The 288,358-nt window shown below is 39.5% G+C and overlaps 1 protein-coding gene across 2 annotated transcripts; it reads right to left on the reverse strand.

The window, feature by feature from the left end:
* Window positions 1-42,197: 42,197 nt before the first annotated feature.
* On the reverse strand, window positions 42,198-167,741 carry ADRA1A (adrenoceptor alpha 1A). Of its 2 annotated transcripts, XM_043986812.1 has the most exons (4): window positions 167,333-167,741; window positions 163,358-165,127; window positions 54,820-55,055; window positions 42,198-48,163 (listed from the first exon to the last, which is right to left on the reverse strand). In XM_043986812.1, the coding sequence occupies exons 2-4, from the start codon at window positions 164,238-164,240 to the stop codon at window positions 48,155-48,157; spliced, it is 1,128 nt and encodes a 375-aa protein (XP_043842747.1). In that variant the 5' UTR covers window positions 164,241-165,127; window positions 167,333-167,741; the 3' UTR covers window positions 42,198-48,154. The 2 variants fall into 2 exon arrangements, with proteins under 2 accessions (XP_043842747.1, XP_043842746.1); XM_043986811.1 differs by lacking the exon at window positions 42,198-48,163 and having other exon boundaries at window positions 51,417-55,055.
* Between the last annotated feature and the right edge of the window lie 120,617 nt (window positions 167,742-288,358).

The following is a 288,358-nucleotide window of genomic DNA, read 5'->3' on the forward strand; positions in this document are numbered from 1 at the left end:
CTGTTGTTTACATAGGACAATCCATTTCCTACCTCCAAGCCTTTGTACAGGCTGTCTCCCTTGAATGGAATGTACTCTCTTCTGATGTCTCACCTCTAAGAATCCCTCATTAACTTGAAAGTTCATCTCTGGTGTCATCCAGTACACAAAGAATTTTTTGATTCCTCCCTGTTTCACCCCTGACTACTAGTGCCTTCCCTACAAAAATTACTGGACATTAATTTTTCATAATAATAATAATGGCTAGTATGTAGTGTATATAAATATGTATTTTTACATATTTAGTCCTATATATGATTACAATTTCCCTAGCACAGTAGCTGACACATAGTTCTTAATAAATGCTTGTTGATTGGATTAGTGGCCTCTAAGGTATCTTCCAAATCTGAGATGCAAAGCTGAGATTCAAAGAAACACCATGAATCCAGAGTTATCAATTGTGGAGCCAAGGCTGCCTTTCCAAGATGGATTTTAATAAATAGGTTAAGTAAAAGAATGTCCTATCTGGAAAAGACCTTAGGGAGCATCTAGTTTAATTCCCTTCTAATATGAGAGAACAGAAGTTCAGAGAGACAAACTGATTGACAAAGACACAGAACTGGTGAGTCTTGGAGTTGGTGGTTGAACCCATGTCTTTGGAGCCCCAATCTGAGGCTTTTCCCACCACCTCATTCTCAGAAGCCACCTGGGGACGACTGCTAAGCAGGAACCCCTTGCATGAGACCCAACCCTGGGAAATAGATCCACTTCTTGTAGAGTGGGCTCGCTTAACTGGGAACTCTTGGGAACTGGGATGGGTTTGGAGGAATGGGACAGTGAGCAGAGCTGTCTTGTCCCCATAGTGCTAACGCCATGCTGCTCATGTATGCCTTGTCTTCAGGGTTGGGTAATTAGGACAGAATGGTCATCTGCTTCTTCCTTAGAACTCTTGAAAAGCCCTAAAGAAAGCTCAATAGGGCACTAAGACAATTAGCTTCCTAATAGTTACAGCTGTCCAAAACCAGAATAGGGTCCTTAGAAATGTTGAGGGTTCTTCCTCACTGAAGCTCTTCAAGGAAAGGTTTTATGGACGGAGATTCTGTTCAGATACGAGTTGGGATGGTTTTGGAACTGGGAGACCCGGAACAGTTCTTGTCATTGCTCCTTACCACCTGTGTGACCTTGGGCAGTTCAGCACATTTCCCTGGGCTTCAGTTTCCTCCCATGCAAGATGAAGGGATTGGAATAGATGGCCTCTCAGATAATAATAATAATATTGATGACAATAATAAAATAATGATAGCATTTATATAGCATTTTAAGATATACAAAGTGTTTTACAAATATGACCTCATTTGATCCTCACATCAACCCTGGAATGTAAGTTTTATTATTATGCCCATTAATAGATGGGGGATGTAGATATAGATGGGGTTGTTGTTGTTAGTGGTGGCTCATTCTCTAAAAGGACCAGTGACAGGAGGAAGGTCATGTCTTGACTTGCAAATGAATTGTATTTAAAGGCCGTTCAAAGTCACCAGCCTCATTCTAGCCTCCAGAGTCATCTGGGTCCAGTGGCAAGGATGGCCCAGGATGCAGTGGGAGACCTTGGCCTTTTTAAGCTAAGGTCTTTCCCAAGTCTCAGTTTGTCTGAGGAAACACCCATTCAGTGATTAAGGCTAGGTAAGAAATGAAAGAAATGGCCTCTTTTACCTAGTTTAAAAAAAATTGTCTGGGAGGGGAAGATCCTCTGGGTTTCTGGCTAAAACAGAAACAACTATTTACTATCTAGATCTTAATGGGGGATCTGGATCTGGTTGGGGGTTCTAGGCCGGGAATCTGGATCTGGATGGGGGAATCTGGAAATGGATGGAAGATCTGGATATGGATGGGGAAATATAGAGATGGATGAAGGATCTGAATCTAGATAGGGGTTCTAAATAGAGATTATCTCTATCTATAAATAATCCCTTCTGGCTCTAAATCTGTAATCCCATAAATCTCTCTGGGCTCCAGTTTCCTCATCTGCAAAGTGAAAGGTTTATACTATTAGGGCTTCTTAATCTGTTGTCTGTGAATTTAAAATCATTTTAGTATATAATATTTTAGTTTAATTGATTTCCTTCATGATCCTATGGATTTTGTTTATTCTTTGAAAAACTTCTGAGAAAGGGGTCCCTAGGCTTTACTGGCCTACCAAAGGGTTCTAGGAAACAAAAACAGCTAAGAAACCCCAATCTAGCCAGTCTCTAAGAATCCTTTAGCTCTAAACCTATGACCCTTTGGGGTCAAAGTTCTGGATAGCTGGGGAAGTCTCTTGTAGTTCTAAGAATGTGACTCTGTGATGGAAGAGATGGTGAATGAATTTTTACTTTTATTTATTTATTTATTCATTCATCAATCAATCAATTAATTCATTTATTCATCTATTCATTCATTCATTTATCTATTCATTCATTCATTCATTCATTTATTTATTTATTTGCAGGGCAATGAGGGTTAAGTGACCTGCCCAGGGTCACACAGCTAGTAAGTGTCAAGTATCTGAGGCCAGATTTGAACTCACGTCCTCCTGAATCCAGGGCCAGTGCTTTATCCACTGTGCCACCTAGCTGCCCTGGTGAATGAACTTTTAAAGGACAACAGAGAAGACTCTGTGTGTGTGTGTGTGTGTGTTGGGAGGGGGTTGGGGCAGGGTAGGGGAGCATGACTGTTAGTTCAAATATTTGAAAGACTCTCATGGAGAAGGGATTAGACTTGTACTGTGTGTTGCTGGAGGGAAGAACTCACAGATACGTTTGGGAGTTAGAAAGAAGAAAATTCAAGAGGAAAAGCTTCCCCCAACTCTGAGTTGTACCTGAGTAGAATGGGCTGCCACTGGAGCCATTGGATTCCAGTCTTCTGCCTGACCACTTCTTATGGATTCCTGTGTCAGCAGAGGACTAGGGTTAGATGACCTTGGAGGTCCCTTCTATCTCATGGAGGTGAGGCAGTCAACTGAGACATGCATGAGGATATTATTCTATCCTAAAATGGGCTTGGTATCTTTATTTAAATATGGTTATACTTGTGATATCATATCTTTACAACAAGGAAGTCTCTTTCTTGGCTAAGAGCCTTATCCAGTGGAACATGAGATCTTGGCTTCCTCCAACTGCCACATTTTTAAGATTTACCTTGTAACAGGCTGAACTCATTGCTGAAAGGACAGAATAACATCTAGTCCAAGGAAACTGGGTTATTGTCTCTGCCAGGTGTCCCCAGGCAAGAACTGGATATCAGGCAAACAATAATGTTGGTCACTTCTGTCCTTGCTCATTATTGGATCATCCTTGACTCAGAGAGGCCCTGACAGCATGATTCTCACTAGTGTTCTTTACTTGACCTAGAGGTTGTTCGATGATAGGTGGCACAGTAGATAGATTGCTCAGCCCGGAGTCAGGAAGACTCATTTTGCTGAGTTAAAATTCAATCCATTTACTAGCTGTGTGACCATGGGCAAGTCAATTTACTCTGTCTTACTTTCCTAATCTACAAAATGAGCTGGAGAAGAAAATGGCAAACCACTCCAGTGTCTTTGCCAGGAAAACCCCAAATGGGGTCATGAAGAGTCAGACACGACTGAAAAATGACTGAACAACAAGAAAAAGACATTGTTAACATCTAAAGATTTCAAAATGCCCTAAAAACAAACCCATGCACAGTCCTTCCCTGGGCTCATACCCTGCCTAGCAATAAGACTTTAATTCTACTAGAGAGAAATAAGAAGAAGTGGAGAAGTGATGATCTTCCTTCAGCTGGAGGAGGATAAGTTTAAGGATTTCTCTTGCATTAACTCTCAACACACATTTGGGGTCCCTTTGGTTTCCAAGTCCCTATAGGCAAGAACTTGGAGAAATGGATGGAAGTTGAAAAGGAGTAAATTTTGGCTTTGTGTAAGGAAAAACTTCATAACAGTTGGAGTAATCCCAAAGTGGAGTGGACTGCCTTGGGACATTGTGACTAACCCACCAAAGGAGAGGCTGGATGACTAAGGGTCAAAAGTCACAGAATATATTTAAAAGGAATAGTGAGTTGTACATAATAGATTTGCAATTTCATGTGCAATCATCTTTTTCTAATTATACCATGTCATGGAAATGCTTGTTTCATTCTATAAATTAAAAAGAAAATAAATAAAAAAAAAAGAAGGTCAAAGAATTATACTCGAGATCTAAAAGGAGTTTGGGAAGTCAATTAGTCCAACTCCTTCATTTTACAGATAAAAAACTGAGGCTGAGGGAGAAGAAGTGAATTGACTAAGGTCTCACAGGCAGGAAGAGATAGCACCATGATATCTTTTTGAGGATTCTTGTTCAAAGTGTGGGCAGATCTAGCTGCTCTTTGAATTCTTGGCCATTTCCGAATTTCCATGATTCTGTGAATTTGTAAGTGCTTTGTCATTGGTGGGAGATCTCTGGCTGGTTAGGGCTCCCACCATGGTATAGACTGAATATGGTTGGATCTATGTTGCAGGGTTCCCTACTGGAAGTCTGATATCTGCCACAAGAAAAGCACAAGAAATCAAAGTTACGTAGTATTTTGGCAGGTTGTGTAGTAGGGATTAGGATACACCTAAGGTTTCAGGCTTACTTTAAAACATCCTGATTGTGTCTGATGAAGCTACATTTGTGTAGAACTTTAAGGTTCACAAAGCACTTGACATAAATCATCTCAATCAGAAACCAAAGGATTCTAGAGCTGGAAGGGACCCTAGAGGCTCTTTAGTTTACAACTCCCATTTTACTATAACGATTGGAATGATGCCACCTGCTGGAGACTTACTGTAGGAAAGCTCCAACATGAGGAGAGGGCCTCTGAGGGCAGGACCATGTAGCTTTCTTTGGCATCAGGAAGTGACGTTGGCTTGTGGGAAGAGGAAGGGGGAGGAGCGGATGTCATGTGGGCAGATAGGAGGTCCTTGATAAGGTCTCCATTAGCAATAGCTTTGCCAGAGGATGTTAGAAAGCCCCTCTGTAGCCAAAGCATGCCTACAGCATGGCATACACTGAAGGCATTTAGCTTGGATAGGAGGGTGACCAAAAAGCATCTCATAAGGAGATATGTGGAGTTCACCTCTTGGTCTACTGCTCAGAGAGAATAATGCCAAGGGTAGAAAATCAGGCCATTTCAAATGGGTTTCAGTACATAATTTGCCAATCATGCTCTTAAGCTCTTTATTCGTATGTTCAACTTGGCCTGAGCTTTGAGGGTGGTAAGGAGTATGAAATCTAGGAGTTACTCCCAAGAAAGAATAAATCTGGGAGAGAATTGAATCTGTAACATATGTACTTCTATCAGAGTCAATGTGTACTGGTGGCCCAAAGTGAGGAACAATCTCTTTAAGGAGAGCTTTGGCCACAAAGCCGGTAGTTGCTTGTGGGGCAGGAAAAGCCTCCACCCATCGAGTGAGCTGGTCATCAATAACAAGGCAAAATTTATATTGTCCTGCTTTGGGCATAGAAATAAAGTCAATATGTAGATGTTCAAAAGGTGTATATGCCAAAGGGCATCCTCCATATGCTTTAGCATGGAAGGCATGTTGATTGTAAGATTGACATGTGGAGCAGCCCAAACAGATTCTAGATGCTATGTTAGTTATACCTGGTGCTAACCAGGTCCTTCTAACTGAGTCCACAATGCCCTGTGGGAGTCTAGTCCAGGTCCACTGTGTATTTTTCCATGTAAAGGCAAATAAATATTGGAAGTCCTCATGCACTGGTATAGAGAAAAAGGCAGAGCAGAGGTCTACCACTCTGACAGTCACATGACTGCCCTCACTAGGCTTCCAATCATTATAATCTTGCCAGGCCCATGTAGGCGTTGGTGAGTGGTGATGACGTGAGGTGCCAGAGCCATGACAATGGCTACAACCAGTGGGTGGAGCACCGTGCCATTTGCGGAGCCCCAGGCCAGTGCGTGCCAAGGCTTAAAACCTCAAATAACAATTAATTTTTTATAATACAGATGGAGAAACCGAGGCTTGGGAGGTCAAGTGATTCAAATGAGGTACTATTATTTTATTATTATTCTTATTTTTTTTAATGAGGCAATTGGGGTTAAGTGACTTGCCCAGGGTCACACAATTAGTAAGCGTTAAGTGTCTGAGGTCGGATTTGAACTCAGGTCCTCCTGAATCCAGGGCCGGTGTTCTATCCACTGTGCCACCTAGCTGCCTCAGGTACTATTATTAACTACCATGATTAGTCTTATTTCATAGAAAAGGAAATGGAGGCTGGTTATGTGAAATGACTTACCTTGAGTCACAGGGTAACCTGGTAAGAGTCTTGTCCCTAATCAGCTTTTGCTTGCAAAGTGCTGTCCTAGGTCCTGGGGAACTGAAGCAGTCTCCCTGTCCTCACAGAGCTTGCAGCCAAACAACATTGGTGAAGCTTTGACCATGAAACCCAACCAAGATGGAGAAAAAGTTGGGCATCTTTTTAAATTATCTTTTCAAAGATCACATAAAACTGATGCAGGAGATCCAAGAGCCCAAGGACCACCATGAGCTCAATGGTGACCCCTTCCACTGTCCCTGAAGCCACCACTACAGAATGGCTGTTTTATCATCCATGCATCAATCAATCAACATTTGTTAAATGCCTACTATGTTCCATACATGACACTGTGCAAGTCATTTAACCTCTGTCTACTTCAATTTTATCATCCATCCATCAATCAACATTTGTTAAATGCCTACCATGTTCCATATATTGTACTAAGCACTGGAACATTTATAGAATATAAACATCTATAGAAGGGGGAAAATAAGAGCATTATTTTGAGGTTAAATGAGATTTGTAAAATTCTTTGCAAACCTTAAAGTCTTATAGGAAGGCTATAATCCTTATCAAAACTCTGGAAGCTAGGTGCTGTTATTACCACTTCATTTTGCAGATGAAGAAACTAAGGCTGAGAGGAGTTAAGTGACTTGCCAAGGGTCATACAGCTATTAAGTATGTGAGTGAACCTCTGAATTCAGGTCTTCCTGACTCCAAGTTCAATATTCTATTCATTCTGTCATAAAGATGAGGAAAAGGAGAGGTTAAAGTGAGTGGCCCAAGGTCCCATACAGAGATAAAAATGCTGAGTCAGGAGTGGTAGAGCCAGGGCCAAGGTTTTCTGGCTCTAAAGCCAGAACTACCCCCATAACCTTCCTGGAGGCACCTCAGAATATTTCAGTTTATTAACTTAGAATAGAGATATAAGAAGTATTCAGAACTGTTGTTTTTTTCAATCCTGTCCAATTCTTTGTGGCCCCATTTGGGGTTTTCTTGATAAAGATACTGAAGTGGTTTGTCACTTCCTTCTCCAGTTCATTTTACAGATGAGGAAAGTGACTTGCCCAGGATCACACAGCTTGGCAGTTCCTGAGGCAGGATTTGAACTCAGGTCTTTCTGACTCCAGGCCTGGTACCCTATCCACTGCACCACCTGGTTCCTCCAAGTATTCAGAATGAGGTTTTGGATACCCTTAGGAAGTTGACCCATAAAGAGACAAATGCCTGTAGAGTCAGCTGAACTCTGAGTATCCAAATATTTTGCCTGGCATCATCCCTTCCCTGGAAAGGTACACGTATAGCAGAGGCCTTGGCTGCTTTCAACTGAATGTGTTTTTGAGCCAGAGGTTATAGATTCCAAATTGTGGCTCATCACACAGTTGGCTGCTGGAAAGGGGAAAATCTGATCAGCATCCTTGACTCTTATTTAGTGTCTTTTAAAGAAGTTTAGGCGGCCCATCTGACTTCTTGCACTAGGGTTCTATATTTGAGCTTAAATTGCTATTGATAAGAAAGTGATTTCCATAATCTTTCCTTCAAAGGTATCTTCTTCCAGGAAGGCTTCCCAGATTGCTTCATTTTATTCTGAACTGCTAATGCAAATCCAGTTGATTTCCCATGATTTATACCTGAGGACCACAGAATTTCAGCTAGCAGGTACTTTAGAAGCCAACTAGTCCAAGCCCTCATTTTGAAGTTAGGGAAACTGAGGCGCACAGAGAGGGGAAGTGACTTGACAAAAGCTAATACAACTAGGAAATCTTGGTATTGTTCCAAATCCAGGGCTGTCTATCATAATCTGCCCTTTGACAAATAGAGATGTGTATATGTATGGGGGAGGTAGGTTTACCTTGTTTTCCCAATTAGAATATAAACTCCTTGAGCTTAGGGATCATAGCATTGACTTCTTTTGTATTTTCCACAGAGTCTAGCGCAGTGGTAGGCCCATGGAAGTCATTTAAGTAATTCCTTTTGAACTGAATTGAAAGTGAGAGTTATCACAGAAATATCCAGAAGCACAGGGGAAAGTGAGGAATTCAGAGCTAATTGGGTAGTCAGAGGCACTTAGGGATAAGTCAAATAGAAAAAAAAAAAGAGTCCCAAACCTTTTTGATGCCAAATATTTATGGCAAAATTTCGGTGTTGTAGGAGGGAGAGGAGCGATCATAGTTTAATGAAGGCTGTAGTGGGAGAAAGATTATGTAGAAATGGCCTTTTGATTTCAGCACGGCAGCCCTCCCTTTTAGCATGACTTGATTTCAAACCCTTCCTTTGATACTCACTGACTGTGTGATTGTGGAGAAGTCAACTTTTTGACCCTGAGTCTCATTATCTATAAAATGGGGATGATAAAAATTTCTGTAATAGCCACCTCACAGGGTTTTTGTGAGGCACAAATGCATTAATGTATAGAAGGCATTTCACAAACTTTAAAACACAATGTAAATTTCAGCTCTTCCTCCTCCTTTCTTCTTCTTTCTCCTCCTCCTTTTCCTCTTCCTCCTCACAGTTTCTAATCCTTGAATTGCCCGGGGTCACAAAGAGTGTAAGTAACTTTCCTGGTGCTATCTAGCCTATATGTGTCAAAGGGGAGACTTGATCCCTGTTCTTCCTGACTTCTAGCTCTTCATCCACAGCATCATGCTGCTGTTGCTGCGTTCTTGTCAGGATTCCACCTCCAGGTGGAATTCTCCTGCTTATAGCTCACTTATTGCTGACAGAAAATTATCAGCCCTGTAGGAATTGGAAATTTTAGAAAAGTGTGAGCATACTACCACATGCTGTGCTTTCTTTCGATGTGAATAACTGGAATCTTCAGAAACTCCCAATATGGTACATTGGCATAAGTTTCTTGGTTCTCTAGGGAACCTTGCAGCATTCTGCCAAATGGAGATGCATTCTGGAGCCCATGAGCCAGAGTCCAGCCTTCTCTGTTTCCATCAGAGATATAAATCATGAGAGCTGATGGCATCTGGGATATGAGAGGGCAAGATGCCAAGACTCATGGAGATGGTTACTAGGTTGGTTAATAACTAGGTAAGTTTATTCTTCCATCTTTGTAGCAAGCGCTGCAGGCTAACTGTTCAATATGTTGTGGGAGAATTGGTCTGATTAGAAGGTTTGGTGGCTATAGGTCTCTGTTTCTAATCTGTAGGAATATGAGGCTCTGTTCTCTGTTAGAATGGGGGTGGGAGATTTCAAGTTACCAGCTTCCAAACAAAATCAACAAATATTTCCTGAGCTTCTCTCCACAAGAGGCAGTGGATGGAGCACCGGACTTTGAGATGAATGATCTGACCTCCCTCGTAACTCTGCTAACTTACTAGACCCATGACCTCCATTAAGTCCATTGATGAAATCAGCGTTTATTAGTCACATGCACCATTCTTAGGGAGCAGCTAGGTGGCACCGTGGATGCCGGGCATGGAGTCAGCGAGACTCATCTTCCTGAGTTCAAATCTGCCCTCAAACACCGACCAGCTGTGTGACCCTGGGTAAGTCACTTCACCTTGTTTGCCTCAGTTTCCTTATCTGTCAAATGAGCTGGAAAAGGAAATGGCAAATCCCTCCAGTATCTTTGCCAATAAAAACCCAAATGGGATGACAAAGAGTCAGCAGGACTGAAATGACCGAACAATTGAACCATTTGTAGGAACAGGGAATACAAAAACCAAAATGAAAAAGCTCTTGGCCTCAAGGAACTTACACATTCTGTTGTTGCAAGACAATGTAAACATACGTATAAGCCAATGCAGCATGTAGACAAAGTAAGGACAATTTTACTGGAGTAAGATCACTAATAACTAGGAATCAGGGAAGGCTTCATGTAGGAGGTGGTACCTGCACTGAACCTTTAAGGACCTTAGGAATTCTAAGAGGCAGAGGTGAAGAGGAACTACACCAGGGGTAGGTACAGCCTGTACAAAAGCATGCAGAGAGGAGATGGGATATTATGGAGGGGGAACAGCAAGTAGAGCATTTTGGTTGGCGGTTAATGTGAAATGCAGTAGCACACCAGAAGCTTGGAAACATTCATCTCTCCTTAGTTTTCTCCTCTAGTTTCCTTACCTAGGTTTTACCAAGAGAGCCATAATTTTCAGGAACAAGCAGGTGAGAGTTCCACGACATTCTGCCAGGTGCAGATCACCCAGTGTGGGTTATTGGTTCACATGTGGACACCATAGATTAGGAAGGATGTAGGTAAGCTGGAGGGTTTCCAAAAGAGGCCAACAGGATTGTATGTGTGTGTGTGTGGGGTCTGGAGTCTGTTTCACCTAAGATTTTGTCAAAGGAAATGGGAATATTTTGCCTGGAAAAGAGAGGACTCGGGGAGGGCATGAGACTTGGGTTCCAGGATTTGAAGGATTGTCACATAGAAGAGTAATTTGACATATTTTTATATTTTCATCCCCCAGTTGGGGCACTGAGTGGAAATTGCTGCAAAGACACACATTTAGGCCCAGTGTCAAGGGGAGGACATTTAAGGGCTGCCTTTGAAGAGGATGGGCTCCCCTTATTGAATGTCTTCAATCAGAGGCTGGAGGACATTATGCTGAGGAGTCACTTTGGCATCCGGGTGGGACTTCTGAAGTCCTTTTCTACACTTAACTGCTGAGATTCTGTGGCAAAGATGGCTTGGAGGATTGGGGTTTGGGAAGGGTCAGAAGGAGGGGCAGAGCAGGCAGGGATTGGAGCAATAATTGCAGAGAATCCAGTAGAATGATGAGAATGATGGAAGCCAGAATTTAAATCAGCTAGGATGGCTGAAGGTTTTTTTCATTTACTTTTTTTTTTTTTTAGTGAGGCAATTGGGGTTAAGTGACTTGCCCAGGGTCACACAGCTAGTAAGTATTATGTGTCTGAGGCCGGATTTGAACTCAGGTCCTCCTGAATCCAACGCCAGTGCTCTATCCACTGCGCCACCTAGCTGCCCCATCCTCATTTACTTTTTTTTTTTTTTTTAGTGTAGCAATTGGGGTTAAGTGACTTGCCCAGGGTCACACAGCTAGTAAGTGTTAAGTGTCTGAGGCCGGATTTGAACTCAGGTACTCCTGACTCCAGGGCCGGTGCTCTATCCACTGTGCCACCTAGCTGCCCCCCTCATTTACTTTTTAATGAGTTGTTTGGAAAAAATTGAAAAAAGAATTTACCACGTTCTGAGCCCTGTGCTGAACACTGAGGATACAGATAGGAAAAGTTAAGGATTCTAATAGCAGGAAATGACACAATGGCAAAAACCCTAAACAGAACAAAAAATGACTGATCATTTTTGTAGGATTTAAAGTTCTAGGCTTTCTTATCAGGGAACTTATATGGTACAGTATTCATTGGATACTGTTTGCCTCAGTTTCCTCATCTGTAAAATGAACGAGAGAAGGAAATATTAGTTTGCTCCAGTATCTTTGCCAAGACACCCCCACCCCAATGGGGTCATGGAAAACTGGACAGAACTCAAAAATGACTAAACAACAAGAACAAATACTTTCTTACCAAAACACACAAACACATAAATACTTTGGGGGAAGGGATACTTTTTACATGGAACATAGAAATCATAACTTGAAAATCTACTGAAAAGAGATGGATTTTGTAGAATTTACATTATGGAGCAATTTGCAGAATAGCTAGTGTATCCTCATGGACCAGAGCTAATTTTGAGAATTTATGGAAACAGGGAAAGATGTAGTTGAGATGGTGCAGTGGATAGAGTGCTGGCCCAGGAGTCAGCAAGACTCATCTTCCTGAGTTCAAATCTACCCTCAGGCACTTACTAGTTGTGTGCCCCTGGGCAAGTCACTTAACTCTGTTTGCCTTAGTTTCCTCATCCATAAAATGAGCTGGAGAAGGAAATGGCAAACCACTCCAGTGTCTTTGCCAAGAAAACCCCAAATGGGGTCACAAAGAGCCAGACAAGATTGAATAACAACAAAGCTGAAACCCAGCTTTGTTGGCACTAATGTGACCAAATGAGACCTTTAAACTGTGAGATATCTAGAGATATGCTGGAACCAGTGGGCTCTGGGCCAATTGTTAAATTTTCAGTGTGAGCATTTACACTCCGAATAACTGTCTATGTTATAATTCAGGGCTTTCTTTACTGTTTTGTTGTTTGTCTAATAATAATTATAATAGCTAACATTTATACAGCATCTACTATGTGTCAGGCACTAGGCTAAGAACTTTACAAATATTATCTCATTTGATCCTTATAACAATCTTGAGAGGTAGGTGCTACTATTATCCCCATTTTACAGTTGAGAAAACTGAGGCCAACAGAGGTGAAATGACTTGCCCAGGCTCATATAGCTAATAGGTACCTGAAGCTGCATTTGAATTCAGGTCTTTTTGACTCTAGACTTAGAGCTCTATGCACTATAGTGGTCCCAGCTACTTCATTATCTAGATTTAATAAAGTAAAAGAGAAAATTTTAGTAATGCAAATTAAAGTTAAAACTTTTTTTTTTTTAATTTGGGAAGAATAGCTGGTTGTTAAACATTTACTAGCAGACTACTGGGAGATATTTATGCCTAACTATATCAGGTACCTTCCTAGAGCTTTTCCACACTCCTCACTATACTCATTGTCTATTGCAGTCAAACTCTCCAATTTGATGTTTTCCGAATGAATACTTTCCTTCCCTGCTTTCCTCCCACTCTGAGAATCCCTGTCTCTTTAAGGCTATATCAGAGGCCACTTTCTCCCAGAAGTTTTCTCTGATCCTCCTAGCGTCTTTCCTATTTTCAAATTCCAATTCACTTCTACTTGCCTCTCTGGGCATGTATTGCATCCTACCACTAGAATGTAAGCTATGTTTTCATTTTTGTCCTCTTGCTTATAGTGCTTGGCATATGCTGGTGGTACAGTGGATAGAGCGCTGGGCTTGCGCTTAGGATGAGTTCAAATCTGGCCTCAGACATTTGCTAGCTAGGTGCCCCTGGGCAAGTCACCTAATCTTTGTTTGCCTCAGTTTCTTCAGTTGTAGAATAGAAATAATAATAATACCTACCTTTCAGGGATATATACACAATTTTTTTTTGCAGGACAATGAGGATTAAGTGACTTGCCCAGGGGCACAAAGCTAGGGAGTGTCAAGTGTCTGAGGTTGGATTTGAATTCAGGTTCTGCTGAATCCAGGACTGGTGCTTCATCTACTACTCCACTTAGCTGTCCCCTCGACCTCTCAGGGTTATTGTGACGATTGAATGAAAGAATCTTTGTAAAAAGTGCTTGGCACAGTTCCTGGCATGTAGTATAGACATTTTATGCCCTTCCTCCATCCATCCATCCATTCATTTGTTTGTTAGTAGTCTGTCCTTCTGTCTGTCCATCCATTCATCCATCTATCCATCCATCCATCCATTCATCCATCTATCCATTCCACTTATCCTTCTAGGCCCTGTGTAGACAAGGAAGACAAGCACACAATTGGTGTTTAATAAGTGTCTGTTGAGTTTAGTTTTGTCTGAAGGTAATTTCTCTGTCTTGTGCCTGCCTGACCTAAGCCTCCCTGGTGCAGCTGGTCCCCTTCCCAGATCCATCATCATTATTTCCAGGATATTTTTTCAATGACTCTGCCTATCTCTGTCAGGCACTACCATGGCCATTACTAGCTGTTTAATCTTCCCCATGTCTGTTCAACTGTGATAGTGACTTGAGTGCCTGGTTTAGAGGAAACCAACCAACCAGGGCCAACCCTTCCATTACTAAAGGAAATGTGAGCTGCTAGATTCTAAAAATAAATCAGTGAAATAAAATTGTGGGGTGAAAGGCATGCCTGGGCCCAGGGCCCAAGCAGGCACAGTGTTTTCCACTGAGATTTATTCCTTCTTCTTTTGCAAAGGGTGAACACAGCTGTGCTGGGAAAAAGGTAGCAGCAAAATACTGTACGGTGGTGGAAAATGACAATTGGGTTATTTCCCAGGGATGCTGAGAAAGCAACCTGACTTTCCCAGGGACAAGGGAAGAGAAAATGTAGGTGATCTTCCCCTCATCTTCACCTCCTATATGAAGTATATGGGATCTTCCATTCAGAGCTTAGAGGAATCTCAGAGGCCATCTTGTCTAAATTCTTCATTTTATTGATGAGGAACTAAGATTAGGAGGTGAAATGACTTACCCAGAGTCATACAGCTGGGAAATAGCTGAGCCAGGATTCTAACCCAGGTCTTCTGGGTTAATAAGTGGTAGTATTATATCTAGAAGAACTGGTGAAGTGTAAGTTGTAAAGCTGATCCAATTTCAAAGGATGAGCAGTTTCTTGATAATGAGGTTTCTTGTGAGCATGGTCATGGTGGAGGCTAGTCCAAAGTGTTCCCTAGTGGGAAAATCCTAAGCTTTTTAAGTGTTTCTGAGATAATAGGTGTGTGATGAGACCTGGCCAATGAGTCCAGTTCTTAGGAGTGTGCTCCAGATGCTCAGCTGTGATGAAATCATCATGTGGACTTGGAAATGTTGTTTATTGTAATTGGATCTAGTCTGCTAGCCACATGATGAAGAGGAGCTTTTGTGACTGGTGGGTAGTTAGAACTAGGGACATTTGAAAGGTGCTGGTCTCTCCAGAATGAGTGCATTGTGGATGGAGCACTTGGCATGGAGTCAGGAAGACCTGAATTCAAATCTGGTCATATACATTTACCAGTTGTGTGACCCTGGGTAAATCACTTAACCTTCTGTCTGCCTCAGCTTCCTTATCTATAAAATGGGGCTAATAACAGCATCCACCTTGTAGGGTTATTGGAAGGATTATTATATTGTGCAGATCAATGACATAATTATATTGTTATAATTATTTTATAGGATCAATGAACTAATATTTGTGAAGCGCTAAGCCAGCGCCTGGCATATAGTAAGTGCTTTATAAATGCTTATTTCCTCCTTTCCCCTCTTTAGGGGACCTTCTGGTGATGCTTCAGAGAGAAGCAGCAGCACTGTATTGGCAGAGAACTCAGGCCTTCTCCATTCATGGTTGCCATGTGGCCTGTGACTACAGACCTCTGTTCCTGGCCTGAGATTTGTTCTTTGGCTTTTAGTGAAGGTGATTGGAAGCTACAACAGAGACTGACCCACAGGTAGGTCTGGGGATGGAGTCCATGCTAGGGTATGTAACCAGCCAGGTCAGCTTGAGGCCCAAGAGCAAAGTCTGGGACTCTATCTGAGTCAAGGGCTCATCCAGCAGGGATGCTGCATGGGGGTGTGAGCTCTGAGAGACAGTGTGAGCCCAATCTTCCCAAAGAGTGAGGGGGTAGAGGGGAGAACATGCTTCTCAAATGTTGAGGGGAAATGTTTGTGCTTTGGTTCTTACTATATCCTTGAAGTAAATATCCTTTGGTAAAAAGTCATGGATGTTACTTGCTTAAGTGAAACCATGGTGTTCATCACTTATAATTTGCAGTGAGGGAAATATACCAGAACGATAGCTTGAGTCAATATGTGTTAATATTATATTAATATATCAATGTATATTATTTATATCCACATATAAAATATAACCATACATGGACACATACATGTACATGCATGTACATATATACAAATAGACACATGCATATATGCATATGCACATATACACATGTATATATGCACACACATATATATACATAAACATATTTTAATAATAACTTTCACATTATACCCTAGAATTCCGAGGGAAGATGTAGCTAGCCTTGCTCTTGGAAAGGGTGGATAGTTGCTACAATGTAAAAAACTTTCCAAATCTTAAAGTGCTTCTTATAAATTAGCTATGATTATTTCTTCTTCTCCTTCTCCTTCTCCTTCTCCTTCTCCTTCTCCTTCTCCTTCTCCTTCTCCTTCTCCTTCTCCTTCTCCTTCTCCTTCTCCTTCTCCTTCTCCTTCTCCTTCTCCTTCTCCTTCTCCTTCTCCTTCTCCTTCTCCTTCTCCTTCTCCTTCTCCTTCTCCTTCTCCTCCTTTTCCTTCTCTTCCTCCTTCTTCTCCTCCTTCTCCTCCTCCTCTTTTTCTTTCTCCTTCTCTTCCTCCTTCTCCTCCTCCTCTTCCTCCTCCTCCTGCTGCTTCTTTCCATGTTATCTCCTTTCCCCTTTCTCTTTCTCCCCTAGAATAGAATGTAAGCCCCTTGAAGACAAGACATTTTCATCTTTGTCTCTGTAGCCCCTTTACCTAGCATAGCACTTGGCCATATTAGGGTTTACTATGAATTAGTTGAATTGAATCTAGTCAAACCCCCATCATTTTACATATAAGGAAACAAAGACTCTGAGGGGTTAATCAGCTTGCCCAAGGACACATAGAGTGTAAGTGCTGGAACCAGGACTTCAATGTTGCTCCGCTGATTGTAAATCTTTCAGCTGTAGCACACCATCTTCCTGTAAAAGCAAACTTTCATTTAGTGCCTGGTGGTGGCATCCAGTGCAATTCAAACATTTATTTAACTTTCAATTTTTCTTTTTATTGTGATCATAACAATCCACAAAATCAGATAAACAAAATACATTCACCCATGAAACCATAAACTCAGCAGCTTGTTTCTGTATTGTTTTGTAAAATGTGTAAATGAAGATTAATGAAACACTAACAATGACATCTTGGTGTCTTTGTCAGGGGGCCTGCTGGAGCTGATTGTTAAATTTGAACATTTCAGCTTTTGAAATTGACATTTGAAATGGACAACCTCTACAAATCAGGATGTGATTTATTGGTTTGGTGATTGTCCAGAACTAAGAAAGTGACACATTAGCTGTATGGCTTTGGGATATCACTTAACTTCTTAGCCTCAGTTTCTCTATCTGTAAACTAGGGATAATAATAGCTCCTATACTAGGAGATTATTGTGAGTATTGACACAATAAGAGTTTTAAAGAGCTTGGCAAACCTTAAAGCTCAAAGTAAATGCTATCCATCACCGTTATCATCTGAAAGTGTATGGTCGGTTTCGCACTGCATTATTGATGTGACTTTAAAGAACCTTCACTTCTCTGGGCCTCAGTTTCTTTAACTGTAAAATGACGGAATCGGGCTACTTGATCTCTGAGGTTTTGTTTTTCAGGGCAATGAGGGTTAAGTGACTTGCCTAGTGTCACACAGCTAGTAAGTGTCAGCTGTCTGAGGCCAGACTCAGGTCTTCTTGAATCCAGAGCTGTGCTTTATCCACTGTGCCACCTAACTGCTCCCTCTCTGAGGTATGTTTATTCCACCTGAATGAATGCCCCTAAGAATGTTTCGTCATTTGTCCTCTGGGACAGATGAGTTATTGGATTTAATCTGAGTTCATACAAAGAAGAACAGTAGAAAGAGAACACTGGATTCAGAGTCAAAGGATCTGGGTTCAGATCCCAGCCCTGACACTGTCTGTGCAAGTTACTTTATTTTCTTAGTTTTCCACAGGTTTCTTATCTGGAAAAAAAGGGGTTGCACCGGATGACTTTTAGCTCTAAATCTATAGTACTGAGACTCAGGGGCCACTGCTGTGTCCATTGCTAAAGGGCATGCCCTTTGGCCTGCCCCACTTTGCAGCCAGTCAAGTCCTGCTTGCCCATCTTTCATGGAGGAATGGAACTTGAAATTATGATTCCTCCACACCCCCTCCTTTAATGCCCTGATGCTGCCCACAGCATGCCTAGCTGGGGCAAAGCAATGACTGCATTAATGCTTGTGGAATTGAATTGACTTAAGGTTTTGTCTGATTACTCCAGCCCACAAAGGGGTCCCTGCAGCCCTTCCTGTCTATCACATGTTTTGGCATTTGGATAATATGTTTTCCTGTAAGAGCATGAGATCCAAGGGACAGGCACATGGTCTCCTGAAATGGAGAGAGAGGGAAAAAGGAGCAGGAAAATGACAGGAAGTCTTCACTGTGGCTTGTCTGCAGCCCCTGTTGATGGCAGTGGAGTTCAGTGACAGCTTCCATCCCGACTTACCTCCTTCTCAAGTCCCCTGTCCAGTTCCATTTCTGGAACCCAGAGCCTCTGGAGCCAGTGTTGCCTCCTTCAAAGCTTCTTCTCTTCCCTTCCCCATGGAAGTTCTTGGTGGTGGCTGCATCCCCTCTGCATGTTTCCCTGTTGTCAGCATGCTCACTACTCTTGTCCATGGTGTTGGGTGTCCCATCACCTCTTAGGATGGGAGGAGCTAGCTGGTCAGTCTAGCCCTTGTTAGCCAAGGGTTCAGGGCAGCTCCTTGGGGCTTGAGGAAGGGTGTGAAGGTGAGGATATAATTGCTGGGTGGTTTTCATCCTGACCAGCAGATTTCTATCTCCAGCCTCTACAGTTCTTGTTTACGTACCTTGGTATATAACACCAACTACCTTCAAGACTTAAATCAGTTTTTACCCAGGTGACTACATGGAGCCTATTTCAATCCCTAGTTGTTAGTGCCCCACAAAACATTGGTTTTTATATAATTTATGTTTACTTACTAGGTACATGTTTTTCCTCCAGTAGAATTTAAGCTCTTTAAGGGAAGGGACTTTCCCTCTCTAACCATTCTGCCAAGGGCTGGCTCTGCAGTGGTTGACCTCTCAGGCTGAGGTCCAGCTTCCACTCAGCCATGCTCCATATATCTATTCATTTCAGTCACCCAATACCCCATCTTCTTGCCATACTACATCATATAGGCTCCTCCTTTTACCTCCTGCTTTGGAAACATTAATTAAACACCACCATTCAGGAAAGGGCTTAGCATTTAATTATTCCATAACTTCATTCCTCATTGTTGTGAAAATTTCCAAGTCCAATGAAGGAAAGAAACATCAAAATCTCCAAGCTGTAGAAAATAAGTTTGTTGAGAGAGGGCTGGTCTCACAATAAAGCTGGTTTCAAGCAAGGGTAGGTTCTGAGAGACCCCGAGCAGTACCAGGAGATAGTATTTATACCACATAGACTTCTCCCAGACTCCTCCCATTGCATCCTCAGAGAATGGCAAATGGTACAGAAAAGTATACATAGAAACTTGAACATTATCTTTAGTGACAAAGGCCATCTAGCCAACTAATCACAAGGGGGAAACAGTCCTAAAGTATATTTCTTTTTTCTCTTTTTTTTTTTGTGGGGCAATGGAGGTTAAGTGACTTGCCCAGGGTCACACAGCTAGTAAGTGTCAAGTGTCTGAGGCTGGATCTGAACTCAGGTACTCCTGAATCCAGGGTTGATGATTTATCCACTGCGCCACCTAGCTGCCCCCCTAAAGTATATTTCTAAAGAAATATGGTTAGGTCTTTCATCCTGAAGCACACTTCCAAAGCAACAGGCCATATATCTTGATGATGATTGGTTCCTTCAACTTGGTAGATACTATTTTCAGTGTTGTGGTTAACCACAATGCACCTTTTGAAAAGGGACATCACTGCAAAGCTGATGCATGACCCTTAGTTGAACATGTGGTCAAGAGTCAAGTTTACAAGTACCACATTGGATTAAAACATGAAAAGAATATTCAGAGGACATAAAAAGAACAAGTTACATAATACCTATGCTCTGTGCTAGATTATTAAATTCCAAGGAACTAGAGAACACTTAAGATTAAGTAAATCACCTTTAAAATTAAGTCTCATTTTGTAGTGAATAATACTGACTACTATCATAGTATCTAAGGGGTGGGGAAAATCTCACTCACACCATCCCTGTGTCTTTACCCTTCCCTGACCACAACTTCCCAATATCTGTTGTCTCCTCATATTAAATTCCTTGAGGACAGGGCTTAGCACGTTTTTTGGTGGCAGATAGTAAACATTTAACAACTTTACTCATCCATCCATTTATCCATCTATTCATTCATATTTTGCATCCCTAGCACTTAGCACTGTTTGGGGACCATAGTAAATATTTAATGAATTCTTGATGATGAAATGGAACAGGCAAAATGTAGATTATAGGCTTTTGTGGTGTTAGTTAATTGAAGTATTCAATTTAACAAGCATTTATTTGGCACCTATGAGCCAGACATAGGCCTTGACACTGGGAACACAAAACCCAAACCAAACTACTCCCTCTACCCTATTCTTTGAGTTCAACCTCCCATCTTGTTTTTGTCTTTGTATTCCCAATACAATACTTAGCAAGTGTTTGATTCCTTGTAGGCATAGTAGCTAAAATTTCTGTTGCATTTTATGGTTTATGACACTCTTTTCATATATTAGCTCATTTGCTTTGATTTGATCCTCACAACAACCCTTTGATGTAAGTGCTATAATGATCCTCATTTGACATATGGAAAAACTGAGGCAGAGAGAGGTTACGTGACTTGCTCAGGGTGACACAGCTATTAAGTGACTGAGGTCAGGTAGGTTTTTATGATTCTGAATCCAACATATCATGAGAGTAGGATATATTCAGGTCTATTTCAGTTCTTATGCACATTTATATCATTGGATGTTCTAGAAGCTCCAATACCAGTAATGTCAAAGAAAGCCTTACCCAGAGCCAGGGGGACCCAAAAATTCTAAGGCATCAGTTTCTTACATGAGGGAAGGTTTCAATGAGAAGACATGCCCTTTCCTCCTCAACTCATAGCACTAAACACTTCAAAGGTTAGAGAGAATAGGAGGCCATGGGATATGAAACATGCAGAAAGCAGATCATAGGATCCTACATTTGGAGCTGTAAGTGACCTTGGATGTCATCTAGTCCCATTCTCCTTACTTTACACACGAAGGATCTGAAGCCCAGAGAGGCTATGTGACTTTTGTTGAGGGAAATTTTGATTGCTTTCTGTTTGGCTTTCAAAGGATGGCCTGCTTTGTTTTTCAAATACACACCTTATCCTAGCTTATAGGGCTCTGGGAGCCAGTGTGAGTCCTGAATGAGGGTAGGGAGAACAAGTGGATTCAGATGAACCAAGCTCTAAGTGCTGTTGCTATGCCAACTGTCTTCATTAGCCAGATACTTTTAGCTGAGGATGTGAGATCACCATCAATGCCTGATTTAGAGACTAGGATCGGGAGTAGGGCACAGAATGGAACAAGAAAAAAAAAAAAAAAACCTTTCCTCCACTTTAATGGGTAAATCCCAAATCAAGAAATCCTAGAGGATCAAGGGACTGTGGGAACATGGTAGAATGAGGCAAGAAATTACCTAGATTTCCTATATTTCCCTCTACATAACTTAAAACAATGCCTCAAATTGAGTGTTAGAGTGGTAGAAATAATACAGAATTGGGATAAAACAATCATTAAGACTAAATATCTGGGGGGCAGCTAGATAGCACAGTGGATAAAGCACTGGCCTTAGATTCAGGAGGACCTGAGTTCAAATACAGACTCAGACACTTGACACTAGCTGTGTGACCCTGGGCAAGTCACTTAACCCTCACTGCCCTGTAAAAAAACCAACCAAAAAAAAAAAGGCTAAATATCTGACCATATCAGGGTTGTGATCTGACTGGGAGGTGTAGATCCAGGCCTTGGAGGCAGCTGTGTCAGGAAAATATGGCCTAGGGAACCCCATGGACTATGGGGGAGTTGGGAGGCTGATCAGGGGAAGACTGAAGGGTATGGAAATTGATATTTAAAAGAGCCAAAGGAGCTGGATTTGCAACCAAGAATAATCCACCTGAGCTTAATCCTGCAAGGGAAAAGAATGAAATAGAAAATTTGGCATTCAAATATAACAATCAGTATAAACATAAGGAGGTAAACATGAAAGACTAATCATAAGAATTTAATAAATTCAAACTTTACTGTCTCATAAAGGAAAATTATATTTGTAACTCTTGAGAATGTTATCATTATTAGGGTAGTAGAAAGAAAGAGCAAAAGAATATACATAAATAGAGGGCTTGGGTTTGAGTTGATCATGATGGGATTATCCTAAAAAAGAAACCTGGATAGGGAGAGGTACAATGGAGCAAATTATTCTACTTAAGAATCATGAATGGAAGAACTTTTACAAAGAAGAGGAGGATGTGATACAGGGTAGGTAGTGCAGGAAATCCATTCTCATCAGAAATGGGTTAAAAAGGGAATTTTATATACATATAGTTGGGTATAAAAGTCTTCTTAAACTACCAAGAAATAAAAGGGCATGGCAGAAGGACAAGGGAGAGACCCTTAAAAGGATATGTAGATTAGGGTGGTAGTGCTCAGAATTAAAATAGAATTCTAAAAGGAGGGATGGGGGGAGAGAGAGAGAGAAAGAGAGAGAGAGAGAGAGAGAGAGAGAGAGAGAGAGAGAGAGAGAGAGAGAGAGAGAGTGAGTTGGAGAAAATAGTATGGAAGGAAATATATAACTAGTAATTATGACTTTGAATGTTAATGGATTGAATTCACTCATAAAATGGAAATAGCAGAATGGATAAAAACCACAAACCCAACAATATGTTGTTTAAAAGAAACAAAAAAATGAGGCACATATAGAGTAAAAATAAAGGTATGGAGCAGAATTTATTATTCTTCAGTTGGTATAAAAAAATCAGGGGTAGCAATTGTGATCTCAGTCAAAGTTAATTCTAAAACAGATTTAATTAAAAGAGAAAAGCAGGAAAACTACATTGTGTTAAAAGGTAGTATAGATAATGAAATGATATAAATACTAAACAAACTTGCAGCAAATGCTATAGCATCCAAATTTAGAGCCAGACCTGTAGTCAGGAAGACTCTTCTTCCTGAGTTCAGTTTTTTCCCTGAGTTCAAATTTGGCCTCAGATACTTACTTCCTGCATGACCCCTAGGTAAGTCCCTTAACCCTGTTTTCCTCAGTTTCCTCAATTGTAAAATGAACTGCAGAAGGAAATGACAAACCACAGTAGTATCTTTGCCAAGAAAACCCCAAAAGAAGTCATGAAAAGTTGGACTGAACAAATAAATGAACAGCAATGAATGAAATACAGGTGGAAATATATCGCAAAACCACAATAGTGGGGATACTTCAATCTTCCCCTCTCAGAACTAGATAAAGAGGTATAAACAAACAAACAAACAAGAAACAAGTCAAAGAGAGGAATAGAATCTTAAATAAGGTAGACATTATGGAATATAGAGAGAATTGAATGGGAATAGAAAGGAATATACATTTTTCTCAACAGTAACTGGTACCTTTGCAAAAACTGACCATATATCAGGACATAAAAACCTTATAGTCAAATGCAGAAAAGCAAAAATATTAAATGAATCCTTTTCAGATTACAATCCAATAAAATCACATTTAATAAGGCATTATAGAAACACATTAAAATTAACTGGAGGGGCAGCTAGGTGGCACAGTGGATAGAGCACTGGCCCTCGAATCAGGAGGACCTGAGTTCAAATCCGGCCTCAGACACTTAACACTTGCTAGCTGTGTGACCCTAGGCAAGTCACTTAACCCCAGTTGCCTCCCCCCCAAAAAAAAATTAACTGGAAACTAAATAAAAGAATCCTAAAAAATGAGTTCATTCAAAGAACAAGTCATAGAAATAATGTTATTTTATTAAAGAGAATGAGACAACACATCAAAACTTATGGGATGAAGGAATGTTGGTAATCAGAGGGAAACATCTTTGAATGCTTACATTTATTATGGAGAAGATCAGATCAATAAATTGGGCATGTATTTACAAAAACTAGAAAAAAACCAAATAAAAATCCCCAATTAAATATCAAATTGGAAATCCTAAAAATTTAAGGTAAGACTAATAAATTGAATGTAAGAAAAAACATTGAATTGATAAATTAAAAAGATGGTTTTATTAAGAAAATCCAATAAAATAGATAAACCTTTGATTAATTTGATTTAAGAAACAGAGAACAACAAATCATTCGTATAAAAATGAATGATCATGAATGATAATAATGATAAATTAATTATAAGGAGTTATTTTGCCCAATTATATGCCAATAAATTTAACAATATAAGTGAAATGAAAGAATACTTAAAAATGTAAACTGCCCAGATTATCAGAAAAGTAAATAAAGTATCTAAATAAACCTATTTTAGAAAAAGAAATTGAATGGATCATAAATGAATTTCCCAAGGAAAGAGCATCAGAACCAGATGGATTTACAAGTGAATTCTACTAAATCTTTAAAGATCAACTAATTCAATATTAAATTATTTAGAATAGTAGGCAAAGAAGGTGTCATGCCAAACTCCTTTTATGAAGCAAACATGATGCTAATACTTAAACCAGGAGGAGCAAAAGCAGAGAAAGAAAATTATAGACCAATTTGACATAAATATTGATGGAAAAAAGGATACTATGGCAATATATCACTAACATTGTACATTGACCCAGCTGGGATTTATGCCTAGAATGCCAGGTTGGTTCAGTATAAAGAAAACTATGAACAAAATTGATTATATCAATAATAAAATCAAGATAAATCACATGATTATGTCAGTAGATGCAGAAAAAGCTTTTGACAAAATACAACACTCATTCCTATTAAAACATTTGAAAGGATAGGTATGAATGGACTTTTCCTTAAAATGTTAAGATGAATCAATCCAATCCATCAGCAACCATTATTTATAATGAAGTAAGCTAGAAGCCTTCCCAATAAGATCAGGAGTGAAGAAAGTATGCCCATTATCACCACTATTATTAAATATTATACTAGAATTGTTACCTATAGCAATAAGACAAAAAAAAATTGAAGGAATCAGAATGGGTAATGAGGAAATAAAACTAGATTTTTTTTTTGTTTTTTAGTGAGGCAATTGGGGTTAAGTGACTTGCTCAGGGTCACACAGCCAGTAAATATTAAGTGTCTGAGGCCGGATTTGAACCCAGGTACTCCAGACTCCAGGGCCGGTGCTCTATCCACTGCGCCACCTAGCTGCCCCCAAAACTAGATTTTTTTATAGGTGATATGATCATATACTTGGGAAATCCTAGAGATTCAAATAAAAATGATTTGAAATGAATAAATTTAGCAAAGTAATGAGATATGAAATAAAACCACATAAATCATCAACATTTCTATATATTGCCAAAACCCTGCAGGAAGAAATAGGAAGAGATATTTCATTTAAAATAATTGTAGACAATATAAAATACCTGGGAATATACCTGCTAAGATAAACCCAGGAACTACATGAACATAAGTATAAAATACTTTTTTTTATACAAATTAAGTCAGATACAAATAATTAGAGAAATATCACTTGTTTATGGTTTCACAGATTGAATCAATATAATAAAATGACAATTCTATCTAATCTACTTATTCATTGCCATCCCAATTAGGTATAGACCAATATCTTACATCATTTACCAAGATAAGATCAAAATGGATACCTGACCTATACATAAAGGGAGATATCATAAGCAAATTAGAGGAGCACTGGTATATGGTGTGACATATTGGTCTATATCAAATTTCGGCCAATTTTTTAAAAAATTCATTTTTTCGACAAGGAAACTGTGGGTCAAAGAGGTTGAATGACTTGTCTGGGGTCACACATCTAATGTGTGTCAGAGATAAGACTTGGACCCTAGTCTCTGCTGACTTTAGGGGCTAGCATGAATTCCATTATACTCCAAGTAGTAGTCAGCAGAAGTGTCACTTTTATAAAATAATAAATTCTTATGCCTCCCATTGAATGTGTGTAGCTCCTACCACTGTGTCTCTCAATCAGTTACAGGCACTAACAATTGAGATTCTGAGCCAGAGGGGCAGAAAGTATTTAGACCTATTTCAGGTTTGTTCAGTTCAGTTCAACAATCATTGGTCAAGGACCCGCTGTGTTCCAGGAACTGTAGGAGATGCGAGGGACAGACAAAAATGAAATGGCCTACATCCTCAAAGATTTTGTATTCTATTGTTTTCCACAGTGATTCTCTCCAGCTGTATTTCTTTAACTTGCTATTAGCTAATGACCTTAATTGGGCAGCTAGGTTGTGCAGTGGATACAGTGCAGGGTCTGGAGTCAAGAAGACAACTTCATGAGTTCAAATATAGTCTCTGACACTTACTAACTGTGTGACCCTGGGCTAGTCATTTACCCCATGTCTGCCTCAGTTTCTTCGTCTGTAAAATGAGCTGGAGAAGGAAATGGCAAAACACTATCTTTGCAGAAAATCCCAAATGGGATCACAAAGAATCAGACATAACTGAAAAGAACGGAACAACAGCAAATGACCATAATTGTCCTCCCTGTTCAACCATCTTGGAGTTCTCTTCTGTGTTCTCTCTCCCTTGAGACCTGTCTATTTTTGTGACAAAGCAAATCACATGGTAATTTGGTTTAAAACTGCATTTTCATGAAGGATAGACTCTTAGAGGTAGAAGGGACCTCAGAAGGCATCTAGTCAAAGCCATCAACAAGTTGTTATTTAGCATTTCCTTAAAACCTTTTAGGGATGGGGAGCTCACTACCTTCCAAGGTAACTCACTCATTTTTTACCTGTCTATCAACTCCACAATAAGCAGTAAACAATCAGGGAATTCATAAGAACTTTAGGAAAAGATTCAAAGCAAACATGACGGATACTTAGCATGATCATTAAGACAAGGACTGTGATGGCAAAGTGTCTTTCTGTCTTGGCCTCTGCACCTTTAATTTCCCATCACCCTGTTACCAGTCTGGAGGAAACCTGTTCTGGAGACTTGAAATTGATAATAAATATTTCTTAAAGTAAACATTTTATTGAGATCTTTTGTCTTTACATTGCTTATTTCCCCCCTATATCCTTTCCCCTTTCCCTCCTTAAGAGCCATTTAATATACCAATAATTTTTTTTGAAAAAAAGAAAGAGGGAAAAAATCAGAAAACTATCAATAAATCAAAATAAAATTTAACAATATACAAAATAATCAATACCCATAGAACTTTCCATTCTTTGCTCTCTCCACTTCCCCCATTTCAGTTGATTATAAAGGAAAACTGTTGGATGGGTAGTTAGGTAGGTGAGGTGGAGTAAATATTTCCAAAAATTCTCTTGCCTACCTAGGCTTTTACATGAATCCTGGTCTCATATAAAAATATTATTTTGTACATATTTTGTATACAGACTTCTCAAAGGTTGTGGGTGTCTAAGCTTGTCAGTTAATGCAGAACCTCTGACCAGCTTTGTGTCAAAAGTACTTGCAGGCAGTAGCTCTCTGGCCTTTGATCTCTCTAGTTAGACAGTAATTGATCTCCCTTAGCCCAGTCATTCAGCTCACAAGTATGTTGTGTTCTTTTCCCCACAAGACCTATCTGTCCTTGTGACAATAGAGAAACAGAAAAGAAAGTTACATGGTAACTTGCATTAAAATCCATTTCCATTAAATCATGAATTTCCATGAATCTCTGAATTGGAAGGGATGGACCTCAGAGGACAGTTCAACACATGCCCCTCAGAACTTCCTCAACCAGTGGACATTGATTTCTAAGTCATGGACATTCCAATAAGAATTGGAATGATTTTTTTTTTTGATTTCCACCTAACTTGATTTTAACTCTTGTATTCTTATCAATATACTGAAATTCTATTACCTGGTCTCCTAGCAACCATCACTAAGACAGGATTAGATATAGTAGCTCTTGTCTGACAAAGGACTCAGAATAGAGTGATAATAATCTGAGTTTAGAGTAGAACATGTCTTAAAAACACACTTAAATAGAACAAAACAAGATATCAAGTGGTCTCTCCAGAGAGGCACATTTATTATAGCATTTCCCAGGACCCAAAGCAGCTATCTCCCCTCATCACTCTTCTGTGCACTGCCTATTAAGTAACCACTAAATTAATTATGGGACTAAATGAGTTAGCTGATAAAATTTAGGGGCTGTGGAGGAATTGATAGTCACAGAATTAGAACTGGAAGAGACCTTAGGCATTACTTGGTACAACTGACTCATTTTATGGAGGAGGGAATGGAGGCTCAGACATGAAGTGATTGGCTTATAGTCACACGTGTGCCAGAGCTAACATTTGAACCCAGGCCCTTTCACTTAAAAACTAGCACTCTTTCTATTGTGCCACAGTTTCTCTGGTATTAGATGTATGCATGTGAGATAAAGTATATGAGATAGACAGAGAGATAGAGACATATATGTAGATATTTGTCTTAACTTGGGCTTTTACAGGTGTGGGGAAGTTCCCTCCACTGATGTAGTTTCGTAATTCTGTGTTTCTTCAAGTCCTAATGGCTGTCTAGGGGTTTCTGAGGTTCTAAGGTTAATTCTTGGTCATACATAGTATGTCTCAAAGACAGGATCTGAACCTTCCCATCTCCCTACTACACCAAATCTTATTATGTATATAAGTTTGCACATTATTTACTCCATATTGTTAAATTCTTAGGAATAAAAATATATAATTATAATAAAATACTATAAAATCCTAGGGTCACAGACAAACAGAATGAAAGCTGAAAGGGACTAGAAGGGACTGACTCATTTAGGCCAAATTCCTCATTTTAAAAAGGAAGAAACTGAGGACTTAGAGGTCAAGAGAGCTGCCCAAGGTAAAGTTAATATATCATCAATTGACCTGAGATCTCATCTAGACATTCTTTGCAATCACGAAGATGGCTATCCATTCAAGTCTGCCCCTAAGGTGAGACTCCAGTTGCTGTCTTTGTAAGAGTCCACCCATTGTACTGGGGCAGGGTGGGGGGCACTCCTTGTAGATCAGCTGGCATTATATGCATGATAATGGGCTCAAAGCAGTAATATAACACAACTAAGATTCTAGTCCAGGCCTTTTAAGTTTAGATGGAAGGTTTTTTCCTTTTGGAAAAAAGCCACCCTTCAGCATATAACTTTTTTCTTTCAGTATTTGTTAGGGCTGCAGAGAGCTTTTGGGCACCCTCCTTAGTAATGTGCTTTTGTAAGGACCTACAAGGAGACACAGAATTAACAGTCTTTTCCTTCTAAGTTGGTGCATGGGTAATTTTGGTCCATATACATATATTGTTGTTATTTAGGCATTTTTCAGTCGTGTCTTGACTTCATGGCTTCTAGTGGGCTTTTCTTTTTTCTTTATAAAAGTATTTTATTATTTTCCAGTTACAGGTAAGGATAATTTTCAACATTTGTTTTCACTAGATTTTTAGTTCCAAATTTTTCTCCCACCCTTCCTTCCCTCCCTCCTCCCCAAGATGGAAAGTAATCTGATATAGGTTATATATGTACAATCACATTAAACATATTTCTGCATTAGTCATATTGTGAAAGAAGTATCAGAACACAAGGGAAAAACCTCAAAAAAAAAAGAAGGAAAAAACAGCCCCAAAGTAGAAACAGTATGGGTCAATCTGCATTCATAAACCATAGTTCTTTTTTCTGGATGTTGAGAACATTTTCTATCATGAGTTCTTTGAAATTGTTTTGGATCATTACACTGCCAAGAAGAGCCAAGTCTATCACAATTGTTCATTACACGATGTTGCGGTTACTGTGTACAATGTTCTCCTGGTTCTGCTTATTTCACTCAGTATCAGTTCATGTAAGTCCTTCTAAGTTTCTCTGAAATCCTCCTGCTCATTGTTTCTTACAACACAATAGTATTCCATTACAAGCATATACCACAACTTGTTTAGCCATTCCCTCAATTTCCAATTCTTTGCCACCACAAAGAGAACTGCTATAAATATTTTTGTACATGTGGGTCCATGGAGTTTTCTTGTCAGAGATACTGGAGTGGTTTGTCATTTCCTTCTCCAGTTTATTTTTCAGATAATGAAACTGAGGCAAACAGGGTGAAGTGACTTGCCCAAGGTCATATATTTAGTAAGTGTCTGGGGCCAGATTTGAACTCAGGTCCTCTTGAATCCAGGGCCGGTGCTCTATCCACTGTGCCACCTAGCTGACCCTGCATAAATTCTTAATGAATTATTCAAATGTGGACTGGGCTGACTTGAGAATTCATTATTTCATAGGAACATAGCTCCAGATTTGGAAGGAACTTCATCTAATCTAATTTGATTTTATCAATGAGGAAACTGAGGCCTCATAGAGTTAGATGATTATTGAGGGTTATATAGGTGGTAGGAAGCAGCCAGTAAAGGGTTCCTTTTCAGTATAGAATATAAAATCCAGGCTCAGCAACCACTTGTCAAGGATGTTGTATTGAGACACAGTTTAGAGTCGATGTTCTAGCCCACCTCTGATATCCTGGTAAACTGTGGAAATGGGCCAACAGGAATAAGCTAAGGTGGGCCTATTGGAAAAATGGGAAGTATCCCCTGGAAAACAGGAAAAGCCTGTCTGGATCATCCAGTAATGGTTATTTGAGAAGCCCTAGATAGAAGGAGAAAAAGCAACAACTCAAAATCAGCCAGCATTAATGCATTCCCCTGACTGCCTGTGTTGGGATGAAAGCCGTCTAGACAGCAAATGTGTTTTGCTTCAGATGTTTTCTAGTTGGACTTTGGCCAGAGAGGAAGTAAGTTACCTACTCAGACTCACTAAAGCTGTTTGGTAAGATGGACTTTTTATTCAGGAGAACAAACAGTAGACCAGGCAAGCCACAGAATATTTCATACATAGAAGAGGGTAAGGCCGGGGTCACCAGGGTCCAATCAGTGGTTGTTCCAAACCTTCTCATCTCTTTTTACACACGGGTGCATCTCACCTATGTCACCCCACCTCCTTTCCTTTTGCCTAGGCCAAACTCTCTGGGTATACCTTTGGTAACAAGTCTTCCCTTCTCCATCAGCTTGCTCCCACATTATCTCTCTAATTTTCAATTCCTCTCTCTCTCTACTGGCTATTTCCCTGTTAAACACAAAAACACCTATGTCTTCCCTTACATAAAACCCCAACACTTGTTCATCTGACCATCTCTGCTAGCTATGTTACATCCCTTGAGAAAGCCATTTACACTGAGCTCCTCTACTTCCTCTCTCTCCACTCTTTTCTAAACCCTCTGTAGTCTGGCTTCTGACCTCATAATGCAATGGATTCAACATCCTCCCCTAAGTTACTAATGCCCTCTTTTTTTTTTTTTTAAGTGAGGCAGTTGGGGTTAAGTGACTTGCCCAGGGTCACACAGCTAGTAAGTATTAAGTGTCTGAGGCTGGATTTGAACTCAGGTCCTCCTGACTCCAGGGCCGGTGCTCTAGCCACTGCACCACCTAGCTGCTCCACTAATGCCCTCTTGATCACCACACCTAGTAGTCTTCTCTCAATCCACAGCCTTCTTGACCTTGCTGAAGATTTTGACACTGCTTGCCACCTTTTCCTCCTGGTAACTCTTTCATGTCTGGGTTTTTGCAACACTTTCTGATTTCTACCCTTTCTTGTCTAGCCACTCTTTCTCAGTCTCCTTTGCTGGATCTTCATCCAGGTCAGCCAGGCCCACTAAAGCTCTATATCCCCCAGGCTCTGTGTCGGGGCTACTTATGATCTCACAGGGCCATTGAAAGTCATCATGACTTTTTTCTTACCTCTAGACTCTGATGACTCTGGAGATAGTGAGGCTGATGACTTTGTGCAGCTCTGCCTCACTTAAATCCTATTCATACACCAGTCAAGACATTACCCTCATGATGTCATTGATCCTCTTCAAGGATGAAGGATGAGCAGTAAGAACAACACAAACAATCTGTGATTTCATCAGCACCTCTGTGTTGGGTTATTATCTCTATGCAGATAATTCTGAGACACATACATCCCCCCCATATGTTTGTATGTATATGTATACACACATATGTATATATACATATACGTATATATGTACATATATACATATATGTGTGTGTGTTCTTGATTTCAGGCCCTGTATTCTATCCATTGTGCCACCTAACTACCCATACACTCACACATCCGAACATACACACACACACACACACACACACACACACACACACACATATATATATATATATATAAATACATCTACATACCCCCCACATATATATACACATCTACACACACACACACACACACACACACACACACACACACACACACACACACACACACACATATATATATATATATAAAAGAGTTGCATGGACTGGATAGCCATGAATAGATTGCGATAAAACCAAGAATTCTGCTTGAATGTTTGAGACAAAGGGAGTTAGAGAGTGGATTCAGATCTGAATGTCCTAGATTCAAAGCTCAGCTCTGATACTTTAGGGCAAATCATCACTTAAAACAATAACAAAGAAAGGTTGCTGGAAGCTCTGGCATATTGGTCTCCACCCCCACAGTGTCCAATCAGACTTAACAGAATCTTTTAGAATCAATCAGGGCCTGTAGTCACAGATACCCACTTGTTATTCCCACTGGCTCTGTGGGCTTGTGTCCTCCTCTCCCTACTCTATACTGAAAAAGGGGCTCCATTTAACCTTCCTATATCACCTCAAGGTAGTTATCACATCAGAATCACTGAGCCGGAGACCTGGAAGGACTCCTAGCAGTCCTCTCCACTATAACATCCTCGACATGTGGTTATCCCACCACTGCTTGAAGACCTTTCAGGAGAGATAGGCCATTGCATCCCAAGTGGCCCATTCCACTTGGGGACATCTCAAATTTTTGGATAATTTTTCTTTACCTCAAGTCTGCCTCTTTTGTATCTTCCAAGCATGCCCCCTAGTTCCAACCTCCAGGGCCAAAGAAAAGAAGGCAGATCCTTTCCCCATATGGCAGTCCATTGAATCCTTGAAGACAGACATCATATCCCTCCTTAGGTATTTCCTTCTCCAGGCTAAACACATCTAGCGCTCTCAATGGCTCCTCATGTGACATAGACCTTTCCCTACCCTGGTTGCCTTCTGGGCACTCTCAAGTTTAAATTTTATAAAATTCAGGGCTTAGAACTGATGGCTAAATGGAAGGGGGTCCAGTAGCACACAAATGTTGTTAGTCCCGAGAATGAAGATGTGGAGATGGTTGGAAGCTGCACTTTCTGCCCAGGTCAAGAGTTCCCATCCTGCCTTTTGGGACTTTTATACAAACAGAAGATTTCCACAGAATCAATTTTTTCTTTCTTTTTTGAACTAGTAGATGGTTGAGAGTATGTAATAAATACTAGATGACTGATTGACCAGATGATTGTCCAAGCTACACTTTCCTCTTCTGTAAAATGGGGTCCTCAATAAAACTAGGGACATTTAGAAGAGGGACAGATTTTGAGGGGAAAGATAATGAATTATTTTGGACATGTTGCATTTGAGATAACTATGGGACATCCAGTAATATCCAGCAGGTTAGAGATGTGCTGACCAGTGAAAACTGGTTTGATTGGTATGTCCCAGCCGCCACCACCCAACCAGGAGGCAAGTATGCCATGGCTAATAAACCCAGAGACTAGGCATTAATTGTCTTCAGTCTCTTACTGGATTGACATAATTAGAATTAAGTTCCCTATGTGAGAATCAGGGTGCCACCCCTTTATTGAGGACCCTTTAGGTTTGTAACTTTGGTGTTCCATGAGCCCTCACTCTTCCTTATCCCATATATCTAATCCGTTGCCAAGTCTTTTTGTTTCCGTATCTACAATCTCTCATGCTTTCCCATTCCCTCCACTCCAAGACTTACCACCCTAGTTCAGGACCTCATCACTTCCTGCTTGGATTTCTACAAAAGTTTCCTAATTGGTCTCCCTGTCTGAAGTCCCACTTCAATCCATCCTTCTTGCATCTGCCAATGTGATTTTTAATTAACTAGTCAATAAACTCCAATGGCTTTCTGTTGCCTCTAGGATTAAATGTAAAAGACTCTCTTTAGTTTTTAAGGTCCTTCACCATCTGATCTCAGCCTAGATTTCCAACCTCACTGGACATTACTCTCTTTTTATTCTATCGTTCTTCTCACCTTTCTGTACCTAGAGTGCCTCCCCATTTCCCTCTATAAAGGCTATGTTTCTGTCAAAAGTATGCTCAGGCTGCACCTTCTATATGAAACCTTTCCAGAGCCTCCAGCTGCCAATGCCTCTTCTCCATTCACCTTATGTTTACTTTGTATATGTTTTGTATATACTTAATGTACATACATTTTTTCTTTCTTAAAATGTAAGCACTCTATTGACTGTTCCACCAGCTGTCTCTGAAGAGTGAAGGTCCAAGCAGAGGCAGTGTGGAGAAAGCCAAGGAGCAGGAAGATGGCATGGAGAATGGCAGGGAGATCAGTTTGGCTGGAACATAGACTTTGAGAGGAGAAGTAATAGAAATAGAGCAGCTAGGTGGTGCAGTGGATGGAGCACTGACCCTGAACTCAGGGAGAACCTGAGTTCAAATCTCATCTCAGGCACTTACTAGCTGTGTGACCCTGGGGAAGTAACTTAACCCCAAATGCCTTAAACATCTGGGGTTATCTCCAGTTATCCTGATATATATCTCACCACTGGACCTAGATGCCTCTGGAGGAGAGAGTGAGGTTGGTGACATTGCCCTTCTTCATTTAAATCCAATTCAGTGCAAGTTATGACACCACCCTAATGTCATGGTCTTTTTTGGGAATGAAGGACAAACAATAATATAGAATAACTGTGGAAGGAGAGATGGGCATTCTCCTGTGAAGGGCTTTTCTTACCAAAGAGAAGAGTTTGTATAGCGTCTCATTTTCAGTGAGAGGCAGTATGGTGTAGTGGACAGAGACCAAGTCATGAAGCCATACAGACCTTGGTTCAACTCCATACTCACTGATCTGCTGATAAAATCACAGATCCAGAATTAGAAAAATAGCATGTCCCTTCTGGGGTGGTTGAAAGACTCAAATGAGAGGTGGTGCAGTGGATAGAGTGCAGGGGCTGAAGTCAGGAAGACTTATCTTCATGAGTTCAAATCCAGTCTCAGACACTGTGTGACTCTGGGAAAGTTACTTCACCTTATTTGCCTCAGTTTCCTCATCTGTAAAATGAGCTGGAGGAGGAAATGGCAAACCATTCCAGTATCTTTGCCAAGAAAACACCAAATGAGTTCACAAAGAGTCAGACACAATTAAAACAATTGAACATTTACAGAGCTTTGCAAACCTCAAAGGCTATATAAATGTAAAACATTATTATCAATAAAATGGGGAAAATATTATCTGTGTTACTATAGCACTGATTTCCTAAGGTTGTTGTGAAGATCAAAAGAGACAATGTAGGTGACACACTTTGCTAAACTTAAAGGGTTTGGCAAATACCAGCGATGGCTATTGTTTCCCACAGTACCAACCTTATAGGAACATGGAGTGAAACCAAGGTTCATGCTGACAGAGGCAGAAAGAATAAAAATACCTGAAACACTTTGATCCTCCTTGATAATGCTCACTTTCCTCATCCATTCTTAAAATGAGCAATGAAGAGGGGAAGAGACTTGGCTTCTCCTTTCTCTTCTCCAAGACTATTTTTTAAAAAACAAGTAGCAATAAATAATAACGATTCACCTTTATTTCTTACCTTGAGAGATAGCATGATGGCATAATGAATGGAGGACTTGTCTTAGCATCTGAAAGACCTGGGTTCAATTCTGGCCTTTGAGTCTGAGTGAGTACCTTAACTTCCCAGTGATTCCAGGCAATTGTCTGAGCCTTTATATTGTCAAACCATTGATGATCTTTATCGGTGGAGGGTTTCCATACTGAAATTTCCCCATTTTGATAACATCATAGCTCTTCACCCTACCACATCCCTGCCTTGTGTGATAGATGATTAATTGGACCCCCATTTTATTCCAATAAATATTAATTAGTCTGATATGATTCCACAGGGGTGATGATTATAAGTTCTGATATTAGGCTCCAGAGCTGTGAAATGCAGATTGTAAGTTCACTTGCTTAATCCTAGGAAGCTAACTAGAGGTCCTGCAGTCTTGTTTTTCCTTGTTATGGTGACCAAGTCCAGCATGGCAGTAGTGAACCCCCCTTCCCCCCAGCTATTTTTGCTGCCTTTCTGTCCTTTGTCATATCTTTATTGCCCAATAGGGGGAGATGACTATGAGCACTTGACCAACAAGTGGCCCTGGTTGTTGGCCTATGGACTGCCCATAGATGTGCTCATCAAAACTTCCTGAAAGGTCAAGATAGGTCCACTAAAGTCTGCTCATTATCTGATTTGCCAACTAATGAGATTATGTATTTTGCAACCAGTGAGATTCTATATTTTTATTTAGCTTCATCTGTATTGTCTGGGTATCAAGCAGTATAAAACTAAGGCCCTGGAGGAAGGAAACATCTTAGATCCTGAGGAATATCTGAGGTCCATTTCATTAGAGGGGGGCATGGACCCTTTAATAAATTGGCTCAGAGCTCTCCACTGATTTTTCTTTCTGATTTGACAATTTTGGAATTCCCACCTTTGTAGCACCTGAAAGTTTGCAATATTTGCATAGTTTACAATAACTGTCAGTTAGGTAGTCAAGTATTTTTGTCCCTATTGTAAATATGAAGAAACTGAGGCTTAGAGTTGTCTAGTCTTGTAGTTAGTGAGTTAGTAAGAACTAGTATTTGAATCCAGATCTTCTGACTACCTTGTGGTTTTCTCATTATGCCACACATGTGATATAGGATGGGGAGAAGTCAAAGATATTGTATTACTTTTCTTTTTTTCTTTTTTTGCAGGCAATGGGGGTTAAGTGACTTGCCCAGGGTCACACAGCTAGTAAGTGTCAAGTGTCTGAGGCTAGATTTGAACTCAGGTACTCATGAATTCAGGGCCGGTGCTTTAACCACTGCGCCATCTAGCTGCCCCTTATTGTATTACTTTTCAAACTGTATAAGCTACCTCAAGTTCATACATTCAAGGATTTTTGGGAAATGTATTTATTAAACCACTGTGATATTTAGGGCTCCAGCTCCAGCTCCTGCCCTGACTCCCTCCTTTTCCTTGGTAGAAGCACTGTCAGGTAGTATATTGAGTGGTTGACTTGAAGCAGTGAAGGTTTGTGCTGAAATCCTGCCTAAGATACTTGCCATCAGTATGACCATGATGGGATCTTTTAGCCTTTCTGGACCTCGGTTTCTTCATTTGTAACAAGGAAGTAATAATAGCTCTTTCTTACCAGATTGGCTGTGAGGACCAGAGGAGATAATGTAGTTAAAGTGCCTTGCAATTTTTAATTTACTATGGAAATGTGTGAGTTGTTATTGGGTCAAGTTAGAGACTGAAGATGACAGTGAAATCCCTGGATTGGTCTGTCACAGATTTCCTGAAGACTAATTCTCTGAGGATATAAAATTCATTGACAAACTCCAATCTCAAGTCAAAGTCAAAAGTATTTATTAATCACTTACTATCTGCCAGGCCCTGTACTAAGCATAATTAATGAAACCATGGTTTCAGAACTTGTAGGAACCTTAGAGATCATTTGGTAACACCCCTTCATTTTCCGGAGACCTTAAGTGTTGGAGCAACTGACCTAAGGTTATATAAATACTAAGATGGAAATTGAACCCATAGCCTTTGACTTCAAATTGAGAAGTCTTTATTCTCAAATTTAAAGTACAAAGTATGACTCTACCAATGATACAGGTACTGATGACTCCTGCCTGGATAACTAGGACAGTGAGGGGGCTTGAGTTCATCCTATATGAAGATCAGTTGAATGGATTGGCAGTTATAGGATCATAAATTCAGAGCTGGAAGGGACTTTGGAGTTTGTCTAGTCTAACCTTGCTGATTTTATAGCTAAGTAAACACACTCAGAGAGATTTATATCTTGTCGGGAGGTGAGTAGAGAATGATAGCTGAGGAGAGGTTATCATTTGGAATAAGGCATACACTTATTCTTTTTGTCAGTAGACCCAAGGGGAACGTGTAGAAGATACAAAGAGGATAATTTAGGTAGAACTGTTTTTCTTTTTGGCAGGGCAATGAGGGTTAAGTGACTTGCCCAAGGTCACACAGCTAGTAAGTGTCAAGTGTCTGAGGCTAAATTTGAACTCAGGACTTCCTGAATCCAGGGCTGATGCTTTATCCACTGTGTCACCTAGCTGCCTCCTAGGTAGAGCTGTTTTAAAGAGTCCTAAGGTTGCCTTGGGAATTAGTGGGTCCTCTTCATTACAAGTTTTCAAACAAAGGCTGGATGACTAATTAATGGATATAATCTCATGGAGAGCTATTTTTTGGCATGAATTAGACTAAGTGACCATTAAATTCCCTTCCATCTCTGAAATTATGTGATTCTTCAGATGAGAATACTGTTTTCACTCCTGAAAGACAAAACCAACTTTAATTGGACAAGTTTCCTTTAATACTCAGAGAGTTCCATGGCCAACCATGTCAGTTTCTTACATCAAAGGAACTTCCCTCTTTGGTGCTATCCATGGTCCTGGTATTACCTCAGCCTATGACTACCCTCACCACGAGATCCTCTGAAGTAGACAGACCATGGGCCCTTAAACTGGGGTGCACAAGCCATTCATGGCCAGATTTCAGGGAATCTATGTACTTTGATGGGAAAAATACATCTATATGTCAAGTAGCCTGCACCTAGAATTTAGTATTTCTTTCAATTATGAATTAAAAACAAACCATAGAGGAGACCATAGGTTTCTCCTGACTTCCAGAAGTATCAATAACACAAAAAAGGTGAAGGGCCCTTATCTTTGACCACACACTCTCCCTCAATGACTTTGACCCAACTGATCTTTTGATTGCCTAACATTACTTATTCGTTGGTTCTTTGACTTTCTCCTGAGACTTCTCTACCTATGTAGCCATAATCTGGCACATAGTAGGTGCTTAATAAATGCCTACTGACTGACTGACTTCTTCCCTTGCCACCCTGGTAAAGCATTATGTTTCTGAACAGAACTGGTAAAATGAAAGCCCCTTGAGAGTAGGGACTGTTTCATTTTTGTCTTTCTATTGTCAGCATCTAGCACAGTGGCTAGCACATAGTAGGTGTTTAATAAGTTTTTATGGATAGATCAAAGTTTTATAGCAATGTGATTAACTCAAGCATTATAGAGTTTAAAGAAAGACATTTAAAATATTTTATTAGAGAACACATTTCAATATTGAACAAGACATAAATACATTGCCTATATTTATAGGAGTGTAAATATAATTTGAACTACATTGTTGAAACAAATAGAACAACTCCCTTAAAACGTGAATGAACTGCATGGTCCACAAAATACATTTCCCCTCAATAATTTATTTGTTTGCTTATTACTTAATATATACATTCATTTAATTCAAGAAAAAATGACCAGCATGATTTTTTCAATGTATTAAAGAAACAGATTTATAAAAATGGTGTGTGGAAAATTCAGAAATATTTAAACAGCATAGTTCAAAGATATTCAGTCCATTCCATAAAAGTAAAATATCTTAGAAGCCATTTTCAGCTTGGGTGTCAATGCACAATACTGCAGCTGATTCAAGTATATAGACATTTTTGCAAGGCAGAATGCAAGTCAAACTCATAAATAGACCTATTGGGCACATGAGCACTCGATCTGTGACAGCATATACAACACAACCCACATCTTCACAATATTTAGGAAAGATATAAATATATTTCACAAAATGAAAAGATCAAAAGGTACCATCCACTCAAGGTATCCTGTATAGAAGTGATCAAATACCCAAAGGTAGATGAGGGTCAGGCTATGGCTGGTATGTTGGTGGAAATTTTACAGGGGATGGGGTGGTGGTGGGGCTTATTTAGCTCATTCATGTTAAGGGTTATGTTGGAAACCCCTCTATCTGATGGGCAGCCATACCCAGTATCTAGTTGTTCTGGTTACTATATAGGGCTTGTATACTGGATAACTTTTATTAGAAAACAAGCAGAAGAGGGACAGCCAACTGGGAAATGTACTCAGACTCATGCTTCAAGGAGGACTGTGGCATGCTATTGAACCAGAGTTTTAATTTCACAGGTATAGAATGAACCTTTTACCTGTGGTGGACCATATACCATGCTACAGGAATAAACAAAATCCTATCAGTTGCTAGCTGACAGCAGTAAAACCTTTCCTTTAGGATTTTTTTTTGAAGTGTCACTTAAGGCTTGTGACTGCTTTTATACCTCATGAGCCATCCTTTTCAGCTTGGTAAACCCCTTTGGGGCAGCTAGGTGGCATAGTGGATAGAGCACTGGCCCTGAAGTTGGAAGGAGCTGAGTTCAAATCTCACTTCAGACACTTACTAGACATGTGACCCTGGGCAAGTTACTTAACCCCAATTGCCTCAAACATCCGGGGCCATCCCCAGTCATCCAAAAATGTATCTTGCCACTGGACCCAGATGGCTCTGGAGGGGAGAGTGAGGCTAGTGACTTTGCACAGCCCACCCTCACATAAATCCAATTCATTTCAAGTTATGAGCAGCCTGATATCACGATCCTCTTTGAGAATGAAGGACAAACAACAACAACCCCCTTTGATATAACATAGGTTGAATGTAGTTCAACTTTCAGTGCCAAAGTTTAAGCAATTCTTGAGAAATACAGAGATTCAATTATTATCTATAGCCAGCATTTAAAAATGGATTAAAAATTCACCACCCATTTTTTCTCTTTTGGAAATCCCTTCAGAGTTACTGTTGTTTTGAAAATAACACTGCATTGTAGAGTTCAACACTGGCTTATTAATTCCTCACAAAGCATTTGCTTACAGCTATAGATTAGCTGCCCTCACACACAGTGAAAGTTTTGTTTATTTACATGATGTGTTATCAGAAAAAATGGAATTCTTTTTTTTCCTGTATAAAGACCACTGAAGAAGAAAGGTGTCCAAGGCCCAAGATGTCCCATGGCATAAATTAAAGGGACCCAGGTTTATCATTCCCTGGCTTTTTAGAAGTTCAACCTTGGGTAAAAGGTAAGGGGGAAAAGAAGGGAGAGATGTGAGTGCTTAAGGGAAGAACTGGAGATAGAGCTAGTTTACTGTGCCAAGTCTGGGGCTGAGGCAGCCATTTGTTGTGACAGTTTCCTTTGGCAAGTTTTGGTGTTTCTGTATCTGTGAATTTTGTTTTTTTCTTTCTTTGGAGATGTTTGCAGTGGAGGAGTATTGAGGAGGATGATAGAAACTTAGAATCTGGGTGGTGGGAAGGAAAGTTGTGTAACCATGAGAACACAACAGAGAGAGACTGTTACACTGAGTTGGTTCTCCAAGAATGTGAACAATTAGATCCTGAAACCTGTTCTTGGCTTTTGCATGTTTGTTTTTGCAAGTGTTCATTAACTCATTCATTTAGACATGGGCCAAAAGTCAGATCAGGACAATGGACATGGGATGGGACCCAAAGCAAAGTTTCCTTTTAAAAAGAGAGCTTTCACTTGAAAGTCAGATGTCACAAAGATTCAGCACTAAAAGGGACCCCCGAGGACATCTGGCTGAACCCCCTCCTTTTGGAGTTGAGGAAAACAAGACTTCTTGTGGTTCATTGACTTGCCTCAGGTCACAGGGCTAGTGATCAGCCAAGCCAAGAAACCCTTGTTTTTAGTTTACCATACTGCAGCTCTTGATGTGCCAATTTGTTTCAATTGAATGGTGCTTAACAAGCATTTATTAAGCACCTACTGGGTGCAGAACACTGTTCTAGGGTTAGGGAAGATACAGAGTTTAGATTTACTTCAATTCAGTAAGTAATTCAATTAAGCATCTACCATGTATCAGGTTTTGTATTAGACTCTGGAGGTAACAAAGGCAAAAATGAAATAGTTCCTTCCCTGAAAGAGCTTATATCAGACTGGGGGAAGACAAGAAGTATGCAGATAAATCTATTTAATATAACAAGTCTAGCACAACTGAGGAGGTTGGAAAAGGTCTAGTGGAAGAGGTGCTATTCAATACAATCCTTGTTGTGAGCTATCGGCTCCATGAAGCATAGGTGAAGAGGAAGGGCATTCTAAACATGGGGGACTGGCTTATTCTTTTTTTTTCTTTTTTTTTTTGTTGTTTTACTCTCTATATCTGCTTTTTTTTTAATTAAAAAAAAAACTTTGTGTTCCAACTTCTCTTCCCCCCTCCATTCCTACCTGCCACCCACAAGAACTCAAGCAATTCAAAATAAGCTATACATGAGTAGTCATGGAAAAATTCCCATATTAGCTAGTTGTGAGAGAATGCAAAAACACAGAAGAGGGGCAGCTAGGTGGTGCAGTGGTTAAAGCACCAGCTGTGGATTCAGGAGGACCTGAGTTCAAATGCAGCCTCAGACACTTGACACTTATTAGCTGTGTGACTCTGGGCAAGTCACTTAACCCTCACTGCCCCTTCCCCCCAAAAGAAGACCCACACATACACACACAGAAGAAGGAACTGAAATGTTGTATATTGGGAACAGCACATGAACTAGTTTTTCTGGAATAATAGTATCACAGGATTCCTTTTGAGAAATGAAAAAAACAAACATAAAACAAACTAACAAACAAAAGAGAATTCAGAATTCAAAATTGAGAAATGAATGAACCCAATTTCGTGGAGATAGGTTCTTGCCATGGGCTTGAGAAATCAATTAACACCAAATGAGGTTTCTGTCTTTTTTCCTCCATAACAGTGGATTGGGTTGCCTTCTTTCTGAGGTGTTAGCAGTGTGACCTTGGGAAAGTTATTTGACCTTTCTGAGCTTCACTGCCTCAGATGTAAAATGAACCTCTAAGGTATAATTGACTTTATTTATTAGGCATTTTCTTGAATAACTCTGCCTTTTCTTGACCTCACAGTGCCCCAGAAAACTGAACTATAGTTGCAGCAGGGGTGCCATTCAGCTTTTATAGAGTGAGCCTCCTTGTAGAATATCAATGAAATTACAGGTCCAGTAAATAAAATAGCTCTGTAAAAGGAGCATTCTTCATTGTTTTTTGCTGAGGTTGGGGAAATGAGATTACTCTTAAAATTTATACTTCATGCTTCCATTCACCATGAGGTATCAAATTATATTTTTGTTTACCATGAGGTAAACTAGAGGGAAACTGAGTGGAGTAAATATTTGTCCTTTTGTAGAAAATGAAGAATCCTTTCATGAAGTAGACAATTCATATTAATATGACATAGATCAGCCCATTCATTCACAGTGGAAAAATAAAGTGGATGAAAAGTACATATTGGCCAGATTACAACATCCAGTTGGATGGACAACCCATTGAGCCAGTATATTAGTGATTATATATTGGCTGGTCATTTCAGGTGGATAATGATGTGGGTCAATAACAGAAGTACAGAGGAGATCTTGGGAAACTGTGCAGGGCTTTCGATGATAAGCAAAAGTCTATGTTTTAATGCCAAGATCTTCCTGTAGAGATTCTATGGCTACAAGTGATAGAAGAACATGATCTCAAAAGAATTATATAAAATATGATATAATTATATATAATTTATATAATTATATGAAATCTCCCACTTTCTCATTTATCTGTGTTTGTAAGTTCAGGTCTGGGTAAACTGACTTTTTTTTTTAAGGTAAGACAAATCTGTATTAATTCAGGTCCAAAATCAATCGATTGATATTCATTTATCAAGCACCTCTCATATCTCAGGCACTGGAGTGCTAAAGATACAATACAGAGAATGAATCAATTCCTACTTATGAGGAGTTTACATTCATGATGGAGCACACTCATATTTTACTATCTATGATTCTACAGCATTAACTTTGATCACTGATTCTACATCATATTTTTAGAGCTGGGAGACTTTATAGATCATGCAGTCCAATCTCCTCATTTTATAGATAAAGAAACTAAGTCCCAGGGAGGGAGAAAGTACTTTCTCAAAGTCTCTGAACTCCCAATCCTTTTCTCTTATTTCTATGTTCACCTAAAGAGTTGAATATTCTAATTTTCTACTTGCACCAAACATGGCCAATAAAATCCTGTAACAAGCCAGTATACATCTTTTCTAGAAACCCCAAAGATGATTCATATGGATAAAGTATGTCCAAACAAGGCTGAATCGGACCTTGAACTCCATATCCAAAATTTACTCAGGGCATATACCAAGTTTAAGACCCAAAGTTAGGAGTAGACTGTGGGATAAGAAGGTAAATATAGTCTAGGAATATGACTGAACATCAATGTTCAGATTGGGTCATGATGGGCTAAATCTTGGGAGGTAGCCATCCCCATTTCATATTTAAATTCTGGAGCTAAGTGGTGTAGTGAACAGAGTGCTGAACCTGGAGTCAAGAAGACCTGAATTCAAATCTTGCCTCAGACACTAACTGGTTGTGTGGTCCTGGACAAGTCATTCTCTCTGTGTTTTAGACTCCTCATATATAAAAAGAGGGGCTTGGACCTGTCTGGCCTTCAACTTCTAAATGACTTTCTAGTTCTAGAGCCATGGTCCAATAAATCCTGTCTCAGCTAGGTATTATCTGTATGACCTTGGGCAAGTCACCTCACCGCTCTGTGCCTCAGTTTTCTCATCTGTAAAATGAAAGAATAATACTTGAGAGCTCCTATCATTCCCTTTATCTCTAAATCAATGGTCCCATGATTTCATGATCTAGAAACCAAATGGAGAAACCAGAGGTTAGGATTGAGATCTTGACACATGTAGCCTATCGAAATATTTTTGGTCAGTTTGTATTGATTTGCCTCTGACTAGTTACAGAACCTTCAGAGGATGGAAGCCTGGATGCTGAAGGGTACACAGACCCAACCACATGAGCATCACTTGAAGGAACTGGGAAAGGCGTGTTTATACTGAGAAGAGAAAACTTGAGAACTGTCTTCAAGTATTTCAGGAACTGTCAGGTTTCAGAAGGATTCGATTTGCTCTGCTTGGCCGCAGAGGGGAGAAATACAAGCAGTAAGGAGAAGCTGCAGAGAGGAAGAATTTAGCTTGATATGAGGAAAATCAGAGATTTCTAAAAGCAACCTCCATGCCTGTGTATATATGTGTATACATGTGTATGCATGTATATGTGTATGTGCTGGGTGTATGTGTGTGTGTGTGTATATATATATATATATATATGTATCTATATGTATGTATGTGTGTGTATGTGTGTGGTATATATGTGCAGAGTATGCTTTCCCTCCCTGGAAGTTTTAGAGCAAGGGCTGGGTCACTATTTGTCAGGTTCATTCCCAAGGGCATTGTTTTTCAGGTATGGATTGGACTTGATGACCTAACTTAGAGATTCATTGATTCTGGAACTTAGATGAATACATTAGAGTTGGAATGAATATTTTAGTTCTATCTGATCCCTCACCACTACTGCTCCCCTGCCTCTGTCTGATAAGTAACAAAGTTCTCTTTATGCAGTATCTCCAATTTCTCCTCTCCACTTCTGAAGCCAGCATCCTAGCATAGCCTTCATTATCCTTTTCCTGGACTAGTAACTTACCCCTCTTTCTACCTTTTTTTGTGGGGCAATGGGGGTTAAGTGACTTGCCCAGGGTCACACAGCTGGTAAGTGTCAAGTGTCTGAGGCCGGATTTGAACTCAGGTACTTTTGAATCCAGGGCCAGTGCTTTATCCACTGCATGACCTAGCCATCCCCTTACCCTTTTTCTATAGTGTCTCCACCCTCTTATCCCTTTGCTTATGGAATAAAATATGAATTCCTGAGCTTGGCATTCCAAACCTATTATAATCAGGCTTCATCCTATACTCTCAGGCTCATTTCCCACTTCTCCCCTTCATATTCTAGTAAAATGGGACTGCTGTCTGTTCTTTAAACTGGATATTCTCCTTCTTGCCTCTGTGGATTGCCCATGGCTAGAATATATTCTACTCTTCATCTCTGCCTCAGAATCAATAATTCTCTTCTAAGTTCATCTTGGGCACCTCTGAAGCCTTCCTGGAACAATCTTTCCTGACATTCTTATTTTCCTCAAATGCCTTATATTTCCTTATCTATCTATCTATCTATCTATCTATCTATCTATCTATCTATCTATCTATCTATCTATCTATCTTGCATCACCACTTCCATGCCCAGGAGAATTTGGGCATCTTGAGTGCAGGGAGAGTTCCAATCAACCAAGAAGTACTTATTAAGCACTTACTGTGGGCTAGGCATGGGTAACAAAAGGCAAAAACAGGAAGGTCTCATATCCTAATGGGGAGACAACATTCAAATGATTGTGTTTCAGGTTGGGTTTTTTGCCTTGCCATCCTCAGGGCTTATCACATATAGTAGGCCCTTAAAGCTTGTTTGATAAAAGAATGGTTATGAAGGTGATTGTGCTAATATGTCAGGGAAATTAGCTCTCTTGACGAAAGTAAAGAGGAGGAAATTGGGCAAAAGAGAGTGCACAGCAGAACAGGAGAAGATTTCATGAGGCCACAGAGAAGTGTACCTAAAGAGCACACAGCCAGGGAATGGTAGACATTGCTTGACATACTAGTCTGGAATGCAGTAATACTAAAGATGGAGGAGAGAAATGGGAATTTCAAGGGAGCAAATGGGTTGTCTTGCAATCGAGAGAGTAAGGAGATTGGCCTTCAAATAACAAGTGACCCTTGAAACCTCTGGCCCAGCAACTAACCTGAGGGCAAGGGTCTTCCTCTCTCTTGGTCTGAATTCTGTTCTCCCTAAAATGAAGAGGTTATATTGTACCAATTCTGAGGTCCTTCTTAGCTCTGACTTTCTGTGTTTTTGTGAATCTCTGCTTCCCTTGCCCTCCAACTATCGGTACCTTCCTCAAATCACTTAATGCCTCACTCTTTTCATTTGTAAAAGGAGAAAAAATAAACTAGATGACCTGCTTCTGAAGTCCCATAGAACTCTAGATCTGTATTCCTATTAACTTGGGAAACACATGAAAGTAAGGGCTAAAGACTTAAAATAATGAGCTCAGGCCATGAAGGCTTTCTGCCTTTTCTTCTACTTTCACAGACTCAAATTTACCTAATCTCTTCACTGTATTGCATTGAATTGGGTTGTACCATACTGTTATGTTGGAATTAACTTGTTCAATTTAATGACTCATTAATATCCCAGTGCCACAGGGTAATAGGGTCATAGATTTAGAGCTAGAAGATGTCTTGGGGGTTCTGCAATGCAATGTCAATATAGTACAGTTGAAGAACCTAAATTCCAAAAAGATGAAAGTATTTTCCCAAAGACACACAGATAGTAAGTGGCAGAGCTGAGGGTGGAATATATGTTGGCTCCTAGGCCAACATTCTTTTTTAAAAAAATTACTTATTGTAATTATTTATTTAATATTCTTGGTGTCCTCTACTTTTTGGGGGGCTTTTCCCCCCCTGATAAACCAATGTTCTTTCCTCTGTACCATGGTGTCTGGATTTAAATGCTGGTTCTGTCTTTTAGTACATGTGTGGCCTTGGGTCCTTCATCTTTGAATGTAAATGATGAGTTTAGCCTAGATGGCTACCAGGCCTAAATTTATGAACCTATCATCCTTTCATTTCCTAGATATGTGCTCATTTTAGTCCTGGACTCTTTTTTTTTGGATTACTATTAGATTTGCTTCACTTTTTGTCTATCCTAGTGACAATTTCAATTGCTTGTCAACACACAACACTATATAAGATGAGTAGCAGAATGACTGACTATGTTACAATGAGAGGATTGTTTGTTTTTCTCACTCATCTCACCACATGTCTTGGATGTAGGAGGCAGAGAAAATATAACTAAGCCATTCTACTTTGAACAAATGCCTTTAGATGAAGGTGGTTGTGGGGAAAACAAAAAGCCATCTTTGCTGGCCACTTTACCTAATACCAATTTGGAATGGAGTACCAGTTATCCATGCTTCAGTAGTAGAGAATATTGTAGGACAGCTTCCCTGTGTTGTGTAGACAAGGCTTTTTGTATGGTGGCCATCCCTTACCAAGTGGGCTCTTGGGAACATGAAGAGGAGAGAGGTGAGCTGAGCATTTGCAGAGAGCTTGAGTGTCCTCTGTAGGAAGCTTAACTCAGTTACCAGGTCCCTCTGTGGCCACTGGCTCTTGCCACCCCCACCAGCAAAAATGCAAACTGTGATCTCCACTCACCCATCTTGCAGAGGCTCTGGAGGGACATAGGGCTCATGGCCAGCATTGTTTATGAAGATGGTGGGAGTCAAAGCAGGCTGAGATCAGCCTTGCTCCATGACCAAGTTTGTGGGCAAGGAACAGATGCATAGAGTGTCGTCAGTGGCTCTGGCTGGAGCTGTTTGAAGGTGTTTTCAGGGTTAAAAGTCCTAGTGGTATGAAAAGAGATTACAGTAAGTGAGCACCAAGATCTCCTCCAGCACCTTCTTCTTAGTTGCCCTAGTGGGACTTCCAAAGGTGCATTTTGCTTATTATCCTCTTTGCAGTGGGACTCCCTTCAATGACACCTAATTAAATATAGTCTTCATGTGGGCAAGAAAGCATCACTTTCACAAAGAGTCAGGGATTGGAGCAGAATGAATCCCAGAGGCAATGGAAGAGTGTCTGGAGAGTTTTCATTATGAGTGAATGTGATTAGACACTGAGGAATAAATCGATTGCTGACTCAAATAAAGAGCAGTGAAATAGTCCCATGCTCAGATGGAGAACTCTTGCTCCTAAGACCAGTGGGTATATACATACATACATACATACATATATATATATACACACACACATACATATATATATATATATATATATATGTGTGTGTGTGTGTGTGTGAGATGTTAATCTGGATAGAGAGGGGGAAAAGTACTTGGTATTCACAACTGAAATGATCCCAACTAATTCACCATCATCTAGAAAAGGAAGTCCAAGAGAAGCATGTATAAATAGAAAAAACAGAATCCCAGAATTGGAAAGGACCCTAGAGGTCATCTGATGCAAACCAAACCTGAGCAAGAACTTCTTGAAAAGATTTCTGCCTAATGTTATCCAATTAGGAACAACACTGCGACACTGCCCCTTTCATTTTTGGAGAGCTTGAATAGTTATGAGGTTCTCAAGTCTATACCCACCTCCTGCAATCTCTATCCATGCTCTACTTTTTGCCATCTTGGGACAAATGGATAAAGCCAAGTCCCTTTTCTAACTAAGGGAAATGAGTGGACACCATTTCCAACTATTTCATTTACAGTCTATAATCTCTAGTGACTCCCATGTTCTCTTCCAATAGAATCTAAGCTCCTTGAGGGTAGGGACTGTTTTGATTTATCTTTGCATCCTCTGAGACCAGAAGAGTTCCTAGTGTATGGTAGTTACTCAGTAACTATTTGTTGAACTGAGTTGAATTGAACTGCATTTGTCCTCCTAGACAGGGCCAAATCTCATCCCAGTCTCATGGAATGAGATCGAGGAGAGGAACTCTTGAATTCCTTTCCTCATTTGACCAACTTTCTTCCCAATTCCAATGTCACAGAATAGAATCCTGGTGTGGTGAGTGACAAAGATGTTTAGAAGTCATTTCTAAGCACACAAAGAAAAAGATATTTGGGTATAATTTTATGAAAAATCATAATAAGGGGATTATTTTTCATGTCTTCTGGGACTTAGCTCATCCAAAGGCATGGTCTTGCTGATTTAATGTTTTAAGTGGGTATTCACATACAACCAGTGTGTACTTTAGGTAGGAGTAATCCTAGATATAAGAAAATGAGGAAAAGATCCTGATGGAAGCTCAAGTATTGACAGCCAGCCAAATGTGCACTTCTTGAGGCTCTTCCTGCCTCCGTAGGCCAGTGAAATAATCAGAGCAAGCTAGGTCTTTGTCCAATTTCCGACAGGCCAAATGCCCAAATGATCCCTAGTCCTGTGAGTTTGGCCCCTTTTCATTAGTTTGGATGGCTTCTAGGGACAAATATCCACTTCAAAGTTCCTACTTGAATATGTTCAAGAAGCCTTTTCAATACCAATCATTCTGGGCAAATTCTCCAAACTAAAAATAGAGGCAGTAAACATGAGACAGGAATAGGGTCTAACCGTGACTGTCATTTGCTTAAAATAGCAAACACCAAGACTTGGTGCCAATATATAATGACTTTAGACAGTGTGGCATACTCTGAATTGCAGACATTGATTTGGTTGATTGGCCAAAAAGCCAACTGAAGTTGCCAATCTTTTTTCCTTCCCAACCCAATATTCCAAACGTCAGATGATATTGTCAAAATTTTAAACTGACAATCGTATATAATTTTATGACCAATTTCACACTATAGGGAAATGGGAAAGTGTCAGAGTCTAATTCTTAGGTTAAAGAGAATGGGAATGGGGGAGAGGGTCAAAGTGTTTATGGATATTTGACATTGTAATAATGATTGTGGTTGGTGTCATATGACTGAATAATTTCCTGGTTAGTTAATTTTACCAGAAGCAACATTAAGGGTAAGACTCCACCATGCTCTATTTATGCATTTATTTTGGTGGCTAGGTGGTATAGGAGGATTTGGCAATAGAATGAGTTGCATTCGAATACTGCTCCAGTCACTATCTGTGTGATCCTGGGCAAGCTATTTAGCCTTTGCCAGCTTCAATTTCCTAATCTGTAAATGTACACAATAAAAGTACTTACATCACAGGGTTTTGGGGAGGATTGAATGAGATAACATGCAAAGTGCTTTGCAAACCTTAAAGCATGATCTAAATGCTAGCTATTATTATCGAGGTTTTCTTATTCATAAATTAGGTTAAGACATACATGACTTCAAGGTACTTAGAGATCTTTGCTCAAAATACATTATCTTTTTCAGGGGGACAGTTACTACCATTCTTTCCAAGAGGCTGATCTTGTAGATGATGGTGAGAATGGGGTGAGTGGGGAGTATTGTCTAAACATTTAAACTTAGATGAAAACAGTCCCATCCAGTTCAGATAAATTCATGAAGACTTTCCTTGTTAAGTGAAAGGTGACAGAAAAATTCAGAGGATCATCAAGTTAGATCCAGAGGGGATTTTAGAGGCAGAGTTGTCTCATCATTTTACATATAAGGAAAGTGAGTCAAGGAGAGGTTAAATTATTTGTTTAAAGTCACACAGATCATAAGTGGAATAGTTGGAATTTAAAGCCAAATCTTCTGCTTCAAATCCAGTTTGTTTTCCCCTGCAGAATCATTCTGAATCCTCTACAATTTGACCCCTAAATTATTCCTCTTCAGGAAGACTTGCCAGACATGACGTTCTTCTGGGATCCCCATCATCTTGTGTAACCTCTATAGAATTAGTGACAGTTATAGAGCCATAGTATTGTTGGGTCATATATCTGGAGCTCAAAGCAACCTCAGAGGCCCTTAAATGAGACTTTCTTCTTTGACAGAGCAGCCTGACATTTAGAGAGGAATGAATTTGCCCATAAGGGAAACTGTGTTTCATCATATCCAGCCACCATGCAAACCTGGCACAAGGTAGAATGCTCATCACACCAACAGGAGTGAGGACACATAAAGGAAAAGTTCTTTCACTGGAGAAAGTGGGGGACACTGTCAGTAAAAGCAGGAGGACAGTATCCTCCAACCCTTCCCAACTGTATAGAAAATGCCCACAAAAACTCTTGATTCATCCCCATTACACATTTTTCATTACAATGGGGGAGAATATACTACAGTATCATTGACGGGGTTACATGAAAGGAAATGCAAGTGTAGCTTGCCCTTGTTCTGAGGGTTAGGTAAATTTTGTGCCTTAGCTAGGGTAAGGTGATCAAGGCTATGTCCCCAGGAACCAAAATTTTGAGCAGTGGCCTAAAACATAAAAAAAATGGAGCTACTAAACCATTCATAAGGATACCTTTAGGCTGAGTATTGACTTAGAAAACCACATATTAACATTATCTTTGTTCTATTGCATTTTTATTACTTTTGTTTAATGTATCCCAAATACATTTTAATTAATCTGGTTGGTGCTGTACTTGGGAGTATTATAGGGCCAAGTGTTTGACACCTTCAATTTAGAGAATGCTCACAGTACTTGCAATCCTTCAAGACCCCTGAAACCATTGAATTGAACACTTAGCAAAGTAATTAGTTAAGATGGGAAGTTACGAGATGGCAACCCAGATGAGTACTTCCCCTGCCTCATGTCTGCTACAATCATTTCATAACATTTGCCCTGGGCACAAAATTGCTGCTTGCCACACACTTTGACAATATTAAAAAAAAGGTGTTAGACAAAGGGAAGAAAAGTAGCATGGAAATGATCCAGAGGCCATCTGCTAAGCATTGACATCACTAATCTGGCAAGAAAGGACACATCTGAGTTGGAACTGGCTCCTGCCCACATACGCAGGTGTATTGGATAGTCTGAGCCTGGTGCATCATGCAACAGCAGGAAATGGATATTGAAATCCCGATGGGCCCAGAAGGATGAGCAGCCCTTCATTTTCTCATAAATGAGTTCCTGAAATAGCAGGTGATTTGTCAAGAAGGGTCTTCCTGCCCCTGGCCAAACTGAGGAGGCTGGGGAGTTATTTGGCAGCCTCAGCCTTCAGGTGCAATAATCTCCTGAGTTTCTCATGCTCTCTCTTCTCTTCTTTTATTTATTTATTATTTGTGGGGCAATGAGGGTTAAATGACTTGTCCAGGGTCACACACCTAGTAAGTGTCAAGTGTCTGAGGCCAAATTTGAACTCAGATCCTCCTGAATCCAGGGCTGGTGCTTTATCCACTGTGCCACCTAGCTTCCCCTTCTCTCTTTTCTTCCAGCCAGTGTGCTGCAAATGACTTTTTTGCTCATCAGCTCCTCAAAATGACTTAATTGGTTTTATACTTAAGATGATATTCAATTTAGCAAATCCAACAGATATTAATGAAGAGATACAGAGCCATGCTCAAGACAAGGGAATTCCAGGTGGAAGGCCTGTTTCTGCCACATATTGGTTGCATGACTCTGTAATGGGGATGCAGAGTCAGGAAGACTCAGGCTTCAAGTATTGTACATCTACTGTTTGTGTGACCCTGGGAATGGAGCCTTGCACAGATCTAGGCAACTCTAAAATGAAGTAGAGACAAAGTGCTAACCTGCATTGATAGAAGGAGTTTTGTCACCTGGGAGTTCCTTATACCAATGAAATCAGGCCTAGTCTCTCTTATCGCTGGGGGCATGTGCTGAAGAGACAAAGCCCCATATGAAACCTTTCCTCCTCTTAAAGGGCTTCTGTTCTTACTGAGAGTTCAAGCATGTAAATCAATAAAGAAATGCAATCATTATTGACTTTGATATGGTGCTTTTTACTTTACACTGTGCATTATATTCTTTGGGCCTCACTACAACCTTGTGAAGTTAAGTGCTATTATTTTGCTCATTTTACAGATGAAGAAACTGAGGCTCAGGGTCACCCAGATCATCAACATCTGAAGCAGGATCCTAGACACTACACCATGCTGTTTCAAGGTGGTAACAGGAAGAAGAGTAGTAACAAAATTTTCATTCTGATTGCCCAGGAGACTGTAAGCTTCCTGATGACAAGAACTATCTTATTTTCATCTTTGTATCCCCCAGAGTCTAGCACTCTCCCTTGAAGATAGTAGGTACTTAATACATTTTTTTGGATTGAATTAAATTGAAGTCTGATCTCTAATAGAAGGTAAACTTCCTGAGGGCAGGGACTGTTTCACTTTTGTCTTTGTGTTGACTAGGATCTAGCAGAGTGTCTGGGTGCTTAATATATGCTTATGGAATGGAATAAAATCTTTTGGCCAAATATGACTTCTCCTTCCTCCACTATTTCTTATAGCACTTTGTCTACACCTCTCCTTTGATCCCATAACCATTTATCTTGTATCTTAATTATCTGTGCATGGTATACCCCATTTATTAGACTATTAGCTCCTTCAGAGTAGCGACTGTGCTCTTTTCTTTCTTGTACATCCAATATCCAACACATAGAGGGCAATTAATACATATATAATGAATTATTGAACTTTATCGGTAAAGGATTTGATTACCTTATTGGGACTTTCAACACCTCCCCCCCCCCCAAAAAAAAGAGAATTTCCCTCTCTTTGATTCAATAACTCAATGAATGTCATCTCAGCTAGACTCTGGGAATTGAGGGTTGGCATCAAAGCAAGAATCCAGAGAAAAGTAAACCTTACTCTCATATTTCCCACAACAGAGATTCAGGAAGGATCCATAGTGGTCAGGTTGAAGAACTTTCCCTCAGAGGAGAGGAAAATATGCTTAGGAATATTAAGCTCCATTTTGAATCCTCTCCCTTACCCTCTCCTATTCACTAAAATAGTGACTGAGGACATCAGTAAATTCAGCCTGGAAAAAAAAATCTCCTCACGCCATCAAGAAATAACTCCAAACTTAGAGTGTGCGCTGAAAATATTCCCGATGAAATCATAATCATATATTTATAGTCTTTTGGATTGTGTAGGAAATTGTTTCCCATGATATTTTTCGTTGGAATGACCAAAGACAAAAAGGAAGGCTCAGAGAGAAAGTGTTCCCAGCCAGGGAATAATGATTACCATCATTCTAAGTCACTGGACTCCAAGATGATCACTCATATCTCTCTCTTTCTTCCCCACCCCAGATGGAAGGCCATTGCCTTTACTCCAGGAAGAGTAACTATCCAGAGTGATGAATGGGAGATGGGATGACAAATGACCTACTGACGTTCCCTCTCCCTTGGGACTGCCTCAGCCCCTTAGACCTCCTCCCCATTCTCACTGAGGGAGATGGTGTGAACCTTAATGGTGGGCAGTTGGCGGTTCTCTTGGACAGTTGGACTGGAGGCCCCCACACAGCAGCAGACCCTCAGAAAGCTTTTGCTTCTCACCCGGGCTGAAGTGCAGGTGGACTGGTCGTGGGACACAGCATTCTTAGTGGACCCACTGGAGGTGGAAGAGAAAAATTTCCACTCGCAGACCTCCTCTGACTTGGAGATCTTATAGAAGGTCTCCCCTGATCCCACTGGAATACGCACCAAGTCCTTGTGCTCTTCTATGGCATGGCTGGGTGGGTTGAGGGTATAGCCAATGGCGTGTTTTGTGGACTGTTTTCTTCGGAGACACTGGACTCTCAGGACATTTTGGAATGCCTTTTTAAACTCTTGACTGGAACAAGGATAGATGATGGGGTTGATGCAGCTGTTTAAGTATCCGAGCCAAAAGGCTATTTTAAAAACAGTATCCGAGGGCTTAGATTCAGGGAAGAAAGACCCTAGAATAAAAGACAAATATATTCATATAAAATATTTGGCCGGGTTGAAGCAGAGCATAAGGTGATATGCACAAGGCTACAAATGTGGCACAACAGCAGAAACATAGATCTTGGGAGAAAAAAAAGAACTAGAAAACTGACTGTAAATTCTATCACTGTCCCTAGTGGGCTGTGTGACCCTGGGCATGTTAGTCAACCTCTCTGCATCTCAATTGCTTCATTTGTAAGATGGAGATAATACTTGTTTTACCTTTTTTTCACTAGGCTATTGCGAGCCCTTAAAGCACTATAGAAATTTGAGTTATTTTTAAAAAATCATAATCTATGTAATTTTGGGAAAGTCATTCAATTTCTTTAAACCTCAGTTTCCTTATTTGTAAAATGGGAATAATATTTGCCACACCTCCCTCACATCTCATTACCTAATGGACTTAAACGCATATCAAAGGATGGGCAATGAGGGTCCATGGATTTAGTACTCAACAGGACCTTATTGCTTTGGTGAATCAGTCAGTCAAGAAACATTTATTAAGAAAAATGTAGGGCAGCTAGGTGACACAGTGGATAGAGCACTAGCCCTGGAGTCAAGAGGACCTGAGTTCAAATCTTACCTCAGACACTTACTAGCTATATGACCCTGGGCAAGTCCCACAACTCCACTTGTCTAAAATATTTGGGGCCAACTCCAGCCATCCTGATATATATCTTGCCACTGAACTCGGATGACTCTGGAGGAGGGAATGAGGTTGGTGACCTTGCACAGCCCTCCCTCACTTAAACCCAATTCAATACAAGTCTTGATATCAGCCCAATGTCACAGTCCTCTTTGAGAAAGGACAAACAACAATTAAGCAAAATGATATTATTTTGGTCCTCTTTGAGAGTGAAAAGCAACAACCAGTCATTAAGCAACTATGATGTTCTCAGAACTGTTCTAAGACAAGGAGCTGGAAATTTAATGGAGGGGACAACAAGCAAACAGATATGTTCATATAAGCTATATGCAGGATAGATAGGAAATAATTAAATGAGCAAACACAACTAGAATTAAGGCTCCCTCTAGAAGAAAGGATTTTGGGAGGGACTGCCTCCCTTCTCCTCTCTTTCCCTCAAGTGGTTTTAAGATTTTTCTGCATTAGTGCTCTCAAGTGAACACAAAAGCATCTCTCTAGTGTTCCTTCCCCAGAGAATCAATCAAAGGATGAGATGGATAAGTGGAGGAGGAATGAGGTGGGGTGGGCAGTGAGTTACTCTGTAATGATGGCTTTAACCAAATGGAGAAGGGGGGGCAAAGGCCACCATGTCTGGCTAGCTGCGGAGGAAACTTTAATATAGAACAGAAATAGCTGTATAGTCCAACGTTCCCTCCTCCCACTCAGCCTGTTACACTAACAAGAAGCATCACTAACAAGATTGTCTGTACTTGGTAAAGGCCTGAGAGTTGGCTTAATGATTGCCGGGGAGAACTGGGCATGTCAATACTACCTTGCCTGGGAGACTCTCTTCTCAAGGAATTAGATTGGGGATAAATTTTCCTTATTTGGAAATTTTTAGTAAAGAAAAAAATGTGAAAATTTCTGAACTCTAAGACCAAATGCTAATGAGTACTTATGAAGTCTGAAATTTGTCACAATCTTGTCAAGCGGCGACATTCTTGAATTGGTCATTATTTGAGGTTAAGTGTCAGAAAGCCAGGAGTGGGATGATAATAGCATGGAAATATTTCAGATCATATGCTTGAGGTACAACATTTTAGCATCTCCTTTTCTTTATTCCCTTATTATTTCTCTTCCCATCACTTTTACTTGACCCCATCCTTCTTCCTGATGCCCTCTCTGCCCAAGACTTCATGCTAGCTTCTGGTCAAAAGCCTTTGATTTGGCTCTCCATTCCTTCTACCCCCAGACTTCAAAATTCTCTCTACCCTTCTAACCTCTCTCGACTGTAGCAAAATTCTCATTTTTATCATCATTTCTCAGATTTGTGTTAGGAAAGGCTCAAATCATAGATTTAGAGCCATAAGGGGCCATAGAGGGCATCTGGCACATTTTATAGATGAGGAAACAGGTCTCAAGAAGTGAAATGATTTTCCCATGATTATATGAGCAATACACTGCAGTCAAGATTCAACAGTGCCCCTGGGACTATGAATGGATCAAATTTCTCTGACTCAAAAGCCAGAACTTTCCCCAAATTAATTCATACAAAGATATGACTGACTAAAGCCCCTAGCATTCTCGGAAAGTCTTTTTAGCAATCCAAATAGGATATCCGATTGACTGAATTTCAAACAAAGTTCAAGAGCTCTCTCCCTCTTTCTTTCTTTCTTTCTTTCTTTCTTTCTTTCTTTCTTTCTCTTCTTTTCTTTCTTTCTTTCTTTCTTTCTTTCTCTTTCTTTCTTCTTTCTTTCTTTCTTTCTTTCTTTCTCTCTGTTGCTCTCTCCCTCTTCCTCCCTCCCTCTCTCTCTCCCTCCTTTCGTCCTTCCTTCTCTCTCTCCCTCTCCCTCTCCCTCTCCCTCTCTCTCTCCCTCCCTCCCTCCCTCTCTCCCTCTCTCTCCCTTTCTCTCTCTCTCCCTCCCTCCCCCTCCGGGGGACAACAGGGGGTGAGGATCAAGTTCTTAAATCACACCATTCAATGTATTTTCAGGTTTGAGGAGCTGTCAAAGTGGAAGAAAGATTAGTATTGATCTGTTTAGCCACAGAGAGTAGAACCAGAAGCAACGGGTGCTATCTGTAGAGGAAGACTTTGGTATCTAACAAGGAAAGTCATCCCATAGTGCAATCGACACTGCTATTACAACCAGAAGATTGCAGAAAAAACTCATGTCACCATTAATGACAGTGGTTCCACCACACTTGGGCTCTGACATCGCAGTCTCAGATGTGGTTATAGAGGAGAGAGAAATGACACTGATGATAATAAAGATGGAAAAGTCACTGTCCTTTATAAGTGATCAACCAGTCTTCACTTGAAGATTTCCAATGAGGGTAAACCCATCACCTTGGCAACCTAGGAAGTTGAGGTGATCTTATGCTGCATTAAGAGAAACAGTGTTTCTAGAAATAATAATTTAATATAATAATAATTAGAATTTATATAACACCTAAAGGTTTTCAAAGTGCTTTACAAATATTATCTCACTTGATCCTCACAGAAACCCTGAGAGGAAGATGGTATTATTCTATTTTATAGAGAAGAAACTAAAGCAAACAGAGGTTGAATTAGTTGCCTTGCATCACACAGGTAGGAAATATCAGAGGCTGGATTTGAACTCATGTCTACCTGACTCGGATCCAGCTTACTATCCATTGTGATACCTAACTGCCTCGTTCATGAAGGTGAAGCCCCCTGTGCTGGTCAGACTTCATCTAGGGTATTATATTCAGTTCTGATTGTTAAGTATGCTGAATGACATCAATAGAAATGTAAACTTTAATTATGGCCCAGTCTCTTTGTGACATGCATGCTAGGTACTAAAAATCCTGGTCTTCACTTTTCTAATTAATATATTGACTCAAAAGGAGAAGCAGCTAATATAATGGGGCTCTGGGAGAAGAATCAATCCTCCTGCATCTTCACTGACAGACTCATGCTTTTCACACTTGGTGGATTTGGTGTGAAAACAGTGCTCTTTGGAGACAAATGCATCCCAAGAGGTGGCAAGTGTCCTGGGGTGGGGAGATACTAGAGGGGGATTGGTCTTCAATTGCTGAATGTATCTTATCTTTCTCAGTCAATAGATAGCAGTTATTAAGCACCTAGTACATGCTAAGCATTGTGATAGGAACTGACAATATAAGTACAAAGAAAAATATCCCTACCTTCAAGGAGCTTCTAGTCAAATGGAAAAGATAAATATATATGCACACATTACATAGGTATATATGTATATATATGAACATACATATATGTATATGCTAAATGCATTTAAAGAAAATAAATGCAAAAACCATACACAATATACTATATATCTATATCTTATATTCTTTTTTAATCTTTGAAATAATCCTATAAGCTAGGTGCTATTATTATTCCCACTTTTATAGATGGGGAAACTGAGGCAGGTAGAACTTAAGTGACTTGTCCAGAGTCATACAGCTCTTATATGCCTGAAATAGGAGTTGAAATCTGAACTTAGTAATTGTAGTGTTCTATCCATTTAACCACTTAAAGCAGGAACTCATAGCTTTACATAAAGAGGGAGAGGGATTCCCTTTGGAACTTGGCTTCCTAGAATCTCAGAGGTGGAAGCTGGTCTCTGAGACCAGCAAGTCCTATATGTATGTGAACAAGAAATCCCTCTATAGTAGTGGGGTCAAACTCAAATAGAAATGGGTACCATTAAACTCTACATAAGGATTCTTATGGGCAACATATTGACTTAGAAAACCATGTATTTATATAGTTCTTTAAAAAAACATCAGTATATCAGCACATTAAAATTGATTAGGAATGACATTTTAAATATGGGTCAGCTAGATGGCTTAATATATAGATTGTTTGACTTGAAGTCAGGAAGACTCATCTTCCTGAATTCAAATGTGTCCTCAGAGATTTACTAGCTGTGTAACCCTGGGCAAGTCACTGAAGCATGCTTGCCTTAGTTTCCCCATCTGTAAAGTGAGCTGGAGAATAAAGTGACAAACCACTCCAGGATATTTACTAAGAAAACCCCAAATGGGGTCACAAAGAGTCAGGCAACAACTGAAAAATAACTGAACAACAATAAGGCTTCTTCAAAGTACTGTGGGTTACATGAAGTCATGATAGGCCAGGTCATGTGTTTGTCACGTCTGCTGTATGGTATCCCTGACAAGGGGTCATCTGGCCTGTAACTGAGGACCTCCAGCGAGGGGGAAGCTGACCATTCCAAGGTAACCTCTTCCATCTAGGGACAGATGTAAATCTTATGGCAAGCTGAAATTTGCTTCTTTGGAAAAAAGGTTCTTAGAGCTGGTGGAGACCTAAGAGATTTTTTCATCTAGCACCCTTATAATTCATAAGAGATAATGTGTCATCATGGATAGAGAGCTAATTTCTGAACCAGTGAGATCTGAGTTCGAGTCCCACCTTTGACATAGACTGGCTCTTGACCAGTTACTTAACTTAGCTCTTGCAATAGCCTTCTAATTGCTCTTTCTGCCTGCATCTCCTCAATCCATCTTCCACTTAGCTACCAATGTGATTTTCCCAAAGTGTTGATTTGACCATGTCAGCCTCTATTCAACAACCCCCAATACCTTCCTATCTGATCCTTCCCCCAGGATCAAATATAAATGCCTCTATTTTGCATTTGAAGCCTGGCCCCTTCTTACCTTGCACGATGATACTTCAGTACACTCCATCTACATTCCAGCTATAATGGGCTACTTGTCAGTCCTTATACATATCAATTTCTCTCCCACATCCAAGACTAGAATGTTCTCCTTCTGCCTCTTCATTTCTCTGTCCACTTTCAAGAAGCTCAATTCCCATTTTCTGCAAGAGCTCTTTGCCAGTCCCTAAGCTGCCGGGGCTTCTCTTATGAGATTGCCTTCTGTTTACTTTCTATGTGACATACATGTACCTGGCAATTTTTTTTTTGCTGTTTTTCCCATAAGAATGTGAACTCCTCGTGGTAAGGGGTCGCTTTTGCTGCTCTGTGGCCCCAGAACTTAGCACAGTGCCAGATGCAAAGGAAGTCCTTAATAACAGACTTTCTGTGGTCCTAAGTCACATTGGAAGGAGGAGTTTATTCACTTGGGATTTCTTTATATATGCATATTCAGGCCTTATACTCTATCCATTTATTGATTCAATGAGCCCTTAGTAATGCAATTTCCCACCTCTGCATTTACACAGGCTTGTTCTTTATGCCTTTATCCTTCTGTCTTCTCTCTTCTGACTTGGAATTCTTTTTTTTTTTGCAGGGCAATGAGGGTTAAGTGACTTGCCCAGGGTCACACAGTTAGTAAGTGTCAAGTGTCTGAGACCAGATTTTTGAATTCAGGTCCTCCTGAATCCAGGGCTGATGCTCTATCCATTGCACCACCCAGCTGCCCCCAACTCAGAATTCTTTTAAGGCCGATTTAATAACCATCTCCTGCTGGAAGTCATTTTTTCCCCTCCACTTGTTACTGTCCTGTTGTAACCCCAGATGACTTTGTATTTCATGCATCTCACTGATGCATTTACTCATTAGTATAGGTGTTGTCACTACCCTAAGGAACACAAATGTTTCTTGAAGGTATGGGCTGCCCAGCTTTTGACTTTTTGTCTTGATTGCCTGGCATATGGTGGGACCTCAGCAAATGCTCCTTGAATTGACTCTGGCATCTGCCACATGCCAGGCATTGGGTTGAGCACACAGTACAAAGCTGAAACCAGTATCTGCCCTCAAGCAAGCTATATTCTCCTTCAGGGAGAGAAATATATAATGCATGCAAAAGAAATGCGATTTAATTTTGGGGTGCTCTCAAAGAGCTAGTGTTCTACTGGGGGAGGCAACCTATCAGCAGAGAAATTAAGAAGTCAATGTAAAGTAGTAACTAAGGGATGAGGACAAGACTTTTGTATGAGGAAGCCCCTGGGGGAAGGAAGGAGGGAGTGCATTCCAGACACAAAGGAACAGTAGGCCCAAAGGCTTGGGGGTTGGAAACAGGTGGAGACCCTGTAGTCCAAAGCCCTCTGGATCCTCAGATCAAAGGTGACTCCAGATAATTAGTTTAAGCCCAGGTCTTTCCCCTGAGGAATGTGGCGTGCCCTCTATAAGTCCCAGGTTTATATCCATCTGAACAGAACTTTTAACCCTTGGCTTGACTTCTTTCATTTACCCAGTATTTCTTGGCTAAAGCATTGCCCACAGAGAAGGGCCAGGCAGCCAAACTCCAGCACAGCCCAAGGGGTGTCACTATCTCCGGGAATGGTTCTTCCCTGCCTAGTGCCTAAAATCCTACCACGAGAGTCTCATTCTTTTGATTGAGTCCACTTGGCTTTGTCAGCCGTAAAAGTGCTGGTAAGTAGGGCTAAGCTCTACTTTTCTGTTAGCCCTGGGAGGGAATGAGCATAATCAGATCCTCACAGTTGGCAGGGGTGTCTGTGACCATCCAACTCAATCCACACTTGAATGAGAAGCTGAGTACATAGGTATCCAGCTTCTACCTGCAGACCTCCTGTGAGGGAGCCTGCCACTTCCAGAGGCCACCCATTCCACTCTGGGACAACCATCATGGTTGGGAAGGTTTTCCCTGAATTGCTCTCTTGCTCCTGGTTCTACTCTCTGGGGACACACACAACTAGTCTGAGTACACCTCCACATGACAATTCTTTGAAGACTTGAAGATAGTTATCAATTCCCAACCACCCCCACCCCAGTCTTCATTTCTGCAAGCTAAACATGTCCTCTTCTTTCAACTGCTCATGTCACCCACTCAAGATCCTTCCCTATCCTGGCTGCCCTCCTCTGCAGGCACTCCAGCTTGTCTATATCCTCCCCCGAGCTGTGGTGCCCAGAGGATTCATAGATGTTAAAGCTGGAAGGAACTCTATATACCCTACCTCGTTTTACAGAAAAGGAAACTGAGGGCCCAAAGCGTGAAGTGACCTTGTGAAGTCATACAAAACTAGGATTTCAACCAAAGTCATTCCAAAGCCAGCATGCTTCCTACTACATACTGCCTGCCATGTCACATCCCCACGTCAACCCCTCCCTCAATAAACTCCAGTGATTCCCTACTGCCTCTAAGAATCAAACCCCAAATCTTCTGTTTGGTGATTGAGCCATTTATAACATAGCCCCTGTTACCTTCCCAGGCTTCTTACACCCTAATCACCGCCATGTCCTCTTTGCTTCAGTGATCCTGGTCTCCTTGAAGTTCCATGAACAAGATACCCCCTCTCTTGGTTCTGAGAACTTTTCTGGCTGTCCTTTCCATCTCATGCTTGGAATACTCTTCCTACTCATTTCTGCCTTCCCTGGCTTCCTTCAAGTCCCAGCTAAAAGCTCATCTTCTACAGGAAGCCTTTCCCAACCCCTCTTAACTCTTGTGCCTTCCCTCACTTAATGGTTCCTATTTTTCCTGTATAGCTTATTTGTACATATTTATCTGCTTGTTGTCTCCCTATCAGATCGTGAGTTTCTTCTTGTTCAGTTCTTTCAGTTGTGTCTGATTCTTTGTCACCCCATTTGGGGTTATCTTGGCAAAGATACTGGAGTGGTTTGCTATTTTTTTCCCTGCAGCTTGTTTTACAGACGAGGAAACAGAGGCAAATAGGGTTAAGTGACTTGCCCAGGGTCACACAGCTAGTGAGAGTCCGAGGCCAGATTTGAACTCATGACGAATCTTCCTGACTCCAGGCCTGGCACTCTGCTCACTATGGTGCCACATAGCTGCCCCAGGTATTTCTTAACTACATTTTGACTTTTTGTTGTACCACTAGAACCTAGCACAGTACCTAGCACATAGTAGGTGCTTAATGTTTATTGACTGAGTACTTTCTCTTATCTTTTCCTAAATTCATGCTTCTCTAGAGGAGGAGGGGTGAAAAGAGAACTTGAGGGTAGTCTACACTGGGATGATGGAGGTGATGCAACAGTATCAGCTTAGCAATGGAAGGGAATATTAAAGATCACCTCACTTAACACCCCTATTTTTCAGAGGGGCCATCTGAGACCCAGAGAAGAGTGATGACTTCACCATGCTCACAGGGGTTGTTACGTGGCAGAGGCAAATAAGCAGTCCCAGTACTGAGATTCTCAAGTTCATTTCTACAAATGGGAGACCACTGGCATCCTTTCTGAGGCCTGCCGCCTTGTCCTGTATCTCAGCTCTACACAGAGGGAGGAATTCTGCTCTGACATTTGGATGTGCCTGAGTTACTGAGAGACAAAGCTCCTTAAGTCCTGGGTCTCACAAGCCGATTTCTCTGCTCACTGACGTCAGGAGGAAGAACAGAAATGCCCCCCGATCGACAGCCTAGCTGACAAGCAGATGTGGTGGGCACATGTTGTGGGCATCCTATGCCAACAACCCTAGGGCTTCCAGACCATTCTCTAAGAACAGCTGGCAAGGCAGTATAGGGCACTGAACCTCATGTTAGTTTAGACCTGGGGCAAAATATTGCCTCTGACATTGACAACAGTAATCTGAGCATGTCATACCCTCTCTGGGCCTCAATTTCTGCAACTATAAAATGGGAATAATAATAATAATAATAATATGAACAATATCATTTATTAATTTAGTATTTATAATATCAATCAACATTATGAATATCAATGCCATATTATTAGTAAAATTAATAATAGTGGGAATAAGTATCAAGTTATCCTTTATTAATATTCAGCATTATTAATTAACATTGACATTGCTATTATTATATTAATATTACTAATATTAATATTAATGGGAATAATACTATCAATTTCATATCAAAAACTTAAAAGGTTATGTAAAAGACAGTATGATATAGATAGATCAAATGAGATCATGGATGTAAAAGGCCTTTTCAAACTACAAGACAAATATATGGTAATAATAAACAAACAATTAACTAATTAGCTAGATCATAGTAATAGTAATTGTCATCCTTCTTGAGCCAGTTTTTTCTTCTTTGAAATGAGATGGTTGGCTTGGACTGAGTGGCCTCTGAGTCACTTCCAGCTAAGATCTGTGATCTTTTAAGCGATCTCCCAGAAATACCCTGGGCTCTCTGTCTTTTCCCCATGGGGCAGGGGATCTCTTCCCCCTGATGAAAATACGGCTTCTCCCTCTCTCCCTCCCTCTTGCCCTGCCTATAGTAAACCATGTATAGCCATAGGCTATGGCTCTGCTCATGCTATCCATCTCCCAGGGCTGAGCATGATTGATGATTTATAAACTCTAAAGTGTTTTTTAGAAATGTGAGTTCTTATTCCTGTCTCTGCTTTCTTCTGGGACAAATTTCTACTCATCCTTTGGGGCCCAGCTGAAGGGCTCCCTCACCCGGGAAGGCTGCCTCTAGGCTTCGTGGACCTGATGTGTCACACTTTGCCTTATATGGTCCTATTTTCTACTCCTGGATCTTGTTGCCTCATCTAGGTCCTAGGACAGGGCCTGGACTCAATACCTCTTAGGCTTCTCTTGAATCCTCCTTAGTACTCAGCATCAAGGAGTCCTTCAGAACACTGAATGAATATTTCTTGATTGACTGATTAAAGAAAAGGTAGATTGTGTTTCCCCTTCAGTGGGAGCTATTTGCCTCAATCCAGAAATTGGGCTTTTTTCCCCTTTCTGTACTGTTCCCAAATTTTCCCGGCACTGTTTTCTAGAATCTATTTAAAAGACAACAAGGACACTTCTTCAAATAGTGCTCTGGATTTCTGTTACAGACACTTCATAAAAAGATTACTTCTAGTACTTATAAAGCCATTTTATGACGTCCTGGCAAATGGGCAAAGCACATAATTAAAAGGTGATAATCATCAGTGTTCTCTCATCAGAGGATCAAAAATTTGTGGGATGGGAGAGCAAAGCCAAATACCACAGGCTCAAAGCAGGATCAAACAAAGCATTTCCAGGGAATCTCCCACAGAGAGTATTTCAGAAAGTATGCCAGCCCTTGCTTTTAAGTGAGAGGACTGGGACCCCAAGGCTGTCTGTCCTCTATTGACCCACCCACTGCTTCATGCCAACAAGGAAATGCATGGAGGGTCAGTCTTGGTGGGTTGCTCTCTTGGAAGAGGGCAATTAGCAAAGCGATGTTAGGTCCTGAGCCTTCTGAGTTGGAATGGGTCATTGTGGGTGGCTTCTATCTCAAGACAAGAGGAATTTGGGGGTTAGTTAACCTGAACAACATTCTCAATTGATAATTATAAATCTGGCCTATAGAGGTGAAAGGGGAGAGGAGAGGGCCTTGCTACAGTTCATTCCTGGTTTCTTCCATCCCTTCCCTCTGGTCATTGCTACCCACGAGTATTTATCACACAAGGCAAAGCTACATTGCACCTTATATCTTAAATGCCTCAGTTTTCCACATGAAACATGCCTCTTAAATCATAGTAACAGTGGACATCCAGCTAGTGTAATGAGGTTTACAAAATGCTTCATGTTATTCTCTCAGTTGTCTTGCACAGTGACAGTGGTGGGGCAAGAAGCACAGGCGTTCCTTCCTACATCCGATCATATCTGGAGTCTTGGGTTCAATTTTGGACACTGGACTTTATAAAAGTCATTGTAAGCTAGAGAGCTTCCAAAGGAGGGGAATCTCTGGGCATATAAGAGGTGCTTAATTAATGTTTATCCATCGATTGGCATAAAGGCCCGAGTTTATGAAATGTGATGATTGACTGAAAGAACTGGGTGTATTTGGTCTGGAGAAATCAAGTTACTGAACATTTATTAAGCACCTACTGTGTGTTGGCACAGTGATAAAGGCTAGGACAAAACCAATGTTGCTTTCTCTTCAGGAGCTCATGACTCATTGGAGTGAGCAATCTGCAGCCATCTAAGTATAAACAAGATAGATGTAGGAGAAGTCTAGGATGACCTCAAAGAGAAGACACTAGCACTAAGGGGGAGTAGCAAAGGATGGTTTGAGAAGGTGATTTTGCTGGGACTTAAAGGAAGCCAGGAAATCCAAGGGGAAGGAAAGAAAAGAGGAGGGAAAGAAATTCAGGCATAGGAAATAGCCAGAGAAAATACCTGGGAGACAGGAAGACAGCATCTTGTGTGAGAAACAGTAAGGAGGGCAATGCCACTGGATCACAGAGAAGACTGGAAACACAGGAGCAGGGCAGGCTATGAAGGGCTTTAAAAGCCAAACAGAATTTTACATTTGATTGTGGAGGTAATCAGGAGCCGCTGGAGTGATTGAAAGGAGGGAATGTGTGTGGCATAGTCAGATATGTAGCTATATCCTAGAAAGATCATTTTGTCAGATGAGTGAAGGATTTCCTGAAGGGGAAGAGATGTGGGGCAGGGAAAAGAGAAGGCTGAGGGGAAGTGATAATTGTTTTTAAATATTTGAAGGGTTATCATGTGGATTGATCACTATACTGGACTCCAAGTGACTTGAGTTCAATCCTGCCTCCTGACACCAGCTGTGTGCCCTTGGAACAAGTTACAACCTCTTTTGCCTTAATTTCATCATCTGTAAATTGGGGATAATAATGGAATCTATTACAGAAGGCTGTTGAGAAGATCAAATGAGATAATGCCTGGAAAATACTTTGTAAACTTTAAAGTACTATATAATCATTGTTGTTACCATTATTGTTGGTTGTTTTTGTTATTGGGAGAGGGATGTCATTTTTGTTTGGCCCCATAATGCAAAGACAGGAGAAAAGGGGAGAAGACACAAAGAGGCGGATTTAGGCTGGATGCAAAGAAAACCAATTCCTGACAAGTCTACCCATCTAAAGATAAATGAGCTGCCTTGCCCATCACTGGAGGTTTCAAGTCAAGGCTGGATGATGGATGGCCACTTGTCTGGTACATTATAGAAAAAAAATCTCATTCACGTACAGACTGTACTAGTTGTGAGACCCTCTGAGCCATTTATTTTACAGATGAGGAAACTGAGGCTCAGAAAGGTTAAATGACTTGCCCATCATGGAGATAGTGAGTGTCAGGGATGGGATTTAAACCCAATTCTCTTGTTTTTTTTTTGTTTTTTGTTTTTTTTTTTTGTTTGTTTGTTTTTTTTGCAGGGCAATGAGGGTTAAGTGACTTGCCCAGGGTCACACAGCTAGTAAGTGTCAAGTGTCTGAGGCTGGATTTGAACTCAGGTACTCCTGAATCCAGGGCCGGTGCTTTACCACTGCGCTATCTAGCTGCCCCCTAACCCAATTCTCTTTTGACTCAAAGTCCAGTGCATTTGTTACTCCAGGGTACTCCCTACTCCTAAGGGGATTTCAGTGGAGGTAGGCGTGAGCTAAGAATGATAATATTTACAGATATAAGCAAATCCAAAAGAATTTGAGGACAGAGAGATCACTAACACCTAATCAAGTCAGTTAATCTACAGGCACTTGTTAAACACCTACTATGTGACAAGCAGGGGAGCTAGGTGGTACAGTGAGGAGGGAAGACTCATCTTTGTAAGTTCAAATCTGACCTCAGACTCTTACTAGTTGTGTGAATTCTGGCAAGACACTTCACCATGTTTGCCTCAGTTTCCTCATCTGTGAAATGAGCTGGAAAAGGAAATGAGAACCTACTCTAGTATCTTTGCCAAGAAAACCCCAGATGGGGTCAGGAAGAGTCAGAGACAGACTGCAATGGTCAAACATGCAAGCTATGTGTCAGGGAGAGTATTAAGTGCTGGGGATGCAAAGAAAGGCAAGAAGAATCCATGACTTTAAGAAACTTACATTCTACAATGGAATATTATTGTGCTGTAAGAAATGATGAGCAGAGAGGTTCAGAGAAACTTGGAGGTCTTACGTGAGCTGATGATGAGTGAGATGAGCAGGACCAGAAGAACATTGTACACAGTATCATCAACATTGAGTGTTGACCTACTGTATGACTATATTCTTCTCACCAATGCAGTGGTACAGAAGAGTTCCAGGGAACTCATGATAGAAGAGGATCTCCAAATCCAAGAAAAAAAAGAAAGAAAGAACTGTGGAATATAGATGCTGATTGATCCATATTATTTCTTTTGTATTTGGGTGCTGTTGTTTTTTTTCATATTTTGAGGTTTTGCATCACTGCTCTGACTTTTTTCTCTTGTAACAGGATTAATGCAGAAATAGGATTAATGTTATTATGTGTATATATATGTGTGTTGTATATATCTTTAATCTATATCTATATGTATATGTATAGAGATATATAGTATATAACCTATATTAGATTACCTGCTGTCTAGGGGAGGGGGAGGGAGGGGGGAGGGAGGGAGAAAAATCTGAAATTGTAAACTGTATAAACAAAAGTTGAGAACTATCTTTACATGTAACGGAAAAAAAATAAAATACCTTATACATTAAAAAAAAAGAAACTTACAATTCTAATTGGGAGACAAATGAGTATACACATATAAGCTATAGTTAGATTGAATAGAAGGTAATCTCAAAGGAAGGCACAAACACTTGGAATGAGTTGGGCAGAGCCTCCTGGACAAGGTGAATCAGACTTGTTGTTCATCCTTCATTCTCAAAGAATACTAATGACATCAGCAGGGTGATGTCTTGACTTGCAAGTGAATAGGATTTAAGGGAGGCAGAGCGGAGCAAAAATCATTAGCCTCACACTCTTCTCTCTCCTCCAGAGTCATTGGAGGGGATAAAATAATGAGATTTGGAAGATGCCCAGGGGCCCCACCTGAAGACTGTTTAGAATTGTTTGAATTGGGTGAGACACTGAAAACTGACTGAGTACCTACTGAAGAATGATTAAATCAAGACCATGCCTGGCTGGCCCTGAATGGGGTGTTGTTCTCAGAGACTGTGGACTATTGACGTCAGCAGAGCTGACTCCTCAACCAATCAGCTTGAAGGGACCTCCCCTTTCGGGGAGGGAGACAGGAACTAGGAAGTTGAGGCTGGCTGGCTGGATCTCTCTCTTTTCATCTGGAACTGGCTTGGTGGTAGAGATGGAGAACAGGAGGGCCGCCCTTGCCGTCCAGGACTTTGGCATGGTGTGGGACTTCATGTGGACTGCTAGGAAAAGCAAGGGTTTCTCTCTGACTATACCGACTTTCTCTTCACTAACTTCTAATATACTTAAATAATACTTAATGCCCAAAGATTTGTGCTATATACGTTTTCTAATTTAAGGTGACCACTCATTAATTTAGACAACACAGCTAGAATTTTAGGCCCTTACAGAGGTTCAGTGGCAAGATATATCAGGATGACTAGAGATGACACCAGATGCAATGGGAGACTTTGGCCTTTTAAGCTAAGGTCTTTCCTGGGTCTTAGTTTGTCTAAGGCAACACCCATCCAGTAATTAAAGACCAGACAAAAACTGAGGCAAAAGATGGTTTAGTTTGCCTTCAAAAAGAATTAATCCCAGATTCAGATTAGGCTTTGTGTAAACATAGCCAATTTACCCAAGCTGAATCTTGAAGGAAGCTAAGAAGTCTAAGAGGCTAAGGGAGAATGTTCCATTCCTATGCAGAGGGGGAGAGATGGACTGCTCAGTAGGGAGAATATCGAGAAGACCCATTTGGTTAGAATTAGTAAAATCTGTGATATGCCTAGAAAGTCATGCTGAATCCAGACTTTGACAGACTTTAAATGACAAGCTTAGAAACTTGCATCAGATACAGTAGGGGTTTATTGAACTGGGGAATAACATTGTTGGAACTGTGCTTTAGTGATACAGCTATGTGGAGGGTTGATTGAAGAAAGGAGATAACAAAGAGGCCATTGGAGTAGTCTGGATGAAAGGTTATCTGGGCCCAAATGGGGGTGATGGCTGTGTGAGTGGAGACAGGAGAAAGGACTCAGGAGATGCTGGGGAGATAGATAATAGGATTCTCTCCTATGACTCAAGTGATCAGTGGTGGGGTAGTGAGGGGGAAGAAAATAATTCTTTTCATCTCGGCATTCAGACCAAATGGATTTGATTCTATATTTCTTTCTTTCTAGGTACCACAGGTCATTCATTGCCTCTTTACTTTTTGCCTTTTTAATGAATAATGAATCGCACAACCAAGAACAATTAGGATATATTCTTTATGTTGTATGAGTCTGCTTTGATACTAATCAAGACAACACATAAATAACGCTAAAGAACAGACATTCTGGATTAAACATCTCTTTTTTAGAGCAGATAGGGCAGTAAAGGGATGGGAAAAGTAGTATATCATCAATTCTATGAGTCTTCTGCCAAGAGGAGGCCAGCACCAATCAGACATTCCTTTTGTTTTTTCTTCTAGGGTGAAAGACAAAGTGGCAATCATTAGATTGTAAATTCTATGAGGGAAGGAATGATTTTCTTCTTTATTTGTATCCCTAGGATTTAGCACAATTCCAGGCACCTAGTAGGTGCTTAATCAATGTTTATTTACTTATTGCCTAATAACTGCCAAGCCCCAGGTATCCTCATTAGCACCTCAACCATGTGGCTTTTGATTGTATCAACCTAATCTCCATTTCTCCATCTTGACATTGGAAAAAAACTTTGTCCAGATTTGAAGTGGTCACTCATTTCCCACTGATGCTCCTATCATTTTTTCTCACAATCTTCTCTTCCAAGTGAGGAAGCTACGCTGGATATGGATAAGGGGCCAAGGGACCCAAGTGTTAGCACTTAGTCACCCAGTGGTCAATATAAGGAAGGGAAGAGAGTTTAGCTTTTACAGGAGAGGCAGTTTGGAAAAGAATTGAGTAGTGGAAGGCTTGGGGATCAATGGAGAAGATAAAGAACAAGGTTAGGGTAATGAGACAGAGAGAGAGATGAAAGGTTAAAAGATTCTGATCAAATAAAGAAATTTTTGAATTTATGAACATAACACCTGTGGATGATGGCAAAATAAAAATAAAACCATATTCCCTTATAGAGCTTACCTTCTATGGTGGAAATGTACAAAGAGATGCAAAATAAATACAAAATCATTTTGAATCGGAGTATTTAGAACCAGCAGAATTAAGGAAGGGAGCTTCTGAGGCTTTGGCACTTAGGTTGAAGGGAGCCATGGATTTCAAGCATGAAAGTGAGGAAGGAAAGCATTTCAGGCATGGAGTATAGTCTCTGAAAAGGCATGTGGGTGAGAGATGGGAGGCTATGTAGCAAGAACAGCAAACAGGCCAGTTAGACTACCACAGAGAATGTGAGAAGGAACATCATGGGTAATCAGCCTGGAATTCTGGGCTGGAGCAGAGTATAGGCTTGAGATATAAAACAAAGTCCCTGTATTTTATCCTGGAGGCACGAGGGAAGGAAATACTGGAGTTTCATGAACAGGAGGAGTGAGATTGGCAGATGTGCTTCACAAGGATGCCTTTGGCCACTGTGTGGAGGATGGATTAGAGAGGAGAGAGGTTTGATTCTGGGTTACCCATTGGGATGCTTGTAGTCTGGATTCCATCCTTCCTTCCCCCTCATGGGCACTGCTGCCATGATGACCCTCCTTTGATAATGTTGCTTCCTCTCTCCTTTCCAGATCATCCCATCTGCCTCCACATTTGGAAAGGCCTGACCTCAATGGAAAAACAAAACAAAACAAAACAACACCTCTGCTTGTCTTGTACCTGCTCTGTGAAGTCTAGCTCCTTTCAATAGTTTTTCATTCCTTTTATGGTCAAACACATCCGATGCTGGTTGCCACCCACTGCCTCTGCTTCTCCTACTCCAATTTCTATCTTAACAAAATCCTCCAGGGTGGCTTCCACCTCCCAGTATTTGATTGCTTTGGAGGCATGGTGATGCATAAGTGCTGGAGGCAGGAGCAGCATGCTGTGTGAGTGGCTTTAGTAAAAGAAGGTTTCTTGGGCAAGGGGTTGCAGGAGGCAGCCTGTTACTTTGCTGATGCCTCCAGTTCTTCTGCATGGTATGTTTTCCATGACCTTCTCCATGCTGACCTTCCTAATTATGGATCGTGGCTACACATTCCTTCTCCAGCCCCCATCCCAGTTCCCTGCATTGAGTTACTCACATGAACTTTGACTTGATCTGGTAAGTGATCTTATGGCTTGGACCATGATGCTTTTCTCCAACAGAGATTTTCCTCTTGTTGCTGTTTTAATCGCTTTCTAATCACACAGTGTCAGAGGTCACCCATTTCCACCTATACTTGAACAAGAGGTCACCTATTTCAACCCCCACCTCTACCTGACAAGTGATTTTACAGACTTGACTTCAGGCCTTCCAACAACAGAGACTTTACTTCCTCTCAAGGCAGCCTATTCTATTTTAGGACAGTTCTAATTATTAGGCAGTTAGGTGACACAGTGGTTGGTGCACCCAGCCTGGAGTCAGGAAGACTTGAGTTTGAATCTGGCCTTAGATACTTACTAGCTCTGTGACCTGGACAATTCACTTACTCCTTTTTACCTCAGCTTCTTCATATATAAAATGAGCTGGAGAAGGAAATGGCAAACCATTCCAGTATCTTTGCCAAGAAAACCCCAAATGGGATCACAAAGAGATAGATATGACTGAAAAGACTGAACAACAATAACAACTATTAGGAAATTCTTTCTTACGTCATGCCTTATATTTTCTTCCTTGTAATTCCCCCTTTCCACTCCCATTATTCCTAATTCTGTCCTCTAGAACCAAGAAGAATAACTCTCATCTTCCTTCACAACAACCCTGCCTTGAAAGGTGATGAGTTTTCCTTCTTTGGAGGTCATCCAACATGTTGGATGTGTTATTGTGTTACTTTCATGTGTTTGCTGGATTAATTGGCCAATGAAGTCCATTTCAACTCTCAAAATCCTGTGGTTCTGTCAAAGATTTTGAGATAGCTATCATGTCCCCCATTAGTATTCTCTTCCAAAGGCCAAAATCTCTAGTGTCTTCAATCAGTTCCTGTAGGTCAATATCAGTAATGCATATCCTTTCTTCAGGGGCCATGAATTCAGCAGTCCAAGGAGAGCTGAGCAGAAAAAACTGGGTGACCCAGTCTACTGAGTGGATCAGCACCTCTTGTTCACCAGAGCATGTGCCAATGCCCTAAAGGTTGGCCATGACTTTGACTAGGTCACAGAATTCTGCTTCCTAGATAAAGAAGGCCTGAGTGCCTGATGCAGTATACAGATTAAAGTAGGTTGTTCCAATCAACAGAGAGGAGAAATTGCCATCTGCTCCATTGGCTCAATAATATAAATTAGGTATTCACTTACAGTATCAGAAGTAACATAGCTAGAGAATCTGTGGGGTGGTGGGTCTGTGTAGATTTAGGGGAAAGAAGGATTTGAGTCTGATAGTTAAAGATATAGCTGTTGACAAGGCCAGAACTTTTTTTTTCCCTCGGGGTGGGGGTCTCAAAATATATTGTTGTTCATCCTTTGTTTTCTTTAATTTTTTTTTAAAAAATCATTCTTTGTTTTCTTTTTTCTTTTTTAAGGGCAATGAGGGTTAAGTCCCTTGCTCAGGGTCATACAGGTAGTAAGTGTCAAGTGTCTGAGGCTGGATTTGAATTCAGGTCCTCCTGAATCCAGGGCCAGTGCTTTATCCACATCGCCAACTAACTGCCCTGAATTAAATGGAGCTTTCCTTAAGATGATAAATAGTATCTTTCTTTTTTCCTATTTTTTTTTGTCCTTTGTTTTCAAAGAAGACTAATGACATAATGAATGAGTGATGTCCTGATTGATGGATGAAATGGAATTAAGTGAGACAGAGTTGCAAATTGTCAGCCCCACTCTCTCTTCTAGAGTCATCAAAATCCAGTGGTAAGACAAAAGGCAGGATGACTGGTAATGGCCAGGATGCAGAGGATGGCATTGGCATCTTTGATGTCTTACCAACTTCTAAGCACTCCATAGCACTGGCTTCAGCTACCTTCATGGCCATTGGAACAAATTGTTCTTCCCTATCCATTCTGCTGGGAGTAGTATTTACATGCTTGGGGGAGTCATTCTCCTAACTTACCAATGGGTTTAAAGTCTGTTGCCTATCCTCAATCTTTTTTAGTCCAACCACTGAAATGGTTTACTGGGGTATAGTCACTGAATATATAGTGGGGACCTTGATGTCAAAGTTTTCTGTTGATACATGTAGTCTGCCATCGTCACAAAACAACTGAATGGTTTTGAGCACAATAGAGACAGAGCCCACATGGGTGTGACAAGAACTGGAAGAGATCTTAAAGATATTCTTATACAAAGCTTACATTTTACAGATAAGGAATTTGAGACCAAGAAAGCTTAAGTGACTTGATGAAGATCTGCCCAAGTAACTGCAAAATTTGGAGCAAGGGGAGCAGGAATCAAATCCTGATTTTGCTACTAACTACACATGTGAGGAATGATGATGACGATAGCAATAATAGCAACATTTATAAAGTACTTGAAGGTTTGCAAAATCCTATACAGTTTATTTCATTTGAGCTTCTATTACGAATAGGGTCATGGGATTCAGACCTGGAGGGAACTCGTGATGTTGTGTAGTCCAATTCACTCATATTCCAATGAGGAAATGGAGGCCTAGAGAAGTTCATTGGTTTGTTGCAAGTCACACAAGTATCAACTGATAGATGTAAGATTTGAACCCAGGTCTTCTGAATCCCAAATCAGAGCTCTAACCATTCTACACATTGCCTCTCAACCAAAGCTCAGAGTGAATTACTTTGACTCAGATTTAGAACTGGAAGACACCTGAGATGTCAAGTCATCTAATCCCATCGTTTTTCATATGAAGAAACTGAGGATCATAGAGGTTAAGAGATGCATCCAAGATCATAGATAATATGAAAGACATCCAGAATGTTGCATCAGGACTCCAAGGAATCACAAAATACAGGCTGCTGAAATGAGAGTGACTCACAAGGGCATAGTCCCTTGGGGATTCTCTCTTGTTAGAGAAACTACATGCATTTATGGAAAAGGTCAATCCCTACTTGTCAATCTTCATTACTCCATTCACATAGTCCCTGTGACCTTTGCTCATTCTGGATGCATAATTTCAAAATGCTTTGGCTAATAATGGCAAAGATGTGCCAGAAGTTTTAGGAGGGAACCAGAGTAATTCCTCAGAAAATCCAATTTTCTTGCTTTATAGTTCCCTTTGTGGTGATGATAATCAGGGGAGTGCTCTTCCCAGCTGGGTTCTCCCTCTCCTATCCAATTTTTACTTTCTCTCATCCCTTCTTCTCCTCTTCTCTCATCTCCATTTTCATGGAAATCATTTACAACATATTACTTACTCCTTTGCCTTCTTAAATAGAAAGCAATGAACATAATTTAACTTTTTCTTGGTGACTTAAGGTCACCACATTGATTATCAATTGATCATTGTGCTTAAAGCAGTGATACTAGCAAGGACTCTCAGTATGTATTGGGCTATTTGGCCATACACTAAATGACCTCAAACGGTTGTTTTGCTTTTACAGCTTTCTGTCTGTTTTTTTATAACTTGTTTGCCTCTCCTTTCTGCTTCTGCTTAGAGCTTCTTCTAGTACCCATTCAGTCACTTATTCATTCCACAAGAATTTTAATAATACCTTATCTATGTGCTAGGTGCTGGGGAGGCAAAGACAAAAATGGAAGCAGTTGTTTTTGTAAGCTAAATGGAGGAAAATCTGATGGATTTTATGAGAGGCTGTAGTAGTTCAGACACTGATTGCCACTTACTTCCTGGTTTATTGCTGTTGCTGTTGAGCCTGATCTTAGGTCAAATGGTATTGCCATGTATATATGCACCTCAGAGAATATAAAATAAGAGGTACAATTATTTTCCTGGGAAACCTATTCTTCTCATTTTGAAGAATACATAGTGAACTCCTCACTGTGTTCAAAATAGGATTCTATTTATATGGAACAATTTGTATATAAAAATATGGCCTAAGACAACTTGCATTTTTATTACTTCTAGAAAACTTGTGCTTATCATTTTTATCATGATTACTGTAACTCAGCAGAAAAGCAGTGATGACTAAACTCTTAATGGGCCAACCTTTTACTTCTTCAAGTTCTTTCTCTTACTTCCATAAAAAGTGAAATAATTAGTACCTATTTAGAGGGGTGGTTTTAAAAACTAAATAAGATAATCTATGTTAAGTGATTTGTAAATCCTAAGTCTCTAAATGTTACTCATTATTAGTATTACATACAGTAATCATAAGAGGATCCCAACTCTCTATGACTAAAATTGTTTCCTGGCCTGGTCTTATCCTAAGAGTTTATCCCCAGAGCATAAACTTTTCAGTTTCAGTGAGGGGTACAATGGACGTGGGTACAATAATGCTGGGAGTTTTCTAATTCCTCATCGAAGTAATTTGGGAGGGTGGATAAGAGTCATATGCAACTTGGTAGGTACAACTAGGTCCCTAAAGACTTCACATAGAAGGTGGCTCTTGAAATAAACCATGAAAGGAGTTGGGGGTTCCAAGAAAAGGAGGTGAGGATGGAGAGTATTCTAGGTATCATATAAAAAAAAACCAAGGAAGCAAGAGATGGAATATTGACAGCAAGTAGCCATTTTGTCTGGAACACAAGGTGGGAGGGCATTTAATTTTTTTCTTTCTTTTTTTTTTTTAGTGAGGGCAATTGGGGTTGTGACTTGCCAGGGTCACACAGCTAGTAAGTGTTAAGTGTCTGAGGCTGGATTTGAACTCAGGTACTCCTGACTCCAGGGCCAGTGCTCTATCCACTGGGCCACCTAGCTTCCCCTGAGGGTATTTAATTTTAAATCACTAAGAAGGACAGATTGGATTGCATAAGGTATTAAATGCCAAACCTGAGATCATATCCAGCCTCAGACACTGACTAGCTATTGTTTCTCTGGGCAAGTCATTTAAACTCTGTCTCAGTTTCCTCAAATATAAAATATGATAACAATACCTACTACCTTTCAGGGATTGTTGTGAGGATAAAATGTGATAATATTTATAAAGCCCTTAGCATAGTCCTAAGAATAAATACTTATTCTCATGTCCTACTCTTCCTTACCCATATAGGAATTTGTGCTTGACAGTAGGGAGCCATGGAAGCTTCTTGAGTAGGGGAGTGACATAATTGGACCAGTGCTTTAGAGGTGGCAATTTGGCTATTGTGTGAAGGCTACGTACAGTATCATATGAGTTAGGGCCAGAATGACCCTTAAGAATCATCTAGTATAGCTCCCTCATTTTTAGAAGAGGATGCTAAGATCTGAGAGATCATTGGTATAATTGAGCTTGAGAATTGACTAATGCTCTAGGATTTGCAGATCAGAGGGACAAGCATTTTCTCTTAGCTATGACAGTAACTGAAGTCTATTGGGAACATTGAACTAGAAGGCAGACTGAAGTTATACTAGGAAGAAAAGAAGGGTTAGAGACTACAAGAGATGAGCAGCAATAACACCAGTGGAAACACAGCAGCATCTTTAGCCCTACCCAGGAATTAATGAGCTGAGTCCAGGAGAATAGGAGTCCCAGGAGCAACAACTGAAATGAGGAATTGAAAAGGAGAAACTAAAGGAGAGAACTGTAGCAGAGAAGGGAGAGGTAGGGGTATGCCGTTGGGTCCTGAAAGTTATCCTGTGACAGAGACTAATATATTCTGCTTCTTCCTTTCCCAGAGTCCTGTGTTTGCCTCAAAATAAAGAGGCTAGAGGCTAGCTAAAGGTAAAGTACAATTTGAATTAGAACAGAGGCAAAATTCTGTCCACATATTAAATATCTTCTTAACTGGGGGCTCTAGGCTATTGTGATTGTATTAATAACTTTTTGTTCCATAAACACTCTATAAAATAGAGGAAGGGACCACTCAGAACTGAGAGACACATGCTTAAAAAGTAAGATAATTTTTATAAAAAGTTGTGGTTGATAAAATATTTAAATATTCAGAGAGAAAGGGAGAATTGGACAGTCAAGAAAACTATCAGAAGACCACCAGGAAGTTGTGAGGACCACCTATCTCTATTGTGGTGTTATGGAAGGACTTGAACAAGATATATATGACCACGCATGGATGGGTAGAGATCTGCATCAGTGGAGAGGGTACCTACATGGCTGAGACCACAGATACAGTAAAGAACCCAGACAGTATCAGTGCTGTGGAAAACAACTTATACAGGACAGAAGAACTATGGTCATCTGAACAACAGAATATTAGAAATATTAGATTTCTATTTTTGGAAGTAGTAGGATTTAGGGGCTAGGTGTTGGAAATTCTTGGGAAGGGAAGTTCACCTCTGAGCACCAGGCACTTTATAAAATCAGCTGATTTTTCAGGCCAAGGAACTGCACCAGGCTCCTAATGGAGTGTAATTGGTTCAAAGTTTAAAAAAAAATCTATCAGCCTGACTTTTTACTCTACACAACTTTTGTTAACACACCATAAGAGAAACCACTGGACACAGAAGAGACATATGAGAAGGAAATAAATCAGGGATCTAGAGAGGGACTAGGTGGAGAAAGATAAGCCTTGGTGATTCCTGGCCATGAGACACAGACCTTTTCACCAAAGAGAAAAACAGGCTCATGCACCAATCCATCAACTGACAACAAGCATTTATTATGTGTCTACCATTTTTGAGGTGCTGAGTGTGCTATGTCACTGACATTTTGACACTGGTTTAATGTATGCAAATGGCTTTATATCTTCTATCTCATTTGAGTCTGATAAAGGACTCTCTGAGCTGTGTAATATGGGTATTATGACAATCCCTATTTTGCAGATGAGGAAAATGAGGCTGAGAGAGGTTAAAATATTTGTCCACAGTCATGTAGTTAGGAAATTTGGAGAAAAATTTGAACCCAGGTCTTCTTGGCTGTAAATATAGCCTTCTATTTCTAGCACCATATTTCCTCTCACAAGATAATGCATGTGAAACTATTTTGCATTTTGCCAAGTACCATGAAAATCTAGGTGATTATTACGACATTTAAGTAGAAACTCTCAAGTTAATAGTTCACAGAATGAGAATCTCAGCATTAGACAGGACCTCAGAGGCCAGCAAGTTTAATCCTTGCGTGAACCAGATTCCCTCCCACAGCACCCTTGATAAATGGGCATTGATGCAGCCTTTTCTTTAAGACATATTGCGGGATCCTTATGTCCCAAGGCAACCCCTCTAATTTTTTTTTGGTGAGGCAATTGGGGTTAAATGACTTGCCTAAGGTCACACAGCTAGTAAGTGTTAAGTGTCTGAGGCCAGTCCTCCTGAATTCAGGGCCGGTGCTCTATCCACTGCACCACCTACCTGCCCCAACCCCTCTAATTTTAAGCAGCACTAAATGGTAGAAAGATTTCTTGTGTTCAATATCCAAATGTAGGTCTTCCCATTGATTCAGGAATTCCTACCAATGATGCAGATACCAACCTATCCATATTTACCCATCAACTTTTACTTACTGTGCCTTTGTCTTCTTTCTAGGGACAGAGAATGACTCATTTTGCTTCTAAATGGCAACCCTTTCAATATTTTCGAATCTCTCTTGCACTTTAATTCAATGCAATTCAGCAAGCACCTACAGCCCATTAGGTGCTAATACAGAGACCAAAACATGAAGTGATGCCTGCTCTTTAGGGGCTCACATCATTGGAATGTAGTGCCTCAATTCACCAAAGCCCAAGCTTGAAAATATCAATAGCTCATTCTTCTGTAGTTTTGAAATTGTGTCCAACTTTTCATGACCCCATTTGGGGTTTTCTTGGCAAAGATATTGGAGTGGTTTACCATTCTGTTCTCCAGCTCATTTCATAGGTAAGGAAACTGAGGCAAACAGGGTCCATTACTTGCTCAGGGTCATATAGCTAGTCAGTGTCTGAGGCCAAATTTGAACTCATGAAGAGGAGTCTTCCTGCTCTGGGCCCAACATTCTATTCACTGTATCACCTAATGAGTCGGTATGATCAATGGAAATAGAGGCCATGGGATATCTCCACTTATTTGCCTTGTGCTTCACCCACTGTTGTATTGGAAGATGCAATTTAACATCCATCCCCTTCTTTCCCAGATCATCAGAGTTGCTATAATTGCTAAGTTCAAGCTGAGATCTAAAGAGAGAAGGGGCAAGAAGCCTGGGTATCACAGGCCAGTGGAGCCAGTCTGACAATGGGAAGGCTAATTTCACACCCCCCCCCCGCCCCATCTAACTGGATGATGGTAAACTGAATCCTTTCCATGTAGCACTCAGCAAAAATGAGAGAACAGAAATCAGAACACCCTATTATAGTGTGCCAGCCACTGGATAGACCAACATCCTTGAGTCTCTCTTCACCAATTCATTTCACCTTCTAGGTATGTTTACACTTGTATGACCCCTGGATGGTCTCTCCACTAGACACAATGAGACTCAACCCCAGGAGCTCTTAGTGATGAAGCTGAGAAATGTTTTTAAACAAATGGAAATTTGGCTTCTGTTTTGCCCTTTCATTGCAGCCTAATAGATAGGGGGGGCAGAGAAAGCAGTTGATCAAATTCATAGTAGCCCTGAGTGTAAAAGAGGCATAATTCATGGAGTCTGTGACTTTTGGCTCCTTTGAAATGGAATGCAGGAGGGGAGCCAGAGTCTGATAAAAATAGAAGCTATCCAGTGTCAAGGCCTGTCTCCAGATGGTCTATGGAGTCCAAATAATAACTCTTCCACAACAAGGTTGCCATTAATATGCACAGAGATTTCCTGTCTTTGAGTGGGGCAGTAAGCACAAATGATTTGGAGTAGTGTCCACAGCAAACAAGTGTTGTTCTCCAGAATGGAGGATAAGGTTAATCTTTCCCCTTCTGGAGTACTCTGGGAAAAGATACTGAATGATTTAGGATGGGGAAGAAGAATGACTAAATGCCACACATTTCTATCACTTCCTCTTTTGTGGGAGGGAGGGAAGACACCTTAGTTGCTATGGGTCTCTATTTCCTCCTGGAAAATGAGGAGGATAAAACATTTGGTTTCTGGGGTCCCTTCCCACTATAGATCTATGATGATATTATCCAATGGAAAATATGGTAGTCTAATCCCCCCAAGTGGAAAAGGACTTATTTGTACAAAAATATCTATAGCAGCTTTGTGTGTGTGTGTGTGTGTGTGTGTGTGTGTATATGCTAAGAATTGTAAACAGAAGGGATGCCCATCAGTTGGGGAATGGCTAAACAAGCTGTGGCATATGACTGTCATGAAATATTATTGTTCTATAAGAAGTGGCAAGTAGAATGATTTCAGAAAAAACTAGAAAGACTTACATGAACTGATGCATAGTGAAGTGCATAGAACCAGGAGAATATTGTACACAGTAAAAGCAGTATTGTTCAGTGAAGAACTATGAATGACTTAGCTATTCCCAGGATTGCAATGATCCAAGACAGTCCTAAAGGACTATTGATGAAACACACTATCTGTCTCTAGAGAAAGAACTGTTATTGATTGAATACTGACTGAAGCATGCTATTTTTAACTTATATTCTTTCCTTACATTCTTTTATTTGACCCTTCTTTTTTTTTTTGTTTTGTTTTGTTTTTTGTTTTTTTTGTGGGGCAACGGGGGTTAAGTGACTTGCCCAGGGTCACACAGCTAGTAAGTGTCAAGTGTCTGAGGCCGGATTTGAACTCAGGTACACCTGAATCCAGGGCCGGTGCTTTTATCCACTGCGCCACCTAGCCGCCCCCTTATTTAACCCTTCTTGTACAAAATGACTAATATGGAAATGTAAATAATTGCAAAAAATATTGCAGTCTATTATTTCCTCTGTGTATAAAACTCCCAGAGAGTAAATTCCATTCACCAATGTAGACTGACAAATCCTCTGGAACACATAGGAGTATTGTCAGGAATGCTGAGAAATTAAATGATTTGCCCAGACAACTGTAAGGGGCTAAAATTCTAGCTAGTCTGTCTAAAATATCTAATGAGTGGTCGCCAATAAATTATAAGCTTTAGCAAGAGTTAGACTTTTAAGCATTTATTAAGGAGAATAAGACTTTGGTGAAGAGAGAGAAAGACCTAGATTCATCTATCTTTCAAAGGGAGAGTGCATCTTTAGCTCCACTTTCCACTAGAGTCCCCATGAAAGAGAGCGAGAGAGCCAGACTCCCCCTTCTTCCTCCCACAATCAAACGTCACTTCCTGACACCAAAGAAAAGCCACATGTCTTGCCCTCAGGTGCCTTCTCCTCATGGCAGAGCTTTCCTACAGTAAGTCTCCAGCAGGTGGCTTCATTCCAATTGTTACACACCCAAAGTCAATATGTGTAAGAGATGAGACTTGAACCCAAGTTCAGTAGAAATATTGATCAAGAGTTGGAATGGTACCTATAAATCCTACTACTTCCAAAAATTTTCTGCTCCAACCTCTTCAAGGCAATCATGTTTACTGTTTTCCATATGAGCAACTGAGGTACAGAAAGGTTAAATGTCTTGCTTATAGACCTTTCCTGAGGACACCACATCTCTTGGTACCTCCTACAAGACTGGCTCTTTTTTCTTTTACATAATTATCAATCAGAAGGTACCTTATTCTATCCTGTCATCCCTGGACCTTCAGGTCACTGATCTCACCCTCTTTCCTCCAATAAGCACAGTGCCCAAGCTCACAGACTCCTCCTCCATTCCACATTTTAATCACCTTAGAATACGCCAACCCTCCAGTTATTCAGTCTCCTCAATGCCCATGACCTTTGGTTCTAATCTATCTCAAATAACTAATCAACCCACAAGGTTCTATGTTGGGCACAAGATAGTCAAGCATAAAAATAAAACAGTTCTTGTTATCAAGAAACTTACATTCTGCTGGAGGAGACAACACATACACATATAATTATGTACAAAATACTTAATAAATACATGGTAATATATTTTTTGAGGGAAGTGGGTGTCATACAAACAACTAACAGCTGAGGGGATGAGGCACATCCTCTTGTATTGAAGAGTGTGTGAAGGGGAAGCAACCCACAATAAAATCACAAAAGTTGGTTGGATCCAAGTTGTATGGGGTCTAAAATAAAAACCAAATAGTGGTATGCTGGAACTGCCTCATTACAGCTCTGGAGAGCTGATTGTTAAATTTCCCAGTGTGGGCATTTACACCTTGCAAAGAGTCAATCACTACAAATCCTAGTTTGATTTATTGCTTGACTGATTTGTCTAGATTTAAGAAAGTAATAAATACAATATAAATAATACAAATTTAACTTAAAATGTGTTGTGTGTATATAAATACATATACATACATACACACATATAAATGTGTATATAGATATATACATATATATATATACACACACACACACACACACACACACACACATATATATATATATGTATTTTCTTTTCTTCTGTAGAGTCACTTGTTACACATTTACCTGGAGTTGGGGGATGAAATGTCTTCTATGAGGAACACCAAGGAGGCCAGTGTTAATGGATCCCAGGGTGGGGATGGGGTGGTGTAATGTACGAGAAGAAAGAAAAAACAGTCCCTGATGTCAAAGAGCTTTGCATTCTACCAGAATCATATGATCTGTTTAAAATGATCATTTTGAGATGGAAGAGGAAGTGAAGGTTTAGAATGGGGACAGGCTGGGGGCTAGAAGAAGCAGGACATGATTGCTCCTCCCCTGACTCCAGAGCTAACATTCTTCCCATTTTACCCTAATGCTTGGTTTAGACATGTTGAGTTTGAGATGCCTATCCAGGTCCCACAGAGCTATTAATTCTTGGCCCAGATACATCACAGCATGGTTGTGAAGGGTGAGATACTGTCCTTAGAAATCAGGATGAATCATTGGTATGTTCCTTAATTGGGATTCTGTTTGGAGCGTTATTGTAGAGGACAATTCCATTTTTAAAAACCCACTTAAGTGATCTTCTGTACCTTGATTACAGCTCCCATTATTTCTGAGTATCAAGTGAGTTCAGGGCCCCACTGAGACATTTAAACCTTTGCTATTCATACATACTTATGAAATTCAAGCATACTCTTCCCTGCCAAGCACTAATGACCTTAATAAATTAAGGAAACCCCCAGCTTTACAAATCATCATTGTTGTGAACAGTAGACATTGAAATTCAGTAATGAGTTTTCTAATGGCCTTTTGCAGTTTCTAGTAGTGGCACTGATGCATTCATTGGAGAAAAAACTGCCATGGGTTGGGGATTCTCAGGGAAGGTTTCAGTTAGGTAGCAAGTCGTGAGATAGGCTTTGAAAGATACTGGACTGGAAGAGATGAGGAGAGGTTGGAATGAGCCTGGACCAGTCATGGGAACAGATGGATATGATCAGGTGATGACACTGGGGAGCAATAAAGATGGAGGTTGTATTAGCAACATGGAGTCAGTTAGTGGTACTTGAAATATTAAGAAGGAACTGGATCTGGTCTCCTGATTCTATATTAGTAAAGCATTTTCTCTTCCAATCTTTCAAAAGCCTTCTGAGAGGCCACAATTCCCCCATGGCCTTCCCTAATGAAGTGGTGGGTTGGGAGTTCGAGTAGGTTCATTGCTCTTTGGTCCACTTGAGAGCTTGATAATATGAAAAATATGCTTGGAAAAATGTATTTGTCCATCAGATTACCCTCTGTGTTTCTTTGTGCTTGGGAGGAAGCCCAGAGAAGAACAAGTCCTGGGTTCGAAGTATAGGAAGACCTAGGTTCAAATCCTACCTCTCACACTTAATAGTTATATGATCACAGCCAAGTCAGAATAGCTGTGAGCCTCATTTTCCACATTTGTAAAATTAGAATAATAATATCTGTTTCTCAAGGTTGTTTTAAAACTCAAATGAAATAAGCATGCTTTACTTGACTCTCCCACAAAGACTACAGTTCTTGTTACTGTCGCTTTAAGAGAGTATGGAATCTTTAATAGTGATGGTTAAATTGCCATTCTTTAAAGAGTCATTGGGGAGACTGAGATTTAACTTTTTTTTCTATATCTGTGAGGAGATGGAGAGTTTTATTTTTATCAATAAAGAGATTGAGTTTGAATTGTCATCTGTGAAAAGTCTTAAGAGTTTAATTATGTTTGAACAAGGGTTCTTAAACTCAGGTCAGTAAACTATGAAAATATTTTGATAATTAGATTTCAACATAGTTGATTTTCCTTTTATTTATGCATTTAACAACATTTTAATGAGATTTTTATGAGATCAAAGCGTTCTATGATATAGAAAGGGTTAAGAAACCATTTGTTAGAGTTACCTTTCATAGCTGGAGAAAGACTGTGAGATGACAGAGTGAAAGAACTTATCTTCTACAAGGGCTAAGTTTAATCCTCATACTGAAAATAATTAAGAAGATTCTTGAGAGATTTTGGCTCATTTCCTGAGAGCTGAATAGTGGGGCTGTGTTCCTGAAGTGAGAAGTCAATAGTAGCTGCCATGGTTAGAGGTGATTCTGGTTGGGTTCATTCTAACAACTTAAACATAAATGATTATGGTTTTATTTTTAATATTTGTCACATTGTTAATAAAATGCATTTCCTGAGACTAATGTTTATTTAAGCCTAGAAGGATATAGGTTTTTATGTAGAGGAAGATAAGTAACTACTTATGGGAAAAGATGTTTCTCCAGGTTGTTGATGAAATGACTTTTTTTCTTTTGGTTTGTTTTTGTGGGGGACACTGAGGGTTAAGTGACTTGCACAGGGTCACATGGCTAGTGCGTGTCAAGTGTCTGAGGTTGGATTTGAACTCAGGTCCTCCTGAATCCAGGGCTGTTGCTCTATCCACTGTGCCATCTAGCTGCCCCCTCTAACTTCAACTTAAAAGCTTATCAAATATCAGCACACTGGGTTTGAAATGCATTTCCTTCTCACCTTCACCCCCTAGAATCCCTTTCTTCCTTCAAGATAACAATGATTTTTTTCTAAGAAGCTTTCCTGGGTCCTCCCCAATGGCTAATGGCCTTCCCCCTCTACTTCCTTGCCTTTTAGTTGCCTTGCATTAACTACCTTGTATTGATTTGTATTTGTTCTCTTCATATTTATTTTGTATATACCTATACATGTCCTTGTGTCTCCTGATAGAATGCAAGTTCCTTTTGAATAAGGAATCCCTAGGACCTACCACTATGTGTGGCACATAGTAGTCAGCAAATAAATACCTGTATACACCTTTTTTGATTGCTATATTGAGCCATGTCTCAAAATTTGACTTTGAACCCCTTATTTAACTTCCTTTCATAGATGAACAATTCCTTGAGGACAAGGAATATTTCTTATGCATCTCTATATCTCTCGTTGTTCTAATTCCATATTATATAATAATAAATTATTTTGAATTCTTGAATAAATCAACCAATGTTTATAGATAAATTAATTAGACCCAAGTCATGAACCAATTGAATGACTGAACAACAAGGGAGAGTTGGTGACTCAGTGGATAGAGCATCAGTCCTGGAGTCAGGAAGATCTGAGTTCGGATTGAGTCTCAGACACTTCCTAGCTGCATGACCCTGGGCAAATCACTTAATCTCTGTTTGCCTAATGAAAGGATCCACTGACTTCACCGGTGAAGGAAATGGAAAATCATTCCAGTGTCTTTGCCAAGAAAACCCCATGGATGGCATTGAAGAGTTATGGTTCATGGCATTATGAAGAGTCAGGCATGACTAAAAAATACCATGAGCTTAGTCTACTAAACTCCCAAGACATTGTGTATATACAATATGTTGCCTAACCAGATTCAAACCTAAGAATTCTAATGCTTGAGGAAAATTCGTTTGATGGGGAAGACCCAAAGAGAAAACTTGGGACACCAAATTATTGGGGGGCACAGAACTGGTGTGTGGGGTAAGACAAAGACCTTAGCAAGAGCCACATTGTATAGAACCCCCATGACAACTCTTCTAGAGACAAGCTGCTGAGTCAGAATTAGATGGGGCTGGTGAAGGCTCACTTGGTATAGAGGAAGACCTTGGAATCCTACTTCAGTGATTCTATTCCAAGATCATCTGAGGCCACTAATCCTGGTATCCCACCAGGATCATGGCCCTATATCTTCCCTCTACAGATGTTCTTGCATTGGGGGAAGAGGCAACTCATCTATCAGAGTGTTGTAGCATAGCTCCCTCCCCGCCCCTCCCCCCAAGACCTGAGCCTCAAATTACTTGGAAAAAGCAAAAAGAGTGGGAAACATCTAACATGACCATAGCAGAAGGGGAAGATATGATTCAACTCAGTTTTGCCATGGTAAAAGGACTCTCAGGGAGTGTGCCCAGGTGCATAGGAGTAAGGAGAGGAAGCTTTTCACACAGCAGCTTTTTGCCATTATACATTTTTCTCATTGAATGGCTAATGACAGTGCAATTATTACATGGGGGCATTTGTTAATGTAAAAAGGGTTTTTATACTCAACAAAGTTGAAGAGGGAGTGTATGCCAGATATGGTAAATATAGAAACTGAAAAGGACAGTCTGAGGACTTTACAATAATTATGTTAGTTTCTATAACTGCAGGTAGGGTATAGGAAAGTTGGAGTTTGGTGCCTGTCTGAATGGGCCAGTCCTTTCCCCAAATTCTCATTGCTCCAGTCACTAAGATTTCATTTTACTGTTCATGATATATCCCTCAGTACCTCGGAGAGTGCAGTGTCTAAGAAAGTTTGTGAAAATTCTTTGCGAATAATAAATAGGTCTCCAATGCAAATACCATAAACAGTAATGTGGCCCAAATAATAATGGCAGTGATGATGACGATGATGATGATGATGATATTAGTAACAAATAACATTTCTTCACATGAGCCTTTAGTCCTTGACCCTGACCCAGAAATAAGATATTAAGTCTTTAGTTTCTCTCAGCCCCTGGCCATGCTAGCAGTTCTGAAGCCATTTGATTGAACAAGTGTCTTATCCATACCTCTCCATCTTCTCACAAGAATATGACAGGATGTTTTACCAAAAGTTTTGCTAGAACGTAATAAACTGTATCCACAGCATTCTTCTCAACCAGATCATGTCATATGAGTTAAAGTAATTGTCAAAGAAAAGACTTGGTTGGGGGGAGGGTGAGGAGGGGGATGGTTGTTTTGTGAAGGTAATTAGATGGTTTTGCTTCTCCCCCCACCCTCCCATGGGGTGGGGGAAGGTCATAGCTAAGAATGATAGATAGATATGACAGAAATACATATTTAAAATAAATATAAGGGGGGAGGGAAGAATTCTGACTATTAGAGTTATTCAAAAGTAGGATAGGCTTCCACTGGAGGTAATAGGCTTCCTGGTATTGTAGGTCTTTAGAGCTTCATTTGTTGAGTATGTTGTAGAAGGGATTCTTAACCAGGCTCACATTGGCTTAGGTCATCTCTGAAGTCCCTTCTAGCATGAGATCTCTGATCCCATAAGCCTACTAACGATTCTGTCTCCAACATGGGTTGAACTAGATCGACACTGAGGTCTCTTCTAGTCCTGAAATTCTCTGATTCTGTTACTGTGACTTGTCCCTAATTTTGCATGTGGCTTTCATTACTAGTGGCAGAAATCTGGCTCTGAATTGAAGACCTTCCTTTGGGAAGGCCAAGGGCCCAACCCTCTGCCCAAAAGAGTCCTGTGGGCTTGTACATATCAATGTTGTTCAGTGATCTTTCTTTGAACCCAAAGGGCAAGACACTGACAAGGAGGTCCTCACCCATCATGCTCATGACAAATATCAGGACCATTTTCACAAGAGTCAGCTTGCAAGTCCTGGCAAGAGCGCAAAACTCCAATTTGGGTGATTTCACGCTCCCTTTCTGAATTCCTCCTGCAGGGCCTATTAAATATAGGCAAGCGTGTTTGAGTTATTTATTTATTTTTCTCCTTTTGAGAGTCTGTGAACTGGCATGGCCTAAAACAGCTACTCCATTTCATGAGGGAGGAGAGTTGTGCATGTTGCATAAACAAAACAATATACCTGGTTCTCCTATTCAGATGGTCAAGAGTGGTCTGGTGGAAAGCATCTCAAGTGACCCAGAAAAAGGAAAATTGACAGTCATAGTGGGCCTGGACCTTATGGGAAATTTCAAACAACAGGTCCCATCCTTCTACACAATTAGGTGGAAAGCAAAAAAAGGGGGGTGGTGTTGGTTGTAGGATATCATTCCACTCCTCTGATTTCAATGTGGGAGGGTACATCTTAGTCCAAACAAAATGCATGTACAGGTCACTGGCTCAGCATCTAAAGTCTGAGATGAAGAAATCCAATTTGCTTATCAGATGGAGAGAAATGTATGCTGAGTTAAAAATATGACAGGTACATGATCCCAGTGCTACATAAAGGACCACTCAACAGAATAAAGCCCTGAAACAAAGCCTTTCATGGAGTAACAACTGGTCTTTAAACTTATCCACCCACCCCACAGTGGAAGCAACTGCTATCCACAATTAGTACTCATGTCTAGGTAGGGCTCACCCTCCCCATCAGGTGCCAATATTTTGGAAACAACTGGATTTTGTGTTGGGAAGACATGTTCATGTCCAACGTTAGATACTCATTATTTGTGTGACCCTGGGCAAATTACTCAACCTCTTTCAGCCTCAGTTTCCCATTTTCCCCTTGTTTATTCTTCTCTCTGTCTCCTTCTACTTTGTTACAAGTATTTTGCTTCTGGCCAGCCTATTTCCTGACAGCTAAAACAGATAAAAATAATCCCCAACCCTTGGAGTTGTGAAGATCAAATAAGATTACATCCTTAAAGTGCCATATTGATGATAGCTATTGTTAATTATTAGTAATGATAACAATAGCAACAAAGAACATAATGGGCTTCAACTTTAGCAAAGGGCTTTATATACATTATATCAATTATCTTCATAACTATTCTAGGAGAAATGAAAGATCCTTGAGAGTGAGGACTGTATCAGTCATTGTGTTTGTCCCCCAGAGCCAAGCAAAGATACTTAATAACTGCTTATTAATTGATTTATGTAGGAATTATCAGTCTTCTTATCTCCATTAAGAGGAGTGACAGGATAATAAATATAGATTCTAGAGTTAAAAGAGTCAATGTTGTATGACCCCCCTCATTTTTCATATGAGGAAACTGAGGCTAAATGAAGTTAAATAACTTCCCCAAAGTTATCTGGGCTCTGAGGGACCTCAGTAGTTTTCTAGTCCAATCTCTTGATTTTATAGTGAGGAAAAAAAAAGCCCAGAGAGGTTAGAGGGCTTCTTCCAGGCCATGAAGATAACAGGAACACTGCTATGGAGCTTGGAAGCTCCTCAACAGTCATCTAGTCCACCCTCCTGATTTGACATAGAAGGAAACTGAGGCCCAGGGGAGTTAAATGACTTGTCCAAAGTTACCCAAATGGTCAGCATCAGTGACAGGATTTGAACCCAGGTCCTCTGACTCCAGAGACAATTCTCTTTCTACTGTACTCAAACAGTAGGACTCAGAGCCTCAAATTTACTTTATTAAAAAGTAGCTTTTTTTCCTTTTTAAAAAAGGTAATAAACATTTTTTATTTATAGTTTTGGCTTCCAATTTTATCTCTCATTCTTTCCCTCCCCTTCCCCCTCCCTGAGATGGTAAGCAATCAGATATGGGTTATACATGTATGATTATGTAAAACATTACCATATTAGTCATTTTATATAAGAAAACTCAAATAAAATTTAAAAAATGAAAGAAAGTGAAAAACGGCATGTTTCAGTCTGTATCCATCAGTATAAGTTCTTTCTTTGGAGGTGGATAGTATGTTTCATCAATAGACCTTTGAGATTGTCTTGGATAATTGTATTGTTGAGAATAATTAAATCATTCACAGTTCTTCATCAAACAATACTGCTTTCTCTGTGCACAACATTCTCTTGGTCCTGCTCTATACATCAATTCATACAAGTATTTCCAGGCCTTTCTGAAATAATCCTGCTTTTCACTTATTATAACACAATAATATTCCATCACTATCATATATCACAGCTTGTTTAGTCATTTCCCAATTGATGGGCATTTCTTTGGTTTCCGATTCTTAGCTACCACAAAAAGAGCTGTGATAAATATTTTTGTACAAATAGGTCTTTTTCTCTTTTTGGGGATGTCTTTGGTATATAAACCTCACAGTGGTATGGCTGGATTACAATTTTATAGCCGTTTAGGCATAGTTTCAAATTGGTCTCTAGAATGGTTGGGTATTAAAAAGTAGATTTAAAAAAATTAAAATCAAGGGATTCTACTCATTGGACTGTTTCCCTTAATAGTCTTTCTCTGGCCCATCCCTCCTTGGCCAATGTCTGGAACTGATCACTACAGGAAGCATAGTTAAAATGGGAATATTTGTGGAATTCTGCAAAGAAAGGTATTTGTACGATTAAATTGTCAGCTCAGCCAATCAATAAATAGTCATTGAGCCCTGGTTATGTACAAGGCTGAGGATGATCACAAGAGTTAGGCTTAGAATTGGATTAAGTGAAGAGGATGAGCATGCCAGACATGGAGGAAAGCCAGCACCAAAACATGGAGAGGAGAGATGGAATTTCTTGGATGGAGAATAGCATGGGGGTCTTATTGGATAAGGGGAAGGAAGAACTGACTAATGCAATTTAAGTCTACATGCAAGGCCATGACATACAGGCATCTTGGTGCAAGTGTGCTAGAATAATTTGAGGAATCAATTCCTGCCTGACAGGAGACGGTACTTTATTTAAATAAATCATTATTGTATTTATATTATATTAACTGATTTCTACAGGTTAACATTGCCCAGCGGCCTAGGGCCATTGTGCTGGTCCTCAGCTAACTCACAAGACCCTTAATTTCTCCAGAAAACATATTTTTATTTTTTGCCATATAGATACTTCACCTCCCTTACAGGTTTTATTCAAACCAGAATGTTTACTTCTAGGGGAACAGTCTATACAAACTCCAGATTGTGAACCATAGCACTTCCACTTGGAAACTAGAGGAAGAGTAATCTGGTAGAATTTGAGGTTTGAAATATGGATCCTCATGAGGGAATGTGAATGCAGAACAAATAACACTGTGGCTGCTCTAAGGAAATCTGTGTTCTTAATCAGGCTCTGCCATTTGATAGGTTTTTTACCCTGGGAAACTATTCTGGGCTAAGACTGTTTCTTCATCTATAAAGTGGGCATAGCTGTAAGAATTTATGTATGGCACTATGGACCCGGCATGATGCGACGTGTTGGGGATATGTTGTCTCCCCTGCTAGACTGGGAGCTTCTTGAGAGCAGGGACTGTCTTTGCTTTACCAGCTGGCTAGCAGCTTGGTGAGGGGGGAGGCTAATACCTACCTTGCTCTGCCAACCTCATAGTTGATAATAACGGGGGAATAGATGATAAAACGGGAGAATAGAAAGTGAACAGAGATGCTCAGTAATAGCAACCTGTAATAGACACCAGGTCTTAGTCATAGTGATGGATCACAGAAAAATCAGAAAGGATGACTTTAAGGCTGGCAAAGAGCAATAATGGGATTGGGACTTGACTTCCAATTTCCTTGGTATATTCTAGGTCTTCCTGGCTTCCTGTTGAGACTGGCTCTATTTTCATTGTATCATATTCTCTCTCTGTCTATCTCTCTGACTGTTTCTTTCATTTATACCTCATTCATAAATTTATTATTTATATTTATTTTCATTTATACTGTGACATGGGTGCTTATGTGTATTATTATCATTCCCATTTTATGGATGAGGTAAGTGAGTCATGGAGAAATGAAGTGATTCTCCCACAATGATACAGCCAGGACATTGTAGAGATAGGACTGAAATCCCACATAATGCTGATTTCTTATTCCTGACGCCACACTGCCTCACACTGAGGTCAATGATTAATAATAATAATTGACATTTTATAATTCTCTGTGTATGTTTTCACTCAATACTGACAATGATCCTTAGAGGTATGTGCTGATATTCTTCTCATTTCAAAGATGAGAAAACTGAGGCCTAAAGAGGTTACATAACTTGCCCAGAATCCCACAGTTAGTGTCTAGGCCAGATCTGAACACATCTCTCTCTGCTTCCATATCCTGCAATTTATAGACTATATCCCACACTAAGGTGTAAGTGACTTAGGCAGACTAATATTTTAGCCTCCCTGGTGGTGCTTGTAGGAAACAATGGAACAGATCTCTGATGTAAGGATTTGAAGAATGGGGTAAGACTTAAGGAGAGTGAATTTTGGGGATGGGGGAAGCAGAATGTCTTTGTCTACATGCTTGAAGTCAGGTCAGGTAGATGGAACAGTAGATAGTGCACTAGGCCTGAAGTCAGGAAGACCTGAGTTCAAATCCAGTCTTAGACTTTTGCTAGCTATGTAACCCTGGGCAAGTAATTTAATCTCTGCCTCAGTTTCTTCATCTGCAAAATGGAGATAATAACAGCACCTACCTCCCAGGGTTGTTGTGAGCATCAAATGAGATAATTAATTATAAATCACTTAGCACAGTGCATGTGCTCAGTTAGGTATAATTATTACAAATAACTGGAGAAAAGCATGCAACTGTTCTGAGTGAGTCTATTATGAATTGATGTTATATAACCTTCAAATTGGCCCTCACTGTTGCTAGGCAATCCTTCTATGTCTCCCTTATCAGCTCATTATCCCGCTCTCCACAGTGGCTCTTCTAAACATCTCCATCTCTCCTCATACTTCCCATAGCTCCCCTCCCCATACTCCTTCAACTGAGAACCCTGCCTAATGTTTCATAGAAAAAAAATGAGGCCACTCACCATAAGCTCCCTCTTCTCCTCTCCCTCATCTCTTATCACTCAGGTGCCTTCTGCCAAGATCTCTTTCTTCATCCTTCTCTCACGTCATAAAGTGGCTTTACTCCTTTTCCAATGCTAACCCCTCTACTTGTTTAAGAGATCCCATCTCCTACAGCAGATTGCTCCCTCTGTCATCCAGGCTCTTTCACTAATTTCCCATCTCTCCCTATCTACTGGCTCTGCTCCACTGCCTACAAACATACTCATGTCTCTTCCACTATGAAAAACCCTTCCTTTGATCCTTTAATCCCTGTTAACTCTGCTAACTATTGTCCTATATATCTTCTGCCTTTTGTAGCTAAAGTCCTTGAAAAGACCATCTACAATAGATGCCTTCACTCCTTTTATTGTTACATATATTTGTTTGCACGTTGTCTCCCCCATTAGATGATAAGCCTCTTGAGGGCAGAGACTATCTTTTTTTTGCCTCTTTTTGTATCCCCAGCACTTAACACAGTGTTTGGCACACAGTAGGCACTTAAAAATGTCTATTGGTCAATTGTCTACTTAAGTGGAAACCACTTCTCAGGATCTTGTAGAGGGCCTCCCTATTCCAAGGATGGTCAGATGGGCTAAACTCAAAGCCCTTGTCAGAGCAGAAGTTCCATCTTTTTACTGTTTAATAGAAAGAATAGCCCAGGATGCCTCTTTTTGCTGCACATTTGCCCCCTTTTGTAAAGAGTCTCATCCTGTGACTAGAAAAAAATTCCATTATCAGTTATTAGTTCTATTTAGCCTCTACTCAGAGGTCCTGGCTGCAGTTACAGTTTACAAGTTGTGAACATTGACTCCAGCCACATGCTTCTCACCAAGAACGATTAAAAAGGGACAGACTGTGAATGATTGCTTGCTCTTTAGCAGGGAAATCGATGGAAAGGGGGAAGGGAGAATGGGTAATATTTTCCTGTTTCACCTGCATTGTATTAACATTATTTTGTTCTTGAGACGGAGTGGCTTCTCAAAGAGAGTTTGGTGGCTCTGATTAAATCAGGGGTGGCCAATCTATTTGACAGAAGTGGCAGTCAGCATTGATTTGGGGAAGACTATGTCAGGCTTAAAGCCAAATGGATCTGTGGTACTATTCCCCACCTCTCCCTTCAACACCCCAATTCCTATCTGCTATTAATCCCCCTCATATACCTTAGCTTCAATCTCTACTTTTTTGGATTAAATTCATAGGGGAATGAATAATGAAAAATTGAAATTCCAATAAATGAAAGTATTGAAATGCTGTTGGGTGGAAGAGAGATCTTGCAATTGACTAGAAACTTAGTGACCACCTAATCGACCCATATTCAAAGAAATACTTCCCAAATGAAGACTTCCAATGAGGTGGGGCAATTATGATCCTAAGCCATTCACTACATTCATTCTGCTTGATTCCACATGGAAGAACTTGGCATAAAAGGTGGATAAATTAATGAACTGATTAATTAACAAGAATCTAATGAGTATCTACTATGCTTCAGAAATGGAGATTTAGACTTGCTCTAAGTATCAGCTCCCTAACAATTGGAGCCATATACAAAGGGAATGGGCTGCTATAGATTGGATTTTCAGTGAGAAACTTGTTGAATCATTTGCTCTTCCCGTCTAATCATAAGGTGGACTAGGTAACTTCTGGGGTCCTTTTCAGTACTGGGAGTCTATGATGCTGTGAAAAGCTGCCAGTCACCAGATTTGTTTGAGGAATTCCATGTTGCATGTGATCAAATAGCTCTGCAAAAAAAGTAGCATGGGCAAAAGGGAATTTGGGGTGGGGTGATTCACTCATTCACTAGAGACACCCTTTATGCAGTAGGAGAACAAGCATTTATTGAGTGCCAGCTGTGGCATTGTGCTAAATGCTTTACAATATGATCTCATTTTATTCTCATGACAAGCCTGAGAGGTAGTTCTTATGGTTCCTATTTTACGGATGAGGAAATCAAGGTTAATTGACTTGTCCAAGGTTGTAGAGCCAGTGCCTGAGGCTAGATTTGATCTCAGGCCTTCCTGACTCCAGCTGTAGTGTTCTATCCACTGCACTACCTAAGAGTCTCTAGGCCATGGTAAATTGCTGAAATTCAAGTACTGCAAACCATGCACTGTGTCAGGTGCTGAGATAACAAATGGAAGTGCTAGCCTTTAGGAACCCACAATTGGCTAAATCTTGGTTTCTTGTCTCTATTTTCTGGTCATAAGAGGAATCAAGATTATACGTGAGAGGGCAGCTAGGTGGTGTAGTGGATAAAGCACCGGCCCTGGATTCAGGAGGACCAGAGTTCAAATCTGGCCTCAGACACTTGACACTTACTAGTTGTGTGACCCTGGGCAAGTCACTTAACCCTCATTGCCCGGTCAAAAAAAAAAAAGAGGCTCTTAGGTAGTGCAGTGGATAGAACACTATGGCTGGAGTCAGAAAGGCCTGACATCAAAAGACAAGAGAGACATAGAGAGTGGAGGAAGCCTGTGCTGTATTATCAACAATGGTCTATGCACTAGCCAGGGTGTAAGGAGTATCATTTCTGCTATTATATAAGAGTAACTGGGAAAACTAGAAAGTAGTCTGGCAGAAACTAAGCTTAGACCAACACTTTATACCATACTTCTTAATATATTAATGGATATTAAAGATCATGCCATAAACAATTAGAAGAGATCATGTCTTTCAAAGCTCTGCATAAGAGAAGTATTCTTAATCATACAAGTTATGGTACAATTACTTAAAATAAAATAGATGTCTTTCATTACATGAAACTGAAAAGTTTCTGCACAAACAAAATCAATGTATCCAGGACAATAAGGGAAGTAGTTGAATGGGAAAAAAAATCTTTGCATCAAATTTCTTTGATAAGAATTTGCCATTATTTTAAATACATGTATACACACATAATCAATACTTATGTATGTGTATATGCGTATATATGTATACACATAAACACATGTATATATGTAAATGTGTCTATCTGTATATATATTTGTGTGTATATGTGTATGTATGTATATATGAATGAAGCATTTCTTAAATATCTACTATGTACAAAGCACTGTGCTTATACTGAGCTCACCTTCTAATGGGGGTGACCACATCCAGCACATATATACTATCCACACATATAGATGATGCATGTATACACATAATATGTATGTGCACACACATGTAACTATACCTACAGGTTAATATATTGTTATATACCTATATGTGTATATGTATACATGTTGTGTGTGTATGTATGATCAACAGCTAAGTTGTCAATAGATAAATGGTCAAAGGATTTTTTGTGTATGGAGCAATGAGGGTTAAGTGACTTGCTCAGGGTCACACAGCTTTTAAGTGTCAAGTGTCTGAGGCTGGATTTGAACTCAGGTCCTCCTGAATCTAGGGCTGGTGATTTATCCACTGTGCCACCTAGCTGCCTCATGGTCAAAGGTAATTAACAAAGAGTTGTTCAAAGAAGAATTGCAAACTATTAATACCTGTATGAAAGACTGCTTTGAATCAGTAATAATGAACAAAATGCAAATCAAAACAACCCTGAGATTTTTAATTATTTTTCAAATTGCCAAAGATGATAAAAAATGGGAATAATCATAATATTGGAAGGGTTGTAGGAAGACAGGCAGCTGGTACATTGCTTGTGGAACTGCGAAGCAGGTCAACTATTTTGGAAATAAATGTTAAATTATGCAAATAAATAAAATGTCCATGGCCAGGCCCTTTGACCCTGAGATACCACTACAAGGCTTATATCCCAAAGAGAACACAAATGAGAAAAAACATACCATATACACCAAAATATTTGTAGCAGCAATCTTTGTGATAGTAAAAAATTGGAAGCAAATTAGATACCTATTGATTGACGAATGGCTAAACAAGTTGTAGCACATTAATGAAACAGAATGTTGCTGCCCTTTAAGAAATGATGAACATGATAAATATGAAGATGCATGGAAATATCTGCAAGAAATAATGCAGAGTAAGTAAAAACAGCCAAGAAAACAATATATGCAATGACACAACAATGTAAATGGAAACAACCTCATGAAAAGAAAAATGAATGTGGTAAAATTATAAAGAACAAGCATGGTTAAGAACAAGAAATATGAGAAGGCACTCTAACCCATGCTTTTGTAGAAATGAGATATCTGTGAGTGGGGCACATTGCATATATTTTTATGTTACATGTGTTGACGTATTGATATGTACTGATTATTTATTGATTAATTTTGTTGATTTTTCTTTTTGTTTTTGAAATATTATTAATAATAGCTAACATTTATATAGTGCTTTAAGGTTTACACAGCTTTGTACATATGCTGTCTCATTTGATTTTCACAGTAGCCCTGGAAGTCAATTATTATTATTCATATTTTACAGATAAGGAAACAGAGGCAGGCAGAAGTTAAATGTCTTGTTCAAGGTTATATAGCTAGAAAATGTCCAAAGCTAAATTTGAACTCATGTTTTCCTGACTTCAGATCCTGTGTTCTATCCATTGTGCCACTTTTGTTCTTTGGGATGGCTCTTTAAGAAGGTAATGGGAATGAATATTTGGTATTCATGAAAACATATTAATAATGCTTTTTTGTAAAAAGGAAAAGCAAGATCAGAAAAGGAAGTGGTTAGTCATGTAGTGAGTGTGAGAGAATAGATAATCACAGCCGACATCCTCAGAATTTAAGGGGTCTTAAAGAATAGCTTCCACCATGCTGATTAGAGCCTCTTGTGTGGATCTGTGAGAGAGCCCAGACGAGAATCCCAAATGAGGAGAAATAGCACATGGGTAACAATTCATTATTGACACATCACATAGCACTCTCCTCATTGGTATTTGCCTCTTCTAGGACAGTATTTCTGGAAAGCCTTGGCCATGTCACTTTCATTCCCTCTCTATGGTCACCTCCTCTGCAGTCTCCTGGACAAACTTTTGATCAAGACTGAATGACATCCAAGGTCATATATCTGGTAAAGCAAGATTCAAAATAGGGCTTTTTTGTCTCCAAGTCCAAAGCACCATCCTTCCTATTATGCTGCATTGTGATGTCTCCTCTCCTTATACAGCCAACATCTTTATTGACCCCTCCTTGAACATCTCAAACTCCACATGTTCACAGTTGAAATAATCAGTTCTCTATCTCCTTCCAGCAACTCTTCTGACATTTCCCTCCCTCTTTCCCTTTTCCTTCCTTAGTTCCTTCCTTTTATCTTTCTCTCTTTCCTTCCTCCCTCCATCCCTCCTTTCTCTCTTTCCTTCCTCCCTCTCTCCTTCCTTCCTTCCTTCCTTCCTTCCTTCCTTCCTTCCTTCCTTCCTTCCTTCCTTCCTTCCTTCCTTCCTTCCTTCCTTCCTTCCTTCCTTCCTTCCTTTCTTTCTTTCCTTCCTTCACCAAGGGCACTCTCATCCCTCCAGGTTCACAACCTTAAAGTCATCCTCATCTTTCATTTTCTTTTCCCAATATCCAAAAAGTCATCAAATCAAGTTGATTATATTTCCATAACAATTTTTACACCTGAACCCTTTTCTCCACTCATAGGCCAGCTACCCTAGGTCAGATCCTCATAATTTTTAAATTATTCATTATTTATTTATTTTTGGGGGGGTAGTGAGGGTTAAGTGACTTTCTCAGGGTCACACAGCTAGTAAGAATCAAGTGTCTGAGGCCAGATTTGAACTCAGGTCCTCCTGAATCCAGGGCCAGTGCTTTATCCAATGTATCACCTGGCTGTCCCCGATCCTTATCAGATTGTTGCAGACTCCTAAGTGGTCATCCTGCCACAAGTCTGTCCACTTTCCAAGCCATCCTCCACCCAGGAAGCTTGTGAAGGGATTGTTTCCAGTATTTCCCTCTTATTTCCCAAAGAATAAACAGAGGACAAGAGAAGTCAAATAGATTACCCAGGGTCACACAGGAAGCATGAGAGGCAGTATTGGAACCTGGGGCTTTTTACAGAGAGTTTGAATTTGTTTTTATCTTCAATCAGAGACTGGAAAACCACTCATCAGGTATATTATGGTAGAAATTGTTTTAGGAATAGGTTGAACTTCTTGACCATTACTTTTTTCCAGACTCATAATCTGTGATCCTATATGTCTAGTACCTTGCCCAATACCCTAAACACAGTAGGTATTTTAAAAGTTCCTGTTGAATTTTGATTTGTGTCTTTCATACACACAGCCCTTTAGACTTTCCAAAGAGCTTTTGCATATATTATTCAAATAAAATAATAGGCATATAGGTGGCATACTGTATAGCTATTTGTCACAGTGGATAGAATGATGGACTTGGAGCCAGGAAGATCTGAATTCAAATACTGTATGTATTGTAAGTATGGGCAGGTCATGTAATCTCTCTCTTTATCCATAAAATGAAGAGATAGTATTCAGTGAACCCTGAATTTCCTCACAGCTCTAAATCTATGATCCTATGAAATGTGATCTTTATTAAAATAAAAATTATCCTATGAAGAACTTAGGTACATGAATATGAATCCCCACTGAGTAGGTGCAGAAAGTGAAATGGAGAAATTATATACCTTACCCAAGGTCATGGAGAGTCAGGACAATATAGGAGGCTGTGACTCTCAGTGGAGGAGGTGGGATTTTGTCCTCACTGTCTTCTTGGGCAGGAGCCTGATCACATCCCTTCTTGTCTCCTGAAATGCTGTCATGAATTTGGCTCTTTGTATTAAGCCACAATGTTTTCTGAGATAATAAACAATTGATCCTCTGCCCTCTTTGGGGAAATGTGCTTTTCTACAAGGTTGGGTGTTGATGGGATAGGACTGGAAAGACCTGTTTTGACCATCTGCTGGCAACCTCATTTTGTCCCTCTGGGTCCCCCCATTAAACTCCTTGGCTTTAGGGGGAGAGGAGAGAAGAGAGGAGGAGAGAAAGAAGAGGAAGAGAGAAAAAACATGGGAGGAAGAATGTGGAAACTAGTGCTTAAGAGCCAATGTCATTTGTGTAGAAGTGGAGGGAACAGAAGGGAATCCTCTATGGGAACCAGAGTGACCCATTTGTCTCCTTGGACCTCAGGCATGGAAAAGGGGTATGTGTGATATTCAGAGAAGTAACGACCATGAAAAGAAGTGGCCTTTGCCTAAGGGTGTTGGAATTCAAGGGCACAATTCCTCACCAGAGCTTGGAGAGCACAGTTCTGTTCTTATTCCTATGCTACTTTCCACCCACTTGCTACTTTCCTCCTGGTGACCACAGAACCCAAACTGACCATTGATGATTACTTTGGTTTTTCAGTTGTTTCAGTTGTATCCAACTCTTCATGAACCCATTGGGGGTTTTCTTGGCAAAGATACTGCAGGAGTTTGCCATTTCTTTCTCCAGCTCATTTTACATAAGAGGAAACTGAGGTCAACAGGGTTAAGTGAATTTTCTAGGGTCACACAGCTGGTAAATGTCTGAGGCTGGATTGGAACTCATGAAGAGGAGTCTTTATGACTCCAGACCTGGCACCTTATCCACTGTGCCACCTAGCTGCCCTCCCTTATGCTTACTACCTATGTGGAATTGGGCAGGTCATATAATCTCCACTGGGCTCAGTTTCCTGATCTGTATAAAAGGGAGACTGTGCTGAATGGCTTCTAAGATCCCACTGAGAATTAGAAATAAGATCTTACAATCCTATGCCTCATCTTGGGATTTTATAGAGACATAGGGCATACCTTCCCTCAAGAGAGTCTGGAGCAAGTGCTACCCTTTGCTGGCTTGACTGTACCCAATATGGGGCTTTCTCCTGAGATACCTATTACTTCCTCCATCATCACACACTCATAAGGTCATAGATTTAGAGCTGGGGGAGACTTCACAAAACAGATAGTCCAATCCCCTCATTTTATAATTGAGACCAAGGGATAGGAAGGGACTGTGTCCAGGTTCATGGTTCCCAAATGTCAAAGGAAAGATTTGAATCTAGATCTTTCTGATTCCAAGTTCTTCATTCTATCCATTACCCTGTACTGTGTCTTAGCCAGCCCCTTGTCAAATTAACTCAGTAACTGCCTTCTAATACTTGTCCAGTCCCAATCTTGGCCTATTCTCTGGCCACCCTTAATACTACAGGGCTTCTACTCTTCCACTTTCTATCATAACCTTAACATTCTTTAGTGTACACTTCTATGGTCCAGGAGCAGGTTCAGCTACTTATGGCTCTGGGTTGCCTAAAAAGAATGAAAAGGGAGTAAATACAAAGATGTTTCAGCCTCAGTTAAGTCCCCAGGGAAGCAAATGAAACCTGGGTAACTAATGGTCATGTAACTATTTAATTTCTTCTGTAGGAATATTATATATTTGGCATTGAGAGAAGAGCCTCAATACAATGAAAATTGCAGACCTGCAGGTAGGAATCATGTTAAACAAACCCATCTTGATTCCCGGAAAAGTTAATTAAGGCAAAGCTTTCAGCCTGGGAGCAGACTTTCTCCTGAATTTGCTGTACATTATCCCCCAAGTCATAGGAACTTCATTTCCAATCAAAAATTGCATTTTCATTGCTTTGATGCTGGGGTTTAAGCAAATGGACAGGAACACTCAGTCTGGCCCTTGATGACACGTCAGTTCCATTTGACCAGTAGGTTCTGGATTTCTCTGAAACTGAAGCAGGGAAGAAAGTGTTTTTCATCCTCCATTCCAGCTGAAGCTGGGTAGCTCTATTTACTGGGATTTAAGGCAGATGAATGAGAGGCTGATTGATTTAATGAGAGGGGCAATGACTTAAAACAAAAACACTGAAACATAGAATGTCCAAGTAGGAAGGGATCTCAGGGGCCATCTGTTCTAATGTGTATCTGAGAAAAAGCTCACTCTGTAACATACCAGGATAGGGATCATCCAGGTTCTTCTGGAATATGGCCAAACTCAAGGAACCACTACCTCAGGAGGAAGCCTATTTAACTTTGGGCTAGTCCCAATTTTTCTCTTACAACAAGCCTAAATCTATTTCTTTGCAAATTCCACAGAATACACAAAGTATTCTTTTCACAGTGTAGGAAAAATCTTGATAAAGTGGTGTTTCCAGAGGGTTGCATCCAGGATGATAAAGGCTTTGTTGAAGGAACTACAGATGGTCACCTTGAAGAAGAAAAGTCTCAGGAGAGGGAACATGGTGGCTATCTTCAAGGATTTTTTCTTGGCTGGCATGTCATACTATGGATTCCTTTTAACCTGGAAGTTTAAAAAGCCCCCTGGGATCTAGAGGAATTCTTGTCTTATCTGAATCCCTCCTGTCTTATAATCTTGAAGTTGATTTTTTGAAACAAATTTTGAAGTTTACACTTTTCCCTTATAAAATCCTTCCTGCCCAGAAATCTAGTGCCTTCTTTCTAAGTTAATATTGACCTATTAATGACTACTATTTGGATCTAGTATTTCTGACAGTTCTAAATGAAATCACAAAATACCAATAGATATTTCCATGAAATAGCATTGTCGTGAAAAAGCAATGCAGTATGTTGTCAGCCCTGGAGCTGTTTTTATTTTTATTTTTTTTCTTATATTAAGACAGGGAGATGAGGAAGAATCAAGGTAAAACCAAACAAAGTGTGGACTTAACAACAGAAGTCTTAGGATCGAGTTCTAGTCTTGCCACCTATTCGCTGCATGAAAAGAGATCTGAGAATTCTAGAATTTGAGAATTGGAAGGAACCTCGAAGGCTATGTAGTCCAGCCTATATATAAAAGAAATACCTGCCATAATATTCCTGAAAACTGGTCATCTAGTATCAGCTGCAGAAATGTCAGACACATGACTTGAAGCTACAAGTGGCCAATGGCCACAAGCAGTCCCTATGAAACTCCCAAGTGCAGCCCAAACCCATTTAAAAGATAATCAGAAAATGGTTAACAAAATTAATGAAAACATAATACAACATAGATAACGTTTGAGTCCAGTCATTTTCAGTCATGTCTGACTCATTGGAACCCCATTTGGGGTTTTCTTGGCAGAAATATTGGAGTGGTTTGCCATTTCCTTCTCCAGCTGATTTTATAGATGAGGAAGTTGAGGCAAATAGGGTTAAGTGACTTGATCAGGGTCAAATAACTAGTAAATGTCTGAAGCCAGATTTGAATTCAGGAAAAGGATTCTGTCTGACTTCAGGCTCAATGCTCTATCTACTGTGCCACCTAATTGCCCCTAGATGCTCTTAATTAGTGTTTTTTCTAACTCAATATGCTGCCAGCAGGGATCTGTTTCTTATTGAGTTTGACTCCACGGAGCTAGAAGACCTTCAGGCCCCTGCCTGAAAAAAAGCCACTACTATAGAAGGCATTGCATTCTACTGATGGCACTTGTTTCTAGCAAGGTTTTCCTGTCATCAAGCTTATATTGGTATCTTGCCCCTTATGCTCCTGGTTTTTTTCCCCCTGGGACTAAACGCAACAACCCTGATAGCTCTTTAAATATTTTGAGAGTTATACCAGGAATGCAGGACTGGTTCAACATTAGGAAAACTATTAACATAATCAACCACATCAATAAGAAAACCAACCAAAATCATATGATTATCTCAATAGATGCAGAGAAAGCTTTTGACAAAGTACAGCACCCATTCCTAATAAAAACACTAGAGAGTTTAGGAATAGGGGGAGCTTTCCTTAGAATAATAAACAGTATCTACCTAAAACTATCAGCAAGTATTATATGCAATGGAGATAAATTAGAGGCCTTCCCAATAAGATCAGGGGTGAAACAGGGATGTCCATTATCACCCCTATTATTTAATATTGTACTAGAAATATTAGCTTTAGCAATCAGAGAAGAGAGAGGAATTAAAGGAATTAGAATAGGCAAGGAGGAAACAAAACTATCACTCTTTGCAGATGATATGATGGTATACTTAAAGAATTCTAGAGAATCAACTCAAAAATTACTTGAAACAATTAACAACTTTAGCAAAGCAGCAGGATATAAAATAAATCCACATAAATCATCAGCATTTCTATACATGACCAACAAAGTCCTGCAGCAAGAGATAGAGAAATTCCATTTAAAGTAACGGTAGATAATATAAAATATCTGGGAGTCTACTTGCCAAGACAAACTATGCCAGGAACTCTATGAACACAACTACCAAACACTCTTCACACAAATCAAATCAGATCTAAATAATTGGAAAGATATCAATTGCTCATGGATAGGCAGAGCTAATATAGTAAAAATGGCAATACTACCTAAATTAATTTACTTATTCAGTGCCATACCAATCAGACTACCTAAAAATTATTTTATAGAGCTAGAAAAAATAATAACAAAATTCATCTGGAAAAACAAAAAATCAAGAATATCCAGGGAAATAATGAAAAAAAATTCACAGGAAGGTGGGTTAGTGGTACCAAACCTGGAGCTTTACTATAAAGCGGCAGTCAAAAACTATCTGGTACTGGCTAAGAAATAGAGTGGAGGATCAATGGAACGCAGTAGTAAATGACACTAATAATGTAGTGTTTAATAAACCCAAAGACTCTAGCTTCTGGGATAGGAACTCAGTATTTGACAAAAACTGCTGGGAAAACTGGAAGATAGTATGGCAGAAATTAGGCATAGACCAACATCTTACACCTTATACTAAAATAAGGTCAAAATGGATACATGATTTAGACATAAGAGGTGATACCATAGGTAAATTAGGAGAGAAAGGAATAGTGTACCTATCAGATCTTTGGAAAGGAAAACAGTTTTTGACGAAACAAGAGATAGAGTATATTATAAAATGCAAAATGGATGATTTTGATTACATTAAATTAAAAAATTTTTGTACAAACAGAAGCAATGCATCCAAAATTCGAAGGGAGGCAGAAAGCTGGGAAACGATTTTTATGGCCAGTACTTCTGATAAAGGCCTCATTTCTAAAATATATAGAGAAGTAAATCAAATTTATAAGAATCCAAGTCATTCCCCAATTGAGAAATGATCAAAGGATATGAAAAGGCAGTTTTCTGATGAAGAAGCCAAATCTCTCTATTCCCATATGAAAAAATGCTCTAAATCTCTAATGATTAGAGAGATGCAAATTAAAACAACTCTGAGGTACTATCTGACACCTATCAGATTGGCTAAAATTACAAAAAAGGAAAATAAGAAATGTTGGAGAAGCTGTGGAAAAATAGGAACACTAATACATTGTTGGTGGAGCTGTGAACTGATCCAACCATTCTGGAGAGCAATTTGGAATTATGCCCAAAGGGCTATAAAGCTGTGCATACCCTTTGACCCAGCAATACCACTTTTGGGTCTTTTCCCCAAAGAAATCATGGAAAGGGGAATGGGACCCACATGTACAAAAATATTTATAGCTGCTCTTTATGTGGTGGCAAGGAATTGGAAGTTGAGGGGATGTCCATCAATTGGAGAATGGCTGGACAAGTTGTGGTATATGAATACAATGGAATACTATTGTGCTGTAAGAAACAATGAGCAGGAGGAATTCAGAGAAACCTGGAGGGTCTTGCGTGGGCTGATGATGAGTGAGATGAGCAGAACCAGAAGAACATTGTACACAGTATCATCAACATTGAGTGTTGATCTACTGTGACGGACTATATTCTTCTCACCAATGCAATGGTATAGAAGAGTTCCAGGGAATTCATGATAGAAGAGGATCTCCTAATCCAGGAAAAAAAAAAGAACTGTGGAGTATAGATGCTGAATGAACCATACCAATTCTTTTGTTTTTGGTGCTGATGTTTTTCTATTTTGAGGTTTTTCGTCATTGCTCTGATTTTTCTCTTATAACATGACTAATGCAGAAATATGTTTAATGTTATTATGTGTATATATATAACCTATATCAGATTACCTGCTGTCTAGGGGAGGAGGGAGGGAGAAAAACCTGAAATTGGAAAGATTGTATAAACAAAAGTTGGGAACTATCTTTATATGTAATGGGAAAAAAATAAAATACTTTATTAATTAAAAAAATAAATATTTTGAGAGAACCCTCATGTCCTCCAGAAATCTTTTCTTCTACAGAGTAAAAAGTCCCTTCTCCTGCACCTGATCCTCAAAAGACATATACTTAAGACCCTTCACTATCCTAGTCATCCCCCTTTGGCCACTCTCCAGTTCATGAATATCCTTCTTATTAACAGATACTTCACTTAATATCTCTATAGCTTTGTTTCCTCATCCATAAAATCCCATTCAACAATACAATTAGGTTTATTTATAGGTACCAACTATAACCAAATTTTATAAATGATATCACTTTGGTTACATTAATACCCAGAAAACTGCAGAGCCTTTGAGAAGTCTATAACAGCTTAAAGAATATGACCAAGGTATTCACAGAAGAAAGACCAAAAGCATGAAGAATCTTTAAAATCCAGATTATCACATGCAGCTGGATAAACTATAGAGCTTGTTCATAATTGTCTCTATCATTAAATCTGTATTTATGTCTTTTTTTCTTCCAGCTCTATACTAGTTGCATATCTGTACTGTCTGCCTAGACAATATTCTTCCCTTCCCTTCCCTTCCCTTCCCTTCTCTTCTCTTTTCCTTTTCTTCTTCCTTCCCTTCCTTTTCCTCTTCTTTCTTCCTTTTCTCTCCCCTCTTTTGTCTCTTTTCTTTTATTTCCTCCTTCCCTCCCTTCTTTCCTTCATTCCTTTCCTTCCTTTGTTCCTTCATTCCTTTGAACTGATAGAGTTATAATGCAGATTGATGTAGTTCTTTTAACTTTATTTTTTCATAGTTTTTTCCTTTTGTTCTGTTTTTTTTCACAACATGACTAATGTGGAAATATGTCTTCATGATTGCACATATGTAAACTATATCAAATTGCTTACCATCTTACAGAGGAGAGAGGAGAAAGAGGAAAACTTGAAACTCAAAAATCTTATAAAACTGAATGTTAAAAATTGGCTTTACATGTAATTGGAAAAATAAAATATTATTAAAAACAAAAACCAACCACCCAACCAAAACAACCAAACAAACAAATCACACCCAAGTATATCATCTTTGAGCTTCCTTATCACATAGTCCATCCCTAACCCAGAGTCCATTATTTTGGAAGTTTAAGCCACACTTCAAATTTGTAGTAAAGTAGCCAAAGTTCACAGACTTGCTCTTCCACTTCCTGTGTGACCTTGGGCAAATCACTGGGACCCTTTGGTCTTTAGTTTCCTCAAATGTAAAATGAGGGGGTTGGGTTTGACCACTCATATGATGACTGTCAGCTCTCAATCGACAATCCTCTGGTCTGGTTTCTAAATCCTGTCCTCCAGCATCATCTTGGTCTCTTCCCATGTTAACTTCCTGCATCCTCCTTTCTTTCCTAAAGTCCTAACCTTCACTCAACAGCTGGGATGCAAACACCAGCTGATTTCCAACAGCCTTCAGTTTCTAGCCCAGGACTTTATAAGGCCTAAAAAACATTTTGGTATCTTTCTGGCAGCAGCATTTATCCTCATGCAATGTGCAAGAAGTGAATGGGGGTCATCCGGTTTCACAAGTGTCAGAAGACTTTCAAGTCCGTCTCAGTTATATTTCCTGGGTTACATAAGAGGAGACTCCTCCCCATCCCCTACTCACATCAGATTCTTTCAACCCCTCTGAAATACACAAGAAGTTCCATTTTTGGCCTTTGTAGCACAAAGCCTGGAATATAGTAGATGCATAAAAAATGGCTCGTGGATGAGGCAATGAATGAAGGCTACTAATATGTTCTCTTAGCAAGAGGTTGCAGGATGGGGGTCTTTTCTTCCTGTGGCCAGTAATGGATGTCTTTATACTCATTGGTACTCAATGGGTAGGAACCATACCCATCATTCTGTGCAACATGGACAATTGCCTTTCTTTTTTTTTTTAGAAAACCTGGTTCTACCCTGTATAGAAAGCAGAATCATAATAAGAAAAATTGGCACCAGGCCAAATATCACCAACCATTTCCTGGATAAGTGGCATGTGTGCTTACAGCTGGAAATGGTTGAATGAACTGGACACAAGTCTTTGAGGGACAATGCAGGGAGGTAGAATTCCACTCAACCTGACATCTGGAAATTTGCAACACTAATTCTTTTTTAGTTTTTTGGTGGGGCAATAAGGGTTAAGTGACTTGCCCAAGGTCACACAGCTAATAAGTGTCAAGTGTCTGAGGCTGGATTTGAACTCAGGCCCTCCTGACTCCAGGGCCGGTGCTCTATCCACTGCACTACCTAGGTGCCCAACACTAATTCTTGTTAACTGTAATATTATGCTCCCTAGTTTCTTTGTTACTAGAAGACTTCAAGTAGAATCATTATAACAATAACTAGCATTTAGATAATGATTTACAGTTTATGAAGAAAGAGGCTTGGATAGATTAAGTGAATTGTCCAGTATCACACAGCTGGTCATTGTTTGAATCAGGATTTGGACCCCAAGTCCAGAAGTCTATCCCCCATGCCACCTGGCTGACATATAGATACTAACATATAGCTCTCAAAGGAAACTCAAGTGCCATTTAGTCCAACCTGTTCATTATACAGATGAGTAAATTGAGATTGGGACCCAAAGAGGTTAAGGGACTTGTCCAAGGTCATACAAGTAGTAAGGTTCAGAGGAAGGATTTGAACCCAGGTCCTTTGACTTCCAAAACATCACTATTTCCACTATAATGAGCTTCCTCCAGTACTGTCGGCACCCTCTAAATTTGGTGCCCTGAGAAATAGTCCCAGTTTCTTTGCTTTAATTACAGCTATGATAGGAAGAAACTTAAACCTATTACATAACTCCAAAACTTCAACTCAATCTAGTGATCCAATCCATTACCCCTCTCTGGAGTACCTGCTCTAGTCATTGCTTGTTTTCCCCTTCCCTTCCTGGCTCATGTCACATCTTTTGACCCTTCAAACTCTTGGCATGGATTTGGAATTTCCTCTCCTTCTTATTGTCTTTTTCTTCTTGTTACCCTTGACTCAAGTCTTTCTCCATGCTAAGTGTAGTCTTCTGCTCAGGTGTCAAATTCATTTTCCTAAAATGTAAGTGGAACCAGTGTCCCAGGGGGCACTACCAGGCTACCCTAGGCTGCCCTCTCAATTCCACTCAGATTACAGGATTGCAGAGCTGGAATAGACCTCAGTTGCCACCTAGTCCAGGCCATACTTCAAAAAGAATTTCCTCTACATTCTTTTTTTTTTGTTGTTTTTTTTTTTTTTAGTGAGGCAATTGGGGTTAAGTGACTTGCCCAGGGTCACACAGCTAGTAAGTGTTAAGTATTTGAGGCCAGATTTGAACTCAGGCACTCCTGACTCCAGGGCCGGTGCTCTATCCATTGTGCCATCTAGCTGCCCCCTTTCCTCTACATTCTGCCCAACAAATGGCCATTTAGTCTCTGTTAAAAGACCTTGAGTGAAGGAAGACCAAATTCCTGCTGAGGTATCATGACATACTTTTCAGATAACTGATTCTTAGGAAGTTTTTACTGACATCAAACATGAATTTGCCTATTCCCATCTCCCTCCCTCTACTTAGATTGCTCCTTGTCTGCCCTCTGGGGCAGAAGAAATCTTATTTCATTTCCATATGACATCCCTTCAAGAACTTGAAGATAACTCTCATGCTCCTCCCTCCTATTTGCTCCAGCCTTGTCCCTCTTCTTAGCCCTGGACCTTGGGAAATGGGCTTTTTTGTTGTTGTTATTCAGTCATGTCTGACTGCTTATGATCTATTTAGAGTTTTCTGGGCAAAAATACTGGTGTAGTTTGTCATTTCTTTCTCCAGCTCATTTTATATATGAGGAACTAAGGCAAACACGGTTAAGTGACTTACCCAGAGTCACACAGCTAGTAAGTATCTAAGGTCAGATTTGAACTAAGGAAGATGAGTCTTCCTGATTGCAGGTGTCCAACCTAACTGCTCCTGGGAAATGGGCTATGGACTCTTGTTTTCCAGAATAAATGTCTGCTGCGTTAATTCTTTTAAGCTGATCTGAAGAGAGTGGACTCTAGCCTGGTCCCAAAGCCATATTTTCTTTCTTTTTTGTGGGGCAATGAGGGTTAAGTGACTTTCCCAGGGTTACACAGCTAGTAAGTGTCAAATATCTGAGGCCAGAATTGAACTCAGGTCCTCTTGAATCCAGGGCCCGTGTTTTATCCACCGTGCCACTTAGCTGCCCCTCATATTTTCTTTAAACTTCTGTTTCCTTCAGCTTAGGCTCATAGGCTACCATTGTCTTCATCTCACTCTAGGATACCAGAGCTGCTGCTGTTAGGAGGATATTCAGGTACTGACTGGATTACATGTCAAATAACAAGAAAAATGAGCCACTGGAGTCCAGAGAATGTTCTTTCAACATGAAAAGAGTCAGAGTCATTTGAGGGCAAAGCCAAAGATTATTTGGTGGGACGGACACCATATGGCTCAAGCTGGCAACGGGACCATGACTGGAGTTTGTATCAGGGATGACACAGAAGCCAAGGAACTGACGGAGAAAGGAGACACTCTGCCCCAACTCATTTCTACTCTCTGTATCACTGACCATGCCATCTTTCAACTAAAGACAATTTCTCCTCTAGTCTTGTTCCCTCTTCCTGTCCATCTTAGATACAACTGTCCAAAGCATCACCTTCATCATGTCATATCTTTTCTTAAGAATCTGCAATGGCTCCCTCCTTCCTATCACCTGTAGAATGATTTGTCTGGCTTTCAAGGCCATCCATAATCTGGTCTCACTAGAGTTATCCAATATTTTCCTCCTCACTCCTTCCCATTTCCCCCCACTTGTTTTTCCCACATTTAGTCTTCCTCAAACCTACCTCTATGTCTGTGTCCTTGCACTTGTTTGTAAAGTCCTTCCACTGCCTAGGCTCGTGTAAATCTTATTCATCCTTCAATTGTGCAATCTGGTGGCAATGCCCTCCTTGCTCCTTCTCACAGCCAGTGTTCTATCTCCTGACTCTAGGCATTTGAATGAGCTGTCTCCTATGCCTAGAAGACTCTCCCTTTTCCCTCCCTATCTCCACTTCTTGGTTTCCCTGGTTTCCTTCTAGTCTTGGCTAAAGTCACACTGCAGGGAGCCTTTCCTGATCCCCTGGAATGCTAGTACCATCTGTCTTTTAATTATTTCCAATTTTTCATGTGTGTAGCTAATTCATACATGGTTGTCTTCTCCATGAGACTGATAGCTCCTTGAGGGCAGGGACTGTCTTTTGCTCCTCTTTGTATCTTCAGCATTTATCATAGTGCCTGACACATAGTTGGTACTTAACAACTTCTCACTGACTGAAGGACTGGTCCCATATTTCCCTTGCCACAAAGCTTCCTCTGCCTGATATTAAACCCATATGGCCTGAATGAGTTAAAACATTTTCCAAAGAAGAAATAGCAAAATAATCTTTAAAAAATGCTGCCCGAACGAAGGTGCACAAAAACCAGGTATGGTGAGAGCCTCATCTTTGCTCCTTGCTGATTTTCCAGAAGAGACAACAAACCACTCTTTGCTTCCTCCAACCATCCTGGCATGCAAGAAGCCTCCATAAAGGTCACCTTAGAAACTCTCCCAAAGCCAGACAATGCTGGAGTGATTATTAAGGCCACAAGATGCTTTGGCCAGCTGATTCTCTCCCCTGTTCAGAGACAGACACTAGGTACTTGGGCATTAACAAACCCAAGAAAAAAAACAGCACATTCCCTATAGACAGTCTGAAGTCTTTCTGGAAAATGATTTAATTAACCCGGTGGGGAAATGGGTGTGATGGCTTCTGCCCAACACCCAGTGGGAAACCCTGTTCCATTTTTGGGGGTGGCAGAGGGGTGGGATTTTTCTTTGCATGGAGCAAGTAGAGGTTTTCCTCCTCTTATTGAGATGTTTTCTTAAGGTTAATCATGATGGTCACCAAAGATATGTTTGCACCAGTCTTGTAGTTCTCATTGACCAACTATTTTAGGATGTGTCTGTTCCTGGGCTTTTATAGAGCACCCGAAGAACATGCTTTGGAGATGATTGTGGGCCTGGCTTCAGGTCAGAAAAGCCTGTGGCTCCAACAAAACAGCCTGACCTTTACTTCTTGGTTTCTGGGGAAGCCCCTGTCCTGAGTACAGCCCTCATATGGATGTTTTAGAAGAAAGATCTAATGCTACACATCTAACTGAGGGAAGGGGAAAGGCTGAGAACTCTTGGAACAATAGAGAGCCTGTAAAAAGGCTTATTATGGATACTGCATAATTAAAACATCAGGGCTACATATCACCAAGCCTATTATCTTCACCAATGGGTGGGGGAGAGAGGAACAGAGAAGTAAAGTATGGAAGGTTTACTATATTTCTTCTATTTAAGTTTGACAGATGGGGCAGCTAGGTGGCACAGTTGATAGAGCACCGGCCCTGGAGTCAGGAGGACCTGAATTCAAAGCCAGCCTCAGACACTTAACACTTACTAGCTGTGTGACCTTGGGCAAGTCACTTAACCCCAATTGCCTCACCAAAAAAAAAAAGATCAACTGATGTACATGGCATTGTGTCATAGCTGACATATGTCATACTGTGTCATGGCTGATATATGTGGCCCTGTGTTGTGGCTGATGTACATGGAACTGTAAAGGTTGCAAAGAACTTTATGTACATTATTTCATCTTATGCTCCCAGAAGCTCAATGAGGTTGATTAATATTCATCTTTGTAGATAGTTTAGTAGATAGAGTAAAAGACCTGTAATCAGGAGGCCTGAGTTCAAATCTGGCCTCAGTCATTTATTAGGTATGTGGCTCTGGGTAAGTCACTTAGCTTCTCTCTGCATCAGTTTTTTTATTAGTGAAATTGGGATAATAGTCCCTACCTCCCAAAGCTGTTGTGAGGACCAGATAATATATGTAAAGTCACTGCCTCCTGGGTCATTGCTGATTGTCTTGACTTCTGTCTTGCCGCTGGATTTAAAGGACTTTAGAGGACAGAGTGAGGCTGACACATTCACGTAACTCTGCCTCACTTAAATCCAATTTACATGTGAGTCAAAAGGCATCACCCATAACATTTTACTATTTTATTATTTTACTATCCTAATGTCATTTTGGCCTGGTTTAATCACAAAGAACAAAACAACACCACCATAAATTGGAGCTATTACTGATATTAGTTTTATAATTTTATAAATCATAGGAATACAGATTTTGAATGGAAGGAAATGTATATATACCCTAGTCCAACCCTTTCATTTTACAAATGAAGAAATGAAGGCCCAGGGAGAGGAAGTGATTTGACTTGGTGGATCATAGATCTAGAAGTGGAAGGCCATCTAGTCTCCTCATTTTAGAGATGAGAAAACTGAGATTTGGAGGGTGGAAGTGACTTGCCTAAGATCTTATAGCTCCTAAGGGTCAGAGATGGGATTGGAAGCCATTACTTGTACACCCACTCCACCACTCCTGTTCATGGCCACACAGCTTGGCAAGACTGGATTCTCGTTTTGCTATCTCCTGCCTCGGGGTCCAATGCTCTTTCTCATGTACTGGGCTGCTTCTCAGATCCAAGAATCACAGAACCCCAGAGGTGGAGGAGCACTTGGTGGGGTACCCAAAAGGAAACCCTAGTATAACATACCAGACAAATGCTGCTACAGTCTCTGCTGGAAGTGCTCCACCAAGAGACAGCCCAGTCCTCTTTGGGATAGCTCTAATGGGTAGGAAGATTTTCTAGACATCAAACCTAAATTGGCTTCTTTCCTCCCATTGCTTCTGGTCTTGCCTTCTCTTTTGTGCCAAACTGGAACAATCTACTCACCTCCTTCACCCAGAAGCCTTGCTTGAGGACAACTCTCATATCCTACCCAAGTCTTCTTTACTTGATTCTCTTTGAATGTGAGAATGTTCTCCCTCACCACTCAAGAAATACATGAAGCTTAGAGAGGCTGAGTTGCCCAGGATCAAATAGTTAGCGAGTGTCAAAGGTGGAATTTGAACCCAAGTCTCTCCTGACTCTAAGTGCTGTGTACTGTGCAAGCTCAAAGGGATGTTGGAGCCCTTCAATGGTATTGAATATTTCAGTAATTTGACCACCAACTTTTATATGGAAGCCTAACCCTTATAGACAATGCCATCCTCATGGACTAGATCAGAGCTAAGGTCCAAGGAAGACAAGGCTGGCTGCTTTATTCTGTCCCTTTGGCTTAATAACATCCATCTTATATTTCCTCTGCTCTTATCTTGATGGAAATCAGGTCCTGAAAGTCACATCAGAACAAATAGGCTCTCAAGAGAAAACTCTGGCTGCCTCCTATTTTTGACTGGGTTGGAAATAGCAGCCAGAGCAGGGTTTTTTCTTTCCTTCCTTTCTTGTCTGGTTTGAGCATCCAGACTTTGCGTGAACTGGGAACAGAATTATAAATCAAAATCCTGGGAAACATATAGAGTCACCCTCACCCAGGATCCTTCCTCAGGTGTGGTGAATTGGGGAAATGACTTTCTTTATCCCTTTTTTCTTCCAGCTACCACCTTGGTAGGGATCTGTGCTACTATGACCAGTGATTCATTTAGGGGAGTTAGTTTGGAAGTAGGGTTGGTGGCAGCCCCTACTGGTGCTAAAAAAGAACTGAGGCTTCTAAATACACAACAACCAGACCATAAAATAATCAATCAGTCTCTCTTCTTAGCCCCTCCCTATTCGTACACATACAAATTCACAGAATCCTTAACTAAACCATTGATAGAGATGATCAAATAAGATCAATCAACAAGCATTTATTAAGTCAAGCACTGTTTGGCTCTGCAGATACTGAGCTAAAAATGAAATATTCCCTCCCCCTCAAGAAATTTATATTCTCTCTGAATAGATAATTTAGATGATCTGAAATTAAAACTATTGCATGAACTAAACCAATGCATATGGAATAATAAGAGACAGTTGAATGGGGGGGGCTTTTTATCAAACATTTCTGATAAGAGATATATGGGAAATTGAAATGAATATTGTGGTAAGATTATTGGAATTTGGCTGTCTGATTGGATGAGCCACCCCTGGCCTTCCCTGAAGTGACGTATGCTGCTGATGTCAGAAGGAGAAACCATTCTCCACAGGCAGTTTTGAAGGACCTCCCCTTTTGGGGGATGAAGAGTAAATGCTCGCTGAGGGGAACTGGCTGCTCTTCCAGAGTTATCTCTCTCCTCCTGGTGGTGTGAGCAGCAGCAGCAGTGGCAGAGGAATCCTTCAGGCCTGGCTGTAAGCTGTTCCTTCCATTGAAGCTACAAGCCCCAGGTGGTGAGTTAAATACGAACTATAATCTTTTGTATAGATTTAGGTTAGAGCTAGGAGGATTATCCGTATTTCTTTTCCCTTATTCCCTTGTATTTGATTTTATTAATTTCAACTTTGCTGTTTACTTTACTCTTCTTAATAAAACCTGATTCATTTGTAGAGCAGAGGCTGTTAGGCTCCTTTCTTATTGGTCTGGGAGAAATATCTAAAAAGGCAGTTCAGAAGGGAGGGAGCTTTGAACCTAGAGGTCTCTCATTGTTTCTGGGACCCCAATATTTAGGTGAGCCACCCAATTAACTCTCCATATACTAAATGTGGTCCCCACAATATATAAGACCAAGAGCCATTACCAATTATATAAGTGATCAAAGGATTTTTTCAAAAAAGAAGAAAAATCATCAACGCCCATATAAAAGATTTTTACAAATCATCAATACTACTTCTCCATGATATTAATAAAAAGAAATGTAAATTTAGGTTTTACCTCACAAAGATGATATAGATATTATACTAGAGGAGCTGGTGGCAAGGCAGACTTATTAATATATTGCTGCTAGAACTATAAGTTGGTCTTAGTCCTTTGGAAAGTAATTGGGAATTACATGACAAAACACCCTGCAGCCAGGTCCCGATTAGTGTGAATAATGAAGCCCTGGAAGTGGCTGCATGTATTTGAATTCACACTATTTAAGGTCTAATTTTCTAAATGATCCAATCCATTCCAATGGAAATAGGCAGTGCCAATTAAAATACTAGTGCCATTTTACAAGGTTCATTATTTTTACTAATTTAGAACTCCCTATGATTTGTTTATACATTTTGATCTAGTCATTTGATTGGTTTCTAGTCATATGACACCAGGAGTTTAAATGACAGGAATTATAGGGCTATGCACAGGGAATACATTTGTGATTTCATTTGTACAGGAAAGTGCCAAGTGAGGAAAGTTCCTTTACTAAGGCAAGTCTTCTTTGTAATTTAGAGCCTTGGGGAGTTGCTTAGAAGGCTGACATGAAGAGGTTTACCCAGTTTCACACAACCAGTATGTGTCCCATTCAAGACTTGATCTCAGGCCTTCCTGGTCTTCAGGCTAACTCTCTGCTCACCACCAGGCTGCCTCTCTGATAGAAAGTATTCCTGATATGTAACAAAATGCTTATGGCTGTATTTTTATAGCAATAAGAAATCAGAATCAAAATTAGTGCCAATAAATCAATGACCAAACAAATTACAAAGATGTGGTGAAATATTACTGTGATATAACCATGAATGTATATGAGAAATTGAAGGATCTCGCAAAGACTTACATGAAATGGAAATATAGGAAGAATGCAGAAATGTCAGACAATGTAGATACTGACTACAAGGGAGTAAATACAAAACAATCCCAAAAGGCTATCAAACTCAGATGAATTGTAATGAACTCAGTCGTGAGAGCTGTCCTCCCCTCTCTTAGTGAAGAGCTGGGAGCCATGAATGTGGAGTGGAGTATTTGCTGTCTAACTGGTTCCTTGGTCTTTTGTTTGTGTTTAAATGCTTTTCATTTGATACAAGAGATAGTGCAGTGGGGCTGGTTACAGGAAAATGTCTCTGATGTAAAAATAAAAGGTACCAGGGGGCAGCTAGGTGGCACAATGGATAAAGTACCAGTCCTGGATTCAGGAGAACCTGAGTTCAAATCCAACCTCAGACACTTGACACTTACTAGCCGTTGGACCCTGGGCAAGTCACTTAACCCTCATTGCCCTGCAAAAGAAAAAAAGAAAAAGAAAAAAAAAGATACAAATAAAAAAATATCTACTACAAAAATGAAGTTGAGATTGTTTCACCCTTTCTCCCATAGACCATTCAGGCTACATATTTTTAGGCTACATATTTTTTGGCTACTTTCCTTTGAAGTTTCTATCATGGTCATTCTAACCTGATTTCACAGGTGTGAGAATAGTAAATAGCATAACTGGAAAGCTCAGACCTGCGTCCACAGTGCACCAAGCATCCTGGCCTATGGGCATTTTCAAAGAACTTTCAGGTAAAATGAAAACGGAAAGGGACATCAGTTGATAAAGGTGAATATACTTATTGTTAATTACCTTGAATTGTAGAAGCATTAATGGTAGTTGTTGTACTACTGTAGAAAGTACATTGGATGTAGAGTTCAAGAGGATCTGGGTTTGAATCTCAGCCCTTCAATTTTGTGGGCATGACTTCAGGCAAGTCTCTTTCCCTCTCTGTGCCTTAGGGTTTTTTTCAATCACAAAATAAGAAGGTTGGACTAGATGAACCTTTAAGACATCTTCCTGCTCTAAATTTATGATCTTAATGAAAAATGACCTTTGAGGATGCCCATTGATTGGGGGAATGGGTAAAAATGTTATAGTATGAGATGGTAATGGAATAGTCCTGTACTGTAAAATGACAACTACTGAAGGCATGGAAAAACACGGAGAGATGGCTATGGACTGTTACACTGGAAAGAGTCAGAATTCAGGTTAGCTGAGTTCTGTTCTGACTCTGCTATCTGTGTGTGACCTTAGGCTAGTGAGCCTCAGTTTCCCCCTCTATAAAATGATGGTGTCAGACTAGATGGCCATTGATGTCCTTTTCAATCCTAGATCTAGGATGCTCAGTGTCTATGATGTGAATACAACATGAAAAATACCATAAGGATGACAACAATGAAAATAGAATGAATTGAAGAGCAATAGCAAAAATCAAATGCCACTGCTAGATAATTATAATGTCTAAGTTGTGACCCAAAGAAGCACTATGAAAAGAAACTTCTTCATAATCCATTGCATAGCTGGGGGATTATGGTGTGGAGCACTACAAATCATGTCCCATTTGGTTTACTCAACTTTTTTTTAATTATCAAAAAATATATAGAAATCACGATTCTTGGTGGGGGCAGGAGAGTGGGAGGAACTATTTTGGGAGCTGAAGGTGATGTAAAAGCAAAAGTCATCACTATTTTTTTTCAAAGAAAGGAAACTAGGGGCAGCTAGGTGGCACAGTGGATAGAGCACCAGCCCTGGAGTCAGGAGTACCTGAGTTCAGATGCGGCCTCAGACACAACACTTACTAGCTGTGTGACCCTGGGCAAGTCACTTAACCCCAATTGCCTCACTACAAAAAAAGAAAGGAAACTGGTCTTTGATGATCAAGAGTGGTAATTCCCTACATTTCGAAGGTGGTTTGCCTTTTTGGATGGATAGAAAGCAAATTGATAAGTACATTTTGACTTCATTTCTGAGACCAGACACATCTACCATCTCTTTTTTTTTGCATGGGGCAATGAGGGTTAAGTGACTTGCCTAGGGTCACACAGTTAGTAAGTGTCAAGTGTCTGAGTCTGGATTTGAACTCAGGTCCTCCTGAATCCAGGGCTGGTGCTTTATCCACTGTACCACCTAGCTGCCCCTCTACCATCTCTTTTATAATCACTCCCCAACCACAATTCTACATATTTATTTTCAAAATTCGAGTGACTAAAAAGTCATTTGTGTTTGACATTCTTTTGAGAAATGCACTAATGCCTCTTTCAATGGATCCAGTGACCTCCTGGGGTTTGGCCAACCTACGGCTGGAAATAGCCCATGTGCAATGACAAACCAACTAATAAGAGAGCTTTGCTTGTGAGGACTGTTATTAAACATCCACGCTTCAGTGCTTCAATGTGCTAAAGCTCAAAACTAGTGAAAAAAGACAAGGACAATAAACAGAATTTTAAAAATAGAGTTATAGAGAGGGTAGTTAAAGATGTTAGAGCTCCTGCTTGGTGGAAAAGATGGTGATAACAGACAACAGAGAGAAGGCAGAGTGACTCAATTTTTATTTTGCTACTATTTTTCTCTGCCAAGGAAAGGGAATTTTGAATCAGAAAAGACAGAATAAAGATAACTAATTGGGACTTGATACTCAGGATAAGTAAGAGAGCACTTTGCTCTTTTGGCGGAATTCAAGTCAATTGGCCTGGATTAGCTACACTTTCAGGTCCCCAAGGAATTGTTGGATATGACTGTTGAGTCCCTGTCAGCAACCTCTGAAGGACTGGGAAGAAAGGGAGGGGAACTGCCCATTGGAGAAAGAAAATTGTTCTATTCTCAAAAACAGGCCAAGAACCAAGACTCTAAATTGTAAGTTAGTGAGCTTGACTTCAGTTCCTGGAAAAATTCTTGAACACATCACTAAAGGAATGGTCACTGACTATCTGAAAAGAAGTTGTGACCCTACAGACAGTTTTCTCCACCAAGCCCAGATAACCTCATCTCCTTTATTAACAGCATTACCAGATTGGTAGATTAGGGGACATCAGTAAACGAAATATGTCTGGACTTGTTTGCTATGGATTTAGTTTGTCTTGGATGGCTTATTGAAATGGAGTGGTTATTAATGGTCCATTGTCAACATGGCAGCAGGTCTCCAGTGGAGAACTCCAGGAATCTATATTTGGTCTTGTGATGTGTGACAGGGTAATAATGAAAAAAATATCAGAAGAAAGGGGTCTATCAATTCCGGGTCTCAAACTGTACTACCAAACAGTAATCATTAAGGAAGATTTTGTCCTGGTTAAAAAAGGGAAGGTCAATCAATGGGACAGATTAATTGTATAACACAGTGAAGTAAATCAACACAACATTAGTTTTTGATGAACCCAAAGAACCAAGTTATAGCGGCAAAGTCTTTCTACGTGACAAAAACTGCTGAAAAAACTGGAAAGTAGTTGAGCCAAAATTGAGTATAGAATAACATCTCATATCACATGTCAAGATAAAATCCAAATGAATAAATGTCTTAGACATAAAAGGTGACATCAAATGCAAATAAGAGGAGCAAAAAAGACATTACCTTTCATGTTTATGGGTAGGGAAAGAGAGAATTATTAAACCAAAGAAATAAACTGTTAAGAGATAACTCCTGTGATAGGATCATAGATGATTAAATGGACAATTTTGATTATGTGAAATAAAAAAAAAGTTTTACACACATATGTTTAATGCAGCTAAAATTGGAAAGGAAGCAACAGGAGGAAAATCCTTGCAATTTCTTCTGATAAAGGTCTCATCTCCAAGAAATATAATGAAGTAAAAAAAAGAAATATAAATAAGTGATTCAAATTTATAAGACAAAAAGCCATTCTTCAATAAATAATCAAAGGATATGAATAGACTGTCTTTAGAGAAAGAAATCCAAGCTATCAACAGTGATATGAGTAAATGTTCCAAATCCCAAATAATCAGAGAATTAGAAATAAAAGAAACTCAGGTTCTACTTCATGCCTATCAGACTAAAAAAATGACAAAAGAGGAAAACAAAAAACATTGTAGGACTTGTGGGAAATCAGGCATACACTTTAGGTGGAGCTATGACTTCGTTCAGCTATTCTGGAAAGGAAATTTGAATGATGCCCAGAAAGTTAGGAAACAATGCACTCCCTTTGACCCAGCTATACCACCATCAGACCAATAAACCAAAGACATCAAAGAAAGAGAAAAAGGACCTGTATGTACAAAAGATATTTATAGCAGTTCTTTTCTTTTCTTTTTTTCTTTTTCTTTTTTTGCTAGGCAAAGAGGGTTAAGTGACTTGCCCAAGGTCACACAGCTAGTAAGTGTCAAGTGTCTGAATCTGGATTTGAACTCAGATAGTCCTGAATCCAGGGTTGGTGCTTTATCCACTGTGCCACCTAGCTGCCCTCTGTCGCAGCTCTTTTTGTAGTAGCCCAGAACAGGAAACCAATTGAGGAAGAACTAATCAAATTTTGCTATTTGAATGTAATGGAATATATTTGTGCTGCAAAAATGATGAAATGGAGGGCTATAGAAGAAACTGAAAAGAGTTCTGTGAACCGATGCAGAATAAGTGGGCAGAGGTAGGTGAAAGATCTATATAGTGGAAGTAGCATTATAGAGAAAATCAGCTTTGAAAATGTTAAGGACTAAAATTCTAGCTAGTCTGTCTAAAATATCTAATGAGTGGTCACCAATAAATTATAAGCTTTAGCAAGAGTTAGGCTTTTAAGCATTTATTAAGGAGAATAAGAATTTGGTAAAGAGAGAGAGAAAGGCCTACATTCCTCTATCTATTAAAGGGAGAGCACATTTCTAGCTCCGCTCTCCGCCAGAGTCCAAAGGAAAGAGCATGAGTCAGAGTGCCAGTCTCTTCCCTCTTCCTCCCACTAGCCAAGGTCACTTCCTGACGCCAAAGAAAAGACTCCTGGTCTTGCCCTCAAAGACCTTCATTTCATGGGCGGAACTCTTCTAAAGTAAGTCTCCAGCAGGTGGCGTCATTCCAATCGTTACAAAAAGCTTTAGCATTCATATCATTGGTATGTGAATCCAGAGAACTGAATGTGAAACCATCCACTTCCTGCCAGAGCATTGAAGAACTTAACATTCAGGATGAGACAGTTTTGGAGATGCCAATGAGGGGACTTGTTTCGCTAGCCCATGCCTATTTTTATGAGAATTTTATGTTTTTAATTGAATAATGGAAAGCAGAGATAAAAAATGCTTCATCAATAAATAGATTTCAGAAAAGGTAGTAGGTTTCTCCTTCCTTGGAGGTCTTTGAACAGAGAGTAGATGACCACTTGGATTTGTCATAGTGTTTAGGTTAGATTAGAAGGCTGCTAAGGGTACTTCTACCTCTCAAATTCTGTGACTTTACTAGAATTTGATAAAGTGCCATTATTTAGAGATTAGTCAGATGACTAGATTTTAAAGGGAACCCTTATTCAGATAGTAGATCTTCAGAGATCCCCTCCAACTTACAGTTTCTGGAATCCTTGAATCTCTCCAACATATAATTCACCCATGCCTTCTTATGCTGCTTGATTCCCACATATGACCTTCCAGAAACCCTGAACAAGGCAGAATCATCAGATTTTAGTGTTTTATGAGAGCTTGTCGTTCAGTCGTTTTTCAGTCATGTTCAACTCTTCACGATCTCATCTTGGCAAAGATATTGGGATGGTTTGCCATTTCTTTCTTCAGCTCATTTTATAGATGAGGAAATTGAGGCAAACAGGGTTAAGTGACTTGCTTAGCAAGTATCTGAAGTCAGATCTGAGCTCGTGAAGACATCTTCCTGATTCCAGGCCCCATGCTCTATCCAAAGCACCACCTAGCTGTCTCCATTGTGATACTGTAGGGATCATCTAATCTTATGCCCTCATTTTACAGATGATGAAGTTGAGACCCTGGTGGTGGAAACCTTCTTACTTTCATATCTATCTATCTATCTATCTATCTATCTATCTATCTATCTATCTATCTATCTATCATCTATCTATCATCTATCTATATCTTTAGCTATGTAATAAATAGCATTTATATAATCTTAAACTTTGCAAAATGCTTTATAAATATCATCTCATTTTATGCTTATAATCATAGGAGGTATAAGCTATTATTATTATCCCCATTTGACAGATGAGGAAACTGAGGAAGACAGGTTTAAGTGACTTGTCCAGAGTCACAAATCTAGGAAGTACATGAGGCCAGATTTGAACTCTTTCCATTGTGCCACCCAGCTGCCTTATTTATATACATATGGAGAGATGCATGTAATGATTGGAATGACGCCACCTGCTGGAGACTTACTGTAGAAGAGTTCTGCCCATGAAGTGAAGGTCTTTGAGGGCAAGACCAGGAGTCTTTTCTTTGGCATCAGGAAGTGACGCCAGCTAGTGGGAGGAGGAAGGAAGAGACTGGCGCTCAGTCTCGGGCTCTTTCCTTGGGACTCTGGTGGAGAGCGTAGCTAGAAATGTGCTCCCCCTTTAATAGATAGGAATCTAGGCCTTTCTCTCTCTTTACCAAATTCTTATTCTCCTTAATAAATGTTTAAAAGTCTAACTCTTGCTAAAGCTTATAATTTATTGGCGACCACTCATTGGATATTTTAGACAGACTAGCAAGAATTTTAGCCCTTAACATGCGTATGTATTCATACATGTGTATACATTTATATATGTGCATATATGTATATCTCTATGTCATCTATACCTATATCTAGACTTTCTATGATTCTCATGGCTAAGCACTTACCCACATATCCAATGTCCCTTATTCTCCCATCATGTATAGTCTATCACTTTTGTGGTCATAACTTTTTTTGAATAACAGGCTCTGACCTCTCAACCTAAATCATCTTTGTCAATGTGATGCCTCCTGCCTCTGCCCCCTAAGCGTCTTTCCATTACTTTGCATCTTTAGCTATTTTGGAATTTACTGAGCTTGTTAGTTGTTTTTCTGGTCCCCTGTGAATGACACAGTGATTAAATGTCCATAGTAAAGAAATGACATTTGCTCAAAATTTTGAGTGTTTCTAATAACAGTGAATAACGACAACTCCTCACTTTTATATAGCACTTTAGGGTCTGTCAAGCACTTAGAAAGATTATCTTATCTAAATCTCACAAAATCTCTAACATAGTTGGAAAATAAATAGTAGTTTTTACTGTGCTGCATTTTCCAAATACCTGACCCCAGCAACCAGTCACCATATGCTTTTTTTGTAAGGAAGACAAGGTTCCAGTTGGTGTTTATAGAGTCTGGAAATAAAACATTAATAGACATATAGTTTATGCCTGCAAGTATATACATATGTCTTAATATGTTTATAATATAATGTATATGTTATATCTAATATGCAGATATTGAGAGAGGCAATGTTGTATAGTGGTTAGAAAGCTAGCCTTGGAGCCAGGGAAACTTGGCTTCAAGTCCTAGTTCTCATACATGCTGGTTGTGTGATCTTGGGAAGTCATTTCACTTCTATAAAGTTATAAATCTGAGAGGAGAACGACCCACGGTCATAGGTCTATTTCTTATCCTGAATTCTTATGTAGATGCATATATATCTATGTATATAAGTATATATGGTGCATTTATAGAACTATAAATATATGCCCCAACATTATGGTTTTTTGGATGGTGAAACCACATATGTGCATATATATTTCCTACATCTATATACACATACCTGCATATATAATGCCCTCAAAATATTAATGTGGTGTATATATGTATGTCTGTATGAACATATATAGTTAAATGCTTATTTTTGCTTTTAATTGGACCTATCTGTGATCTTATTTGTGTAGGTAGTTTCTGGTGCAAACCTTCCTTGACCAATGCATAAACTTTTCCTTGGCACCTTCTAGTCCTTAAGAAACTTGAGAACACCGAGAAGGTAAGGAACATGCATAGGGTCACATATCCTTTATGCATTATGGACAGGACTTGAACCTAGGTCTTTCTGACTGAATCCAGCTCTCATAGAATCAAAGCATCATAGATATAGCATTGGAAACAGACTAAGAGACCATGGCATTCAATTTCCTCATTTTACAGATGAAGAAACAAACAGAGGTACAGTGAAGTTCAGGGTCACAAAGCTAGTAAGTGTCTGAGGTGGGATTTGAACTCAGATCTTCCTGAATCTCTCTACTCACTATGTTGCAGCTGACTCCCCTATACAATATGAACACACAAATACAATATATGTAAAATGTCACTGTCCCTAGAAGTAGGTTGTTCCTTCAGGCATAGCCAGTAAATCTGTTCCTATTAGAGGTTTTGTGAAGGTGACTGATACAAAAAAATTCATCTAAATGTCAACTGTTTCCACCTGAGTAACAGAAAACACACGGGAATTGAAGCGTCCCAAAAGAACGAGTTCTTTTCACACAAAAGCCATCCTCTCAAACTCCCACTTCTCCTTGTGTCACATTGTTTATTTATACTTTTCTGTTTTTAGCTTTTTATTTGTTCTTTAGTATGAATGTTTGCACTGGCAAGTTTTCCATTAACATATACAAATGGGACAGGAATCCCAGCATTTGGACATCTGGGAAAATGAATATCTGTTATCCAAATCCACTCTGGAATACACCACTGGAGAGTGGCTCTCCCAGAGGATGCTGGAAGGATGGGGTGGTTACAGAACATTGGGAGGAAGCTTCATTTCTCAGGTTCTCCTGTTCAAATAATGGAATGCTTTGGCTCTGAGGGAGCTTAGATATTAGCACCAGATCCAATCAATATTTCTCTCTTTGTTCTTTAATAATTTGATAACTATGTCCTTACTAGTTCTCAGTCTATGATCCTATTATCCTAAATAAACTGCTCGAAAAAACATCTCTTGATGACTCAGTTTTTATTGTTCAGCATTTAGAATGTGTAATAGGCACATTACTGCCAAGGACAGCTAGCTCCCCCAATCTGCATATCTACATAGTTCTTACCAATTCAAAATAGAAGAGGAGAGGAAAAGCAGGGTACTTAGAGACAGAAGCCCCAGTTTTGACTCTGATCTCTGCCACTTACTTACTAGCCATCTGAACACAACCTCTAATCTTATAGGGCTATTGGGAAGAAAATGAATCAACCCACTCTGTTTCAAAGAGGCAGAGCATCCAGGAAGAAGATGGACCTCTGCTCTGGTCAGACTATACCTGGACATTGTGTTCATTTTAGGGTAAGATTGAGGAAAGGCATTTTTATAATGGATTCAACTTAGATTTTAAAAAGAGAAGATGGAAGCAAAGAATCAAAGACTTTCAGGGTTGGGACCTTCAAACACTTTCTAATGTGGTTACCCCACTACTATGCACCTCACAATTAGCCAGAATGTCTTTGCTTGCTGTAGTTCCTGTCATTTCAGTCGTATCTGCCTCTCCATGACCCGAATAGGGATTTTCTCAGCAAAGATACTGGAGTTGTTTGTCATTTCATTCTCCAGCTCATTTTACAGATGAAGAAGTTTGCTTAAAGATCTCCATTGGGGCAGCTAGGTGGTGCAGTGGAAAGAGCACCGGCCCTGGATTCAAGGGGACCTGAGTTCAATGCCAGCCTCAGATACTTGACACTCACTAGCTGTGTGACTCTGGGCAAGTCACTTAACCCCAATTGCCTCACCAAAAAACCCTCACAAAAGAAAAAAAACAAAAAAGATCTCCATTGATGGGGAATCCATTACTTCCTGAGGAAGTTCATTCCACTTTCAGATAGCTTTACCATCAAATAAAAAACTGCCTCTCTGCAACTTCTTCCCATTGCTGCTGTTTCTCCCCTCTGAACTTGCGCAGCCAACCTGCCCTGATTGAAGAGCATGCACTGCATCTAGCTGGCACCAGATCTGATTATGCTTTCTCTAGTCATCTTATTTCCCTCTCCACTGCTGCTGCTGCAGCAAAACTCAGGTCCTGCCCACCAATGTCTCTCTATCTCATCGGCCCTCTATCTCTAGAAAACACAGCAGAGTCACAACATGGGTGGAAGGAAGTCTTACATGAATACAATCACAGATCTCTGAAGCATTCAGCATTTAAAGATTTTCAACTTTAGCAAGTGCTGGGGCTACTTATTTCTTTACTATAAAATTAGAATTGGGAGGGGCCTCAGAGATCACATCACCCCATCTGCTATAAGAATAGTCATCCCTTCGATCATAGCCCTACCACTTTTCCTTTAGACCCATGCAAAGATTCAAAAAGAAAGTGGTTACAATATTGGAAAGCAGAGTGTTATGGTGTGGTGGAAAGAGTGTTAGCCATGAAATAAGAAGACATGAGTTTGAGAAATAGCTTTCACAATTTTTTTTTTTTGCGGGGCAATGAGGGTTAAGTGACTTGCCCAGGGTCACTAAGGTCCTCCTGAATCCAGGGCCAGTGCTTTATCCACTGCACCACATAGCTGCTCCAAGAGTATGATTTTCTTCTTTCTTTCTTTCTTTCTTTCTTTCTTTCTTTCTTTCTTTCTTTCTTTCTTTCTTTCTTTCTTTCTTTCTTTCTTTCTTTCTTTCTTTCTTTCTATTTTATTTCCTTTCTAACCATTTACTTATTTTTATTTTTTATTATTAAAAATTTTTTTTTGCTTTCACAATTTTAAGGGGTGAGGCTGCTTTAAGCCCTACCCCTCACCTTTCCCTCTTGGCATGCTTGATAGTTTCCCCATCTATTAAATGAGGATTGTCCAAGAGGCAGGGGATGGTCTCTAAATTCGTTCTCAGAGCTAGGATTCCCCTGTCACCCTGTCTCTAACTCCTGCTTCTCTCCATTTTTTTCTACTTTATATCAGCAGACCAAAGCCCTATGAACAAACAATCCCCAGTAAGCCACGTGACTATGGTTTAGCAAGTAAGTACAGCTACAGAGACTGCTGAGAGTTCATGGAGTGGATGATAAACATATGTAAAAAAAAAAAGTATTCGTTAAATTCTTACAATGTGCCCAGCCCTGTGTTAAGCTCTGGGAATACAGATACAAAATTATTTTCTGTCTGGCTGCAATAGAGATTATATTGGTCAGTCTCCTCACGTGGTTGACAAAACTAAGTCCCAGAGAGGTGTGCCCAGGCTCTCGTAGGGAGTAAATTGGGTCGCTGGAAGAAAGAGAAACTGGGTTGGTTTTCGATGCTTAGAAGGAGACAACATTGGGTCTCGGGCAGAGTGAGAAGGCAGGCCGACTCAGAATCAGGACGGGTGATTCTTACTGACTAGAGTATGCAAACCCAGCCTCACATCTTTTCTTGTCAGAGTTCATTGACTTAGAAGATCAGTGCTGGAAGAAATGTTAGTGACCCAAGTGGCTTTGCCAGAATTCTAAACAACCCCCAGCCTTCAAATCCTATGCTTTCTTTCTCTCACACGGTTACATCCATTTTAGGCATCTCAGTTTGACAGCTAGAATATATTCTCCCCTAAATCCTTTTTCACACATGATAGAACCGGTTCCAGAATATGATATTATTAGGATTCCCTTTTGGGTTCATTTTGGGCTGAATAGGCTTTGGGAACTCAGCCATCATTTATAATGGAGGAACCATTAATGGAATAATAATAACCAACATTTATGAAGCACTTTAAGGTTGGCAAAGCCCATTAAATACATCATCTCATTTGACGCTCTAAGCAACCCTGTGGGGTAGGTGTTATTAATATTCCCATTTTACAGATGAGGAAATAGCATCAGGGGCATCAAATTTACCATGGGTTGCCCAATTTGGACCCACTTCTTCTTGATCTTATCTTCTCTATCCACTATATCACTCTCATGTGTAACTGGAGTCATCCTATTCCAGGGGTTCTTAAGCATTTTTGTGTCATGGACACCTTTTGGCAACTAGTCAGGTGAGGGGTATGTTTATAAATACATAACATAAAATACAAGGATTGCAAAGAAAAGAAATTATATTGAAAATCATCAAAATCTTTTTTAAAAGTTCATGGACTCCAGGTTAGGAAACTCTCCCTTAATATTATAGGGGCTTCCAGGATGTCGGAACTTCCTTTACCTCTGGTATTTCTCTGTCTTATTGGGGACTGTTGTAGCTGATAAAGCTCTGGGTTTAGTGTCAAGAAGATCTCTATTCATATCCTTGCCTCAGACACCTACTACTGTGTGACCCAGATAAAATCACTTAGTCTCTCTGTGTCTGTTTCCTCATCTCTAAAGTAAAGGCTTTTTGACAAGATGATCTTTGAGGTTCCTTCTAGATCTACACTAAGAGTCCTTTGAGTCTTTTCTTAGAGAGGTACACATATTCCCTTAATTCTTAGTCTTGAGCCACACTCCCACACTCTCCCAGGCTCCATTGGTCAAAAATATGTTATTTAATAATCCCCTGTCACAAGATGGAGTGATATTCCCTCTCCCTCCCTCCCTCTCTCCCTCCCTCCCTCTCCCTCCCTCTCTCTCTCTCTCTCCCTCCCCCCCTCTCTATCTTGCAGGGCAATGAGGGTTAAGTGACTTGCCCAAGGATACATAGCTAGTAAGGGTCAAGTGTCTGAGGCCAGATTTGAACTCAGACCCCCCTGAATCCAGAGCCAGTACTTTATCCACTTGGAGTGCTATTCTCTCTGCAGGTGGAACTGTCCATGAATGACCCAGACATCCTGAGAGAGGCTCTTTGGGTGGAAGGCTTTTCCTTCAAATGGGCTGTTTGCTACTCACTGTTTTTACAAACATACACATGTGAAACCTAGTTTTACAGGTCCCTGGGGACTTGTCTTAATGTGGCCCATATCCCTTGTGGCTGAAAGTTTAGTCCAGTCAGACCAGGCCAGAATGCTTTGGCAGAAGGATGTAGGGGTGATGGGCAAAACTTCTGGGATTGGCTTTGGGCTTCAGCCAGGCTAGCTTTTTCACTTGACTGTGCCTCCCACTTCCCCAACCCCACGTACTTCCAACTACCCTCATAATCATTGCTCATGCTCATTTCCCTCCCATCTCTCTGCCCCTTCCAATCCCACCCAAATGCTGCCTCCTCTGTGAAATGTTTCCTTGTGACTGCAGTCCAAAGCCTGGCCCTCCCTCCCTTTTCTAGCTTCTTGGTGCAATACAACAAAATGCCATTTTATATGCAGTTCTCGTCTCTAATCCAATGTAGCAGAAGGATTCAGCATTTTATTATACCAGTCTAAAATGCTGGCACTCCATGATTTGGAAAAATTAAAATGACTGATAACTTCAGAGGTAATGCAAGGCACCTCTTACTCAGACTTTCCTAGGATACAGTTGTCCAGGTTCTCCTGTGTCCCTATCGGCCAGGTGGTCTAAGGAGATAACAGAGAAGTAAGATTTAAATTCTGCCTCACATGCTAACTGTGTGGTCCTGGATGAGTCACTTAACTTCTATCTGCCTCAGTTTCTTCATCTGTAAAATGGGGGTTATGAAAGCACCTACCTCACAAGGTCGTTGTAAGGATCAAGTGAGATAATGAAACTTTAACATGCTATATAAATACAAGCTATTTTTTATGATCATTGTCATCAAATTCTGCCCTGAATCATACTTATCTATTTATGAGTCATTTCCCTCCCCCCCAGCCCCCATAGAATGAAAGCTTGGGGACAAAGATAAGAAGATCAAATATCTCATAAACTACTTAGTTCAAACCCCTCATTTTGCAGAGGAGGAGTGAGGACCAAGGAGGTGAATGACTTGCCCAGGATCATAGAGATGATATGTAAGTCTTTAATCTTTGTATATCCACATAGGCACTTGGCATATCCATAATTTCCTTGGTATACTCTTGTTCAGTCCTTTCAGTTGTGTCTGACTCTTTGTAACCTCATTTGGGGGTTCCTTGGTCATGATAATGGAGCAGTTTGCCATTTCCTTCTCCAGCTCATTTTACAGATGAGGAAACTAAGGCAAACAGGGTCCAGTGACTTGTAAGTCTCTAAGGCCAGACTTGAATGCAGTCTTCCTGATTCCATTCCAAGGGCTCTATCTACTGCACCACCTAACTTCCCTTACTTAGTACAAAGAGCTCCTAAATACAGAAATTCTCTCTACCACCGTGTGTTGGAACCTCCTTTCCAACTTCCAGTTTAGTGAGTTGTCTAGAAATTTAGAAGTTTAAGTGACTTGCCCAAGGTTATCTTGCCATTATGTGTCAAAGATGCGACCTGGACTAAGGTCTTCTTGACTCCAATCCAGCTTTCCATTCACTGTACCACATTACCTCACTATCTAGGAGATGCTTTAAAATGTTGAAATAAATAGAATGGTACATGGTATTTTTGGCAAAGCTACAGCATGGTATCAACATTGACTTGGGGGAGAGAAGTGGCCAGGTCCATGTGATCAGTCATATAATGAGAATGAGAGACAGCAGATGGACAGCTAAGTGCTGTAGTTACTCTTAAGACTCTCAGAGACACAGAGTGGGGGTCTCAAGTGTGGTGGTTAAATACTCCCTTTGCAAAGAAATTGTGGAGAAAAAACTAACTCCATTATTTCTCCATCCTCTGTGCTTTTGTGTGCCTCTCATAGCTTTGTAAGATCATTGATCCCTAACTGACCTCCATTTCTTTAGTCTCTGTTCTCTCTAACCCACTCTGCAAACTTTTGTCACATCTATCTTCCTTATGTGGACATCTAAATGTGATTCTCTTCTTCCTCAAAGCTTTTAACAGCCCCTCACTTTTTACCTCCTTGATTCTAAACTTATCCTGACATTCAAGGCTCACCATAATCTTTTCAATTGCATCTTTTCAAGCTAATTTTTCACTGATCCACCAAATACTGCCCTGGTTGTTACAAAATCAGTGGGCTTGCCATCCCATAATATATCATGCCATTTCTCATCAAGAAAACTTAATTCTCATTTTTTCCTCTTGCTCATTATTTTCCCTCAATACATCAGTCCTTTCTATCCTTCAGGATGGAGCTTGGCTGTCCCATAAATTTCTTCCTCACTCCTCCAGTCTTCACCGACCTCTCCCTACTCTCAAATTCTATAGCATTTCTCATTTTTACCAAACAATTTAAGCATTTAATTATATATTGTCTTACATTGTTTGGTTCTGCAGTGTTATGTAGCTGTGTGACCACATGAATAAATAACAGCTACTTTGATCCTCAGTTTTTAAAAAATCTAAAATGGGAATATAAGAGGCATCATTGTATAGTGGATAAGAGCACTGGCTATGGAGTCAGGAAGACCTGAGTTCAGATTCTGCCTCAGACACTTACTAGCTAAGGGAACCTGGGAAGACACTTAGCCTCCCTGTGCCTCCGTTTCCTCAACTGTCAATCGAAAGGGATGATCTTAATGGCACCTACATTTCTTTCCAATTCTGTACCTATGATTCTATGACTTGTTCTTTTAAGCACTGAAGTAGTTGTAGCCACCATATAACTATACTAGATGGTAAATTCAGTATATGGAGGGATCATCTCCTACTTAATTTTTCTATCTCCCTCAGTACTTAAGTACTTATCTTGCTGCTCTGTCCAGAGAAGGAGCCTACTATGTATGGCAAAATTGATGCTTTAGAGGCCCACAGAATAATTTGCCTCTATCCTTTTATCTAAGACCCATACATCACACAAACTAAAGAAATCAATGTCATTTACTGCAGGTTTCTTCTTCTCTGCCTCTCCTCCTGTCCATCTTACAACCCCTTGACATCAACCTGCATCTCCTCCTTTCCTCCAGTCTTTGATAAAGACATGGCTAAGGCCATGTACCCTAGATATCATTCCTTACCAATTTTTCCATCAGGTTATTCCCATCACCCATCATCATTCTCTTTCTCTTTTGTACTCTCTGTCTCTGTCTCTCTGTGTCTCTCCATCACTGTCTCTGCCTTTGTCTCACCCTCATGGTTCCTTTGCCCTTGTATATTCAGTTATCCCTTCCACATGGAGGGGCACCATGCCCCTACAATCTGGAAAATTGGCATAAAATGTTTTGGTCCTCCCTTCACATCAGAGAAGAAGTCGGATTTTTTCTTTATCTTTCATGTTGCATTTATAGTACCTTATTGTAAAATCTGGGTTGGTATTATACAATACTGTTCATATATTTTATGCATTTATAAGTTTCTAAACTTTTCCTGTGTCATCTGCAGCTTCTGAAAAACTCCCTTCAAATTCCCATTTAATTTCTTATGACGACCCCCTGGTATATCAAGACCATGATGTGGAAAGTTGTGATGTGGAAGGGATAACTGTACATCCAAACTTAATAAATTCTTGTCACTTCATTGTCAGCTGACATTTCTGACTCTCCACATTTGACTTGGCATCATCTGACTTGATTCCTCTCACTAATCCTTTTTGGTAGGTGCCATGAATGATTTCCCCAATCCTGCAGGTGATGAAATTGTGAATGAGAGAGATTAAATGACTTGTCCAGGGTCTTAAAGCTCCAAAGTATCAACAGATGAATTTGAACCTAAGTATTGACTCTATTGCCAATAGGCCACCACATTACAACACTGCCTCTCTTTATTCCACATTACTTTAGCATTACAACGACATATATTTCCCTGATATAATATAAGCTCTTTGAGGGCAATGCATTTTCCAATTTTTTGGTATCCCAAGCACTTAACATAGCATCAAGCACATCAAAGGAGCCTAGCACATCTTTGTGAAATTATAGACTGATCACAATCAACTTCCTAGCCCATGCCAATGGGTTTGTATTCCTTTCTTCCCTAATACTACTGTCCACAGGTGATACATTGAAGGATGGGTGTATATCAAGGTCATAGTCCCTAAATATCCCCTTCATCACTTGTCCCAGAATTGAAGAATTACAGAGTTGGAAGATATTTCAGAGGCCACTAGGTCCAACATGAATTGGACCCTCATGAGTTTTCAGAAAATGCCTACATTCCTGACTTCAGACTCCTTGCCCATCCTCAAACAAGACACTCCATCTCCCAACTCCATGTGTTTTTCTTGGTTGTTCCTCATGTCTAGAATGCTTTCCCTCTTCACCTCTACCTTCTGGCTTCCTCCAAGTCTCAAAATTCTTCCCTTCTAGAGGAAGCTTTCCCCAGTCCTCCTTAACATTAGTACTTTCCCTCAGTGACTACCCCAGTTCGATCCCGTATACATCTTGTTTGTATCTAAGTACCTCCACGTTCTCTTCCTTATTAGATTATGAGTTCGTAAAGGGCAGGTACTATCTTGTGCTTTTATTTGTAACCCCAACACTTAATAAAGACAGACTGAAATAGTCTTTGTTGCCAGAATTCCAGTGAGAGGGAATCTATTACTTCCTGAGAAAGTTCATTCTATTTTTTGGATGACTTTAATTATTAGCCAAGCACCGAGGTGGTATCATAGTGCATGGAGCACCCAGAAGACTAATCTTCCTGAGTTCAAATCTGGTGTCAAGCACTTATTAGCTGTATGACCCCTGGTAAGTCACTTAACCCTGTTTTGCCCAGTTTCCTTATTTGTAAAGTCATCTGGAGAAGGGAATGGAAAACCACTCCAATATCTTTGCCAAGAAAACCCCAAGTGAGATCATAGAATCAGACACAACTGAAATGACTCAATGAAAATTATCAGCCAGCTTTTTTCCTACTTTAAGTCTAACTCTGCCCCTTGACAACTTCCAACATTGTTTCTAGTTTTACCTTCTGGGGCTAAACAGAACACATTTCTTTTCACATGGCAGCCCTTCAAATATTTGACTACATCTATCATATTTCCCCCCATCAAAGAATGACTAAGGCAGGATGTGAGGATTATAAAAGGAATCATCAGTTCTTCTGGCCATCTGAAAAACTCAGTCAAGAGGCAGCAAAGAAATATCAACTTCATTGACATGTGTTTTACCCCTTCCCAAGTTCATATCAGCAAAAAAGAAGCATGGGACATCAATGAGCAAAGTGGGAAGGGGACTGGACTGAGAGTCTGGAGGCTAGGTTCTAATTTTGGTTCTGCCCCAATTCCCAGTATGGTTGTGGCAGATCACTTCATATTTCTTACTTGACTCATCTCTTTTGATGTAAAATCAGTGGGTTGTACTCAATAGCTTTTAAGATCCCTTCTAGCACTAAAGTTCTAGAACATGGGTACATCCATTCTATTTAAAGGAGAAATGGACTGATATGGAACAAAGGCTTCAATATTGAGCTCTAACAAAAGCAAGGGAAAGAAGGGAGTGGCACCTTCTAAATTAACTTCAGAAGAAAAAAAGTTATTGTTTGGTTTGGAAGGTAACTCTTTTCTCCAAATATACCTAAGGGCCAAAGGATCCAGAGAGGGAGCTAGAAAAAGGGATGAGGAGGCTGGGAGCCAAAAAACAAACACTTCAAAACAGACAAATGGCTGTTTTTCCTTTTAGAATGCAAGGTTTTGGCATCTGTATTTTTTTTTCCTAGAAAATTATAGGAGCAAAAAGATGTCCCTTGACTCTTGACTGGAAGGAGGAAAGAAGATAAACAAGAAATGGAAAGGTGCTTTCATGGCTCATGGGAAGGTCAGGGTATGCTCTGTTATCTCCCATCAATTATAAACTCTAAGCAAGTGGACACAATTTGACTCAGCTAGTTGGGCTTTATAAAAAATACAGTCATTAAGGAAACCCCAGGTGTTTCCCCTCCCCCATTACAGCTAAGAGTGTCTTTTCTCTGTTTAAATGTCCTTGATGAGCCTTGCTTATATTTTTGCTGCCAACACTATTGGACTTGCATCCTTCTTTATCTGTGTACATGACATAGACTTATCTCTGCCATCCCTCTGCCCCCCTCCCCCCCTCAACTATAAAATGCAAATTCTTTCTATGTACTTAGAGACATAGACAGAGAGAAACAGAGGCAGAGGTAAAGAGACAAAGGCAGAGAAACGGAGGGGAAGGAGGAGAAAAGAAAGAGAAAATGGAAACAGAGAAAGAGGGGGAGAGAGATAGAGGCAGAGACACACAGAAAGAATTTATGCTGAATGAATGAAAACAGTGGGTTGCTGGCAGCAAAAGGCAGAACCGGAAACAATGGGTGGAAGATGGGAAGCTCAATGTGTGTGTGTGTGTGTGAACAACTTTCTAACAACAAAAGTTGTTTGTCTGGAATGGGCTGCCTTCCCTCCCTCTATCCTGGACATCTCCAAGGGAAGGTTGAATGATCACTCGTCTGGAATATCTTAGAGGAGATTATGGGTTGAAAGACACTCTCTAAGGTCTTTTTCAATTCTGAACTTCTGTGTATTTCTGTATGTGGGTATTTTCAGAGCAAACAAGGGCAAGATCCTACAGTGCCTCACATATAGATGCTTTTCAAAGCCAACACTTGAACCCTGAACCTGAGGCTGAGGGGCAGCCTACAATGGAACCAGAAGGTCAAACTTCCATTTTGACCACTCCTGTCCTGCTTCTATCCTCTAAATCACTTTGGGCTTTGATGAGGAATGAAGTGAATTGTGAAGAAGAGGCCAGAAAAGAAGAGGCTAGAAAAAGGAGAGAAAAGAAAAGAGGCAGGAAAGGGAGCAAGAGAGGCTCATGTAAATTTGCCTTCCCATTAAAATCCCCATCTTTTAATGAGGTTGACTTATTGAGGATTCTTTGGGTGGGTAGATAGATAATCCTTCAGTTCTTAGCCTCTACATTTAACCATGAGAAATGGGGGATCAGATCCAGCTAGGCTGGGGTTACATACTGTGCCTAGAGATACAGAAATCTAGAATCCTGCATCAATATGCAGACTAATAATTGAAGTTTCCATTTTCCTTGGAGGACATAAAACCAGAGCCATTACTTATATTAACCAGAGCCCCATGCTTATATTATTTAACCATGGTGATTGTGGCTAAATGGAAAGAACTATGGTTTGGGCTCAAACACTCTCTATTATGTGACCTCGAGCAAGTTACTTAGTCTGTGACTCAGTCCTTTACTTACATCTTCTCTATTCCTGTTTCATCATCAGTTAATAGCGATAGGGGCAGCTATGTGGTACAGTGGATAAATCATTGGTTCTGGAGTCATGAGGACCTGAGTTCAAATCTCACCTTAGACACTTACTAGCTGTGTGATCCTGGGCAAGTCACTTAACCCCAACTGCCTTAAACATCGGGGGCCATCTCTAGTCATCCTGATATATATCTTGTCACTGGACCCAGATGGCTTTGGAAGAAAGAGTAAGGTTGGTGACTTTGCACAGCCTTCCCTCATTTAAATCCAATTCTGTGCAAGTCATGACATCATGGTCATCTTCAATAACGAAGGACAAAGGACAACAAGAACAACAAAAGGGATGATAATAGTCATCTTACCCGCCTCTCAGGATGATCACAGAGACCCAGTGTGGTAATAGAGAGAAAAATGATTTTTTTAAAAGCTAAAAGTATTCTTTTATTTTCTTTCTTTTTTTTTTTTGGTGAGGCAATTGGGGTTAAGTGACTTGCCCAGAGTCACACAGCTAGTAAGTGTCAAGTGTCTGAGGCCAGATTTGAACTCAGGTTTTCCTGACTCCAGGGCTGGTGCTCTATCTGCTGTGACACCTAGCTGCCCCTAAAAGTATTCTAATAATATTAGGCATTATTACAATTCCAGGGCCCACAGCACATAATTTGTTCAAGTGAGTAAATAATTTTACACACGTTAGCCTATTTGAACCTCACCCCATGGGTGAAGGGTGCTGTTATTTCCTAAATTTGATAACTAAGGAAATTGAGACTGACAGAGGGTAAGTGACTTGTCCAAGCACAAAGCTAAATAGGTGATAGGGGCAGGATGAGAACCCTAGTTTTCCTGACTTTAAATCAGGTACTCTATCCTCTAGGACATGGAAAAAAGTTTATAAATAACATCCACCACATATCTCTGTCCCCATGTCAATTGTATAATGAAAGTGGGAAATGAAATTTTAAAATCTGGATATTTTGCCTTTGATTCCAAAGCTACAGATATTTAGAAATATCCAGATTTCCAACTGGTTGTGTACATGTTGTGTCCCCCAGTAGAACATAAGTTCCTGGAGGGTAGCCCTCTGTCTTTGGGTCCCTAATGCCTTACACAATGCCAGGCACTTAATAAGCATAATAATAGACACTTAAAAGCCTTGTTGCTTGTTGGCTTTTCATTCTTCCTCTGGCTTCCAGTAGACTAAGGCAAGGAGCTCACTCACTTTCCTGACTTTGGCTCACTTTCTGTATGATCATTAGATGGAGTGAATCTTATAGACACAGGACAGTTAGGGGCTGCACCATATCTCTGGAAGCAGGGACTTGTTGGGACAAGCCCTGGTGAAAGAAGAATCTCTCACTAACAATGGGGCTTGGGTAGGGACAAGCCAGGTCACATCTGTGACCAGCAAAGCAAAAGAGAGTGTTAATTGTACACATGGGGACCTCAAAGGAGGCTGAAACAGTGAAGTCAGTGAGAAGTCTATGACAATAATATTGTGGACAAGGCTGGTGACAGGATGTTGGGAGTTGTCTAAGGTAGAAGGGAGCAAGAAGGCAGAGTTGTTCTGATGTCCTAGCAAAGAGCAAGATTTACTTCCACTTTTCTGATTGAATTGGATCTAAATCAAATGAAATGGTTTAAATTCATTCCATTCCAACCCAGTTCCTCAGGCCCCTATCAAGCACACACTTTTTGTCAGGAACTACACTAGGTACTAGGGATAAAAAGACAAAACAAATAAGAAAATACCCCTGCTTTCCAGGAGCTTACATTCTCCAGGTGGGTACAATATGTAAACTTGACTCTATGATCTCCCCTAGATGTTGTCTCCTCCAATTAGAAGGCAAGTCCCTTGAAGGTGCGAACTGTTTTGCCTTTGTCTTAGACCTGAGAACTATGTTTGGTAATAGTAAGCATCTGCCTTCCTTCCTTCATTAATTCATAAGTGTACACACAATAACTCAAAGGAGCTTCATTTTATTTCTTTTTAACTGAAAAGTAAGACAATTTGTGACTCCTACTTCCCAAAAGTCAAATTTTCTAGTTGTAAGAACACTGTCAGACTTGTCATAAGTAGACATAGTTGTAATCTCAGCTCTTCTTCCTGGATGTACAACTTTGGGTGAGTCATTTGATGTCTCTGCCCTCATTTCATCATTTGTCAAATTGGATGAATTATATTGACATGGCATCCCTCAGAGAGTTGTTGTGTAGAAAGAACTTTGAAAATTGGAAAGGACCATATAGCCAGGAATGAAACTCACTCTATTGCTTCCCCTTGCATAAGCTCTCTCACACTCGGAATACATTTCATCTCAGAGATATCCAAGTAGTGGTGAAGCAAGTGCTTTTCCCTCCACACTGCACCCGACTGTTTGGAATGATTTTCTTTTGGTCTTATACTCTAGTCCATGCTACTCGTGCTCCCTTTGAGTGACACGCACATACATCCATGCACATACTATGCACATATGCATACATATGATCGCTTCCATGCCAGGAGTAATATTTACTTAGATTAGTTTTGTTGATAATTATTATAAATCTATGGTTATTTGTTTCTGTTTAATGGCTATCCATGTCCAATCCATGGAGGAGATCCTCTGTAAAGTCCAAATAGAAGTAAAAGTCCTTATAAAAAGTGAGGTTTTCCAGATCATCCCATTTGTTGAAGATACTGTGTCTACTGCCTTTAGTACCACGTTACCACAAGACCTCGATGAGATTCAAGGCTAGTTAGGATACTTACCTAGCCATCACTCAGGAAAGACTAAATGAATTAAGGTGCCTCAGTGGTCGGCTCATTACATGCTATGAAATTTGTAGCCTACTATTTTAGTTTCTAAGTGCATATATATATATATATATATATATATATATATATATATATATATCTGTATATATGTATTTGTGTGTGTGTATATATATGTATAACCTTAACATTAATTCTGTTTTTATTTTACATGTGTTATAGATGACAATTAACTAGACCCTAAGTTGTTTATCATTATAAATAATAGTTAAATTTTATATTACTTTAGAATTTTGAAATACTTTATTGTGTATATGCATACACTTGTACACACATGTATATACAAATATATGTGTGGATACATGCCCATATTTGTATGTGTCTATATCTATACCTAGGTATAGAACTGATGCTCACAACAACCCTGTGAAGTATGTGTTATTATGCTATTATAATACCTATTCTTTTACAGAAGAGGAAATTGAGTCTAAGAGGTTAGGGGGCAGCTAGGTGGCACAGTGGATAAAGCATTGGTCCTGGATTCAGGAGGACCTGAGTTCAAATCCAATCTCAGACACTTAACACTAGTTGTGTGACCCTGGGCAAGTCACTTAACCCCCATTGCCCTGCAAAAAAAAAAAAAAAAAGAAAAAGAGAAAGAAAAAAAAGAGACTAAGAGGTTAAGTGATTTTCCTGGTATCACACAACTAGTAATCATAGGAAAGATTCCAATTTAGGCTCCTTCATTCCAAGTCTGGCACTCAATCTATCATGTCCCCTGGTTACTTTGGAGCAGGAGATGAAACTTGTACATTTAGAAAAATGCACAAAGCTTTCCATGAACTTCCTTGGAGCAAAAGTTAATCTCTGAAGGAACAATAATTTTCCAATGAGAATCAGTTTGGCATAGGAGATGGAGAGCCAGATTTAATGTTAAAAAAGACCTTGGTTCAAAGCTTGAATCTGATGTATACTACCTGTGTGACCATCAGCAAATCACTGATCTAGTGTCCCCAAAGCAACTCTTTAAGATTAGAAGTGATAGAAGAGGTAGTAGAGCTTAGTACCTTTACTGAGACAGCATGCCAGATTTTGAGTCAGGAAGACCTGAGTTCAAATTCTACCTCAGAAACTTACTAGCTGTCTGACCCTGGGCAACAATTCCCTTCTCTCAGCCATAATTTCCTTATTTTTAAAATGATTAATTTTGAATTGGTCCAGACTTTCTGAAAAGCAATTTGGGGGGCAGCTAGGTGGTGCAGTGGATAGAGCACCAGCCCTGGAGTCAGGAGTACCTGAGTTCAAGTCCGGCCTCAGACACTTAACACTTACTAGCTGTGTGATCCTGGGAAAGTCACTTAACCCCAATTGCCTCACTAAAAAAAAAGCAATTTGGGATTATGCCTCCAAAGTTCCTTCAATAGAAGGAACAACCCTATCACTCAGCAACACTACTGGGTCTATACCACAAAGAGGTCAAAGAGGACAAGGAGCCATTAGGTACAAAAATATTTACAGCAGTAATTTTTGTGATGACAAAGAACTGAAAACTAAGCAGGTGCCTATCCATCAGAAAACAGTTGAGCAAATTATGGTATATGAATGTAATGGAATATGATTGTGCTGTAAGAAATGCTGAAGAGGATTATTTCAGAGAAACCTGAGAAGAGTTATATGAATTGACTCAGAGTGATGAGAATCAAATGAAGAATTTATACAAAAGCAACAATAACAACAACTTGTAAATACAAATAGGGAGGTTAGAATTAGTGTCCTCTAGTACCCTTCCAACACTAAATCTTTGATCTTATACTTGAGCCGGAAGGAATTTCTACACTGGGGCATTTCCAGTAAAATCACAGGCTTGTAATTCTCCCCCCCCCTCTCCCAATCTCTCTGTAATAATGTGGCTGTAAGTCATGGAACACCATGATCACAGAAAAGTCCACATTGTGGAAGACCCATAGAACAATAAATGCCTGATGGGTACAAGTCCCCTGTAGTATATTGCCCAAGATGAGGTACATGTAGGAAAGGGAATGGAGGTGGCCTTGGACTCTCAGAGGCTACACTAGTAGAACTGAAGCTCTGATAGGTCCCACTTAATTGGCAATTCTCCTAGTATAGTCTGGTGATCTGTGTCTGCCTGTTGCCTGAAGGCCAGGCCAGTTATGTCAATAGATACTCATCACCAGAATTTCTGCTGGCCAGAAAGGTTTTTTTTTCTTGTTTGTTTTTTGGCTGAAGAAACTCATCAAACCAGCTTTTGAGGTGAAGAGAGGTTGGTATGTGTGTTTCTGGGACCAAAGGAGACACCGATTTAAAAATGGGAGAATCCAGAATCCAGAGAATCATGCCTTGGCGGTAATTTATGTCCATGCCTTATTTTTATAGGTGAAGAAACTGAGGTCCCCCCAAAATAGGATCTTAAGTTCATACATTAAATGTTGGAGGCGACTTTTGGGGGCCATATAGAATGACCCTCTCATTTTACATTTGAGGAAACTGAACCCACATTGCCATAGGATGTTAGGGTTAGATTAACAGTTGGACAGCACTTTGGAGACCATCAACTCAGACCTTCTCATTTAACAGATGAAGAAACTGAGATTGTTGTTGTTCAGTCACTTTTATGATTCTTTGTGACCCCCTTTGGGGTTTTCTTGGCAAAGTGGTTTGCCATCTCCTTCTCCAGCTCATTTTACAGATGAAGAAACTGAGGCAAATTAGGTTAAGTGACTTGGCCAGAGTCACACAGCTAATAAGTATCTGAGGTCACATTTGAACTCAGGTCTTCTGACTCCAGGCCCAGCACTATCCAATGGGCTACCTAGCTGCCTAGAAACCAAGGTACAGAAGATAAAATGACTTGTTCAAAAACCCAAGTATGAAGTAATAGGGGCAGATTTGAACCTTAAACTTCCAGCTCCAAAGTCAATGGACTTTGCACTGAATGTCATGTTTTCCTCCATTTCCCCATTTGTCAAATAGAGATAATGATGCTCTAGTACTCACACCATCATAAAACACCACAGACAGTTTAGAGTCCTATAGAAAAATCTCTACTATTGTGGTAAATCAAGGCCTATGCAATGTATTGGCTTTAATGGTATTTGGGTCTACAGCCCATTCCCTCTGGGAACCCTTCCAAGAATAGAGAAGTTGAAACCAGAATTATCATTGAAATTATAGAGATGATACAATTTGGTGGGTGGGAATAAGTGCATGTTCTCATTCATTCTCATAACAAATCTAGAAAAGGAAGGGATAGGCAAGGGAGCAGGACATGGGACCATGGGACAGAGACACCATTCCTTTAATTTCCCAGAGGATAAGTTAAATACTCTTAAAGGACAAGGGATTTTCCCAAGGTTAGGGGTAGGGCTGGGAATAGATCTCAGGTCTATTGACTTTTCACAAGCATTTCTCTGTATGCCTTCACCCATTGCCAACTTTATGACATGATTGCAGAAAAAGACACCTTATATTCCGCTCCCCAGCGACCTCCAATCTTGCTTTTCACACATCTTGAACTGGCTGTCCAGTAGAGATATTGAATTCAACATTTCCCAAACTGAACTTATTATCTTGCCCCCTAGATCCTATCTCCTCCCAACCTCACAGTTACTATATAGAACAACACTATCTTTCCAGTCCCTCAGCCGTACAAGCTAGTTGCCATTCTTGACTTCTCATGATCTCTCCCCTTTCTTATTCGAACAGTTGACAAGGCTTATTGATTTTTATCTTTGAAACATTTCTCCACTATGGCCCCTTCTCTCCTCTGATACTGCTACCACCCTAACACAGACCCTTATCACTTCACACTGAATGTTATTGTGATAGCTGCTAGGGGTGGGGGTGATCTGCCTGCTTCAAATCTCCCTCCACTCTAACCCATCCTCCCACTTAACCATCAATTTTCCTAGGTAGAGGCCTGACCATGTCTCTCCACCTTCCCCACTTAATAAATTTCAGTGGCTCCCTATTACCTCCAGGATCAAATACAAAATAGTCTGTTTGGCATTCAAAGCCCTTCATAGCCTAGCCCCCAGTCTTTTTACACCTGATCCAGTGACACCAGCTTCCTGCCTATGCCATGACCAAAACATTCCATCTCTTGGCTCCAGGCATTTTCTCTAGCTGTGCCCCTTGCCTTGGATGTTCATCTCTACCTCCTGTCTTCCATGGATTCTTTTAACCCCAATCAAAACCCCATCTTCTACAGGAAACCCTTCTTCATCCCTCTTTGTTTTGGGGCCTTCCTTCTCTGAATCATTTCTTTTTCATCTTGTCCATGGTTTGTTTGTGCATCTTGGCTTGCTTTCTATCTCCTCCATTACATTGTAACATACTTCAGGGCAGGCACTGTCCTTTGTCTCTTTTTGTATCCCTGGTGCTTAGCATGGTCCCTGGCACATAGTAGGCCCTTAAATAAATGTTTATTAACTGATTTACTCAGGAAAAGCCTCCTCATTTGGAAGTCTGGGGAGAATCTTAGGGCTGCGACAGGAAGCCATTCTAATGAGGACTTGGCTAGGAGAGTCTTCACTATGGCTCTTGTGGATAGCAGTGATCCAATAGCATTTCAATGGATTAAACACTGCCGTATTAAGAACACATGTCTCTCATTTGCTTCCAAAGGCACACTGTCAGACACACAGAAGAATGAGAGTTGTATGGCTTTGGAATGGGTGTCAGGCAGGTTCTAGACTCTCAGTCAACACAGTAGCAAAACCTCAAGCCCTGAGAAGGTGGGGGAGGCTAATTTATAGGATGTTTATTTCCCAAGACGTACCTTTGACCCTAGCATGTGAATTCTGAGCCATGTCTAGGTTCATGATGAACTGTAATCTGCACCTTCCCCATGATCCAAAGCAGCTGGGCTGAGAGCTGAACACAGCTGCAGAGACACACTGGGTCATTTGTGTGGAAATGAAAAAAAAATGCCACTAAATTATGACCCTGGCCATGGACTGGACCAACTCCCTTCCAGGGGTGTTTCTTTTTTTATCTTGAACATTTTGGGCCCTGTGGAACTTGGCAGGAGGAAAGTCTTAAACCAGATTGAAATTATTACCTTCACCACTAAATAGCAGTTTTTTTAAAAAGAGGAAGGGAAGGGGATTGATTTATTCAAACCATATTTGTAGAAAACAAGTTCAATCACAAGCTGAAAAATTGCTCAAAGGTCAAGTTTTGCCTTTGATACTTAAAAAAAAAGTTGCTGAGCATCTAGTCCTTGACTTTGGGTCTACGGCAGCCATTGTGTCATCTTTTTTTCCATCTTAGTAATGATGAGATTGAGATTCTATGTGGCCAAAATAGAAGCACTGGCACAGAGGACAGAAGAAACAACGCTCCTTATGCAGGCAAAGGCTCCATCAGGGTGACTCTGTTGGCAGTAATGGAGCTGGCAGTGCTGTGCTATAGGCTAGTGAATTTGGAGCCCTAGATTAGCATATCAAGGGCAGAATGTGAGGGAGTTCAAGAAAATAGGGGTAGAGGCTGTGTTACCACAAATTTCCCGTGAGTGAATGGTGACACAGAACTCCCTTTCTCATCAAAGCAAAGGATTCTAGACTTAGAGCTGGGGGCTGGAGAAAACTCAGATTGGCTCAGGAGAGCCCAGTATGAAAAATTCAGCATCTGAATTTATATCTCAGAAATCAGCCAATGCTACAACTGTAGCCTTGATTGATGGTTTTGGTGGTTGTCTAGATTTAAGGAAGTGATGGAGAAAATGTGAATTATGCAGGTTAAACTTAAAATTGTATCTTGTGTATATGCATTTTCCCTTCCTCCCCCTGCACTGAGCTGGTTGTTAAACATTTACCAGAACACTCCTGGCTGGAAGAGACCTAAGAGGTCATCTGGTCCAATACCTTATTTTACAGATAAGAAAACTGACCAAATGTTCTTTTAACTGCACCACATTATTCCTCCCACCTTTTTCCTGATAGCATTTCTTCTGGTCTAATTTATCATTCCTTTGCTTTATGCATTGTGCATTCCAACCAAACATGCTTACTTTTTCTTCCTCATCCACTGGATCCCATCTCCTGCTTCCATATCTTTGGTTAGGATATGCCCCCAGGCCTAGAATGCTATCTCTTTTCTTCCCTTTTTCTTTTCTTCTCCTCCTTCTCCTCAACCTCCTCCTTCTGTTTTTGGAGGCAATCAGGGTTAAGTGACTAGCCCAGTGTCTCATGCCAGATTTGAACTCAGGCCCTCCTGACTCCAGGGATGGTCCTCTATCCACTGTACCAACTAGCTGCCCTGAACACTATCTCTTTTCACTTCTGTCCCTTGGATCATCCATCCCCCTTCACGACTCCTCTCAAGTGCCACTTCCTGCAAGAGGCATTTCCTGAACCCATTGATTGTTGGTACTGTGCCCCACCCACATACTTTGTATCAATGTTATATATTTCATATTAGTTTTATATATATACATATACATATATATCTGTGTATACATATACATATGTATACACATACACATACACACACACACACACACACACACACACACACACACACACACACACATATATATATATATATATATATATATATATATATATATATATATATATATTGCTTACCACAAGGAGACTGTTAACTCTTTGAGGATAGCAAGGACATTTTGATTTTGTCTTTGTATACTCAGCATCTAGTATAGTTTTGTTGTTCTTCAATTATTTGCTACTCTCCATGACCCCATTTGGGGTTTTCTTGGCAGAGATACTGCAGTGGTTTGCCATTTCCTTCTCCAGCTCATTTTTCAGATAAGGAAACTGAGGCAAATGGGGTGAAGTGACTTGTCCAGGTCACATAGCTGATAAGTATCTGAAACCAGATTTGAGATCAGGAAAATGAGTCTTCTATTGACACTGCCTGATGTGGGGATGTCATCTGCCTGCCTCAAATTTTCTCCCACTCTAATATATCCTCCACTTGGCTGTCAAATTGATCTTTTTCTAATTTAGGTTCTGATCATATCATTCCCCACCCCCGCATTCAATAAACTTCAGTGGCTCCCTATTACTTTGAAGATCAAATGTAAAATCCTCTGTGTGGTGTTCAAAGCCCTTCATAACCTCACCCTTCCCTAGTCTTCCAGCCTGCTTATACTTTACTTCCCATTAGGAATGCTATGATGAAGTAACATGGGCCTCATTGATGTTCCTGGAACAAAACCCTCCATCTGCCGGCATCTTCACTGACTTGTCCCTCATGCCTAGAATTCTTCCCTCCTTAGCTCTCTCTCCCAGTTTCATTGGTTCCTTCCAATCCTAGCTAAATTCTAGAGGAAGTCTTTCCTCAAGCTCCCTGATACTAATGCCTTCCCTCTACAACTCCAGTTTCTCCTAAATTCAACAATTTGTTCAACTATTTATATGTTGTCTATTCCATTAAATAGTGAGTTCCTCAAGACCAAGGACTCAGTTTTGTTGTTGTTTTTGCCTTTCTTTATATTTCCAGCACTTAGTAAATTCCTAGTAGGGCCTTAATAAATACTTGGTGACTGATATCCACGATCTTTCCTTATTAAAGTCTTAAGACATGAACCTTATCACTGAGGCACATAGGTAGCTCAGAAAATAGAGTATCAGGCTTGAAGCTAGCAAAGCCTGAATTCAAATCTTGCCTTAGACTCTTGTTACCTGTATGACCCCAGGCAAATCATTTAATTGATGTTTGCTTCCATTTTGACCTCTATGAAAACAGAGTTAACAAGAACATCTACCTCACAGAATTGTTGTGAACATCAAACGAACTCGAAGATACACAGTGCTTTCCAATCCTTAACATAAAGATGGGTTATTATTACTCTCCTGATCAAGAAGCTGCTATAAATCCCCACTACCCTTAGGATAAAATACCAGTTCCTCTATTTGCCCTTCACAATCTGGCCCTGGCCATTCTTTCCAGGCTGAGTAGGTATTACTTCCCCTCATACTCTCTGCTCCAGCTAAATTGCCTTCTTGGGCTTCTCCATGGATTCTGTTCCATTTTTTGCCTTCATTTCTTCGTATAGGCTATCTCCTAGACCAAAAATGCACTTCTAATATCTCTTTCCTCTCAAGGAATCCTTGGTTCCTTGCAAAATCCAACTGGTTGTCACCTTCTTCAAGAGGCCTTTTCTGATCTCCTCCCACTGGTAGGACTTTCAGCTTCAAATTATGGCCTCATTTTTTTACATAGACTGTACTTACTTATCTATGAATATGTTGCATTCTTCTAGTAGAACATAAACTCCGTGAGGTTAGAGAATATATTAATTTAGTATTTATTTCTCTCTTTTTTTTTTTTAGTGAGGCAATTGGGGTTAAGTGACTTGCCCAGGGTCACACAACTAGTAAGTGTTAAGTGTCTGAGGCCGGATTTGAACTCAGGTACTCCTGACTCCAGGGCCGGTGCTCTATCCACTGCAGCACCTGGCTGCCCCTAGTATTTATATCTCAAAGGCTTATTTCAAAAGTTCCTGGAACCTAGCACAATAGATGCTGTAAACAATGTTTGTTGATTGACTGATTGAAGAATAGGTCTTGGCTATCTTGAATTCAGTTTGACAGAAATATATTAAGTCTTGACATTTCCAGGCACTGTTAGGTGTTAGAGGATACAAAGAAATACGTGAAATAATCCTTGACCTATCAGAGTTTTCATTCTCTGAAAGGGAAATAGTTATTATACATTATTTTATTTATTATTCAATTTTTACTCATTTTTCATTTTATTTTAATTATTTAGACTATTTTAATCATTTGGCCATTTTTATTTATTTATATAACATACTGGTTTTATTATTTGACCCTATTACCCACTTGATTTGCTATCCATTTTTCCCCTTTTCACTCACATCCCTCCTTTCTCAAAGCCCTAGAATCTGCTTTCTGTTCTTATCATTCTAATAAAACTGTCCTTTTCTTTTAAAAATAGATTTTCATTGATTTAGTTTGCTTCTGCATTGCCTAGGTTTCCTGCTGCATCTCTCTCATTCATCCCTTGTAAACATGATTTAAAAAAACAGAAATAAGAGAAAAAAATAAGTGAAACTGATATTACATGGAAAATTTCACTCCTATGCACCTCCATTTTTTGTAATGGAGTAAAGGGAAGGGTCTCTTCATTTCTCTTCATTGGCCTCAAACTTGTTTTTCCTAATTTGACCAAATTTGGTTTCAATCTCTTTGTAGTTGCTGTTATTTCCATTCCATTGTTGTAGTCATCAAATAAATTGTTTTCCTGCCTCTTACTATACTTTGTATCAATTCATGTCTTTCCAGATTTCTGTATTCAAAATGTTTGTTGCTTCTTATAGCACAGTAATATTACATTCAATTTACACAGCTATTCCTCAATCAATGAACATCTGTTATTTCTAGCTGTTTTCTATCATAAAAGTGCTATTATAAATATTTTGGTAGCTAGGTGGCACAGTGGATAGAGCTTTTGGCCTGTAGTCAGGAAGACCTGAGTTCAAATTTGACCTCAGATGCTTGTTAGCTATGTGACCCTGGGCAAGTCATTTAACCTCATTTGCTTCAGTTTTCTCATTTGGAAAATGAGCTGGAGAAGGAAATAGCAAACTGCTCCAGTATCTTTGTCAAGAAAACCCCAAAAGGGGATCACTGCATATCAGATATGACTGAAACAACCCAACAACAACATCAGCCTTTTGGTAGTTGAATCTATACAAGTATTTTTTATGCTTTGGTAGGTAGACTTCCAAATAGTTATGCATTTTGTTGTTATTTTAATGGGATTTCCCTTTCTATTGTTGCCTCTTGGCTTTTTTTATTATGTAGAAGTAATATTGGTTTTGTAGGTAAATTTTTTAGCCTTCAACTTGGCTGAAGGTATTAATTGTATCAATTTTTTCTTTGGTGATTCTCCAGCATTTTCTAATTAAGCCATCATGTAATCATCAAATAAAGATAGTTCTCTCTACTCTTTGCCTGTATTTATGTTTTTAATTTCTTTTTTGTCTTATTGCTATCGCTAGTATTTCTGGAAGTATATCAAATAATAATGGGAAAAGGGGCATCTGTTACAAACTCTACCTTCTCCAAGAGGCCTTTTCTGGTCTATTTTCCTCCCTCCATCCCCTACCTGAAGTGGTCTTTCATTTGCACAGTCCATAGCTTGGACAAACAGAGTTATTTGCACATAGTATGGATCATTAGAATGTTACTTTCTTGAAAGCAGGCACCATATTTATGACTTTCTTTGTATTCCTGGAACTTATCACAGTTCCTGGCATACAGTCAGCACTTAATAAATCCTTGTTGTTTGAGACGTTAAGTGACTTGTGAAGGGTCACATGGCCAGTATGTGTTGAAGGCAAGAGTGGAATTCAGGTCTTCCTGGCCTTGAGGGAAGCTCTCCAGCTACTCTGCCACACTATCTCTATGTACAAACAGTAATAATAGCAGGAAGAGCATTGTACACAGAGTCAGAGAACCTGACTTGGAATGTCAACACTTACTCTATGTGTGACTTGGGAAAAATCATTTCAAGTCACTTCAACTTTGGGGACCTCAGTTTCATCCTCTACAAAATGAAATTGGGGGGGGGCAGCTAGGTGGCACAGTGGATAGAGCACTGGCCCTGGAATCAGGACTACCTGAGTTCAAATCCAGCCTCAGACATTTAACACTTACTAGCTGTGTGACCCTGGGCAAGTCACTTAACCCCAATTACCTCACCAAAAAAAAAATGAAATTGGGCTGGATACCTCTAGAGTCCATTTTAGATACAGATTTATGATGTTAAAAAGTCAGTTGGCTTTTGTTGCCCTCAGTTTCCTCATTTGTAAAATCTCTCTCTCTCATTATTTCTTTATAGATTGGTGAAAGTCATCAAGGAATTGTATGAAATAAAAAGGAAGTTTAATGTTCCTAAGGTGAGAGGAAAATAATTACAGGAAGATCACAGAAGACTTCACTCATTCCCTGATGAGGCTAGGGGTAGAGATTGCACCTGTGATTTCATCAATGTAAAGCAAAGGTATTAAACTCGAGGCCATAAAACTCTTGAGTGGGCCCAGAACTACATTAAAATGTAATTAGGAGATGTTTAGTAAGTCAATATGCAGCCAACAGGGATCCATTTTGATACAACTATAAGGAACTCCCAGGTGAAGAAACTCCATTTACCCATTCAGGCTGGCATAGACTCTGCAGTTTAAACTCTCAAAGAACTGCCCAGAGCATCAAAAGATTTGCTCAGTGGCACTTAGCCAATATGTTAGAGATTCAGAATTTGCACACAGGTCTTCCTGGTTATAGGACAGTTATACAATATCAATTATATGACAAATTGAGGAAGGCTTGCAGCAGGCTTAGTGGACTGAATCCCTTTTGTAAACCTGGGAATATATGGATGAGAGGAGCACAAGGTAGGCAGGCATGGATGGGTTGCACTTTGAGTCAATGACGTGTAAAATGAATTATTATTATTTTTTTCTGAGGAGTTACCAGTAGGACCTCCCACCAACTGTACAGTCAAGCCAAATCAGCAAGCCTTTCATATTGAGCACTAACTATGTGGCAGGCACAGCACTAAGAACAAAGAAAGACAAAAAGAGTCCCTACTTTCTAGAAGCTTACAGTCTACTCAAGGAGACAAAATAACTAGAGACATGAACTATATATGTGTATGTATATGTACATGTGTGTATGTATGTATGTAGCACTGACCTGGGGAGCCAGCGAATGGTCAGGATTTGAATAGAACAAAAATGATTTGCGTGGCCTAGTATTTAAATTTCTGTACTCGCAGTTAGTAAGACCTCAGTTCAAATCTCACATTAAAAGATTATTACTTATATCTGGAAGGGATTTAGGAGTCATCCATTCCAACAATGAGGGGTCATTTTATAGGGGAAGGGAATAAGCATTTATATAGCACCTAGTAAGTACTTTTAGGTAATTCTTTTTTTTTTTTTTTTTTGGAGGGAAATGAGGGTTAAGTGCCTTGCCCAAGGTCACACAGCTAATAAGTGTCAAGTGTCTGAGGCTGGATTCCAACTCAGGTCCTCCTGAATCTAGGGCTGGTGCTTTATATACTGTGCCACTTAGCTGCCCCCATAAGTACTTTTAATTAATATTATTTCACAACAACCCTTTGAGGCAGGTGCTTTTATCCCTAATTTACAGGTGAGGAAACTGAAGCAGAGCTTAAATTAAGCCCAAGGTCACACAGTTAGTAAGAATGAATTTGAACTCAGGTCTTCCTGACTCTAGGCCCAGTGCTCTATTATATCACCAGTTGCCCACATGAATAAACTGAAGCCAGAGAAGAAAGACAAATTAACTCAGAGGACTAGATTAAGATTCCACCTCTGTCACTTAGTATCTATTCAGCCTTGGGCAAATCTTTTAACTTCCCTGGCCCTCAGTTTCCTTCTCTGTAAAATGAGAGGGTTAGACTAGACTGCCTCTAAGGTCCCTTCCAGCCATAGATCTGTGATCCTACAAATGTCAGTCATTATTATTAAAGAAATGGGAGGTTGGGGTTACAGGAAGATAGCCAGGCTGCTTCTGTATTTTTCCCGAGGGCCAATTCTGAGCTCTAGTAAAATTTACACAGGGAAGATGGGGGAGGGTACTTCAGAGGCATTTGAATCCGGCAACATGGAAGTCACTCAGGTCGGGACAGGACAATTCATTCCTCTCTTCGTGTGTGTGTGTGTGTGTGTGTGTGTGTGTGTGTGTGTGTGTGTGAGTGTGTGTGTGTGTGGGGAGGGGCTGCCCAGCAGGGCAGGCTGTAGGCATCATACCACCAGGACCAGAGACTAGGTCTTCAGAGGCTTACAGATAATTTTTTCTTCAATTTCTGCTGCCAAGAGACAAAGTCAGTTCTGGGATAGCAGAACTCTGTTTCCTCTTTGTCTTTATTTGCAGCATGAGGTGGGAGAACTAAGGCTGAGGGAGAGAGTTTCAGATCCCGTGGCACACCTTTGAATTCTCTTGTGAGTGGTTTGTGTCCAGTGAAACATTTCTGCTAGTTTTGCTGATTCCTTCTAGAAGGAATCCCACACGGGGTGGCCCTGAGACTCAAATTTTAACTGTGCTGGGAGACCAGCACTCTCTGGGATTGTTCCTCATCTGAAACACCCAAGTGGACATCATCAGCTTTCAAATAATTTTCTCCATTTGCCATTTCAGCCTACTGCCTAGGCAATGTAGTGTCAGGTGTTACCGGAGGGCAAAGGAAGCCTGTGAAAAACAATGGGATTGTGTTTTGTGGGAGGGGGAAAGGTCTCAAGGATGATTCTCCTTATAAGGGTTCGATGTTCCTCCATCTAAACTAGCAGGTTTCTGAACAAAACCAAATGTCCTGGCAATCAACTCGATCCAGGCAGAACATGAAAAAACAGCCATGTGTGATTCCTTCTCCAGCCCTTTTTGGGCATGGGCTAAGTCTCCACTAGCATTCCAGGAGGGTGACAGCCAGTGGGGCCTTCTGTGAACCTTCTTGGCTTTGCCTGGGATCATCCAGACCAAAGCTTTTTCTCTCACCCTTTTGATAAGATCACAGTAATGAAATATCAGAGCCCTGCTCTGCTTTCTGAAAGGTCAGCCGGTCAGAGAATCACAGAATTTTAGGTTCTTGGAAGAGACTTTGAGGGGACATTTTGTCCAACCCAGAATGGACCAGAAATTGCCTTTACAAGATGTCCAGCAACTCATCTGAAGACCTCCAGTGTAACAAAACTCAAAACCTTCCAGGCAACCCATTAAACTGTGGAACAACTCTAGGAAATTTTTCCGGAAATAGCCTCAATTGTCCTCTTTACTACTTCAGATGACTGCTCCTGGTTCTCCCCTCTGGAATCAAGTAGAACATATCTCATCTTTCTTCCATGTGACAGACTTTCAAAATTTCAAGACAGCCATTATGGGATTGTAATCTAATGGTCAGTAGGTGTAAGCTCTTTGAGAGTGGAGACTGTCTTTTGCATCTTTTTGTATCCATCCTGCTTAACATAGTGCCTGACACTAATAAGCACTTGAAAAATGTTTACTGAATGAATGAATGAAGCACCCTATGTTATGCTAGGCGCTAGGGATTGAAGTACAACAAAATAAAATAATCTCCACTCGTTAGTGATTGAATGAATGAATGAAGTGCTTCTTTTGGAATTTCTGTCAGAGCCAGTACAAAACCAAGAGCAGAAAACTCACTTTCTTGATAGTCTCTCAAACGGAAAAATGTCAGCATTGGAAGGGACCTAGCATAGCATCTAGTATAATATACCTGAAATCAATCTCTCCACCAGCATCTCAGACAATTCCACCCCTTCCGTCAGGGGAAACATTTCTCCCTCTCCCCAACCTCTGTAGCTCATTCCACCTCATGGATGCCTTTATTTGCTAGCATTTCTCCTCCTCACATTAAGTCTAAATTTACTTTTCTCCCACATTTCTCATTTTTGCTTCATGGCTCTGCCTTTTAGGTCAAACAGAATGAGACTGATGCATGTTCCATGTAACAATCCTTTAAATTCTCAAAATTAAGAGACTGGGGTTTGTTTTTTGCAATATGTTCAGGATCAGTCATTATTATTATCTGAAGATGGATGTAGGATTTTTTTGGTTTTGTTTGGTTTTGTGTGTCTGTGGTTTTGTTTCATTTTTAAAAAAATACACAAACTGTTGATGTCCAGGCTGACATGGAGTGAGTGGTCAGGCTAGAAGACACTGTTTAAGATCAAAACAGAAACAAAATGTGGCATAAAATTGTTTGAGATGGGTATTTTCTGTTGTGGTTTATACTCTGGCTCTGATGTCACTTCCAAAGGAAAAGTTAGCTCCAGATGTTCTATGGGCAAAGGCAATCTTGTTGGGTGGGGTGGGGGGGGCGGGGATTGGAGGGGAGAGACGTGCTATTATCAACATTTTCCAGTAGAAACTGAAGCTTAGAGAGGGTGAAAGATTTATCTCCTTCAAAGTAATTATTTTGGAAGTAGGCATAGTGCCTGCTTCACACACTAGCTGTGAGACCCTGGAGAGTCATTTAACCCCTTTGTGCCTCAGTTTCCTTATCTATTAAATGAGGGGTGGGATTGAACTCAGCCTCTAAGATCTTTTCCAGTTCTCAATCTATGATTCTATGAGTTGCTCCTGGTGACCCTTGTGAGATTTAACCCATATAGGGTTCACCAAAAACCCAAGGCCACCTCTGAAGCTGAGAGCCGCGTCAAGCACGTGCTCTTATGGCGAAGCAGGCCAAGTAGAACCTCAGTCAGCGTCTGTGTGTGCAGCGCCAGTCAGTGGATGAGGAGAGTGGAAAAGACCTCACTTCCATTCTCTCCTTGCCTTTTAAGCTCGCACCCCGGAAGTGGAGTGCCTAACAGAGGGAGGTGGAGAGCATAGCCCATGCACAGCTGTTCGTCACAGTCTCCTCCCCAAAGGGTGGTCCTTCAAAAACTGGCGGACTTTTTACCACACCCTGTAAAGCAATGTCTGAAGTAGGGATTGAAACTCTAGCTTCCTGGATTCCAAGTAGCCCCTGCTTCATGCTGACTTTGAAAGAACAGAAAAGTTCTGCTTAGGCTTTCTACCAAATGGGACACAGGAGGCTTCAGCTTTCTCCATGACCACTACTGCCATTAGGTCCAGACTGCTTTGATCCAAATCACTGTAATAGTGCCATACTTTATTCTCCCAAGTGTTTGGGTTCCATTCTCTTCTCCCCCAACTGTCTTAGCTCCCAACCTCACCCCTTTTTAAACTTTGCTACTTCTGTCTAGCACACCGTCTTCCATTCAGTCAATCCAGGTAATTGACCTCAGTGTCACCCCTAACTCCTCACTCTCATTCTCTGCCTAATCCAATCATTTGATAAATCTTGTCAATTCTACTTCAGCATCATCTCTCAATCCATCCCTTTCTTTCCACTCACACACAGCCGCCATCTTAGTTTGTGTCCTCATCACCTCTGGCCTGGACTATTTCAATGGTCTCCTTATTGGTCTCCTTCTTCAAAGCTCTCCTTACCATAATGTTAGCTCAGCTCCACTAACAAGGTAATTTCCTAAAGCACTGGTTGGACTACATCTCTCCTCTACACAATAAATACAAGGGCCTCCAATTCCTTCCAGGATTTAACATCTAGAGCTCTTTGCAATCAGCTCCATCAAATGTTTCCAATTTTATTGCACATTATTCACCTTCATAATACCATAATGAAGCTAAAATGATCTTACTGCTCTTCATGGGGGCAGCTAGGTGGATAGTAATTGGGGCCTGGAGTAGGAAGACACCTTTCAAGGTTCAAATCTGGCCTCAGACACTCAATAGAAGTGTGATCCTGAGCAAGCCACTTGACCCTGTTTGCCTCAGTTTTCTCATCTGTAAAATGAACTGGTAAAGGAAATGGCAAACCACTCCAGTATCTTTGCCAAGAAAACCCCAAATGGACTCATGAAGAGTCAGACATCATTGAACAACAAAAACTTCCTCATATGTGGTACCTGATTGCCTCTCTCCATACCTTTGCACCAGGTATCCTCACTTTCCCCGAACACACTCTCTCTTGACTTTTTGGATCCCTTCTCTTTCTTTAAGGTGAAGGTCAAGAACCAGGTTCTACAGGAAGCCTTCCTTCATCCTTCTAGCTACCAGCATCCTCCCTACCACAGTCAGTCAGTCAGTCAGTCAATCAATAAACATTTCTTAAGTTCCTATTGTGTACCAGACACCATCTTTTACCTTTCTTTGTGTCCCCAGACTTTAGGATGACCCTTGCTCCAAAGAGCTCACAATGTAATGAGGAAGAGAACATTTACAACAGTGTAAAAATAAGCTATATACAGGATTAATTTGAAATAATTAATAGATGGAGGGCATGGGAATTAAGGGGGATTAGGAAAGCCTTCCTGTAGAAGGTGGGTTTTTAGTTGGGACTTGAAGGAAGCCAGAGAAACCAGGAGGTGGAGATGAGGAGGGAAAGACAATTCCAGGCATGGGAGTCAACCAGTAGCTATGTTTCATGTGATCTCTATATATACATATATGTATACACTTAGTAAATACACACACATATATAGATGTATATTTACATGTAAATACACATTTGTACACACACATACTCACATAACCTATATTATCCCCTAACAGAATGGAAGCTCCTAGAAGTTAGGAACTTTTGTCATTATACACACTGCCTAGCATTACACATGTCACATAGTTGATTTATTCATTAAGTGACTTGTCTACAGTCCCACAGGTAGTAAATAACAGAAATGAAATTCACATTCTGTTCTTTCCCCTGGACTGTTGTAATGATCTTCTTCTATTGGTTTCCTTGCCCCAAGTCTCTCCTCTCTCCAATCTTTCTGCCACTTCAGCTGTCAAAGTAATGCTCCAAAACACAGGTCTGATTGTTACCCCACTACTCAATAAGCTTCAGTGGTTCCCTATTACCCCCAAGCTCAAATATAAAATCCTTGATACAATATTTCAACCCCTCCAAAACCTGATGCCTCCCTACATTTCCAATTGGCTTATCTTTTATTTGCCTTCCCATACACTACAATCCCCCTACACTGGCCTGCATTACTTGCTTTCAGTTTGTTTCCAGTGGCTACACCTTCTCCGGGCCCCCAAACCCCAACCATGCCTGGAATGCTCTCTATCCTTGCATCTGCCTCTTACTTTCTTCCCTGACTTCCTCCAAGGATCGCCTTCCTGAGCTGAGTGATTTACATGTTGTCTCCTCCATGAGAATTTCAATTCTTTGAGAGCTGTGACTATTTTTCATTTTTCTTGTTTCTCTAGTATTTAGCACAGTCCCTGGCACATGTTACATGTTTAATAAATGCTTGTTGCTTCCCACTTGCCTGCTTAATTGATTCCAAGCTCTGTGCTTTCCTCACACCACTACATGCAGAATATTCCTCTTTGAATGACTTCTTTTTTTCTGCTCTACCAGGATGGGACATTCTCCACTTGGGTTATTACAAAGGGGCCATATGAGTCACACCTCCAGGGTGGTTCTCACTACATCCAGGAATGGAACATAAATTATTCCATCAGCCTCCTCAATTAGAGATAGGTAAGGGTCCATTATCTTTGATATTCAAGTCATCTTACATTTGCCTAGCATTTTCCAACTACCCCCTCCTGCCTACAACTTCTAGTTTCAGAATATATCTAGGTATGTATATGGTGGCACAGGTGGATAGAGTGCAGGACCTGGAGTCAGGAGATCTGAGTTCAAAACCAGCCACAGAAACTTATATGTTATCCTGGGCAAGTCATTTAACTTCTGTCTGCCTCAGTTTCTTCATCTGTAAGATGGGGTATTATCTTCCAGAGTTGTTGTAAGGATAAAATGAGGCAATATTTTTTAAAGTGCTTTGTAAATTTTAAAATGCTATATACATGCTAGCTATCATATAGATGTAGATATATGTATGTGTATTTATATAGGCCAGATCTCTCTCTCTCTTTCTCTCTCCATTCCTCCCTTCTTTCCTCCCTCCATCTATCCTGTCTATCCATCCATCCATCCATCCATCTATCCATCCATCCATCCATCCATCCATCCATCCATCCATCCATCCATCTGATTTAGCAAACTTCTATAGACAGCCACTCTCTCAGCCCCAAATTTGAAAAGAAGTACTTTTTGGGGAGCCCCTACTGACCCTGTACAGGAGGTTGCTTCGTGGTATCCTCATCCACTTACAGAAATTCTCAAATTCTCTCTGCTCCTTCCTTTTTCCCTGATATCAAAATTGGCCCCCAGAAAAGAATGGGAAGCTTACTTTCTCTTAGCCCCCTCTGTTGCTAATGGTCAAGGCTTACTTCTGCTTAGAAGAATTGTATAACTGTATAACCCAAGGAAGCTCACAGAAACAGATGAAAGGGACCTCCAAGGCCTTCTAGTCTGATTCCCTAATTTTACATGTGGAGAAATAGAGGCCCAGAACTATTAAGTGATTTGCTCAAAGGCTGACAGCAAGTAATAGAGGCCCGATTTGAACTTTGGTCTTCTGACTTGAAGGCTGATATTCTTTATAACCTGACTTTTCTATTTGGGGGAGATTTTATTCTGAACTTCCTGGCATGTTGAATTTTTTTTTATTTTTGGTCTGGGCAATGAGGGTTAAGTGACTTGCACAGGGTCACACAAGTAGTATATTGAATTTTGACAATATGGCAGTCACTTCTTCTGCTACTTGTAAGGGCAGTCCTGTAGATGGGTTGAAAAATGGCATCTCATGACTGATGACTGTAGTGAATGGCTGCTGTGCTATCATCCCTATTTACAGATAAGGAAACTGAGTCAGGAATGTCCAGTGACTTGACTCAAGTAACTTGCCCAGGATCTTTCAGAGAGTAAATGTTTGAGGCAGAACTCAAATCAGGTCTTCCTGAATCCAGGTTCAGTGATCTAGTAGAGGCAGCCAGCTTGCATAGTGGAGAGTTAGCTGGTCCTGGAGTCAGGAAGTTGTTGTCCAGTTGTTTTTCACTAATGGTTGACTCACTTGGGATTTTCTTGGCAAAGATACTAATGTGGTTTTCCATTTCCTTTTCCAGTTCATTTTATACATGAGGAAACTGAGGCAAACAGGATAAAGTGACTTGCCCAGGGTCACACAGCTAGTAAGTATCAGAGGTCAGATTTTCACGGAGCTGAGTTTTCCTGATTCCAAGTGCTTCATTCACTGCACCACCTAGCTTCTCAGGAAGAGATGAGTTCAAATCCAGCTTCACTTTGACACTGGACAAATCAACTTCTCTGCTTTTTAGTTTCTTATCCATAAAATGGGGATAATGTTAGCACCTCTCTCCCACGATTGTTGTGAAGATAAAATGAGGTAATATTTTAAAAGTGCTTTGCTAACCTTAAAGTTCTATAATAAAGGCTAAATGTCACTGTTGTTGTTTTCCTTAGTGACACTTAGCTGCCTTGAAGGGCAAGCAGTGACTCTGCCAGGTGCTCAATTCATGTGTTGTGCACATTTCCCTCTCTCCTTGGGCCTGGATTCTAATGCCAACATCACAGTCAGATTTCTTAATCTCTTCTGCCCCCAAATCTCTCTCCTAATAGAACCTAAAATATGTATGGCCATTCAGGTGGTCCCTGGACTCCTCTCTCTTTCATGTTAATTCATCATGGCATCATAGGTTTAAGATCAAAAAATGATTTATAGAGCAATTAATCCACCCCACTCCCTTTGACCAGTGATGAAACCGAGGCTGAGAGGGGTAAAGGTATTAGCCTGGGTTCACAAAGGTTTTAAGTGACAGAACTGAGATTGGAACCCATGTCTTCTGACTCCAAGTCCAGAGATTCCTTCTCCTCTCCCTCTTCCTCTCCTTCTCCCTTTCCTTCTCCCTGCCCCTCTCCCTTTCCCTCTCCATCTCCCTCTCTTCTTCCTCCTCCTCTTCACTCGTAATTCAGGGTGTATTTTGTATCATAAATTTAAAGCTGGAAGTTACTTTAGAGGTCTTATGGTCCAACCCCCTCATCATAGATAAGAGGATGCTGGTATCTCAAGAAGTGTCCAATGTTATGTCGTACTGTGATTGGACACCTAATCTCTTGCCTCCAAATCTGGTGTTCTTACTTCTATACTATACTATCTCCCTAGCATGGTCTTGCCTAGCTCATGTGCCTATTAAAATTATCATGTCGTCAACACTTCATCACTCACTCTCTATATCTCCCTTTTACTTTAAATTATTGTTTTACATGTGAAAATAGGTGTGGTTGAGAAGATGGGTAGATTGTGACATCCTTTCTTCTGTTGAAATAGACACCAAAATTTGTAGAACAAGTACTCTCTCAATGGTTGCTAGGAGTGCTGCCTGTCAACTCACACTGGTCAGTTGGTAGGACAAGGGAGTGAGGAATTCTTTCAAGTTTTCCAAGGTAAGGTATTATACAACCACAGGATTACATATAGAAAGGAAACAGACAATAAACTCAAAACTATTCCAAAAGACATAAGAATCCTTAGGACTGGACACATGAAGCTGAAAGCAATAGCATGTAGTCCTTAGATGCATAAGGAGAAATGGCTTGAGAACTTAGAACCTAAAATGGAACCTAGAACATCAAGGTTGGGGTAGGGGGACACTAGAGGTGATCTAGGACACCTGCCCCATTTTACACTTGAAGAAATAAAATACTAGAGAGATGATATGCTGACAGAGGTCATAAAGGTTTTAAGTGAGATTGGGGATTGCACTTTGGATCCTCTGGCATTCTCCAACATTCTTATCCCTGCACTACACTCAACTGTAAGCCACTGCAATGTTCTAAGTGTTGTACAGAAAAACAAATCAAAACTAGAGCTCCAAGAAGTGTATGGAGCCGAAATTTGACCTGAAAGTACTGGAGACATGGACTTGAACCATTTCTCACGACCACTTTCCAAGTTGCTTGTCTGAGTCTCTCTCAACAACTGGTAGGACTCTCTTCAGTATTTGGGTTTACAGACTAAAAATAACAACCCACCATTTTGGGATCTTGTTGAAAGGTTCCTTCCCCGCCCCTTGCATTCATGAACTGCTCTAAATGGATCAGCTTGCTGATGTTAGCAATGATCTGATTACTTCTGACAAGAGTTAATTTAACATCTGCAGAAATCAGACTTGTAAACCATAGAGCACTTTGTGCCCTGTTTCATCTGCAGCTCCCAGATAGAAAGAAATCAACCATTCTGTCAGAGTCTGGATGTTAGTGATGCTTGTTTAAACACACACATAGTCACAGTGAAGAATGAAGTATTTACTCATTGGGGAAAATATTTATGGTGTTTTCTTTAAAGCTTAAATGGGCTTGGGCTTCCAGTGATTTTTCCTGTTAACAGTTCACTGTACTTACCTTTCATCTTGAATCCAGAAGATGAGTGCATAGTTATGAAGCATAATCAGATTATTTTTTTCAACAGAAAACTTGCTAATATAATCTCCTCCTAGTAACAGGCAATTGTCCAGAGCAAGCTTGATGATTACTCCCAATGCAGAATGAAAACACGCGTACACACACACACACACACACACACACACACACACACACACACACACACTAATACGATTTAACTGCAGTATGTGAAGAGACCTTTCACTGTCCTCAGCACAAATGCCTGCTGAAAGAAGGCCTGGCAGTGCTTAGGTTAAATATCCACTAAGGCTAATAAAAGATCTTGCCATTCTTTTTAAGGAGGCAGATTAATCTGCATTAGGGAGAAGAGGCTCTATTGTACTCTGGAAGTGGCTTTGTTTCTGCCGTATAAAATAGAATGGACTCCAAAGAGGAGGGGAAACTCTCACTTTCATGAGGCATATCCAGGGAGTTTGGGTAACATGGATACTTTAAATATGGGTCTTTGGTCATAGCTGGAAGAAACCCCCTGGGTATCATTTAATCTCACACCTTCGGTTTACAGATGAGAAAACCAAGGCTCAGGGAGATTTATGTTACTTGCCCAAGGTCACAAAAGCAGTAGAGATGGGATGAGAGGACTACCTTTGAAGAAGAAGGGATCTTAAGACCAGGGAGTCCAATTGCTTTCTTCACAGATAAGGAAAAGTGAAACCCAGAGAGGAGCAAGGAATGTTCCACATGTGAACCAGCAGAGCTGGAATGAGAGGCTCAGAGGCTTCAAGTTGGGTGGAAGTTTGGGATCATCGAGTCTAAACCCCAAATTAAACAAAGGAGGGTACTGAGGCTGAGAAAGAGTGACTTGCCCAAGGTAATACAGGTAAAATGGGAGTAAAGCCAGGATTCAACTCCCTAGCCTCAAAGCCAAGATCTTTGCTCAGTATCTAATATTGCTTTCCCTGGAATCATTTGACTTCATATTCAATGGACTTCTTTATTTACCCAGCTTATTCTGTATCCCAGATGTTGATGGACCTGCCATGGACAAATAACTTGAAACAGACAACATAAGGAGGAAGGGGAGGGGGGATCTTCCTAGCTGGCCAGCAAGGAAAGAAGCACAACTTACTAGAGGGATTTACCCATCCCTTGCAAAGACTTACCAATCGGCATCACTAAGAAGAAAGGAAGCCAGCAGAGGATGAAGCAGCCCACCACAATGCCCAGGGTTTTTGCCGCTTTCTTCTCCCTGGAAAACTTTAAAAGCCTCACGGAGAAATGTGTCTTGTTCTTGGAGCTGGCTCCAGAGCTGCTGGCAGAGGGAGCATTTTTTCGATGGATTCGGAGCGTCACCTGCTCCGAGTCTGACTTGTCTGTCTTCAGGCCATGCTTGAGGCCCTTGCTTTCCCTCCTAGCCACCACGTACACTCGACAATACATCACCAGGATGATGGTCAAGGGGATGTAGAAGGATCCCAGGGCTGAGAAGAGCACGTAACCCGGCTCTTCAGTGATCTGGCAGATGGTCTCATCCTCTGGGGGCTGCTCTTTCCAGCCAAAGAGAGGTCCAATGGAGATGGTCAAAGAGAGTGCCCAGACACACATCAAGGCTAAGAGTCCTCTTTTCTGGGTTACAATAGTGGGGTAACGCAGTGGGTAGCTGACCCCAATGTACCTGTCAATGGAGATGATGCACAGGCCCATGATGGAGGCAGTGCAGCACAGGACATCAACAGCTGCCCAGATGTTGCAGAAAATCCGGCCAAAGGCCCAGTAGCCAAGGATCTCCAAGATGGCTGAGAAGGGCAGCACTGTGGAGGTGAGAAGTAGGTCAGCTACAGCCAAGTTGACGATGTAGTAATGGGTGACAGACTGGAGGTGCCGGTGGCAGGCTACTGAGAGAATCACCAGGATGTTTCCCAGCACCCCAAAAAGGATGAGACCTCCCAAGATCACTCCCAGCAGAATGGCCTTGGAGATATTCACGGGCTCCTGGGCATGGGTGCAATTGGAGCTGTCCGAGGCATTCTCTGGGAGAAACACCATGGTCCCCCGGACACCGCCCAGGCAAAATCCGAGATCTCGTTCTAAAGGGTCACAGAAGAGTTCACTGGGGAGTGGGAGGCTGTCAGGTGATCAGCTGAGCAGAAGATTAAGTCTCCTAGGAGTTCAGGGGCTTGGCTTGGCTAAGAAAACCGACGAAACGGGCGGTCAGAAGCGAACCAAACTTATCTTGGGAAGCCACATGAGGCAGAGGTAAACAGAAGGCAGTTCGAGGAGGCATGGTCAGAACTGCAGGACCCTCCGCCTCCGGCCCCCTCCACTCCTGACCCCACCCCGCTGAAGCCAGGAAAGCAGGGGCCCCTTGCTCCTTAGCCACAGCTCCACCGGAGTCTGAGAGCTGCCTCTTCTGAAGGAAGTTTTTAGGGTGGGGAAGGCATTTCGAAATAGGGACTTGGGAATGAGGATGGGGGAAGGCGGGAGTTAAATTAAAGGAGATTTTCGTGTTCTCCACTTTCTAACTCGCCTGGTGAAGTGAAGATTCAGTAGCCCATAAAATAAAAGATTAAAAACCCAAATAAACGAAGTCTACCGCGACCCACAACCCGCCTCCACGTTCGCGAATGACTGGGCCTTTCACGATCCCAAAGCCTCAGTCTCAAGGGCTCCAGGTCAGGGTCAAGGGGCGTGGACAGCCCTTCGATTCTGGCCACGAGTTCCTCCTCCCCAAGACCGCAGAACTCCTGGACTCATCTGTAGGGAAAAGGAAGCGGGGGAGGAACCCCTCCAGACCCTTGCCGCCCCTCCTAGGACACTGGCTTCATAGCATGTCCCCCATCCAAGGGATGAACAAGCAAGCTGGGAGGAAACTCTGGAGAAGTCCGCGGTGGTTCTGGGGCTGGACGCGGCTCGGCTCTGTTCCCCGAAACCTTCTGGAAAAGACCAGAGAAAAGGGGAGTGTAAGAGTGAATGGGTGTAGGCTCTGGAGGCCTCCCTGTCGGCGTTCCGGGCAGGTTTCCCTCAGTCCCACCACTCCTGTTTCTTCCCCCCGCCCATGCGTCTAGACAGAGGAAGCTAAACGCGGGGATTGTCCCCCTTCGTATTCTCTGGATCTGAAACACCGGCGGACATGCTCACTGCCTGATATTCTACTGGCTCCATCGGGAAGTCCAGATTATCTCTGAGTCGTCAGCGGACCCCATAATGTTCTTGAACTTGGCCCTGACAGAGAGGGAAAGGCAATCCCGACAGCCCCTAGGAAGTCGCTGTTTGTGAAGCGGGCAAAATTCGGTCTCTGCAAGAGACGTTGTAGGGATGCTGCCCCCTTATTTTACAGAGAGGGAAACTGAGGTCTGGAGAAGGGAAACGGAGGCGGGAGGAGTTCAAGGTCAAAGAGAACAAGCGAGGATGCAGCCCTGGGTCCCCTCTCTCCAAGCCCAGCACACCTCTGACCTCTTCACGCAGCTCACACACTAGCTAACGCTGGATTCTGCCAACAGGTGCCCCAACATTCAGCTACTTAGGGAGAACTGGGGGTTGACGTGACCCGCTAGGATGAAAAGAGGGTCTGGCCTCGGAGGGAGACTCGGAGGAGGCCGAACTACCCAGTCGTACGCAGCCCATTTCTACAGAGGACCCAGACCCCGGGAATCAGCAGGGAGACTGAACCCGAGCGGCAAGCTGAGGAGCTGCAAACCTACTCGAAGGCTTCCCGGGCCCGGGGCAAATACAGGGGTGGGGATAAGCGTAGCAAGGGGGTACAGGACCTCGCTCTTTCCAGATACACGGGATTCTTTTTCCAGCGCCTAGCTCAACGTGTCACTAGATAATTCAGATGGCCACATTGGTTTCTGATCCTGCAGGTGACAGGGACCCCTCCAAGCCTCAGAACGGACTCTTTCTCTCCATCACAGTGGCTGAATGCTTGCGACGGGGGAAGTGGCTGGCTAGGTGGGAAGAAAAATCCTAAACCAGGGTGCGGAGGGGAGCGGAATGGAAGGGCTCCGTCCACTGTTCCCTGGCCTGGGGAGTGGGGCAGAGGGACAAGCCCAGGAGCTGAGAAATAACAGCTCAGGGCTTTGAACCTTGCAAGGGAAGAAGCACCTCAGTGAGTGTCTAGAGGCTCGCTTCGGGTCCAGGTTGCGACTGCGGGATTGAAGTCCCGATTTCGGGCTGCAGACCATCGGGTTGGGATGCAGTAAAGAGTGATGGAGTGGGAGTTAGAAGAACGCGGTTTACAATCCCAGTTCTGCCGTTTCCTATCTATGTGACCTTGGGCAAAACGCTTTAACTCTCTGGGTCTCAGTTTTCTTATCTGTGAAAGGGGATGTTTGAGCTGGTTGATTTCTAAGGTTCCTTCCAGCTTTAGAACTACGACCCTACGATCCCATGTACTCCTCGGTCATTTTTTTTTACCAAATCTTTCTTTTTTCCACCCATTTTGTGTAACACCGAAAAGATGTCTATTTTTTATTTTTAAAGCACTTGTAAACTAGGAAATAACTTCAGGGAAAGTGTGTGTTGTGGGGGAAAATAGAGGATTGTAGGGGGACAGAGATAGAGACAGAGACAGAGAGACAGAGACAGAGACAACGACGGAAACACCGAGACACAGGGACAGAGAGAGACAGAGATAGAGACACGGTCAGAGATAAACACAGAAATATGGGCAGATGCATAGAGATACAGAGAGCCAAACAGGCAGACAGAGCCACAGAAATGGAGGGTCAGACAGAAAAAAGAGGCAGAAAGGGAGAACGAGCAGGACAGAAACTCTTGACTGAACCGGCTGTGTCCTCACTTAATTTAGAATCAGTGGATCTGGATTCGAATCTCCTCTCTGCTAGTTGTTGCTATTTGTGACCTTGGACAGAGGGCTTGATCTCTCTGGGCCTCAGTTTCCTCCCCTGTAAAAGAAGGGGATTGGAGTAGATCCGCAGGATCCTTTCCTCTTTCCACCTAAGATCCCAACAAGGTTTTTCTTCACCTGCCTCATGTTAGCAGAGAGCTCTCTGCTAGCTGTCTTCTTCCCAGGGAGTCCGTCTGGCGCAGAGACGGTGAAATCCTCCGTGTCATGCGTCCCCGGAGCCGTGGAGCCCCTCCGCCAGTATTCCCCGCCTCCATCCATTCCCGCTTACCTAGTCTGCGGTAACAGGGCGCAGCATCAGGCGCTCAGGGTGGGAGGCAGCCAGCCGGAGCGTCTCCGCGAGGGCCGATCCTGGACCAGTCCAGCCGCCGCAGCCTCCGCCTCCTACCTCTGACCAGGGAGGGAACCTGCTTTCTGTCCGTCTCAATAGTCCCGGCTCCCCAGAAACCAAAGGCTCAGCCGTCCACTACGGCGAGCTCCAGGTTCGTGATCAGCTCTCCTGGAAAGAGAAGAGGAAGAGACGAAGGAAGGAGAGAAAAGGCAAAAAGGCAAGAGACCCATGCAAGGACTCCCCAACCGCTGTAATACTGCGAGACTCAGCAGGGAGATACTAGCCCAAAGCAGGCAGGAACTTTGCAGCTACAGCTGATGTAACAGGCGCTACCCTCAGCTATTACCGTAATCTCCTGCCTTTACCGTATTACTCTGCGTCAAGTAGAAGATTTCTCCCAGTCAGAGCTTTCTGCGCAGGGAGTTTCCCCCTTCTGCTCACCGTGAGGTGAGAATTGGGGGAAAAAAAGAAAAAGAAAAAAGAAAAGAAAAGGAAAGAAAAGGAAAGAAAAAAAGCTTCTCTTTGGTCAAAAACCAAAAACCAAAAACCAAAAACCAAAAAAATCCAACCAACCAAACAAACAAAAAAACACTCCGGGACGTGGGGATAAGGCTTCTTTTATAAACAGTCTAAATTAGGGATTTAAAAAAAAAATTACAAAAAAAAATCTTTGAATATCTCTGAAATATCTTTGCAGGTCCATCCAGATTTATAGGACTGTGTGTGTCATGTCGTAAAAGCTATTCCAGGTAATGCTAGTCCTGGTGACTTGAGCTGCACAAATTGGATTATGTCCTGTGAAAACAGACGAGGTGTATTAGGAGCCAAAGCTTCACTTCTGGTCTTCTGTTGTTTGGGGATCTTTGTAGGCTGGGTTTTAAAGACCAAATAAAAATCAAATGTAATTGAATAAATAGAGTTGATTGCATTCAAATGATTTTCAGGAAGATAAAAGTTATTTTTTGTGATTTTTTAGGACTTATTAAACATAATTTGGCTCCAAGCTCTTCAACAGACCCAAAGGCATTATTCCAGTCTCTCTCTCTCTCTCTCTCTCTCTCTCTCTCTCTCTCTCTCTCTCTCTCTCTCTCTCTCTCTCTCTCTCTCTCTCTCTCTCTCTCTCTCTCTCTCTCTCTCTCTCTCTCTCTCTCTCTCTCTCTTTCTCTCTCTCTCTCTCTCCCTCTCTCTCTGTCTCTCTCTCTGTCTCTCTCTCTGTCTCTCTCTCCCTCCCCCTCCCTCCCCCTCCCTTCCCCTTCTTTAAAAGCTCTGAACTCTATTCTGAAAGTGACACTTTGTTTATACGTTGCTATCTGATTGTCAAAAGGTCTTTGAAACTCTGGAGCTATTATTGCCAAATCACTTTTCTCGTATTAACCCTGATTTGCCTGCCCTGTGAAAACCTAAATCCTCATGATTGGAAACGTCTTTTCTAGTAACTTCCATGTATGGGATTTCCAACAAAGGGACAGTCAGTGCTAGAAGGTTGTGGATTTCATACACTTGTGGGGTTAGTGAATTCCTTCAATGCGGTCACCATGGGCCAACTGAAGTGGAGAGCTGAGACTATTGTTTGAATATCTCCAAAGACAAACCCGCTGGCTCATAGCAGGAGACAATGAGATGTTTGGAGAGGCAGTGAATATGATATGGAAGTAAAAAAGAAAGGAGGAAAAAATGTAGGAAGGAAACAAGCATTTATTAAAAACTCACCAGGTGCCAGTTATGGTGATTAATGCTTTAGAAATAGTTTATCCTCACAACAACCCTTGGAGGGAGGTGCTCATGTTATCCCCATATAACAGTTAAGGAAACTGAGGCAGACAGAGGTTAAGTGACTTGTCCAGGCTCACACTAGTAAAAGTCTGTGGCTGGATTTAAACTCAACTCTTCTTTATCTATTCTATCTACTGTGCCAAAGGAACTCTATCCCCCATTAAGTGTATGAATTTGGGTAAGATGTATATCTTCTCTGAGCTTCATTTTTTTCAACTATAAAAAAGGATGCTGGATTTACATGGTGCCTAAGACCTCTTTCAGTTTAAAGATTCCAATCATTTTCCAATATTTCTTACATACAAAGGGTGGATTAATGCAGTGGAAAGAACACTGAATTTTCCTTCTGAACTTAATGAGTCCTGATTGAACCCTGACTCTGACATTTACTGTCAGTGTGACCTGGGGCAAGTCACATCCTTTAGGAAACTTGATCCCCTCAACTGTAAAAAGAAGGGTTGGACTACTAAGAAGGGTCAAAACAGCATGAATATTATAATTCACAACAATCCTGAGTGATACACGAACCAGATTAAAATGTAATTGGTAAATATTTAACAAACTAAATAAAAATATAATAGAACGTAAGTAATATTTTGTAGTTTTCTAAGTCAATATGCACAACAGAAATTCTGATGTATGGTTTAGTGTTCCAGTGTCTATTTGAGTTTGAAATCATTGGATCAGATGATTTAAAAGGTCACTTTAAGCTTTGGATCTGTGATCAATCGATCAATCAGCATGTATTTATTATGTACCGACTCTATTCAAGGCACCTTTTTGTTACTAGGGATATCAATACAACCAATGCTTCTAATATATTTTTCTAATGATTTTGCCCCTCTTCTCAAAATTCTCCACTGCCTCTTCATTGCTATAGATCAAAGGCCAGATTCTTCAGATTGACATGCAAAGAGTTCCACAGTCACCCTTATTTCATATTACTCCCCATTTAGTAGCAGATGAGATTTCTCCCATTTTTAAATTACTCACACATTCTCCCCCTCCATGTCATTGTTCTTGCCATCCATTTCCTGTGCCAAAAATGTCCTCTGCACATCTCTGCCTGTTGGACACTCATGCTTCAAGGCTTACTTCAGATGCTCCATCTTTCAGGAAGTCTTCCCATCCTCCTTCTTGCCTTGCTCCAAAAAGCCTATTCATAATCACTTCCTCCTGAAAATGCTCAATGTGCCTCATTGATAGCTCTCATCTACACTGAAAATGCCTATTTTTCTTTAGACTGATGGCTTTAGAATTATGCCTTGTTTCCTCCACTAGGTGGTAAGCTTTTTGAGACCAAGAGCTGGGTCTTATTTCTCTTTATCTCTCCTGAAGCCCTTTGCATAATGACTTGCGTAGCCAATGTTTAAATCACATTTATTGAATGAATGAAGGGATGAGTGAATGGAATGTTAATAAAGAAGGGAAGTTCAAAGGGGTATTTAGTTTATCTGCCTCATTTGAGAGGTGAGGAACTTAATCATACTCATAAAGTACAGACAAAAGAAACCTAGAGGAGAATTGACCCTCAACACTTCCGTGCAGGAAAGTGTAAGAAGCCCCTTAAAGTAAAAGTTTTCATTTTCATTTTTGCAATATGAAAGCCTCCCTCAAAACCATTAATAAATGATTTTGAATTGCATTAAATTGAATTCCTTCTTGGGCAGTTTCTCATAACTGCACTAAGTATGACACACATGTTCAGCAACCTTGGGCAGCCATTATCTCAAAGTAAGAAGTTTTGAAAGAATTCATTGGTGTCTTAAAGGGAAGATGGGTAAAGCAAAGTCTGGACAACAAAGCTCTTCACAGAAGGAATAAAAAAAGCACCCAACTGTTGAACTCTTTTTAGGGGGGGTGGGCAATGAAGATTAAGTGACATACCCAGGGTCACACAGCAAGTAAGTATCAAGTGTCTGAGGCTGCACTTGAACTTTGGTCCTCCTGAATTCAGGGTCATTGCTTTATCTACTGTGCCACCTAGGTGCCCCCAAGTTGAACTCTTAAGAGATTACAGTCAATTATGATCTACTTAAAAAAAAAAACCTATTAACTTCTACTACTCTAGAAAACAAAGGTTACCATACACTTTACTTAATAAAAGTGATTTTTTTTTCTCTTTAGGAAAGTAATCATCTCCCAAAATATGGGTTGTGCTAGTGGTTTCAGTATACCCTAAACTATAAATGGATCCAATCCAATGTATGAGCTTGGGCCATCACCAAAATGTGAATAGTAATAAGAATAACTGAATTATTATGTCTTTATTCTGCAGACTGAAATCCATAACCAGTGGCACCTTAAACATTAATAGGGATTAGGAAACACATGAGTAATGGGATAATTAAAAGTGTCTCCAGAAGAGTGATTTGCCTAGGCTTCTGTGGCTAGTTACTGTGAGAGGCTGGGTTTGAACCAACATTCTAGTAATCTCAAATCCAGTACTCTTCCCACTATAATATACTGCTGCCTAGGAGGTAGTATTCCTTTGAGTTTTGACCATCCATTTTCATCATCTGGATATCCTGTCATATCTTCACACAAATACTCATATGAGATGGAAGTGGCAGAATAGTCTCAGAATCTTTTAGCATTTCTTGGTCAACAATGAGGCACCTAAGCTGTTCCTTTGATATCCCTTGAATTCAGAACTTCATGGCTGACTCACCTCCCTTTCTGATCATACATTTACAAGATAATCTCCCTTAGGCTGCTTCTTACTATATAACATTGGCAACTGACTATATCCCTACTTGGAGTTGGCTATGAGTATTATGTAATGGTAATACAGGATTTGGAGTCAGAAAGAAAGCACAGTATAAGGCAGGGGCTCCTAACCTGGGGTCAGTGAACTACATTTAAAAATGTTGGTTAATTGTATTTAAACATGATTGGTTTCCTTTGTAACCTAAGGGTTTCATTTTAGGAATTGAAAAATATGTTTCTAAGCAAAGTGCCCTAGGTTCCACCAGACTATCAAAGGGATCCATGATATAAAAAAGGACAGCTCCTGAGATAGTGAAATAACGCTAGCTTTGGAGCAACAAGGTGTGGGTTCAAACACCACCTCTGACATTACCTGTGAGACCTTGGACAAGTTATCTAACTTCCCTTGGTCTCAGTTTCCTAATGTATAAAATGAGTGGTTTGGACTAGGTGGCCTCTGAGGTCTTTGTTCCATCTACATCCATGATTTTATGACCTGGCTTAAACTCCTAGAATTGCTACCCACTACTTTAGTAGCCCCAGTCCTCAGCCATTAAATGCTGTCCTTGACAAACAATAAATAAGCCTTGATAGTACAAATGATAAAATCACATATTCTACTTAAACATCATCTTGAGCTCCTCAGGTAATTTTAAAGGCATTATTTTAGAAAAGTCAAAATAGATTTTTATTTATCTATAGGCATATTTCTAATTGTGCACACACATATACATTATATATTTATACACACAGACTTATTTGATTAAAATAGGGAGAAATTATTTTTAAGAAGAAAAGGCTTTCAGACCAACTTACGTATTGGTGGTAGGCAAGGGGGAAGTGACTTTAATTTTACAGCAATTACAAAGGACCTATTAATTGTTTGAGAAAGAATTACATTAGCTCTCCCTCCCCCACCATAACATGACCAAGTGTAGCAATGCATGTTTCTCTAAAAATGTTCAGCTTTCCATTTATGCAGCTGAGACGCTCATCCTGAGATTTTCTCTATGCCATGGTTCCTTTGGAACATTTGGTCATTTGGGTTATCCATAGGAAAATTAGCTGAAAATGTGTGTTGTTTTCTTATTAGTTAACTATTCAATTAACCCATTTAGTTATTTTCTTATCTAACTCTCTATCCATTTATTAACCTCTTCAATCTGGTCACTCATTCATCTACTTATTCACTTATCAGCTTATGTATGTATTAATCCATCTCTCTCTCTCTCTCTTCTCTCTCTCTCTCTCTCTCTCTCTCTCTCTCTCTCTCTCTCTCGCTCTCACTCTCTCGCTCTCTCTCTCTCTCTCTCACTCTCTCCATTTCTCTCTTCAACAGTGTTCATGCATCATTTCCTCTGTTTTTGAAACTGGCTCTTCCAGTTGTCTAAGAATGAAAAGTTATCATTTCTATTTTCCTTGGCTAAGGTGCAAAAGTGTTATGTGGGAGATGATTAATCAATTCCCTTGATTTTTCTATCTTTGAGAAAGGATTAGGCATGATCAGATGACCCATGATATGTGGCCTGCTTCCTAGTTACAGAATGGGAACTTAGCAGTGGTGGTTCTTGGTTAGAGCATCCTGGGTTATCTCCAGTCATCCTGATATATGTCTTACTACTGGATCCAGATGGCTTTGGAGGAGAGAGTGAGGCTGGAGTCTTTGCAAAGCCTTCCCTCACTTAAATCCAATTCATTTGCAAGTCAAGACATCACCTTGCTGAACCAAGGGAAAAACAGCAATGGGAAAAGAGACCCAAGGAGCCCTGAGTTCTAATCCTTGTTCAGTTACTTATTAACTCTGTAACCCCAGCCATTACTTGGACCATAGGCTTACACTACCTCACAGGGATTGATGGGACAAAAACCCATTTAAGCCTTTAGACTTCATAGATATGAACTATTATCATTAATCCTCTGAAGTGACAGAGGTTGTCAGAAGAAAGAGCAGTGACTTTGGAGTTACATGTGTTGTATGTGAATCTGCCCCAATACTTGCTACCCACATGACTTAGGAGCATTATTTAACTTCTTTGGGCCTCATATTCTTCATCTGTAGAATGAGGGGATTGGAGCAGATGGCCTCCAAGGTGTCTTGCAGCTCTTGATCTATGACCCCATCACCTTAAATAAGTAGTCACTTAATATCTCTGGGCCTCAGTTTTCTCATTTTCAGAGTAAGGAGATTAGAACAAGTGACTCCTAAGTGGTGGATATTCTAGGTTCAACACTCTATCAAAAATTTAATTCAACACACATTTATCAAGCTCTTGGAATACATGGTACATAATAAATGCTTAATGAATGCTTGTTGACTTGTTATGGGGAAGGTCCTGTGCCAGTCACAGTCTATGCCTTCAAGGTGGTTATTTTCTACTGCAAAGAGATAATTATGTTTCAAGGAAAAATAAGGAAGAAGTTAGCACTAACAGTTGGAGGAATCAGGAAAGGCTTCAGATGAAAGATGGCAACTGACCACCAGGTAGAGATGAGGAGACAGTGACTTCATGGGAAAAGTTTGTGTCCCTGCCAGAGGTGGAAGATTGACCATGGAGTTTAGGAAATGGCTAATGGTCCCATTTAGGTGGAATACAGAGTCTATGGGGAATATCATAAAATCAGACTGGAAAATCAGGCGAGAGACAGTAGAAAGATATAAATGGCAGTGTTTATTTTTTTTTAAAGCAATAGGGATCCACAGAAACTTTTTTTCAGCAGATGGGTGACATGGTCAGAATTTTGGCTCTCTGATCTTTCTTTTATTTTTTATGTCAAATGGATATAACAATAGTTTAACTACCTAATTCAGATGGTAGCTTTGAAAAAAAGTGCTTTGCAGAATAACAGCAGGTAGCTGACATAAGAAAGACAGAGTGCTGTACTCAGAGTCATGGAACCCTGAGTTTGGATATTTTTCTCAGCTACTAGCTTGTGACCATGGACAAATCTCTTAACTTCTCTCAGCCTCAGTTTCCCTATTTGTTAGTTGGGAAACAGGAATTTTTGAAAACCAAAGAAATATTAGCTATTACCATTCTTCTTCTTCTTCTCCTTCTCCTTCTCCTTCTCCTTCTCCTTCTCCTTCTCCTTCTCCTTCTCCTTCTCCTTCTCCTTCTCCTTCTCCTTCTCCTTCTCCTTCTCCTTCTCCTTCTCCTTCTCCTTCTCCTTCTCCTTCTTCTTCTTCTTCTTCTTCTTCTTCTTCTTCTTCTTCTTCTTCTTCTTCTTCTTCTTCTTAAATGACAAAGTGTTAGATGAAGGTGGGAAGGGCTCTTCCTCCATCAACATTCTCACTGCAACACCATAGGAATCTAACAATCACCATGCACTGTATTTCTTTCATGAAACCTACTTTGTAAATATTACCGAGAAAGCCATAGAATTTCCAGTAAAAAAACCACAAAAAACCTAAGCTCACAGTCATTTTATTGAAAAACAACAAATCAGAAGTGGAATGATGGATAATGGGACTTGTTCTTGAAAATCTCTGAGAAGGCTTAGTCCTTTAACTAAGTCTCCTAGGGTTTTAGCATTAACAACAACAACAAAAATATACTTGGAAATCTATTGATGCCAGGTAAGTCCCAATTCTCTAGATGAGGAATTTGTTCGAATCCTTTATCGAACAGAGAAAGTGATTCATGGATCTTGCTTCAGGGAAGTGGCTAGTGAGACAATAATTTTACTCTTGGAATCATTTAGTTTCTTTACTCCCAGATCACTTGAAACTATAACTTACTCTAAGTCAGAGCTGTCTCTTGTCATCTGGTGTCACATTATCACAGGTTCTAATAGCCGGGATATTAAGGAGGGATGTGGGACCAAGTCCCTTTTAAAATCAAATTAATCAGTATCCAATCCAATCTAATTTAATGTAATTGTATCCAATCCCATCTGATCCAGTCTAGTCCAATACAATCCAACATGACAAACATTTTTTAACATTTACTATGTGTCAGGCACTGAGGATATAGAGACATGAGTTCAAACAATCCCTTGCCCTCAAGCAGTTTACATTAAACTCACAAGAAATGAAATAAGATCATAGAATAACAGAGTTGAAAGTAACCTCAGAGGTCATCCATTTTACAGATGAGGAAACTGAGACTTGTTGAAGTTAAGTGACTTGCCTGCAATTGCACAGGAAATACATGGGTAAGTTGGGATTCAAATTTATGTTGACTTCAAATCAATCACTCTTCAAGTATATGGATGAATTTGAATAAGTAAGAGTACTGACAACTCAAAGGATGAAGAAAGAATTCTTTTTGGAGGTGAGCTGAGCCTTGAAGGAGATGAAGGATTCTAAGGGAAGAAAGTAAAGGTGGGGTGTACTGTAGGCCTAGAAGATAGACTATTCAAAGGCAAAGAGGTGGGAAATCAAATGCTGATTTCAGGGGGAAAAGCAAATCAGCAAAAAAGGAGAGTTTGTAAGGGGCAGTCATGAAATCAACCTGGAAAGGTAGACTTGGAGGCATGGCATAAAGAGCTTCTAAGGGTGATAATCATTCTAACCATAAACAAATCCATGTGATGATATTGTTGTTGTCATTCTCCATTTCTGACACCCCATTCTCTCATTGGTGAATTTCCATTTTGAGTAAAGGACAGACCAGTTATGCTCTACTCCTTGGATTTTTCTACCATACTCCTATGCTGATACTTCCCTTCTCCCTTTCAGCTCCCAAGTTCTTAGTATAGTGTCTGGCACATAGCAATTGCTTAATAAACTCTTGTTAATTTGACACATTTTATACTATCCTTATTAACTCCCTCCCTAAACTCTGTAGTCATGAGTCAAATAGATCTATGGAAACAGAAGATATTAGAATGGCAATTCAGTACTAGTTCACAGATACTTGAAAATGCAGAAGAGTCATATTTAAGGAATCTGGACTAAATGATTGATGAAGATTATACAAGGAAACAATAGAAATAGTGCAATATACAAGATGCCAAAATTTAGCACCAACTAGCAATACATAACCTGGTAGCTAGAATTATCCAATAGAAGTTTGCTACTTTTAATTGACAGATGACAAATCCCCATACTACTAATAGTAACCTGAAAATATCTTGAAAAATTCAACCAATAATGTCCACTGAACTGTACAGACCAACCTGTTACCATTGAGCCATAAAAAACTTAAGAGAAATGATTTAATTGCTGTCACCATCCCAAGTCTTCACAACCTTCAACTACATGGGATCAACAGCATTTTAAGAAATCAAGACCTGCTCAAAGAAATCAAAATTGGGGGTGGGGGGAGAATAGCATAAGTTATTCTCATCATCCTTATTCCATTGGCTCCTGAATTGGAATGAAGGATGCTCTCAGTGAGAGTAGAGAAAAGGAGCTTATGTTCCAGTACTTTGGTTCAACTATAAAAAGATGTTATTTTATCCACCTATTCAAGTGTTTGCAGAACATTAAATATGAAAGAATAATAGAAGCAGGGCAGCTAGGTGGCACAGTGGATAAAGCACCAGCCCTGGATTCAGGAGTACCTGAGTTCAAATCCAGCCTCAGACACTTGACACTTACTAGCTGTGTGACCCATGGCAAGTCACTTAACCCACATTGCCCCACAAAAAAAAGAATAATAGCAGCATAGCAACATGTCCCTTGACTATCTCATTCAGAACCCTATCAAATAGTATGAGAAGAATGTCTTTTCAACAACAACTCTAATAAAGGATTCTGGGATCAGTGATTGAATTAGATTATTCAATGAAACATTGGAAATTGAAATTTATTATTGCAGTTTGCACACATTTTTCATCTACAAGATACCTAGAAATGCACAATCGGGTGACTAAAATTATACATGAGAAGCTGGATATCCTGTATTAACTAACAGATGCCATATCCCCATACTTTGGGATAAAACTTGCAAAATATGTTTGGAAAATGGATAAATGATCTCTTTTGGACCTAGAACTTTATCTCAGACAAAATAGTTTTCTACACCTACTCAGATATATAACAATGATCCATAAACATGCAAGAACATTTCTTTTTTCCATATAAATATTTTATTTTCCAGTTACATTTAAAGATAGTTTTCAACATTTGTTTTTATGAAATTTCTAATTTCAAATTTTTCTCCCCCCCTCCCCTCCCTGCCCCCTCCCCAAGACAGCCAATAATGTGATAGGTTATATATGTACAATCACATTAAACATATTTCTGCATTAGTCATATTATGAGAGAAGAATCAGAGTAAAAAGGAAAAACCTCAAACAACAACAACAACAACAACAACAACAACAACAAATAAGGATGGTATGATTAAATCTGCATCTAGATTCCACAGGTATATTTTTTCTTCTGGATTTGGAGAGCATTTTCCATCATGAGTCCTTTGGAACTATCTTGGACAATTTTACTGCTGAGAAGAATCAAGTTGATCAACACATAATGTAAATGATACTGTGTACAATGTTCTCCTGGTTCTGCTCATCTCACTCATCAGTTCATGCAAGTCTTTCCAGGTTTCTCTGAAATACGCCTGCTCATTGTTTTGAGAACAACATTTCTTAATAGATTTCATAATACTAAACATATGGCAAACTACGTGGAATGAAAAACTTTAAAAATAAAGAGGAGTTGAAGAAATTCTTCCAGATCTGTATTGACAGTGGTTAGGCACTTCCTTCAACTAATACACATTCCAGCACCTTATACCTAAGTCAACTATCTTCACTGTTGCACTCATTGCTGAAAAATCACCTGGTGAGCAGCTTTTTGGTGAAAGATGCTAATATACTTTGTGTGATTGACCCATTAATAATATGTCAATACCAATGTCAATATCATCAAAAGTCCATACTCAAGATCTTTGCAGATTGTAGGACATTATAAGCTTGGTCTACTCTGCCCAGATCTTCAAGAATCAAGGTTACCTTTGTGACACCTTAAGACTAGAGGACGAGCTCAGTGGAATGATAAGTATAAATAATAACAGGCACAGGGGGATCCTGTAGTTCATGAGTTGAGGAAACTCCCAAGTGAGGACACTCTTTCTCTAGAAATGCAGGTGGGCACCTTCTCTGCAACCTAGGGTTTTAGAGAGTTGTCCAGAGCACTGAGCTGTTAAGCAAGTCCCTTAGGGTCACCAAGCCGTGAAAAGTAGCTTAATACCATGGATAGATCTGGCTCTAGAATAAAATATATATGTTTATCTATTGCTTTTGTTGATTATTACGTCTATGACATCAAATACATAACTTGATCTCTCTGGGACTGAGCTTCTTTAATTGTTAAATGATGGCATTGGACTTGATGGCTTGTAAAGTCTCTTAGGGACCCAAAATAGAAAGAAAAATGACAAAATACTTAATAGTTACCCAATGCTCTAAATACATTTTATTTGCATCTTACAATATTCCTCAGTGGTATATGGTGCAAGGATTATTATCTCTTTGAATGGACAACCATATTGAGAGCTGATGCTGACAGTCGTAGAGCAATCCATTGCTTTCAGAGCCCTTTGACATTTATTATCTCATTTGTACCTGGGTATAATCTCCTGTAAAGAAAGAAATTCCAGAGAAACTCATGCATTAGGGATTGTTGTTTTACAAGAGAATTACAGGGTAGGACCAAATCTCCTTAGTCAATACCAATATACTTTCTGTGGTATTGTCACTTTATTTCATATAATAATTTTCATTTTTTAAAAAATTGTATTTTTTCAATTAAAAAAATCCACTTTCTCTCTCTCCCATTACCCTTTCTTCCCCTAAATGGAAAAGAAGGAAAATCAAAACACTTGTAAAAGATACACAGTCAAGCAAAACAAATTCCTGCATTGTCCTCATACAAAAAACCCCACATTTCTCAATCTGTACCCTGAGTCTACTACCTCTCTTTTGGAATATGGGTTGTATGTTTCATGAAGAGTTTCTTAGAATTGGGTTTGGTCATTGAATTGATCAAATTTGTTAAGTTTTCCATGAAGAATGTTAGTGTTAATTTATTAATTATTCTCCTGATTCCACTGACATACTTCTTATTGCACAAATGTATTCCATTAATTCATATTACATAATTAGTTGACATTCCCCAATTGATGGTTACATCCTTAGTTTCCAGTTTTTTTCTTACCACAAAATGAGCTCCTAAATATATGTTTGTGCACATGGGTGCTTTTCCTCTTTGATTTCTTTGGAGTTTTAAATTCAACAGTGGTATTACTACATTAAAGCATAAGGCGCACTTTAGCAACTTTGGGGGCATAATGGGAAATGCCTTTCCAAAATGGCTAGACTAAATCACAACTCCACCAATAAGATATTAACATGCCTTTTTTCAAATAATCTCTTCAACATTTGTCCTCCAAATGGCTTTTAAGAACTTGCATCTAGTCTAATGCTTTTGTCAACTGGATTGAACTAGCCTCTAACCTGTCGATGTTTGGAGCTGAACAGAGCAGGCTAGAGACAGGAGAATCAGGAATTGGAATCAAACAGAAGTTTAATTTAAAAGTGAGGAAAATGGGTTGCAACCAAAGAGAGATCTAGACACATGTGCCAGACCCCACTCCTAGTGGAGGGACATGTCTATAGTACATTTATGAGAGTCAGAAGGAGACCCAGGAGAGCTGGAGCCATGTCTTAGTTAAATTTTGCCTTCTACTCATTCTCTTCCACAGCACTCACTGCTCAGCTCAGTGTTTTGCATCTACTGGCTCTTTAATAAGTCTTTCTTTCATCAGATTGAACTGTCAATTAAACTTATGATACCTTCAGAAGATTTCACTATTATTAAGTGCACTCTCCCACTTCCCCTAAAAACAATCATTGGCCCTGAAAAGGTAAATGAGTTATCTCCATTGATTAGAAATCCTGAACATCTCATTTTTATATTTCTGAGATTACTTCCCATTTATCCTGTAAATAGCTTTTTTGTACATATGGGCTTGCATGGTATAGTCTCCATTATACTGTGAGCTCCTTGAAGGCAATGACAGTTTTTGCCTTTCTTTGTATGCCCAGCACTTAGCACAGAGCCTGGAATGTTTGTTGTCGGTGTTTGTTCAGTCATTTTTTTCAGATGTGTCTGACTCTTTGTGACCCCACTTGGGGTTTCCTTGACAAATATAGTGGAGGGGTTTGTCATTTCCTTCTCCAGCTCATTTTTACAGATGAGGAACTGAGGCAAACAGATTAAGTGACTTGACCAGAGTCACATAGCTAAGTGTCTGAATCCAGATTTGAACTCATGAAGAGGAGTCTTCCTGACTCCAAGCCCAGTGCTCTATCTACCTAGCTGCCCTCCTGCATATAATAGATGATTAATAAATTCTCATTGACTTGCTGACAAGTTTTCTATACTGGCAAGCCTCCAGACCAGAAACCATTCCATAAGGCACTCAGTGTTCTCTGATCTGGCATTAGTGACCTCATCTATGCCTTCCAGATGGGTGAGTGGGTAGGTCACCATCTCAACTATCTAGACACTGTACCTCAGTAGCTACAGTCAGGATTCCTCTCCCACTCTTGCTGTCTTCTTGTCTTCTGTCCTACCTGCATGTGCACCGCCCCCCCCACTGTCCCCCCAAACCACTGCCATGTACCTTGATAATCTGTGTATTCATTTGGAAGTGAAGCGATATAAAAACAAAATATAAGAATGTAAAAACATAACCTTTAGAAAAGACTTGATGTGAAGATTTTTTTTGACTCTAGCTTTGCAAGGAGACACACATGTTTTGGAAATGGGAAGCTTCCATCTAAGCTGCCCTGCTGTGGTTTCACTGCCAACTCCAGTGGACACACTGACACATTCATAGCTCTGTGAAAGGCCAATGGGGAGAATATTCCTTCTCTCTCCTCTTGAAGGCTAGGCTTGGCCTCTGGATCAATATGCCAACTTTTTTGCTAGCCTCCTTAACCCAACTATATCCTTGGAGTAGTTTGTAAACTGCTCTGGGGAGTAAATTAATAGCATGAACTTGTTCATCTGTCAGCATCTGGGAAAAAAATCTTGCCTTCAGCATTCCCTTTTCACTTTCCTTAAGTACTTTAATAATTTATCTTCTTATTCTTTTAATGTGATCAAGGAGAACCTAGTTAAGGAGGGTGCATCTAGTCCAGTGGAATACAAAACACCAGAAGTCAAGCCGACCTGATTTTATCAGCATTACCAATTGTTGCCTGTACCCAGGGAAAGAACATTTGCATGCATTATCAGAAGAAACAAAACTCATCAAATTCCAGAATCCCAGAGCTATGAGGTTCATTAGAGGTCATCTAGTCATCTAGTCTAATTGAAACCTGGGGAGTGAAACTAGAATCTCAGAATCCCAGACATATAAGGGACTTGTCAGAGGGACTGACGATGGAGACTCTTCAAAATACCTGACAAATGATGATCTAACTTTGGCTCAAAGATGTCAAGTAAAAGGAGACATAGCACCTCCTAACACAACTCATTCTAATTTTGGATAGTTCAAATCATCAGAAGGATTCACGATATATTAAGTTTGAATTGGGCTCAATGCCACTGCCACCCATTCATTGTTTCTACTTCTGCTTCCAGGTAAAACAAGCGTAGTTTCTCCTCCACACAAAAATCTTTCACGTGTGTGAAGACAAACATAAAATCCTCCCTGAGTCTTCTGTTCTGTAGGCTTCTTACCTATTCCTCCCCTTCACACACTCTCCATTAATAAATACAGGTTGAGTTTGATTCAGTTGAGGACAGTCTGCAAATATGTCAGGAAATAAACTTTCAGGGAGTCAGACTATGTATTGATAAAGAGAAGGATAGTGGAAGCCATTAGCAGTATCATTCAGACTATGACTAGAAAGAAAAATACCTCTTTAATATTCTGAAGAATTCAAATTGGTTGTTGACATTCATCAGGCTAGATAATTAGTCTACTTGTCACTTTCCTTTGCCTGAATGACTGGACCTGAGTCAGGCCAGCCTGATTCTATGTGGCTTATTTTGAAAGTTAATGTTCTAGGGTGAGATTGGAGTTTCTTCTCCCTTTCCTGAATTGTTCTTATTGGGTTTATGAAATTTACCTCTTCTTTTCAATAGTCATCTATGAATGAATGAAGGAATGGTCCAGACCCAAGATGTCACATCTCTTTAAGTGTTTACATTCTCCTCCCTAAATCACATCATGTAGTTATTTGTCCTTTTGTTCACACCAAAAAAGTAACCAGATTAAGAAGTTTTCACAATGAGAAGTGGGCTAGTACAAATATACTAATGAAATCAGTGTAAAATGAGCACTAATGTGACAGTTAGACCACCAAGTTTGAAATCAAGCTATATCACACTATAGCAATATAATCTTAGTGTCATCCCCTCTGTGGCACATATAGCTAGGTAGCAAAGTGAGTAGTCAGGTGGTGTAGAAGATAGAGTCCTTGACTTGGATTCAAGAAGACCTGAGTTTGAATCTCGTCTCTGACATTTATTTAGCTTTGTAATCCTGGGCAAGTCAGTAAACCTATTTTGGCCTCTGAAGATAATAATAGCACCTGTCACACTGGGCTTTTCTGAGAACTAATCAAGTAATTAATCACTTATTAATTACCTAATATGTTCCAGGACTGTACTAAGCCCTGGAAAGACAAAAATACAGTTTCTGATCTGATGGGGGAAGCACAATGGGCAAACAATTATTTACAAACAAGATATATACAAGATAATTTGGAAATGATCAGTAAGGGAAAGCACTGGTTTTATAGGTCAGGAAAGGCTCCTTATAAAATCTGGTACTTGAAGGAAATAGGGAATCCATGAAGCAGAGATGAGGAAAGATAACATTCCAGACATGAAGGACAGCCAGTAAAAATGCCTAGAGTTGACAGATGAAGTGTCTAGTATAAGGAATAGCAAGGAGGACATTATTTAATTATTTATATTTTTGCACAGGGCAATGAGAGTTAAGTGACTTGCCCAAGGTCACACAGCTAGTAAGTGTCAAGTGATTGAGGCTAGATTTGAACTCAGGTCCTCCTGAATCCAGGTTGGTGCTTTAACTACTGTGCCACCTAGCTGCCCCACAAGGAGGGCACTATTACTGAATCATGGAGTATGTGGCAGAGGAGGAAAGGCCAAACAGGTAGGAGATGTACCAGGGAAGACTCAGTATCACAAAAACCTAAAGAAGAGAGTGTCAGGGAGAAGAGGGTGATCAACAATGTAAAAAAGACAGTAGAGAATTTAAGAAGAATGAAAATTGACAAGAGTCTATTAGATTCTGTAAGCAAGAGATAATTGGTAATTTTTGAGGGAGCAGATTCAGGTGAATGGGGAGGTCAGAAACCAGACTGAAGACCTAAGAAGGAAGTGAGAAGAAAAGAAATAGAAGCATCAATTGTCAATGGCTTCACGGAGTTTAGCCTGAAAAGGAGGAGAGATTCAGGATGACAGGAAGTAGCAATGAATGGACGAAGTGAGGATTATTTTTTTTGAGGATGTGGAGCGGGGGACTGGGGGACATGGATGTACTTGTAGGCACCGAAGAAGCAACCATTAGAAATGAGAAATATTGCATACCTATTGGATTGGATAATAGGATAGCAGAGGAAAATGACAAATGTTGTGGGGCGTGCGGAAAAAATGAGATATTAATGCCCTCTTGGTAAAATTGTAAACTGATTCAAACATACTCTAGAGCAATTTGGAACTATGACCAAGGGGCTAGAAAACCATGCATTCTCTTTTACTTAGCAATACCACTACTAGGTTGGTATCCTAAAAATATTTTAAAAAGTTGAATTGGAAATTAGGGTGATGCCCATCATTTGGGGAAAGGCTGAACAAATCATGGGATGAGATTAGGATGGAACATTATTGTGCTGTAAGAAATGATGAGCCAGATGCTATTAGAAGGACTTATGGAAAATGCAATCCATCTACAGAGAAAGAACTGATGGTAGCTGAAGACAGATTGAAGTATAATTTTTTTGTTAGTTACACTTTCTAGAGTTTTTTTTGTATGTTTTCTTTCACAACTTGACTAATGTGGAAATGTTTTGCATGACTGCACATGTATAACATATTGAATTGCTTGAGTTTTTAAGGGGGTGGGGAGGGTGGGTGGAAGAGAATTTGGAACACAAAGTTTTAAAACTCGATGTGAAAATTTCTTTATACATGTAACTTGGGGAAAATTCTAAGTAAATAAATAAAATGACACTGAAAAAATTTTAAAAAAATTAGAAAGATTGAAGATTAGTGAGAGAATGGGCATAGTTGAGGAACAATCTGTTGGAGAAGACAGGATGGAATGGGATCACGTGCATATAGACATATTTGCCTTGGCAAGGAGAAGGGTTACCTCTTGTTGTGAAGCAGAGGTGAAGTAGAATATATTGGAGGAAGGCATCTAAGTGAAGTGAGATGTAGATAAAAGGATATTTATTCAATAAACATTGATTAAGTGCCTACTATTTCCCAGACACTGCGCTGAGCACTAAAGATATAAAAAGAGACAAAAGACAGTCCCTACCTTCAAGGGGTTTATAATCTATAAGAAGCTCTCAGTAAGTGGACTTAATATCTTTTGTAAAATATGAGGCAGGGTTCTCAGCTGAGAGGGTGAGTTCAGGGGAAATCGTGAGAGCTTTTTTTTTTCTTTTTTCTTTTTCCATAAAAGTATTTTATTATTTTCCAGTTACATGTAGAGATAGTTTGCAACATTTGTTTCTATAAGATTTCTAGTTTCAATATTTTCTCCCTTCTTACCCTCCCTTCCCCCTCCCCAAGACAGAAAGCAATCTGATATAGGTTATATATTTACAATCACATTAAACTTATTTTTGCATTAGTCGTGCTGTGCATGAAGAACCGGAGCAAAAAGGAAAAATCTCAAAAGAGAAAAAATAGAGATAGCATGGTTCTATCTGTATCTAGATTCCATAGTTCTTTTTTACTGGATTTGGAGAGCATTTTCCATCATGAGTCCTATGGAACTATCTTGGACCATTGTATTGCTGAGAAGAGTCAAGTCTATCACAGTTGATCAACACACAATGTTGTTGATACTGTGTTCAATGTTCTCCTGGTTTTGCTCATCTCACTCAGCATTAGTTCATGTAAATCCTTCCAAGTTTCTTTGAAATCTGCCTGCTCATCATTTCTTAACTGTGGGAACTTTGAGGAGAAATGAAAAGGTCTGGAATAGCTGTTGCAGAGAGTGGGTTAGGGAATTTATAAAGGAAATACACTAGGCTTACCTAGTAGCAGTGAGCAGAAAGTGAATAGGAGTTAACAGTAAATAGTGGGAGTAACTCTAACCTGGGGCTTGGCATAACAAGATCTTTGATAGGATAAAACAAAAGGCTCAAGAGAAGAGGACAAGGTAGTGCTTATCTGGTTCATCAAGGGATCAAGAGGGGGAAGAGAGGAGATATAGTCAATGCAAGGGTGTTGGCATGGGAGGGAAATGTGGAGTGGGAGAATTGAAGTTTATGGCAAAGATGAACAGAATTAGGGGTGGTAAAGAAGAGGAGAAGGCACAAAGACAAAAGAGTATAAATAGATAAAATAACATCAGAGTTCATAAATATAGAAATGGAACTCTTGTGGCAAGGGTATGACAGTCTTATAACTGAAGTGGGGTGGAGGAGTAGATCATGGGAAAATGAGTATGTACTGAAAGATTTCATACATGTAAAGAGGTTTGTGAGCCTCAAATCACTATAAATGATATGTACAATAAGATGATGTTCCAAGTATCAGAGAGAACCTTCTATTTATGTAAGCAATACAAAGGCCCCAAGGCCTCAATTAGTGTTAGCTATTGTCTACTAGTTATTCATCATTTTGGGGAGACAGCTCCTCTTAGAAAGGAGCCTAGAACTTATCTTTTTCTTCCTACTTTCTTAGCTCTATTTTGGGTTTGCCAGTACTGTGTCAAAACGTTCCATTTGTTTGGAGGTGATAATGGTTCTCAGGTGGATAGAAAGGAACTCTACTGGAAATCCAGCTAAGCAAAATGTATCTATCCTATAGGCAGACCCCTCAGGCATAGGCAATTAAGAGGAAAAGGCTAATTAATTCAGTTAGAGAACAGAAAGCTGATATCATAAATCCAAGAAGTCAAGGCACCTTCAAGTATTTGAAGGGCAATAGGTTTAAACTTTTTTTTTTTTTTTTGGCTCCAGAGGGCAAACCTCCTCCTCCTTTTTTTTTTTGAATTTATTTAGTTTTCTATTTCCCCCTGTAAGGAATTAATTGTGATTTGGGGTTTTCTATACCCCTATTTTTGCTTTATTATGGTCAGACTAAAAAATGTAGGCTTGAAAAACCTAATATGATGGGTGTGTACTTTGGGAGGTAATTGAACAAAAAAGAGGAGCTCTGACCACAGGGAACATTTATTGAAACTAAGTAAACAGCCTTCCTCTAATAGCTTTCCCATGCCTACTGGGTCTGGCTAGATTATAATGGGGACAGCCCATGTGAGTATGCTTAGCCAATCGGAGACTCAGCATGGCTAAGAACTGCCCCTCCCCTTCCTGTGTAAAAGTCAGTTAGAGATACAGTTGAGATTCAGTTAGAGGGGTTAGGGAGTTAGGAAAAGGCAGTTAGTTAGAGAGTGTTCTGGGGGAAATGGGTAAGGAAGGCAGACATTTAGAGGAGCTGTTGGTGTTTGGCCTTCAGACAAAAACAGAAGAGACTGAACAGCTGATTCTCTTTAAAGCTACAGATTTCAGGTGTGGTGAGTTTTTTTTTTTGTTGTTTTTTTGTTTTTTTAGGCAAAGCTAACTCTTTGGAGCTAGCTGGGCTGGAGGCAGGTTTAGGTGCCTAAGTCCTTTTTACCCCAGAGATTTATATATTGTTTATAGTTCTATTATTCTCACTAGTGTGATTCAGATATTGTTTTAAACTTGTTCCCATTAATAAAACTGTTTTGTTTTTGAAGGAGGCTGTTTATTTTCTTACCTCAATATTAAGGCAAGCCACCCAATTTAACTCTTCTCATACTAAATTTGGCCCTTACATCCCCAATTAAATGTAAAAACAATTTTTAACATTAATATTTAAAACCTTGACTTCCAAATTCTCTCCCTTCCCCCCTCTTTTCCACCCACCCCATTGAGAAGGCAAGCAATTTGATATAGGTTATACATGTGTAGTCATACAAAACATTTTCATGTTAGTCACATGAAAGAAAACATAGACAAAAATCTTCAAGAAAAATAAACTAAAATAAAGTATGCTTCAATCTGTATTCAGACACCGTCGATTCTTTCTCTGGGGATAGAATTTTTTTTTTTCATCGTAAATCCTTCATAGTTGTCTTGGATCATTGTTTTGCTGATAACAGCTAAGTCATTCACAGCTTATCATCTTACGCTATTGCTGTTACTCTGTACACAGTACATTTCACTTCATGTCAGTTCATGTAAATTCAGTGTTTTTTCTAAAAGTGCCTTGCTCATCATTTCTTATAGCACAGTATTATTCCTTTATACCACACATTTATACCACACATACCACAATTTGTTCAGCCATTTCCCAATTGGTGGGTACCTCTTCAATTTTCCATTCTTTGGAGGGCAGACCCTCTCTTCCTTCTTCTCCCCTCTGCAATGGGGATGATACAAAAAGGACTATTTAGAGTGGATATAAAGAAAAATCTTCAAAGAAGTGAAGCTATCCCAAAAAGAGTGATATACCTTGGGAAGGAGTGGGTTTCTCTCTCACATCTCTGATCAAAGGTTGGATCACCAATGGTTAGGTATGAGTCAGAGAAAATACTTTCACTCTTTTTTTGCAGGTATGGGTTTGATTTTGGGTTTTACTGGTCTGGACCTTTGAAGTGTTTTCCAACTCTAAAATTCTGTGATTCCAGGTCAAGTACAGAGGTATCAGACAAGGCATAAAGGTACTGGTAGGTACCACATTGGTATATGAAAGTAGGACTCAGAGTCCAATATATTAGAGAGAGCTAGCAAGACTACTCACCCATACTCAGAAGATAGAATATAAATGGATCAGAGAATAAACCACCTCTTCCCCTGTATCTGAATTTGAAAGGTTTCTCATTTCTGTTATATACTACCTGGTAGGTAGGGGTACCCCTCCTGGATTACTGCCTTGTTGTTGTGGAAGGCCTTGTGTAACTCATCGAAATTAGAAGCTATGCCATCTGGGGCTAACAAGATGGATAAGTCATAGTGGAGAAATCTGACAAAAGGTGATCTATTGGAGAAGGAAATGGAAAACCACTCTTGTATCTTTGCTAAGAAAACCCCATGGACAGACATGAGCTTGAATAGATTTGGTGAGATAGTGGATGACAGAAAGATCTGGTATGCTATGGCCCATGGGGTCATGAAGAGTCCGATGTGACTAAATAACTGAACAACAACAAAAGTTCTGGGTAGCCATAGGCACACAAATGTTGAGTATGGCTAGAACAGAAACTTGCAAATGAATACTTCTCTTGATTGAGGATGTGGCAGTTTGTAGGCTTTTTGTTTAAAACACCTTCTGATTGGCTTGAGACATATATATATATATATATATATATATATATATATATATATATATATATATATATATATATGTGTGTGTGTGTGTGTGTGTGTGTGTGTGTGTGTGTGTGTGTATTCAGACAGAGGTTGTGTTAAAAGCAACAACTTTTATTTTTCTCAGTAAAATGCCTGGAACATAGTAGGTACTCAATCACTGATTGCTGACTAAGAGATAAAATCAACATTTTAGCTTTGTGTAGACTGACAAGCATGGCTATTAACTACATTTTACTGAGGAAACCAAATAAGCTATTTCAAAACTGGCTTGCATTCCATGGGAAGGATTGAAATGCATTTTTGGTTCCTTTTAATTTTAAATGCATTTATAAAGATAGCATACAGCTCCCAGACAGCCCACATTTAATTTAATGAACTATTTTTCTTTACAAAAACACTTGGTTGCAAAGTACATTATATTAATTTTCATCAAAAACACCATAATTCTTCTGTCTCTAAAGAAACAGGTTTTCATTTACTTTAACTGAAGGCAAGCACAATTTTTGGCATGCTGAAAAACTGACTCCTCTCTCTCTTTTTTTGATTAAATATAAGAACTATTGTGGTTTTCCTTCTCTCTCTTTGGAAAGTAAGGAAACCACAGCTTCTTCTCAACCCAAACCATTTCCCACAAGGTTGAACAAAAGCTTTGAGAAAAGTTTAAATCACTATATGAATTCATAATGAAAACAAAAAAAAAAATTGGGGGGGGGGACTTTTCCCACAGTCCACTGTTGACCCAGAATGCCCTAGAAACCACAGTGTTCTGATAGTAATTTCATGTCCCAAGGGCTTCATCTAAAATGTATTAAATGCACTAGGTCAGGCTGGTGCACTTATCAAAAGGAAATGACTAATACTGAGGTTTAACTCTGTTACTATATGTCATTTCAGACTCAAACAACTGGGGCCTTGCCAAGCAAGGAGGCAATGAGGGCCCAGTATATACCATAAGAGATTGAATGGACCTTGCATCGCAGATTCAAATAGAGTATGCTCTACTTGTTGAGGACTGCAGTAATAAAATAATAATAATAATAATAATAATAATAATTATTATTATTATAAAATTTATATGATACCAACTATTTGCCAGTTACTATGCTATGTGCTTTACAAATATTATCTCATTTGATTTTCACAACAACCCTGGGAGGTAGATGCTATTACCACCCCCATTTTATAGATGAGGAAATAGAAGCAAACAGGTTTGATGACTTACCTAGGTTCACACAACTAATAGGTATCTGAGGTCATCTTTGAACTTTTGATCTTTTTAATTATAGACTCAGATATCTATCTCCTGCCCCACCTAACTGACCCTTTAGCAAAAATTTGGACTAGAGTGTGACTGCATATTACAATAAAGTCAAAGAACTTTAGAAACATAGATCTAAAGATGGAAAGGAACTCAAAAGCCATTTAATCTAAATTCCCCTTTTTAGAAGTGAGGGAGAAAGTGTAGGCCCAATGACTTGCCCAAGGTTCAAGTCAATTTAATTCAATTTAACTCAACTCAATTCAAAAGAAATGTATTCAATTCAACAAGTACTTATTAAGCACTCTAATATCTTGTGTGCTCCTGTTTGTTTTTCCATAAAATGGGAATTATAACAGGGTTAAAGTATACCTCCCAGGTATATTACAGGGTATGCCAGGTATATATAGGGTAGCTCCCAGAGTTATTGTGAGATCACCTGACATAACATGTGTAAATGCTTTGCAAACCTTAAAGCACAACAGAAATGCTGCTGCTGATGGTGATGATGGTGGTGGTGGATGATTCATCATGGAGATCAGAATTAGAGAATCTTTTACTTGGAGTCAATCTTAGTAAATGCTTTATAGAATTCTAATCTAATTTAGTAACCCTGTCAAAAAAATGAAAGTAATGATGAAGTCACATTGACTATCTGTGATGTTTTCCTTTTTCCAAATAGAATATTCTTAATGACTACATGCTTACCTGTGTGTGTCTGTGTGTGCGTGTGTATGATGGACCCTTTTAGAAGTTTGAGAGAGTCTTTGGACTCCTCAGAATGTTTTTTTCATTTTTAATATTTATTTATCTATTTAGAATTTCCCTAAGTTACATGTATAAAGAAACTTTCACAGTGATTTTTAAAACTTTGTGTTCTGAATTCTCTTCCTCCCTCCCTCCCCACCCCCTTAAGAACTCAAGCAATTCAATATAAGTTATGCATGTGCAGTCATGGAAAACACTTCCACATTAGTAAAGTTGTGAAAGAAAACAGACAGCAAAGTAAAGGAACTAACAAAAAATTATGCTTTAATCTGTATTCAGCTACCATCAGTTCTTTCTCTGTAGATGGATTGAATTTTTCATAAGTCCTTATGATAGTATCCTGCTTATCATTTCTTATAGAACAATAGTGTTCCATCCTAATCTCATCCCACATTTTGTTAAGCCTTTCCCGAAGTGATGGGCATCACCCCAATTTCGAATTCAACTTTTAAAAATCTCTTTTAGGATACCAACCTAGTAGTGGTATTGCTAGGTCAAAGAGTATGCATAGCTTTATAGCCCCTTGGCCATAGTTCTGAATTGCTATAAAGTATGTTTGAATCCCCCACAACATGTCTTTTTTCTCTGATGTCCTATTATCCAATCCAATAGGTATGAGGTAGTACCCAGATTTGTTTTGATCTGAATCTCGCTTAATCACTAGTGAATTAGAGCATTTTTTCATGGCTATAGGTGGCTTTGATTATTTCATCTGAAGACTTCATGTCTTTTGATCATCTGTCAATTGGGGAATGGCTCTCATTTTAACAAATTTGACTCAGTTCTCTGTGTGTTTGAGAATTGAGGACCATCAGACAAACTTACTTCAAGTTTTCTTTTTCACAGTTACTATTGCTAAATGTATTACCCTCCATCCTATTTCCTCTCTTTGATATTTCCTCCATTTTCTATCTTCTTTCACACTATCCCTCCTCAAAAGTGTTTTACTTCTGATTGCTCCCTCCCCCAATATGCCCTCCCTTCTGTCACCCCTCCCCCCTTATCCTTTCCCCTCCCACTTTCCCACAGGGTAAGATATATTACTATACCCAATTGAGTGTTATTCCCTCTTTGAGTCAATTCTGATAAGAGTAAGGCTCACTCACTCCCCTGCACCCTCCCCATCTTCCCCTCCACTCCAAATGCTTTTTCTTGCTTCTTTTATGTGAGATACTTTATTCCATTCCACCTCTCCCTTTCCCTTTCTCCCTTTAATTTAATTTTTTTAAAAGATATCAACATGGGGTAGTTAGGTGGCACAGTGAACAAAGTACCAGCCCTGGACCCAGGAGGACCTGAGCCCAAATCCAGCCTCAGACACCCAACACTCACCAGCTATACAACCCTAGGCAAGCCACCCAACCATGACTGCCTCACACACAAAAAATTAAAAAATGCTTCAAAGATATCCCTTCATATTAAACTCACACCTGTGCCCTCTGTCTAAATATACTCTATTCAGCTACACTAATAATGAGAAAGTTCTTATGAGTTATAAGTATCATCTTCCCATGTAGGAATGTAAGCAGTTTAACCTTTTAATATCCTTTAAGATTTCTTTTTCCTGCTTACCTTTTTTTGTTTGTTTGTTTTGGTGAGGCAATTGGGGTTAAGTGACTTGCCCAGAGTCACACAGCTAGTAAATGTTAAGTATCTGAGACTGGATTTGAACTCAGGTCCTCCTGAATCCAGGGCAAGTGCTCTATCCACTGTGCCACCTAGCTGCCACTCCTGTTTACCTTTTAATGCTTCTCTTGGACCTTGTATTTGAAAGTCAAATTTTTTATTCAGTTCAGGTCATTTCCTCACTAATGCCTGGAAGTCCTCTCTTTCATTGAATTCCCACTTTTCCCTTGACAGGTTATACTCAGTTTTTCTGGGTAGGTGATTTTTGGTTGCAATACCAGTTTCTTTGGCCTCTGGAATATCATATTCCATGCCCTCTGATCCTTTAATGTAGAAGCTGCTAGATCTTTTGTTATTCTGACTGTGGCTCCACAGTACTTGAATTTTTTCTTTCTGGATGCTTACAATATTTATTCCTTGACCTGGGAGCTCTGGGATTCGGCTATAACATTCCTGGAAGTTGTCATTTTGGGTTCTCTTTCAGGAGGTGATCAGTGAATTCTTTCAATTTCTATTTTACCTTCTGTTTCTAGAATATGAGGGCAGTTTTCCCTGAAAATTTATTGGAAGATGATGTCTAAGCTTTTTTTATGATCATGGCTTTCAGGTAGTCCAATGATTTTCAAATTATTTCTCCTGAATCTATTTTCCAAGGAGCTGTTTTTCCAAGGAGATACTTCACATTGCCCTCTTTTTAAAAATTCATTTGGATTTGCTTCATTGTGTCTTGATTTCTTATAAAGTCATTAGCTTCCATTTTCACATTCCTATTTTTTAAGAAATTCTTTTCTTCAGAGAGCTTTTGTGTCTCCTTTTCCATTTGTTTTTTCAAGCAGTTGACTTTTTGTATGACCCTACTGCATCACTCTCAATTTTCCTCTACCTCTCTTACCTTTTCTTCAAAGTCCTTTTTGAGCACTTCTATGACCTGAGGCCAATTTTATTTTTCTTGGAAGCTTTGGATGTAGGAGCTTTGACTTTATTATCTTCTTCTGAGTGTGTCTTTTGATCTTCCTTGTTACCAAAGAAACATTCTAGAGTCAGCTTCTTTTTCTGTCTGCTTATTTTGCTAGCCTATTTCATGATTTTTAACTCCTCAAAGTGGGGTACTGCTTCCAGAGTGCACTGTCCCAAGCTTCAAGGGGTCCAACTTGGTACAATTTAAGGAGAGGCATGTTCTGTACTTCCTTGGCCTGTGCTATGGTCTGAAAGTAATCACAGGTCTGCTTACTCTTTAACCTGGGAAAAGATTTTTGTTTCACTGTGGTTGCTAGCTCCAGCATATCTGTGCCCCAACTCCTCCTGGGCTGCTGCTGAAGACTACTTCCTGGCTTTGAGCATGGGCAACCCAACAGAGTTCTGCCTCAGTCCCAGCAGAGAGCCCTGCAATCTCTCCTTAGCCAACTGCTCAACCTCTTCACCAGACTGTGAGCTGAGTTCCAGAAGTATCTGCCACCTCTGGTGTGGCCTTCTTGGGTCTGGATCTGTGTTGGTGCTGCCTTGGTCTGTGCTACACTCTCACTCCAGTACAATAGATCTTTTCTGCCAACCTTTTAAGTCATCTTTGGCTGGAAAATGATCTCGCTCTGTCCTTTTGTGGATTTTGCTACTCTGGGAATTGTCTTATGGCATTATTTGGAGCTATTTGGAGGGATCATGGAGAGAAGTCCTTAAATTACTGTTTTTCCTTTGCCATCTTGGCTCTGCCCCAGAATAATGTTTTTAAGTAATTAAATTGAACATTAAATTTCACTTAGAGTTTAGTGGAAAGAAATATGTAACTTTTTCCAATCCAAATTCAAGAACTCTTAAAATCATGCACCCCAGATTAAGAAAAGGAAAGAAAGGGAAAAAAAAACATTTATCAAGAACCTACAATGTTCTGGGCATTGTGCTAAGCACTTTACAAATATTATCTTATTTCATCCTCACAACCCTACTGCATCACCTAGCTGCCTCAAGAGCTCATTTTTGATGTTAACCAATTAGTTTTTTCCTTGTATTTTCTAGAATTTTCCTAGAAATCCAGATTAAGTTCTGGTTTATGGTTTTCACAATCACCTCTCTCCCCCTTTTTTGGAAAACCATGAAATTTTCCATCCTTATGTCCTACAATGCCACATCTGTGCTTCATAATTTTTCAAATATGATTGACAGTGGGCAAGTAATCTCATTCTTTCACTAACTGAAGATGCAGTTCATCTGGGTCAGTGACTTCAATTCTTCAAGGTCAGCTAGGTACTTTCCTAATATGTTCTTTCTCATCCTGGGTATTCAGTCTCTATTAGACATTTTTGTTTGTCATGTTCCTGTTCAGATGTTAGTCTGTTTGGCAGAATCAAAATGAGAATTGGACTAAGAGGCTTCCTATTATTGACTGTTAGTGATTATCACAGTACCTAAGCACAGTAAACAGCAGTTCAATCCCTATTTAAATTATCCTTTTCCCCAACCATCAAAACAACCTCCAAACCCTCTAAACTTCCAAACTCAGGTTTATCTCCTGAGCATTGGTGCTACCAATTCTATTTTTACTGGACTATGCATGTTTTTCTTTCCATCCCATTACTTACATCTTTTCTACATATCTTTAAAAACCACATCAGGAAACTAATTCATTGGGTGGTTGCTGAACAAATTATGATGTAGCAAGACTTTTATGTTGACCAACTATGTTTCTAGATGATGGATGATGAAAAGCATATGAACCCCCACCTGACAGAAAACTGATGGAATAGCTATACTGAATGACACATATAGGCCAACAATACAATTTGCTTGACTTGAGTATGCAAATTTGTTAAAAGGGTGTTCTTTTTCTTTTCAGTGGGAAAGGAAGGTAAGAGGGAGAGAAAAAATGCTTGTTAATTAAAACAAACACAATAAAATTTCAAGTCCTATCTTACATGGAACCAAGATGAAGCCATGACTACACAGGTTTGCTATTGCTTCAGGTCCTGTTGGGTCTATGATGTGATTTTAGTTAAAAGGATATTGGACACAAACTAGTTATAACATTTTGAGCCATTAAATGTCAATACAACCAATACAACGGTACAAGAAAGTTCCAAAGGACTCATGATGGAAAATGCTCTCCAGATCCATTAAAAAAAAGAAATGTGGAATATGGATGCAGACTGAATCATACTATATCTTTTGTTTTTGGTGCTGTTTTTCTTTTTTGAGGTTTTTCCTTTTTGCTCTGATTCTTCTCATATAACATGAATAATACAGAAATATGTTTAATGTTATTATACATATATAACCTATATAAGATTACCTGCTGTCTTGGGGAGGGGGGGAAGGAAGGCAGGGAAGGAGAAAAATTTGAAATTGGAAATCTTATGAAAACAAATGTTGAAAGCTATATCTACATGTAACTGGAAAATAATAAAATACCTTTATTTTTTTAAAAAAAGTCAATACAGTAGAAGGGATATAGAAATTGGAATCATATGAAGGAGATTGTGGACAGCTGATCCCAAGGAGGATCAAAACCCTGAGTGACTTCCTTGATCCATCCTGGCAGTGGATCAGTAATAAAATGATGGTCTCCTCAATCAAGTGATCAGTTTTGACTATCTGCTAGATTTCATTTTCTGTACCCCATTCTTCCTCTTTTATGCCCCACCTTCTCATGCTCCAGTCATAGCATTCCTGTACTGGAAGTCCTTTTGACCCCTGTGGCCCCTTCCTTTGATTTGTTAGCTCTATAAAGTACACTTAACAATGGAAGCCATGTTTCATTCATCTCCAGGCTCACATCAGACTTCCTCTATCATTTTCCCATGCTCAGAATCTTTTCTTCCTTCCCAATTCCATTTGCAGTTTCTTTTTATGTGTTTTCTGGTGTTGGAATCTAAGTTCCTTGAGAGCAGGTATTGCTTTTCTACTTATAATTCTATATTCCTAGTGTTTAGACAATTGTTTGGCACATGGTAAAGTACCTAATAAATACATATTGACTAACGGGGTACTTTGTGGAGTTGGGGAAAGGAGGAAGAGCAAAAAGATGAGGAAGAGAAATAAATGAAAAGGAGGGGGAAGGGAGAGATAGATGACACAGACACAGAAAGATACACAGAGTTTTAGTAGGTGGATGGATAATTGAACCCCCTCTCCACCATTACTCAATTATTCTCCTAATCTGTTGCTCAAGCTCCTCATCCATTTCTTCTGATTGTTCAAGTGGTTTGTAGTCTAGTTCAATGACAAAATCACTTTTGTTTATCCCTCGTTGGAAAAAGCATTGGATTTGGAAACAGAGCATCAAATCCTGTCTTGCTTTTTTCCTATTGGGTTATTTATTCATTCATTCATTTACTTACTTATCTATTTACTTATTAATTAATTAATCTATCTATCTCTTTTAATTTATTTACGTTTGTTTTGGCAGATCACTTAACCTCCTGGGTCCTAATTTTCTTACCTATAAAATGAAGGGTTTAAACTGGCTTCCCCCTAAATTCCCTTATAGCTTACAATCTACACTGTCATGAATTTCCATTGAGCATGATCCAGAGTCTCTCATACCCAGCTCCTGAATTTGTTCCCCATGAACATACCTTCTAAATTGACAGTGCCTCTCCTGGTCTTATGTTGTAGTCATGAGGCTCATCCCACTGAATTTGAATGATATGGAGATATACCTCTTTGCTTTAGCATTTCTAGTTCATTCTTTCTTGTTGCCTAAACTTTGGACATTTATTTTTAGACAGTTGGATGCTTTCATTCTCTCTATTGATGCTTCCCAGTCTTTTGACAGAGGCCAAGTTTCCTCTCTGTCACTTTTATTTTTTTATTTCCTTGTCAGGTTTTTGGGGAAACTTCATTGGAAGACATGATGGTACCATGGAAAGAATGCTATATTTGGAATCAGAGAATATGTTTGAAAGCTAGCTCTTCTACTTATACTCCAGGTGAACTTGGGGAAGTACTTCCCCTCCCCAGTACATAGTTTCTGAATCTACAAAGTGAATGAGTTGGGTTAGTTAACTTCTAAAGTTCCTTCCAAGTCCAAAGCTTTGACTTCTGATACTTTGGAGTATGGCAAACCATTCCTTAAACCCTTTCCCTTGGTAAATAGGAGGTGTTTAGTAAATGTTTATTTGCTGAGGCCAGCTATCACTTGTTGAACCTGAGAAATACCAGACAATGATCATGACATAAGCAATATTGGCCACAAAGGCTATGGGGAGATGGGTCCTACTCAGGACACAATAGCGATTAAAGTATGTATTTGGAAGGTGGAGGATTTGGCAGAGTCTGACTCTGGCATGACTCTCTTCATTGCTGGTAAATTCAGCCCTGCACTTAAATGCCTTTGTAATTTGGCTCCCATTGATCTTTCCAGTCTTGTTTCATAGTGTTTCCCCATGAACTTTCCACTGTGGTCCAACTGGCCTGCTAGTTATTTCCATCTTCTCCTTCTGCTCAAGGGATCCCCTCTATGTAGAATGGATTCTCTCTTTACCTCTAAGCCATAAAATTTCAGCTGTCTCTATTTAATTTTTTTTTTTTTGGTGAGGCAATTGATGTGCCCAGAGTCACACATCTAGTAAGTGTTAAGTGTCTGAAGCAGGGCTTGAACTCAGGTCCTCCTGATTTCAGGACTGGTGCTCTATCTGCTGTGCCACCTAGCTGCTCCAATCCAAGCTGTCTTTAAAAAATATCTTGAGTGCTACCTTCCACATGAGACCTTTACTGTTGTCTTTCCTCTTCTCTTTTATGAACACTTTAATTCTCTTGAAATTTCTTTAGATTGACTTCATAGAATCATGGATTTAGGAATGAAAAAGTACATCAAGACCATAGAAAAATGCCTGTATTTTATAGAAGATTGACTAAGTCCCTAGGAGGTCACAGTTCCAAAGTCACATTGGTAACCAGTGGAAGAACTGGGATTTGAACAGAAATCCAACATTCTACTTTAAGGAGCCGACTCCCTTCCCAAGGCCTTATCCCATGGTAGAAGATAAATCCCTAGAAGTTTGGAATTGTTGCTTTCCTTTTTTTGTTTACCTAACCTAATACAGTGCTTGGAACAGAGTGGGTACTTAAGAAAAGTTCAATGAATTGAATTGAATTGAATTCAGCCTAGTTTTGAATTCTTCATAAATGTGACTTTTAGCGAGCATTAGAAACTGGCCTAGCTCTTTCATTTGCTAGTTTCTCTACTCTTGTTGACCGAACAAAAGTGTGTACCCTTATACATGCTATCCAAAAAGCAAACCTGCCCTTATTTTCATATTTTCCCCCATACTATCCTCTGAGAAGCCAGAAAAGGCATTTGATCCAAACTTAATTTGACTGCTTCCATTCCTCTGGCCTACCAAATCTTCTCCAACTTACTCACTCACACCCTGAAACTAATGTTGGCTATCAGGGCATTTTGAGTTATCCCAGGCTTCAAGATGAATTATGAGAAATTGGTGGGGGGAGCAGTGGTATCAAAAGTGGAGAAGTAAAAAGTGTTGAAGCCAGGCCAATTTCAAGTGAAAGCAGTTACTCTCATTTTAGACAAATGAAAATTGACTCTCTTTATCAGGAATTCACTATCAATTGATAGATATTGTTAAATAGATATAGATAAAAAGATATAGACAAAAATGCTGATAGAAAGAGAAATATAGATAGATAGATATTAACAAAGATAGAAAGGTAGATACAGATAAAAATAAAGCTAGAGATAGACTTAGAAGGATAGATAAATAGCAAGATAAAGTTCTCATTATGTGTCATTATGTGCTCTGTGCTAAGCATTGGGAATGCCAACATTTGCAAGACAGCCACTGATATCAAGCTTACATTCCTTTTTTATTTTTTTGGCAAATTTTAAAATTTATGTTAAACTTCAATAGGAAAGGAGAGAAAAAAAAACACTTCCATGTACATTGCAGAACATCAGAGAGGATTCAATAAAAAACAATAACTTTCCATTTCAAGAAAGCCTACATAATAAATGCTACACATTGTTTGCCTTCCCTCCTTCAGCTTCTATCTGACCAAAGAAAGATGTAATTAAGCATGGATACACACACATGCACACATATATGTATAGGCATATATGTATATATACACATATATGCTCACACACTCATACACATATATGTTAGTACTATGCTTATTTCTACTTGTCATCTGTTTCTCTGAAGGTGGATAGCATCTTTCTTCACAAGTTTATGTCTTTCCATATTTTTCTTAAGCAACCATCTCATCATTTCCTATACCACAGCAATATTCCAACCCAAGTACATCATATCTGAGAGATTGTATATTAAAGTTTTCCCTAATTTTCTGCATTCCTTCTATTCTTGACTGCATAGGTTTTATTTATACAAGAAAAAATAATTTAAAGTAATCAAAATGATCCATTTCAACAATGCTCTCACCATATGATACAGTTTAAGGTCTGATACTACTTAATCTGCTTCCTTCATATCCTTTTCCCTGATTTCTTTGAAATTCATGACCTTTTGTTTTTCTAAAGGAACTTTGTTATTTTTTCTAACTAACTGATATATATATATATACAAATATATACACAAATATCTATATATATTTAGTAATTTAATTGGAATGGTATTAAATAAATATATTAGGCAAAATTGTCATTTTTGTATTGGCCTTATCTACTCATGAACAATAAATATTATTTCAATTTATTTAGTTTTGACTTTATTCGTATAAAAAGTGTTTTATGTTTGTATTCATATAATTCCTGTGTCTGTTTTGGCAGGCATATTCTCAGGCATTTTATACTGTCTAGTTATTTTAAATGATATAAAATAATATTGAATAATATCGCGGACACATAATATAGTTTCCCTATTTTTCTCCTTTGCTTAAATCTATTTTAGCTTTAACTTTGTCTGGGAACATGATTACTACCCCTTCTTTTTTATACAATAAATTCTACTCTTGACCTTTACTTTATCTTTGTGTGTATCTCATTTTTCTAGTATTTCCTGAAAGCTACATATTATTGAATTCAAATTTTTAATCTGCTGTTTCCATTTTATGGGTAAATTCATCCCATTTACATTCTAAGTTATAATTACTTACTGTATATTTTCCTTCCTTCCTATTTTTCCTCACTATCTTTCTCATCCTATTTATCCTATCCCCCCTCACTCCTCTGCTTTAATTCCACCTGCTACTTTGCCCTTATATTCCTTAACATACCCACCACTCCAAGAGTCCATCCCTTATCCTCTTCCCCCACCCTATTCTGTTGTCCTCTTATTTCTTTATGAATTTATATATATATATATACATATATATACACACACACACATATATATACATACACACATACATATATACATACATATATACATACATACATATATACATATATACATATATGTGTTGTTCTCTCTTTAATCCATTCCCAATAAGAGCATGGTTCCAGATCTACCCACCGTTTTCATTAGTAGCTTATTCTGTATTAATTTTTCCTTTTATGTCTCATTTGTATGATGTAATTCCTCCTTTTTTATCTCTCACTACACAGTTTTTTCTTTAGAATCACCTCTTCATATTCAGCTCAGTCCAATCCTTTTGTTAATGATGACAGTCATAAAAGTATTGATATTTTCACATATAAGAAATAAGCAATTTGACCTAATTGGATGCCTAATAATTGCTCTTTAATGTTTACCTTATATTTCTTTTGGATGTTATATGTTGAATTTTCCTTTAAGTTATGCTGCTTTTGTCACAGATATCTGAAAGTCTTTAAATTCATTAGATATCAATTTTCTTCTTCATTTAGGATTACATTTTTTTCATTAGTTTGCATTGGTCAACATGTATTTACAGTACAACCTACTTTGTGTAACTTGGTGTGGCACAAAAGTCACCTGTCTGAATAGGAATTAGGAGACCTGAATTCTATTCCCCATTGGCTTCGTCACTGTCTTACTGTGTTACATAGGGAAAATCACCCAATTTCTATGTTCCTCAATTTTCTCAGTTATAAAATAAGGGGGTACTAGATGGAGGTCCTTTCCAGCTCTAATTCCATGCATTTTTGTGCCTGATACTAATATAAATAAGGAAATACCAGAAATGTCTTGGTTGCATGCCCATTGTGTTCCAGAAAGATTGGTCTTTTTGATTGATTCTCCAAATTCATCATACAATCTCCTATCTGTTCTTTTGCTTAAGCCACTTCTTCTCCTGTTCCTGGAATGCTCTCCATTCTCAACTCTGTCAATTAGAATCCTTCCTCCAGGGCACAACTTGGGTAGCATCTTTTCTATGAAGCCTTCCTTACCAATAACAAATGCTTGTATTCTCCCCCTCCTCAAATTGCTTGAATTTACCTAACTATGTGCATGTTGTATTGCCCAGTATAGGTAAGCTTCTTGAGGGTAGGGCCAATTTTAATTCTCTTTTATTGCATTTAAATTTTTTTATTAAGCACCTACTATATGCAAAATGTTGGGAATGTATGGACTAAATGACCTCTTCTTTGTGTCTTTAGCAAAGAACCTTGTATCTAGTAGGCATTTAGTGTGTTGAATTGAATTTTTTGAATTTGTGAGATATCAATTTCAGTCAAATCTGACCTCCCATGGTAACACAATACCTACACAAGTGATTTCAAATTTAGGGAGGCAGGGTGATATAGTGAATGGGCTCAGAGTTAGGAAAAAAATGAGCTTATATCCAGCCTCAGACACTAGTTGTATGAGCCTAGGCAAGTTACTTGACCTCTCTCAGCCTTAGTTTCCTTATGTGCAAAATGTGAAGGTAGCATTTGATGGTCACCAAGCTACCTTGTAGCTTTAAATGCATCCTATGGAATTCTAGGAAGAAATTTAACTTGTTTTAAAATTCCCAGAAATCTCTTTGCCAAGAGTGTTCCTGTACCTCTACTGAGCTGTTTAATTATGGCTGGTAACAGATAATTTATGACATCAGGTATGGGCAGATTTGGGAAGGAATGTTCCCTAAGGAAAAATAAAAATGTTTAGAGGTACTTAGGGATATTCCATGGAAGTATTTCTTCTTATGTTTGCAGGATTGGATCTGATGAGTTCAATTTGTTCCCACTCATTTTTATAGCAGGCTGTTATTGAAGAATGGAATTTATTAAACATATATATTTAGAGGAGTATATGTGATAGAAAATTCTGAATTTCCTAAAATTTGTGATAAAAAAGATCCATTGGACAATGTGGACTGACTTGAGTGGATGTCTCTCAAACTAACCTCTCATGGTCTCTTCAGGCAAGACTTCTGATAGCTGGACTTACGTTCTGTAGTAGAAGTGTGAATATCCTTTTTTGTCTGCTATGCATTTATTTGTGATCTACAACAAAGTGTGCTTCAATACTTCCTTTCTAAAATGAGAGAAAAGCTTTGGAAAAAAAGATTCACAAGGTGTCCTATAAGTTGGTAGGTTAGTTATAGTTGGACATAGGCTAGCATTTTATTCCCTTCAGGTATGTATCACATTGAATGCCCATTGATGTCTCTTCCACCCTAAATTCTTTGTTTCTGGTCAATGGGAGGTGAAACCATAGTCAATCTACTTATATCCTCAAATATCTAAAAGTCTCTGAGAGTCAGAGTAGTTGAGCTGAAGGGGAAGGAAGGCAGCAACTTTAAACAATTACCCAAACTAGGGTCCTAACTGATATCCCACTTTCTGGTTCTCTTCAGGAAATAGAAAAAAACAAAGGATGGTGAGATCCTAAATCTCAGAACTGGTGTCCTATAGTAGTACTTATACTATCACAGCAGAATTAATTTTGATGGCTAGAGAGAGAACAAGAAAGTCATGGAAGACAACTTTGGATCTTTTGCCCTGGTGGAGGTCCAAGCATAGGGTGGGGAGAGGAATGGGATATGGTGTTCCCAGGTGACTTTCCCCATGTTTCTGTTTCTTTGTGACCTAGTATTCTGTGTGATTTTCACAGACTCACAGCTAGCTAGGTATGTGTATGAATCAAAACAAGTACTAAAAACTATATTCAGGGCAAATTTCATGGTGTAATTAAGTATGAATTGTACCATTGATTCAATGGGGAGGGGAGAAATGAAATGGATGAGGAATGGTAGAGGAGAAATTTGTTCCAATTTGACATGGGGTAACTTGTAATTTTAGGAAATTAAACTTGCTAAATAGTTGGAAATATTGTTTATCTAAATTTGGCACTATGGAACAAAACACTAATCACTATTGGACAAGTCCAGTCATTGGGGACTGGTCTTTGGGCTATGCTTAAATTTGCTGTAGGTCCTACCATTACTATTAAGGAGAGAGCAGACATGGCCATCACCATCACTAACATTGCTGCTGCCATTGCTGCTTTAGCTCTTTGGGATGATGATGGTGGAGAGGGATGAATGATAGAATGAAATAGACAAGTGTTTACCTATGTGGTGCTGTGTAAGAAATATTAGGTTTGGTGTCAGATGAGGCATTTAGGTGGTAAAGTAGATAGAGTGCTGGGCACATTTTTTTCTTTTCTGCTCTGGTCTGTCCATTAGGAATGTTTGAAATTCCTCTATTTTATTGACTGTCTACATTCCACCCCCCCCCCCCCCGAAAGATTATGTTTAGTTTTGCTGGTTTTACTTAGTTGCTTCTTGGTTATAATCCAAGTTCCTTCCCCTTCTGAAATATCATATTTCAAGCCCTCTGATACTTTAATGTAGAAGTTACTAAATCCCATGTAATCCTGACTGTGATTCCTTGATATTTGAATTTTTTCCTTTTAGCTTCTTGTAGTGTTTTCTCCTTTAACTGAAAGTTCTGGAACTTGGCTATAATGTTCCTGGGAGTTTTCATTTTTCATTTTGGGATCTTTTTCAGGAGTTGATTGGTAGATTCTTCCCATTACTATTTTACCCTCTGGTTTTAGGATATCAGGGCAGTTTTCCTTGATAATTTCTTGAAAGATGCTGTGAATGTTATTATTATTTTTTTTTGATCATGGCTTTCAGGTAGTCCAATAATTCTTAAATTATCTCTCCTGGATCTATTTTTCAGGTCAGTTGTTTTTCCAATGAGGAAATTTACATTTTCTTTTATTTGTTCATTATTTTGATTTTGTCTGATTGATTCTTGATGTCTTATAGAGTTGTTAGTTTCCACTTTCTTAATTCTAATTTTTAAGGAATTATTTTCTTCAGCTAGTTTTTGTACTTCCTTTTTCACTTGGCCAATTCTACTTTTTAAGTATTTGTTTTCTTCAGTGGATTTTTGTACCTCTTTCTCCATTTGGTCAATTCTGCTTTTTATGGAGTTGTTTTCTTTTTCCAAGCTGTTGACTTGTTTTTCATGATTCTCTTGCATAACTTTCATTTCTTTTCCCATTTTTTCAATCTCTTTTATATGATTTCGGCAATACTTTTTGAACTCTTCCGGGAAAACTTTTTGGGCCTGAGGCCAAGTCATATTTCTCTTAGAGGCTTTGCATGTAGACATTTTGAGTTTGTGTTTTGATCTTTCATGTTGCCATAGTAGATTTCTTATGGTCAGGACTGTGGGGTTTTTCTCATTTTCCAGCGTATTTTATGACTTTTAAAGTTTAGCTTTGCTCCTGAGATACACAGGACACTGTCCCAAGCTTCTTGCTCTGGGAGGGGGAAAGGTATTTAGTCACTAGCTTTCTCTGCTTGAATTCCAGAGCTGGTGGCTCCCAGCTGTGCTGGGTTTACCCAGCCTCATGTAGCTGGCTGAATCCTGGGGCTTCTGTACCTGCAGGCCTGACCACTAACTTGCTGTGTCAGGGCTGAAGGTCTCACCATTCACCTTCTGTGCTACTAGTCTGCTGAGTCATAACGGCAGTTGCTGATTTGAGCTGGGGCTAGAGGCCTCTCACTGGCTTGCCCAGATACCATCTGTGCTCTTCTTTCACCTAAGTGAGACAGAGTTTTCCTTCAGTCCTTTTAAGCTATATTGGATTGGAAGATATTTCACCCTGTTTTTTTGTGGGTTCTGTTGCTCCAGAATTCTTGTGGAGGTGTGATTTAAAGTTGCTTCAAGGGAAATTGTGAAGAGCTTAGGAGACTTCCTGCCTTTTCTCCACTATCTTCTATCTCAAGACTTCTGATGGAGAGGAACAGGAGAGTGTCAGAGGCTTGTTTCTCCAGATAAGTGTTTTAGCAGAATGTTAGCTCTTCATTGGCAGGGGCTATTTCATTGTTGTCTTTATTTATTGAATACTTGAGTATCAGTTTCTTTCACTATATCATGCTCCTGAATGAATCCACAAGGGTGAAGATGACTTAGACCTCATCATCACCTAAACCTATTTTATCTCCAAAATCTAAAATATTGAAATTCCTTTTTCTTCTCATGGTCTCCTTTCTTTCCTTCTGCCTCATGCCTCCTAAACCTATTCTTAGAGAGGCAGCTTGGTGAAATGGCAGGGATAGGATATGGCATATGGAAAGACCTATATTTGAATTTTGTTTCTGAACTACCAGAACTATGATTTCAGGCAGGTTGAATAGCCTCTCAAAACCTCAGTTTCCTCATCTGTAAAATGGGGATACTGTAGTACCTACCTGAGTTATTATGAGGATCAAATGATCTCATGTAGGTAAAATACTTTGCAAACTCTAAAAATGTACCATGTAACAATTGTTATTTTTTCATTCATACTTAAACATCACTCTATTTCTTCACTTGCCCTCTCCTCTTTTGCTCCATTCTCTGAGGAAAGAGTGGTCCATTACTTTGTCCCTAGCCTTAGGATTTTGGTTCTGTTTCCCACCATTTTCCCCCCAGGAGCTTTCCCCCATTGAAATAACTGTGTTAGTGTAGAAAAGGAGACAGATGAGAGAGGTATTATGGAGGCTCCCTCTTACCTCTAGATGAAATGCAAATTCTAATTGTTATTTAAAACTCTTTGTAACATGGCTGTAACCTATGTTTATAGACTTATTGCACATTAATTTTTATATACCCTTTACATTCCAGACAAACTGGATGACTAGAGCTTCTGTAGGTTCAATATTCTATCTCTTACTTCTGTGCATTTGTATAAGCCTTTCCCCATGTTTTGAATGCAACTCATCTCCATCTTTTGAGTCCTTGTTTCAGTACTTTCACATATCCCCAGTTTTTAGGGCTCTCTCTTTCCTTTCACTTTAAATCTATATATGTTGCATACCCCAGTAGGATGAAAGGTCCTTGAGGACAAAGATTCTTTGCTGTTTGCCTTTGTGTCTCTAGTTGTGGTAGAAAGAGTAACTTTTGTGTAGACTGCTTTTTCTTTCAGGATGGAAGGTGACCTTCCTTAATTTTTGGCTGGTTCCAGGAATTAGGGGTTTGACTTTCTAGCTGCATGTGACATAAAAGACCAAACCAATGGAAACTGGTTTTTATGATATTTAGCAGAATTCCTCCACCCAGTTAGAACACTTCAACATGAAGTAATATAGAGTAGCATCTTATTTTGATTATTTAATAGGGATTGTGGCTTTTTTCCTTGTTCCAAGTAAAGTTGCTTTTTAATTGCATTTTATGGTATACAAGGGATTCACTGCATTCCAGTCTTGAGCCTGACACTGGATTGAGCTGAGTTAAGTCTGGTCCAGAATACCAATGATTAGCACAATGTTTTTGCACATAATAAGTAATTAAGAAATGATTGCTTATTTGGCTATTGAAATGAATTCCCAAGGAATTCACCAGGCCCATCCTTTATACCGTCTTGGAAACAGCTACAATTTTGCTTCCGAATTCCTTGAGTTCTTTGGGGAAAAGGCCACAACATTCTTGGAAGAGTATTTTTAGTGCCTGAATTTAGTTCACTAAGAACATAGTAGTTTAGAAGAGCAAATGTCTGCTTTTTGGTCAGTTAAAGACAGTCTTGGAACTGTAGGCAAGTTTATAGGAGGCACATAAAGACCTTGCTTTGCTATGGGCTTATATCTGGACTATATGGACCATGAAGACAAAATGCTCCCTGCATCACTTAGGCAAGGTTCATGGAGGTACAATGAAGTAGCAATTTATTACAGTAGCTATCCAGAGGTATCTAGATGGCATCTACCAGCTATATGACCCTGCCCAGTCACTTAACCTCTCTCAGCCTCAATTTCCTATGTAAAAAAAATTGGGTCCCTTCCAGCTCTAAATGTTCTATTGAGTTCAGTTTGGAGCTTGTTCAATTTGAGGGATGGTGAGACATATCTGTGGGGTTATTCTGTTGTTTTTGAATTGTGTCTGACTCTCTGTGACCCTGTGTAGTGTTTTCTTGGCAGAGAAATTGGAGTGATTTGTCATTTCCTTCTCCAGTGGATTAGGAAAACAGAGATTAAGTGACTTCTCCAGGACCACAAGCTAGTGAGTGTTTGAGGTTGGATTTGAACTCAGGTCTTCCTGACTCCAGGCTTAGTTCTTTATCCACTGAGCCATCTAGCTGCCTCCAGGTATATCCTAAAGGCAGTTATTAGAAATGAGTTTCTGCTATTCACAGAAGATGTCAGGGTTGAAAGTCAAGGTTTTAGCCTCATCTGTGTGTACAGACTGATTTCAAATCAAACCCTTATCATTAAGCCTACATGGTGTGAGAGATGATGAATGTTAGGCATGCTGGTGAAGAGAGGATGGGCCATTTCCCTTCCCACCAGCATGTTTCTAGTGGCAGTGGCTGGCAAGATAATGGGTATAATAAAGAAGGAAGAAGCCAAAATCCTGGTCTAGGCATAGACCCCTCATGGCCAGGCTAGAACTAGGGAAACCATCTCTCTTCTTTCTACATTGTTTTTACTACAGGGAAGGAAAAGTCTTGGAAACAGAATATGTAACTAAAATGCCTCCCCTTCATTAATTGACACGCTACTGCTTACTTCCAGAATCATCCAAGCTTGATCTTCATTAGTATTTATGCTAATCAGGCTCAGAGATTCCAAGGAACATATAACAAACCTTCCACTAAATAGATCTAACTGGAAGTTTTATTGTTAGTATGTAATCCTATTGGTGGATCTACTCACTCAAACAAAAAGGATATTTACTAGCAACTGAAATGTTCTATATGGGATGTCTCCCCCCATCAACATGTAATCTCTTTAAAGAAAGGGTCTGCTTTGCTTTACTCTTTGTTTTGTCATTACTTACCACAGTGCTTTGCACATAGTAAACACTCCATAAATATATTTTTAAAAAATTCATTCATATATGACTTCTCAACTTCATTACTATCCCAGGTCCATTAAAAAAAATCCGTTGGTTACTGTTATGTTATGTATTCTTGAAGAGCATCAAAATGACATTTCTATGTTAGAGTCAAGTTACAGTGTGCCTGGCTGATCAGATGAATATTAGCTTGGAATGCTCTACCACAGGTCAGACTCAAATAATCCATGTGAACATTTGGGTTGGAATCTCTAAATTTGGCATCTCATGTTTCTTTTGAGATATTGCTATTCTGCTTTGCTCACAGAGCACAATACCTTCTCTGATGAGGGCATGCCATTTTGGGCAGTCCTGTGCCAGTGTCTCTCCTGCCATTCAATCAGTTCCAAAGTTCCTCAGAGAGACCTTGAGAATTTCCATATATCACTTCTGACCACCATGTGATGTGGTTACAGGAGAAGCAAAATCATGCGTATAAGCAGATGGATCCTAGAACATGAATTCTAGTGGGCTAGGTCTGCATGGTCCTCTGATGTCAGGTGCCATGAGATTTTATATAAAAATTAGCAAAGTGAATTGTGCCCCTTAAATTTTAATTTTTAAATTTTTTTTTTGGTGAGACAATTGGGGTTAAGTGACTTGACCAGAGTCACACAGCTAGTAAGTGTTAAGTGTCTGAGGCTGGATTTGAACTCAGGTCCTCCTGAATCCAGGGCCAGTGCTCTATCCACTGCACCACCTAGCTGCCCCTGAATTGTACCTTTTTAGAAATACATCAGTCTTCTGGTAGAGTGAGAAAGCTAAACACAAGGCTGCCCTCCTGGACACTGATCAATGCTGTTAGCTGCATGCCCTTTCTCTTTCTCTGGTTAAAGGGAACCCATCTAACCAGTGAGCATCCACAGCATTTTCCACAGACTATATTCTCAGGGAAAGAGCTGGCATCTTTGGATCAGGAAATTGTGATTCAGGATCTTCATTCAGGCTATTTTGACAAGTTCAAGGGACACAACTGATCGAGGAGTCAGACTGTGTTGTGGGGTCAACTGCTGTGAATGATATGGGGAAGTATCAGAAAACAATCATGCTTTGTCCTTTGCTGAATGAGGATATATATATATCCACTGTGACACCTAGCTGCCCTGAGGATAAATTTAATGAAAATCTTTACATTCTACATATCCTTTCATGACATTTCTATTTTATTAGATAACAAGTTTATAATTTCTTAACTGCCCCCCCCATTCTTAAAAGCATTTGACTACTGTTTTTCCATTAAAGGTCTATAACTCTTGATATGTGTGGGGGACAATTTTTACCAAAGAGTAAAATGGTTATGTAGTAAGAGTAGGATGAGCTGATTTGGCAGAAGACACTAATTTAAAAGCATTATTAAAAATGTGATTAAGCCATTTGGAATACAGTCTCTCCTTAGACAAGTTTTGCATTATTTGTCTCATTCAGATTCTATTTGAGCAAAGTTGTCTGTCAGCTTTGTCTTATGACATTTGCTATTAACTTAAAGGCTTAAATTTGCAAGATTCCTGATGTTTGGGTTTGTTTCTTCTCTTAGGCATATTTCCACAATTGAGTAAGTCTTAAAGGTATACAAAAACCTAGATGAGTGAGGGAGTTTCCCTACTATTCATTTCTATATCTCAGAGATCTGACTTCATTGGGATAAGAACTCCTAAGTTGGTCCTAATTAGTTCTTGTAGTAGATAGAGCACTGTACCTAGAGTCAAGAAAACTTGAATTAAAATCCAGCCTTAGACACTTATTAGCTATGTGACCCTTGATAAGTCACTTCGGCTATGTCTGCCTCAGTTTCCTCAACTTGTTAAATGGGGATGATAAAAGCACTTATCTCTCAGGGACATTGTGAAGGTTAGATGATTAATAAAGCACTTAGCACAGTGCCTGGCACATAGTAGGCTCTTAATAAATGCTTATTCTTTTCTTTCCTTTAATTCCTTAATGGCGGAGCCAATTATGGCTGAAAACACTCCAGTTGATCTGTGGATGAGTGTCTCTAATCTCAGTTTGTCTAATCCTGGGAAGACAGACAGTACCTGGCAGCAGATCTGTAAGTGAGCTGCCTATGACTGCTGCTAAGTAAGAGAATGCAGATTTACATAACCTAGTGTATCTTCCTGCCCCCAGCCCATGCTTTCATTGAAGCCCCATTTTTCCCCTGAAAGATTATATTCAGTTTTGCTGGGTAGGTGATTCTTGGTTGTAATCAACATTGAGTAATTAATCTTGACCAATGAGGAGGGTCATTTGCATAAGATACAAGTGATGCTTTAAGACAAAGGAATAAATACATATTAAAAGCCTATATATGTATTCTTTTTCTTCCTTCCTTCCTTCCTTCCTTCCTTCCTTCCTTCCTTCCTTCCTTCCTTCCTTCCTTCCTTCCTTCCTTCCTTCCTTTCTTTCTTTTCTATGGAGGCAGCATGGCATAATGAAAAATGTATAATGGGGGCAGCTAGGTGGCACAGTGGATAAAGCACTGGCCCTGGATTTAGGAGGACCTGAATTCAAATCTGGCCTCAGATACTTGACACGTACTAGCTGTGTGGCCCTGGGCAAGTCACTTAACCCTTATGTCCTTGAAAAAAAAGAAAATGTATTAGACTTGGAGTCAGAAGAATAAAAGCCCATCTTCTGATTTTTGTCTGTGACCTTGATCAAGCCTCTTCAGGTCTAAGAGTCTCAGTTTCTTCATGTGTAAAAATGGGGATAATAGACCTTCTATTATCTAGCTTGTGGGGTTGTGGTGAGTTTAGTCAAACTTAAATTGCTATAGAAATGGAAGCTAGTAGAGCCACTGGTTCAACACAGTCAAGTGTGGTTATTAAATACTTACTATATGCCAGGCCCATCATTTGAATTTATTATTCACTAAATGGTAAATTGAATGGAATTGAATCCACTCCCTTTTCAGGGTGATTTTTGTTGAATATTAAAATATATATAGTTTATTTTGCCTGTCTCCTACAAACAGATCAGAGAAATTAATCTTTAATCTCTCCTACAAAATTAATAAACAGATCAGAGAAATTATAATATATCTACTACAATTTGTTTCCATACCTGTACTCCTACAAAAAACTCAGATCAGAGAAAACCTAAATCTCCTACCAAAACCAGATCAGAGAACATGGCTAAAAACCAGATCAGAGACAGACAGAAAAAAATATAATACCAATTTATATTTGTCCCAAGAAGAAATACAACATGATAATGCAGGAGACTCCCCTCCTAAAAAGGGAGCTCAGAGATTCCCTTCTTTCTAAGGGTTTTTTAAGGTTTCTTTGCTCACAGGTTACAGAATAACTTCATTGGCATGACACAAATCAACCCAAAGCATAAACTACAAATGTAAATCAGTTAAACAATACAAATCAGTTTAGCAGTTCAACTTAAAGTAGATGCTACATTTAGATTATGTAGAGACAGGAGGGGTATTATAAAAGGCAGTTGATCAGAACAATAAAATCTATTCACTTTCTTGGGAAACGATACAGTGAATAAGAATTTCAAAGGGGGATTTAAATTTCTTTATTCTCTTGGGGAAAGTAAATAGGGACTCTCTGGTTTCAGTGTGAAGTCTTTGAGCAAAAGGCATTTTGCTCCTATTAAGTCAGGGTTTCATAAAATCCATTTGGATAATAAGGCTGCTCCATTAAATCCAGGTGATCTATACATTTATATTAACATTTTATATTCCTCCCTCTCCATGTGCAATATTCCAATCAAACTGCCATCCTTTCACTGTTCCTGCCTTGATCCTTGCCTTTGTCCAGCCTGTTCTGCATGTCTGGAATGTTCTTCCCCCTCTTCAGCCTCTTAGATCAGTATCTCCCTCCAAGACTCAACTCAAATGGCTCTGCCTACAGGAGACCTTTCCTGAGGGTCCTCTCACTCACTTGTTTATGCTCCCTGCTTTTGGTCCTTGCTCTGTGATTATATTGTATTTCTTTTGTATCTATATTTCTATTCAATTATATATATCAGAAGGACTGGAGATGGTCCTGGATGTTTAAGGCAATTGGGGTTAAATGACTTGCCCAGGGTCACACTGCTAGTAAGTGCCTGATGTGATATTTGAAGTCAGATCCTCCCAACCTCAGGGCTAGTGCTATATCCACAGTGCCACCTATTAAGTCCCTCTGTAGAATGTAATCTCCCTGAGGGTCAGGATGGTTTCCTCCATTTCTTAACTTTGTATCCTCAGCATCTAGCACAATGCCTAAGGCATAGCAGACACTTAAATGCTTGTTGAATTGAATGAAATGCAATGTCTCCTGACTGTGTCTTTGACAAGTGTGTTCCATGTCTGGAGTGCTCTGCCTTCTCACCTTTGCTTTTTTTTTTTAATAGCTTTGGGTTCCAATTTTATCCCTCTTTCCCTCCCTCCTCTGTCCATCTCTGAGGCAGCAAACAATCATGTATGGGTTATACATGTATGATTATGTAAAATATTTTGTACCAGAAAACTTGATTAAAAGAAAAAAAAATGAAAGTGGAAAAATAGTGTGCTTCAGTCTAGAATGACTAGTTCCTTCTAAGGTATCTAGGAGCCACAGTGCCTTGAGTCCTGGATGGACCTGGAATCATGAAGTCCTGAGTTCAAGTCTAGCCCCAACACTTAATTAGCTGTGTGACCCTGGAACCTCTCTCAGCCTTAGTTTTCTCATCTGTAGAATGGGGATAAAAATGAGTCTATTTTCCAGGGTCATAATGGTAAAATTAAATATTTGTAAGTGCTTTGTAAACCTTAATATATACCATTTATTACTATTATTAGTCATCATTATTATTTATTACCAAGAGTCCCTTCTGACATGAGATCTTTCCTGATACCTCCAATTTTTTTGTGTTCTCATCCCTCAAATGACTTTGTATTTAATTTGTATATTTTAAATATATGGATGTTTTCTATTCAGTAGAAGTTCCTTGGAGACTGAGGCTATTTCCTTTTGACCTTTCTATCCTTACTGCCCAACATAGTTCCAGGCAGGCACACGGCAAGTGCTTGAATGAATTGAATCCTGAAGCCCTTCCTAGGCAGGTAGGAAGGAGGCACCTTTCTACATTTCCTGTCTTTTTACACTTACCTCCCCTGCACATGCTCTACAGTCTTATAGGGATTACCCCTTGCTGTTCTTCATACTTGCAACTGTGATGTTTAAAATCTAAATGTGGGTTCTAATCTGCCCCACCCCCCAGTTTTGGGGGGAAGCTCGCTAAAATCACTGATAAATTCAGCAAGAGTTTAGGCTTTTAGGTATTTATTAAAGTGTATTAGAAATTAGTGAAGAGAGAGAGAGAGAGAGAGAGAGAGAGAGAGAGAGATTGAGAATAAATTCCTTATAGCATAGAAAATCTTAGTTTAGATCTATTCAGTATAGCCAGAGAGAGAAAAAAAAAAAAAACTTCCTTTCCTAGCAGCCCATGTGAAATCCCCTACCACGCCAAAGTCTGGACCCAAAAGGGGGGACCCTCCTTTTCTTCTCTGTCTCTGCTGCCACCCAAACCAGTTCCTCCACAAAAAAAGAGCAAGCTTCAGTGCTAACCTCTGCTTCCTAGTTCCTCATTCTCTCCCTGAAAGGGGAAGTCCTTCAAGCTAATTGGTTGTGAGTGGTCTCCACTGACATCAATAGTCCACAGCCTCTGAGAACAATATGTCACTCAGGGCCAGCCAGGTGTGGTCTCGATGCAATCACCCTTAAGTATGTTCTCACCCAATTCAATCAATTCCAAATCAATCCTCAGGTGGGATCCCTGGGCATCTGCCAAATCCCATTGTTTTATCACATTCCCCCCTGTGCTTCCTTAAGAAACAATTGTTTCCTCAATGAAGCAGTAACATTAGATACTTAAGATTAACAAAGTAAATGGAATGAAAAGAGAGAAAAGAAATTGAGCAACACATTAACAAAGGCTCAAAGGGGACATTCCCTTTTTATTTTTATTTTATTTTATTTTTTTTAATGTATAAGGTATTTTATTTTTTCCGTTACATGTAAAGATAGTTCTCAACTTTTGTTTATACAAGCTTTACAATTTCAGATTTTTCTCCCTCCCTCCCCTCCCTCCCCCCCTCCCCTAGACAGCAGGTAATCTGATATAGGTTATATCTATATATCTCTATACATATAGATATAGATATAGATATATATACACACACACATATATATATATACACATAATAACATTAATCCTATTTCTGCATTAATCCTCTTACAAGAGAAAAAAATCAGAGCAGTGATGCAAAACCTCAAAATAGAAAAAAAAAAACAGCACCCAAAACAAAAGAAATAATATGGTTCAATCAGCATCTATACTCCACAGTTCTTTCTTTCTTTTTTTTTTCTTGGATTTGGAGATCCTCTTCTATCATGAGTTCCCTGGAACTCTTCTGTACCATTGCATTGGTGAGCAGAATATAGTCCATCACAGTAGGTCAACACTCAATGTTGATGATACTGTGTACAATGTTCTTCTGGTTCTGCTCATCTCACTCATCATCAGCTCACGTAAGACCCTCCAGGTTTCTCTGAACTCTTCCTGCTCATCATTTTTTACAGCACAATAGTATTCCATTGTATTCATATACCACAACTTGTCCAGCCATTCCCCAATTGATGGGCACCCCCTCAACTTCCAATTCCTTGCTACCATGTAAAGAGCAGCTATAAATATTTTTTGTACATGTGGGTCCCTTTCCCCCTTCAATGATTTCTTTGGGCAAAAGACCTAAAAGTGGAATTGCTGGGTCAAAGGGTATGCACAGCTTTATTGCCCTTTGGGCATAATTCCAAATTGCTCTCCAGAATGGTTGGATCAGTTCACAGCTCCACCAACAATGCATTAGTGTTCCAATTTTCCCACAGCCTCTCCAACATTTATTATCTTCCTTTTTTGTCATTTTAGCCAATCTGATAGGTGTCAGGTGGTACCTCAGAGTTGTTTTAATTTGCATCTCTCTAATCATTAGAGATTTAGAGCATCTTTTCATATGGGAATAGATAGCTTTGGTTTCTTCATCAGAAAATTGCCTGTTCATATCCTTCGACCATTTCTCAATTGGGGAATGACTTGGATTCTTATAAATTTGATTTAATCCCCTATATATTTTAGAGATGAGGCCTTTATCAGAAGCACTGGCCTCGAAAATTGTTTCCCAGTTTTCTGCCTCCCTTCCAATTTTGGATGCATTGCTTCTGTTTGTACAAAAATTTTTTAATTTAATATAATCAAAATCATCCATTTTGCATTTTATAATATACTCTATCTCTTGTTTGGTCAAAAACTGTTCTCCTTTCCAAAGATCTGATAGGTACACTATTCCTTTCTCTCCTAATTTACCTATGGTATCACCTCTTATGTCTAAATCATGTATCCATTTTGACCTTATTTTAGTATAAGGTGTAAGATGTTGGTCTATGCCTAATTTCTGCCATACTATCTTCCAGTTTTCCCAGCAGTTTTTGTCAAATACTGAGTTCCTATCCCAGAAGCTGGAGTCTTTGGGTTTATCAAACACTACATTACTAGTGTCATTTACTACTGCATTTCCTGAGCCTAGCCTATTCCATTGATCTACCGCTCTATTTTTTAGCCAGTACTAGATAGTTTTGATGACTGCCGCTTTATAGTAAAGCTCCAGGTTTGGTACCGCTGACACTCCCCTTTTAAAAGGACATTACAAACAGAAAAACTAAAGGGGGAACTCCCCTTTAGTAAGTGGACTTTATAAACAGTGTATACAGTGGGGAAAAGGAAAACAGAAAAATGTCCGTTTAAGACTTTGGAAGTCTTTTCTCACATGATTTTTGGAATGTTCCCTGGATGTAGTTGTGGAATGAAAGTATTTCAGGTGTGGATGCTGATGATCAAATAATGTCTCAGCTGTAGAATTTCGGGTGTGATTGTAAAGTCCCTCAGGTGTTTCAGATATTGGTAATAAGCTGGAAAAGTTTCCTACAAAATTGAGCTTAACACAACACTACTCTGTTTTCTGACTCAAGGTCTTTGCACTGGCTGTCCCCACTGCCTATAATGCTCTTGTTCTTCCATTCTACCTCTAGGATTCCTTGTCTTCCTTCAAGACTAAAGTTGTGATATCTGCAAGAGGTCTTTCCCCATTCCTTCTGCTAGTGCCTTTCCTCTGAGATTACCTTCCATTTACAGGGTGTCTAGAACTTGTATTTACATATTGCCTCCCCCCTTCAATGATGAGGTCCTTGAGGGCAGGGAAGCATAATTTTGCTTTTATTTGTCTCCCCAGTGCTTAGTACAGTGTCTTGGACATAGCAAACGATTAATAAATGCTTGCTGACTGACTGAGTGGATTGGAATACAATTTTGAATTGAGTCTCTGGGCTCCTATTTTCTATCCTGAGAATGAACAGGCAATACTAGAGAACATGATGAGTTAATAGGCATTTTCTATGCTTCCCATGTAATTCATTAAATCCAGTAATTGTGTTAATGTGTCTGATTCCATATCCTTGGATGGCAAGTGGGAGACATGCAACACTGCTTTCACACAATAGAGATTACCGAGGGAAGACAATTGCTTCATAATGAAAATATCACTTGGCTCTCCCACCTTGCTCTCCTCTCCCCTGTGTGCTATCACAGTTAGCTTTCACCCAAGGAGCAAGGCAGCCCTTAATAACCCAGCCCAGTGCTGGGACTACTATTTCATTCTCTTTTGAGATATTCTCATGGATGCAGTTTGGAAGGCAGCTGTGAAGTGCCACACTAAGCTACTGAGCTACCCAGATGAATCAGCTGTGAATTCAGGGTTGGGAAAAGATTACTGCACTAAAGATGGGTAGTCACAGAAGAAGTATTGCAGAAATGGAATCTTCAAAACTAGATATACACACATATATAAATATAAATATGTACATATACATATACATATCTTGTTCTTGTTCATTTGTTTTTCAGTCATGTCTTATTCTTTGTGACCCCATTTGGGGTTTTCTTGGCAAAAATACTGGAGTATTTTGCCATTTTCTTCTCCAGCTCATTTTATAGATGAGAAAACAGAAGCAAACAGTGTTAAATGAATTGCCTAGGGTCACACAACTAGTAAGTGTCTGAGCCTGGATTTTTGCGGGGGGGGGTGTTGGACAATGAGGGTTAAGTGACTTGCTCAGGGTCATACAGCTAGTAAGTGTCAAGTGTCTGAGGCTGGATTTGAATTCAGGTCCTCCTGACTCCAGGGTCTGTGCTTTATCTACTGTGCCATGTACCTGTTGCCCTGAGGCTGGATTTAAACTCAGGTCCTCCTGACTCCAGGCTCAGAGCTCTATGTACTGTGCCTTGTAGCCATATATATACACATAGACACATATACATACACACATATTTGTATATGTACATACATAGATGTATATATACATATATACATGTGTATATATTCACATTAATGTATGCAAATCGATATCTATATTTATATAAATTTCACTGTGGTCTCTGGATTCAGAGGTCTTGTATTCAAATTCCACCTCTGACACTGCTTGTGTGATTTTGAGCAAGTAACACAAATTTCCTGTGCCTCAGTTTATTCCTCTGTAACCAATGAATAAACATTTAAGTACATAGAATGTGCAAGGCACTGTGCTAGGTTCTGGGGATATAAAAAGAGGCAAATGGTAGCCCCTTTCCTGGAGGAGCTTACAATCTAATGGGGGAAGCAACATGCAAACAAATATATACAAAGCAAGCTATATTTAGGATAAATAGAGAATAATTATTAGAGGGAAGGCATTGGAATTAAGAAGGATTGGGAAATGCTTCTTGTAAAAGAGGGAATTGTAATTGTAAAGGAATCCAGGAAGTCAGTTGGCACAGTTTAGGAGGAAGAACATTCCAGGCAGAAGGAGAGCCAGAGAAATTCTCAGTCAAGAGATGGATGGAGTTTCTCGTTTGTGGAATAGCCAGTGGTGGGGCTTGAGTTCAGTCTTGACCTGTGATGATGCTTTCATATATAGAACTATGATTCTAGTGAGCCTAACACTCTCTGCTGAGATTATCAGCACCATTTCTCCTGTAGCTATGTCCTAGGTAGTTTAGTGGTTAATAACACAAACTGATTATACTGATCTTGGAGCCATGAAGACATGGGTTCAAATCCAGCTCCTAGACATGTACTTAGCTGTGTGACACTGAGCAGATCACTTAACCTCTCAATCTATTAAGTAGCTCTCTAAAATTCAAGTTGCAGAGCAGGTGTTGATCTGAACTGATGGAGGGAGTTTTCCCATTCAGAGTTGCCTATATTAATGAAAGTTCCATACTACTAAATCTTTATCCCAAAGAGATCCCAAAAAAGGGGAAAATACGTACAAAAATATGTAAGTGTACAATATAGTATACATTCTATGTACAAACATATTTATAGCAGCTCTTTTTGTGGTGGCTAAGAATTGGAAATCAAAGGAATGCCCATTAATTGGGAAATGGCTAAACAAGTTGTGGTATCTGATTGTGATGGAATACTGTTGTGGTATAAGAAATGACAAGCAGTCTGATTTCAGGAAAAAACCTAGGAAGACTTACATGAAATGATACAAAGTGAAGTAAGCAGAAACAGAAGAACATTGTGCATAGAAACAGCAATATTTTTTGATGACGAACTGTGAATGACTTAGCTCTTCTCAGCCAAGACAATCCCAAAGGACCTAGGATGAAAAATACTATCTATCTCCAGAGGGAAAATGGATGAACTTCTGACTGCATATTGAAATAGACTAAAATTAAAAAAAAACTCAAAAAACCCCTTATTCTTTGCTTTCCTTTTTTTTGTGGGGGGCAGGGAGAGCTACATGGTTAATATGGAAATATAATTCACATGATTTCACATGTATAAATGACATATTGCCTGCCTTCCCAATGGGTGGGGAAGGTTAAAAAGGGAGGGAGAGAATTTAGAACTCAAAATTAAGAAAAAAATAATGTTTAAAAATAAAAAAGTAAGAGCCAAGATGGTGGAGAAAAAACTGTGACTCTCTGAGCTCCCCAAAGGTCTGTCAACATACCTCAAAAATGCTATAAAACAACCCTGGAGAAGCAGAACTTACATAATAATAAAGTAAGATCATTTTCCAGTCAATGATGGCTTAGAAGTTCAGCAGGAGGGGTCTGTTATACCAAGGTGAGAGTGGAGCTCAATGCAAGGCACAGATCTAGCCCCAGGCAGGCAGCACCTCCAGAGCCTTGGAATCTTCGGCATCAGTAGCTTCTTCTGAAAATTGGCTCACAGACTGGTGAGGGGATACAATGGTTGGACAGGGAGAAATAGTGGGGTTGTGGGAGCAGAAGTGGAGGATGTTGCTCAGGACGTGGACTTGAGTGGCAGAGTCCCAGTGGGGGAGAGGCACAGGCACTCCAAGCTTTCAGGCCACAGAGAATCAGATTTCAATCAGATTTTTGCTTCAGGCTTAAAGAGCAAGCAGACCCGTAGTTACTTACAGGCCAGGCAGGCTGAGAATGAACCTCTCCTTAAATCATTCTGCTCAGAACCCCCTGAAGCAAGGGACAGTGCATCCTGGAAGCAGGGCTCCACTCTTAGAAGGAGTGAAAAGCTAAGAAATAGGTGGGCAAGATGGGCAGGCAGAGAAATCAGCAGACCATTACAAGTTTCTTTGGTGATGAGGTAGTTCAAAATACACCCTCAGAAGAAGATAATAACAAAGTCAAAGCTCCTCCATCCAAAGCTTCCAAGAAAAATATGAATTGGTCTTAAGCCATGGAAGTGCTCAAAAAGGACTTTGAAGACAAAGTAAGAGAGGTAGTGGGAAAAGTATGTGAGGTAGAGGAAAAAATGGAAAAAGAAATGAGAGTGATGCATGAGTGTCATAAAAAAAAAGTCAACAGCTTGAAAAAAAAAATTGGCCAAATGGAAAAGGGGGTGAAAAAGCTCTCTGAAGAAAATCATTGCTTAAGAATTAGCATAGAGGGCCAGCTAGGTGGCATAGTGGATAAAGCACTGGCCCTGGATTCAGGAGTACCTGAGTTGAAATCTAGCCTCAGACGCTTGACACTTACTAGCTGTGTGACCTTGGGCAAGTCAATTAATCGCCCATAGCCCCACAAAAAAAAGCTAGAAAAAGAATTAGGATAGAGCAAATAGACGTGAATGACTTTATGAGAAATCAAGACACAATAAAGCAACTCCAAATGAATAAAAAATAGAGGGTAATATGAAATATCTCCTTGGCAAAATAGCTGACCTGGAAAATAGATCCAGGAGAGATAATTTGAAAATCACTGAACTACCTGAAAACCATGACCAAAAAAAAGTTTAGACATCATCTTCCAAGAAATTGTCAGGGAAAACTGCCCCAATATTCTAGAAGCAGAAAGTAAAATAGAAATTGAAAGAATTTACTGATCACCTCCAGAAAGAGATCCCAAAAGGAAAACTTCCAGGAATATTATAGCCAAATTCCAGAAATCCCTAGACAAGGAGAAAATATTGCAAGCAGCTAAACATAAACAATTCAAGTACTGTGGAACTACAGTAAGGATACAGTAAGTTCTAGCAGCTTCTACATTAAAGGATCAGAGGGCATGGGATATGATATTCTGGAGGGCAAAGGAACTGGAATTACAACCAAGAATCACCTACCCAGCAAAACTGAATATAATCTTTCAGGGGAAAAATGGGGCTTCAATGAAAAAGAGGGCTGTCAGGTATTTGTGATGAAAAGACCTGAACTGAATAGAAAATTTGACTGTCAAATTCAAGACCATAGAGAAGCATCAGAAGGTAAACAGGAAAAAGAAGTCATGAAGAATGTTATCTATAAAGCATTTATTTTTTGTTTATACTTTTTTTTTGTGTGTGGGGCAGGCAGGGTGTGGTGACTTATGTCTAGGGCTGTATTTGGGCTTGGGGTCTCCTGGGTCCAAGGCTGGTGCATTGTCCACTGCATCACCTAGCTGCTCCATGATGACATCTTTAAAATAAAGTTAAGGAGTAAGAGGAATGCACTGGAAGAAAGGGAAAGAAAGAGGTGAATGGGGTAAAGTAGTTCACATAAAAGGAACAAGAAAAAGTTTATGGAGTAGAGGGAAAGATGGGAAAGGAGCGGGGAGTGAGAGAGCCTTACTCTCATCAGAATTGGCTCACAGAGGGAATAATATATACACTTAAGTGGGTATGGTAATATATCTTGCCCTGTGGGAAAGTGGGAGGGGAAGAGCATAAGGGGGGGAGAGGTGAAGGAAGGAAAGGCAGATTAGAGCAGGGGGAAATAAAAAGCAAAACACTTTTGAAGAGGGATAGGGTGAAAGAAGATAGAAAATAGAGTAAATATCAAGGGGAGGAAATAGGATGGAGGGCAATACAGTTAGCAATAGTAACTGTTGTGATATTTAAAATCTAAATGTGTGGTTGCCTTAAATTAGAAGCTTTAGCATGAGTCTTTGAGCATTAAGCATTTATTAAAGCATACCGGGTATTGATAAAAAGAGAACACATGTAGTTCAGAAAGTTAAGAAAGGCCTATGTAACATAGAGCTCCAGTGTGGCCTAGTTCTTCCTCAAGTCCTCCACCATGAGCCTGCTTCAGCTACAAACTGTGTGTGGAAGCTTTTTATAGGTTTGGAGGAGAGGCAGTCCTTACACACTGCTTCAAGCTGATTGGTTAGTGTCATCCAAATCTATTGGTTCACTGGACTTGAGGGTGGTCTTGTGTTGATGCCATAATCCACAGCCTCTGAGAACACTCTCTCTTAGGAGTCAGGCAGGTGTGGTTTTAATCAAGTCGACTTTAAATGAATTAATCAGCAGAGTCAGTCAGTTTCACTAAATTTAATCAGTCTAGATTAATCTCCTCTGGTTGGGGCCTTTGGGTGTTGACAAAAAGCCCATCATATCTTACACTGAGAAAGAAATGATGAACAGGATGCTATCAGAAGGACTTATGGAAAATGCAATTCACCTACAGAGAAAGAACTGATGGTATCTGAATACAGATTGAAGCATAATTTTTTTGTTAGTTCCTCTTTCTAAAGGTATTTTGTCTGTTTTCTTTCACAAACTGACTAATGTCGAGATGTTTTTCATGACTGCACATGTAAAACTTATATTGAATTACTTGAGTTTTTAAGGGGATGGGAAGGGAGGGAGGAATAAAATTTGGAACACAAAGTTTTAAAAAATCAATGTGAAAAATTTGCACATGTAACTTGGGGAACATTCCAAATAAATAAATACATCCATACAAACAAACAAACAAAGAAATAAATAAATGGATAGATAAACCTAAATAAATAAAAAAGTAACAAAGTAAAGGCCTACCCAAAAGGAAAACAACTGCACTACATGTTGCCCCAGCAACATAGGATCATAAATCTAGAGCTGGAAGGAAATGTAGTGCCCACTTGGATCAACTATCTCATTTTACAGATGAGTAAACTTAGGTCAAGGGATGATAAGTCACTTGATCAAAGTGACATCCATTCATAAGCATCAAAAGAAAGATCATTTTATAATGTAATTAAGATATTATAACTAAATTCTACCTTGATGATTTCAGTCTACTCTAATGTTGTTAGATGTGCATAGTTCAAATTTTCTAGAATTTTTAAAGAATTTTGTAATAAGTCCAATTACTCTTGACTGAAATATTTCAGACATCAATCTAACCTGTCTCTAGCTGCTTTTATGCCATATCACCCTTTTGGTTCTGACCAATTAACCCCATTCCTATGAGAATTATTGCACCTTTAATATTTTAACCAAAGGCTAGTTTTTTTCCTTCCAATGGAAGCAATTATCATCTTCTTTTAGGTGTGTCTGCATTTTATTCAAAGAGTCAGTAAGAAATTATTAAGTGCTTACTATGTGCTAGTTCATCAGTAAGCATTTATCAATCCCTAGTATATTCCAGGTGTTGTGCTAAGCCCTAAGGATAAAAAAAGAAGAAAAATTAATGCAGCTATCAAGGATCTTAAAATCTAATGAAGAAGACAACATGAAAATAACTACATACAGATAAGATAAAAACAGAATAAATTGTGGGGGGTTGCAAAAATCAGTAAGGATTGGGTAAGGCTTCTTGCAAAAGGTGAGGCTTCAGCTAAGATGTGAAGGAAGCCAGTAGGCAGAGATTTGGAGGGAGAGAGTGCCAGGTATAGGAGAGACAGTGAAAATAACCAGAAGTGTTTTGTGGGAGGAAAACTTAGGAGACCAAAGAGGTGTAAGGTATACTACAACTGGAAAGGTAGGAAGGGGCCAAATTATGCAGAACTTTTAAACTCAAATCAGATGATTTTGTATTAGTTGATCCTGAGTTTATTGAAGAGATGGGAGTGACATGGTCAGATTTGTGTTTATGTAAAATCAATTTGACAGCCGATTTGAGGATGGCTAGAGTGGAGAGAGACTTAAATTTGGTTGATCAACTAGCAGGCTATTGCAACAGTCTAGGCATGAAGTTATGAGGGCCAATACCAGAGTTGTGGCAGTATCAAAAGAGAGAAGTAGACATAGAGGAGAGATATTGTGAAAGTAGAAAGGACAGGACTTCATGGCTGAGTGGATGAGGGGAAGTGAGTGAAAGTGTGAGTAGTTGAAGATGATACCAAGTTTATGAACTTATGAGTAACATATGTGTTGTACCTTATGAGTTATGAGTAACCTGGAACATGGTGGTACCTTCAACCATAAGAAGGAGGTACAGAAGAGGGATGGCTACAAAGGAAAAATGAATTCAGTTTTGGACACATTGAGTTTAAAATGTGTAGGGGACATATGATTTGAGATTTCCAATAAGTACTTGGGAGATTGGAGGTCAGGAGAGAGGTTAGGGCTAGTGTGAGAGAATCAGCTATATAGAGATGATAATTTAAACCTTGAGAACTGATGAGACAACCAAGTGAAATAATATAAAGAATAGAGGGCCCAGGAAAGAGCCTTGGATGATACCCTTGATTAGAAGGCATGAAGAGGATGAAGGTCCACCAAAGGATACTGAGGAGCCATCAGACCAGTGGGAGGAGAACCGGGAGAGAGCAGAGTCACAAAAAATCTAGACAGTAGAGAATATCCAGGAGAAGAAGGTGATTGACAACATCCAAGACTGTAGACATGTCAAGAAGGAAAAAGTTTTGTAAAAGACCATTAGATTGAACAATTAATAGATTGTTTGTAACTAGGGAAGGCAATTTCAGTGAGTGATGAAGTCAGAGGCTTGAAACAGAGGCCAGAGAGGCTGGGTCATCTGGAGGAAGCCAGGTATCCATGTCTGAAATATGATGGATGAATCAAGAAAGGAAAAGTTTTCAAATTAAAACTAGTTTATTACATATAGAGTAAGTATTGCAGAGACTGTGAGGAAAGCAGTAATGGTCTCCTCTCAGTAGGATCCACCACATCAGCAGATTCCTCTGGACCTATTTGAGGACTTAGGTCTCAGATCCCCACCCCCTTTCCTGTGGAAGATATATCCTGTGGTTCAAGTAGCCCTGAGCTAATCTCAACAAGGTCCTCTCCAGGTGTCCATATAAGAGAATATTGAAGGAATGTCCTGTTTCACCTCCCCATCAGCTAAGAACTCAAAGAATAATTATGGAAATTAAGGTTAAGAATACTGTGTTATGGTTAGTTAGCTTTTGTGCATAGATTGTAACCCTTAAGTAATCAGTCAATGATGAACAAGGGGAGGGTCCATTTTGCATTAGGGACTAGGGATTAAAATGGGGCCTGGAGGCCTATGCTTTACACTTGCTGGCTGTAGCCCTCATTTGCAAGTGTCCATTTTCTCGAGAATTAAAACAAATGAGCCTTTGACACATTGATGCCAAGTTCCAGAGAATTACTGAGCAGGGGTTGTTTTCCTCTCAGAGACCATAGTGTAAGGAGTGGGTAGGTTTAGAGTGGGACTTTGGGACAATGGAGTGCTTGCATTGTGAGGGGTAGAATGTGACTTTGAGGCTAGGTCTCCATTCACTGGCACATTGTCTCTTTTTACGTATTCAAAAACCTAGAGCTAGGCAGAAGCTTATGGAAATTAAATAGCACTGCGGGAGTCAGAGTCACCATTCTTGGGCTCCTTTCTCAGACTTTTAGATCATATTCATTCAAATACAGAGATATTGGTTTGATCCAGAGTATTTTTGCTTTTATTGACTTTACATTCCCCACACAGCTTGGAGGAGGGGGGGTGGGGGGGAGGATATTTTCTGAGCAAATGAAAATCAGGCAAGAGGCTCCACATTTGCATTTTATCAGCACCACACACAGCAGGAGGAGAGCTGTCTTTTCTCAGAGCTGAAGAGAATCATGTTGTAGTCTTTGTCTAAATCAGGCCAGCAGGGAAATGTCAGACAACTGGCAAGTTTCAGAAATTATGGATGCCATCCTAAGGCCAGAAGCAAGCACCAGGGAGCTCAGATCCATTGACAACCCCCACTTTTCCTACCCTGAGATAGGGTGGAATGAAACTCTTGCTTCACCAGCAGTAGGAGAGCATGGAAGAAAGAGTTCTAGACTTGGATAAAGGAGGGTCTTGTGCTCAAAATCCTACCTCACTTTCTCTAAGACTCTAGACAAAACCCTCCCCCACTTTAAGGATCAGTTTTCTCATTTGTAAAATGGGAATAATAACAATACTTTACAGCACAGAAGATTTTGGTGATAAGAAAATGCCAGCATGGATAGAGTCTTTTAAAAACCTTTAAGGACTATCTAAGTGTCAGTAATTGTTCATGGAAACCCATGTGACAAAACCAGAATTCTTAAAATAGATAACAAATGCACTCTAGATTATTTTTTGATATCTATGCCATCCACAGATGATGATGAAATTGATAAGGAAGAGGAGCTTGATAGGAATAGAGATTGAATTTGTGATTTCATTGATATGGGCAACCCCCATGTGACAGGAGTCGTTAGGTGGCACAGTAGATAGAGTTCTGGTCCTGGAGTGAGGAAACATCTTCCTGAATTCAATCCGGCTGTAGACACAGCCTCGCTGTGTGACTCTGGGCAAGTCACTTCACCCTGTTTGCCTAAGTTTCCTCATTTGTAAAATGAGCTGGAGAAGGAAATGGCCAACTATTTTGATTCCTTTGCCAAGAAAACCCCAAATGGGGTCATGAAGAACCAGACATGACTGCAAACATCTCAACAACATATGACATACCTTCCTCTACCAACTCTTCTAAAACTGATAATCTGAGAAAGTTGCCTAGAGCACCGACAGGCTAAAGAATTGTCCAGAGTCAAACAATCAATATGTGTCAGAGACAGGACCTGAATCCAGGTTTTCCTGGTTTTGAGATCATTTCTATCCACTCAATGATGAAGCCATACTGTTTATACAACACTTTCAAAAACACCCTCTCTTCTTTTTTTTAAGCCAAAGGGCTACTTAGTAACAATGTCAGTGGAGTTGCTCAAGTTGCTCAAACCACTCTGGAAACATTTTAGTTATGATAAGAAAGCAACTTGAAAATCCATATCATTTCACCCCCCAAATTCCATTATATTCCAAGAAAACAAATCTTCAGCTGATTTTCCCTGTTGATAACACACTTGGTCATGTGTGCTGAGAACCAGGGCTCAAAGAAATTGCATGATGATGGCCTCAGCTGAATAAATATATAAAGCTAAGCGATTTTTGGAGGCACATGAATTGTCATGGTTGATGGGATTTCTGGAGGACAAAGATCACATATTCATTTCTCAAAAGAGGCTGTCAAATAATCAATATATACTTGTGGATGGCATGAAATTGGCATATCGTTTGCCCCAAATAGTTAAGTTGCACTGAAAGCCTTTTTTCTTCAAATTAAAATAAAATGAAATTTAGTAGTTCTGAAGATTTTAAAATAATTTATTTCAAATTGATATCAAGATGAGCAAGAGGACTAAAAGAATTTATTATTTTCCAGCTTGTCATCGTTAATTACACAATGCTGGATGATAGGAAAACATGACCAAACTCTAAACACCCAACCAAGAATATCACATTGAAGAAATAGAACTGTGATGATTGCAGGTTTGAGTCTACTTACTTCTTTAAAGAACTAAGGTCTCAGAGAAGAGTGTAACAAGGTAAAGGGAAGACAAATGGGAAGTAAGGGATAAAGGGAAGAGGCAAGACATGAAGCCATTTGATTGCAATTTTAGGGCAAATACTTCTACCCATCAATACAAAGATAAAATTCTGCACAAAGTTATAAATCTGTTCCAACAGTAACAGTTGCTTTCTTTTGAGATGCTGTTCTCTTATTCTCCTATGATCCCTTGCATGCTACTTTTCTAGGTCATTATCAACAGATGATTGTACCCTATCGAGAACCTTCTTTTTTATTTTTGCTTTCCTATCCATCTAATCTTTATGTATCTTGTATGTCCCCATTTCTTTATCTGTTGTTTCCCCCGTTAGAAATGTATGTTTCTCAGGGGCTGGGAGTGTTTTAGCTGTATCTTTGTATTCTCAGCTTTTTCCATAGTGCTTGGCACATGTTGTTCAATTGTTTCAGTTGTGTCTGACTCATTTGGAGTTTTCTTGGTAAAGATACTGGAGTGGTTTGCCATTTCCTTCTCTAGCCCATTTTACTGATGAGGAAAATGAGGCAAATGGGGTTAAGTGACTTTCCCAGGATCACATAGCTAGAACTCGGGTCTTCCTGACTCCAAGTCCAATACTCTATCCCCTATACAATCTAACTACCCCCTATGTATTTGGCACATAGTAAATTACTAATAAATGCTTTTGTTTTTGAGGAGGGAGTTACTGAATACTTTCCCCCCCGTTCATAAAACCATTAAGATTTTAGCTTGTGGGGACTGTAACACAAATATATGGCTCACATATAGATACATAGTGGAAGGGGGAAAGAGTGAAAAATTCATTCTAGTCAAGTCACAGTATCACACAGCTAGGTCTTCCAACAGAGTTCTAGTGATAAGGGAAAGATTTGATGACACAGTTTTAACCAAGCAGTGAGAATATTACAAAGAGACTGAATTGAGAGAGGAGTTAAGCAGCAGAGGCCCCTCCCAAGCCCCTCTCCCCTCCATCAAAATTGATCTGATGTTGGATCTATCTATTCTTAGTTCAGAAACAGAAGGCTCATTAGTTGACTGGGGTCTAACTCAGTCCAGGCTCCCTCCTGCTGTCTGAATTTACTTGACCAGAAGGTTTCTGAAGTTCCTACCAACAAATACAGCTTTGTTGCGCTACTATTGCTTGGCAGGAAATGTGATTATGTTTGATTAGATGCTTAGCTCACCTTAAGGTCCCACTCTGGATTGGTCCAGTACAGATTTCTACCACCAGCTCTTCAATGAAAGCAACTTCAGTCTTGTCAGAATAACAAGAAATAAGTAGTCTCCAAATGTTAGATTAGACTGGGACAGATTGCTTGCTTAGAAAGATTCTGCCCCAGAGCCAATTTCATTCACTTTAAGCAGAAGTTGGTTGTGAACTTTGTCATATGCAGCCTCTTTAATACAACTTGTGTTGGTCACTTTGAGCTTACTCCCTACAACTTGGATGCCTGAGGTAGTAGAGAAGGATTTCCAAGCATCCTATTCATCTTGGTAAAAGGGAATTTCAATGGATATCACTGTATTGTCTCCTTTTTTTTTTTTTTGGTGAGGCAATTGGGGTTAAGTGACTTGGCCAGGGTCACACAGCTAAGTAATTTTTGAGTCTCTGAAGTCAGATCTGAACTCAGGTCCTTCTGAATCCAGGGTTGGTGCTCTATCCACTGCACCACCTGGCTTCTGCTACTGTATTGTCGTTACTGAAGGTCTTCATGCTTATTTGGGGGTAATATAGTAGTTGGAATCATTAGGGAGCTTGAAATGCAAGTCTTTGTCCTAAATCAGAAGAATTAGAGACAGAGAATTGGGATTTCATGAATACAGCCAGCCTTGTCGATGGCACTCTTCAGCAGCTCCAGAGATTTCTTTTTTTTTTTTTTAAGTGAGGCAATTGGGGTTAAGTGACTTGCCCAGGGTCACACAGCTAGTTAAATATTAAGTGTCTGAGGCCAGATTTGAACTCAGGTACTCCTGACTCCAGGGCCCGTGCTCTATCCACTTCACCATCTAGCTGCCCCTCAGAGATTTCTTTATTCTTCAGGATGCTAACAAAAAGCTTCCCCCATCCGGGATAGTGGTAACACCCTGCCTGCATTTCCGCTTAATTACCTTATTCAGGCTTAGTAAACCTAAGTTTCAATGTGTGTAGCCTCTAAATTTTTGGCTCCAACAGGGAATATCATGAACTCCTCTGTTACCAGTTTATTGTGCATGGTACCATTTTTCACCTTGAAGGTTTGGACTTGGTATAATGACTTCATCATTGCCTGCAAGGTTCATGGTGTGGCAGTATAGCAGGATGTCATTCTCCACAGCTATGGCTTTACAAACAACCAAGACACTCCCAGTGTGTCATTTGTGCCAAATTTACACTTATTCTCAGTGCCATCCATATGTAGCATCAGTTTGTCAATGTTCTCCTGTTCTACAAGGTCTGGGGCAAGAGTTTTATTGATTTACTCAATTGTTATTGAGATGTTTTCTCTCACATAGGGGGTCTTCTCATTGTTTGAGAGCTCTAGGGTTTCATAGATGCAAGCAGAAGCACATCATCTACCCTTTTCAGGGTAGAGATCAACTTTAGGGTTTCTATGAGAGTCAAAAATCTCCCTTGCCTGGATCTTGAGAGCAGACATGAGGTTTTCCCCTGGGCTGAGAGAACAGAAGCTGACAAGCAGTGGCTTTCAAGAGAGAATATTAACTTATTGACTGTGAATAAATGTCTTTTGATTGAATCATTGGTGAGCACATCAGTTAACGAGGGTTTAATTATCTTCTCTGTGATCTAAATAGCCAGCTCTGATCTTTCTCCTGAACTGCATTTTCTCATCCCTTGACTCAAAGTCCACAGGCATTCTTAATTCAGCATGTCCAAAAGAGAACTCATCATCATCACTGACAAATCTACTCCTTTTTTAACTTCCTCCTTTCCGGGGGACATCAGGAAGACTTCTTTCAATAGGTGGCCCTTGTGAGAAAATAATGAGTTTCTAGGGGACCCAGAGAGCCTTGCCTGACCTTTCTTAAGGCCAGCCCAGAGTCAGGAGAATTTCAAAGGAAATGTAGTTGGACTTTGGACTGTGAATAGAGATAATTAGAGATTAAAACCACACCTACCTGAAAGCCTTCCCCCAACAGGTTCTGTCCTCTATACTCTGACCCCAGTATGTACTACTCATGGACCACCCTTCAAGTCCAGTAAACCAATAAATTTGAATGATGCTAGCCAACTACCTTTGATCAGTGTGGAAGGGCCCCCTCTCCTCTGGACCCTCAGGCAGCTTATGCTCTCACTGTCTCACTTGGCTGGGAAAGCTGGAAGAGGCAGCCACACTTTTTCCTCTCTTCCCTCTGAAATTTTGTGGTGTGGCTCTCTTTACTAATATTAAATATGCTTTAATAAATGCTTAATGCACCAAACTGGTGCTATAGTTTCTAATTTCTAAGTAACAATATATTGGAAACCACAGCTAAATTCCCTAAAACTTGGGACAGAGATAGGGTACACCAATATAATTTCAAATGACACACCCTTGAACTGAGCCTTGAATTCCAAGAGGTTTTCCAAGAGTTGGAGATGAGGACAAGAGTGTTCTAGGCTTGGGGGACAATCTGTGCATTGTGTCACTCTCCATTACTTAGGGTAATACTATTTGACATTCAGATCCTACAGTTTGTCAAACATTTCCCAGTCAATGGGTATCTACTTCCTTTCCATATTTTTGCTATCACAAAAAGTACTACTATAAATATTTTGCTGCATATAGAGTTCTTCTGCCAATGACCTCCCTAGAGTATACACTTATCAGTGGAATCTCTGGGTCAAAAGGTATGGATTTTTTAAACACTTTGCATAATTCCAAATTCATGTAGGACTTTCAGAGAAATTAGGCCATTAACTGCTGCCTATGTCCATTAAAACAAAAACAAAAACACAAATTCTCTTGATGAAAAATCCAAATTACAAGTCTTCTGGAAGGCAATGGACAGTTTCATGCTGGGTGGGCTGTACATTAGATCATCAGGGATGGCTCATGGGGCATATACAATGACACATATTCCCAGAAAAAGAGATGGTTGAGCTGTAGCAAGAATGATGGGAGATACCAGGCAGCTCATATGTGAAACTGGAATCTACAAAATACTATTGGAGTCAGTCAAAGAGCATAAAGTAGGCCTACTAAGGTCCCAAAGGAGTTATACTGGTGGAACATCAGAATCACAGTAGCTCATACTTGAAAAGGATCTTGGGAACCAACTAGTTCAACCCATACCTGAACCCATACCTCCTCTCTGATATCTCTTCCAAGGGGTCTTCTGGTCTTTACATTAAAACCTCAAATGAAAGGAACAGCTGAGTAGGGTGATATGATATACACAAATATTTATAGTAACCCCCACATAATATGATATAATAACACATAATAGAAAAATTATGATAGAATATTATTATATAATTATAGCATCATAACAAAATGCAATGTAGGGTAATATGATGTGTTGTGATATGATATAATATGTCATAATAGATAATACTATACTATACTTAATATAATGTAAATAATTCTTAATAATCAATATCTTGGGGTATGCAGAGATCTTCCCTTCTTTCTTAGTTCTCCTTCCCTGTCCACACAAAGGCAAGCTCTCCAGTGAGAGATTCTATTGTCTTTTCTAGGTCAAACCCACCCCAACCCCAAGCTCACAAAAGGAGCCTCAGGTGGAGACAGAGTCTTTGTCTAGATAGCCCAAGAATTTTACTGATGATATTAAACCACACTTAGATGAAACTATTTTGCTCTGACCAGCTTGAGTGGGAGTCTTGCAGTCCTTTCTCTCACATCATCCCTGGATTTCATTTTAATATAATCCATATTCAAATAATGTCAACCAATTAGATTTGAATAATGCTAGCCAATTAGATTTGGTTGCTGGGTGATGGATCTCCCACAATGGAAGGGTATATGAACTGAACTCGACCATGAGGAGAGGGTCTTTGGTCTAAGAAAGACTACCATAGACCTGCCTCTCATCAAAAGGGATAAAAAATTTGCATAGGTAGTCATGTGCATGCTCTTGGGACCAAGAGAAGCTAAGGAGATGCTTGGTCAATCCCTTCCCAGTACAAATTCATAAACTGATAATAAGTTTACCCCAAACTTGTGTCTATAGTCTTCTCTTTCTTTTCTTTTCTTTTTTTTTTGTGAGGCAATTGGGGTTAAATGACTTGCCCAGGGTCACACAGCTAGTAAGTGTTAAGTGTCTGAGGCTGGATTTGAACTCAGGTCCTGCTGAATCCAGGGCTGGTGCTCTATCCACTGTGCCACCTAGCTGCCCCTATAGTCTTTATTTTAACTCTAACATTGTGATGAAATAATGGGATTTAGCAGCTATTGAAAGACCCACCTGGAGATTAATCTAGACTGATTGAATCAAGTGAGAGTGATTGACTGCTGATTAACCTACTTCAATTTGATTGGATTGTAATCACACCTGGCTATCCCTTAAGACTATATTGTTCTCAGAAGTTAGACTGTGAACTCAACTTGAGAACACCTTCAAAACCAATGGATTTGGATAATGCCAACCAATCAGCTTGAAGCAGTGTGCAAGGACCTCCTCTGTTCCAGACCTATAAAAAGCTTCCACAGTCAGCTTGCTGGAGAGTTCCTGATTAAAGCAGGAGGAGGACTTGAGGAAGAACCCAACCAGGTTGGAACTCTAGGCTAGATAGACCTTTTCTTAACTTTCTGAACTCCATGTTAATACCTGTATGCTTTGATAAATGTTTAATGCCCAAAGACTGGTGCTGAAGCTTCTAATTTAAGGCGACCACAATTTAGATTTTAAACATCACAACATGTAATGTCAGATAATGTAATGGAACATAACACAACAAACAACACAACATAATAAACGTAACATAGCTTAATATAAATAACACAATATAATACACGATATAATATAAGACAATAATTTGTGGGCACAAGAGCACTTCCTCTAAATTGCTGCATGGAGTCTGGACACATAGCTGCTGCCTAGGGAATCAGGGAAGACTTCATTTTGGAAATGGATTTTAGAATTGGGCCACAAAGTCTAGATAAGAAATCAAGAAGCATCCAGGTGAATTCCCCCTCAGAAATGTCTTTTATTTGTTTTGTAAAGGCTTCTTCAATTCTACTTTTCTCTCCCCTAATATAATGTAAACTCCTTGAGGGGAAGGACTGTTTTGTTTTTGTCTCTGTATCCCCAACCTTTAGCATAATTGTAGCACTTAGTAGGCCCTTAGTAAGTGCTTGTTTATTGATTGATCAGAAGGAGGCAGGAATCCTAACATGCCTCTGAATTGGAAGAGACCTCAGAGGCCACTAAATCCTAAGCATATCTGCCCAAGAGTCTTCTCTTCAACTTCCCTGAACTATATACAACCTCTTCTTGAAAACCCCTAATGAGGAGGAGCTTCCTACCTTTCAATGCAGCTCATTCTAGTTTGGGGCATTTCCAAAGGGAAGAAGGTGCACAGTTACATGTGAAATGCAACTGGTGATAAATAGAAGTATGTATAGAAAAATTGTACATGTATATACCTATTTGTGTCCGATAGGGCAGGGGGGAGAGGAGAAGGGGAAAAAGGAAATTTGCATGATAATTTTGTTGTATGTTTAGAGGGAATAGCAACTTGTGCAGAGTAGATTTGCAGTCTCATGTGCAATCATCTTTTTTATTGTACTATGTTAAGGAAATGCTTGGTTTATTCCATAATTTTAAAATAAAATAAAATAGGGGCAGCTAGGTGGCACAGTGGATAAAGCACCAGCCCTGGACTCAGGAGTACCTGAGTTCAAATCCAGCCTCAGTCACTTGATACTTACTAGCTGTGTGACCTTGGACAAGTCACTTAACCCTCATTGCCCCGCCCCCCCAATAAAATAAAATAAAGTTGACTGACAAAAAAGGAGAGTAATTACACCAACGATTTCACAGGACCATTAAAATATTAATTATATATTTTAACCAGAATGATGATTTTCAGGAAAAAAGAAAACAGAAACAAACCACGTATGAAATGATAATTGTGATCAATTCCTGGTATTTAGATATTCAGGTCTCTAATTTACTAAAAAACCTCTGGGAATAAAGAATGAAGACACTAAGGGCCAAGGCTACTCAAAACATAGGAACTATACAGACACTCTATGTCACTTTGGTGGGGCACTAAATCCCACTTTTAAATTTGTAGAATTAAGCCATGGTCATGATTTGATAAAGGACACAAGGAACTGCTATGAGTCACCAATTCTAACTGTGGAAACATTAGACAAAAATTCTGAAAAAATTCTTTGACTCTTGATATTTAAATTTTAAAAAATGAAAACTTTATTTCTTACACCTTGTACATAGAGTGAACAAACATACACATCCTGTTTCTATTTTTACTAAACCATACACTGTTTTTCTTTTGGTGAAGCAACTGGGTTTAAGTGACTTGCCCAGGGTCACACCGCTAGTAAGTGTCAAATGTCTGAGGCTGGATTTGAACTCAGGTCCTCCTGAATACAGGGCCAGTGCTCTATGCACTGCACCACCTAGCTGCCCCAACCTACACTCTCAAAAAGTTAATTTTTAATATTAATTTCCCCCCAAATTACATGTAAAAAAATTTAAACATTCATTTTTTTGTTTTGTTTTGAGTTCCAGCTTCTATCCTTTCCTTTTTCCTCTCCCTGCTCTCTGATATGGTAAACAATATGATATAGTTCATGTATATGTTTATGTGAAATCTTGTAAAACATTTCGATATTAGTAATTTTATGCAAGAAGAATTGAACAAAAAGAAAGGAATAAAGAAATAGGAGAAAGAAAGAAAGAAAGAAAGTGAAAAATAATCTGCTTTACTCTGTATTCAGACAACATCAGTTGTTTCTCTGGAGGTGGATAACATTTTTCATCATGAGTCATTTGGGATTATCTTGAATCATTAGATTGCTGAGAAGAGCTAAGTCATTCATCCTTCATCATACAATATTGCTGTTATTGTGTACAATGTTCTGATTCTGTTCATTTCCCTTTGTATCAATTCATTTAAGTCTTTCTAGGTTTTTCCAAAATCATCCTGTTTGTCATTTCTTATAGCACAATAGTATTCTGTTGCAACCATATACCATAACTTGTTCAGCCATCGTTCAGTTGATGGACATTCAATTCTTAGCCACCGCAAAAAGAACTGCTATACATTTGTACAAATAGGTCCCTTTTTATTTAAAAAAAATCTCTTTGGGATACAGACCTAGTAGTGGTATTGACAGTTTTATGGCCATTTAGACATAATTGCAAATTGCTCTCTAGAATGGTTGGATCAGTTTGCAACTCGACCAACAGTGCATTTGTGTTCCAGTTTTCCCACATCCCCTTCAACATTTATCATTTTTCTCTCTTTGTCATATTAGCCAATCTGATAAGCAAGGTAGTACCTCATAGTTGTTTTAATTTAATTGTATTTCTAAGTCAATAGTGGTTTAGAACATTTTTTTTCATATGGCTATAGATAACTTTGATTTCTTCATCTGAAAACTTCCTGTTCATGCCCTTTGACCATTTATCAACTGAGGAATGACTTGCATTTTTATAAATTTGACTTAGTTCTTTATATATCTGAGAAATGACATATTTATCAGAGATATTTGCTATAAATCTCCCTAGTTTTCTGCTTTACTTCTAATTTTGGTTGCATTGGCTTTGTTTGTGCAAAAAATTTTAAATTTTATATAATCAAAATTATCCATTTTACATTTCATAGTATTCTCTATATCTTGTTAGGTCCTAAATTATCCCCTTATCTCTACATCTGACAGCTAAACTATTTCATGTTCTTCTAATTTACTTAGGGTATAACTCTTTATGTGTTAATCATGTACCCATTTTGACCTTTTCTTGGTATATAGTATAAGATGTTGGTCTATATCTAGTTTCTGTCATACTGACTTGAAATTTTACAAACATGTATTGAATTCCTCTTCAATGGAGTCAAAGGCAGCTAGACATTGAGCACCACTGTTTGTGAAGTAATAAAACTGAGTATTACATAGAAGATGAGGAACATGTCAGCTATGAGCAGGATACCATCTATGGAGAAAGGGCTCAGAAGAAGAAAGAAAGCAAAACAGGCTATTAAAAATTGTAAGTCAGGAAAGGAAGATGACCTGGACACTGGGGAAGACTGAGAGATAAGGGATCCACTGATATCCCTTTGATATTTGGGGGAAATTGGGGGAGGTCTCTAGCAATAGGGATGGAACTCCCACCCCACCCATGGTGAATTTTTGGAACAATACAGAAAAGAATCACAGACAATGGATTATAGGTGCTCTGCCTCATTGAGGAAACTCCTAAATTGACAAGATCACAGTTCCATTGGAATTGATGTGCTTAGATCTCTAAAAAGAAGTAGAAAGATGCTTATAAATCCTCTACATCAAAATTACACACATCCTGAGTTCAGACTTATGGATGAATGAAGAAAAGCAGCTTCCTTTTCATTCCAACTTAGCAGGCTCATTGATTATTTTTCAGTAGCTGATCAGGGGAAGACACTAATTTGTGCCAACAAATTTTAAATAAAAAAAAAACCTAAACAGATTTAAAATATATACATTTTCCCCAAGGAGATCTGTCTATATCTGTATTTTGTATATTAATTCAAATTAATTTGAAATAATTTTATTGATGTATTTTGTTTTAACATCTCCGAAGTTTCCCCTGTATCCTTCTGCCTCCTCTGCCACAGAGACAGCTCATAAAATAGATTTAAAAAAAAAAACAGAAAAAAGTAGAAAGAACAAAAATCAGCCAAATCAGTCAATATGTAAATTTAGGACAATAAATGCAATATTCTACATGCATGAACCACCCTACCTTTGCAAAGAAATAAGGAAACATTTCTTTTCGTATCTCTTCTTTGAGGCCCTGCTTGTTCTTATTTGAAACTATTATTACCACATAGATAGCCTTACTTCAGTTATTTACCTTCCATAAACACAGAGTATTATCATGCCAATTTTTCCAAACCATCCCCCCTACACTAGTAATAATAATAACAAAAATTTTTTCTGGAGTGCATTAAAGCTTGCAATATAGCATTTTCCAATGACTTTGTGAAGAACGTGATACAGTGATTATCTTCACTGAAAAGATGGTCAAACAGGATGAAAGACATGAAATCATTTGCCCATGTCACACAATAAGTTGTTGTTCATCCTTCATTTTCTAAGAGGACCTTGACATAGGGAGGTGGTGTTATGACTCAGTGAATTGCCTCTAAGTGAGGGAGGTCTGTGCAAAGTCACCAGCCTCACTCTATCCTCCTGAGCCATCTGGGTCCAGTGGCAAGACATATATCAGGACAACTAGAGATGGCCCCAGTTGTCTGAGGCAATTAAGGTTAAGTGACTTGTTCAGTCACACAGCTAGTAAGAATCAAGTGTCTGAGGCTGGATTTGAAATCAGGTCCTCCTGACTCCAGGGCCAGTTCTCTGTTCACTCCATCGTCAAGCCGCACCTTTACAGAATATGTAACTGTCAGAGGACTTTGTCAGGTCTCCTGATTTTATGTCTTATCCTTTCCACTACCATGCACTGTCATGACTGAAGGAAGATACCATCAGAGTTATCTAGTATAGCAGAAATAGATCTGGCCCAGACATCTTCAGTCTTGCCAGAATGCCTTGATATAAAGTTGACTATTATCTGATATGCATGTATATGCAACATTTTGATTTCTTCTATAAATTTCTTGAATGATTCAAGTACTTGAAGGCCTCTCATATAGAACATAATTTTTTTGGGGGTGGGGTCTTTTTTATTTCTTAGAACCTAGCATGGTATCATTCACTTAGTAAGGATTTGGTAAATATTTGTTGAAATGATTTAAAATGAATTGCTCTTCTTGGCCCCAGAAGGCAACAAGAATAATGGATGGAAAGTTTGAAGGAGTCATACTTGACTTTATGAAATGAAATTTCCTGATAATTAGAATTATCCTAAAGTGGAATGGAATCTCTAGGAGTTCTCACTAAAGGTCTTTAAGTAAAGAATAACTGTTACCTTTTGCTTAGCCACAAATAGGATTGTTTGGTTGGGATATTGTCACAGGGCAATAAACTCAAAATACTAATGATTCTCCCGACTATTTGGCAGAAATACTTAGTTAAAATGAGGAGCTGTAATATCAAATGCTGAACTCAGTTAAACTTACCCCACTTATAATTTGTGCTGTTTGCCCTATTCCCCCAAATTCCTAGTTATATCTCTGACCACTTGGTGAAGTAATTTGTAGGGGGAGTTTTTGTTCTAGCATAAATTGGACTGCATAACCTCTAAGGGTTCTTTTAACTGAGAAACAATAATTCCTTTTTCCATTTCTTCTTATATGCAATGGACCCTGAATCTTATATTTTGAGGTAATATAGTGTAAGGCAGTATGGGAGAGTATAAAAAGCTTTAGTTTTGTAATTAGTGGACCTGGGTTCAAATCCTGATTCTGGAACTTTCTATCTGTGTGACTTTGGATAAGTCATTTGATCTCTCTGGCAGAACTTTTCTCCTGTAAAATGATAGGTTGGACTTGCTGCTTTCTGAAGTTCCTTCTGGCTGAAGATCTATGATTTCACAGATGGACTTCTGGATTTAAAGACAAGAAGAACTGAGTTTCAATCTTGCTTCAGATACTTACTAGCTCTGTGATCTTGCCTAAATCCCTTAACCTCCTTGGGACTCAATTTTCTGAACTATAAAATGGAGATAATAATAATACCTACTTCAGGGTTTTAAAAATCATTTAAGATATTGTACTGTAGTGCTAAGCAAACATTAAAGCTCTATATAAATGTCAGTTATTATTAGTTTATCGTGGTACTGAAGAGTTTACAAAATTATTTTATTACAACTTTTTTCACAGCATTTCGTAAGGGATACCAGAGGTCATATAGTCCACCAATACCCAGGTAAGTACTAAAAATATTTGACAACAATTTTGAAAAATTAAAAATATTCTATTTTACTGACAGTAGTTTAGGCATTTTTTATTGTTTACCTCTCATTTTCTCCCCTCTCATTCATTAGACTCATTTTTTCATGCTGGTGCAATGGGCATTACCTTCTGTTCTGTCTCCTAAACATGCCTAAGAGTGTTCAGCATCAATTTTTTGCTTTTTTCAAGGTCTCAAAATGAAAGGGAAACCCCCACCTCCTGAGGGAACCAATCATAATTTAGGATATATTTTGTTTTTCAGAAGTTTGTTCCTATACTTTATCTCCATTTCTCAGTAATACTCAAAGAATGTTCTAATTATTTGTTGCAAAATTAGCCTAGAAGAACAGGCCAGTGTTTTTGCTTATGCTCTGAAGGGGGTAATTATCACCATGTTTCAGGATATGTACGTGAAAGACCTGGTAATGGTTGTTCACAAGACAGCTCTGGGCAAAGTTGTGTGATTTTTAGCCTGTGACTTGGAAGTCTCTGTTACAGCAAGTTCAGCCCATTTTTGCACTGTAACAACACATACAGGGGAGTGGCGGCCAGGGTGGGATGTGTCAGACAGAAAAATCACAGGGATGATGAGTGGAGTCAGAGTCATTGCATGTTTATCCAATACCTCATCCAGTGACTGCTTCCATCTGTGCTCATCCTGTCTTCAAGATCAATATGCTTAGCTTATCTGGAGATCATGTTTTCTTTTAAGGGTACTGCTTTTTTCCTTTATTCTTCCAGGCTGTACTTTATTTCTGTGTGTTTGCATTCCTAATTGCTTAGCCTTTATTTTGTTTCTTTGGTGAAAATTGCTACCATGGATTCACGTTTTTCTATTCTGCCAATTATTTCAGCTGTACAGGTCATGAATTCTGCTCTCATGATTCTCCTTCCCCCTTTAAGCCATTCAAGAACAGTGTGCTGTTGTTCCATGTTCTTCTTAAAGTTCACAGAGTCCCATGCCTCATCAAATGTTGAACCATTTCCCATTGTTTTGCAGTATTTATTCACAGAAGATGGGCTCTTTTACTAGATATGGAGGCCATAATTCCTTCTGCTAATAATATGGTCACTGTTGGTTTACCAGATTATATTTATGATCTTTGCGTTTTCTTCCTGAGACATTTTCACTCTTTCCCCACATTGTTCATTTTCTGACTTGCTCCCCTCTAAGAGTGGATTTTTCCCCTCAAGGCTTAGTTGAAATGTCACTTCCCCCAACAAATGTATCTTGCCTTATTTCCTCTGTTCCTCAGTTCCTTGGCCCATCAGCACAAAGCACAAACCCAAGAACACTACAACAGCCTGAGGAAATTTCTACAGATTGAAGTTTGGATCTCTGCAGCACTGATGGGTGGGGGTCTAAACATAGCTCTATCACAGGTACAAATGTGTCCTGCTCTACTTGGTCTGTTCCTCCTGTACTTGTAGAGCTCTGCTGCATCACAGAGTGCCACTTTGGTACTAGGAGTAAGGGTAGGGATATAGTGTAATTTTGTTGAAAGTCTGTGGGTTGACTTGTGCAGCTTGGGTGCTAAAGGAGTTCAAGTTTGGTGATAGTTTATGAAGTTTTTACCTTTTTTGAATTTTTGGCATCCTAGACCATGAAGACAGCTGTAGTTACTTTATTTCTGGAACATAATTTCTATCTTGGAGAGATCTGAGAGGTTGGGATGATTGGAGAGAATGTCTAGTCTTCCATCTTTTTTGGTCACATGACCCAACATTAGCTTTTGATTCCATCACAGCACATATTTATAAAATCCTGAGAAAACACTGGGATTTGGAAGTAAGTATCAACTTGGCATGAAGATTTTCCCTTACTCCCTCAGATCACCCAATGACTCTATGACTCCCCTGATCAAAATGTCTCTCACTAGTCACCATTTCCCTCTATGCATTGTTTTCCATTATTAGAATCTAACTTTCTTGAGAGCATGGGCTGTATTGATTTTCCTATACCTATCTCCAATGTTGAACACAGTGATTGGTGCATAGAAGGTGCTAACTAAATGCTTTTTCATTCATTTATTCATCTATTCATTCATTCATTCATTTTTTTGTTGTTTGTTTATTTGTTTGTTTTTTTGTGAGACAATTGGGGTTAAGTGATTTGCCCAGAGTCACACAGCTAGTAAGTGTTAAGTATCTGAGGTCAGATTTGAACTCAGGTCCTCCTGAATCCAGGGCTGGTACTCTATACACTGTGCCACTAGCTCCCCCCATTCATTCATTCTTTAGTCACATTTCTTTTTTTTTTTTTTATAAGGGAACTATGAGGAGCCTTCTTAATTGATTAGTTCCTCATTGCAAGACAAGGGGCTCCTGTTGTGAAATTACAAATTCTTTATGAGTGATTCATAGAAGTATTTGGGTAACCCTCTTGCTAATATAATGCAGCAACGATGATATTAAAAATATGATGAGGGGAAAGACTGGCATTCAGGAGAGTAAGGAAGGAGAGAAATTATAGGCTTACAGAGCTGGACTGGGTTTTCAAAGCCATCTAATCCAATCCCTTTTTTTATAAATGAGGAAACTGAATCTCAAAGAGGTTTTGTGACTTGTTAGGGGCACATAGGTAGTAAATGACAGAGCTGGGATTTTAACTCCTTGTGACTTCAAGTTGATTATGCTCCTTCCACTGTCACACTCTGGGGTGGGGCATAGTTTCAAACCAATGCAATTGGGGATGAACAGAAATAATTTTTCTCCCAGGCTAAGTACTAGGGTAAGTACTTGGTTTCTGTCATGTTTCTGACCAGTGGGCTTCACAAAGCAAACTGTTTTTTCCCCAACAAGACCTTAGGAATGAAGTCATTCAGGAAAAAAGATTTCTAATAAAGAGAGAAAGTCCTGACAAGAAGATGGAAGGAAGAGGCCCCACCCTTGCTATCATGACCCTGAGTATATTTTGGAAAGCCTTCCTAGGACAAATGGTAGGACCCATGTGATGTTCAATCCTGGAACCCTATGGAAGTATATTTGCTTGTCAGACTAGAAAATGGGAATGTATCTTTCACTTGAAGCCTTATTCAAGAGGGTAGTTATAGTGCAAAATCATCTATGAGAGGGAAGAGGAGAGGGGAATCCCTCTTTACTAAATGTTGCAAAGGGGAAATCTGGCTTTAGTGGAAGTAGATAAGGTATGGCTGAGTTGCTCTTAAGGTATGTTTGACTTAGTCCTGGTTAAGCATTTAAGTGACCAGGTGGCCAGTGGTGTCCTCTATAGGAATTGGGATTTTTTGGAAGAGGAGACAGTTCAAGGGTGAAAATAATATGTTGGCTTGCCATGTTGAGTTTGAGGTACTGAAAGGATACCAAGATGGAGGTGTCTAATTTCAATACTAACTAAAGTTCAGACAACTTAGGCTTCCAAGCTAGAAATGCCTTGGTTTTCCAGGAGGTTGACACATAGTTTCTACTTTAGCCATGAGTACCTCTTCAAAGAGAATGGAAGGGATTGAGTGCTAGGGTTTTCTGTATCTATCTTACCTTATCTTTAAAGTCCTTTTTTGTGCACTTCTGTGGCCTGAAATCAATTTATATTTTTTCTTGGAAGCTTTGGATGTAGGATCATTGACTTTGTTATCTTCTTTTGAGGGTGTATTTTGATCTTCCTTGTCACCAAAGAAACTTCCTATGGTAAGCATCTTTTTCTATCTGCTCATTTTGCCAGCCTATTTCTAGACTTTTAACTTCTTCTTAAAGTGGAACACTGTTGCCAGGCTGCACTGTTACAAGCTTCAGGGGTGCCAGGTGGTATGATTTAAGGAGAGGCAGGTTCACCACTCCCCTCTTCTGTACTCTGAATTTCAAGCAACCACAGGCCTGTTTGCCTTCTGACCCAGAAAAGAATCCAGTTCCACTATGACTGCAGGCTCTAGTGTACCTGTACCCCTCTTCCTCCTGAACCACCACCCAAGACTGTGACCTGCATTCAAGTCTGGGCAAAACAACGGAGACCTGCCTCAGTGCCAGCAGAGACCCCTGTAATCTACCCCCTGGCCAAACACTCAACCCCCTCACTGTCTGTGGACTGAGTTCCAGAAGCAGCTGTTGCCACCACTGAAACCAAGGCACCTCTGCAGAGCAGCCTGCCCAGGGCTGGATCTATGTGCTGTGGCTGTGCGCCACTCTTCCCCTGGCACCATAGATCTTTTCTGCTGATCCTCTGAGCCATCTTTGACTGGAAATTAATTTCACCCCATCCTTTTGTGGGTTCTGCTGCTCCAGGAATTGTTTATGACCTTATTTGAAGGAATTTGGAGGGATTTTGTGGAATGTTCCAAGAAGTCACTGCCTTTTCTCCCCAATCTTGGCTCTGACCCTGGTCCCATGTTGTATCAGGGCTTTCTGAAGATTTTTGGCCACTTCCATACTGGATAGTTCCCTCTGCAGTTGAGGTTATGGAGTTATTCCCGATGTGCCAAGTTTGAAGCTTTGGAGTAAAATTTACCTCTTCCCTCTGGAATTAGCTGCTTATTCTTATTGCATCTGCCTGCATAATATCTATGGCATCCTTCTCCTTCTCTCTTATAAAAACAAAGTCAGAATTTCAGGGTTTGAAGGGGCCTTAATAGCCTTTAACTCCTAGCTATATGAGAAAAAGAAAACCCCTCTATCACAAATCTGACATTCACCCAACCTTTGCTTAAAAAGAGAATCTTAACAATTCCCTAGCCCATTCTACCAATTTCTAGGAAGTTTTTCTTCATATCAAACCTAAATCATCCCCTTTGCAATATCTGTCCATTTTGTTTTGTTCTCTCTGGAGTTTCATGGAATAAGAGAGATTCTTTTTATATGTGACTGGCTTTCAAACAATTTAAATACAGCTACCAACTCCAAACTTGCTGTGACCCTCTGATTTCTCTTTTCCATGCTCGATATGGCTATTTTCTTCAGTGCATTTTCATATGTCACGAATTTTTATTCCTTCACTATCTTATCTACCCTACTAAGGAGTCTCTTTACTTTAGTAAATCGTTACTAATATGTTTCCCAGAGCACAGCATGATGTTCCAAATGTGGTCTGACTATAGTGAGTACAATGAAACTGCCATCTTTTTGTTCCTGGTGCACAACACTAGTTCAGATAATACAGGCATCTTACCTACATGATCGTAATAAACTCCTAACTGATTTCCCTACTTCTTATCTCTTACCTCCTCTGCAAAGCTGCCAGGATCTTCTTCCTATTGTATAGATATGACTATGCCACCTCCTTTCTCAGGGCTCTTTAGTAGATTACTATTATCTAGGATAAAATGCAAACTCCTTGACTTGTTTCTTAAAGCCCTCCAAGAATCAGGCCTCCTATGCATTGATTTATCTCCTCTCCTGTCCTCTCCTGTCCTCTCCTGTCCTCTCCTCTCCTCTCCTCTCTTCTCTTCTCATCTCCTCTCCACTTGTTTCCTCTCTTCTTGTCTCCTGTCCTTTCATCTCTTATCCTCTCCTTCCATCTCATTTCCTTTCATTTCTTCTCATTTCCTCTCTTCTCCTGTACTCTCATATCTTCTCTTCTCTTTTTGTCTTGTTTCATCTCATCTCATTTTGTCCCCTCTCCATTACTCCTTACCTATGTCCATTCATGTTGGTTATTTTTTTTCTGGAGTTCAGTGAAGAGCATATAACTTCCTTAGAATTAATATTTAGGATAAGTGGAAAACATCTTTGGACATTGTTCTAAAATTATATGGTTATGCTGTTTGAGTTGGTTATCATACCTATGACAAAATGGTGGCAGATCATAATCAATGTGTCATGAACTAACAAGGTGACTTTCTGCTGCTTTCCAGCATTTTGAACAGAATACTGTGCACTTTAGTTGAGTGCTTCTCAGATTGCTTTCACATGATTGATATTGTGCACCCATGCAATATTGATTCCTCCAAACACAGTTTGGGAGCCATCTCCTTAATGAGGTTGGGCTTGATATCCCAACCATTAGTGCTCCACCCACCCCAGATTTACTTTTGGTATTCTCTGTACCTTGATCTCTGTTTTTATAGGTTATCTCCTCAATAGAATATGAACTCCTTGAAGGAAGAGAGTACCCTTAATATTAGTGTTGTTATTTGCACTCCAGTGCCTAACACCTTGCCTGGCAATAAGTTGGTCAGTCAATATATATTTACTAAGAACCTTATATGCTAGTAACTGAGATAAACTCCAGGTATACAAAGGGAAAAGGCAGTCTCTGCTCTTGAGTCTCTGCTCTAATAGTCTAAACAACATGTAAACAACAAGATATACACTATTTACAGGATGAATTGGAGATAATCAACAGAGGGAAAGTGCAAAATAGATGATTAATCTATGCCAAATTGAATTCCATGAGTATCAGATAACCTTCATGAGATTCATGCTTAGAAAGAATTACTAATGTACTCATCCTATATAAATATATATGTGAATATATAATAATATATAATGTAACTATATGTACATATGTAGAAATATATTAGGTGTATATATACATACATATGCATATACACACATATATTATATGTGTATATATACATATATATGCACACACATATACTATATGTGTATATATGTATATATACACATACACATACACATATGCATATACATATATATTTATTTTTGTGTATATATGTGTATGCATGTATAAAAACACAGATTTTATGAGAAACAATGTAGTATTATAAATAGAGTGCTGTTATTAGCATCAGGAAGACCGAATTTCAAATTCTGCCCCTGACATCCCGACATATTACCTGTGCAACCATGTGCAAACCACTTGAAACAAAACCCTCAGGGTCTTTGTTTTTCTGTAAATTAAGGGTGTTGGGCTGGATGGTCTTTCCTTTTCCTTCTAACTCAGAATCTCAAATCCTCTGGCCCTCTGTTCAGGCTTGGATGTTTCCAGCAGTTGAGGCCATGACATAGAGTGGATTGTATAGATAGTTGGCCTCGGAATGCTCAGTTTTGACAGAACTCCTTTTATGGTGGTTGCAGAAGTGGCTATCACACACAAGGAGAGTTTGGAGCAGGGAAGGGTCATCATGAGTTTCAAGAGAGTTTTCATGCTCAAGCTCTTGCTATGACATCCAGATTAAAGCTCTACATTTTTTTTTTTGGTGCCTTAGAGGTACATATTAGGGAACTATTAATATCATCAATAAGCATTTATTAAGCACCTACTATGTGCCAAGGACTGTGCTAAGCACTTGGAATACAAAGAAAGACAAATAGTCTCTATCCTCAAGAAGTTCACTGTCTAAAGGCCAGAAATGGAGGACTGGTCAAAATCTAAGGCCATGTATTTCCTAGTCACATACTACTTCTTGTGGTTGAATCAAGAGAAAAGGACTTTATTTTTTTCTCCTAGTACATTAGCATGATATTTAGTAGATGGTAAAATAAATCTGTTTAGAATTTTATTTTTCCAAAATATACGTAAAAATAAATTTTGACACCAATTTTTTAAAACTTTGTGTTCCAACTTCTCTTCCTCCCTCGCTTCCCACCCCTACCCTCAAGAACTCCTATGGTAAAAATTTGATAAATGTTTGTTGATTTACGAAATGAGAAGAAATTAAGAACGATGTATCCATGGAGTCCCCATCCTGGATCATTGTTTTGTTGTGGCAGAGGGGCTTGTGTAATTCAATGAAACTGTGAGCTATGCCATACAGGGTTACCCAAGACTGACAGATCACAGTGGAGAGTTCAGTCAAAAGGTGGTTCACTGGAGAAGGAAATTAAATGAAAACACCTAAACTCATGGCAACTTGTGCCATTACTTTCTGGCAAATAGAGGGAGAAGAAATGGGGGAACACCCTAGGGGAGAACTACATATCTACTTTTGGTCTTAATGGACCCCAGGAATGGGCCTTTGATTATTTTAAGAAGGTTGAAATCTTCTTGGAAATGCATGGCCTCTGAGTATATTTATTTCTATATTTCTCTTCTCTGAATTTTTCTTGAATCTGAAATGGGAAGTATTAGCACCACTATACTATCTTGATGTTTGGAATGAGGTGGAGAAGATGCCTGGAAGGAGACATGCTTTGCTGACAGGAAGGAAACAGTAAAGATCCTGGTGACTCTCCTACATGAATGGTGTCCTCACGATATAGAAAGGAGAACCTGTGGGCTTGCCATAATGCCCTATTTGCTGAATATCTAGGGGAGGTGAGAACCCTAAATTTAATACAGTGCTGCTATTGCAGGTCTAGTTGAGCACAGCATGAAACACAGAGCTATATCTGTGAATATGACCAGGGACAGGCCAAAAAGAGATCTCAGTAGAAGGCTTAGGAGCAATTGCTTTTACGTCTCATAGCATCAGAAGGGACTAGTTTTTATAAGTGATTCATCACCTTTATAGGGTACAATACTAGGCTTGAGGCAGGACTGGTGGTTTCTCAAGAATATGCCACTTGATCCCATATCCTGGACTACCATTCAGTGAAATCAAGCTTGATATTTTCCAAAGGAGGTAATTTGGTTCCAAAGGATTCCCACACAGATTGTCTTGGATAGAAGCCTGAAGGTTATAGCCAAGGACTAGAAAAAGATTAGGAGTTCAGCTCTTGCTTACCCATAGGGTAGTAGAGAAAAGACTTTTCAAACCAGGGTATAAATAAAAATATACACTGTCACCTTGCAAAGTGAGAGAAGGGCTATCTAGTTTCTGCCAATAATGGGATTTGCCAAGAGTAATGTAATGAATTTTAGCCTTAGAAGGTCAGCTCTTCAGGTGACCCATGGATTCTCCCTATGGGTATGTCTGTCAGGAAAGCCAGAAACTTAGCCAACCAGTGATAGGCTTGATGAACTGGTGACAACACCAAAAAGAAAGAAAGAAAGAAAGAAAGAAAGAAAGAAAGAAAGAAAGAAAGAAAGAAAGAAAGAAAGAAAGAAAGAAAGAAAGAAAGAAAAGAAAGAGAGAGAGAGAGAGAGAGAGAGAGAGAGAGAGAGAGAGAGAGAGAGAGAGAGAAAGGAAGGAAGGAAGGAAGGAAGAAAGAAAAGAAAAGAAAAAGAAAAAGAAAAAAGAAAATCCTGGCTTCTTAGGAAGTAGCATAGTGAGCATGGGATCAGGAAGGGTAATATGGAGACCGACAGAGATCAGACTCTAGTAGAAAACAAGAAGTCATATTTGGCTAATTGCCTGCATCTCTGGGTAGACAAGAAGTCCTATGCTTTAGATGACAGATCTTCTTGCCTTTCACTACTCTTGTCTTTGAACTCAGTCGGTGGCTTATGAGTAAAGACTACTGCAGTGTTGGAAGATAGAAACTCTTCAACATTTTATATCTCAAAACTGTACGCCACAGAATTTCCATAGAAACAGCCCCTGAACAGTTACAGTTGAGGTAAGAGCATAAGATAGAGGATTTTTTTTTTTTGGTCATAAGCAGAGGCAATGGCACTCTTTTAGTGATTAGACAGGTTTGGCCTGTAGGGCTGCTCATGGTTGTTAGGATAAGTGCATGCATTTTCTGTGGTTGGAGACTCATAAGAGACATTCAGGGATGTTCCAACAGTCTTATCCAAGGAAGGAGGGATGGTAGGCATCATGAAGGCATAGTGAAGGAACAAACAACAATTAGCTTCCATTAGTGTCCTGTACAGAGAAAGTAATTTTTGTAATGTCATCATATGCTAACAGGGAGAATTAAGGAAGATGACAAAATACCTATTGTTGATATTTTATTATGTAGACTACTATTGATTAACTGTTTTACAGATTTACTTTTCATAGAGAGCAATTGAGACTAAAATCAACACAGGCACATGTAGAAGCTAAAGAACTAAGGAAATCCATAATTAAGACTTAAGGTTACTTTTATAATGGCATAATTGGAAGAAGGAGCAACTCAGTGGGGCAGTGGATAGAGTACGGGATTGGGATTCAGAAGACATCTTCTTGAGTGAAAATATGGTTGTAGATACTTTTAAACTTTGTGACTCTGGACAAGTGACATAACCCTGTTTGCCTCAGTGTCCTCATCTATAAATTGAGCTGGAGAAGGAAATGGAAAATCATTCCAGGTCATGAACATTTGGAGAGAAGTTGAAAAATGACTCAACAAGAACAAGAACAAGAAGAACAAGAACAAATTGGAATAAGTTCATATTGAATTTTTATAGGAAAATGTTATTATGAACTGTGGTCTTATTCTCGCATTATTATCACCTCTTCTCACTGTGATATAAAATATTGGAAGATGTTGCCAAAACATATCTGAGAAGTTCATACTCTGTCCACATCTCTCCTTGTATGGATGTTTTTTTTTTGGTATTTAGTAACAGCTTTTGCCTCTGCCTAACTATGCTTAATTTTATTGCTTTCATTTTAGGCTACATATATTTGCCAGAAATTGCTTGTAATTAGAGTCCTTTGTTTGGCAGGAGGAAACAATTCCAGTCCCAACAGTTCTCCCTGCAGTTGTTAATAAAACAATAAAAACATATTTGACAAGATTTAGCTACAAATGTGTATTAATGCATATTTTTTCCACCCCAGATGAATTTTCATAATCACCGAGACCCTTTTCTCATGCAGACATGTCTGGGAGTGTCTCTTTCACTAGACTAACATGTAGAAAGATAGAAAGAGAAGCTATGTATTGGGTATGCTATTTTGTTCTCTCTGGAAATCTCCATGCATTGCTTAATCCCTTCCACTGGAGTATCAGACATCTTGCATAGGCAAATGCATGATGAAACGCTCTTTCTGAGGCAGCCCGGACTGCATTTCTGAGTCTTTAGCTATCTATAGCTATGCTTAATTAGCATTGAGGTATTTGAGACCTCTAGATATAACATGAGCAAAGTGGATTTTAGAGGACATTCCAGGGATAATAAAAAGGGGAAGCAAAGGCAAAGAGGCAGGAAAGCTCAGGGTATGTTAGGGTAATCCCATTTACCTGGAACATGGATGTGTGTAGTATGCAATAAAAATGCAAAGTAATGGTGGCTTTCAATGCTACATGAAGGGATTTGAACTGCCTTTGGTAGGTAGTTGGAAACCACTGAAGAATTTTGAGCAGAGGTGGGGGACACAAAAAGATTTAAGAAATATCAAGGGAATAGAGGTATGAAAGAAGAAATGGCATGTGTAGGGGTGGGGCAGAGTGGAAGCAGAATGATCTGTCCTTCCAATTAACCCGGCTAGTCTTAATCAGGGCTCGTGTTAGAGTGGTAAAAGTGGAGTTAGAGAGGGAGAATTAGATGTGAGAGATGCTACATAGAAGCACAAGAAAAAACATGGAAATTGATTAAGTGTGAGAGGTAAGTGGTCAGGAGCATTCGAAGATGACACCAAAGTTAGGGTGTATAATACAACTATATGCTGGTGATATGCTTCAAGTTTACTATTGATGTTAAAGTATGAGGAGTCAAGCATTTATTAGGCACAGTGCTAAGGACTGGAGCTCTCAAAGAGCTCACATACTAATGGGAGAGCTAACATTCAGACAGCCATGTAATATAAACTATATAATAGACAAATTAGAAGTAATCTCAGATATTGAGAGGAATGGGAAAAGTTTTCTTGAAAAGATGTGATTTGAGCTCAATATTGAATGAAACCAGAGAGGCAGAGAAAAGGAGAAAGCGAATTATAAACATAAGTGTTTCCTAGTCAAAATGCATGGAGTTGAGAGATAAAATGTCTTGTTCTAGAAAAAAAAAAGGAGACCAGTTTCCCCAGATCACAGAATACGTAGAATGGAATAAAATGCAAGACTGGAAAGGTTGAAAGGGGCCATATTATGAAGAGTTTTAGAAACCACACAGGTTTTACATTTGCTCATGGAGGGGTTAGGGGGCCTGTGGAGTTTACTGAGTAGGGAAATGATCATTGGATTAGATGGACCTCATGATCCCTTCTAAGTCTGAGATTCTGTGAAATATGCTGGTTCACATTTAGGAATGCTGTGTCTGTCCTTTCCAACTTAGGCTGGAATCAAATCTCCATTGTTCTTGTTGTCCTTCATTCGAAGAGGACCATGACATTGGGAGGTGATATCATGACTTGTGGTGAATCGGGTTTAAGTGAGGGAGGACTGTGCAAGGTCACCAACCTCACTCTCTCCTCTAGAGCCACCTGGGTCCAGTGGAAAGATATATATTAGGACAACTGGAGATGGCCCCAAACATTTAAGGCAATTGGGGTTAAGTGACTTCCCCAGGGTCACACAGCTAGTAAGTGGCTGAGGTGAGATTTGAACTCAGGTCCTTCCAACTTCAGGGCCGATGCCCTATCTACTATGACACCTAGCTGCCCTGATAATCTTTGTAATAAAACATGGAAGAAAAGGTAATTTGAAGACCTACTGAAGAGGGACTCACTAGCTCCTAAGATAGTTGTCTTTTGGGAGAGTTCTCATTTTTAGGAATCTACTCCACTCCCTTCAACATCAGGCCTAGATTTGCATCTTTTCACTTCTACCATACTTCCATATCACTACTTTTTTTAAAATTCTCAATAAATTTCAGTTTGGTTTCTGACCCTTTTTATTGTTGTTTAGTCATTTCACTCATTGTCTCATTCTTCATAATCTGATTTGGGGTTTCCTTGGTGGGAATTCTGGAGTGGTTTGCCATTTCTTTCTCTGGTTCATTTTAGAGTTGAGGACCCTGAAGCAAACAGGGTAAAATGACTTGCCTGGGGTTACACAGCTAGTAAGTTCCTGAGGCTGGATTTGAACTCAGGTCTTTCTGACTCGAGGCTTCATGTTCTTTTCACTGTTCCACCCAGCTGCCCCTCTGAGCCTAGCATAGCTCAAGTTACTTTCTCCAAGTTTATCAGGGATCTCTTAACTGCTAAGCCTTATGACCTTCTCCATTGTGTATCAAGTCTTACTGACTCCACTTCTACATCATTTCTTGCATCCATCCCCTTCTCTCCACCTGTACAGCCTCTGCTCAGTTCAAGCCCCCATTGTCTCCTCTCTGAATCTTTGCAAGAGTCTCCTAATTGATCTTTCTACTTGTGGTCTTTTCTCTTTTCAATCCACATGGCCAAAGGGATACTCCTAAAATATAGATCTCATCAGTTCACTCTAGTACTTGAAAATCTCCTGTGGCTCCCTTTTGAATTAAGGTTAACATAAAATCTAAAGCCTAATATATAAGACCGTCAAAAATCAGACTCTTACTTATTCTTCCAAGCTTATTTAAGACCTCTCCTTCTTGTACTTCATTTTGGCAAAACAGCTTGTTGGCTATTCCTCATCCAAGATTTCATGTTTCTGGACCTTCTCAAAGGCTGAACTCCCTCTTCACCTCTGATTTGTAGACCTTATAGGTGCTAGCTCTCATAGAAGTCTTTCCTAATCCTACATCTTCTTTTCACCCTCCCAGATGTTACCCCATTCTCCCATCTAAACAGTGTTCTGTATCAACCTTCTGGAAATGGAAAACCACCATAATATCTTTGCTAAGAAATCCTTAAAAGAGGTCATGAAGAGTTGGACACTGCTGAAATGACTCAACAACAAAAAAAATAAACTTTCTGGGAAGCTAGTTGGCACAGTGATAGAGTGCCAGGCCTGGAGTCAGGAAGACTCATCTTCCTGATTTCAAATTTGGTTTAAGACACTGACTAACTCTATGACCCTGGGCAAGTCATTTAATGCAGCTCACCTCAGTTTCCTCATCTGTAAAATGAGCTAGAAAAGGGAAGGGCAAGTCACTCCAGTATCTTTGCCAAGAAAACCCCGAACAACATCACAAAGAGTTGGAAATAACTAAAAAATGACTGAACAACAACAAATAAATTTTATAATTATTTTCCTATGTTCCTGTTACACATTGTAGCCTTTTAGCAAAAAGTTGTAGGTTCCTTCAAATCAAGGAAAGATTTTTTTCTTTGTGTCTATAGTACCCAGGACACTGTCTTGGTTAGGGTCAAAGATTAGCAAAAGCTACTTAAATTTATTGAATCAAATTTCAGCTGATCCTCCTGGTTCTGCCCTCTCAAGCCTAGTTTCCTACTCTGGAAAATGAAATCATTAGATTAGCTTGTTTCTAAGGTCCTTCTAGCTCTTAATCTATGATCTTTAGAGCCCATGCACATTTTAAAGACATTAAAAAGCTCCATATTAGAAAGCCACCCCCTTATTGGGCTTCCAGGTAATTACTTAACCTTACTCTCTCTTCTAGGCAAACTTGCTTGATGTTCCCTTGGCATGATATCCCATTTCCTGCCTTTGTTGTTGTTGTTCAGTCATTATCAGTTGTGTCCAACTCTTCATGACCCCATTTGGGATTTTCTTGGCAAAGATACTGGAGTGGTTTGCCATTTCCTTCTCCAGCTCATTTTGCAGTTGAGGAAACTGAGACAGAGTAAAGTGACTTGTCCAGGGTCACACAGCTAATAAGTATCAGAGCCCAGATTTGAATTCAGGTCCTCCTGACTCCAAGCCCCATGCTTTATCCACTATGTTACCGAGCTCTTCTTCTCCTATCTATAAAGCCTTCACAAAGACTGAACCCCGTGCTTTCCCTACTACCCCCCTGTAAGTTCCCAATACTCTTCAAGGATCTGTTTGTGTGATGTATCTGTATAAGTTCTTCTTGGATTTGTCTAGGTTTTGGTGTTTATCTTTTTGCCTGCCAAAATGAGTTTCAATATTTTGTATGCATTTTTCTTTATTAAAAATATTCTGATGTAATTTCAAGTAGGCTTGGGAATTATAGAGGTTGACAAGAACCAAATAAAATGAGCATTTCCATTGCATGCATTTTGTATTTGTTATTATTGTGATTAGTTTCATCTGTATGAATGGTATTTCCCTCAAATAGAATGTAAGCTTTTTGAAGGCAGGGTCCCTTTTTCATTTGTTTTAGTATACTTAGTGTCATCCTTAGCACAACAAAGTGGACAGAGTCCTGGATTCAGAGTCAGGAAGGCATGAGTTCAAATCCAGACTCAGATATTTCCTAACTGTGTGATCTTGGGCAAGTTACTTCACCTCTCTGTGTCTTGATTTCCTCCTCTGTAAAAAAGACTAGTTATAATACCTACCTATTGCGAGGGTATTACTATCATTGTTACATAGTAGGGAGGCAGCATAGCCTAGCTCTAGAGGAGGAAGAGCTGACGTCAGTCAGGAAGACCTGGATTTGAATCCCAGCTCAGACACATATTTGCATTGTGGACACCATCCTCATCTCCTTCCTCCTGCCTGGACTTTGCCTGGTAGCCTCCCTGGGCTCTGATAGGCTAGTTAACCTTTGTTTAGAAGCAGCTGGGTGGCTGGGTGGTTCTGGACTCAGAGTCAGAAATACTGAATTCAAATTCTATCTCAGACATTTAGTAGCTGTATAACCCAGGGCAAGTTATTTCACCTCCCCAGCCTCAGTTTCCCCATTTATCAAATGAGTATAATAAGAACATCCACCTCCCAAGGTTGTTATGAGGATCAAATGAGATAATATATGTAAAAGCACTTTCCAAACCTTAAATTGCTATATGAGATGTGCTTCTGCTGCTGCCTGAAACCAAGCCTCCACCTCACATTTTGGCCTCCAAACCATTCTACTCCATGCAGAACCTGTCCGATCCCACTTTTCCAGCTCCCCTTTATTTCTTTTCCCACCAGAATGTCAGCTCCTTGAGGGTAGGAATTTTATTGATCACTTGCATTTTGTAGCCTAACAGTTAATAAGTCCTGACACATAGCAAGCACTTGATAAATGCTCCTTCTCTCTCCATTTTTCAAATTATTTTATTTGCAATGCACTTATTAATGCTTCTTAAAGTAAAAGTGAATTATCTTATGCCTTGTGCAGTCTCCCCACCAGGCCCAGCAAGCTGCTTTGGAGAGTCAAAGACAATTTCCTGTGCTTGGGTTACAGTATCATCCTTGAAAAAGCATGGTGCCCACAGTCAAACATGCACGGACCCACACAGAGACTCTGAAGCATCAACATGTGGCTGCTTCAGGCAGAAGGGCAGCTGGCTTTTCCAGGATAATACTCTTGTGGCTTTGCTGACATTTCTTGGCTTCAGAAAACCCTGCTTATCTGATCCAGGTTTATTCTGGGCTCTCACACTGTAGACAGCTAGGCTGGCCCCGAGTGTAATAGAGATGTGGGCAGAATTCTCCTGCAGCAGCCTCTGCCTGTGTGCTCCCAGTACTTCTCCTGTGGGGCAATGAGGCTTCTTTCCCAAGGGAGCTGATGGGGCTGCCAACAGCGGAAGCCTCTATGGATGGGTGCTGTAAGTTTTAGGGAGAAGGTTACTAATGAGCCCCACTTGGAGTAAAACTCCAGAGGCTGCCACTGAACCTTGGTTTCCTCCATTCCCGACCTGCTGGCAGAGACAGATGTTTCTTCCCATTTCCATAACCTGATCTTTTTGAGCTCTCAACCATTCCATCAGAATTTGGAATCAGTTCGATCAGTGGACTGAATTCAAGTGAATTCCACAAGGATTTCTGAGTCAATCAATCATTCAGCAAGAATTTACTGAATGCTTGCTAGGTAGCAGACCCTGTACTGGGCAGTGGGGATACAGAGAGAAAAAGGAACCTGACTCTACTATCAGGAAACTGACACTGTATTGGTGGGCCTGGACTTTCACCAAGTGATGATGCTAAGGTTAGATCTGACTGCACCAGCCCGTACGCAGTAAGTAAGCCGCAGTGGCACTGTCCATATTGAACAGAACATGCTATGGTGGACATTTAAAGCCCTTTATCTTCTTACCTTACTAGTCTTATGATGCTCTACTCTCCTCCACACACTCTGTCACCCAGGTGCCCTATTCTTCTTGTAGTTTCTCAAAAAGCTCTATTTCTTGTCCCTCGTGTCTGGAATGCCCTTCTTACTCCCCTCTGCCTCAGAGATCCCCTGGATTTCTTTAAGACTCAGCTCAAACATCACCTTGGGCAGGTAGTCTTTGAAGGCCCCTCCCCAGTGTCTCCCATCTCTTAATTATGTCCCATTTATCCTTTATATACTTTGAACAGAGATGTTTACATATTGGCTTCCCCATTAGAATGTGAGATCCTGGAAGGCAGGTTTTTCTTTCTATCCTCATCACAAACCACACTGCTTGGCACATAATAAATGCCCGTTTTATGACTGTTGACTGAAAATGAATAGTTAAAGCCACGGGGTCATTTTATGAGCATGCAACAAAGCATGCTATTTAGTGGCCAGTAAGGTGCCTGGTACATGGTATGTGCTTAATAAATACTTGTTATCAAATGATTGAAGAAACCAGTGCTTCCTTGATGTTGATCTTTCTGCTTCCATCATGGAAAATGTTCTATTCTCACTCTACGTATATGTTCTCACTCCTTTGCTATTTCTACTATAGAAGTGATTGAAGCAGGGTATCATCGAGTGGAGGGCAAGCAGGATGATGAATCAATGAATTAACTATGTGCCCGACACTAACACTAATTTGTGATATAAAGGAAAAGGTGAGAGTTTGGGGGATATTTAGCCTTCAGAAGAGAAAAAACAGCAAAGACATCATTTAACATTCAGGATGAAGGGCAGTCATGGGAAAGATAGATCAGACTTGCTCTTTGTTCCAGAAGGTAGAAATAACAGACAAAAATGGAAGATTTTGAGAGGCAAATTTAGATTTAAAAGAAGAAAACATTTCTAACAATTAGAGCTGCCTGATTTTTTCTCTCTCTATCTCTCTTTCTCTCTCTAGCTATCCTTCCATCCGTCCATCCATCATCCATCCATCCACTGATCTATCTATCTATCTATCCCACTTTACCTCAGAAATAACTGAATTTTGTCTCTTGTATGTCTCATGCAAAGGCTGAATGGCAGGATAACCACTTCTCTGGAATGTTGTAGAAAGGATTCTTTTTGTGTGTGCATGTATTAGTTGTATCAGGTGTCCTATCCATTACCATCCAACTCTGAAATTTGGGGATTCCATGGTTTCCATCTTTTTCAAGGATGAGGACCCCCTTTTGAACACTGAAAGATTTCACTGAGTACCCCAAGATGGTAGTTGAGTTCTTAGCATTCATTCATTGAGAAACTGTATATTGACCAAAGGCTACAGGGATTTTATAACACTTTTAAATATATTTTTTATCTTCTCAATCACAAAATTAATTTCACAGTTGATTTCTGGAGTGGAATATGTTCTAGAAAGTCTGATGGAAAGAAATCACAGTAGCAGTCAACAATGTGATATGAAAGTGATGCTGGATGAATGAATGAATGTGATGCTGGATACTGGGCTGCATTACATGATGAGTACCTTTCAGAAATCCTTGCTGATGATCAATTAATTGATTAAAAATATGTCAAGAATTTTCTTTGTGCCAAGCATAGGGATAACCACTGAAAATCAGAGAAACTAAATTTTGTTAAAAGCTACCATACACAATGTAGTACTATCAACATTTTTGACAAATATGTAAAGAACATAGTAATATTTATAAAAATAAAAGCCATTCCCTAATTGATAAATGGTCAAAGTATTTGAACAGGCATTTTCAGAAGAAGAAATAAGTTATCTATCATCATATAAAAATGCTCTAAATCCCTATTGCTTGAAGAAAGGCAAATTAAAACAACTCTGAAATACCACCTCACATCCCTCAGAAATGACAAATACTAGAGGGAATGGGGGACAATAGGCACATTAATGAACTCTTGGTGAAATAGCGAACTAATCCAGCCAGAAAATAATCTGAAATTATGCCCAAAGGGCTATAAAACTATGCATACCCTTTGACCCAACAATATCACATATAAGTCTGTATCTCAAATAGATCAAAGAAAAAGGACAAAAGATGTATATGTACAAAAATATTTATAGCAGCTCTTTTTGTGGTAACAAATAATTGGAAATTGAAGGGATAACCATCAAGTAGGGAATGGCTGAATGAATTGTGGCATATGATTGTGAAGTAGTACTACTGTGCTATAAGAAATGATGAGGGGAGTGGTTTCAGGAAAAAAAAAACACACACATAACAAGAAGTATAATTTTGCCATTTTTTTATTCTTTGCTTTTTAATGATGTGGCTAATATGGAAATGTTTTTCATGATTTCAAATGTATAAGTGATTTTTTTTTTGCCTTCTCAGTGGGTGAGTGAGGGGTGGATGAAAGGGAGAGAATCTAGAACTCAAACTTTAAAAAGAAAGAATGTTTAAAGTAAATAATAAATTTATAAAAAGAGTGAGTTATAGAAGATGACACTGGGATTTGAAACCTGTTTGACTGGAAGTATATTAGTGCCCCTGATAGTAATAGGGAAATTTCAGAAAGAAAAGGGTTTGGAAGGGAAAATATGATGAAATTTATTTTAGACATGTTGAGTTTGAGGTGACCATGGCACATTCAGATGAACATGTCCAATAAGAGATGGTGATGTGGGATTATTGCTCAGGAGAGAAGCTAGGATGCATGGGCATAAGAGCTTTCTTCTTAGAGATGGTAAGTAAACCCATGGGAGCTTTTGGGTTCACCAAGAAAAATTATATTGAGCAGACAAGATAAGGTGACTTATGACAGAGTCTTGGGGAATTCTTACAGTTAATGGCAATGACATTGATGATCAATCATTAGAGGAGACTGAGAAGAAGTGGTTGGACAGGTAGGAGGGGAATCATGAGATAGAACTGTCATGAAGAGAGAAGAAAGTATCTAGAAGGTCAACCATGCCAAAGGCTTCAGTAAGACCGAAGAGGCAGAGGGCTGTGACAAAGGCTATCAGAGTAAGAGATTCTTGATAACTTTATAGTTAACAGTTTCAGCTGAGGGATCAGCTCAGAAGCAGAACTTGATTGCAGAGGACTTAGAAGTGAGTGAGATTTGGTTAGGAGATAGTGAGAACAAATTGAGTGTTGAGTAGATGATCTTTCCCAAGTTATTTGGCTATAAAAGGAGAGAGAGATGAGTACAATAAATATGAGGAGGGTAGCATCTAATAGAGGTTTGGGGGATAGAGAAAAGTTTGGTTTGGTTATAGATATTAATGAAGTAATAAGTAGCTAAGGGGGATTGGAGATTAGAGAAAAAAAGAGAGAGGGAGAAGATAGGTTAATCGTCTGTGTGCATATATTCATAAACACATAAATGTATGTATATGTATATGCATACATAAACATATAAGTATATAAGTGGAACATGGATATATAAAGATATAAAAATAAATAAATATACAAAATAGTTAAATACAGTACTTATTCCTAAGTGAAAGATCCACAGCCAGGAGACCACATACTCATGAATATTGAATGCTCCATTTCTAAGTGAGTTGCTAACATCTTGACCCCCAATCACTTTTCCTAAATGCTAATACAAGAAATGGATATACAGTAGTACATACATTTTCCACTGCCCTCAGAATCTTTAGACAGTTAGAGCTATCAGCCCCTTCCCTTTATTCTACAAATCAAGTGATTTTATATCTGACTAGAAATTGAAAGCATTTCCAGATGACAATGTGGTATAGCATCCTGATTGCTAGGCTTGGAGGTAGCAAGATCTGGGTTCAAGTTCCATCCATCATACTTACTACCATTAATAATAGCTGTCTGACCTATCACCCAAGGTTGTTGGACATCTTAGCTGTGATAATTTACATTAGACACTTTGCAGATTTTGTAGCTGTAGATGATGACACATTATCATTAGTATTCTTTTTTTCACAAAATTCTTGGAGACCCTGATCACCTTTAAACTAGATGATTATTTGTCCAGGAATGATAACATTCTTCAGTCAAGTCATAGGTGCTGCAGATTCTTCAGTGGATCTCATAGATTTGACAGTTTTTCTGAACAATATAGTTTACAACTCCTAAATGCCTATCAACTCCCCCCCCCATTTCTTCCCAAAATTCCAATATGGGGTGTCTACCCAACATATTGAAGGTCTTCTTTGGTTTCTTCTGCTATAAAAAGAGCACCAATGAATTCCTTGGCTGGCCACCTATCATCCATTGCTCTTGCCACATGACTGGCCTTACTTCTCTTCATACAATTCCTTGATAATATCCATTCTCTTCTTTTTTTGAATTCCTTGTTACTTATGTGTTAACAGTACCCTGATGGTTCAAACCACCATGTGACTTTTCATTGTCTTCTTTTGATATTCATATTCAATTCTTTGAATAACAATTGTGTTCCATTGCTCACTGCCATTTAATAATTTTTGAAGGCTAATATTGAGAAAATGGTTCTTTGCTTTCGAAAGGAGCTTGTAGGCATAAATGAAGCTTTGTAATTTGCTAAATGCAATCCACTCCCTTTCGTAATCTGTTTCAACTCTGGCCTAACTTGTTGTCCATCTCTCCAATTTGTCTCAGATATACAAATTGATGGGATAACTCTAGATGGTGTCCATTTAAATGAATGTTGAAATCTGGGCAATGTACAGTCTTGATCTACTTGGTCTTTCCAGTGTGGATTATCAGAACAAACTCCTTTGAGTGTTTATGAATCTCTTCCCAAAAAGGCTCTACACTGTTATGGAACTAGATGCAATCAGTACAAAATCATCCCCCAAACAGGAGCATATAGAGTACTTCACCCGTTACATGGAAACTCTTCAAATTTTTCTACTTATGATAAGTATATACTCCTTTTGAATGGTGAATAATTGTAGTCATCATACATCTCCCTGGATTATGTCTCACCTGACCTTTATCATCATATCATCATTAAACATAGTTATTTCTTTTGTTATATCTTCTGTTATATCTTCCAAGGAACCTTAGAGGACTTTGATATAGAGATAAAATATTGTTGTTGTTGTTGCTGCTGTTGTTGTTGTTGTTTGTCCTTCATTCTCAAAGAGGAGCATGACATCAAGGTGATGTCATGACTTGCAGTGAATTGGATTTAAGTGACAGAGGACTGCACAAGGTCACACTTCATTCTCTCCTCCATAACAATCTGGATCCAGTAGCAAGATATAGATCAGGATGACTGGAGATGGCCCCGGATGTTTAAAGCAGATGGAGTTAAGTGACTTGCACAGAGTCACAAGCTAGTGTTTGAGGTCAGATTTGAACTCAGGTCCTCCCAGCTTCAGGGCCAGTGCTCTATCCACTTTGCCACTTAGCTGTCCCAGAGATGGAAGATACCTTGTAAAAGAGCCCATACATCTTACTTTTTTTTTCTTCTGAATTGTGTCTTTTGCAATCAACTAACAATGAGCACAATGGGATCTTATAGTCTCTACATCCTTCATACAATTGTTAAATGGTAAAGTGGGATCCCCCTCTTTTTAGGTAGGACAATGAGGGTTAACTGACTTGCTCAGAGTCACACATCTAGTAAGTGTCAAGTGTCTGAGGCCGGATTTGAACTCAGGCCCTCCTGAATCCAGGACCAGAATTTTATCGACTGTACCACCTAGCTGCCCTCAATCCCCCTTTTGGAATATTGAGTATGAAAACCCAATTGCTCCCTTCTAATACCCTCACTTCAAATTGCAGATAGAGGATTTACACATTTTTTTCATAGATGAAATAGTAAGCATGGAGGACTATAGTTATCAATGTTACCTATCACCTTTATATTACAAAAGAGTAAAGATTTATCCATGCTTTTCCTACTTTAGTTACCTCATTTTTAGGTCACCCAATACCTTTACAATGTGTTGACTGCAGAAATGTGAGGCTTTCAGCCTCTAACATATGTACACCACACACACACACACACACACACACACACGCACACGCACACGCACACGCACACGCACGCACACACATGGTCCAATTTGTTTGATTTCCCCATCTTTGCTTTCTTTAGTGCCCCTCCTTAAGCAAATGCAGGGCTATCATGTTACATTTCCAAGTGTGGTCTGTCCATTGTATTTGATGAAGACAGTTTATTATAGTTTAACAAGTCTATTCCATTTTTCTTATGCTTATTTTTTCTTCTCCATGTTCATCCTTCAATGCTCTTGGGATGACTTTGCTGAATTTGAGGTCTTGCAAAACTACATTTAAACTGATTTTACCCTCTATTGCTTCCCTCTGACTTATGAGATGATACTGTCCATCACTGTCCATCATCCTTCTTGGTCTCACTTCACAAATTAGCCTATATTTGAACCTGTTGTCACCTTTGGCAGCCATCTCTCTCCATTTGGCAAAGGCATCGCGTGTTTGCTGACCAAGTGGCTTTTGAGATCTTTTGGTCTTCTTGTTATTACAATTTATTTACAAGGGTTAAACTTTTGATATTGTGTCTTAATAGATTAAAAAGCTGACCTTACAACCAGGAAGACCTAGCTGCAAATATAACCTCTGGTATGTACTGAGTACATAATCTTTGACAAATAATTTAACCTCTCAGTATTGTAGGCAACTCTCCAAGACAGAAAGTTACATCAAAGGAATTGACCTGCATTGAGAAAGGGAGTTTAATCATCTTGAAATTTTCTGTACCAATGAAAACACATGTCCAATCTTTGCCTGAAAGCTTCTGGATAAAATCATTATGAATGGTGTCAAAGTCATTTATATTATCCACTTCTTTTCTGATTGTCAATTGACAATTGTTTGTACAATTAGGTCAGGTCAAATCATTTCAATTGTACCTTATAGTTATGCATAAATCACCCTGGAAAGGGAAGTTGGATCTAGATTGTGAAGGGCTTTAAATCAACAAATGAATCTACCAATAAACATTTATTCTTGTTATTGTTCAGTCGTTTTCAGTAGTGTCTGATTTTTCATGATCCCATTTGGGTTTTACTTGACAAAGCTGCTGGATTGTTTCCCATTTCCTTCTTCAGCACATTTTACAGATAAAGAAAATGAGGTAACTATGTGACTTATCCAGGGTCACACAGCTAGTAAATTTCTGAGGCTAGATTTGAACTCATATTCCTAACTCCACACCTGATACTCTATCCGCTGTGTCACCTACATCTACTATGTGTCAAGCACTGGAGATACAAAAAGAGACAAAAGACCTTCAAGGAGCACACAGTGCCAAATAAATGAATTTACGTCACTTCCTAAAGTCATTGAATCTTCTTGAGTATGGGTCTGACAGACACATCTTGCACTTATATATTGATTTGACAACTATGCAGAAGGTAGATTGGAGAAGATTGAAACTGAAGCCGGGGAAATTAATTAGGAGATTGTTGCAATAATCCAGGTCTGTAGTGATGAAGTCATCTGTGCACCAGGGATGGTTGTGGTGTGACTAGAATGAAACAGACAAATGTGAGAGACATTGATGTAGAATGGACAGGATTTGGCAACTCTTGAAATAGAGTGTGAGGGAGAATGCAGAATACAGAACAATTTTTAGGTTAAGTATGAATGGCAAGGACCCCTCCTCCTTTTCATTTAGCCAGGCTGTCTGGCTATGAAACCTACTGCAATAAAACCTTCCTGTCTTTTCCAGTTGTATAAGGACATTTCCCTCCCTTAGTAACCAAAGCACATGGTGTAAAGGAAAGTGTACCCAAGACAGTTTTAAGAAGACAGGTATGAAACCCATTTCTCATACTGCTTGTGTAAGTGAAACCTCTCTGAGCTCCATTTTCCTCATCAGAAAAATGAGAATAGATACTAATAGCTATACTAACTGTCAATTGAAGGTGTTGACTTTGCTTCCCAAGGTCCTTGTTGTGAGGCTCAGGTGTATTAAAAACACCTTGAAAACTTTAAAGCTCTCTGTAAACGTCAGTCATTGCTATAAAGGACAGCTGCTGAGATTTTGCTCCATGTGGAAGAAAGCCAAGGAAAAACAGACCCAGAAAGATATTAGAAAATCACAACACAAGTTGACTGAGCATTAAATAAACCAAACCTAAGCCAACCTAAATGGGTTTTAGTCCCAGCTCTGCCTCTAACTAACTCTGTGACTTGGTAAAGTCACTTATATTCCCTGGGATCTCAGTTTCCCTTTTTATAAAATTTTGAATAACTCCCCTTCCAAGAATATATTTAAACTTAAAGTCTCTTTTGAGACTTATCTTACTTAGGCACAGTCATCATGTAGATGGAAGAGATACCCTCAGATTTCCAGAGATACCAAAGAGAAATCCAGGAATAAGAAGATATAAATAATAATAATAATAATAAACAATAATACTTCAATTTTATATAGATCTTTGGAAAATACTATATATATATATTTATACTTCAGTTAATTATCTCCTTGTAAGCATTCATGGAGTCTTATTTATAGTTCTGGGACTCACAGTGTCAAAAGATCACTAATAAGTGGGAGAAAATACAGAGGAGAACTATCAGCATGCTGGGAAACCTTGAATTTATGTTATGTGAGTATTAGTTGAAGGAACTTTTAGGGTTTAGCTTGGAGAAGAGAAAAATCAGGGGAGACTGAATAGATGTCTTCAAATATATGGAAAGCTGTTACTGAATAAGAGGGAGATGAAACACTGTGTTAGGCCTCAGAAAGAACCAGGAGCAATGGGGGAAATTGTGTGTGTGTGTGTGTGGGGAAGCTGATTAGGGCTTGAGATCAGGGGAAATCAAACATTCCCAGAAGGAGAGCTGACCCTTAGGGAAATAAATGAGTTGCTTTGTGAGATGGTGAATTTCTCTTCCCTGGAGGCTTTTAGGCTAAGGCCTGATAAAAGCTCACTACCTACCTTGTTTCGGGGATCCTTGCCCCTGTGGGGTTTTTCCTAGTGTGAGGTCACTGCCAACTCTGAAATTCTGTGATGGGTACCTACTGAGAGACAGCTTGAATTCTTTTCAGTGGAAACCCTGGGTTGGAGAGGAATCTAGGCACTAATGGGCCTTGGGTTTCTGAAGGAGCTCCCAAGGACTTTTAATAGGCTCTTTTGCTACTGGTGATTAATTGTGGCCCTAATGAATTTGCTGGCACGATTTATCGCTCTGATGAGGTGGATGCTAGGCCCTGGCATGCTGAACCTCTGGGAAGCTTTGAACCTCGGGAAGATTGAGTCTTCCCTCCTGCTGAGTCATGGTTTTCTGGACGCATGAATCCACTCACAGTTTAACTCCTTTGTTTTCACTCATTCCCAACAGAGTACTTCTTTCCAGGATCTCTCTAATGCTGCAATTTGGAGCCATCTTAATTGGAGGGATGGAGACACAGCAAAGTGAATATGAGATTCCTTTTTGAAGATCATGCCAAGTGTCAGAGGAAGCATCATTTCCCTTCCATTATAGGCTCAAAGATTTAGGATTGGATAGAAGCTTAGAGGTCAGCTCATCCCAGATCTTTATTTTTAGGAGAAGGAAACTGAGGTAAAGAGACATTAAATAATGACTCATCCAAGGTGACTCAGGGAGAAGGGGCAGAGCTGAAACTTGAACTTATGTCTGCACATTCCAACTCAGCATACTTTCATGAGAAGGGTGTCTTCTTGCACATAATGCAAAAGAGACTTGGGAGGATTCCATTTGCCAGCTTGTTAAATAGGTCTCTGAACTTTGTTCTTAACCTTGGAGCAAACTCTGAGTCTCTTTGTCCAGAGTCTTAGCATATAAAATAAGCTAAGGCAGCCTAATGCTTTATCCATTTAACCCTTAAATAGCTATACTGGAAAGTTGAGAAGGGGAATAAGCATTTACATTGTGCCTACTATGTGCCAGACATTGTGCTGTTACAAATATTATTTGTATTTGATCCTCACAACAGCCCTGCAAAGTAGGTACTATTATTACCCTCATTTTAGAGTTGGGGAAACTGAGGCAGGCATAGACAAGGTGACTCACCCAGCATCACACACCTATTACATATATGAGACCAAATTTGAACTCATCTTCTTAATTCCAGACCTAGTACTGTATCCGCTGCCTCCAGTCCCTATATTATATTTATAAACTAACATAAGTGATTTTTTTTGGTACAGGTATACACATCTCTGATGATTAATGTGCATGTGACCTTGGGAAAGTGACAACTTTTCTGGGCCTCTCTGTTTCCTTATTTGTGTGAAGGAGGGTATTAAATTAAGAAACGACCTGGGGGGGGGCAACTGGGTGGTGCAGTGGATAAAGCACCAGCCCTGGATTCAGGAGTACCGGAGTTCAAATTCAGCCTTAGACACTTAACACTTACTAGCTGCGTGACCCTGGGCAAGTTACTTAACCCCCATTGCCTCACTAAAAAAACAAAAAACAAAACAAAACAAAAAAGAAATGACCTGGAGATCATAGTCCCTTAGTTTGGATGGGTCCCTAGAAGCCATATAATATGATGCCTTCAATTTCAAGATAAGGTCATTTAGACAAAGAGACATTCTGACTTACCCAAGATCATATAGCTTGTAAAGAGGGAAGCTAGGTGGTGCAGTAGATAGTGCATTGGCCTGTTAAGGCTAAAATTCTAGCTAGTCTGTCTAAAATATCTAACGAGTGGTCGCCAATAAATTATAAGCTTTAGCAGGAGTTAGACTTTTAAGCATTTAATAAGAAGGATAAGAATTTGGTAAAGAGAGAAAGGCCTACATTCATCTAGCTATTAAAGGGAGAGCACATTTCTAGCTCCCTTCTCCACCAGAGTCCTCAGGAAAAAGTGCATGTCCGAGCGCCAGGCTCCCCCCGTCCTTTCTCCCACAAGCAAACATCACTTCCTGACGCCAAAGAAAAGACTCATGGTCTTGCCCTCAGAGACCTTCACTTCATGGCAGAGCTTTTCTACAGTAAGTCTCCAGCAGGTGGTGTCATTCCAATCATTACAGGCACTGAAGTTGGGAAGACCTGAGTTAGAATCTCACCTTAGAAATTTAAGAGTTGTGTGAACCTGGACACTTAATCCTAATTGCCTTAAATATGCAGGGCCATCTCCAGTTGTCTTGATCTATATTTTGCCACTGGACCCAGGTGGCTCTGGAGGATAGAATGAGTTTGGTGACCCTGCACAGCCCTCCCTCACTTAAATTCAATTCACTGCAAGTCCTCTTTGAGAATGAAGGAGAAACAACAATGACAAAAATAGCTAGTATAGGCACACAGCCAGGATCTGAACCCAAGTCTTTAGCCTCCAGTCTTTCCATTGGATAGTGTTTCTTCTTGACATCTGATCTTTCATTTAAGGTCTTCTAAGGTTCCTTACAACTCCAAACCTCTGACCCAAGATATTATTTTTATTTTGTGTTTTTAGCTTGAATGAGTTTAGCATCAACTCATCACAATATAAAACAAGCTTCAATTGCCTCTCACCAAGGTTCAATTTCATCTTAAGAATACAGCAACAGTACAATCAGAAGAACTTTTAATATGATGAATCAAAGATGTAGCATAGTCTTCTGAGTTCTGGACTAATGATAATAAGGAGGATTGAGGTTCAAATCCAGCCTCTAACACCTACCAGCTGAGTATTCCTGGACAAATCATTTAACATCTCTGAACCTCAGTGTCCTCATCTCTAAAATGGGCATAAAAGACTTGTAGTAGCTTTTGAGTTGTTTGAGGTTTAAAGGAGATCCTATAACAGACAGTATGATGCAATAAAAAGAGAACCAGAGAACCTATTTGCTAATGGTTGTTTATTACTTGTGTTGTCCATAATCAACACTCTTGTTTACTGTGTGAGCCAGCCATAGTCACTTAATGTCTCTGACCCATACTTTTCATCATCTGTGAAATCCAAATTATAATCACCAGAGTAGCTACCTCCAGGGCTGTTGGAAGAGTCATATGAGATAATATATCTCAAACTCCTAAACATTAACTAGATGTAAGTGAGAGCCATTATTTCTTTGCACATCTTTCAGATGTAAATGCTTAATAAATGCTCTTGGTGGCTGCAGGGCCTGAACTGGCAGCAAGGAATGGAGGAGGAGGAGGAGCTGTTATTCTCCTTTCTGTGCCAGCAAATCAGGCAGATTAAATGCTTTACAAAGCACACAGGCAGTCTTATAAATGATGCATTTTCACAGGGGCAGTCATCATCTTTTTTTTCCCTCAACTGCCAAGCTTGATGCAGCCTATGACTTTAGATGGTCCTAGAAAATATGGATTGCTCCTTGTTCAGCATTCCTGCATAAAAAGCTCAGAGTTCAGGGTTATGAACAGTTTGGGATGGGTAGGGAGTGGAGAGTACATGGAACAAAATGGAACAACATCCAAAGGAAGTTTAGGAAGCTGGAAAAAACCAAGGTTGGGGCATACTAACTTGTTTGAAGGCAAGCCTAGGTCCTTAGATATCTGAGCTGGGAGGGACCCATTGTAGATATTGTGAGTAGCATGGAATGTTAGAAATCTTTTAGTCCATGAGATTAGGAAACTGAGGCCAATACAGCTGATGTTATTTGGCCAAGGTCATCCCACAAATTAATGTCAGAGTTAGCACTAGGACACAGTTCTCCTGATTCCAAGCCTGTGTCCTTTCCAATTTACCAGTGATCTGGTCCAGTCTTTTCTGTGAAACATGATTCATCTCTCTGCCTGAAGAACTCCACGGACTTTGAACTCATTATCTTAAAAGTAAGCCCATTCCATGTGTGTTTTTTATATCCTTAATTAATAAAATTGTTTTCCTGTGTTGAACCATAATCAGTGTTATTGGATCACTGCTATGCATACCCTTTTATTTAATAAATTACTCAATCATTTATTAATTCGTTAAGCTCCTATGATATGCTATGCATTGGGAATAAAGATACAAAAAAAAAGAAACAATTCCTACTTTCTAGAAGCAGTGATTCTTTTTAATTTATTTTTTTGTGGGGCAATGAGGGTTAAGTGACTTGCCCAAAGTCACACAGCTAGTAAGTGTTTGAGGTTAGATTTGAACTCAGGTCCTCCTGAATCTAGGGCTGGCGCTTTATCTACTGTGCCACCTAACTGCCCCCAATTCTTTTAAAGTTTTGAGTTCCAAATTCCATTCTTTCCTCTTTCCCTTCCCTCCCCTCTCCCCTCTCTGAGGCAATAAGCAATCAGATATAGGTTAAACATGTGCAATTATCTAAAATATTACCATATTAGTCATTTGGTATAAGAAGACTCGAATAAAAGGAAAAAAATTAAAGAGTGGAAAATATCATGCTTAAGTATGTGTTAAATTAATAATGGTTCTTTCTTTGGAGGTAGATAGAATACTTCATCATTAGTCCTTTGAGATTGTCTTGGATCATCATATTGCTGAGAATAAGTCATTCACAGTCAGAAGCCAAGAATGGAGACATGTACATATACAAGTGTATATAGGATAAAAAATAGAACAAATAGAAAATAAATTTAATATGGTTATGTAAGTCCCATCCTATATACTACTTGTCTTTGTCTTTACAATAACTTAAGTAAGATATTGACATTTAGGGAAACAGTTTATGTTTATTAGCAATAGTTTTATCTCTGTAAATGGAAAGGCCTCATTGCTCAAATCTATATGGAACTGAAACAAATTTATAAAATGAGAGCCATTCTCCAATTGATAAATGGTCAAAGCATCTGAAGAGGCAGTTTTCAGAAGAAGAAATCAAAGCTATCAATAGTCACATGAAAAAAAAATGCTTTAAATTTGGAACTATGTCCAAAGGGCTATAGAACTGTGCGTACCCTTTGATCCAGAAACACCACTGCTAGGTTATATCCTGAAGACATCCCCCAAAAGAGAAAAAGACCTATTTGTACAATAATATTTACAGCAGCTCTTTTTGTGGTAATTGAGAATTGGAAATTAAAGGAATGCCTATCAGTTGGGGAATGACTAAACAAGCTGTGGTATATGATGGTGGTGGACTATTATTGTGCTATAAAAAATGGTAGGATGATTCCAGAAAGGCCTGGAAAGACTAGTATGACCTGATGTATAGTGAAGTGATCAGAACCAAGAGAACAATATTATTTGAGGAAAAACTATGAATGACTTAACTATTCTCAACAATACAATGATCCAAGATATGAGGAAGCATACTATCCCCCTCCAAATAAAGAACTCATATTAATGGAACATAGATTGAAGCATGCTATTTTTCACTTTCTTTCATTTTTCTTTTATTCAAGTTTTCTTGTACAAAATGACTAATTTGGTAATGTTTTAAATAATTGCACACATATAACCCATATCTGATCGCTTACCACCTTAGCGGGGGGTGGGGGGAGGGGGAAGAAGGAAGGCTACAAATTGGAACTCAAAACTATAAATAAAATTATTTATTACTTAAAAAAGAGAAAAATGCCCTAAATCACTACTGATTAGAGAAGACAAATTAAAGTGATTCTGAGATACTACCTCAACACTATCATATTGGCTAACTTGACAGAAAAGGAAAATGAGAAAGACCATAGGGGATATGGAAAAATTGGGACACTAGTGCACTGTTGGTGGAATTGTGAACTAGTCCAACCATTCTGGAGAACAATTTAGAAACATACCCAAAGGGCTATAAAACTGTGCATTCCCTTTGAGTCAGCAATACCACTCCTAGGTTTCTATCCCAAAGAAATTTAACAATGGGAAAGGACCTTTTGTACAAGAATATTTATAGCAGCTTTTTTATGGTGGTAAAGAATTGGAAATTGAGGGAATGCCCATCAATTGGGGAATGGGGAAGTTGTTCCATATGAACGTAATGAAATACTATTGTGCTATAAGAAATGACAAGGAAATAGTTTCAGAAAAAATGGAATAGACTTATATGAACTTGTGCAAAGTGAAGTGAGCAGAATTAGGAAAACACTGCGTAAATACCAGCAATATTGTAAGGATTTTTAACTGTTAATGATGACTTAGCTGCTATGATCAAGAAAATGATCCAAGACAATTGCAATGAACTCATAATGAAAAATGTCATACATCTTCAGATAGAGAGAGAACTGATGAAATGAGTGCAGATTGAAGCATACATTTTTACTGTCTTTATTTTTGTTTACCTTTGTATTTTCTCTTGTAACATGGCTAAAATGGAAATATGTCTTGCATGACTTCACATGTATAATATTTTTTGGTGAGGCAATTGGGGTTAAGTGACTTGCCTAGGGTCACATAGCTAATAAGTGTCAAGTGTCTGAGGCCTAATTTGAACTCAGGTTCTCTTGACTCCAGGGTCAGTGCTCTATCTACTGTGCTACCTAGCTGTCCCTTCATGTGTATAATTGTTACAAATTGCTTACCTTCCCAAAGAGGGCAGAAGGGAAGGAAGGAAAGAATTTGGAACTCACAATTGAACGATGATTATTTAATCTTTTTACATGTTATTGTGAAATATTTAATGAAACAACCAACGATGCATTAGTGTTCCAATTTTCCCACATATCCAACATTTGTTATTTTCCTTTTCATAACAGAGAGTTTAAATGAATTATTCAAGATACACAGGTAGAAACTCTGGAAGATCTGTTCCCTTGTCCATTTATTTGTTATTATTTTTTCTAGTTGCATCAATAAATGCTCTTTTGTAATCTGGCTTAATTGATCACACCAAACTTTGATCAGCCTCTTTTTCTGCATCCATGGCTCTTTGTTGTGCTGCGAGGAAATACTTATCTTCCTTCTTCCTGCATGTTTTTTTTTTTTTGAAAAGTAAATAGAACTTTGTAAAGAAAACACTATATAAATGGGAGCCATTATTATCATTCTAAACAAAGTGACTGCTAGATTTACAAAGAGGGCTTTAAAATTACATATATTTAATTTTTTCTTCAATCTACTAAGGATCTGGAGTTTTATCATTACATACATACACTCCCTCTGCTATTTGTATCACAATGCCATTCTAAGTTTTAAGAAAGCCTGCAGTAGTTGCAATAGCTAAAAAAAAAATCTGTTTCCTTGCAGCCAACCTTGTGAGGAATCCTTGTTCACTTAGCTTCATTGGTCTTTGGGTGACCAATGTAGAGTCCATCCCTAGATTTGGGTTAGATATTTTGAAGCTTGGTAGTGCTATAGGGCCTAGCACCCCAGGAGTTATCTGGGGTACATCAAAGAACCTTCTCCTTGAGAAACTAAACCAAAGGACAGACACACCTAAATAGATAAGTGGAACCTGATCAGGACTGGGCTAGCTCCGGGACCACCACCCATCATTCCCATCTCCCTCAGTCCTGGGGAGATCAGATTAGGTGTGGCTGCTGCCTTTGTGGTAGGGGGAGGAGAGAGAGATGGCTTGAGAGAGCCAAAGCCATCTGTCACTCAATTCCCCCAGCCACCACCAGTGGGGGATGATCCTCCCTCAATAGGGGAACTTTCCAGTCAGATGATCACCTCATCAGACCAACATCAAACCTCTATAAAAGTAGCTGCCTGTCTCCTGCTCGAGGAGATGGGTATCTCAGAGCCATGCTCTGTGCCATGCTTTCTCCCCATGTGAAGAAGTACAAGGATTTCTCTTTTGGTTTCCCTTCCCCAGCCCCCAAATAAACTATTATCTTATTCTATTGGTTTTGTGTGCAAGAGAGTATAATTCTTTAAATTGGAATTCCTAAGGACCCTAAACCCCTACCCCATCCCAAACCCCCTACCCTATTTCCCCACACCAGTAGGAATCAGTGCTTCTCAAACCTCCAAAGTCTTGGGGTCATTAGAACATTGCACCAATTCTCCCCTTTAGATTGGGAGTTCCTTGAGGTTAAGGGCTGTTCTTGCTTTTCTTTGTTTTCCCAGAGTTTATCAGAGTTCTTGGCACAAATAAGTCTTTGCCAATTTGGATTGACTTCCACTCTAGAAAAAGGACGTCACTGAAATATGTTCTAATTTTCCCATGATATTTAAATTTTGGAATAAAATTGTATTCCCTCCTCCCTCTTTTAGGTATATCACATTCTAGAAGCAACCTTCAAGTCCAGATAGTACCTCATGTCTGGCATCTATTTCTTACTGACTTAATCCTTGTCAGTCAGTCAGTCAATAATCATTTTTAAAAAAGTAGTTACTAGATGCCAAAATCTAGAACACTAAGTTCTGGATATACTGCATAAAGAAAGGGGGAAAACCCCAAAACTTTTGCACTTAAGGACCTCACATACTAAGGGGAAAGAGAACATGACATTAACTTGGTGTGTTTTTTTGTTTGTTTGTTTTTGTTTTTGTTGGCAGGGCAATGAGGATTAAGTGTCTTACCCAGCGTCACACAGTTGGTGTCAAGTGTCTGAGGCTAGATTTGAACTCAGGTTCTCATGAATCTAGGGCTGGTGCTTTATCTACTGCGCCACCTAGTTGTCCCCTAAAACAACTTTTTTTTTTTGGCTGGGAAATGAGGTTTAAGTGACTTGCCCAAGATTAACTCAGTGCTTGCAAGATTTATACAATGTAGTTGAAAATTAGTCAGAGAAGGAAAGGCACTAGCACCTATGGACGGCAATCCCAAGCTTCCTCCAGATCACAGCTCAGACAAAAGCTTCATCAGCATACACCTCCCCTAACCACTGACCCTTCCTCCCATCTCCAGGTATTATCATACTGCCTCTCTACTTTGTTTGACTGCACTTACTAACACATATATGGTTGTTGGTTTGTTTCTCTCCAGTAAGAAAGAAGCATCTTTGAGACCATGGGCTACTTCCTTTTTTCCCCATAAAAAATATTTTATTATTTTCCAGTTACATGTAGAGATAATTTTCAACATTTGTTTTTATAAGATTTCTAGTTTCAAATTTTTCTCCCTTTCCCCTCCCCAAAACAGCAAGCAATCTGATATAGGTTATATATGTACAATCACATTAAACATATTTCTGCATTATTCATGCTGTGAAAGAAGAATCAAAGCAAAAAGGAAATACCTCAAAAAAGAAAAACAAAAAATAGAAATAGTATGGTTCAATCTGCATCTAGATTCCATAATTCTTTTATTCTGGATTTCGAGAGCATTTTCCATCATGAGTCCTTTGGAACTATCTTGGACCATTGCATTGCTGAGAAGAGTCAAGCCATCACAATTGATCAACACACAATGTTGCTGATATTGTGTACAATGTTCTCCTATTTCTGCTCATCTCACTCAGCATCAGTTCATGTAAATCCTCCCAGGTTTCTCTGAAATCCACCTGCTCATCGTTTCTTACAGCACAATAGTATTCCATTACATTCATGTACCACAACTTGTTTAGCCACCCCCCAATTGATGGGCATCCCCTCAATTTCCAATTCCTTGACACCACAAAAAGAGCAACTATAAATATTTTTGTATATGTGAGTCCTTTTCTTTTTTAGGATGTCTTTGGGAAAAAAGACCTAATAGTGGTATTGCTCGGTCAAAGGGCATGCTCAGTCTTTTGGGCATAGTTCCAGATTGCTCTACAGAATGGTTGGATCAGTTCACAGCTTCACCAACAATGCATTAATTTTCCAATTTTTCCACAGCTTCTCCAACATTTATAATTTTCCTTTTTTTGTCATATTAGTCAATCTGATAGGTGTCAGGGGGTACCTCAGAGTTGTTTTAATTTGCATGTCTCTAATCAATAGTGATTTAGAGCATTTTTTCATATGGCAATAGATAGTTTGATTTCTTCATCAGAAAACTGCCTGTTTACATCTTTTGACCATTTCTCAATTAGGGAATGACTTGGATTCTCATAAATTTGATTTATTCCTGATATATTTTAGAAATGAGGCCTTTGTCAGAAATACTGGCTATAAAAATTGTTTCGAAGCTTTCTGCTTCCCTTCTAATTTTGGATGCATTGTTTCTGTACAAAATATTTTTAATTTAATGTAATCAAAATAATCCATTTTGTATTTCATAATAGTTTCTATCTCTTGTTTGTTCATAAACTGTTCTCCTTTCCATAAATCTGAGAGGTAAAGTATTCCTTCCTCTCCTAATTTACCTATAGTATCCCTTTTTATGTCTAAATCATGTACCCATTTTGACCTTATTTTAGTATAAGGTATAAGATGTTGTCTATGCCTAGTTTCTGCCATACTATCTTCCAGTTTTCCCTGCAGTTTTTGTCAAATACTGAGTTCCTATCCCAGAAGTTGGAGTCTTTGGGTCTATCAAATAGTACTTTACTAAAGTCATTTACTACTGTGTCTCCTGTGACTATTCTATTCCACTGATCCTCTACTCTATTTCTTAGCCAGAACCAAATAGTTTTGATGACTGCTGCTTTATAGTAAAACTTCAGATTTGGTTCAGCTAACCCACTGTCCTATGCATTTTTTTTCATTATTTCCCTTTATATTCTTGACCTTTTGTTTTTCCAGATGAATTTTGTTATTATTTTTTCTAGCCCTATAAAATACTTTTTAGGTAGTCTGATTGGTATGGCACTGAATAAGTAAATTAATTTAGGTAGAATTGTCATTTTTATTATATTAGCTCAGCCTAACCATGAGCAATTGATATTTTTCCAATTTAGATCTGATATTATTTGTGTGAAAAGTGTTTTTTAATTGTGTTCATAGAGTTCCTGGGTTTGTCTTGGCAAGTAGACTCCCAAATATTTTATATTATGTACCATTACTTTAAATGGAATTTCTTTTTCTATCTCTTGCTGCTGGACTTTGTTGGTCATGTATAGAAATGCTGATGATTTATGTGGATTTATTTTATATCCTATAACTTTACTAAAGTTGTTAATTGTTTCAAGTAATTTTTTAGTTGATTCTCTAGGATTCTCTAAGTACACCATTATATCATCTGCAAAGAGTGATAGTTTTGTTTCCTCCTTGCCTGTTCTAATTCCTTTAATCTCTTTTTATTCTCTTATTGCTAAGCTAACATTTCTAGTACAATATTAAAGAATAGAGGTGATAATGGGCATCCCTGTTTCACCCCTGATCTTACTATGAAGCCCTCTAACTTATCTCCATTACATATAATGCTTGCTGATCATTTTAGGTAGATACTTATTATTTTAAGGAAAGTTCTACCTATTCCTATGCTCTATAGTGTTTTTATTAGGAATGGGTGCTGTATTTTGTCAAAAGCTTTGTCTACATCTGTTGAGAGAATCATATGATTTTGGTTAGTTTTCTTATTGATGTGGTTGATTATGTTGATAGTTTTCCTAATCTTGAACCAGCCCTGTATTCCTGGTATAAATCCCACCTGGCCATTGTGGTAAAAATGATTTGTGGTAAAGAGTAATATCAGAAGTTTTAGCTGAATCATTTGAGAGATTGCGCATGCTACTGAAGCAGCTTTTGAAGTACCTTCCCTTTTGGAGAGGAATGCATGAGAATGTGAGCAACTTCTGGGACAGCAACTTAAAAGTGAGGGCAGGAATAGAAGTTCGCTCTTGTTGGCTGTTAAACTTACCCATGGCAGTGCTCTGGAGAGAGGAGTTCAGAAACACTTGGTTGGTGTTCGAGCTTGGGTGTGCTTGGTCACGGCCTGGAGGGCAGTTTGAGATTTGGTGAGTTTTATAAAGGAAAATCCGAAATCTCTTTTAACCAGCTTAATCTCTGGGATTGAATAGACTAAGCTTAGATCTAAGACCATTCATCTGTAGTTCTACTTCCCTATTTCCCTAATTGTTTTCACCTTTTGTTGTCTAATTAATTCCCAAGCAATAAAAACTAATCCCTCACAGATTAAAGCTCAGAGGCTTCTTTTTCTTATTGGTCTGATATATATATATATATATATATATATATATATATATATATACACACACACACACACACACACACATGTATACATACACATATACATACATACATATATATATGAAAAGTTAAAGGGGGAGATTAATGCTCTATATATCCAATTTTGAATATCACACCATAATGTATTATCCTGCTGATCACTTGGTATAATTTCCTTATTAATATCTTATTTAAGATTTTTGCATCAATATTCATTAGTGAAATTGGTCTATAATTCTCTTTCTCTTTCTTTGCTCTGCCTGGTTTTGGTATCAACACCATATTTGTGTCATAAAAGGAATTTGGTATAACTCCTTCTTCACCTATTTTTCCAAATTTGTATTATATTGGAATTAATTGTTCTTTAAATGTTTGGTAGAATTCCTTTGTAAATTCATCTGGTCCTGGAGATTTTTTCTTAGCGAGTTCATTAATCGCTTCTTCAATTTCTTTTTTCCAATATGTGCTTATTTAAGGATTTCATTTCCTCTTCAGTTAACCTGGGCAATTTGTTTAGATTGTCAAATTTATTGGAATACAGTTGGGCAAAATAGTTCCTAATTATTGCTTTAATTTCCACTTCATTGGTGGTGAAATTACCACTTTAATTTTGGTACTGGTAATTTGGTTTTCTTTCTTTTTTTAAAATCAATTTAACCAAAGGTTTATTTATTTTGTTGTTTTTTCATAAAACCAGCTCTTAGTTTTATTGACTAATTCTATAGTTTTCTTGCTTTCAATTTTATTAATTTCTCCTTTGATTTTCAGGATTTCTAAATTCATATTTAATTGGGGATTTTTAATTTGTTCTTTTTGTAGCTTTTTTAGTTGAATTCCCAATTTATTAATCACCTTTTTCTCTTTTTTATTCATGTAAACATTTAGAGATATAAAATTTCCCCTAAGCACTGCTTTGGCTGCATCCCATAGGTATTGGTATGTTGTCTCATTATTGTTATCTTGGATGAAGTTACTGATTGTTTCTGTGGCTACTTCCTTTTTGTCTTTGTTTCCCCAGTGTTTAGTGAGATGCCTTGAATGTGGCAGATGCTTAATATGTGTTTGCTGAATTGAATTAAATTCCATGGCTTCAACATTTCCAGACCATTTATTTTATTCTGCCTCTTTCCCTTTAATTTTTTCCTGATGTGCAACATGATGTGCCCTGCTGCTCTTTATGCTTGATGCCATTTCTTTTTTGGACAAGTCTGGATCACCAACCCCCCCTCCCCCCCACTACTCTACCTCCCTCCACTAGACTCACAATAGGGCTTTGTATAAGACATGTGCATGACAAAGGAGGAATCCAATCCAAAGAAGGCAATAGAGATCTTGGGCAAGTTATGAAACAAGACAGGTGGTCTTTCATTTTAGCCCAATTAAGGATCTAATTTATCCTGGTAGGCACTAATATAGCTTGTGCACTTCTGGATGAGGTGTTTTTTTTTTTAAAGTGAGGAAATTGGGGTTAAGTGACTTGCCCAGGGTCACACAGTAAGTGTCAAGTGTTTGAGGCTGGATTTGAACTCAGGTCCTCCTGACTGCAGGGCTGGTGCTCTATCCACTGTGCCACCTAGCTGCCCCCTCTGGGTCAGTTTTGTAGAAGCCAGAGTATCTCCACACTAGGAGGTGACATCAGAAGCCCCCAACAGTATTGTACACTGCTAGAAAGCCTACTGTTTATTATAATGTTCTTTCCATGGCTGTAAATCATAGAAACAACAACCCTCAGCTCGAGAGAATTTACAATGCAAGTAGCCTGAAGGACAATGAAAAGATGCCTCCTTGGGTTTATCAGTTGGCTGATGCATATTGACAATAATTATTTAATGTCAAGAAGTATCAGAATTATCACCAAAGCTATATGTAATCAGAAGCAAAGTTGGACTGGTTAAGTAGGAAGAGAAAAGGGTAAGAGATGTTTATACTTTGTGCTGGAATCTGGGCAATACCAAAATAATCAGAGAAGGCATCAAGAACATAAAATAGTTTTTCAATGTGGTATCCATAGCCATGGGCAGGGATGGCATGGGATAAAGAGGCACAGATGGGTGGAAGGTCTTTATCACCAATGCTTTCCCACATTTAATCAATCAATAAACATTTATTAAGTACCTACTATATGCCAGTAGCAGATGATAAAAATTCAAAATTGAAATCATCCCTGCCACCCAGAAGCTTACATTCTAATCTAGAAGACAAAATGTGTATATGTGTGTATATATATGCATATATGTGTGCATGGGTGTGCATATGTGTAATACGAAAGAGATAGAAATATAGCATCCTGAGAGCTACTCCATTGTCATATTATAATTCTGGTTTTGTTTCCCAGAATGAAACTACCCCAGGGACAAAATACTTTTTGGGACTTCTGAAACTATAGTTCATAACCACCCACCTTTAATAGTCAGCTATTTGACACAATTAGTTAAAAGTGAAAGCATTTGCTGAAATATCATATCTTGAACAATAGTAATGTAATGATTGGAATGACGCCACCTGCTGGAGACTTACTGTAGGAAAGCTCCACCATGAGGTGAAGGTCTCTGAGGGCAAGACCATGCATCTTTTCTTTGGCATCAGTAAGTGATGTTTGCTTGTGGGAAGAAGAAGGGAGAGCCTGGTGCTCTGACTCTTGCTTTCATGTGGACTCTGGTGGAGAGCGGAGCTAGGAATGCTCTCTCCCTTTTATAAAGAGATGAATCTAGGCCTTTCTCTTTCTCCTAACCAAATTCTTATTCTCCTTAATAAATGCTTAAAAGTCTAACTCTTGCTAAAGCTTATAATTTATTGGCGACCATTTATTAGATATTTTATACAGTATAGCTAGAATTTTAGCCCCTTTACAGTAACAAAACACCTACTCCCAACATGGCATACACTCTCTTCCAAAGACACATGGTCAGAAGGATAAGTGGGTACACATTGTGTATACTGGTCAAGAGGCACAAACATAGTGAAAAAATATGGCTAAGACAGCTAACATCTCTGACACTGCAGGGCTCTGATATCTATTCTTTTTTTGCTGGGCAATGAGGGTTAAGTGACTTGCTCAGGGTCACACAGCTAGTAAGTGTCAAGTGTCTGAGACTGGATTTGAACTCAGGTTGTCCTAAATCCAGGGCCAGTGCTTTATCCACTGTGCCACCTAGCTGCCCCTTGATATCTATTCTTTTTAAAGGATTTCTTCATGATGGTCCTTCTTTGTGTAGTTGCTCTGCTAGTCATGACATTCTACTGCATTCTCTGGCCCAGCTCTTCTCCACAGCTCTACTTGCTTCTACAACTGTGTAGACAGAGTGTGACATTTCTACTGGGTTAGTCATTCCACTGTAAGACATTATTCATTGTGAGGTGGGGTACAGGAAGAAATACCCTTCCCATTCCTTTGTAATTCAGCAAAGAGCTGAATCATTCCCCTACAGTTGTCTTTCTTCTCTGTCTCCAGAGATGTATGATTTTTCAGAATTTGTTCATTCTTTCAGGCCATGAAGAACATGGCTGAAACTTTAGCAAGCCAATGGCTAGTCACCTTATAATTTCTTCAGTTCGATTGAGAAAACTCTTCCCACCTAGAGAAAGAAAAAGTGTGAACATTTCTTTGTACTTTATTGACACTAACCAATGTCTTAAAGTGAAACCTATTTTAAAAGGTGAGATCAAGGCACTTCAAAATCAGAAATGGGTGAACATCTCACTTTCTCTGTTACTTTCCTTTTATTTCTCATCATTTATCCAAACTGGAGGAGGAACACATTTATCAACAGTTTCTCATTTCCTAATGGATAGATGAATGGGACTGACAAAAAGTGAGTTCCTAGGGTTTTCCTCTGGTCATGGGGTGAGACTGAAGAGATGGTAGTCTAGTTACTTCTTCCTTCCTCCTCCTCAATGATTCCTTTAAAGGTAATTGGCCAAACGTTTCTCTCCACTTTGTTTCTAGATTTGTATTTGTAACTTTTATCTTTTGCAACCTAATGAAGCCCATTGATTCCTTCTCAAAATAATGTTTGTAAAATGCCAAAAAAATCCCAGAGGATTGCATAGGAAGCTAATCCTATTTAAATAAAAATGTGGTTTTTTCCCTCTTGAGGTTATCAACCCTTTCAAATTTATCCAAGAACAAAACCTCCTTGTTATAATTTTTTTTGGGTGGTGGGGTGGGGGAAGGGTTTGTGGCTTTTTTTTTTTTTTTGGTGGGGCAATGAGGGTTAAGTGCCCAAGGTCACAGAGCTAGTAAATGTGAAATGTCTGAGACCAGATTTTGAACTCAGGTCCTCCTGAATCCAGAGCTGATGCTTTATCCACCTAGCTGCCCCCATTGTCTTAACTTCTTAACCCATGGGGTAAACACTTCTATTCTATATGTTCTAACTCCTTGAGTTTAGAACTGATCAACTATTTTATAGAAGACCCAGTCGGTGTGGGTCTCAATTAATCCAAACATACTTCCTGTCACATCTAGTTTTTTTCTTTTCTTCTTCTTCTTTTTTTTTTTTTTTTTTTAGTGAGGCAATTGGGGTTAAGTGACTTGCCTAGGGTCACAAACCTACTAAGTGTTAAGTGTCTGAGGCCGGATTTGAACTCAGGTACTCCTGACTCCAGGGCTGGTGCTCTATCCACTGTGCCACCTAGCTGCCCCCCACATCTAGTTTTAATGGATTGATTTCTAGGCTTGTTTGCATCCAGTTCACAGTTGACTAATTCAATGAGATATATGTGTTCTTACCTAATAAGGGCATCACTAAATGGAACTAAATGGAGTTGGGTGATTTTGACCCCCTAGTCTTACACTTATAGGCACTGTTCAGATATCATTTGTTATAGGAGCCTTCCCCAATTCCCTCAGTTTTTGGTGCTTGCTACCACATTATATTTATATTTTAATTTACCCTATATAAGCACATTTAACTTTTATTTATTAGGAAATACATTTAAATATATTTTCTATTTACTTTGCATGTATTTGTACATCTGATATTTCCTTTTTGTAGAATGTAAACCCTTTGAGGGCAGAGACTTTCATTTTTGTCTTGGACTCCTAGCACCTAGCATAAAGGCTAGAGCAGAATAGATGCTGGATGATTATTTCACTGGAAATCCATTCCTCTGCAATCTGTCCCCTGCACATGGGTCAAAATGACATTCCTAAAATACAGGTGTCACCAGGTTAATGCCAAATTGACTTGGACTGAACTTAATCCTTATGGTAACCCTGCAAGTAGGTAAGACAAACAGGATTTGAACCCAGGTCTCTCCAGTACTTTTCTCACTCCACTACATGGCCTCTCTATAATTTTGTGTATAATAATGTGATAATACCAGTAATAAGTATATACTGCTTAAAGGTTTGCAAAAGGGTTTTGGTGGTATTGCTTAGTAGGGCCTGAATCTTCATGATATCATTTGGGATTTTCTTGACAAAGATACTGGACTAGATTAATATTTCCTTCTCCAGCTCATTTTTTTTTTAATTTTAATTTTTTTTTGTGGGGCAATGAGGGTTAAGTGACTTGCCCAGGGTCACATAGCTAGTAAGTATCAAGTGTCTGAGGCAGGATTTGAATTCAGGTCTTCCTAAATCCTGGGCTGGTGCTTTATCCACTGCACCATCTAGCTGCCCCTCCAGCCCATTTTACATATGGAGAAACTGAGGCAAACAGGCTAAGTGACTCACCCAGGGTCACACAGCTAGTAAGTTTCTGAAGCCAGATTTGAACTTAGGAAGATGAGTCATCCTGACTTCAGCCCCAGGACTCTGCCACCGTGGCATCACCAAGCTGCCCAAAGGACTTTACATATATTAACTCAATTGATCCTCACAACGAACATTCAAGAGAGGTGCTAGTGTTTTTCTCATTTTACAGATCAGGGAACGGAAGCTCATAGAACATCAATGACTTGTCCGGAGTCACACAGCAAGTAATATCTAAGGCAGGATTTGGACTCATCTTCCTGACTCAAAGTCTTGGGCTCTATTTCCCATGCCACCAAGTTGTTTACATGTAGCCAATCACCACAGTCATCCCTATCCATATAACACTGAGTGAATGTGATCTTCTTTACATGGAAGAGACACAGGGGTCCACTGTTGAGTGACTGTCAGTGCTGCTTGGATAGGACCTCAGGGGCCATCCTAAGAAAGGAACACTTGGACCAAGGGGCATAGGACCAAGCAGTGGGGTAAATGCAGCAGGGAGGCAGGAACTTGGTGCTATGAGACATCAGATGGGCCAGGCATGGACAGGTTGCCCACATGCCTCTCATACTTCAAGAATGCTTTGAATGTTTCAAATGGAAAAACACACCATGACTTCTTTAATTCTTGGCTCTACTTTGGCACATGCCATTGTATTTTCTCTAATTATGACCAACCAAATCCTACCCCTTGTATCTCTTTTGGTCCTGACTCTTTTCATAATTCTGCTTTTGAAAAGTAAATACATGTACACCAAGATTTCTGTGTGTATATGGACATGACTTTGGTGAAAAGAAACTTCTCTGTTGTTTATTTGGTGGCTAAAGTGAGGCCCTTTAGAACCTGGTTTCCTCGGGGACTATTGTATTTACTCCAGTGCTCTATCTCCTGTAAGACACAATACAATCCACTTAGAAATATGCATATGCACATGCATGCACACATACATAGATGCACACATGCACACAATACACATTTGTGTGTTACATGTATACATGTCTATATGTGTATATATACCTATAATCCTATATATATATATTTAATATACTAACATAATGCAGATGTTTATGTGGCAATGTGTATGTTGTACAGACATGTGTACATGTGTATACTTGCACATAATGCATGCATACATTTTAAACATAATTTACGTATGTTTTCATTGGTGTAGGAAAATATCCAGTTGGGAATCCAAATCACATGAGGAACATCACTTGAAGGGTCAGGAGAGGCTTATCCTGGAACAGAGAAGAATTATCGGGGTCATCATCATCATTATAGCTAACATTTACATAGCACATACTATGTGCCAGGCACTGTGCTAATTTCTTTACAATCCTTATCTCATGGTGCAATTATTATTATTATTATATTATTATTATTATTATTATTTAATTATTATTACCTCAGCATCATTTAAAGATGAAGAAACTCAGGCAGACTGAGGTGAGGTGACTTGCTCAAGGTCACACAGCTAGCAAGTGTTTTAGGCTGGTTTTGAGCTCAGGTCTTCCAGACTCCAGGCTGGGTGCTCTATTCAGTCCACCTCCTACCTGTCCCTAGTGACATGATAAGTGTTTTTAAGAATTTGAAGGGATATCCTGATGAAAGAACATTATTGGACCTGTCCTGTTTGACACCAGAGGGTGGAAATTGAAGGAATGGGATGAAGTTGCAAAGAATCAAATCTAGTTTTAATGTGATGAGAAACCTCCCAATGATTAGAACTCTTTGTGGTGGCACAGACTGCTTTATGAGGTGATAAGGGGTCTCCCCATCATTGGAGGCATCCAACCAAAGGCTGGATGACCCTTTGTCAGACATGTTATATTAGGATCCCTTTGTAATCCAGGTTGAATTATACAGTCACTAAATTCCTTTCAAACCCAAAATTCCATGATTCCCTAATTCTTTTAGATGTAATGAGGAGCCACTGGAGTTTCTTCATCAGGAGAACGGCATGTTCTGATCACACCTGGCTGCCTTTCAAGTTAGTTTCCTCCTTTTGCTTTTTCTCTTACCATGCTCTATCCCAAAGCTTGCAAGGATGTTAGGGTCTGATCTTAACTCTTGGTCCCCAAGGAAAGAACTTACACAACCTTTCAACTTCCAACAATAATGAATCCCAGTGTTATGTTGCCTCTTTTCCCTTATCCTAAGCCTTAGTCTCCACTATTGTTTGACCTGAACATTCTTTCCCTTGCTTCCACGTGAAGAAACCATTTTTTTTTTGCAGGGCAGTGAGGGTTAACTGACTTGCCCAGGGTCACACAGCTAGTGTCAAGTGTCTGAGGTTGGATTTGAACTCAGGTCCTCCTGAATCCAAGGCCAGTGATTTTTCCACTGTGCCACCTAGCTGCCCCCAAGGAACCAATTTTTTTCAGCAGCTAAGCAATCTCTGATCCTTCTGAGTTCCCTGTTCTGCTAACTTTTTTTTCTTATTCTTAGTTTTCACTACTGAAGACTCTTCAAACTGATGCTACAGGCGCTGGCTACTGACTGGAATATGGTACATGTTTAGTAAATACTTGTTGCCTTGGCAGTCACTTTCAAAGTGCCCTCAGTTCTTTCCCTTTTCTAATGTCCATTTGGCACCATCTCTTGATATTCCAAGTCTTTCCCAAACTAATCCATCCTCCACTCAGTCAACAAAGTTATTTTCCTAAAGCACTAGGCTGATCATTTTACTCTCCCTAGTCAATAAACTCAAGTAGCTACCTCTAAAATCAAATGCAAACTGGCATTTAAAACTCTTTACAATATGCCCCCTTCCTACTCCTCCTGACTTCTTATACATTATTCCCCTCTATGCACTCAACAATCCAGCCATCTTGGTCTACTTACTCTTCTTCATTCATAAATCTCCCATCTCCATGCCATTGCCTGGAGTGTGTCCCTCTTAACCTATATTTAGACTCAACTCAATTAACACCTTGTGCAGGAGACCTTTGCTGCTAATGCCTTCCTTTCCAAAGATAGCCTGTATCTACTTGGTATATATCTTCTACATGCCTATCTATATAAATATCTCCTTTGTTGACTGTAAGCTCCTTGAAGGTAGGGAATATTCACTTTGTGACCCCAAGATCTAGCATAGGTCCCAGTACACAATAGATACTTAATAAATCCATTTTGATTTATTACAGAGACTACTTGGGGTTCAGAAGAATGACATTCAGATATCTATATCTTCTAGGACTTTGTCATCATAGACCTTAAATGTGGGGACTCTGTAGCCTCAATGTTCCCAGATGCACACACTGGGAATATCTGCCTCTATTCACAGTCATACTTTTCAGTTATCCCATACATTTTCTAAACAGTCATGTTTCCCAGGGAGCAAGCTAAAACATCTGGAGATTGAAACCTGACTTCCTGAAATGCTCCCTTCACATAATTTGGGGCTAGGGACTTCATAATTGACCAAAACACATATAGCCACAGATTTCTTCAGCTTTCACACATTCACTCTAACCAAATCTTAATCTCATCATACATACACTCAAATTCTGACATGCGCGCGCGCACACACACACACACACACACACACACACACACACAGACACACACACACATGCACACACACTCCCTCAGAAATGCTATGGGGCTCGTCTCTAATAAGGCACTTTACCAATGACGAGAATCAGAAAAATTCCCTGACACTCATTTATAGCCTGGAGAAGTAATTTACCACTACTATGGGCAGCTAGGAGTTTCTTCACCATAAAATACAACTGCCAGTCTTTTCAAATCAGGTGACCCAAGAGTCCAGCTCAAAGAGCCAATAAAATTTATTAAGCAGAGAAGTGACATGATTAGAGATGCGATTTGTAATTTGATTGTGGGATCAAGAATGGATTAGGGGGCAGCTAGATGGCGCAGTGGTTAAAGCGCTGGCCCTGGATTCAGGAGTACCTGAGTTCAAATCCAGCCTCAGACACTTAACACTTACTAGCTGTGTGGCCCTGGGCAAGTCACTTAACCCCCATTGCCCCGCAAAAAAAAAAAAAAAAAGAATGGATTAGATGTGTGGCAGGTGGGAGTCAGGAAGGCCATTAAGAGGCTGGTGGGAAGATGATCTAGAGGAAGGAAAATGAGGGTCTGAATTATTGTGGTATGGATGGGAATGCAGAATCAAGGACACACGAGAAACATTTTGGAAGAAGATAGGAATTGCTAACTGGTTAAAAATGAGAAATGAGGGGCAGCTAGGTGGCACAGTGGATAGAGCACCGGCCCTGGAGTCAGGAGTATCTGAGTTCAAATCTGGCCTCAGACCCTTAGCTCTTACTAGCTGTGTGACCCTGGAAAAGTCACTTAACCCCAATTGCCTCACTAAAAAAATGGGAAATGAGTTAGATAAAAAGATCAAAGATGAGTTAGAAATCTTGAATCAAAGAGCAGTTATTAATATATACATTTATTGATATTTGCCAAAACTGGGCCAAGTGCTGGGAATACAGATAGAAAAAGGAGACATTCCTGGTTGAAAGAAATTCCATTCTGATTGGGGGAGATAGTATACATAGTGAAAGCAAAGAATAATAGATGGGTTGAGTCAGAGAAACAATTGGGTCCAATATCAGAAAACTGAGAAAGGCTGAAAAGGTCAGAACACATTGGGATCAGAGATTTGGGGCTGGAAAGCACCTTTGAATCAATTGAGTTCAATCCCCTTATTTTATAGATTAAGAGAATGAGGGTCATAAAAATTCAGTTACTTATCCAAGGGCACACGAGTAAGTGTCTTTATATTTTATCATCACCCTGGGTTTCCTCTACCAACTTAAACTTGGCTAGCAGGTGGGCTGCCTATTGTTCTCCTCAGGGTTATAGAGGCAACCCAAAGGGGTTTGCTCTTCTCATAGGACACTCTATGGTGTGTTCCCCCATATCAATTCATTAATTGAGATGCCCCCGATATCTACTAACCAGTTGATATTGATTAGCTTC

Source organism: Dromiciops gliroides, chromosome 2, assembly GCF_019393635.1.
Source record: "Dromiciops gliroides isolate mDroGli1 chromosome 2, mDroGli1.pri, whole genome shotgun sequence".
Taxonomy (NCBI): domain Eukaryota; kingdom Metazoa; phylum Chordata; class Mammalia; order Microbiotheria; family Microbiotheriidae; genus Dromiciops; species Dromiciops gliroides.

Coding starts and splice junctions, on each gene's coding strand:
- ADRA1A (XM_043986811.1), bottom strand. CDS start 164,240: ATGGTGTTTCTCCCAGAGAATGCCTCGGACAGCTCCAATTGCACCCAT. Junction 55,056..163,357: donor CTTCTTAGTGATGCCGATTG/GTAAGTCTTTGC, acceptor CTTTTATTCTAG/GGTCTTTCTTCCCTGAATCT.